At 43.7% G+C, this 248,182-nt stretch overlaps 27 protein-coding genes, 1 long non-coding RNA gene, 5 other non-coding genes and 1 pseudogene across 59 annotated transcripts; 18 read left to right on the top strand and 16 right to left on the bottom strand.

Moving 5' to 3' along the window:
- The first annotated feature begins 18,433 nt into the window (after positions 1-18,433).
- Positions 18,434-18,812, top strand: LOC6526184 (proline-rich proteoglycan 2). The gene has a single exon (XM_002101957.4). The coding sequence runs from the start codon at positions 18,473-18,475 to the stop codon at positions 18,734-18,736; it is 264 nt and encodes an 87-aa protein (XP_002101993.1). The 5' UTR covers positions 18,434-18,472; the 3' UTR covers positions 18,737-18,812.
- A 3,575-nt stretch (positions 18,813-22,387) lies between these two features.
- Positions 22,388-23,046, top strand: LOC6526183 (annotated as a pseudogene).
- A 6,362-nt stretch (positions 23,047-29,408) lies between these two features.
- On the bottom strand, positions 29,409-31,403 carry LOC6526182 (protein misato). Its single transcript, XM_002101955.4, has 3 exons — positions 31,264-31,403; positions 30,479-31,208; positions 29,409-30,419 (listed from the first exon to the last, which is right to left on the bottom strand). Exons 1-3 carry the CDS (start codon positions 31,342-31,344, stop codon positions 29,506-29,508), a joined length of 1,725 nt encoding a protein of 574 aa, XP_002101991.1. The 5' UTR covers positions 31,345-31,403; the 3' UTR covers positions 29,409-29,505.
- Positions 31,404-31,910: 507 nt separating this feature from the next.
- LOC6526180 (probable ATP-dependent RNA helicase DDX56) lies at positions 31,911-34,099 on the top strand. The gene is made up of 4 exons (XM_002101954.3): positions 31,911-32,068; positions 32,129-32,880; positions 33,074-33,502; positions 33,561-34,099. The coding sequence occupies exons 1-4, from the start codon at positions 32,003-32,005 to the stop codon at positions 33,994-33,996; spliced, it is 1,683 nt and encodes a 560-aa protein (XP_002101990.1). The 5' UTR covers positions 31,911-32,002; the 3' UTR covers positions 33,997-34,099.
- Positions 32,917-33,009, top strand: LOC6526181. Its single transcript, XR_005559980.1, has one exon. It is a non-coding gene; the product is annotated as a small nucleolar RNA Z30a (small nucleolar RNA).
- Positions 34,100-34,711: 612 nt separating the features above from the next.
- On the bottom strand, positions 34,712-45,571 carry LOC6526179 (proline dehydrogenase 1, mitochondrial). Of its 6 annotated transcripts, none has more exons than XM_015191187.2 (12): positions 45,396-45,571; positions 43,137-43,683; positions 39,766-39,887; positions 39,161-39,247; positions 38,908-39,089; positions 38,229-38,264; positions 37,722-37,786; positions 37,153-37,331; positions 36,906-37,080; positions 36,496-36,849; positions 36,252-36,429; positions 34,712-36,176 (listed from the first exon to the last, which is right to left on the bottom strand). In XM_015191187.2, the coding sequence occupies exons 2-12, from the start codon at positions 43,596-43,598 to the stop codon at positions 35,971-35,973; spliced, it is 2,046 nt and encodes a 681-aa protein (XP_015046673.1). In that variant the 5' UTR covers positions 43,599-43,683; positions 45,396-45,571; the 3' UTR covers positions 34,712-35,970. The 6 variants fall into 6 exon arrangements, with proteins under 6 accessions (XP_015046673.1, XP_015046676.1, XP_015046674.1 ...); XM_015191190.3 differs by lacking the exon at positions 39,766-39,887 and adding an exon at positions 40,161-40,282 and having other exon boundaries at positions 45,396-45,570; XM_015191188.3 differs by lacking the exons at positions 39,766-39,887; positions 45,396-45,571 and adding exons at positions 40,161-40,282; positions 45,084-45,214.
- A 1,191-nt stretch (positions 45,572-46,762) lies between these two features.
- Positions 46,763-50,132, bottom strand: LOC6526178. Its single transcript, XM_002101952.4, has 3 exons — positions 49,153-50,132; positions 49,010-49,091; positions 46,763-48,896 (listed from the first exon to the last, which is right to left on the bottom strand). Exons 1-3 carry the CDS (start codon positions 50,130-50,132, stop codon positions 47,643-47,645), a joined length of 2,316 nt encoding a protein of 771 aa, XP_002101988.1. The 3' UTR covers positions 46,763-47,642.
- Positions 50,133-50,145: 13 nt separating this feature from the next.
- LOC6526177 (translation factor waclaw, mitochondrial) lies at positions 50,146-57,137 on the bottom strand. The gene is given in 4 exon segments (XM_039377717.1): positions 50,146-50,189; positions 54,866-56,465; positions 56,524-57,020; positions 57,023-57,137. Coding segments are annotated over 3 exon segments (2,145 nt in total). The 5' UTR covers positions 57,123-57,137; the 3' UTR covers positions 50,146-50,189; positions 54,866-54,917.
- LOC120322419 lies at positions 51,562-54,859 on the top strand. 2 transcript variants are annotated; one of them, XR_005562219.1, is made up of 3 exons: positions 51,562-51,686; positions 52,275-52,633; positions 54,170-54,859. It is a non-coding gene; the product is annotated as an uncharacterized LOC120322419 (long non-coding RNA). The 2 variants fall into 2 exon arrangements; XR_005562218.2 differs by lacking the exon at positions 54,170-54,859 and having other exon boundaries at positions 52,275-53,346.
- Positions 57,138-59,141: 2,004 nt separating the features above from the next.
- On the bottom strand, positions 59,142-62,720 carry LOC6526176 (septin-1). Its single transcript, XM_002101950.4, has 5 exons — positions 62,575-62,720; positions 61,130-61,322; positions 60,802-61,060; positions 60,319-60,684; positions 59,142-60,252 (listed from the first exon to the last, which is right to left on the bottom strand). The coding sequence occupies exons 1-5, from the start codon at positions 62,590-62,592 to the stop codon at positions 60,003-60,005; spliced, it is 1,086 nt and encodes a 361-aa protein (XP_002101986.1). The 5' UTR covers positions 62,593-62,720; the 3' UTR covers positions 59,142-60,002.
- A 339-nt stretch (positions 62,721-63,059) lies between these two features.
- On the bottom strand, positions 63,060-70,829 carry LOC6526175 (calpain-D). Of its 4 annotated transcripts, XM_002101949.3 has the most exons (9): positions 70,240-70,821; positions 68,503-69,128; positions 67,312-68,218; positions 66,545-66,876; positions 64,900-66,479; positions 64,324-64,830; positions 63,992-64,258; positions 63,781-63,923; positions 63,060-63,712 (listed from the first exon to the last, which is right to left on the bottom strand). In XM_002101949.3, the coding sequence occupies exons 1-9, from the start codon at positions 70,485-70,487 to the stop codon at positions 63,535-63,537; spliced, it is 4,788 nt and encodes a 1,595-aa protein (XP_002101985.1). In that variant the 5' UTR covers positions 70,488-70,821; the 3' UTR covers positions 63,060-63,534. The 4 variants fall into 4 exon arrangements, with proteins under 4 accessions (XP_002101985.1, XP_015046667.1, XP_015046669.1 ...); XM_015191181.2 differs by lacking the exons at positions 67,312-68,218; positions 68,503-69,128 and having other exon boundaries at positions 70,240-70,819; XM_015191183.2 differs by lacking the exons at positions 68,503-69,128; positions 70,240-70,821 and having other exon boundaries at positions 67,908-68,046.
- A 435-nt stretch (positions 70,830-71,264) lies between these two features.
- LOC6526174 (protein penguin) lies at positions 71,265-74,590 on the top strand. Its single transcript, XM_002101948.3, has 5 exons — positions 71,265-71,814; positions 72,419-73,121; positions 73,196-73,598; positions 73,661-74,130; positions 74,332-74,590. The coding sequence occupies exons 1-5, from the start codon at positions 71,351-71,353 to the stop codon at positions 74,515-74,517; spliced, it is 2,226 nt and encodes a 741-aa protein (XP_002101984.1). The 5' UTR covers positions 71,265-71,350; the 3' UTR covers positions 74,518-74,590.
- LOC6526173 (putative peptidyl-prolyl cis-trans isomerase dodo) lies at positions 74,569-75,872 on the bottom strand. The gene is made up of 3 exons (XM_002101947.4): positions 75,713-75,872; positions 75,262-75,603; positions 74,569-74,766 (listed from the first exon to the last, which is right to left on the bottom strand). Exons 1-3 carry the CDS (start codon positions 75,768-75,770, stop codon positions 74,657-74,659), a joined length of 510 nt encoding a protein of 169 aa, XP_002101983.1. The 5' UTR covers positions 75,771-75,872; the 3' UTR covers positions 74,569-74,656.
- A 371-nt stretch (positions 75,873-76,243) lies between these two features.
- On the bottom strand, positions 76,244-82,056 carry LOC6526172 (protein flightless-1). Of its 4 annotated transcripts, XR_005560998.2 has the most exons (5): positions 81,430-81,590; positions 78,100-81,254; positions 77,710-77,860; positions 76,616-77,544; positions 76,244-76,553 (listed from the first exon to the last, which is right to left on the bottom strand). XR_005560998.2 is itself a non-coding variant. In XM_039373627.2 (4 exons), exons 2-4 carry the CDS (start codon positions 81,234-81,236, stop codon positions 77,134-77,136), a joined length of 3,699 nt encoding a protein of 1,232 aa, XP_039229561.1. In that variant the 5' UTR covers positions 81,237-81,256; positions 81,652-82,056; the 3' UTR covers positions 76,244-77,133. The 4 variants fall into 4 exon arrangements, 3 of the variants coding, with proteins under 3 accessions (XP_039229561.1, XP_039229556.1, XP_015046666.1); XM_039373627.2 differs by lacking the exon at positions 81,430-81,590 and adding an exon at positions 81,652-82,056 and having other exon boundaries at positions 76,244-77,544; positions 78,100-81,256; XM_039373622.2 differs by having other exon boundaries at positions 76,244-77,544.
- Positions 82,057-82,330: 274 nt separating this feature from the next.
- Positions 82,331-90,699, top strand: LOC6526171 (protein tweety). Of its 3 annotated transcripts, none has more exons than XM_015191178.3 (8): positions 82,331-82,467; positions 84,441-84,753; positions 85,140-85,625; positions 85,694-86,457; positions 86,583-86,752; positions 87,567-87,578; positions 87,660-88,605; positions 89,322-90,699. In XM_015191178.3, exons 2-8 carry the CDS (start codon positions 84,616-84,618, stop codon positions 89,734-89,736), a joined length of 2,931 nt encoding a protein of 976 aa, XP_015046664.1. In that variant the 5' UTR covers positions 82,331-82,467; positions 84,441-84,615; the 3' UTR covers positions 89,737-90,699. The 3 variants fall into 3 exon arrangements, with proteins under 3 accessions (XP_015046664.1, XP_015046661.1, XP_015046663.1); XM_015191175.3 differs by having other exon boundaries at positions 82,437-82,635; XM_015191177.3 differs by lacking the exon at positions 82,331-82,467 and adding an exon at positions 82,996-83,284.
- Positions 90,700-93,363: 2,664 nt separating this feature from the next.
- LOC6526170 (pyridoxal-dependent decarboxylase domain-containing protein 1) lies at positions 93,364-97,171 on the bottom strand. 2 transcript variants are annotated; one of them, XM_015191174.2, is made up of 7 exons: positions 96,933-97,171; positions 95,671-96,795; positions 95,320-95,604; positions 94,746-95,261; positions 94,492-94,685; positions 94,087-94,428; positions 93,364-94,023 (listed from the first exon to the last, which is right to left on the bottom strand). In XM_015191174.2, the coding sequence occupies exons 1-6, from the start codon at positions 97,041-97,043 to the stop codon at positions 94,092-94,094; spliced, it is 2,568 nt and encodes an 855-aa protein (XP_015046660.1). In that variant the 5' UTR covers positions 97,044-97,171; the 3' UTR covers positions 93,364-94,023; positions 94,087-94,091. The 2 variants fall into 2 exon arrangements, with proteins under 2 accessions (XP_015046660.1, XP_002101980.1); XM_002101944.3 differs by having other exon boundaries at positions 93,364-94,428.
- Positions 97,172-97,554: 383 nt separating this feature from the next.
- On the top strand, positions 97,555-101,187 carry LOC6526169 (CTD nuclear envelope phosphatase 1 homolog). Of its 2 annotated transcripts, none has more exons than XM_015191173.3 (4): positions 97,555-98,433; positions 99,515-99,763; positions 99,841-100,023; positions 100,227-101,187. In XM_015191173.3, exons 1-4 carry the CDS (start codon positions 98,335-98,337, stop codon positions 100,416-100,418), a joined length of 723 nt encoding a protein of 240 aa, XP_015046659.1. In that variant the 5' UTR covers positions 97,555-98,334; the 3' UTR covers positions 100,419-101,187. The 2 variants fall into 2 exon arrangements, with proteins under 2 accessions (XP_015046659.1, XP_002101979.1); XM_002101943.4 differs by having other exon boundaries at positions 99,506-99,763.
- Positions 101,188-102,570: 1,383 nt separating this feature from the next.
- Positions 102,571-102,843, top strand: LOC6526168 (SRA stem-loop-interacting RNA-binding protein, mitochondrial). The gene has a single exon (XM_002101942.4). The coding sequence runs from the start codon at positions 102,571-102,573 to the stop codon at positions 102,841-102,843; it is 273 nt and encodes a 90-aa protein (XP_002101978.1).
- A 60-nt stretch (positions 102,844-102,903) lies between these two features.
- Positions 102,904-103,821, top strand: LOC6526167 (acyl-CoA-binding domain-containing protein 6). Its single transcript, XM_002101941.4, has one exon. It carries the CDS (start codon positions 102,904-102,906, stop codon positions 103,633-103,635), a length of 732 nt encoding a protein of 243 aa, XP_002101977.1. The 3' UTR covers positions 103,636-103,821.
- Positions 103,822-104,088: 267 nt separating this feature from the next.
- Positions 104,089-105,700, bottom strand: LOC6526166 (26S proteasome regulatory subunit 8). Its single transcript, XM_002101940.3, has 3 exons — positions 105,541-105,700; positions 105,337-105,481; positions 104,089-105,212 (listed from the first exon to the last, which is right to left on the bottom strand). Exons 1-3 carry the CDS (start codon positions 105,556-105,558, stop codon positions 104,158-104,160), a joined length of 1,218 nt encoding a protein of 405 aa, XP_002101976.1. The 5' UTR covers positions 105,559-105,700; the 3' UTR covers positions 104,089-104,157.
- A 661-nt stretch (positions 105,701-106,361) lies between these two features.
- LOC6526165 (phospholipid-transporting ATPase ABCA3) lies at positions 106,362-113,628 on the top strand. Its single transcript, XM_002101939.4, has 13 exons — positions 106,362-106,763; positions 106,895-107,480; positions 107,546-107,689; positions 107,748-108,504; positions 108,869-109,353; positions 109,421-109,700; positions 109,801-110,311; positions 110,674-111,359; positions 111,715-111,853; positions 111,913-112,095; positions 112,360-113,019; positions 113,082-113,147; positions 113,289-113,628. Exons 1-13 carry the CDS (start codon positions 106,546-106,548, stop codon positions 113,539-113,541), a joined length of 4,968 nt encoding a protein of 1,655 aa, XP_002101975.1. The 5' UTR covers positions 106,362-106,545; the 3' UTR covers positions 113,542-113,628.
- Positions 113,629-114,516: 888 nt separating this feature from the next.
- LOC6526162 (phospholipid-transporting ATPase ABCA3) lies at positions 114,517-130,134 on the top strand. Of its 6 annotated transcripts, none has more exons than XM_039375928.2 (14): positions 114,517-114,610; positions 115,433-115,647; positions 121,177-121,461; positions 122,107-122,172; positions 123,610-124,198; positions 124,270-125,694; positions 125,757-126,093; positions 126,159-126,526; positions 126,586-127,438; positions 127,493-127,643; positions 127,701-127,877; positions 128,110-128,883; positions 128,950-129,138; positions 129,538-130,134. In XM_039375928.2, exons 3-14 carry the CDS (start codon positions 121,250-121,252, stop codon positions 129,590-129,592), a joined length of 5,196 nt encoding a protein of 1,731 aa, XP_039231862.1. In that variant the 5' UTR covers positions 114,517-114,610; positions 115,433-115,647; positions 121,177-121,249; the 3' UTR covers positions 129,593-130,134. The 6 variants fall into 6 exon arrangements, with proteins under 6 accessions (XP_039231862.1, XP_039231832.1, XP_015046656.1 ...); XM_039375898.2 differs by having other exon boundaries at positions 114,583-114,729; XM_015191170.3 differs by lacking the exon at positions 114,517-114,610 and having other exon boundaries at positions 114,768-115,647.
- On the bottom strand, positions 116,388-116,495 carry Trnay-gua. The gene is made up of 2 exons: positions 116,459-116,495; positions 116,388-116,423 (listed from the first exon to the last, which is right to left on the bottom strand). It is a non-coding gene; the product is annotated as a tRNA-Tyr (tRNA).
- Trnay-gua lies at positions 116,671-116,765 on the top strand. The gene is made up of 2 exons: positions 116,671-116,707; positions 116,730-116,765. It is a non-coding gene; the product is annotated as a tRNA-Tyr (tRNA).
- Positions 129,952-136,592, bottom strand: LOC6526161 (phospholipid-transporting ATPase ABCA3). The gene is made up of 10 exons (XM_002101937.4): positions 135,627-136,592; positions 135,420-135,563; positions 133,785-135,077; positions 133,329-133,708; positions 132,733-133,185; positions 132,324-132,664; positions 131,917-132,240; positions 131,468-131,816; positions 130,469-131,218; positions 129,952-130,399 (listed from the first exon to the last, which is right to left on the bottom strand). Exons 1-10 carry the CDS (start codon positions 136,497-136,499, stop codon positions 130,219-130,221), a joined length of 5,088 nt encoding a protein of 1,695 aa, XP_002101973.2. The 5' UTR covers positions 136,500-136,592; the 3' UTR covers positions 129,952-130,218.
- Positions 136,593-140,859: 4,267 nt separating this feature from the next.
- On the top strand, positions 140,860-219,279 carry LOC6526154 (glycine-rich protein DOT1). Of its 5 annotated transcripts, XM_039377837.1 has the most exons (5): positions 140,875-140,997; positions 142,919-142,923; positions 201,089-201,154; positions 212,749-212,861; positions 214,677-217,097. In XM_039377837.1, exons 4-5 carry the CDS (start codon positions 212,792-212,794, stop codon positions 215,492-215,494), a joined length of 888 nt encoding a protein of 295 aa, XP_039233771.1. In that variant the 5' UTR covers positions 140,875-140,997; positions 142,919-142,923; positions 201,089-201,154; positions 212,749-212,791; the 3' UTR covers positions 215,495-217,097. The 5 variants fall into 5 exon arrangements, with proteins under 5 accessions (XP_015046652.1, XP_015046653.1, XP_015046654.1 ...); XM_015191167.2 differs by lacking the exons at positions 142,919-142,923; positions 201,089-201,154 and adding an exon at positions 213,303-213,497 and having other exon boundaries at positions 140,861-140,999; positions 212,746-212,861; positions 215,046-217,097; XM_015191168.3 differs by lacking the exons at positions 142,919-142,923; positions 201,089-201,154; positions 214,677-217,097 and adding exons at positions 213,303-213,497; positions 217,981-219,279 and having other exon boundaries at positions 140,862-140,999; positions 212,746-212,861.
- Positions 166,215-167,045, bottom strand: LOC6526160. Its single transcript, XM_002101936.3, has 2 exons — positions 166,940-167,045; positions 166,215-166,876 (listed from the first exon to the last, which is right to left on the bottom strand). The coding sequence occupies exon 2, from the start codon at positions 166,828-166,830 to the stop codon at positions 166,324-166,326; it is 507 nt and encodes a 168-aa protein (XP_002101972.2). The 5' UTR covers positions 166,831-166,876; positions 166,940-167,045; the 3' UTR covers positions 166,215-166,323.
- On the top strand, positions 169,269-172,236 carry LOC6526159. The gene has a single exon (XM_002101935.4). It carries the CDS (start codon positions 170,833-170,835, stop codon positions 171,697-171,699), a length of 867 nt encoding a protein of 288 aa, XP_002101971.1. The 5' UTR covers positions 169,269-170,832; the 3' UTR covers positions 171,700-172,236.
- On the bottom strand, positions 191,465-191,537 carry Trnar-ucg. Its single transcript has one exon. It is a non-coding gene; the product is annotated as a tRNA-Arg (tRNA).
- Trnai-aau lies at positions 192,256-192,329 on the top strand. The gene has a single exon. It is a non-coding gene; the product is annotated as a tRNA-Ile (tRNA).
- Positions 206,010-207,266, bottom strand: LOC6526156 (serine protease SP24D). The gene is made up of 2 exons (XM_002101934.4): positions 206,690-207,266; positions 206,010-206,622 (listed from the first exon to the last, which is right to left on the bottom strand). Exons 1-2 carry the CDS (start codon positions 206,938-206,940, stop codon positions 206,088-206,090), a joined length of 786 nt encoding a protein of 261 aa, XP_002101970.1. The 5' UTR covers positions 206,941-207,266; the 3' UTR covers positions 206,010-206,087.
- Positions 219,280-221,052: 1,773 nt separating the features above from the next.
- Positions 221,053-221,933, top strand: LOC6526152 (probable mitochondrial import inner membrane translocase subunit Tim17 1). Its single transcript, XM_002101930.3, has one exon. It carries the CDS (start codon positions 221,216-221,218, stop codon positions 221,771-221,773), a length of 558 nt encoding a protein of 185 aa, XP_002101966.1. The 5' UTR covers positions 221,053-221,215; the 3' UTR covers positions 221,774-221,933.
- Positions 221,934-230,361: 8,428 nt separating this feature from the next.
- LOC6526150 lies at positions 230,362-231,668 on the bottom strand. The gene is made up of 2 exons (XM_002101928.3): positions 230,961-231,668; positions 230,362-230,812 (listed from the first exon to the last, which is right to left on the bottom strand). The coding sequence occupies exons 1-2, from the start codon at positions 231,520-231,522 to the stop codon at positions 230,574-230,576; spliced, it is 801 nt and encodes a 266-aa protein (XP_002101964.1). The 5' UTR covers positions 231,523-231,668; the 3' UTR covers positions 230,362-230,573.
- Positions 231,669-241,011: 9,343 nt separating this feature from the next.
- On the top strand, positions 241,012-241,735 carry LOC26535167. 2 transcript variants are annotated; one of them, XM_015191163.1, is made up of 4 exons: positions 241,012-241,074; positions 241,121-241,276; positions 241,345-241,461; positions 241,574-241,735. In XM_015191163.1, exons 1-4 carry the CDS (start codon positions 241,012-241,014, stop codon positions 241,733-241,735), a joined length of 498 nt encoding a protein of 165 aa, XP_015046649.1. The 2 variants fall into 2 exon arrangements, with proteins under 2 accessions (XP_015046649.1, XP_015046650.1); XM_015191164.1 differs by having other exon boundaries at positions 241,345-241,512; positions 241,580-241,735.
- The last annotated feature ends 6,447 nt before the right edge of the window (positions 241,736-248,182 follow it).

Genomic DNA, 248,182 nt, shown 5'->3' with positions numbered 1-248,182 from the left:
ACCTCGCTCGATTTGTATGGTGGAGAATAAATACAAAATTCAAATTCAAACACAAACACAAACAGGAGCTGTGCAAATATTTTCGATGTGTGTGCGATGTGTGTGTACATATGTTTTGAATTGGTCAAATGATGGTTGCCGGTAGCAGAGGAACTAACCAACATTTTGTATTTATTTTAAGTCGTACGGGCAGTTACAAAATATGCACACGACTCCGGCCGAGTTATTTATATTGCACCGCTCTGCCACACAATGGATGAAACTGTGCGACAATGTTGCCCCAGAACGTTGCACTCACCGCAACTCAACACAGAATCCGAATCTAAATCTGAATCTGAATCCGAATCCGACCCATAGCCCCGCCGCATGGCCATCGCCATCTCCGCCATCTCCGCCATCTCCTGCCAGCCTAAAACGAAAATGGAAAATGGAAAAAATATCTTTGCATTTGCATCTTTTATATTCACACGACACAAATAAAGGCCAAGGGAGGAAGCGAAGATTGCGTTTATAACAATGTGCAGGGTTATGTCAACCAGAACCAGATCCTGCAGCAGAATAAGGACGAACATTGCCAAGGGAACAGGCGGGGGTGAGGGTGCGGGGATCGGACATGCACTGGGGGAAATGTTCAAGGTTCCCAAATGAATATCCCAAAGAAGTCTACTTCAGCAAGACTGAGCTTTCATTTGCTATGCCTGTGGCTGTCTTCATTCTTTTAATGGGTTCAAAACGCATATATTTACTTATTATATTTTGTAGAAGATTTTACCACGGTTTTTATTGTTAAATGTATTATCTTTGCATTTGAATTATAAGCACTTATCTCTAAAGGTATCTGTAAAAACTATGCAGTAAGGAAAAATTGTGTTTTGGAATCAGGATGAATAACTTTTAAATTCGATGTATATTATCACCACCCTCAACACCTGATTAACCGGTACTTGACATAAATCCTTTTACACATGAACCCTTTCAATTCTTCAATTCAATTCTTTGCCATTTATTATTAGTCCATTTCCTTTAATAATTACCCCATGTAATCTTTGTAAATAACTTTAATGTCAAGAAAAATTCGTTTTAAATAACTCAGATTAGATTAAGTTGTCCAATAAGGGTAATAGTACGCTAATTAGTTAAAGTTAAATAATTTCGTTGAATAAAAGAAAACAAAAAGCAAAGATGTATATTGTAGCATACTTTTATGCGTCACTTCATGTGATTTCTCTCTACGCTTAGTTTTGGCTTCCTCGGTTTGATTTGCGCTTCGTCCAAAATTCGAAAATTTTTCGCCAGTGTAGGGATGAGCTAGGAAAACCCAACCGAATCCTGTTGCCTAACGATGGATGCACCTTGCAGGCGGATGAGAGTCCAACATTGCTGGCAGAGTCAGTCGCTCCATTCTTTCCTCTTGCCGCTGCTAATAGTTTAAATTCATCTGCATGTCTGTGCCTGGTTTCACGCTTTATGCACTGCTAATGATTTGATGTTGTCTCCCTTTTCCGGGGGAAAAGCGGGAAAGCCAAGGCAAGGAGAACGTGGGCAGAGGAGAGAGCAAGGCAGTCGGGGACCCAGGAATACAGCAGCAACCACGTGACGACGTCAAATGCAAAGCTCTCCGGCTAATGCTTCATCAGCCGCATCCACACATCACATCTGAATAAATATACATATGTATATCTAGGATATTTCTGAGCAATGTACGCTGGCTTTTTGTGTGCCGTTGATGGCCCCCGGAAATGCAGTGTTTGCATTTGGAGCTGGCACCTGCTAGCTGCTAGCTAGTCGGAGAAATCGATTAGACCAAATTATAATGTTGAAGCCACTCCAATTGGGCAGGCAAACAAATACCGAATCGATGAAAAATATGAGCTTGGTGTTTGAATGTAGAAACGAATTCCAAACATGGACTGCTCAAAGAAGTAGTCGATTTGAAGTGCTTCAAACAAGTCTAATTTAATTTTATTGCGTTTGTGTAAATTCTCAAAATATGAATTTGCTTACAGTAAGCACGGAAAAGGTAAAAGTAAAATTCAATAATCGAGGCAAATTCAAAAATATATTTAATAGCAAAGTGCAGTTAGTATGACCGCATAAGGATATGTCACATCAAAACTAGTATTACATTTGGGACATGAAACAGCCTTGGTCTTCATTTAATTTCACAGATATTTGTAAATTATTTGTATCCTTTCTCACAAGGCATGCTATTTGTAAACGTTGTAAGCAAACAACAACAGAAGAATTGTAACGACTTCCAGTTTTTGTATTTGTAATTTGTATAAATAATGAGTTGTACATAGAAATCAAAGAGTTCAATTGATTAATAAAAGCATTACAATATTACATTTATCCACAAGTCTTGTATGTGAAAATTTTACTGCATACTGCATACAAATGTATTGAAATGGTCAATTAGTGCGAAAATTCTCTACCAACTACCCAAATGCTGCTTGTCCTGGTTACTCACGTATATCTTGTATTTTATCTTAAAGAGCTGGCGATGCACTAGCACGGCGTATACGTAATGTTATTGAAAAATTACGTATACGCAAGAGGTTATTTAAATGTGTAGTGCAGCTGCCATTCGCAGACAATTTAAGCACACAGCTACATGTGTAAGTGTAGTGCAAAAACATAAGACGGACCGGAAAAAAAAGATAAACAGGCAAAAGCTAAGGTGAGTAAGGAGAAATGGTGGAAAAAACGAAAGCGACAGCGAATTTTTATTTATATCTGTTGAAATTGCTGACCAACTTCAACGTTAAATGCCCGCTTTTCCAGGCGCTTTCCCGCTTTCCCGCCGCCCCTTTCTTTTCTTTTTTCCTCGAACTTATTTCTTTGCACACAGAGTTCACATTTGTTTTTTGCAGTTGGCGCAAATATTTGAGGATTTTAATTGTTTGTATTTGCGAAAGAGAGAGAGAGCGACAGATAGGAGGGGAGGGAGATGGCAGATGGGGCTAGAAAAAAATGCAGCAACAATACAGCAACAATACAGCAACAAGCGACGCAAAAAGAAGAGCGAAAATATTTGAACAATTCCAAAATGCGATAGTAAAGTGTTTTAAGCGGTTTTTGTTTGAATGTGGCGAAGGGGTTTTCCTGGGGGTTATTGCATACTTTTAGGCTCTGCTGTTGCTGTTGGTTTGCTTGCGCCAGTATTAAAGTGTGTGTGTGTGTGTGTGTGAGCCTGTGTGTTTGCCATTCTGCAGCCTGTTTACATGTGCATTTATTTACTGTGTTCATGTTTTATTTTTAACATTTAAAATATTTGCGCCTGCATAAAATTTGACCCGTCGTCCATTCTGTCCCCGCCTTTTCCTTCTTTCGTTATCGTTGGCCCCTTTTGCGCCTCTCTGCTTTTTGTTTACCGGCCTGAATGTGCTTATTTACTCGCCGCTTTTTGCTGCCTTTTTTTTCCCAATTGAAATCCACCCGCGTAGTGTTTTAAATCGTTTAAGCATTTAGCTTGTTTGCTATTTGCAACAACCAGAAACTAACAAATACATAAAAGCAAACACGGGTTGTTTAACGCAAGGATGCCGTGCGGCGTGTGCATCGCATCGACAAACGCCTAGCACTAAGCTAATTTGTTCATTAATTAATTTATTAAATATTTCCTTTTGCTTGCGCTCAAATATTGTTTGCCGTTAAGTACAAAATAGGCTATGCAGGGTGTTCTAGAAAAGCAGCTATACTCGAACTAAGGTTAATAAAAATCTTAGATCCTGAATTGTATATAAAAAATATATATATATATTTTATGATTCAGCGAAGTAGAATAAATAGAGGTAAAAAGTAAATAACATATTAATAATACAAAACAACTCAGATACTCTAATATTCCAGGTCAGGAGTTTCCAAAAATTAACAATAATAAAAAATAAAAATCCTTAGGGCGCACGAACAATTTGAAGCTAATTTGTAAGGTTGAAGCACCAAATAAAGCCATTAATTAACAATACTTCGAAGGGAAATCTAGTATAACTTTCACAAAATGCAGGCAGTATTTAGACGACCACGCCCACCGGTTGCAAGTCCGCCCGTGGGCGTGATTGCATGCTAGCCGGTGGAAATGGGAAATAATGTAAATGGAAAATGAAAACGGATATCCAACGTGTTGCCCTGGAGACCTCGTGCTCTCAGCCAACAAAGGACCTCATATGGCAGTGTAGTTATTGTTGCTGTGATGCAAGGATGGGGGCGTGGCTGCGAGGGGGTAGAGGCGGTAGAGGGCGCCGACGAAACAGAAACAGACAGACAGACAGACAGACATTGAAGCAAACGGAAAACGTAAAATTTTCAAGCAGCCCCACATTAATGTGGAGCACATTAGTGCACGTAAGTGTATTAAGGATAATGGATGCATTCATAGATATTTCGCCAAGTGCAGCACGAGGGCAGGGCGGACAGAGGCTATGGACGGGGTGTCCCGATAAATATGCAGGTGGGTCGGGTCGCCAGGAAGTCCTTCAGGTTCTTCAAAAGCAGCGCAAAACATCCGAGAATCTGCACGGACGCCATGCGGACTCGGTTGGGTTGGAGGCACACTTGTGCGGACGAACTCGACTAGATAAATTACATTTACCTGCGGGCCAGAGCTCTACTCCTTCCCCTATATATTTATATGGCAGACGGGTTTTAGGCCAAACTTTTAATGTGCTATCACATTTAGCCTCTTAACTTCGGGCTTAAGGGCTTTGAATATGTATGTACATGTCTTTTGCAATATGGCACACAAAATGAGTGCCGAAAACTCAATAAGCAACAAGGCGAAACTCATATCAGTTTCTAGACAAGAGTAAATCGGCTTTAAAGAGAGCAAGAACAACAGTAACAATTCGGAAACAAAGTGGTTTTCAAGCCAACACAAAATGGATATTTTTCCAACGGCGCTCATCAATCGGAATTGAATTTCAATTGTCCTTGCCGCCCGCTCTTTCTCGTTATCCTTCCCATTCCTGCCCCGCCTCCCCCCTCCCCCCATTTCAGTTCAGTTCAGCTCAGCTCAGCTCACCCCGCATCACCTTACCTCATCTCACCTCAAACGTACTGACGGCCTGAAAAAAGCGACAAAAAATGCGAAAATATATCCCAATGAAAGAGAGCTTCGTGGTGGGTGAAGCATTTTTATGGCCATCATTGTCAGCGGGAATTGTCATCATAAATATTTGATTGTTGCATCAATAAAAGCTTATGACACATAAAATCCATAATTTCAATTGTTGGCCCCCGGGTGAAGTTGCGCCGCTGGAAGCGGATCAGCCCAAGGTTAATGCAGCCAAAGGAGGCAAACAATAAATAAGGAATAAGCCGTGGAGGCAGAAGAGCTACAGAGCGGCAGAGTGGCAGAGTGGGCCAGTTGGCCACCACCAAATCGGGCCGCACTCATAAATCAGTGTTATTATGCCAACGCGAACGCCAATGCCACCGCCACTTGCATCGCCACTTCCACCCAATGCTGATTTTCGAAAATCATGGTTAAATAAAGAGGCATATCGGCGTGGAATCGGCACCAATTCCAAAGTAGAGAGCTGCCTCGTCCGCTGACCAGACCAATCAGTGGTTTTTGTTATTTAAATCTCATTTGAGGCGCATTTAAAATGGCGAAAAATATACGAATATTCATAATTTACGCATTAATTGAAAACTTAAACTGTTCGAGAATTGCGCGGAGTCCTTTGCAGGGATACGAGTATATCGCCTCACTTCATGCATCGCTACATATGACAAATTAATGAAGCGCGCCGGTACAGATATACGTGCTATATATCGCACATGAATACGTTTATTCGTATATGAGTATATGAGTATATGTATATTCATATAATATGTGGGCATTTATGTAGTATCTCTGCGGCTGTTCATAAATCAAAATTTATGCCCATCAGGCGAAACATCGCAGACGTCAGATATAACACATTTTCAACTGCTCGCCGAGGACACCAACAATTGGCGAGTAATTGACATGATTGAGGGCTCCAGGGGCGCCTCCAGGGGGCGGTGGGAGGTGTGGCTGCTGGTTGTGGTGGTGGTGATGGTGGTGGAGGGGTCACGAATTCAGGGGTCACCGGTGGTTAATATGGCATATGTAACATTGACCAGTACACAACAATATCCCACTGCCGACGTCAGCAAAAGTTTCGACCGAACAGGCAATCCAAATGCTCGTGTGGAAAGTGGAAAGTGCCAAGCTAAGCAGGAAAAGCGCTCCTCCCTACGCCCCGCCCCACCCCGCAGCACACCACCCCGCTCGCCCGGGGGCACTGTGAGAAACGGAACGAAATGAAAAGCAATCGAAAGTGTCAAAGAGGCGACAGCTCATCGAGCAAAGGGGGCGTGGCGAAGGAAAATCAGTGGATGGGCGGTGACTCGGTTGCATGTCCAGCCAGTAATTGGTTTGGTCGAGACCTTGACAACCCCACCACCCACCATCCATCCACCATTCATCCGATTTTCCACTGCACTGTGAAGCCGACGTGCCAACGGGGCGAATGCTTTATGAACGAACGGACACTATTTGTCAGGATCAAATGATAGGCTTAAGTAGCAAATATTGTGGATTTCTAGTAAGCATATGCTAATTGGCAGCTCAAAATGTACTATTAACACATTCTAATGAAATATTACCAAGCTGAATATGTTAGATTCTTATTGTAAATATCAAGAGCTCAAAATAGTCGAATGATCAAAATTTTTAATTACAATTTTTTAGGAGAACATACGAAAGGGTGTATTGATTGAGCATTGCATATTTAGAATTAGCAAAGATTTTTAGCCAGTTTATAAAACAGCTGCAGTTGGGAAAATAATTTTACCCAATATATGCATGTTATGTGTTTCAGAAAAGCTATTTCCAGAAAACCAAACTTGAATGCAAAGTCACAGACCAAACCAATTTGTGTGTCAAACCGCGACAAAGTGCAATATGCGGATTTTGCAAATTACATCAAATAATTGCACAGCAAACTGAAAAAAGAAGGAAGCCAAATGGGATGCCGAGCTATCAAAAAATTTGGCAAAGGAAATTCCAGTCGTGACCAACTTTTTGCTAATCCAGGATTCCGACCTCCTTGGCACTTGCCGCAACACATACACATGCACATGCACATGCACATGCACATGCACATGCACATGCACATGCACATACACCTACACACAAACACACACATACACTTGTAACATATTCGTATTGTTGCAGTTTCAGGCAGCTCACCTCAAAACTCCCCGGCCTTTGACCCTTTCGTCTTCACCCTTTCTTTGCAGTGTGCGTTGTACATTTTATTTCATTTAATTTTGTGCTCTTTGGGCACTGATTTTTTTTATTTATTTACTGTTATTTATGTATATACATATACATACATACTCGTACATATGGGATATATGTATGTACTTGAATTTTTTGCTTCGTTTTATTTTAATTTTAATCCAATTTCTGCACACACACAAAAGACCAACGAAGAGAATTTATTTTTATTTGTATACGGGTGGGTGTTTTTTTTTATTTTTTTATTTCCTGATTTTTTTCCCCTGGCTTGTGGCAAAATATATTAAAAGCTACTTACAAAGTGCAGAGCCAAACGCTTTGGCCCTTGTGCAGTCACATACACTCACACACACACACACACACACACATGGTGGTGTGGTGGCACACACAGCGAGGCACAACCACCACCCACTCGCAAACACACAGATATTTGCAGTGTTGTGGTTCATACATGTGAGTATGCATGAACATATAGTGCGGCGTTGGCAACGAAAACTGGCCATGATGACGCTGGCGATGGCGATGGCGATGGCCATGATGATGACGATGATGATGACGATGATGATGACGATGATGACGACGATGATGATGTGATTCATGTGATTCATGCGGAAAACAAGCAACAATTTTGGTTCACCAGACAGACAACGCCGGCACCAACAACAAAGGCAGCAATAACAAGAATATCAGAAGGGGATAAACAACAAAAAAGGCAACAACAATCGAGCAAGTCTTACATGTGTTTACACAATGTTTGTTGCCGCTTTCTCGTGTTTTTATTATTGTATTTTTTTGCGGCCATTTGGGCCTGGTTGTGAGCCATGTCCTGTGTCCTTCTTCCCCCTGCAGCCAAGCTGCATCCTTCGGCCGCCTGCTGTTTCAATTTTATTATGAGTGCAATGCCCATTTTTCTTTCTCGGCGTTTTTTTTTGCCTTCGAGTCTTTTCATTTTCGCCAGCGGTTGAAACCTCAGCGCATATTAAAAATAGATTAAATCACTTGCAAAATGTACTTGACCAATACACGGCCGAAGGCAAATTTGTCTGTTCGTTATAATGAACCACGTTGCGTATACGTACGTTTTAGACCGCCTAAACTATATACATTCTTGATCAGGTATAACTTTCTTAATTTAATAATACATGAAATATAATTAGTTTAAAACTTTCAACGATTGTGGCATCATCTTCTAATTATGTATATTAGTTCCCTACATTCCCTACAAAAATGCAATTGTGCAATCTTGGATTTTATAGTAATATTACACGCTTATTTAAAGCACTTAATTTATGTGCTAAGGGTTAGAAATTATTAAAAATGGGAGCAATAAAATTAAAAAAAAAATAAAAACCATATTCCTTCGCTATCAAAAATTATCAATATCAATATCAAAATGTTATATTCTAATACAAATTGTCAGTTTGGTTTTCCTATGACGAATACTTCAAAATAATTAAATATATTTAACGAATTTTAAATATAAATATACACATTTTACCAAAAGTTTTTAACAGAGTTTTTAGAGATGGTCAAATGCAAAAAAAAAAACAAGAGAATATGCTAAGTTGATTTTTCCGACTATAAGATACCCATTACTCGGCTATTGGAAGTGCGAACGAGTAATTTCAAAATTTTCTGGAATATCAGCAAAAAGTTGGGGAAAAAATAATAAAATAAAAAAATATTAAAATTGTTGGGTGGCTTGTGGGCGTAAGAGTGGACGATAGAATTTTAAAATTGCGTCTCTGGAATCTACATGCCCAGTCTCAACTTTCTAGCTTTAATTGTTCCTGGCATGTTGACGTTCATACAGACAGACGAACATGGCCAGATCGACTCGGCTATTGATCCTGATCAATACTTTATATGGTCGGAAACGCTTCCTTCTGCCTGTTACATGCTTTTCAACGAATCTATTATACCCTTTTACTCTACGAGTAACGGGTATAAAGACTAGAGATGGGCAGCCCCATCATCAGCTTACCATATGTTTATTTTGGTTCGTCAAGTAATTTAAATCGAGAGAACTCCAAATTGAACTTATTTTTAACCGAGAGTTAAATACATAAAGAGTCGTTATTAAGACTGTCGACCGCAGTATAAATATATTAAGATATACTGACTTTAAAAAACACCAATTAATAAAGGTTATTTAAAGAGATACATTCACTCTTTCCTTAGCTAAGTAAGGGGTATCAAATAGCCGGGACACATAGCTATAGTGAGTGGTCTACTTCCTTCGAAGAGAAGAATTGGCAAGGAACAGCAACAACAAAAGTAAAGGGTTAGGACATGTTTAAAAAAGTTCCATTCCTCACAAACCCAAATACCAATTTGAGTGCACTGAAGTGCCAGCGAGTAAGTGACTTTAGCCTGGCTGAGTGCCCACAAGGACTCGGGGACTCGGATTGATTGCCAGCCAAATGAGCATTGATAACGCGCCACAAACGCACACAGCTTAATTTATGCACACACACAAACACATTGTACTCACACACAGTGTGTAAGCCGTCCGTGCAAAACCCCTTCTGTAAAGCTTGATAGAGCCCCAAGAAAAACACCTTCGGTATCATGGAAAGAAGTCAAAATGCACTCATGTGAATAATTCAATATTGGGAACAAATTGTTTTAAACACGTTTCATTAGATTTCGCATTGCAAATGCCATTACAGATGTCTGTATGTGCATAAGAATGTTGTACTGTGTACTTTTCGATCCTGAGATGCAGGCAACACACGGAGCAACCGATGCATCCTTTCGCTTATTGTTTTTGCCAGTGACAACTGAAAGATTGAATTGAACTTTGCATTCGAGCGAATGTGGATGCGAATGTGCCTGGGAATGTGCCTGAGAATGGGAATGGGAATAGGGTTGTTCTTGTTCGGGTTTGCGGATGGAAATGGGAATGAGATTGGAGCGGCAGTGCCGTAATTGTGAATTGATTGCTCGAGTGTAGCGAATTTTCCGGGGAACTTTTCCCGGGGGCAGGGCGTTGCTGGCAAAGTCGGGCGATCAATTCGGCAGTCGCCTCAATGCGATTTGTCTTGTGTCAGATTTGAGTGACAGAGCCGTTTGTTTGCCTTTCGCTGGCTGCACGTGGCCAAAAGGATGTTCAACGGTCGGCACACACATGCAGCTATGCAGTGAATGCATTAGTCCTTTGGCAGGCGACAAAAATGTCCTGTTTTCTACAATTTGAACAAAACTTGCAATTCGATTGCCGCCTTGTGATACTCTTGCCGCTTTCTCTTGGCTGCCTTGCAGCAGGAGAGTGTATCCTGCAGCCTACCTACCAAAAACACACCGCCGAGCATTCCATCTTTCCCGAAAAGCTGCCCTAAAAGGCACCACACATTCGCCCACTAATTCCCTGAAAATCCAGCCACCAAGCCCGGGCAACCCAAGGACTTTTTCAAGTGGCTCCCAGGGCAGAGTTCGCGTTGAGGGCGCCAGGTTCATTGTGAGCCCGGTGCATTAGGGCGCTGGATAATGCGTTTTCCCTACGCGACCACGCCCCCATTCGCCCGGATCCCTTTGTCTTCCTTTCGAGATTGCTTCACGCCAACTTTTGCCTCATAATTTGGCAGTTTGTTGTTCGTCGGCATTTTGTATTGTATTATTGTTGTCGCTTGTTGCTTTAATCTTGGGCCCCCCGATTCCCCCCCGTTTCCTCCGCCGTCTCCGCCCATGAAAATTCCCCTCGGCTGCGACTCATTATGCGCTTAATTTTCGCTTTTCATTTTCAATTGCCATAATTTAGTTTTATTCTGCTTCATTTTCAGGAAAAACGAAGGGCGGCCGTGGCAGCGGCAGTTCACCTGGCGAAAGTTTTGCCGCAAAAAGCGCAAGGAAAACTGGGGGGTTGGGCATTGAGTTCTCAATTCTGGATTCAGGCTGCGAATGCGGATAGGGATGCGGATGCGAATGCGGATACGGATACGGAAATGGGGATAAGGATGGCATATTTTCATTTCAAAACCAAGCTGCGTCTGATTACATCATAAGAAATGCGTAATAATTGCGTTAACATAACGGCCTTCGCGATGGGAACCAACAGCAGTATAAGCCGGGTAGCCGGGTATCCGGATGAGATGGCGGAGCAACTTTCAACCAGGCCCAAGACATCTCCATCTCCATTGCCATGTTCCATGCTCCATGCTCCATGCTCCACCACCATCCCCATCTCCCAAAGCGCCGTCGAGCACGCAATGTGGGTGGTGGTGCATAGTGTATAGCATATAGCATATACCATATCGCACTGGGAAAAGGCATAATATAAAACACCAAATTGTCTTCGCAGCTTTCTTTAACGTGCCAAGTTGGAATTTCATTTACGCATTAATTTCAAGTGGCGGATAATAAACTCTTCCTTTTATTTCATATCGTTTTGTTAAGTTTCGCTTTATTGCCACAGTTTCAAAACGGCAGATAGGCCTGAGATAAAAATATTAATTGAATAATTTAGTTTTATTATTGGAAGCATTCTTGGGAGTTTCTATAAAACAGGTATACCTGTCAGATTATTTATTAGCCCTTGCAGATAATATTAATAACTTAACAAAGGGTTTTAGGATTTTTTAATAATTATATTCTCTTTAAGGTGACATGAAGTAATGAACTTAACAAAGGCTCTTAGGATTTTTAAATAATTATATTCTCCTTGATCCAAAGGTATTTCTGTGTTATTTATCAGAATTATAAACTAAGTCTTATATTTCATAAACTCGACAGCTAATGATGGCTAATTAAAAGTGTACACAATTAATTTATGGCCAGCTTTTCAGCTTTCAGTGTACTGCCGAGAATCGCAAAATGGGCTTGGGAACAGGACCCATAATCTGTTCTCTTATCTGTCGGGTGCCACCTGTTGACTCATTACCATTCCCTGGACAAACTTCTCCTCCTCCTCCGTTATCAATGCAAAACACAAGGTAGTCGGTCGGTCGGTCGGTCGGGTAAAAAACCGGCTAAGAAGCAAACAACTGGCCATAAATCAGAACCAATGAAATATCATTAGTGCCAGACTCGGAGCCAGAAGAAACTGCATTAGGAGCTGGCGAAAAAAAATAAAAGAAAAGAAACACGACACGGCACGAAATGTGTACCGCAAACTGCAACAAAAAGCGATGCCAGGCTCCTTTTGCTTTTGCCTCACACCCGTGTTTCCTGGCTGTAAAAACTTGAAAAATTGATTGAGCGCGTGAATAACAGCAAGTGAAATGGCTTGCTGAGGGCGTGCGTCCTTCGGAGGATCCTTTTCCAGGGGGTTTTCCAGGGAGTCTACGTGGAGCAGCAGATATGTACATGCTCGCCCATACAAATGTATCTGCTTACGACTCTCGACTCGAGTCGAATCGGCGGAAGGCAATAAAATGTACAATGTGCCAGTTGGTGGGTAGAATAGGGGGACTACAGGGTATCTGGCAAAGCCACCCAGAACTGCAGCTTGCGCATTTGTATGCCAAAAGCTAGGGAAGATATGAAAGTCGAACTCTGACTTTCCCTACAAATGCAGGCACAATATATTAATACTAATTCTTTATATTTAAATATACCAAATATTCGAGATACATAAACGTGTTATGTGCATTTCCATTTTCATGATTAATGTTAATGTTTATGTGTAAGAAAAGTAAGAGGCATCCCAGGTGCAGAAACGTTTTATTTTTTTGCCATATTCCGGCAGTTGGAAATGGGAAACATAGAACAAAAAAAACTGCAAAGAGTTCTACTTATCGGCAGGGTAGAACAAAGGGAAATAGTTGAGTGGCTTTCTGCCGTCCTTAGTCCTGGCCAAAAGTAACACGGCACAAGCCCAGACACATTGAGACAGTCGAACAGATATGGCAACAGTATCATTCCACGGGATCCCCTTCGCCGAATCCATGGATCCCCTCTCCCATTCCCATGGAGCATGGAACCATGGATCCATGGACAGCCCGACCCGCTTGACTCCCCGGGCATAAACAGCACGTAGTCGGGAAGCTAAAACACCACGTAGCATTATCGATGTAATCACCGGATAAGCTAACAAGTTGCCAAGATTTTCACGCATACTCCGTTGCACAGTGCGGCGGCAGATAAGCGGGAAAATCGGGAAAAGCGGGGAAAAACGGGAGGAGCGTAAAGAGGCGACTGCAACTGCTTCGAAAGCGTGTGGAAAACAAAAAAGTTTCAGTGCAAACTTTGCCCACACCCTCCACCTTTGCCATGTCTAGTTTATCCTCACTATTCCTGTTCTGTTCTGTTTTTTTTTTTGTTTTTTTGACTGGCATTTTATAGTTTCGCAGTCGATGGAGGAGAACCAAACTGATGAGGGCCTTAGGAGAATGGAATGGCTGTGCACCAGGAGTCACCCACCCAGCAACGCACTCAGTATGGATAAACTGTTGTTATAACTAAAAACGTTCGAGTTATTGATACTGCGAATAACATATAGTGTGGAATTTGTTTTCATTCTTATGACTTTCACTGCAACTTCTACTGCAACTTCCACTGCAACTTCCACTGCAACTCCACTGCTCTCCCTTGCGAAAAGTACTTTTTGAGCTCGTGTGTCTCCAGTGATGGAGAAAGTTGGTGGAGCGTTTAACCGCTGAAAAGGAATATCAATTAAGGGGATTTACTAAAGCCGTAAACAACTGTATAATTCATTTTTATTCTACAGGCATGCATTTCCGATGGCATTCACCGATTAAAGGTGCTTTGTTGAAACCATAAATACATAAGTTACCTATTAATAACGAGCGGCATTCACGTATTTAATTACCAATTGTTTACAGAGAAGTCTGAGGTTGAAAGTTACACTTCCACTCACTCACTCAAGATAGTTAAAATCCGTTCTTATGAGTTATATTGGAAATGCCCTCGGGATGGCCCGAAACCTCGATAGATCATAACCCAATCCTTTTCGACTGAATGAGCCGCCATCATGCCAACATGCATTACAGATTCTTTCCTTTAACCGCTCCCCTTTTCTATCCACTTTGTTCCACTTGACTGGAAACCCTTGGTTGCTTTCTTTGGGTCAGCTCCTCGACGGCCACCAAACTGATTAGGAAAGCCAACAGAAAAATAAAGGATAACGAATCGCAGGCAAGGACGAGTGGCAAACCAAGAGGATTGAGGGGCGGACTCGCTTGCACCTCGTATTAAAGAGGGGGCTATTTATGGCCACACTTGGGGGAACCGAACCGAACACGAAATTGCAAATATTTAGCCATATACTTAAACGGCAACACACGCAGATATATGTACATATAAGTGCACTTTCGAAAATCGCTCCTTCCAGCGGACAGTATGAAGTGCTATGTAAATCTGTCCTCTGAGGCTTTCACTTTTAGTTCTGTTCGGAAAAGAGCGATACCTTTATATTTTTAAATATTGCCATAATGGAATGGCGAAAATAAGACATGAAGATCGCGCTCCCAGTGCGACAGTTTCGCTCAGTGTACTCCTGGCACGAGTGCACAAGTGCTCGAATGTAGAATGTATGTATCTGTCTATTGCTCATGTCTATGACAGCGGAGGCGAAGCCGCAGCGACGTGCCGCAAAATATTCGCCAAAAGCATGCAACCCGAATTGGAGGGGCGGTGCATGGTGCATGGTGCATGGTGAATTGGGAAATGGGGGGTTGGGAGTGGGGGGGAATGGGGGGATTGGGCATGCTGGCCTTTGCAACATGTTGCCTTTGCCCTGTTGTCTCGCTATATTGTTTCGACGGCGTGCGCATCAATTTCTAGACAAATTCAGCACACACCAACTTCAAAAGGACCGGCTAAAAGAAGTAGTATGTAGGTTCGTTCGTGGATACGAGTGGGAGCCCCAAAAAAGCAGCGAATTCAGTCGCTCGTAGGTGGCTCTGGCTGCGCTTCATGTGTGCAATATCAAATTTGAAAACACAAACACAACACGGATGGCCGCAGACACAGACGGAAACCAGAGGGGGGTGCGGAGGGAGATAGGTTTGGGGCCAGGACGCCAAGGATTCCCCCGGTGCAGGCGCTTAAGAAGTTTCAGACATGAAATCAATTTGTCTTCCAACTCCCACGAAAACGAAAACGAGCCAAGAACGGCAAATGCAACAGAAACAGAGGGGAATCCCCATCCCCCATCCCCCATCCTCGATACCCCAGGACGCCAAAAACGGAATGAAAAGAGCCAGAAAACTGCTGCGGGAAAGCAGAGGCGGCTCCCAGATATTATCAACACGAATCGGGAATACACTTATCCAATCGATGCGAGCTTACTTGCCATTCGGTTGAATGCAAAATAAAGGGTAAAATATACTTAGAAGAACTAAAAGTGCAATGAGTAAAGGTAATCTAAAGTCGTTACTATTCTCCTTACTGTAAAGCACTAATCAGTACTTTTGTTACGTTTTCCCAGTTTGAACTCTTCTTTGCATGAAAGGCAGCATGGATATAATATTTCTGCATTTAAATAAATAAAATATTGTGGTTTGGGCGAAGACTTTTGTAAACTTAATTGTTAATCTGTAGGCTAAAAGCACAATCGGAATCGTATCATTCTGGTTTCTTGGCCATAAAATAGAGACTACTGTTACTTAACTGAATACGGTGGATGTCCTGCCATCGATGGACTTTCAATAGCATCAAATGAGCAGGCAGCCCGGAAAAGATCCGTGCTCACATCCGCATCCGTACTCACATCCGCATCCGCATTCACATCCTCATCCTCATCCCTATCCGCATCCGGATCCGCAGGGCTCGACTCGAAGTCGGAGTCGTAGTCGGAGTCAAAGGCAGTCATGTGGCAACTCGCATGCTGGGATCCACACATGTGAAACGGTTTGTGGTGTTGCAATAACTTGTATTTTAAGTTTACTCACTGCTGGGACTCAAAATTTAATTTCATAGTGCGATGCGTTGTTATTATTTTCCATAATAACATTTCTGGCCCCAGTTCGGTTCACTCAACCGAGCTCACTGATGGTTTTGGGGCTGCAAATGGGCGTTTGCCTTGATACATAGCTCGGTAGTTATAGTTTGGGAGTTATCGTAGTGCCGAGTGTTTTGGGCGAAAGTGGAAACTCGAAATTGGAGCTCGGCCTGCGGACTGACCGATTGTGCAATCGAATCAGGCCTATTAGACCCCGTTTGGCGCATTAGCAGTACGTACCGGATGGATGTGGGTGCGGATGCTGATGCGGATGCGGATGAGGGTGCGGATGCTGATGAGGGATGAGGGTGCGGATGCGGAGGTGAGGCAGCCGATCCCATGACCATGCGAACCGGACTTCGACACCAGACACTAAATGCCTCATCAGCATTCCGGTGAGTGTTTATCTGAGTGTGTGAGTGGATTTGCGTTTGGGTTAATCAAAATGTGACCGATGGCAATGTCAGTTGACCGCAAATCAACGGGACGTCCGGGCAGCCCATTACCCCAATAATTAAGCCCGTTAAGGCATCCTTTTTAATCGTCCTTAGCAGAGTCCTGCAAGCTGCGCCAATAGACTGCGTTGAATAACTGAGCCGCGAAGTGATTTCATGCAACTCAAAATCAAGAATCAGCTTAATTCGGTATCGGTGTCCGTAACTTTTAATCTCACATTCTATAGTTTGAATCAATAAATAGCGCAGAAATTAAAATTAAGATTTACCACACTAATATATTATATTTGAATCAATAAAGCCATAATTGAAGCGACCGTCAATTCTTAAGGGGATTATCCTGTCCTCGCACGATTGAATCAAAACTGAATCCTGACATCTAGAACTTTGTATGGCACCCTGCGAATCCCTGTAGTTCACCCATGCCCTCGATAAAGCAACCACATAACGGCAGCCACATAGGAAAAGTGGAAAGTGCGGTGCTCAAGGCGAATATCCAGTCCACCGCCGAGCTGGTTTTAGAGCGTCGAAATTGCCTTTTTATTGACAATTCACAGCACGCGCCGTGCAAACAGATCATCAAAGGTTATTACGAGTACGGAAAAGGTCCTTTTGTTGCTGTTGTAAATAGATTCATAAGCAACACTACACGTCGACAATCGCGAGACAGGAAAATAAGCGAAAAGAAATCCTGCAAGTGAAAGTGTTAACACTTAGGGGACTCAATACACTCGCTGCAAGGATACTGAATATATGTATACCGTACATACATATATGTACGTGCATTTCTTCGCGGGATAAAGGCAAATTCCAGTCTGAATGTCAAAGTTTGAGCCTGGCAGTACTTTGAAATATTCATAAGAATGTACACTAAGGAAAACAGGATTAGAGTTGGAAACTAAAACATGCCAAGGGAATATACATTTATGCTGGGTGGGAAGGAACAGGAAGTGAAATAATTTAAGCAAGAAAAACAATAGAGACACGGAAGCTAAAAAGAGGCTTCAATTTAAAACAAAAAAAAAACAGAAAGCAAGAAGCCAAATCTCAATGTCGAAACATTTTTTTAGTACCAGAGAGACACCAGACTTTTCCACGAACTTTCACACCCTTACACGGAAAACTCACACACAGTCATAAAGCAATAAAGCGGAATCATGTGCAGAAATTTTTATAAGTTGGGTGTAGCATCCAAGTGGCAAATGCTCCAGGATCTTTGAAATGCGTGGAGTGGCGGATTTGTGGGGGCAAGACAAGTGCAAGTACTTTCCACTTTCTTTTGGCCAAATCCCAGCAAAGAGCTTAAGGTTTCAGCTCAATTGTTTTGCCCGACTTTATTTCATTGCCATTTTTATATTTCCACATCTCGGGCGGGTGTGCTGAGAAAGGCTTTAAGCGAAATCAAAATGCACATTTAAAAGAAAAGAAAGGAAGAGAAATTAATAATCTACGAAACTTGAATCTTACCTTTTCATAATCTGCTAAAATTTAATGGGAACTAAACGGAATATTAAATCTGGAATCCATATTTCATGCATTGGATCATTTGAAATTGTTTCAAGAAGACGTGAACGTGTAGTTCTATAACCACGAGGTTTATTTGTTTATTATTTTGAGATCATCAGTTAGCAAGGTATTTCCATTATGAAGGGTTTACACAACTCCACTTGGGGCAGTAGCTGCATCACTGTTTGCACAAAGTGGTTGTTTGTCCATCGAAAACATGGAACTGCAAAACACCTGCAATCGATCCGATTCCGTAGAGATCGCTGAGGTATATATAGGGCTCGGGAGTTGTTGGTGAAGTCAGTTGAATTTGCTCAGTCAATCATCTACAAAATCAAAATGCGTGTATTCTTCCTCGTCGTTCTGCTCGCCTTGGTGGCTCTGGCTGCTGCCCAAGGACGTCGTCCTCCAGGTCTCCAGCAGGGAGGACAGGGACCACCCCAGGGTGGACAACGCCCACCGCAGGGACCACCGCAGGGACCTCCTCAGGGACCTCCCCAGGGACCCCCGCAAGGACCTCCTCAAGGCGGCAACTCATCCTCCTCCGAGGAAGCTTCCTCCCAGGAGAGCTCCAGCGAGTCCTCCAGCGAGGCATCCGCCTAAATACTCGATCGCCGAGTCCTCCACATAAAAACATTCAAAACTCTTTGAATAAAGATATATATTCCGCTTATTTCAATTCAAACCCGTCCACCGATTCCATTAGCCGTACAAATTTCCATTTCAAACTCCGAGTAATGCTAACTCCGGCCAGAGGAATGGAAATGGGTATGGTTATGGGTATGGGTATGGGGGCGTGTCTCAAATCGGCTGCCTAAATAAGAAATCATTTTATTTGAAAAGTTTCCCATCGGCACGCCCCCTCCAGCTGCCGCCCCCACTTTTCGCTGACAGAAGACGGCGACGTCTGCGTTTGCGACACCAGCAACATCGGGTAAAACAAAAGCAACAAGGCAACAGCGTTACAACAAAGCACGGACAACAACAATAAGGGCAGCTGAAAGCGGTAGAAAGTACAGAAACGACTTGGAAATACCCATTATATGTACGTACCTATAAAATAATAACAATCAATTCCTTTTACAGAAAAGCATAGCAACGAAAAACATAAAGCTTAAAGCAACTAAACTATAAAGGCAACTAACCAAATGAGTATTAATATAAAACCTTTTTTGGATAAATAAGGATTTAATACTACGTACTCGGCAAAAGCTTACTATTTAGTTGTCAATCAAAACAATCAAGACAACTTTTAATTAGAGATTAGTTATAATTCAAAGAATATTTCCCAGTAAACATAAAACCTTATACACACGAAGCACTTTGTGACCTTAACTAAAATATGCAATTAAATAAAAACCAACGATAACTGGTTTCAAAACAACTTAACTACGGATTTCCATCGCCATTTTATCCATTTAGAACACAAATAATTTGGTCGACTTTTAATGGGTAATGAGATAGCGCATATCCTGCCAAAGAAGTGACTGCCCAAATAAGACCAAAACGATGAATAGCAAAGGCAACAAAGTTAAACTGTAACAATAACCAAAGTCAAAGTTTGTCGGCAAAGTTTTCGCCTCTTTCGTCCTTGTTGCTCTCCTTGTTGTTGTTGCATGCGTGCGGCTGTGTGTGTATGTGTGTGTGTGTGTGTGTCCACAGGATACAAATTCATTTCAATTGGATATATGTAGAGAAATGGGTTTGAGTGGCTTGGCTGAACGAAGTTGATGGGAAGTTGGTGGGTACGACGAGGAATCTGTGTAAAATGAGTTTGGTTTTTTCCCCGCATTTTATTTTATTTAATTTTTTTTTGTGTTGTATTTCCTGCTGCCATTTCTGTGTTGTACTTTTCAAGATGAAACAAGTTTCACGTGGACGGAGCCCTTCCCCTGGGCCGCAAAGCCATCCTGCAGAAGGATCCTGGATTTTGGATTCTGGGCCAGGACATGCCGCATCGCATACCTGCAGACTTCGCTTCACTTTCCTTTGGCAGCGAAATGCCAAAGAAATGCAAATAAAACTTTTCTTTTGTTTTTCTTTCGGCATTTTGCCCATCGTGGTTTAGCAGCTTAACCCTTATAGGGCCCACACGCCCAGCATCCGCCCACCGAGAAGCAACAACAAGAACGTGGAAATCGCAGACAAAAACGACGCAAACAAAAAACTGGAAAATTAAGTGTGGCAATTTTAATTTCACTCAAGATGCAGCGAAATCGCTCGAATCGAAAGTGCTGGATATGTAAGGAAGAAGCTAATAAATTGTATTGTTACGCGTATACAGTATAATAACATTTTAATTTAAAAAAATTTAGTTTATTAAGGTATATCTACCGAAATATCTAATCAGTAGGAATACATTTATAAAAGCTGAACTGTAGGGCTGAAAAATCCGTGAAATGCCTTAAGTTCTAAAACTTAATATACATATGTATAGGTTGTTAATTCCTACTGTAGATCACCAATCTTAGCCTTATATTTATAAGGATATGTCATATTATAAGCATATAGTCGTAAAAAGTACATAGCAAAACAGTGACAAAAGGTATTTACTCGATTCTTATTTAACTAAATATAATATAAATTATACAGTTTTTTTTAGTAATACAATAAAGTATGAAACGTTCTGAAACAAACTTGTAGAATCTGCATGCTTCCTGGCTGTTATAGTTCCCGAAATCACAACGTTCATACGGACGGACAGATGGACAGACGGACAAATGTTTTTACCGTTTATAGGGCGATTTTTCTCCGTGTTTAAAGCAACTCCAAACAGCCATTTCATTTTCTAACTGTTCATTACCAGCATTTGACTGACTCTTCCACCCACACACACACACACACACAGCCAGAGGCATTTGGAAAAAGTGTAGACAAACAACAATTGATGCACCACGAGCAAAAACTTAATTAAGCATTTTGTTGTACGATGCTGCAACAAAACAAATTCCTCTTTAAATAAAGCACCGAAGCAATTTATTCCAATTAACAACAACAACTTCATGGCATGCATATGTGCGAGCGAGCGAGACGGTGGCTCTGGAGAGGGACGGAAAGCCACGGGCATCGCATGGAAATAATTGAACAAAAACACTTTCCAACACTGCAAATGACAGTTGCGTAAATTCCTTGAAAATATTCGGGGTCAGGCACAGAGTTTGCTGAGAGAACGCCAAATGTAAATCAAAATACTAGAAAGTAGAGGAATTTTTTTTCTAAACAAGAACCCAGGGAAAGTTCACTTACCACCACTGCCAATGACGTTGGCTTTTAATTCTAGAACTATTTTTTAGGCAGAAAAAATAAGGAATCATAACATACTTGAAGACGTAACGATATATCATGACATTATGTTGAGTATACCATAGAGCCCGAAGAGGATTTTGTGTGTGACATATAACACTAATGCACTGTCCAACACTACAGTGAATCAATTCGGATACTATGATAGCTAAAAGATTCCTAATTCGCTAAAAAACTTTCCAGAGTTTGTTACGATTTCACTTCCCTTAACGTGTTTTCAACTTGCTGTGTTTGCAGAGTTAACTTTCATCTAAGCTTAGCAAAACCACTTGTTCAAACATCCTTATTCATTGTGGAATATTCTTAGGTAATTACACTCATGCCAAAGACACAATTGAAGCTTCATAAACACCAAGTCCACTGACGCCTGGTCGCAAAGTGCATCACATATCGATATCTAGCTCAGATATTGACACAAGGAATTTGCTGATTCTTTTATGTAAGATCTATAAAGCAATTCAAACAGCTGGTAGAAGTTCTACGTACCTTATTATATGGTAAAAGCATTCTCAAGTTCTGAATGCAAATAGTTTTTAAATAAATTGATTTAAAAACGCATTTACTCAGCGTTTTGTTTCACAAAATACTTAGTTACAAGTATATTGTATATAGTAGTTTCAGTATGCATACATATAAATTTATAATATTTAAATCATTCAAAAAGAAAGTATTTTTTTTTAATAAATTCATTTCAAATTGGCTTCGAATAAATTCTTTTACCCAAATATTTTCATTTTGGATATAAACATTAACATGAATCAGCAAATGTTTACAAAGATATATTCCTTTTATCTTATGGAACCCCATGATGAAGGCCAATGTCAATTGCGATGTGACTGACTTAGAAAGTGGAATTTACCAATCCACACTGGCGTTAGTTTGCTCAACTCGAAAACGTCACCGATGGAACACATGTGCCGCCGAGACTTTTCCCAGACGGTGGGTATATATACCGCTGGCTTGGGATGCCGAGATCAGTTCGAGTCGTTCACTATCCGATAACGAAATGCGTACCCTTATCCTGGTTACCCTTGTTGCCCTGGTTGCAGTGGCCTCCGCTCAAGGACCCGGAGGTCTTTGGGGTCCACGTGGCCCAGGTGGATTAGGTATTGGTCGAGGAGGACCAGGGCGCGGACCTGGAGGACCAGGTGGTCTGGGAGGACTTGGTGGTCTTGGAGGACTTGGAGGTCTTGGAGGACTTGGTGGTCCTGGAGGACTTGGTGGCCCTGGAGGACCAGGTGGTCCAGGAGGACTTGGTGGCCCAGGAGGACTTGGTGGCCCTGGCGGACCAGGTGGCCCAGGAGGACCAGGTGGTCCAGGAGGACCAGGACGCGGACCAGGTGGACCCAGACCATGGGGACCGCCATGCAACCAAACCACAAGCACGACAACAGAGGCCTCCACAAGCACTTCCAGCACCACAGCTTCCAGCACCACAGCGTCCAGCACCACAGCTTCCTCCACTACGGTGTCCTCCACCACAGAGTCTACAACGGAATCCACGGCTACCACCACACCATAATTTGCTTGACATGTTCCCGTTCGAGTTTTGCCTATTTGGTTTTAGAAATGAGTGTTTATATTAAAAAGCGAGCGTGCATAAGAAAAAATCATTTTTTTTAATCCACCATATTTCCAAAACAGCGTGAAATATGTACTAGTGATTTTTTTTAGCCAAGTAAATTCTTGAGCGTTGTGAATACTCCAAAGGACCTTCATCTTTGGTTGGTGTATGATAATCTTTCTGTATGAAACCAGAAGAAATATTTATGGAATACATGCATTTCCTGAGTTAACTAATATTAGGATAATTAGATAAATGGCATTACATGTGCAATTTTAGTGTTCAATTATCTACTGCCGACTAGGAAGTGCACTACTGATGATTAAAAACAAATCATTCCGCGGGGCAATTGGAATTACACCTGCCATAGCCGGACTCGTTTCTGGGAAGGGTGAAAGCCAAGTTGTTTACCATTTAATTGCATTTGGTCAATTTGCGACGCAACTTTCTGCTGCCCTTGCACACAAAAGGCACGTAAGCTGTAGCCGAAGGTAAAGGAGCTAAGCAGGATAAGCCCGAGGAGCAGCAACATGGTTAAGAGGCATTAAAAGTTATAAAACAACAAGATTATGGCTTTTCCATAACGAGCAAACACTCACTCAACTGGTTTTTTTTGCAAGTAAACAAAGGAGTTTTGTGTGGCTTCTACTAAGTACTCTTGTTTTCAAATTAAGCCAGGATGCGTTCGTACATTTCGAATACCATCTTCCAGTTCTTCGGTTTCTTATAAACAGTAAGTTTGAAAGAAAACCAATTCAATGAATTAATACGAGTAACGAAGTATTTCTCACTTCTGGTTACTTTAAATGTTGGGTCTGATGCTGATACCCTTTACTAGTTATACCCTCTTCTCGTAGGGGTAAGGGGTATTCTAGATTAGTTGCAAAGTATGTAACAGGTAGCTTTTTCGACCCTATAGTGCACGCAATATCAGTTAGCAACATGGTACAACCAATACTAAATACAATTCCTAAAATTGGCCAAATCACTTCATTTCTGGGTTTCAAATAACCGAAGTATCGAGTATCTGATAGTCGAGGAACTCAACTTTATCAGTTTCCGAACCATCCGGGACTTTCAATTATTTCCTTATGGTGCTACTTATCCAGCCTCAGATAAGAACTTTGCATCTGTTGACCTCATCCTGAATGATATTAGTATAACATAAATGAATTGCTTAACACAAAAAGCATTAAAGAGGACGATAATTCTCTTCCAATGTTACCAAGTGTCAAAAACGGAGAGAAAAAAAAGGAATAAGTTGACTTTTAATACAAGGTAGATACCAATTTAAACCCAGCAGTGATGGGCATTTGATTAGAATGCAATAATCTTTACAAATTTGCTAAAAAAAATTCTAAAGTACATTGCCTCATAAGATGTGTTAATACCCATCATATATTTATACGGATACTAATACTTTTTTACTGAGTGTTTAAAACATTGTTATATGCCCTTGAAAGCTTACACATCGTATAATTCCTGCCACGTTACATATTAATTAAGTAGACACCCATCGGCAGTGGGTCAATGTAAGCGGGCAAACGATAGTTGGTCCTTTCTCAATGACCACCAGTTACGTCCTTATCAAATCACGCTTCATCCATTTAACAATTAGCACCGATAACTAATTTATGGTCAGGATGCCGCATCTGGGATACGGTTTTGGTGAAAGGGGGAAAACAAGACGCGAGTTGATTGTTTTGGAGTGGAGCGTTTACACGTAATAACCATTACAAATGCGCGCACTCCATAAATCAAGTGAAGCCATCTCCTGGAGGCGCCCCTCCATTCTTTCCGTCCCCTCCCCCTTTCGAATGAACTGGCCAAAAACCCTGCCCCCATGCGCCTCCAACTCGCTCCTGGGCACTAATTACAATTCAGGACGCGTTGCACTCGAAAGTTGTTGCTCATTCAACACTCGACTCCTGGCGCTGAGTGGTGGAGTCGGAGTCGGGAGGGGGAGGTGGTTGGTTGGCTGGGCGGTGGGTGGTGGGTGATGGGATGTGGGTGGTTAACTTCAAAGTGCCACCGCCTTCTGGATGGCTATTTCCCCCAAAAGTGTTGTTGTAATTAAATCATGTGCCAAGTGACGTTCTCACAATCGTCCGCTTCTTCTTTCCCATACACTTAAACAATAATCCCATGTTAGTGTTAATCATGGAAAAGGAGAAAATAAATCATTTTATTAGATGAAAACAAACACAATAAATTAATTTTTATAAAATGGTAAACAATTTGGAGCACAAAAAATACAAGAAATTCGCATATTAGATATTAGAACCAAAATCTAATTACTCTACATAAATAAATGAATATAAATATATTTGAGAATATTTACCCACCACAACCGAGACGCCTTTTCAACGAGTACAATACAGGATGGCATCCACTGTTAGCCGTCCTTTGGGCCGCTTCTGTCGTCCTGTCCTTTTGCTATCTTCTCAGATGTTGTGGCAAATTAAGTTTGCTTTTGTTCCAGATTAAAAAGGCATTGAAATGTCGACATCGGCATTGAAAGGACGATGGGAGGCAGCCCAATGAGTGGGTGGTAGTAAGCGGCAGTTAAAATGACGCCTTCGGCCAAATTTAGCTAACTTTGTTAAGTTTGTTTTGGCCGCGAGAGTCGAGTGTCGGCCGCCGCCTCCGAGTAGCTCCACCGGATGATGAAGTGCCCAGACGGCGATGGAACCACAGATATAGCCGGATGATGGGGATGCAGTGGGGGGCCAGGACGGGCAGAAATTAAAAATCAACTGCCGCGTGGGCGAACAAGCCGAGCACTTAAGTAGCTGACCAACTGAGTAATTGAAGGAGCTAATTGAAAACGAAGGGATAAAGGGATGACGGAGCTTAGGATACACAGGAAAACGAAAAGGGGTACATTACTGGGTGATTTCGTTTTCTGCAATCAGAATTGCTTGTCAACCTTAAAACAGGACACCTAAGAACCCCTCAACATAATGGGATGTAGGTAGATTCTCGCAATCATAGATTGATTATATAATATATCATAGAATAAATATTACAGAGATAAGCCAACTCAGAGAAGAAAGAAAGTAACGATTGGACAAAACTAATATTAAATGTAGTTTAATGGTAGGAATGTTATGAACATATGTATCTAAGCAAGTGTAACAATTAAATATTGTTTAAAAAAAATATATTACCAGAATAGTAATCACTTATATAACTTGGTTTCTTAGATCGTTGGGATTAGATTTAAGAACATCAGTCTCTAGCGACTTTGAAGCTTTTGATATGGTACTGACTCACAAGCTTGACGTCCCTAGTTTCCCATAAGTCTTAGCCCTGCTAATTCGGATTCATTTTGACATAATAATTGATATCCAACCGGTAAAATTAAATATCATCTACCCAAGAAGCTCTAATTTCTTAAAAACTATTATTAAATCCGTGGCATTTTAGACCATATGCAAACACAAAATTTGTCAGGCAAACCCGTCCCATGGCTTGGAGTTCGACCACAGGATCTGGTTCAATGGTCTTATCTGTAGAATATTCCATTAGGCCGTCCATTTTCTGGTTTCCGCAAAGAACGTGGTATCAGGATATGCTTGAACCCGTACAGAAAGAGGATGTACAACCAGTGACAGGATTCTCTTTCCACACCAAGCCATCATCACTCCTGACATACCCCAACTTGAAGGTGTCTAGCTGAGCTTTATGTCGTATACATTCGTGAACATTGCTGATGTGCATATCGAATAAGACCTTCCTTAAGGCAAACACCACAACGAACTATACCACTTAATGTCCTTTGAGTTCTCCTACAATACAATTTTGATGTACCAGTTCTAGAGATCCTATCATCCTCTCAAGAATAAGCTTCCTATCCTTTTTAAAGTTTATTTTTGAATTTAATAATTACAAATAAAATTGACATTCAAATTGGAATTATAGATTTGCAGCTATAAACATTGTTTGATTTAAAAACTAAACGATTTTAAATTCTCAATTTTTGTTTTTCCAAGAGTATTCATTTTGAATTTAAATTGTTTTCATATTGCTTGCAATTGTGTAAAAAGAATCTTACTCTATAGTAAAGAACACGTTGACTGGAATCACCATTTCAATTTTCTCAGTGCAGCAGTGTCCCAGTTAAAACATTAACTTCTTGTGCGTTTTAGATTGGAGCTGTGCAAATTTGGCCTACAAAATGAAACTCTTTTGCATTACTCGCCTTAATTTAGCTCACATTGCAAACGCTTAAAGATCTGCCTGGTTATTAGGTTTCAATTCCACAAAAGTTTGACACTCGGTGGCCTTGTGTGGATCGGAGCTGGTGCAGCCCACATTAATCAAATACATGTATTGCAGGTCAAGTGAGTGGCAGGATGTGCAGTGACAGGACTGCATGCTAATGCAAGGACTCGTCCCAATTCACACGCAGACCGGACCGAAAGGAGAATGAAAACGAAAACGAAATTAAAAGCTGCAAAAAACAATATACGAAATATATACACTCCACTAGCTCCGCAGTGGAGGCTATTCAATTTGGAATTTCGAATTTCGAATTCCACGCACATATTCCATTAAAGTCGTTGGCGTAATTTTAATTTCGGGATTGGTCCTTTTTCTTTGGAAGCACACCAACAGCAGCTAGAAAGCAGCTGCTGCTTTAAGGACCTCGGATAAAAAGACGCCAGAATGTTAAAGGAGCGGTGCCAATCAAATTGAAATTTAATTTGCACAACAATGTGGACGGGTGCGCCGGGCTGGTGCGGAAAACTTGACCGGCAAACGGAAAACACTCACCCAAATTATTAACCCCCTCCTCCAGGCCCTAATCAGAATCAGAATCCCATCCACCTAGTCGCCGCCCGTTAGCAGTCCATAAAATTGTGATTTACTCCCGTTGAGATTTCAATTACTGCCGCTTTATTGGCAATAAATTTCCGTATAAATTAAGCGGCCCAGCACCCGATCCGATCCGCAAGGGTTAAGGTTAAACAAAGCGGCCGGTAGCCGCACGTAGACGTCGCGGAAAGGTGAAGTCGGTCAGGAAGGGTCCTTTGGGTCTTCTGAGAAGACAGCAACCCAGCCAAAAGGGGGCATCGAACGGAGGACAAATCCTGGTTGTGAAAGTCCTCAGAATTATGGTTGGTATTTAAGTAGATTTGTGTTTGATACATCTTTTATAAGGTATATTTCTTATTAACTGATAAGTTTTTATGCGACTTAGTTTCGAAGAAAATTAACATAGAAATTAAAAAACTTAAAGCACACGTATATTCTTTAAATTTATGTTAAGAGCAAGCACATATGTACTATCTAAAAATTCATTAGCCCCAAATCTATTTATTCTGTTTTGTGACAATAATGTCTACCGATTTTAATAAAGACCCTTCCAATAAATAAATATGCCCCTGGCATTTTCCAGGATAGCAGGAATAAAAATTGATTGCCATGCAAATAAAAATTCACCGATTTCTTTGGGCACGTCCATGTCGTCATGGTCGCACAGTGGGCGAAATGGCCAAAACCGGACGTAAAAGTTTATAACGTGTTAATGGTGAAAGCAAACTTTTCACGCATGAAATAAAATCGAAATATAATAGGAATAGAACACTATTTTTGGGCAAACGAAAGTAATTAAAAGGTGATCTATCCTCGAATTTTATTTTTATTATACAAAACCATTCAAATTAGTATGCCTACAACAAAAAAAGACTTCGTAAATGTTTACTATTTAATAAAAAAAAAGTCAATACAGCCAACTTTTCATCTGAAGAACTAAAAATATAAATTTATTTAAAGGTAGTGAAAAATACTTGACCGCTCACAATTCATAATGCTTAAAACGACGCATCAATTTTGTCATTTTGACCACTGTGCGTTGTTGTTAGGAACTTCATTGAAGACTCTCAAAATTTCTCTGTCCAGACAAAACTGTTTTTGTTTTGTTTTGGATTTTCCTCGCCTTCCTGGAAACGCGAAAATATCAAAGCCGCTTCCGAGACTGCCAATCACGAAGTGCCGCGGGTGGGGCCACAGCCCATCAACTTCCGCTCCGGGGAAACCTAACCAACCTGACACCTTCGAAGACAAGGATTGTGGTACGCAAAGGTTATACTTACAAGCCGTAGCGATGGTTTCGGGAACTCTTTAAGCTAGGCAAGTCTAACGTGCATCAGTGAGTTCAGTATCACATCTTCATTTAAGTCGTAAAATACACAAGATTGAAGTAATACTTTGGAAATTCGCCAAGTTTGCATAAGCATAACTTCTAAGGGCATTACAATTTAACAGAAACAAAATAAATATGCATAAAAAACTGAACCAAACTAAATAATTTTACAAAACCAGCTGGCTTAAATGCATACAAACTTATAAATCATTTCTTTAATACTAAATCGAGGTCAAAATAAATCCGAAAGACAGCGATTTCTCCTGGATTCGACTGCATACGAGTGTTTATTGTGTACATTATCCTAGGCTTATCACAAAATATTGTTTCCCAGAACAGGGGAATCTTACCATCCTATAGATACTGCGAATCTGCGTAAAGGTCGCGGAACTCAAGCAGCTGATCCAGCGCCGTATCGTACTCATCCCGCTCCAAACCAGAATTGGAGTACGCTTGCAACTTGGCCAGTTGCACGCGATGCGTTTGGGCGTGCAAGTTGTCCAGGTGCTCGCCCAGCTTGGTGGAGTTCTGCAGGGCGGCCAGCATGGGTGCGGAATCCACACGACTACTTGACTCGCGTTCCGCCCCCTCAGGCAAACGGTATCCAGCTCCTGAGATACCTGTTCCAAACATTTCATAGGGAAAAGGTAGTTGCGTCTTTAGTGGTAGTGGTGTGGCTGCCGCATTTGTGACACTCCCATGATAGCTGCACTGGTAGTACAGCTGCAGCATATGGGAAACACTATCGCAGCCATAGGCAGCCATCTGAAGCTGATCGCCAGCCTGCTCCCGGGGGCGTTTCAGACGTTCTGCGGGAATGCCACGAGCCGTCACCGATTGCACCACGTAGGACGTGCCTGGTTCACAACCAGGTGTGAGTTGAGTGAGCAGCGCGTGGTCGCCACTCTGGTCTAGAAAGTCTATCAAATCCTGACCCTCCCTCAGGCCAAATGGAAGAGCCAGTCCTGCAGCAGTCATCTTTCTGCCCGCTGGAGTAACGCGTTCGCAAAAGCGTAGCAAAGACTCCGGCGTTTGTCGCAGGCGGTAACTTAAGGTGGCCGTGTCAAAAAAGGCTGCCAGCAGCGCCGATGTCTGGTAGAGGTTATCAGCCTGCCACTGGAGGCCCGGCAGACTGCGCGACTTCAGATTATTGTTCCGCCAGATGGTCTCCAGCGTGGACAGGGGCGTGAACATCATAGCCTGCTCGCTGAGTTGATTGTATCCCAGTACATTGTTTACCACCCGAATGCTGTGCGACAGGCGGGGATCTGAAAAGTAGGGAAACTATGTTTATATGCTAGATTTTCTTTTTAATAATATTGCTTACCCGCTTGGGCATAGCTAGTGATCCTGGGATAGTGAAGTGGCAGCACGAAACTCGCCCGGCTGTACTCATCGTTTAGGTGCTCCAGGCACTTCCCGGCCAGCCCGCCAAAGCCATCGTCAATGTCAAACAGCACCTGAAAGCCCTGCAGGCCATCGCACTCCTCTACATACAAACGGATGCGATCGCAGAACTCCTCGTTGAAGGAGACTTCCTGCCATAGTTCTGTTCCGGCTGAGTAGGTACCCAGTGCTTGGGCAGTCGGATCTCGGACCAATCCCGGCAAGACATTTAAAGTTCGCGGGTGATACCGGCTGTAAAGAAAGTCCGCCCAACTATTGGCCGTCTCTGCCAGCTGGTAGTTCTTCTCGGGCACCACTGCATTCTTGAGCAGATCCTGCTGATACTCGGAAATGGCGGCCTTTGGCTGCTCTTGCACTTCTAGCTGCTCCGGATCGCATACGCCGCTCTCCTCTGCCCGCTTGCGCGCCTGTTCTAGTAACTCTCCGGTGCTCAGGGACAGCAACTCCTCATCGCGCTGCACAAAATTGCCGTAGAGCTCGCCGGTGATTGGGAGATGTCCCAGGGTCCCAGCCAAATCCACGGACAGCAGGCGGGGCGTGTATGTGGTGCGATTGAGGTCGTTCCTCCCTTCCCGGTACAAAATATCATTGTTGGGCAGCTGCTCCTCGGCCACCTGTTCGATTTCGTCTCCGTACCTGAAGTTGGCCTCCTGAAAATGCGGAATTCATGAGGTTCCTGGCTGCCAAGTAGGTCGTAATATTCACCTGCTGGTTCCAGAAGTGTGCGCCCACGTAGTTCGCGTACGTTCCGAACTGGAAGGTCAAAATTTCACGTGTATGGTCCATAACAGCCGGCAAAAGTGACTAATTTGGATGCAATTGCGCGAGCCCGCGGAACAATCGATTGCCGCGGACATATCGATAGGCGCATACACAAATAAACGCTCTAACCATTGCTATGGGATGCCCTGTAATTAAATTCAAAATTATTGTTTATAATTGCAAAAATATGTATTTCCACATTTTGATCAATCTCCTTTATTTACTTAAAATTGGTATAGTCATTATAATTAATTTTATTTTGAACATAAGAAACAAAAACAGAACATGACAAACAAAAATGTAGCTCGAAAACCGCTGACGGGACAAAACTCAAAACTATACTTGAAGTTGATACGGGAAAACCTTATGAATAGGTTTCATTTCATTTTATAATGACAGCCTTTAATACTAATCCGATCTTATATACTTTTGCACATAAGTTAAATAAGTTAAATTTAATACTAAAAACTGTACTTTAACCGGAACTATTTTAAATTTTTTTAATATAAAATGAATTTAGATCCCCTTTATAAATTTGATTTCAATAACAGTTCAATTCCACTATCGATAGACCGATACAGCCGACGATAATGCAAAAGACCGATACCTTACTCTTTTTGTTGTTGGGCCCGAAAACGTGCGCTGCGCATTTTCCAGGGTTTTTTTTATACCGTAGCCCGCCATGAGCCAGAAGACCCAGAAAACGGTGCAGTTCCACGAGCTAGAGCTGGATCAGCGCATCCTTAAGGTGAGTGCACCGGCTTGCGTCTGAAAGTCCCTGTTTCAAAGTGTTGTGCTTATCTTTCAGGCGGTGGCCCAGCTGGGTTGGCAGCAGCCCACGCTCATCCAGTCGACGGCGATACCGCTGCTCCTGGAGGGCAAGGATGTGGTGGTGCGTGCCCGCACCGGATCCGGCAAGACTGCCACCTACGCCCTGCCACTGATTCAGAAGATCCTGAACTCCAAACTGAACGCCAGCGAGCAGTGTGTGAGTGCCGTGATCCTGGCGCCCACCAAGGAGCTATGCCGGCAGTCTCGTAAGGTAATAGAGCAGCTGGTCGAGTCCTGTGGCAAGGTTGTTCGCGTGGCGGACATTGCCGGTAGCTCCAACGACACGGTGACCCAGAGGCACGCCTTAGCTGAAAGGCCCGACATAGTGGTCGCCACACCCGCCAAGTTGCTGGCCCATGCCGAGGCTGGTAGCGTTGTGGATCTGAAGCATGTTGAGACCTTGGTGGTGGACGAGGCGGATCTGGTGTTTGCCTTTGGATACGAGAAGGACTTCAAGCGGCTGATCAAGCACCTGCCACCCATCTACCAGGCTGTCCTGGTCTCTGCTACTCTCACCGACGATGTGGTGCGCATGAAGGGCCTGTGCCTGAACAACCCGGTGACGCTGAAACTCGAGGAGCCGGAGGTAGTGTCGCAAGATCAACTGACGCACCAGCGCATCCTGGCTGAGGAAAACGACAAGCCGTCTATATTGTACGCCTTATTAAAGCTGAGGCTTATACGCGGCAAGAGCATCATCTTTGTGAACAGCATCGATCGTTGTTACAAGTGAGTAGAACATGCCAAGTACAATAAATGTACAGGAGCCAATGATGATAAAACTATGAATGTAGGGAGTGGGCAGCTGGCAACAGTTGGCGCACGCATGACCAGCAACTAATCTTCTCGCTGATGGCATTCCCATTTGACCTTAAATACTTCCGATAGTTCGTCCTAACAATTTCCCCATTCACTATTTCAGGGTTCGCTTGTTCCTAGAACAGTTCGGCATCCGTGCCTGCGTCTTGAACTCGGAACTGCCGGCCAACATTCGCATCCACACAATTAGCCAGTTCAACAAGGGCACCTACGACATAATCATTGCCTCCGACGAACATCATCTTGAACAGCCCGGAGGCAAATCAGCGACTAACCGGAAATCCCCGCGCAGCGGAGACATGGAGTCAAGTGCTTCCCGCGGCATCGACTTTCAGTGCGTGAACAACGTAATCAACTTCGACTTCCCCAGGGATGTAACGTCATATATCCATCGGGCGGGCAGGACGGCCAGAGGAAACAACAAGGGCTCCGTCTTGTCATTCGTTAGCATGAAGGAGGCCAAGGTGAACGACGCCGTTGAGAAGAAATTGTGCGATAGCTTTGCAGCCCAAGAGGGCGAACAGATTATCAAGTGAGTATAGAATGGCATTTTCAAAAATGTTAAATTGCTAAGTGTGCCTTTATTTCAGGAACTATCAATTTAAAATGGAAGAAGTAGAGTCCTTCCGGTATCGTGCTCAGGATTGCTGGCGTGCTGCAACTCGCGTCGCTGTTCACGACACTCGCATTAGGGAGATAAAGACAGAGATTCTCAACTGCGAGAAGCTGAAGGGATTTTTCGAGGAGAACAAACGCGATCTGCAAGCGCTTCGGCACGACAAGCCTCTGCGCGCCATCAAGGTGCAGAGTCATCTATCTGACATGCCCGAGTACATAGTGCCAAAGGCCCTGAAGCGAGTGGTTGGAACGTCTTCCTCCACCGCCGGTGCCTCGGAAGCCAAACAGCCACGACAGTCGGCCGCGAAGGCTGCCTTCGAGCGGCAGGCCAATGATCCTTTGATGGGTAGCCAGGTGGACTTTGGCAAACGGCGTCCTGCCCCTCGGCGAAAAAAGAAGGCGTTGTAGGGGAATAAATTGTCCATAGTCGCATTAGTCCTAAGAAGTAATGTTAATATTGTTGATGTAAGGAAAACATAAAATCGGCCTTCAAAGATGTTTGCTATTTAAATGCTGTTATTTTATTTCTCAATTCGGATAGGCGATAACTGTCCTTGACAAGCCCGGGTAATTTTTTTCTTCATATATATATATATATACATATATATGAAAATTGTTTAAATCATTATAGAATTTGACATCATAGGTGTGAATATCAGGCCTTATGCGAGTTACACATGCATATTGACAATGTAATTTGTGAACAACTATCACAGATTAATTTTCAATTTGCATTCCCTCCGAATGTGTGTTTTAGTACTTATCCAGCCGATGAGCAAGTGAATGTCTTTAAAAAATTAGAATCTTGACAGGTGGGTGCTTAATACCCCACTGTTTGGGTGGCGTTGGGTAACCACTAAACCAGCTAGACGGAGAAAGCACTATATCATTTGCTTAACTTTTCTGACTGAGCAGCGGACGGAAAATGAAATAAATCTACGAGCCCCATTACTCAAATTGCCAGATGATCGTCGTAGCGCACAGCGATGATTATCCAGCAGCTGGATACCATTTAAGGTCATTATTCTGAGAGTCCTAGGAACAATAGATCACCATTAGCGGCGATTTGGGTAATTTACCCGGAGAATTGCACCTCAAATGAAATTTAAGCGATGCATGGCGATTCGTTTTTAACATTTTATTATTGTCATTGAAATAGTTAACATTCATACAATTATTTATTCATTTATTTATAGCGTTTATGTAATACAATTATAATCATGAGGGTAATAATAAAAACTATTCGGTTCGATCTGCGCGCCTTAGTATATGGCCAAGTCTGTCTGTCTATATATGTAGTTGTCTGAGCAATCGAAACGCGGAAACGGATATGGAAACGAATTGAAAATAGGGGGAAAGTTTTTGTTGCGGGATCTCATCCATCGACTATCGTAGTAATGACTTTTATAATATCGCTCCGTTAAGTGCTAAATTAAACGTATACATTTAAGTTAATTTAGCATAATCGTAATAAAACTCGCTAGGTATTTAGGTATAGGTATGCGCGGTTATCCCAGGTTCCTATGAACAGTATTATTTATTTGACTATTTCGGATGGGATCGCCACGAGCTGGAGTAACAAATGCTCTGCACACTCTCTCTCTCGCTATTGCTCTATATAAATATATAGTTTATGGTATAACTTAGGGAAAACGAACATGAAATCACATTGCAAATGAAGAATGGATAACTAACAACTGATATACTGATACTGAGGAACAGGCACAATCACGAAGTTAATGAATCTAGACTAAAATGCAGCCATACACATACATGTATCTATGTAGATATATCTCTATAAACGTTTGCTCTCATTATATTGTATATAATATGTATATACCCCATACGATTTATGCTTTATTTGTTACGATGCTTAAAAATGTTCGCTTTAATTCAATCCCCTTTTTCAAAATCCTCGTTGTGGACATTCCACATTCGCTTTCTTATGTTTTTGACGCTTTTCAGTTTTGTTTCTTTCTATTTTTTTCTTTGTAACACACATACAGAACTCGTTTAGATTATTGTTGCAACAAGACGTAAAAATATACATATTTTCATCAAAAATTACCACCGCTCAGTGCTACCGTCTCTAATTGAAGTTGTTTGTGGGCAAAGAAGGTCCTGCAGACTTGCAGGACGACACAATGAGTTAGAACATTTTCGCTCCTTTGCAGGACCTTGGTATATACACAAGTTTTCATATATATATACCGTGGATATACGCAAATTTCGTAAGAGTAATAAGAACGACAAAAAAAAACATTAAAATAGGTCCGAAGCTATCGATTTCCTGGCGATATCCTCAGCCGGATATAATTGGCAACCGATTTGCCACCTCAGGGATGTGTGTGGGTGAGAGTGATTCCATCCATCCAGGCCAGCTTAGATGGGCACGTAGTTGCCCTTAGGCTTGTAGAATAACTGGCCACGCATCAGACGACGCCGGATCTCAGAGAGCAAAAGGCGCTTTTCCTTCTTGATCTTCTTGAGCACACCCTTGTTCTCCTGGGCACGACGAGACAAGTAGGGCAGCACCTCTTCGACAGGGCCATATGGTATGTATTTGTACGCCGAGTAGCCCGCTTGACCTGTATGTCGGAAATAACACAAATGAAATGAAATGAAATGAAATAAAAGACAAGGGGCACGGTATGGAAACATACCCAATGGGAAGGTGATGTAGTCGCACATGCCCAGCAGTTGACCGAAGCAGATCACCTTGTCCTCCGGTGAGATGCCGATCTCCTTCATCTGCTGGATGGCAAATCGCACGGTGTCTTCGTTGTGCGAGGCCACCATAATGCCAATCTTCCTGGCATCGTCATCACAGTCCTTCATCAGCTGGAATTATTAAGAAATTCTTGGTGTACCTATAATCTTTGATAACCGAAATACACAATTTCCCACCTTAATGCGTCGCAAGCACTCGGACAACGTCTTGTGATACATTTCCGTGGTGGCCTCGAACGTGGGATTTACGGGATCCGGATAGCCCAGCGACTTGGCACGGTCCCGCTCCTGGTCCATATAGGCACCGCGCACCAGCTTAGCTCCGAAGTAAAAGTTCTGGCGCTTGGCCTGCTCCAGATCGGTGTTCACCTCGCGGAACGTTTCGCGCAGGTAGCACTGGTACGTATTAAAGACAATGGCCTTGTCCTTGTTGTACTTGCGCATCATTTCCAGGGTGATGCGTGAGATGGCCGGCTGGAAGTAAGTCTGCTCCGCATCCACCATGATGCGCACATCCAAATCCGCAGCAGCCTGAGGTTGGAAATACCATTTTAGTTCGTTTCCACAACTAGAGTGGCAAAACACACCTTTACAATCGTGTTGAGGCGACGGATCATGTTCCTGAACATCTCCTCCTCCTTGGGCGGTATTTGTGAGATCAGTCGACGCATCTGTCCGGTTTGGGGATCGGGAACGCGGAAGGTGTCGCTCAGCTGCGAGTCTTCGTCTACGATGCCAGACCAGGGGAACAGATGCAAAATTCTGAAAGCAATAGACGAGCATGGGAAGTCAGTCAGTTTGGTAAGGAGTTTGATAAGAAAAAAACGGACTCACCCCTCCTTGTCGGACGTTACATTGTTCAGGAACTCTTTCACGTCCTTATTGTCGCCCAGCGTGGCGTAATACTTCTCGAGATCCTTGATGGTCTTGTGGTGGGTCAACACATTGCCCTGGCCGCCAACCATGTCCTCCATGTACTTGCGTGTGCGCATAATTACCTCGGACAGTTGCAGCTGCAAATGAGAGTCGAGGTCATCGAATAAGAAAGACGAAGGAAGTTTAGACTAATAGCCCCTAATGATTGTAAATATACAAAATCATAAATAAATACATAAAATCATATGTATCATAAATAAGTTATTAAGAATTACGAGGTTTCTCATTTACGATTACTTTTTAGAGTTTAGATTTTATAACTTTAAGGAAATCAATAGAGGTTGACATTTATCTGCAGCGGCAAGTGAAACGTTTAAGAATCAGTTGTTTTACTTTTTCATTAGCGTCCATTAACTGTGTTCCTTTTCCATTTCCATTTATTAACACCTATTAAACCCTGTGTTACCCGTATAAATAAAGCTACTCAATTATGTGGTTCTCAAGGGGATTACGTTGTGCGAACTTACCAGCAATTGTGGACGGCCAAGGGCGGTGAGTTTAATGGCGGTGATGCCAGTTCCGAAGGTGGCGCCTGCAGGTCGATATTCGGATCAATCGGTGGTTGATTGGTGGAAATGAAAAGCATTTGGAAAAAGAGCAGAGCAATCGGTGAATGCGATGCGGTGGCAGAGTTGGCGAAAGTTGGAAAGCGGATTCTACAGATATGTATATAGCATACGAGTATATGTCTAACTACGGCACATAAAAGCGTCAAGAGTTACGGATACGAGTACGGATTGAGTTGCAGACACAGAGATACGAAGCAACGACAAAGGCGACGACATCGCATTACAGCAACCAACTGAAAACGCACACGAAATGGCTAAAAAGTCAAACTAGTTTGCTTTGCTCTGTCAAAATACGGAATTGGCCATCAATGGTTACTCTTTCGGGTATTTCGGATACTTGTTGGATAGTTTTCGAAGTTACTTGTTGGCATTTTGGGTTGTGTGTTCGTTAATTTCTCGGCTTACCCGTGGCCACTGCCCGGGGCACCTTGCGATCATCATCTGTTCATATTTGGATTCGCAACGAATTCGAATTGATTTTGGATTTTAAGTTATGTGGGGGTTATTCGATAATCGATGGGTTGGTGCCGTTTTGGGGATATTTGCGGGGCAGAAAGAAGAATTTATTAATCATAAATTAAAATTTATTTCAGGAAGAGAGATCGAGTGTGTAGAAAGATAGAGCAAAGGAGAAAGCCTAGCAGGAAACAGCCTAAAACCCCAAAATCATTGAATGCAGGACGGGGAAACTACAAAGATCTGCGGGAATGTTCTCACCTATTTGTCATATTTGTCATAAGTAGTGACATATCGAGTTGAAAGCGAACAATTTGTTTTATATAACATTCTGGTTCTAGATTTATTTTGTAGAAAGTCAAAGTTAAGCATACTGATTTTACTTGTTCCTTCTGAGGAATAAAGTGAAACTCATAGCTCGATATGTCATATCGTTCTGTACACTAAAAACAAACAAAAAAAAATTAAACTGCATGCTTAACTTTTAGCAATGGATGCGTTTGCTTTGCACATTCTAAATCGAAACATTTGTACAGAGGAACTCAGGGATCGTGAGGTGGAACTTAAGGAACTTGCATGCCGGAGTCGGCCATCTGGAACCAGCAAGGAAAACTGGCCAAGAACATACCCGAAACGGCCTCCAGACACTTGATGAAGATCTCCATGTTCCGCTCGCAGGTGGCCTCGTTCAAGTAGAAGTAGGTGCGAGCACTGCTGACCTTGTAGCGCCGATCGGCGAATGACTTGTCCACATGGTACTGCGGCATGCTGCCCTCCTCCTTCTTGTCGCCCGCACTGGAGACGGATGATCTGAAAAGAAACAGAATAAGTATACAAACAAATTAAAGAAACTAAATGACTAGATGATTATCAGGACTTACTCTACTTCACGTTTCTCGGCCTCCTCCTGGGTGATATCCTCCTCAACGGAATAGTCGAGAATCGGCTTAACGCCGAAGGATCTTAGCCTGCAATTGTACGAAATGCATTAGCTCAAGTTTCCCACAAGCCAATAAAACACAAAACATTAGTAAAATAGAAGAATTTTGAGTATGGCTTGATTAGCAGTTGAGAAAATTTAAAGTTCTTTCGTTAAAAGGGATCCAATTCGGATTAGGGATTCGCATCTGAATATTCGAGTAGATCATTCATGCTGACACATGCCCAGGACTTGGAAGAGCCTCTCATTAGTGAGGTCACTCAATGCTTGCTTAGAATATTAGTAGCAATATGTGTGGTCTATATTATGTGCACATATATATGGATGGTGGAAATAATAGCACCTGAATTGTCCACTCAAAATTGTCATTAACCACATAGTTTGAATTAAAGCATTATTTTAAAAACACGCTATCGTGTTTCGAATGCTATTACTTCGTCTGAAACCATTTACATATATGCACTAGTAGTGATATATCGGATATATTGGGTTGCATGGGTTGCATGGGGTGCATGGGGTGCAGTGGGGTAGGGGGAGGGGGTTAACCTCTCTAGGGCGGGCACGATCGTGTGACGATTCTCGCCGGCCACAAAGTGTCCGTAGAAGCTGGACTTCATCAGCAGGACGAAGAGCTTCTGGCCGAGCAGGTTGCGCGCCAGTTTCATCAGCTGTTTATCGGCGTTATCGGTGTTTGTTCGATTATTATCGGTAAATGTGTTCGGTTTGTCAGGGATTCCATTACAATACAAGTGTGGGCATTTAAGCGGGTTTCGCATAACCGTTTCACAGCCCGAATCGTGGCCAAAATAATAACATGAAGTAAACACAAAACCATAGGGCGGCAGAAAGCAATATAGAAATGGAAAAAAAAACAAGAAAAGAAAAGAAAAGAAAAAAGAAAAAGGCGATAAGTGAGTGGGAGTGTCGTGGTGTGCAATTACCTTTCCAATGTGGGTATGATCTTGATCTGATCCTCGCCGGCGACAAAGTGGCCATAGAAGGTCGCCTTCATCAATGCTGTAAATAACCGTTGACCCAATACGTTCTTTGACCATTTCATAAGCTGCGAAATTTTCGTTTGTTTTGATCGGTTTTATGCGGCATACACAGTAAGTTTGTCGGTTATAGATTTTTTGTTTTGGTTTTTCGATATTTTGTCATGTTGTGTGCGGCGTCAAAAATTGAATTCAAGATAATTTTAATTTTCCGTTGGAGGCAATACAAAGTTGATATACATACATATGTAGCAAGGACAGAGTTTTTGAAAGATGCAACTAATAACCATCGAATCTAGCTGAGATCCCTCCGCCCTGGTTCGTTCAATTTCTCATCGTATGGATCGCACATAAATCACTTGGAATTTGGCCAAAAGGCAAAATAAAAAACGTGAACGAAGTCAAGGCCAAAATCGTTGCCAAAGTCCAACAATATAGCAATACAAGAACGCAACAAAAAGTGCGGAGGCGGCAATGTGTATTATTCTTAAAGAGGCTGCATGTTATTTAAACGATTGTCAGCTAAACACGCACATCCACATAACCATCCCATTTCCAAATTCAGCCTAGTGTTCGAAGAAAGACGATCCGCCGCGGATCTGTCAACTCAAACAGAAATCCACTGAACACGCATATAATATAATTGTGCGAACTTTGAAATTTTAGGCGAAGAACACATGAGCACTTCCTGAAATGCCGTGAAATAACGCAATCTCTTGCCAAACTTATTCATGCTAAGACTATGACTAACAATACTATCTCTCAGGGAATATTTATTGATTTTAATAAAACATGCAATGCATTAGTCCAACTATTGCATTTTTAGATATTTGTGGAATCGAACAAATGTCAAACTGCATGTAATAAAACCAGGCAATAGGGGCAGGAAGAGATCGCCCAAGTTGGGAATCACCAAGTTTCCGGTTTCCTCACAACTCATTCCTTACAATGTGGAAAACACAAGAGCATTGGCCTCTGATAAATGATTCCCTTGCACGTGTGTGCTTTGCTTGATGCGGGATCCATCAGATGAATGGGATTCAGAGGAGGGGGACGGGGGAAAAGAAAAGAAAAGAGCATTCTCCGTCTGGGGGAACCGGTTTGGTCGGGAACACTGAGGTAATTAATTGAGTACAAAGTTGGCTAAAGAACACACAGCCGACAATATAAATACACCATCACCAAAACTGGTTACATAAAACAAATTCTCGTTTCGCATTCTGTTTTTTTGGGTATGGCATGTTTTGCTTTTCTAGTCTCTTAACTTTTTCTTTGGCAGACAATTCGAAACCGACGACAGGTGTTTGTCGTTGAGCTCTGGCCCCCAAGAAAAAGCTGCCCCAGAGCTAACACCACCCCTGGTCACCTGGCACATGCCACCTGCCACTGTATCCCGCTTCCACCAAGTTTTTTACCCATCAATACCCAACCCATTCTCACATATCACGAGACCCACACCGCTCGGTCGCCAAAAGCAATCGACGCGCTACTGTAAATAGAAATAGCGAAAAAATGAGTACACTCTGATAAAAAATCAGCCGAATTTGAGAACTCAATTGAACCGTGAGCAAGAAAACACCTTGTTTTTGCAACTTAGTATAAAATTGATATAGGAATTGTATCAAAAACGATTGTGCAAGCGATGTTTTCAAATAACGCCAAGTCAAGTGCTTTATTGCTGCCCTTAAGGAATGGATGCCCGATTTTTTCTAGTGCATCACAGCAAAATGTTGAGATGTGGGCAAAGTCTATGCCTGACTAATGCCACATGTGATGTGATGTCTCCGGTCCCAGGTTGCTGTGCCAATATTCCCTGCGACAGTCATTAACCACCCGTATATGCAAATGCATCGAGCGGGGCGGAAAAATGATAGATAAGTATAAGTAACCGTCGTGGCGACGCATGCACTTTGAGTAATCGATAAGCAATCAAACGATCGCCGACGTAATTAAATAGAAGCACGCTAGCGAAAATGAGGGGAAAAGCGCGGGGTTTGCCAACGATTCCGATTGGCGCACATTCGGGGGCCTGACTATATAACGACCTACACTATACAGTCCACATAATCCATACGTCTCGCTAAGCAAATACGCACGAGTTAAGAGCAAACAGCGGGCCGAACAAGGTCGCCATCGCATCGGCAATTTGCATGGCAAAGTTTCCCTTTTTCCTGCCGTCAATCAGGCACTCATTCAATCTTCTGTGCGACTGCGGCACCTGCCAGAAAGTGGCAACAAATGCAACAAGCAATTAGCCAGGAATTTATAAGCACGAGGAGGGGTGCAAGCGAATTGAAAAGCGGAAACAAGGCGGAAAATCGGAAGGAAGGCAGCCAGCCACCTGACACGGGTTTCGGTTGCCCGGAAAATCGGACTCAAGCGCATAGAAGCGGCAGGTGAAAGTGCCTAAGCCAAATACACTCTGCGTGTCAGGATCGATAAAATTCATGAATAAGGCAAAAATTCGTAAATATAAAAAAGCAAACTTTTGAGAAAATAATTAAAAATTCTTCTACGTTCAAGTTTGGACAACTTGACCATATGCAGTAGTCATGGAACTCAATGGCCTTAGCTGTTCATAACTTTTAGTTTATACTCACTGCAAGTTACATTTTTATGAATATATATCATTGAATTAAAATAAAAGCAGCAGTAGAGGACATTAAATAGGCCAAGGGTCAGCGACCATTCAACGGTTACAAATAGGTCACTATCTAAAAACACTTTCTTAATTACAGCTTTTAGAGAGCATTCAGCAGGGGTTGAGTACTAACAGAGCCTCAGACGGTACGCCCTTGATTTCTCAGCAAACAGAACCAGAAACAGAGAGCGATGCTCAGCTAGTCGATGGATTGGACCAATATAAGGGTCAAAGGACGCAGGACTCGGCAGAGGAGGAGCGCGGGACGCCGGTTAACTCACCGTCATGTTGTGCTCGACCAGCTTCTCGCTGGAACATATCATATAGACGAGATAGGCGCGTATCAGCTCGCCAGTGGTCTTGCTCTTGAAGGCGGCAATCGGATCATTGAAGCTCACGTCCAGGGGATCCCTTTGCGGCGAGCCAGCGGGCGAGGGGTTCCTCTCCTGGGACGACTCCTGCTTCGTCGATCGCTTCACCGTCTCGCCGGACACCAGCTCCGGTTGTACCACAGCGGAGGCCTGCAACGGCCGTTCGCCGCTGTGGAGGAAACGCGCTCCATTGACTCCTCTCGTGGACTCCGATGCTGCTCCTTCGCCGACGGTGCTGGTGCTCCTGGTGCCGCGCTGGTGGAAACTCCGGCAGGCGGCGACGGCCACGGAATTGCTCGACTTGCTGCTATTACGGCCGTAGACCAAACTGATGGCTGTTCGTTGGGCGCTCAGCGAACGGAGTAGAGCCATTACAAGGGATTCTGCGGTTTATTTCGGCTTTCTGCTCTCTGGCTTTTGAGACGGATATTGAAACGCACTCCGATCTCGGCTGCTTCTGTGAAAGACAATGCAAAATCAGAGGTAATTTCACTATTATCACTAAATCAAATCACCACGAATCTGAGGAAAGACAGTGGCGTAGCCATAAAATCACTAAAGGTTGTTATCTCGATTTTAATTATATGAGTGCAACAAAATTGTAACGAAATTGGGAAATTTACATATCTAATAAATAATAGATTACCACTGCAAGTCGTTTATAAATGATTGATTTTCAATAAGAGCTGATAGGATTGATTTAATTCTAATTGGAAGATGGTTCATCAATAAAACAATAAAATACAAATGTATTATAAAATCCATTTTTAAATTATAATGCCATGAACAAGAATCAGTACATTTCACATATTATTTAAACAATTTCAAACCGTTTTTGGTCCCCCCAATCCCCCCGCCTACGCCACTGATCACAGCTGATTTTGTCTGATTTATGGAGAGCTTTTCGCTCTGGGGCGCACTCTCCCTCTTTCGCTCGCTCCGAATGTTATACAACAAATGCGAAAAACGTGAGGTGGAGAGGAAGAGAGAGCGAAAGAACGGCGAAGCCGAAAAAACAGCACAACAACACAAACACACGTACGCGAGTACACCGTCGAAATGTTCAATTAAAAAACCCAATTTCTGGTCTGAGATCTATGTATCTTTTGGGTTTCTTTCTTACTTCGTTTTTATTATTTATTCTATTACGCTTTGCGTTGTATACGCCGCAAAAGCACGAAACCAAATGCGACGAAGACGCCTGAAAATGGGGCGAATTGTTAGGCGATTGTCGGCGAATTCCACGAAGCGAAATGAGGAAGGACCCAAAGGCGAGAAAATCCTTTTCGCCGCTTCGCTCCCGTTTATGTAACTGTAAGTGTAACCGAGATTGTACCGTAATTGTAACTACGACTGCGTGACGTCACAGGCATGCGAGCCCTTTTGATTTCGGTTTTGATTTGGCATTTGTTTTGATTTAATTGAAATGCGCCGCAAGCACACACTAATTGGTGTTAATTGCGGCTCTCCTTGATTCTCCCCAATTTTCGTTCTCTATTTTCCTCCCATTGGCCCCCTTTCCCGTTTTCATTTTATTTATTAATTAGCAGCCCGCTAAATAATCGCCAGACGAGAGGCTGCAATCAATCGAAAAAACTTGGCGGGTTTCATTGCACAGATTTCATTACACTTCATTATGGTCAATATCAAGTTCTGTCTCGCTCTGGCCGCCATGGTTAAGCGGAGATGGGGAGCTAGCGTACTTAAATTGCGAATTCATCAGAATGGTGTTTTTTTGTTTTTTCTTCGTTTTTGTTGCTATGCGGCGAATTGTACCTATTATATAACACTGCTTACTACTTGCTACCTCTCTTTGTAGAGATCCTTTTATGAAACAAATACAACACACACACTCACATGTACACTGCAAAATTTCGCTCGACTTTTCCTAACTTTTTTTTGCCCTGTTCTGCGGTTTTCCTCTATTTTCTCGATATAAATTTTGCTTCAACGGTTGTTTTGTCACTTAAAAAAAAACAAACTACGATACATAACTAGCAACAACCCAAAAACAACAAAAGGGTAAACAATTTATAAAATTCTTTGTTGAAAATTTTGTACAATCGCCAAACAGTTTTCCGGAAAAACTCGTGTTTGTTTGACAAACTTCTCACAGCAGCATGCAAGAGAAGTAGAAAAGTGCCCGTTTCTGCCAGTGCATTTCCTCACCTCAGAAAAGACAAACAAGTACAAGCACAATTATATTAATTCTTCGGTTTTTTCGAATCTATTTTGTTCTTTTCGAGGGTTTTTGGTTTTTGCTGCTGCTGCGCGGGAGAGAGCGTGAGCACGCGCGAGAGGGAGAGAGAACGACTGCAAGGGTCTGAATTCGCGAACAAACTGAAACACATGAAGCGAAATTAAGGCCAACACGGCGAAAGCTCGTCCAAAAAAGCTTGTGAGAAATGGTCAAAACGCTGGTCGAACAGGAAGGTGAGGGGCAGAAAGCATCTTGGGGAGAGAGCGGGCGTGGTGGGCCACCCCCAGCAGCTGTTTGTGCTGCACGTGAGCGGAAAAAAGAAATCCCATCGAGAATTAATCGCCATCTTGTCCCCTCTTACTGCCCAATTAAAATCGGTGCGCTTATCTACGCCACTGGCGGTTGGCCAGGAATCTTTCGTGCTCTTATCTTATCAATGGACTCCCCCAGCGCCCCCAACGAACTCGCCTTCTTTCCATCTCTCTCTCCCTCTCAGTCTCTCTTTCAGCCGACCACTCGCACTCGTTTTGCCAACCGGCTAAATGTCGAGCTTTGCCGGCGTCTTGCAACACTGGCATGGCAAGCAGGGTTGCTTTACACACAGAGCAATGGATTAATATATCGATTACAAAATGAACTCGAATTTCAAATTTGGATTCAGAAATGTGCATTTTTCAAAATGTTACTTTGTGTCAAGAAAACTGATTGTGGAGAAAATTTCAAAAATACTCTTTCTTACTTACATTAAAAGAGCAGATCAAAATGGAAGTCCATTGACTAAATATAGAATCTCCTTAATTTTCTTATCGGACCCGCGTTTGACAAATATTTCCTTTTGCGTTGTGCCGAATGAAAGCATTTTAGAGAGTGTTATTTTCTGTACAATTATTTTTCCTCACAAAATTGTGTGTCTGACTGAGTGGTCGCAAAAGTTTATCAAAATAGTGCTTGCTTACCTTCTCCTATATCAATAATTTAAAGTAACTTGAACAGACGCAGATCATCTCGCCTAGTGATCCTGATGAAGAAAATGTGTACTTTATGAGTCGAATACACTTCCTTTTTAGGGTTATATACATACATACAGGTATACGGGTATAAAAAAAGGATATAAACGTGTAGAAACTATATATGGCATCAAGGACATCTATGTACATGTATAAAGTAAAATAACATGCAAACACTATATGCACTCGATTATATTTTAATATATATAGTGCATGTGTATATGTGTACATAGATGCTTATTAATTAATGCATATACATATGCCACTTACTTTCTCCGATTTCATAAAGAAATATTGCAAAATTGGCTCTTCAGATGAAAATTCCCATGTTTCCACTTTAAAATGAATATATTTTTGTTTGCAAATTGTTTGCGTTTTGACAAATATAGCAATAAGTTACGACTACATATTAGAAATAATAATAATTAACATTTAATGAGCGTTCGCAGCTGTTGATTTTGCTGCTTATGCGAACGCGGCCCGAAAAAGGAGAAACTTAACAAGAAAAAAAACAGAACAAGTTATCTAAATACCAAATATATAGATATATGCGTGTGAAACTGACGCGGGTCTCCTCCTACCGCCGTCATAACAAACAATACATAATTCGCTATCGCCGCGACTCTCTTCTCGCATTCTCTTCTGCTGGCTTGCTTTTCTGTTATTACATAATATTATTGACTAAATTGTAGATCAACGAATGTCTGTTTTTCCATCTCCATTAGGCACCACCAGCAAATAGCTCAAAGCATTGTAAGTATCGAAAAGGAGTGCTCAACTTGACCGCAAGACTATCATAAAGGCGAGAAAGTTTAAAGTTTTCGATTGATAATATGATTAAAACAATTGAATATTAATGCACAGTTATGGGGTTAAGTACTGAATATTTCAAATATGTGTGCACTTAACCCGAAAATCATGTAAAAACCTATAAATGTAAATAGAATATAATAATAGAAGTATTATTCCTCAACTCTGACGTAATGGATGATATGAATAACTGTTAAGGCAATGCTCTTTTTCTTCCTTAAGAACTACATAATAGGTGAATATCTAAACAGAATTTCATATTATAAGATTATGATATATGTGAATATATCTTTTCCAAGTTATGACAATCTTGCAGTTTGCTATTTTGATTTGGGCTAACTAGTTGGTGGTAATGCTGGACAGCCAGTGGTGCTGCTGATGTTAGTGGTGTTGCAGGCGCTAGTTGGACTTGGTCAGCTCAGTGCGGTTGGCGGCCACTTCGGCCAGAATGAGTAGATCTGAGGTAGAGGAGGTCACGTCGAAGGCCGTCTGCGAGGAGAGCGACGAGGATGACGACGAGTTCGAAGACAGCGGTGGCGAGTTCGACGACGAGGTTACAGAGGTATTTACCGCCTTGGGAGTGCCGCTCTGGTTAAAGTAGTAGCTGCCATTAATGGTCAGGGGCAGAATTGAGGCCACCTCCTGTTCAATGGCACTGACATCGCGCCGAGTGATACTTTCTTTGCGCGCCTTTCGTCGCTGGCTACCCACGGCCTGCAGTTGCTGCTGCTGCTTGATCCTCACGAGGTGCTCGTTAGCTGCTGGAACTGCTCCTTTTGCCGTAGCATCTACTGCTGCTGCACTCGAAGCTGCTGATGTACCACTTGTGCTGTTCGAGTTCCTCTGTTTCTTGGTGCCGCTAAACTTCTTCTTCTTTTTGGTGCTACGTTTGCGCTGCAGGTAAGCGTCCAAGCTGAGGGCCGGCAGCTCTTTGATTTTCTCCTCGAGATCAAAGAAACCACTGCTGCTTGACTCTGAAACGCTCCTCATATTTTTTTGCATGGAATCCGGACTGTTACCCTGGCGTTCCGGTGGCGAAACGGGCGGTGTATTGGGGCCCGCATCCAAGGGTATGTCCATGAAGTTTCCACCCATACCGCCTGCCGGCGGCGATCGAGCCTTGCTCTTTTTAGCTATGGCCGCCAATTGACCGGAGTTGACCAATTCCTGGTAAATCTTGCCCTTGCAGGAGCGTGATGATTTGGCCTTCTTGTTGGGTGAGCTACCACTGGCCGCCTCTTCTTCGCTGGAGTTGCTCGAGTTGCTGTCTTGCAAAGACCGCTTATTGCCATTGCCATTTGTATTGCCACCTGGCATGTGGGTAGATAGAAACTGACTGGTCTCGCTTAGTACCTGCTGCAGGGCGAAGTCCTTCTCTTGTACTTGAACTTGCAGTAGGGAGCTTAGCTCGCCCATCTGCGTTTCGTCTGCCAGTTTAAAGTAGTTGGGGCGCAGCATAGCACGCGGCATCTCCCCTCGCTCTGCCCACTGCATTTGCAGTGAAGCCGGCACATGCTGCTGTGGCTGTTCTTCGCTGGGGATGAGCAAACCAGCAGCCGCGTTGCTGGGACGGGTAGCCAGTGTTCGCAGCGGCGGAGCTGGCAGTTTGTACCACTTGAAGTTTGGATTAGCGTTGAAGAAGGCGTCTTTGTTCTACAAAAAAAATCAATGCGCTTGTTAAACTCTTTGAACTCAACGAACAACAGGCATGTACAGCGAATTAAAGTAATGAGCACGGGTAATATTTGTATGCTTATGATCCCCACCTGCTGTGCCAGATCCGTGAAGCAGTGCTTCTCCTGCTCGTCGAGAGCAGCCCACCAGTCGCCCAGGATTTTTGTAATGGCACTAAAATAGGAAAACAACGTAAGTACCTTGCAGTTGGTGCACCTGGGAAAAAAAAACCCACCGGTTCTCCAAAGTTCTGTAACGCTCCTTGACGATACCGCGGTGTCTCTTGCAGAATATAAGGAAGGCATTCATGGGGCGGCGGGCATGATGCTCCGGTCGTGTGGTATCAGTTGCCTGATCCTGCTGATGCTGTTGCGGCTCTACTTGATGGCTTTCCTGATCCTGCTCCTGCTGCGGCACTGTGACCACGTCCACGTCCACATGTTCTTCGGCGGCCTCGCGACGAATGCGCGTGACCTCCTGCTGCACAGGCAACTGTACTTGGATATCCGCCTCCTCTTCATCATCCTCCTCTTCATCGAGATCCTCCTCTTCGTCGTCCTCGTCTTCGGTGTCGCTGCTGCAGTCCTGCAACTTGGCATAGTTGTGCACATCCTCGATGCGCCGAAAGGCATTTTCTTGGTCTTCGGTGCGTTGCGGTTGGGGGTCAGCTAAGGCACTTTTGGCTGCTTTACCAGGTGATCCGTGTTCATCCCTTTCTCTGACTAATGTTTTAGTTTCTGCTTCTTCTGCGTTCGATGGCTTATCTTTGGTCCTGGGCATGGGCAGCCAGCGGAGTTCGCTTGCTCCCATTTGGGATACCATCTTTGCAGCAGCTGTCAGAAAATCTCCTGATCTTTGGGATAGTTCTCTGGATATCAAGAAATCCCTGGACAAGCCTGAAACATAGGATGCTGTTGCCGGAGAAAATCCCACAAGGCTTCCTGCTCCTTGGTTGACGCTTGTTGCGGCGATTACTCCACTTGCTCTCGGTATCTTCTCAACTATTTTCAGCGCTCTGGCTGTGTAGTTCTTGTTGTTGCTCATTTTTGGCTCCGCTGTTTTAAGGCCACTGTAGTTGATGTTGTTGTTGCTGCTGCTGTTATTGCTGCTGCTGTTGTTGCTGTTGTTGTAGGCAAAGTGCAATTTAATTGCAGCACCTGTTGGCGTCACCTGCGCCACCTGCTGACCACCGCCAACGCTTAGGCCGTTGATCATGTTCTTAGCTTTCTTTTTCCACCTATTTGTCTAGTCACGATCCTTGAACATATTACGCTGCAAGTATGGAAAAATTTCAATGATTTTAGTGGGTGAATTTCACAAATGCAAGAAAACGGCGCTGCCAGTGTGGCTGGAAAATGAAAACTAATTGGCAGCTCTGGTTTTTGCGATATTGAGTTGTTTACAAATTTCCAGAGAGAAAAAAAGAGAGCGAGATAGATCAGCTGTGCATGTGTGTTTGTGCGTGCTGTGACGCCTTTTCCCTTAGTTCTTTCTCTTTTTGTCTCACACAAAAGTTCCTTAAACAAAAATAAAAACTCATCGCACACACAAACAAAGTGATTTTTTTCATTATTATAAAATTTAAGCGAATTAAGGCATACAAACAACTATACCAAAACCCACATAAGCATTTAAATATTTGCAAAATAAATAAACAACGCACCTGCAAAAAGGCAACGCACTCAAAAGTTACTGTTACTTATTGACTTGCACAATTTTACAACACTGATTGTGAAGGTTAACAACAACAAGAACGGAAAAAATTGATATTTATGATCAATTAAATGAGCCTAATATGATTACAAACCTTTACATTTGCAACATGCACCTTTCTTATTTAATGTGTAGAAGCCTTTAACCGATTTATTGGACAATAAAAGTTAGTGGTGAAGTACAACAAAATTCACTCGTTTTTATTACTGCTTAGTTTAATAACAACTAATATTATTAATGCATAAGATTCGTTTTACTTCCAATATATTCTGCAAAGCTTAATAATAGTTTTAAATATCGATAAATACTTGTTTTTCGTACTGCTATTGCACAATTATGTGACAAACAAAATACACAAATAAAGAAATGGAAAAAGGAAAACAAAAACGAAAACGAAAACAGGCTACGTGTACAGCTGAGCGTTGGCTTGCATGTGTGTGTGTGTGTGTGCGAGCGGGAGAGCGCTCGAAGAAAGAGTGCGAGTGCGTTGGTTTCTCTCATTTTCGCAAAGTTCGCTTTGAACTTGATTAAACGCATTGTTGTTGCTGTTCTGTTCTTGTTGCTTTGTTATTCTACTTATTTGTTTGTGCGAGCAATGCACTGCCTTTGTTGTTATTGTGGACATTTTTGAATGGAAAGAGAGGGGAAGAGGATCGCGGTACCAGCGTTGCCACCTGGCAAGTAAAGTGCAGCTGTCAGCTGTTGGTTACCGTTGGCCATCTCTACCCATCTCGTTCACTCTCACACACACAGATGCACACGGTCAAGGCCAAGTTTTAAAAGGGGCGGTCGACGATGAGCGGTGGGGGCAGGGACGTTTCTGTTCATAACCTTCAAACGTTTAGTTCTAGTTTTTTAGGTTAGGTTTTCAACTGCCTCTGAAATTTAATTATTTGATTTTAACTTATAAAAAATAGAAAAAAAAAAAAAACAAACATACAAAGCAGCACACACACAAGCACATTTAGTTCGCCCGCATATAAAGCTCACACACATACACCAACAAAGAACAGCTGATGACGTTTGTTATTTTGTGCGCGTCTCTTATTTTTTAAGGTATTTTCGCATAAAACAATAAAGCTAAATGAAAAATGCGTTTTATTGTCTTGTCGTAAATAAAAGTTTGTTCAAATCGCGCTTTACTTGAATAAAACTATTGCCTCGAACCGAAGACTCTGCTCTCGTTTAATTAAATTTCAATGTTGATGATGTCAAATGAGAATGAAAACTGACTGTGTTTTCTGTTTTTGTGCGGCGGCCAGAGGCAGCGACGTCGGCAGCAAAGACGACGATGTGGAGACGTCAACTCGCACTGTGGGCCCGATCGCGAAATTTTCTGCAAGTTGAACAAACCGGTGTGATGTGTTCCAACTATTTTGAATTTGGGATGCACTGTGCGTTTATTTAAATAATAAACAACATTTGTATAATATTTTTAAATATGTAATAAATAATGCTCGAAGGATTCTGTGGCTTTGAATAGTTAGGGGTTCATTTTTTACTGATATTTACTTGACAGCGAAATTGACCCGAGCCACCAATGGGCCCCACTGTGCGCGGCGTCGCTGCTGACGTTTAATTGCGCTCTGCAGCAACAACAACACTAGAGCGAAATGTATTTTATTTTACTTTTTCTTTCTGCAGGCGCCCCTCAGTACGTGTGAGTGTATGTGAGCTCCCCATATCCGCAACGCATCGGTATTCACACATACACACCTGATAGCCTCTCTCCAAAAACAATAACAAAGTAACCGTTTGACGAGTGGAACGGAGAGTGCAGCCGTCTCTGTTGCACCTGCTGCACTCGCTCAGCTGTTATGGCTTTGTTCTTGTTAGGGAGAGAATCGCAAAGAGTGCAGTTCAATTCATGGAACGCGATTTGAAAACCTTAGTTTTTGGATCCCAAGACACACATTGTTATAAATAATAAAATTTTTGGATTTAGATTTTGAATCTAAATAAAAAAATGGAAAACATTTTTGAAAGCATTCAAAACAGAAAAGGTATGTATTAAAGTAACTATTTTTTAATTTTCTAAGAACATTAATACCCTGAGATGATGTACAAGATGAAAATAGTTGAAAATTCAATATAAGGAGTTTGAAATCGTAAATTATAATAGTTCATGTTTTTAGCCTGCTTCAGTTCAACCCTCTCCGTCTTTTTTTGCAACAAGTTGATCCACAAATTGCACTATTAGTGAATGTGTGCGTATTCTACATACATTATGTACACATATACATACATGTGTATGGAAATACACCCCTTCCTCGCCCACACGAAACCTATTGCCGTGCTTTTTTATTGCATAACCGCATTTAACAGTTTTGCTCGAACGGTTGCCGATTCGGTTTGTTTGCAATTTGCATTTTTGCCCAAGCCAGGGGCAACAACAATGTTATTGTTTTTCAAGGTCACATACACATACAGAGCGAACGGCAAAACAACAACCCACCCACCGCCACCCCCTAAAATTCACCACCCCCCCCACCCGCTGGTTCAGGTTTGGAGGTTCACTTCAGTTCACTCTTCTCTAATTTTTCGGCTGTGAGAGCGACACAAGCGACGCACCAAACAGGCTATTTCACACACACAGTCCGCCAAATACCATCCGCCCTCGGTACAGTGAACCATCGGTTGACCTACTGGGTATTTGCTTATAAGTTGTACCTTTCGTCTTGTTGCCCAAAATAAATAACGTTTCAAAAATAAAAAATAGTTAACTCCTTCAAAGGTTACGATTTATGAGTTTCAAAAGTTTTAATAGGAAAATTAGTATTAATGAAATTCAAGTACTAAACTAGAAATTTTAAATCTTCAAATTAAAAAACATTTGGACTGGTTAAACATATTTTAGAACGGACGGTTCACCATTTTGGGCGTGCACTGTATTTACGTATGATTTTGGGGCGGCTGGGGATACCGTTATGCACTATATCTAGCTCTCTCGCTATTCTCTCCCTCCTTGTCACTGCCGTGAGTTTTGATGCATGTTGCTTGGTGGCAGTTTTCAGGGTCAGGGAAATTCGATTTTTGTGTCTGACTGTCTCCGCCTCTTCTTCTTCACTGTGGTTTTCCTTCTGCGGGCGACCCACTAACAACAACAATATGGTCAAGGCCAAACTAAATGGAGGAAAGCCCTTTTGGAAATGCTAATAGGTTTGAAACCCAAATACCCTTTCTTCGTCTACGTAAATATTTTAAATGCATCAGTAGTGAATTAGTAATAATAATGATGCAAAAATAAAAAAACACTAAATACTGATTATTTTTTCGAAACTTAAATTTCCTTTACGAACAAGATTTTGTGCAAAGTTATTAATAATTCAAGTTATTAGTAATTCTTAGTAACCAGAAAGAAAGAAAGATAGTCGAGTACCGGAGAACCGACGTAAAAGCAAAATAACTTCTTTGGAGATTTCATTTCCGTTCAATACACTCTGCTTAACTTGAATCGGAATCACGTTTTAAACTGAACTTGATATGCGTAGGCGTCACTAAAATAAGCATGTTCAATCTCAAGTTTTGAGCTCTCATAGTTTCAGAGATCCGGACGATCATACGGACTAACGGACGGACAGTGATGATTCTACTCGGGTGGAATTTTGATCAAGATCTTTTAAGTGATACATACTTTATTACTAATCTACGAGTAACGTGTATAAATATGAAAATTTACATAAATAAATAACCATTTAGCTGCGATGTCTATGCAGTGTGCTATGAATAACCAATAACCAACTAGAAAACTAGTAACAAAAAAATACTCTCAAAAATGCACTGCGCTACCTTTTAGTTAGTTTTGTGCTAGTATTAGTCTATTTCTAATGTTAATGAACTTTGAAAAAGGGTCGTTCCACAGCCGCGCCCAATTCCGCGAGTAAATTATCATAAGACGGAATTATTATTCTATTTGCAGCCAAGAGCCAAACAATGATAAGTCGTATCGCACAAACCGCGGAAACTGGAGAGGAAAATGGGGGCGGGTGAAGGGTGCTAAGGGTGATAAGCGACAGCCCCGCCCTGAAGTATTTTTTAAACGATGTTAAGATTTAGGTTTCAGGCAAATATTTGCATTTAAATTAGGCAAAGAAACATCACAATGTTTAATGTTTAATTAAATACAGATTGGAGTGGCCCAAACAGCAACATCAAAAGTTATCAATTTAGGAATCCAAAAAGAAATATGTAGTTATAGCTGGCACTATATTTTCGTAATGACAACAATCACTCACCTAAATTGGCCAAAAACTGCTTCAAGAAGTGATGTTCTAGTCGGAATCGATCCTACCGCTTGAGCACATTGATGAAGGTCTCGTGCGGCACGCGGATGTTGGCAAACATGCGCATCTTCTTCTTGCCCTCGGCCTGCTGCTTGAGAAGTTTCATCCGCCGGGTGACATCCCCCCCGTAGAGCTTGGCTGTCACATCCTTACGATACGCCTTGATGGTCTCGCGCGCCAGCACTTTGCTGCCCACACACGCCTGGATGGCGATCTGAACCATCTGCTTCGGAATAAGCTCCCGCAGCTTGAGAACCATCTGCCGAGCCACGCCCGTAGCCTTGGACACATGGACTATGCGGCACAGCTCCTCCACGGGCTTGCCGTTCAGATGGATGTCCAAACGAACCAAGTTCGAAGGATGATAGCCATGGTCCTCGTAGCTGAAACTAGCGTAGCCGGAACTCAATGACTTGAGGCGGTCGTGGAAGTCCAGGATGATCTCGCTTAACGGCAAGACGTACTTCATTAGCACACGGGTCTCGTCGATGTTCACCGAGCTCTGCTGCAGTCCTCGTCGCTCCACACACAGGCTGATCACCTGACCAACATACTCCGTGGGCGTGATGATCGTGCCCATAACCAAGGGTTCATAGTACTCCTTAATGGAATGCGGTTCCGGGAAGAGGGCTGCGTTGGAAATGTCCATGGTATCGCAACCCCGTTGCCTAATCATCTTTGGATTACTCAACACCAAACGATATGTGACGGAAGGCGCTGTGATTATGGGCTCAGCGCCATGCTCCTGCTCCAAACGCTGGCAGAAGACCTCCATGTGCAGAAGTCCTAGGAAGCCCAAACGCCAGCCTTGTCCCAAAGCCGGGCTGGAATCCACTTTAACAGTGACCGCCGAGTCATTGAGTACCATCTTATCGATGGCACTGCGCAGGGCGACATGTTTGGACTGATCGGCAGGAAAAACTCCAGCAAAAACAAGCGGCTGTTGCGGACGATAGCTACCTGCGGCGGCGACGGATTGGTTCTTCAGGTGAATGGTGTCGCCCACAATGGACTCCTTGCTGTTTCTCATATTGCAAGCAATCAAACCCACTTGACCAGCAGATAGATCCGGAACGGGACACTCGGCTGGTCTCAAGACAGAGATGCTTTTTATGGGATACACCTTCTTGGTGGCCAGCGACTGAATGTCCTGGTTCTGCTCTAGTTTTCCATTTAGTACATAAATTAGGTTAAGGGCTCCGCGATACTTGTCGAACCAGCTGTCGAAGATTAGGGCCCGAAAGTCGCTGTCCCGTTGAACTTGTGGGGGCGGCACGGTTTCTATAACCCTTTCTAAGACTTGAGATACGCCGGTGCCCAGCTTGGCGGACACGCGCAGCACCTGGTCGGGCTCTATGCCAAACAGCAGCTTTAGATCCTGACAGACTTTATCAGGGTTTGCGTGCTTGATGTCTATCTTGTTGAGCACGGGGACCACAGCCAGCTGACGCTGCTTGGCTAGATGATAATTGGCCACTGTTTGAGCCTGCACACCGTGACATGCGTCCACCAGGAGTACCACACCATCGCAGGCAGCCAGAGATCGGGAAACCTGGGGAATAGCCAAATGATTAGCAGACGAATTAGCTGATTTTTGACACAAAACCCACTTCATTGGAAAAATCTACGTGACCAGGAGTGTCTATGAGATTGAGGAGATAAAGCTGGCCCTTGTGACGGTGAAAGATCGATGCGGTTTGTGCCTTGACCGTGATCCCGCGCTCCCGCTCCACTTGCAGGCTGTCCAGCACCTGATGCTGCCCGGCATTCCGCGCAATGGCTCCCGTGAGCTCTAGCAGCCGATCAGCCAGCGTGCTCTTGCCGTGATCCACATGCGCAATGATGCTGAAGTTCCGGATGCGCTGCACCGGCATGCGGGCAAATTCGCGCAACAGCTCCGACTGCGAGGGCTCCTCCACTTTGGCTAGGGGCTCCTCCACTTCGGCCTTGACCTGGTTGGTGGTGCTCAGGCTGCGGGCAAAGCAGCTCCTTGAGCTGGCCACCAGCCAAGTGGAGTGCCGCATGTCCCCCACACGCTGCAGCAACCAGCGGATGGAAATCGTGCGGATCATAGCTGAATTTACATTTCCTTGCCGGCAAAAAAAGTTGTTACCGCACACCATGTGCGCCGTGTGACCTTACGCTGAAAAAATACCAAGTTGCCGCACCAGCAGAAAAATACTGCCCATCTAGTGGCTAGCAGCGACATCTGTTGGCGATCTGCCAAGCGAAGGTTTAAACATATAAAACAAGAGAGAACGCTATAGTCGAGTTCCCCGACTATCTGATACCCGTTACTCAGCTAGTGTAAGTGCGAAGGACAGTTTTTGGCGGTTTGTGGGCGTTAGAGTGGGCGTGGCCAAAAGTTTTTTGGCAAATAGATAGAAATTTACAAGACTAATACAAAAATGAAAAAATATCAAAACATTTTTCAAAAGTGTGGGCGTGGCAGCTTTGGGCGGTTTGTGGGCGTTAGAGTGGGCGTGGCCAAAAGTTTTTTAGCAAATAGATAGAAATTTACAAGACTAATACAAATATGAAAAAATATCGAAACATTTTTCAAAAGTGTGGGCGTGGCAGCTTTGGGCGGTTTGTGGGCGTTAGAGTGGGCGTGGCAAAAAGTTTTTTTGCAAATCGTTAGAAATTTTCAAGACCAATACAAAAATTAAAAAATATTAAAACATTTTTCAAAAGTGTGGGCGTGGCAGTTTTGGGCGGTTTGTGGGCGTTAGAGTGGGCGTGGCAAAAAGTTTTTTTGCAAATCGATAGAAATTTACAAGACCAATACAAAAATGAAAAAATATTAAAACATTTTTCAAAAATGTGGGCGTGGCAGTTTTGGGCGGTTTGTGGGCGTTAGAGTGGGCGTGGCAACCTGAATCGACAAACTTGCGCTGCGTCTATGTCCCTGGAGTCTGTATACTTAATCTCAACTTTCTAGCTTTTGTAGTTCCTGAGATCTCGACGTTCATACGGACAGACGGACAGACGGACAGACGGACAGACGGACGGACAGACGGACATGGCCAAATCGACTCGGCTATTGATCCTGATCAAGAATATATATACTTTATATGGTCGGAAACGCTTCCTTCTGCCTGTTACATACTTTTCAACGAATCTAGTATACCCTTTTACTCTACGAGTAACGGGTATAAAAATATCTACAAATTAATAATCCCCTAATAATTTCTCTCCTATAAATTGTCCTAAAAAATAATTTTAACAAAATAAAAACAACCCCAAGGGGATGGCTACTTATCATAACAGTGAGGGACTCAACCAGTTTATTTTTTAAGACGTAGATGGGGAACAAATGAAGGATATTTGCGATAAAACGATGTATGTATATATTTTATAAACTGCGATACTATCTAGAAATTTGTCAAAGAGCTACTATAAATTAAAAGAAAACAAAATAAAATAAGCCGATGTGCAGGTGCTCCATAACATAATTATATGTTATAGTCCTTGGACGTAGTGCTCATAGTAGTTATTTTGCTTTAGAATTCTGTCTTAAGTTTGCTTTATATAAATAAAATATAATTTTTATTGGCCGCCTCATTTGGACTGCATAAATGGCAAGATATATTTATTTTAGAATATGTCTAAATCGAATGGCAATTGTATCTAGAAATGCCAAGTGCTCATCATAATAGCCTGGCAAGGGAGCTTCCCAGTTCCCAGCTGCTATCTTCTGAAACAATTACAGATAATGATAAAATCCATATTTCTTCCTGCTACTGTGACGATGTATTTTTTAGAGAAGGAGCATTAGGTAGCTCGTAAGACACCAAGTAGACGCTCATATTCATAATGTACCTATCCAGGGGTCTAACAAAAAAGTATTCATTTGCACAGAACATAACACTCGAAACTTGCTGACAGCTAGAAAAATAGGCCCAAAATTACGACTGACTGGAATAAAGAACTGAATTGCCCCAGTAATAAACTCGAAACTCAAAGAGAACTTTAGCCCGTGGCACGTTCAACAATCCTTTAGTGGGGGTTCGTCCAAGGAGACTAATCTATTGATTCTGTACCGATTCCACAAGATCTTGATACTTAACACACGGACAATACTCAAGTTTCGGTCAAGCAAGAGATCCTCAAACTCTTTGGACCAATGTGATTGGAAAAGTTTTCTGAGAGATCGAGTAAATTTACACAAGGTCTGAAATCAAATCAAATTCTTAATTATGAGGAGAAAATGCATAAGACGGGCTGGTTTACAAATTGTATAAAAAGCATGTTTATGTATTCATAGGGGATTATATTGGGTAAAAAAGTCTTCATATACATAATAAAAGAGATTTCACATTTTGGTTTTTGTTTCATCCGTTAACGGAGTGCACTTTTAAGCGAGCAGCCTGCCAAACCGAGTTTCTGCAACTAGCCACGGGATCCCGGGACCGCCTAGGAAGGGATCACTGTTTGTTCAATCAGATCGTGCTTAGGAATCGGGCGGCACTGGAGGATAGCGCCCCATGGTGGTCGAGAAAGATCGGAGGGGAAGGCTGCTGCGCACATATAGTATAACCTAAATAAATTGCTCGCTTTGAGACTACACAGAGGGTAGGGTAAACAGACAAAAATGAATCAACATACAATATAAATCGGATTGGATTCGCTTAGCCTAGATGCATAGTACAATAATAATCCATTGTTAATCGCGTCTAAATACATAGTAGGAATACAGTTGTTTTCGTGTGTGTTTCGCTTGAGTGATAGGAGTGATATGAGTTCGCTGATGGTTGGTTTTCCTTATGTTTTTGTTTTTTGTTTGGTTTTTTAATGGAGCAATTGCATTGCAGGCGTTTGCATACGCGGCAGGTGTAAGTTGGCGGTGTGTATAAATGTATATGGTGTGTATACCTAGATACTACGAATATATATATATGGAGAATGCGAAATTAATACAGAATACTTAGCGCCCGTCGTTTCACAATTGAGAGTAGAATTAAAGCGCGATCGCAACCAAAATCTGCGTACAAAATATATGTTGTGTATATGTATATATACGACTTGTGTGTATAACTATAGATTGCCGCCTCCGCTGAGCGCGTATATCAAAAATATACCCGCCCGCTCATTGCTGGGCCTGCATGCGTGCCTGCATCTGGGCGAGCATCTCCTGCATGCGCCGCAACTCGGCCTCCTTCTCCTGCAGGATGCGGTCCTTCTCGCCAAGCACACTGTTCGACACCACCTGCGAGCTGCTGTCCCGCTCGGCCTTAACGCCGTTCTCTTTTCCCTTGATGCCCTTGGCGAGGCGGTCGGAGCGGTAGTTCTCGTAGTGCACCTCCTGCGTCACCTCCTGCAGGTCCTGCATGTGGGTGCTGTGGGGCAGCGGGACAGGTGGTTAATTGGTAAGCAAACAATATTGGGATATGTTCTGCACTTACATGAGCATGGTGCGCAGCTTGATGAAGTCGCAGTGATCGGGATTCTCTACCTCGACCACGCCCCATGGATACAGACGACCGCGCACTTTCTTGCCCTTGACCTCGAGCAGTGTGTTGGCGCCGCAGACGGCGAAAGGCACAGCTTCCTTCAGTTGCTTCACCTGCTCCTTGTAGTCCTCATCCTCGTCGGAATCACAGTCTGGCAGTGGGTAGATCTTGATGCCGTGGCTCTCGATCTCCTGCATAATGCGGCACTTCAGGCGCAGGATCTCCTTCTTTGTAAGGCAATCAGCCTTGGCGATCACGGGCACAATGTTAACTTTGGAGTGCAGCTTCTTCATGAACTCTACGTCGAGGGGTTTTAGCCTGAATAACAAAATGGTGTGTTCATTTAGTTAATTTCTTTTGTACAATACATGCCGAATAATATCGACAGCAATTTGGGACACTGCTTAAGAAAAGGTAAACAAAAATGGAACGCACCCATGACCGAAGGGCGATATAAAGTAGAAACAGCAATGAATGCGATTGTCCACAATGTTGCGCCTGTTCAGGCCACTTTCGTCGCGCAAAAAGCGCTCGTACTGCTCATCAATGTACTCGAGTATGGCGCCAAAGCTGTTGGAGTTGTCGATGGCATCGCCGAATCCGGGTGTGTCCACCACCGTCAGTCTCAGCTTGACGCCGCGTTCCTCGATCTCCACCGTCGATGCCTCCAGTTTAACGGTCTGCTTTTGTTTCTCTGCAAAAGGGGAATGGTTTCCTGGATGAGTAATCAAAGGTGGTAGTACTAAAGAAAGACCGTGCCCACCTATGGCATCCGGAATGATGCGCTCGGGATAGAGATCCGTGAGAAAGAGACTGTTGACCAGCGTGGACTTGCCCAGTCCGGACTCGCCCACCACCATTAAAGTGAACTCAAAACCCTTCTTTACGGACTTTCGATGCACCTGGTTGGGCAGGTTGGCGAAGCCCACATAGCCCGGCGTCTCGATGCTGGAAAACTGCACGAAAATACGTGAATCATTAGTAATGAGCCAGAAGTCATCCGCAGGATAAGAAATGTATTGCTTTTGACTTTGAATATAGTTACAAAATTCTTAGGGTTTAGCAAATAAGTATCGCTTATAGTTTCAAAACAGGCAAACAAATTAACATATTGCTTATAGAATGATATACTATCGCAAAACCAAGAATTACTCAGCTCTTTATTAAAACTAACAAGGCGAGAACAAACGTTGACTTTGTTGTAGTCATCTAGAAAGTTAATTTGTAAGCCTAAAAGTGCCGTGTATTGTGTTTATACACATATGCATTAAAATTATTGAAAGTGTGTTAAAGTGGGTCAGCCTATGCTGATTATGCTATTAAGTCCGCAATGCAGGCTGTTGATAAATCATAATAGTATTGTATTGTATTGTAAATTGTAATATTGGCATATCTGCGATCGCTCAATTTATCTACCAATAAAATGGAACAATGTTACTCGATATAATAGTTTTGTGGATAGGGAAAACTTGCATCCTGCGAATTGAAAGTTCTTTTAGTTGGGATAACAACGTTTAGGATTGCACTTTGATAAAGGCATTCAAGGATATGGCACAAAATGGGCAAGTGATTTGGAAGTATCTTGTAGCCTGCTAAGTATCCCATCTATCTAATTTACTCGTAAGCATTCGGTTGGGGTGTCTGGTTAGTGTCTGGTAGTTAGAGTTTTGGGTCTTAGAAAGCGAATGCTTGACTTCATTTGCATGCCCATCACGCGCGGATCAAGTTTCTCTTGGGCTCCCAAAACAATTTCTCCGGCGCAGAAGGCGATGCCATGTGGGTCACGGGCGCCCAAAAGGAGCGAAGCAGAGCGTAGCGCAGAGCGAGGGCGGCAGATATCCCGGGAACAAAGGAACAACGCCGACGCCACCGGCATGTTGTGAATCACTTGACTTCCACCTCCACTCCACTCCGCTCAGTAATTCCCATTCCCAACGAGTGGACGAAGGGCGGTAAAGGAGGAGCGGCCGATGAACGGGCGAGCAGAGAGGAGAGTCCGATAAACGGGGGAAGAGGGATGGGCGGCAAACAAATCAACAGCAGCGCCGGAATCGGCATCGTCGGCATCCGATGCACAGGAAATTTCACTATCAGGAGTGGAAACTAAGTGGGCTTGGGCCCTGGCGGCACACCACGCCCACTTTCCGGCGGATCGGGCTTAGTCGGACGGGCCATTGGCACTTTGAGAAATAAACAGCGGCTACTCACGCCCTTTGTATCGGCCATTTTAAAAAAAAACACGAAACGAACGAAGAAATCAACGTAATGACGAACAAAATAGCAGGGCAACTAGTGTGACCGCAGCGCGCAACTGGCAGAACCTGCCGCCAGTGGGCCCAGCTTGGCGGCAAACAAAAATACCAGCTAGCTTATGCGCGATCAAGATTCAAGATTGTACTTCTTAAAAAATTCAGTCAAACATAATATACCACTTTTAAATAAATAATTTATTAAATTAATGGAAGTGTCGCTCTTGCCTTAATCGATTTAATTTTATAATTGGAAATCAGCCCATTTAGGCCTTTAAGCCCGGATTATTATTACGATCGGTCAGTGACGTTTTTGACAGTAGATACGAGCTAATGTAGATACTATTTAGAAAGTCACCTGGCGCCATCTATATCACAAGGCATATTTTTTACAAATTTATTTAAGAAATCGAAATCTTTTTCCAATTTGAAATTGCTCAAACATTCGTGGCTTTTATAACTTGTAGTCTTTATTTTTAAAACAATACACATATTAATATTGGATGCACTTAAATTCACAATACATATCTATATAATCCATAATCATAGGCGCTCCAATCAAAACATATATCATTTGATCTCGAGGGAATCGTGCCGAGGCCTTAGGACTCCGGACTGGGGCTCTTGGGCTGTGCCGTATCCCAACCAATCTGCTGCCATTTTCAGATACGCCACAGAACATAAACACATATATCATATCTGCACGGCTCTATACACATAAATATATGAACTGTTTTGCTTGTTGATTGGTTTTAACTTTTGGTTTTTCGCTGTGATGTGATTCGTTAACAAAACATCGACTAGAGTACGGGTAGAATTGAGAGGAGACGCATGCAAATCAGGATACGTTCAAGGACAAGCATTGCCCCACTGCTTAGCGAATGCCATTGCCAATCCCAGTCCCCGTCCCAATTCCATCCTAGGTAATTAGCCGAGGAGCATGCAGTCCATGAACATTCTCGATGGGCGGGCAGTGGGTGGCGCCAGGTGGCCCCCAGTCGTGCAGGCCGCGGGAGTTCGCCAGCCGATGGGTCAGCCGGTGGGCAATGCTGAAGCCGCCACTGCCCTCAAGTTGGGTGAGCACTATGATTACTTGTCTGAAAACATTATGCACGCATAAACAATTGGTAAATGAACTAAATAAAGTGGGAGATTGGGAGCTCACCTCTGCAGCGGCGGCACAGAGTCCACCGTCTTGAGTTCGCCGCGTGTCGACACCACATTGTAGCTCTCCTGGCAATCACATTTTACATGGATCCACTTGTTCTCATGTCTATTTTCCACCATCACAACCAGACCCGCCCAGCCCTGCAAACGAAATAGAGTCAAGTTAGTAAAGCCACCACATCCCCCAGATCCTTTCTCGGAGCACTTGCCTTGGTCAGATAGTAGGCGGTCATCCCCTCGCGCCCCTCGTGCCGCTGTCCCTTGGTTAGGGTCAGGCTAATAATAGCGTCGGCCAGGAGGTGCGGAGAGGGACTAATCTGCTCCACCAGCAGACGCTTGGAGCTGTGTATCGCCAGGATGCATTGAGGGTACTGGTGGGGATCCTCGATGCCCGTGTGCCAGTGGTTGAAGGCCAGACACACGAGTAGGTAAATGTCCCGCTCCAGCATTTTGTGGCATCCCACAAAGCCTCGCACCTAAAAATGAACGCATTTCCAATTGTAAGGATGTTTAACTACGCATGCCCACAAGAAGCACTCACCTGACGCTTGCTGTGCTCCACTAATCGACCAATTTCCGGAGCCGCCGGAGAGCGGGTGCGGAATATCACAACGCACAGGTCCAGCTGCGATCGCTGCGACTTTTCCGAGTTGCGCTGCCCCTCCTGGAATAGTGTAAACTCTGCCTCCGTTGGCTCCAGCACGGTGAGCAGCACACAGGAGATGGAGCACAGGGGCTGCAAGGTGCCCTGCAGACGCACCTCGTTCCAGCCGGAGCGCACCTTGCAGATATCGATGCAGTCGAAGTAGTTGAGCACATCCTCGAACGAGATCCAGAAGACGCCCTCGCTAGCGCCGTGCGGCATTAGAGCGTCCCGAAGGTCGTCCGTCCACAGGGAGGAGTCATCCGACCAATCGCCACGCCACGAATAGTGACCCCACGGATTGCGCAGCTTGAGCAGTCGATGTCCCTGGATGTCCTTTACGTCCAGCACCGAGTATGCGTGTCGCGGGCGCAGCCCCTTCTGCTGATACTCCTCCTCGTCCACCTTTTAGGGAATGTTTCGAAGTTTGAATAACATAACACAAAATAGATAACTTAATAACGCAGAACTCACCTTCATGTTGCCACCGCCACAGCTGGCGCCCATGAGGAAGCGTACGCAGCGCGAGCTCAGCAGCTGGGCCCATATCAGGTCCTTGTCCAGCTCGTCCTCGCTGGGCATGGGCAAGCTACTGGCCTGAAGTGGTATGCTCTCGCAGGGCGCTCCCGTTAGCGTGGCCAGTCCCTCGATCGCCCGGCCCGAGACCAGTGCCTCGTAGCAGCCGTGGATCTTAGCCACAGCCTTCTCGATTAGCGGCACCCATAGCTGCTTGCGCTTGGCCTGCGAGTAAACCAGATGGCCACGCTTGTCGCAAGGTAGCAGGTCATCCACCAGCACCGTCGTCCACTTGCCATCTTTGCAGAGGCGCACCTGGTATGCGCCCTGGCCGCATATCTCCTTCGTGACCAGCACCTCCTTAACCAGATCCTCGCGCTCCGCCAGCACCGCCAGGGCACTGAGTAGCCAGCAGTTGCCCAAGACGCCCTGGCAAATGTCCGACGGCAGCGGGGTGCGGAACACAGCCCATGGCGGATACGCTCCGCCGTCGCAGTTAATCTCGTGCGGTCGTCGCCACTGCACTACAGGATTGCCCTCGGCCGCTCCGCTTGCTGGATTGTAGTACAGACTCTTTGGCGCCGGCGGAAACGAATCGTCCACGAAAAGCTCGCTGTTGTCACGACAGTACTGGATGATGTTTTGCCACTTGGTTAACGCTTCGGTCTCCTCCAGCTGACGAAGGTTCTCCATCAGCTTGCTCTCCTGCCGAATATCCGCCGGGGTGAGGGCAACTCGAATGGACTTCCTGCCCAACGCCTCACCCAAAACGGCGCTCGCTAAGCCACGCGGACTCGAGCAGATGTCACATACCACGGAAGCGGCACAGTTATCGTACGTGCACGCAGGACACTGCCACTTCTTTGAGCTCGAACTGGCTCCGACTGCAGCTCCAGAAGCAGACACGACCGATGCGGAGCCGACTCCCTGGCCCTGCTGCAAGTTGTAGCTGGCCAGACCAGCGATGGAGATGTTCCTGGGCACAATGGAGCCGCCGGTGCTGTGACGTTTGGGTATAGCGCCGGAAGAGCTGGAATTCCTCTGCTGCTGGAGGGACGGCAGTGGCTGCATCCTGGGCGAGGGACTGCGTGAGCCACGCAGACCAGCTGCCGATGGAATCTGCAGCATCGGCATGGGCAGCGCTACCGAAGCCAGCGGTAGGTTCAAAGCTGTAGGTGCTTTGACCTCAGTGGCAACCGACTGGTAGGCTCCGCTGGCTCCGCTGCCTCCACCGCCCCCAACGGCTGCAGCATCCTGCTCCTCGTACGACTGGCCATCCGGTCGCTCCCGCACCGCCTCCATGGCCATCGAGAGCTGCGGCTGGCGGTGGGACTTGCAGGCACTGCATACCGGCGAGTGCAGCGAGTTCTTTAGCGTACAGTGGCTGCAGGTCCAGAACTCGCCCTTTCGCAACGTCATGTCTTCGATGGAAGAGATGCTTTTCAGCTTGGAGCCGCCGCACACCACGCAGGCCATTGCCGTCGAGTAGTTAACCAGGGTGCACTTCTTGCAGGTCCAGGGCTCGTCGCGCGGTGCTTCTGGAAATGCATTAGATATTCGCTGTAGTAAGCATTGCCTTTTTCCTGTACGAGGGATGACACACCTGCCTGTTGCTGCTGTAAATGTTGGTGGTGGTGGTGGTGGTGCTGCTGCTGCAGCTGAAGTTGCTGTTGCTGCTGTTCAGCTTTGGCCTCGCACATCTCGCAGGTCTGCAGCCAGAGTCGGTTGTAGGCATAGGAACATTTGATGCATGTCCACATCTTACTGCGGCTGCCGTTGCCCAGCTGTGCTTTATTGTCGTGCCGCGTGGCAGCAACTGCTCCTACTCCTGCTGCTGCAGCTATCGCTCCAACTCCCGCCGTTCCAGTGGACGCTGTTCCTGCTGCGGCGGATGCGGCTCCTGGCAGGCGGCTGCTGCTCCCTGGATCATGCATACTGAAAATCGAAAAATCGAAAACAAAGCAATCAATTATAATGTTCAACAAGTCCAAGTTCGAAATGCATTCAAGACGGGAGATAAGCTAAATCAAAAGTTAATTAAATTGCTGACTTGCCCCACAGATTGTCACAGCTGAGAGAGTGCATAGGTAATAACCAGACTCCAGTTATGACAATCTCTTGGCAGGCCAATCATTAATTCAAATCATACCCATAAATAATTTGCTTAAATAATAAAACAGAACTTATAACAGGCAGAACAAATAAGTTGGTGGCCGGAAAAAAGCGAAGTATAAACAGAATGCCGCAGTGACTAAGCGCCACGCAAATTATCAGCAAAAAGAAAAACCTAGTCAACTGATAAGCCGTTTGGAGGGATAGGAAGTTGGATGGGTGTGGACTAATCTGAGTCGCACGCTCGCTGCCAATTACATTTTCGACTCGGTCGCCTTGCGCGGTCCCTTCCACACCTTGGCGTAGATGGAGTGCTCCTCCACCTGCGACTCGGATTCGCTGGCCTCGCCGCTGCCATCGGTGCTGGTGCCCATTCCTGTGAGGGATTCACTGACCGGATCCGTGATCTCACCACTGCCGTTGTTGTTCGTTTGCGACTCGCTGGCAATCTGTTGCTTCTTTTTGAGCTTGTGCTGCTTGTTTACCTGCGCATAGATGGGCATGGTAGCTAGTGGAGTTGGTTCGGCCGTCGCCTTAGCGGAGGGCGAACTCGCAATGGCCACCGCCGTCGCGGCGGCTTGGGCCGCCTGCGCAGCAGCTGCTCTTAGTTGCTGCTGAGCCAAGGCCACGCACTCGTTCTCATACAACTTGTTGCTGCCGCCGGAGCTGCTGCTGTTGTTGTTGATGATGTTGCTATTGCTGTTGCTGTTGCTATTGCTGTTGATGCTGCTGTGATGGTGATGATTGGAGCTAGAGGAGACGGAGACGCTGCTGGCCATTGGCTCCGACCACTCGTTGACGGCTATGAAGACGCCGTTCCGCGGAATGGTGAACTGCGTTGGATTCATACTCACTGCTGCTGGCTCCCGCTGGGTCTTCCTCTGCAGCTGCTGCGGATTTGCCAGCGACTTCGGCTGCTGCTCCTGCTGAAGATTCAGATTTAGATTATCGCTCTGACGCAGTGGCTTCATTTGGCCCTGGCCGGCATCCTTGGCCGCCGACCGTGAGAGCGTGGTGATGGTGAAGTTGTACTTCCGCTTGGCCCCGCTCTCGCGAACCACCTTGTGATTCTGGTTCTTGTTATTGTTGTTCTGTTTGCGCCTGCAAAACGTGTCGTTGGCAATGGCAAATCGGGAATTGCTGCAGGCGGCCACGGGGGGAATCCCTGCGAGAAAGCACATAGGGATTAGAATGTCATATGATTGGTCTTCGGATTCTTATATGATTCCTATATGATTCTTATATGACTCAACGCCAGTTATTGATAACAATCGATTATGTAAAACCTATTTTAAAAGTAAACTAATTACATTATCACTTCTATGATGCATCCTAATCTGGAGTCTAAGAAGCTTTACCGGATCAATCATTATTAGCTCGTTCATACCCATTATTTATCTGTATACCCAGTCTTCATGGCACTATCCTAAAGCTAGTCAATGGACGCACCTGTCAGCTGCGGCGCCGGCTTGATCTGCGGCAGATTGAAGATATCCTTGCTCTGGTTGTTTGCATAGCAAATGTGGCAGCTGCGCCCGGAGGCGCTTTTGTCGATGGCGGTGCTCAGGCTCTGGGTGCGGCGCAGTCCAGAACCCGATCCCGATCCCGATCCGGATGCAGATCTACCTTTGAGGTGCCTCTTGTGCAAGTGCTGGGAATGTAACTGATGCTGATGCTGCTGATGATGCTGCTCCTCCAGCTCCTGATGGAGGTAGTGGTGATGATGATGTGGATGGTCCGCCGCCAGCAGCTCGCCGCGATTGCCCAGGCTGCCAGCCAGCTCCTGGCCTCGGTCGGCGGCGATGGCGTCCTTGTAAATGGGCGCCAGATAGCTGACCGTGTCGCAGATGAGACAGTGCCAGGTGACCGAGCTGTTGTCCGTGCCGCAGGCGTGGCACACCCACCGCCGATTCAGGGCCGGATTCGAGAAGTGGCGGTACAGCTCAATGGAGCTCTTGATGTACTTGCGCGTGTCCTCGCAATCCACACAGTTGGCGGGCAGGTTCTGGCTGTTCCGCTGTGGTCTTTTCAAGCATCCGCGCAGCAGGGACTTGTACACATGCTTGTACTCGCTCCTGCAAAATAGGTAAATGGGGTTTTTCGTTTTTCGTCGGATGGGATTCGTTTGGATGGGATTTAGTGCTTTGGGGCTTTTCTGCTGTTCGGCCTTCCCAACTTCCCGACTGCCTGATTTCTGACTTCCTGACTTCCTGACCGCAAAGGTTATCTCAATGACTGGCCATTTTCCTACTCTCCGCTCGTCCGCTCCACTCGGGAGTTCTTCAGCTCTTCTGCTCGCCGAGCGAGTTCGCGAATCGATAAACTTGTAAACAATGCTTCTTTATCCAAATCGATTTTCCCCAATTCTCGCTGCTCGGCTGTTTTGTTGTTGCTTCTGCCGCTGCTGTGTATACATGCTCTCACATACACACACACACACGCTCACACACACACACGCTCAGGGACAATCGCCAGTGCAGACGGCTTGGCTTTTAAAGCTAAGCTTTTAAGACTATGCGCCGACCATCGTAGCTTATACATACATATGTACTCACTGCACAGAACTCGTTAATTTCTGTGTGCATTCTCTAGTCTTTCGAAACTCTTGTTCTTGAAATCAAAGCTTTCCGATCTCAGCTTAATATAGTTCATATAGACAGTTAATCAGGAGTTTCCTAACAGTTTAAATCGTTTCAATCCCAATCGCAATCACTATTTCTTCACATTTCACTATGCCCAAAGGGGCTTTTGAGCTCAGAACCATAGAATTTACTACGATCTACTAGCATTGTTCTTTGCATATTCATGTACCGAATAGCAGTTCACATTGGTAAGCCTTAGCTTAAATTATTCACTATAATTTTGGCTCCCTCCATTTAATATTTTGTGTGAAGAATTTCGTCGCAGAAAGCATTTCAGTACTTCACTTGAAAACCTTTTTCGAAGTATACATACAAAAGCTGCATTTGAAAACGCCACCGATTTCTAAGTACATTACCATATGCGTTTCTGGACGCCGACGTGCTTTTAGCTAGCATTTTTGTCCTCCAATTGGATGCCACCACTGGCGCCCACACGCACACGGGCACACACACACACAGACACAGGACAGGCACACAAACACACACGCACATCCTCGCAGAGGAGGCACAGGCTGTTTGTTTTTGTGGCGACCGCCTCGCTTACCTGGCAACCGCCGCCCTGCCCTTCTCCTTGTCCCTCTCCTGCTCTTTCTCCGCCTGCTCCTGCTCCTGTGCATCGTCAGCTGTCCAGGAGGCGGTGACCCTTCGATGCTGCGGCTGCTGCTGCAGTTGTTGCTGTTGGGGGAACACCTTGCGGACGGTGCCGCAATTGAAGCACTTGAGCGATTCCGTGGGATTGATCGTGTTGCACTTGGTGCACGACCACTGCAGCACGGATGAGATGGTGCCCATTGTGCAGGGGAGTCGCAGGAGTTCCGAGATTCGTTTAGAGTTGTGAGCTACTCTTTCCTTCTGCTGCTGCTATTGTTGTTGTTGGCTGGCTGACTGGCTGGCGGGGGAGTGGATGTGGAACTGGAACTGTCAATGGAAACAGTGTGTGGGTGCGCTGGCGAGCTGGTGGCCGGGCGGAGATGGAGATCGATAGGAGGACCAGAACCCGGGACCAAAACGAGGACCAAGCAATGGCTTCCAACAGTTGCACGCCGCGTTCTCCGTCGCCGTTTCACACCATTTTTTAACTGTTGCCGCTAGAGTTGTCGACGTGCGCGAACACCTCCAACGACAAGGTTGCCCGAGTGCGTGAACCCTGCTGAACAGGGTTGCCATCGATGGCGAGAGCTGCTACCCCGCAAAACCAGTGTTTGCAAGTTCCTTTGTTGAGAAAATCAGTACCTTAAACTTATGTACCAATTTAAATATGTTTTTGAGAAGGAATACATACATTTATGGATATAGCCACGATTACCATGACATACTTGTAATTAAAGTTAGTAGGGCATTGTTTTTGTAGAGTTTTAATTTAATTTAAAATCACATATTATATTTTAGGCGCCAAATAAAATGGCAAAGGTTCCACCCGGTCATGTTTAACTAAATCCACTTTAAATCATATTTGAGCATAACTTTTAACAAATAGAAGTATCTCATAGGTGTTTACTGTATTTGAAACGAAAATACCACATTCGGTATTATTAACACGGCTTGTAAATATTGCAACCACCTGGTCACTCTGCGTCCATAGCACGTGTAGTTATTTTTTTTGGCAACAACATTTGCTACAATTTAGTTTAAGTGTCGAAAAAAACGCAAAAAAGATGGTTAGTTCGGAGCCGAAAGGACCTGCTAACGTGGTCAAAACGGCCTCGCCCCTCAAGGCCAACAAATCGCCAGGCAAGCCCGCCAATGGACAGAAGTTCAAGCCCGGCGGAGCAGGAGGCGCCAAGAAATTCGACAAATCCGGCGGAGGACCGGGCAAAAAGTTCGACAAACCAGGCGCTGGTGGTGCCAGGAAGTTCGACAAGTCTGGGTCCGGGGGCTTCAGGAAGTTTGACAAATCTGGACCGACCGGCGACAAAAGGCTTGGCGGCAACAAGTTCGCCGAGGGCAACAAGTTCCGAGGAAAACCACAGACACAGCCACAGGCGCCGGCGGAGGGCGAGAAACAGGACTGGAACAAGTTCAAAAAGGAGAAGAAGGACCTCAAGCTGAAGCGCAAGAGCGCCAAGGACACCTACGAGATCAGCAAGGAGGCCAACCAGATCCACGAGAAGCTGCGATGGTGAGACTTCCTAAAAAACACGAGGGACAGCACAAACAGAAATGACAACAATCATTCGTAGAGCTCAAATTAGCTTCCAAATTTCGGTTAACTATACAGAATCTGATCTTTTGATGCACTTCTGTACATGTAACGTTTTGGATATTCATTAGGCATCTCATACGATGTAGTTTCATGGTTTTTATTTTAATGGACACAGTCCTTTTGGTTCCTTGAAGAACTACATTTTACTATATATATGTGCATAAGGATCCAAAACAAAGCAGTTGTGCGAGACAAAACCCATCTTTCCATTGGCAGTTATAAAGAAATGGCCTCTGACCAATCAAATTAAGTTCGAATTCAAAAGTAGTTAGTTCTAGTGATAAAAGAGAAGTATCTATTTATGTTGAGCATTCTTACTAGTATCAAAGTTTATCTAGCCTTGCATGGGTGTATAAATGTTGAGATCTAGGGAACTCTAAGAGCTATTGATTTAGAACTAAAAACGAAGATTTTGTGCAGCGCAAGCTATTTTTAAACAAGGGTCACAAACAAATCAACTTTAACCGCACGTTCCTATTAGATTGGAATTTAATAACATCATTTGGTGCTCCTCTTGCAGCCGCCGAACGGAGAACAAGGACAAGCTGGTGGAGCAAATTTACAAGGTGCTCAACGTGGGGGACACCATTTCGAAGGTGGTGAAGGCCCACGACACCGCCCGCGTGATCCAAAGCATGTTGAAGTACGCATCGCCAGCTTTGCGGGCCGAGATCTCCGAGAAGCTGCTTCCCTTCACCGTGGACATGTGCCAGTCGAAGTACGCCCAGTTTTGCGTGCAGCGGATGCTCAAGTACGGTGCCCCGGCCACCAAGGCAAAGTTGGTGGACAGCCTGTACGGACATATAGTGCGTTTGGCTGGACACAGCATCGGCAGTGGGCTACTGGACACGATGTACCAGAGTGCCACACCCAAGCAGCGCATCTTCATGCGCCAGGAGTTCTACGGCGATCTGTACCGGAAGGCAAAGGATTCAAATGTGAAGACTCTGAGCGATACCTATAAGGAGGCCACGAACATGAAGGCCTCCATTTTGGGATCGGTTAAAGCAAACCTGGATCATGTGGCCAACAAGCAGCTGGTGGACAGTTCGCTGGTGCACGCCGTGATGCTGGAGTACCTCCGCGCCTGCGACGAAGATGAGGAGAAACTGGAGGAGACGGTTACTGCGTTTGCGGCTTTAGTGCCCCACATGCTGTCCACCAAGGAGGGCAGCGAGGCGGGTGTTATATGCTTCTACAAGTCGACGCCCAAGAACCGCAGAGTAAGTGCATTAACAGTATATTTCGTGTGGTAATGAAACTGAGTCTTATATATATTTGAAACCTTTGTAAACAGGCCATCATCAAGAACATCAAGGAGCACCTGCTCAAGATCGCCACCCACGAGCACGGACACGTGTTCCTCATATCGCTGCTAAACGCCCTGGACGACACGAAGGCAACCAAGAAGGCTATTTACGACCACCTACACGAGGATCTAAAGGCGCTGATGAGCAACCAGTATGGTCGACGAGTTATTCAATGGCTGGTGGCACCGGGCGATACCACATGCTTCCATCCAGAGTTCATTCGCACGGTTGAGGAGGGTCTGGCATTTGGCAAAAAGGAGAAGGAGCTGCGTCGCAAGGAGATCCTCGAGCAGATAGAGGCGCCGATTGCACAGTCCATCGCTGAGGATGCCTCCTTTTGGCTATCCAACAGCCACATCGGCCTGGTCACCGCCGACATTCTTAATCACAGTGAGTGCACACTTCTGATAGCCAATTCCAATTCATTCATATCGTTTGCATCTGTCTTTTAGTTCAAGGCGAATCCTATGAGAAGGCGGCTTCAGCCCTCGCCCAAGTCGTCGCCCAGCCGGAGTGGCGCATTTCAGCAGACGCCGCCGGTCCGCTGCCACAGGATAAGAAGAAGCCCCACAATGATGTGGAGGCCATTATAGCGGAGGCCACCAAGCAGCGCAGAAAACTGCTCAATGTCGAAAGTAGCAGCGACGATGAAAACGAGGAGGACGACAATGACGATGACGATGAAGATGAAGAAGACGAGCAAAAGGAGGCGGCCGAAGATGATGCCGAACCCAAACTGAAGAAAGCTAAAAAAGAGCCCAAAAAGCCAAAGGCAAAGGAGGAGGAGCCAGCAGCTCCTTTGGTCTCCGGAATCGAGGAGGCCGGCATGCACATTGTATTGAAAAAGATACTCAAGAACGATGGCAAGCAAGAGGGCACTCCATTTAGCCAGCACCTTCTCCAAAACTTGTCCTCCGCTGTGGTAAGTACTTCCAATTCTAAGAATTGTAAATGCAATAGTGCGAAATTTCCTTTTTTTCAAAGACATAGGCGCGAAATTGACTAAAGTTAATGGGTTTTTCCTTTTATTTAAAGATTCTTCGACATTATTTTAGTATAATAAATAAGTAGTCCGTTCGTAAACAGGTTCACTCAGAATTTAATTTCTATTCCACCTCTACAGCTAAAAGCCTGGCTGGGCGTAAATCGGGCCTGTTTCGTACTGCTGAAGCTGGTGGAGGACTGCCCCTCACTGCTGGAAGACTGCAAGAAAGCCATCGCGGCGGAGAGGAGTCTTAGCCAGATACTCGCGGACCGCAAGACGCCCGGAGCCAAGCTGCTGGCCGCCAAACTGGACATTGGCAAATGAAAACCGCTTCTAGCTTAGACAAGACCTAACATTTTAAAATACAATACATAATTCTATATTGAAATGGCTGTAATTTCCGTTTTATTCATGTGAAGTGACGTGAGTGTGAGTTGTGCTGTGGGGTCGGTGCTCGATGAGTCTAGGCTTTGCGCAGAATAATGTGCAGACCAGAATCGCCGTCGACGATGCCCGACAGCTGGCCAACGTTCAACTTGAAGGCGGCGTCCTCGAATGCCGCCTGCATCTGACCTGTGGGGAGAAAGGTAATTAGAAGCAGTCAGGTTGGGTGGCCTATTACAAACTCTACCATAAGCGATTACAAGTAGGGAAACTATAGATATTACAATTGTAGGTAAGGCAACAGTAATACAAGAAAACCAAAGCCAATTCTTAATCTTTAAGTGGTCTATGTCTCCATTAAACTGGAATTTTAGGCAAAAGTTTGTGAAGGGCAAGAATATTTTGAAGAACATGGACAATAAACTGCAAAAGACAGTACGTATATGGAAATAGTTTGTAAAAAACAAAGGAAATATTTAGATTAGCAATGCTTCCTCATTTTGCATACGACAAACCGTCAATTCAAGGGAAAGGTGATTCAGTTTGGTTCAGATTGCGATTAGGAAGAGTATCAACAACTGGGAAACACCTTGATCATAGGTGGACACAGATCTAGGAGCACTCTAGCCTGAGCTCGAACCGTCTTAATAACAAATGCACAGCTGTATGTAACTTGTGTCGTACCTCTGCCGAATCTTCCCAGGTCGCCGCCCCTCTTGGCGGAGCTGCAGTCGGAGTAGGCGCGGGCCAGCTCGTCGAAGGTGGCCTCCTGCTGGACGATTTTGTTCCGATAGACCTCCAGGAGCAGCTGGGCCTCCTCCTTGGTGCGGGTAATGTTCGCCTCGCGCCACGAGCTGGGACGCCGGCTGCCCTTGTGCTTCACCAGGAGATGCAGGCACTGCACCTCGTCTGGGGCATCTCCGCTGCCGGCGGATGCGCCGCCCGCTCCTCCCGTCTTCTTGGCCGGCTCAGTGGGCTGATCCCACTGCGACTCCTTCGTGTACACATTGAGGTAATAGCTCATTCCTGCAAAAAGCCAATCATATGCAGGTTCAATTTAGCGTGCCGGTTTTGCATTCTGCATTTCGCCGGGAAACCAGCGGCACGGCATGAGCGGTAGTGCATTTAAGCTTACCTGTGGAGCGGCTGGTGCGCTTTTCCCAGCCCTCCGGTAGTTGCTCCGAGTCAGGCATTCTGTTTTCGCTTGATTTAAACTAATTTACAATGAAATTGGTCGGCATAAAATAAACCACCAGTGTGACCACGCCGAACACGCTATCAATACCGTCCATAAAAATCGATAACGCCTGCGACGGCTTATCGGTATACGATGTGGTGAACTGGCCAAATGTGGTGCGGACACTCGCTTACTGCGGTGTGTGCACTCGCTAACGTGGGTACCGCTAAGGCCAAAATAATAGCAGCGAAATAGCAAAAATGAAAAAATTCACAAAGGAGAACTTTATTTATATTTACATTTTAGCCAACTAAATAACACATTTTGCTAGCTAAAACGGACCTGCAAAAATATAGCATTCACGAAATAGAGCTACAGCTTAAAATCGAGCAAGTAAAAGCACTCAAATGCGCTAGTTATTGAAAAAGAACTGCAATCAGTAAACTTATTTCCATTCCCATACCTCCTGAAATCCGACACACATACGAATTGCAATTTTTCTAATGTTTATTCAGGGGATTAATAAAAATAAAATAAATACGTGGCATTTGTACAATTAGTTGTAGTGTTTCTTTCGATTTTATTACAGGCTAGCTTTAAGTAGGTTAACATTTTAAAAGGACTAGCACAGGGAGTAATCCTCTCAGCTCAGCGTATGTATATAAATATTGCGTATTTGTAGGCATATGTGATATATATTTGCATTATATATACTCATGGGGTTTTCTCGTAAAGAGTGGGCGAATACTTGGCGTTCTTGGAGTTGTTAGCTAATTAGTTAAGGGCGGGAGCAAGTGAGCTAATAAAAAAATTTAAATTAATTATACAAAACAATTAAATACATTTTATAAAAGTACAAACATTATCTTCATCTCGCATCTCTCATCTGACTGGCATTTCTTTCGATTTCTCTTGATACGATTCTGCTCTGTCATGTTTTCTGGGGCAGCTACTCTGTCACGGCAGCTGCCCAGCGATCTCCATCCACATCCAGCTACCAGAATCTAACTTAATTCTTTTAAACCAATTTACACCTCGAAGGGACTCCGCTAAAGTGTTAAAATGAAGGTGACACCTCTGAGGTGCCTCTATCCACTCCATAAAACTAAACTCACACTACAAGGATGCTCTTCAACTTCTGGTTAATAAATGCACTTCCCGAAGGCGATTCACTAGTTCTGGCCGGACTCAAAGGCGACATTTGATTTGTAAAACTAAACTGGCGCCTTAAAGGCGCTTTCTAAACGCTGTACAAATTAAACGAACACTCTGAGGTCGCCCCTTTTGTTTGATTTGGAGAACTAAATGTCCACATGGTGGTGCATGAATTAGGGAAATATAAAAGAACCTCTCGACGATGCTCCTTCAGTTGCCTAAAATTATAAATACACCTTGAAGGCGCTCCAGCCGTGGAAGCACTTGGTGAACCGGCGCGACTCCTTGTTCTTCATCGTGAGGAAGAGCTTCCTTGGCCGCTCCGGCTGCTTGATCCGCATGTGCTGGATGTACACCTGGGCGGACTTGTAGGCCAGCTTCACCTCCACCTCGCTGCAACGCGGACCCATCCACAGGAAGACGTGCTCGCCATTGTCCAGGATCATGATGTCGTCGTCGGCCAGATCATCCTGGCAAAAGTCGGCGCATTTCTCGGCCACCGTGTAGTAGCCCCGCTCGTTGGAGCAGCGGAACAGCCGCGTGTAGTTCATGTACTCCGCGTCTGTGTCGTAAGGCTTGCTGCCGCCCAGTGCTACCCAAAAGAAGTTCTCCGGCTCGTCGCCCTCGTTGAGAATCTGCGAAGAATTGTTGGGTAAGCGATTAACAAATTCGTGTACCCATATTTCATACTTCAGCTGAAATCTTCCCATTAATTTCAATTGACAAACACACCCACTACACCGGAACCATTGATTGATTGATTTTTGCGATACCGTGGTTACACCACACATGGAACCTACTTGCAAGCTCACCCACGGCGAGTTAAACATCTGCTCGGCAATATCCTGCACCAGTTTGGCCTCCTCGTTGCAGGCCTTGCTGCCTATCCACACGTACACAATCCCCGACTGCGAATCGTCCTCCGTTTCAAATGGCACATGGAGTATGTAGCTGAAACAATAAACGTATTGTTTATTAAATATTGGAGAGACTGCGAGTGTACGTGTGCATGTTCATTATCTTTTGGATATAATACTGGGGCATGTCACGTAGGCTGCTAGGAATTTCACTTTTAAACAACGATAAGACAAGAATGTTGATCCTATAAGATCGCACATGTCATATATCTTAAAATGGAAACCTGAACTAAATTGATTTCCACAGTACTAAATAATATGTAAAGTACTCACCAGAAGGCCGAATTGAGATGCACTGCATCCGGATTAATTTGGATAAGGCGTGTGGTGAGCGCACCGCCGTTTGATCGCAGGTGAAAGAACTCAACTGGTGACTTGCCCTTCGCCGTGAGCGCCTTGTCCTTCCGCTTGCCGGTGTGGATGATGAACTTCCGTTTGAAGTGGGACATGAACTTGAGGTTCTCCTGCTGCTGGAAGATCCGCACCACCTCCAGTTCCTCGCCGAACATCGCCTTGAACTTCTTCTGCAGCGTAAAGGTAAACGTGAGCCATCCCATGTTGCCGGCATTGCGTCCCTGCCAAAAGTAAACGACGCACTGGATCTCGTCCTCTGGTTGATTGTTGGCGCTGGATTTACTGTCGTCTGCGGCTGGGTTCGCACCATCTTCGGGGCCATTTTCGGGCTCCTCGATGGGAATGCAATAGCGACAGAGGAACACATAGCATTCGCCGGTGTAGAAGCGACCCAATTCCTCCTCGGGCAGCCGAACGAACTTCTTGTTCTCGAGTACAAAGGCCTCCATCATCTCCAGATCGTAGTTCCACTCCTCCTCCAGCTGTTCCGCCTCTGCCAGGGGCATGGCCGACTGCCGGGGCATAAAAAGCGCGGCAAGATCCGTGCGCGTCTCCTGCTGCCGTGCCCACTGTGTGAGATTTGCGCCTGTCTTGGCCACCGACTTCGCCGTTCTCGTGAAGTCCACGGCCATTACCTCATCCCAGCCAGCGAACTTGGTCCGGAAGATCTGCATTTCATTGCCCTCGGGCACACGCATCACGAGGGCGTATTCCGGACGATCCATCATGTTGAAGAGCTCACGACTCAGCTTGACAGCGGCTGCTCGGACCAATCTCGTCGACTTCTTGCCAAACCAAACGAACAGATCGGTGTAGCAGTCGAGTATGTAGACGTGCTTGCTATTCAGCAAGGTATGGCATAGTTTTTGCTCAGGTAACTCCACTTGCGGCAATTCCAGATATCCCATTCCCAGTTGCACCTGGTAGAGGCGAGGCTGCACCGGCTGATAGTCCTCTGGAACGTGCTCCTTTGGTGGCTCTGCGGCAGCTGCCTCCTCCGGAGTCATGTCCAGTCCTTGCCAGAACTCCGGACTCTCCTCGCCCTGCCGCTCCAACTGGATTTCACACTTGTTCTTCCGCTCCGTTTTGCTGATCTTTTCCGCCATTAATCTGGCTTTGGAGTTCAGCGTGTTCTTCGATCTCTCGCCCATCCAAATGTAAATGTGTGTGCCCAGATCCAGGACAAAGGCGTGGCGAGGATCCAGCGAGGCAACAGAAGGAGCCACTGGCTCCAGATGTATAGTAGCACCATAGGCGTGCACTAAATACAATCTGGTGATATGTATCATCTCCTCTATGGTATAGAAACCAGTAGCTGTGCGTCCGCCCTCGATGTAGATGACTTCCGTCTCGAAGAGCGCCAGAAACTGCTCGGACTCATCGCCCTGCTCCTCGCGAACCGTTCGACATCGAGCGCCCAGGAAGTTTCGTAGGTTCACTGCATGAATCGCAGCACAAGCTCGTTTGTCCAGGGTGGCTTCGTTGCCTATCCAAAAGAATATTTCCCAATCGAGCAGGCCCAGGTCATCGAACTTTGTCTTGAGAACTATGTAGCAGTCGCCCTCGTAGAACTTGCCGTGTACAACCTCCTCAATTTTGTTGGGCAGGAAGTTCTCGATCTCCCAAATGGTCAAGCCCGGCAGCTGGCCATCATCCTTCTCAAAGAACTTGGAGTAGTCCAGTTGCGGTTTTTCCAGCGACTCGTCCCACCTCTTGGGTTTCAGGGATTCTGGCTTGCCGTCCTCGGGCAGAGCACCCGCCTCGTTATCCTTATCCTTTGCCACGTCCTTCATACCCTTGAGCACCTTGGCAGCATCCTGATCGCCTTCGCTGCGAGGACCGCGTCGTAAACGGATCTTCCTCGCCGTTGAATCCTTGGGCGTTGCTGACGATGGCATCGAAGGCGGCACAGCAGCCCCAGCTAACCTTAGCTGAGTTTGCAGACTAAAATCTATGTTGTAGAACTCAAGACTGGTGGCTTTACTCGCTTCGCTTGGCTTGGGTGGCATCACTAGCTCCGGATTGTTGCGCAAGTCCAACTGATCCAGGCCCTCGAGCAGGTGAATGGCATCGGGCAGGGTTATAAGCCGATTGCAGCTCAAGTTGAGCTGCTTCAAAGCACCACATCGGCAGAGACCCTCTGGCACCATTTCCAGCAGGTTGTTGGCCGCCGAAAAAACCTCCAGAGCCCCGAGTTTGCCAATGCCCGAGGGTATGCCCTCGAAATTCAGCTTATTGTCGTTCACCAGCAATCGCCGCAGCTTTGGTAGTTTGCAGAGGGCAGCAGGAAGAGCAACCAGTTGATTCCGCGACAGATTCAGCGACTCTAGGCGCTGCCAGAGCTCCACGCCGGCACTCAGTTCGGTTAGCTCGTTGTCGCTCAGGTTCAGTCGCACCAGGGTGACCACATTGTAGACGCAGTCGGGCAGCTTGGGCAGGGAATTGTGCGACAAGTCCAGCTCGCAGAGATTGGCTAAACTGTCTAGGCTGGTGGGGAAATTGAGGAGCGTGCGCTGCGTGCCGCTCATCTTGAGGACCTCCAGGCTCTGCAGCGATGGCAGTTGCCGCAGTTGGAACAGCTCCAGCGGATTGTGCGATAGGTCGAGGGTTTTCAGATTAATTAAACGTCGCGTCTGCGGCGGCAGTGTCTCCAATCGATTGTGCGACAAATCCAGAAACAGCAGATCCGTGAGATGGATGAACAGCGGCGTGGGTATGCTCTCGATTTGATTGTTGCTCAGGTTGAGCACTATCAGGTTCTTGGCTCGCTCCAAGCCCTCGGGAACCTCCTTTAGTTTGTTGTGCGACAGGTCCAGCGTGGTCAGCTCCTCGAGATGAAACAGCTCCGGCGGTATACCGCTGTTCTTAAGCTGATTGTGCCGCAGGTCGAGGGATCGCAGGCAGGACAGCTCCGTCAGCTCGCCAAAGATCTTCTCCAGGCGGTTGTGGTTCAGCGACAGGTGCTCTAACTTCTGTAGGTGGCCAAGCTCCTCGGGAATCTCTGCCAGTTGCGTGCGATCCAATGTGAGCCACTGCACCCGCGACATCTGCCGCATGGAGCCGGGGAATGTTGCCTGCAATGGAATCAATCATATTTTGGGATTATCTCTGCTTCGAACTTATGACTAATGCCCAGGTTTTTTCGTGTGTGTGCTTTACGGTGACCTGTTTCCTCGCTTCTTTTTTTTAGAACCTGAACCCCTCCGAAAAATCAACAACGTTGCGGCCGTTTTTGCTGGTTGTACTCACGCTGAAATCATTTTTCGTAAAGTCCACACCGCGCACGAACGGCAGCACGCTCATTTTGACCACATAAAATGTTATATTTGTTATATATTTGGGCTCAAGCTGCTGGCCCTGTTTTTCGTTTCTTCTTCTTTATTTTGTTTTTTTTTGCACTAAAAAAAAAGAAGAGTAGCTGGTGACCGTTCACCGCTCCCCCAAGCAAACGGCTTGCCTTCTGGTCGCACCTAGTATGCAGTTGCCGGAACTGGTCACACTGAGCACTTGACTAGCGTTAAGCAACACTGAAGTGTTGGAAATCACAGAAAGCACACTCGCGTCGCGCCTTGTAGGTTCAGTTGGGTTCGATTTAAGCTTATTTGTCACATAGAATGGGTGCTTCGTGAGCTTTAGTAAATTTAAAAATTTGGGCTTTTTGACGAAATGAATAGCTTTAAGAGCCTAAAATAGAATTTAACACTTTTAAATATTAATTTTGCATGGCTTTGAAAGTTTGGCCACCACTGTATAAAAATTTATCAAGTCGAGTGTGACCGTGAATGGCTAAATACTGTGTGGCAGATTTTAAAATTATTGTGAATTCCCGGAATCGAGTTTAACCTGACCTAAATTTTGAAATTTTTGTTTCTTTTTAAAAAGTGAACCGTTGTTTTCAAAGCCTACTATGGTGTTGGTAAAAGCACACTGAGCACAACGGAGTACATGATCGAAACCCAGGTTAATATTTTTAAATATCTTAAGAACTTGAAGTAATACAAATAATTTGAATACAATTAACTATACATTCATTGTTTGCCTTAAAACTTTCATATAATAAAGTAAATAAGTGTTTAATATAATAAAAATAATCTGTAAGTGCCGAACTCTTCGGTGTATGCTAACTGGTTTAAGGCGGTCACACTGGATGGGGTTCGGGTTTTTCGAAGGGTCCTTTTCGTCCTGGGAAAAAAGCAGCAACATCGTATCGTGAGCATAATCCAGAGGGTGTGACCAAATTGAACGACACGAAATTTTCATACTTTGCCCAGTCTTCGGAATGTGAAGGTCCTCGCTCGTGTGTTTTGTTGCCCTTTTACCGATATAGCAAAAACATAAAATCAAATCAAGTCTCCAAAAACAATACAAACCTGAATGAAATTGAATAGATACGCAAGTGCAAGAAATACGGCAAATTGATCGAATTAATGCCAACTGAAAATAGTGCAGCAAAAAGTAATAATTTAGAATTTTTGGCCGAGACACTCGGCACTGGGCTTTGTTTGTTGTGGAAAATTGTGTACCCCCGAAAAAGGAGTGTTTTCATTGCCGTCGTTCGTCACTAGCATAAACGCCAAATTGCTGGCGAATTGCATTTATGCCGTTGTTGTGTGGGTGTGTGCGTGTGTTATTGTTGCATTTGCTGTTGTGTAGCAAACGCACTTTGCAGTTGGTGTTTGCGTGGGTGCGGGAATGGGTGGGGGTGGTATAGACAGAAGAAGCGGGGTGGGCGGGGTTGGCGGAAAGTGGGCGCAGCAATTACGAGAGAACTGCCAAAAGAAATAAGGATAAGGAAGAGGAAGAGGAAGGGAAAGGGGAAGCAGTGGCCAGAGAAGAGCGAACTTTTAATCAATAGATATACAAACGCACGCGCAGCCGCGTTACCGTTACTCGCACACTCGCTGTCGCCCCTTTGCCATGCCTCTCCGATGCTGTTGGTGTTGTTGCTGCACTGGACGAAGCAGGAAGAGGAAGCAAGTGAACAAAATTGCTATTGCGCTGGGCAGCATCGTTCGTCCTCAATCCCGAAATCAAGTAAAATGAATTGGGAAGAAAGTACTGAAAAATAAAAACATCCGCGTTCGCGCAGCTAAATCGTTTAACGGTATAAGTTCAAAACTAAAATCCATGAACCGGCAAGCCCTCGGCTTTGTTTTTTAATTGAAAAGTGCCCGAAAGTGTGGGGCAACCTACTTATTGAGCAATTAAGGCCATGCCCCCCACGCATGCACGCCCACATACTCGTGTATGTATGTGTGTGAGCATGCAGGAGCCGTTAGTTCGAGTATGCCCAAAAGTGGGGTTAAAATCGAAATCGCAGATCCCTATAGAGCAGGAGAAAGAAGAAGACAAGCCAGCTCCTTTTTGCATATTTCAGCGGATCCGGGAAATTATCACGTACATATGTACTATGTAGTTTGTGAATTCGGGGTTGTTCAACGTGCATCAGTTTGTGCTCAATATACTTCAAAATCACTTGCAATTTGTGTACATAGTACGGATAATATGAACAATAAGATGCTCTAACTGAGTGGTCTATAAAATTAATGGCGTAGTTACAAGTGTACCTCCGTTCTAGAGATCAATGTACATATTTGTTTGCAGGGTGAAAAGAGTATATTGCGTTTTCCGACCCAATAAGGAATATATGTATGTGTGCACAAATGTGCATAAACATTTTATTGGTCAGGATCAGAAGTTATGCCCAACAATCAGTACGGACACGACTTAACCTAAGATCCTTAAAACTAAACATTCACGGAACGCATTGCAAACATTGCCACGCCCACAAATCGCGTGATTCTGCGGTGTGCACATTTCGAATATTTTGTGCGTGTAAAGTGGTTACGCCGTTTTGTATGCAACGTTTTTGCTAAGAAGCGTATTGTTTTATAAACAATCATTATCAATTTTTGTCTGCTTTGGTTGTTTTTATATTATATTATACATTTCTATGTGTATAGAATACAATACAATTAGCGATTTTAAGTACAAATCAGAAATACAAGAGCATTTGGGGAATATTCTAATCAGCCTCTTAAGGTCAAATTCTTATCGGTCACACGTGAAATCTATTAACTGAACTAGTAAGTGATAGTAAGGGTTTTGAAAAACGAACACAGTCCATCTGTCAGATTTCATTGACTTGAGTTCACTTCAGAAAGTGCTTTCGGGGCCTCAGAACATATAAATTAATTAAGGAACGAACACTTCTGGTTACCTAATATCCCTTTTCCCCCGTTCCTTCACCCTTTCTCCAGTGCACAGCAATTTGGATTTGGTGTCAAGAGGTTAGGAAACTCAGGCCCGTGAGCACGTAGCAGAAAAACGCAGCTGTAACGAGGGAAAGGAAAACCGCTAGGAGCAACAAAGGACAGGAAGAGCAGGAACACATTCCGTTTCCACAAGGGGAGGAGCCGAGGAAAGCAGGCCAGGATGGGCGACTATCACGAGTTCACGGACCAGTACAAGGTGCCGGTGATAGCGAAGCTACTCCACGCCCTGCCCCACTACAACATCACGTTCCACAAGATCAACAGCACGTTCCGACCCAACGATGAGATCTACTTGGAGGTGAGTAAACTCTTTCGGTGCAGTGCAGTAGTACTTCCGTATAGTGGATTCAATTGACCCAAAGTACAGTTGAAGTTCGTTTGAATGGTAAACGATTATGATATATAAACCTACTACGCTGGTTTTAGCAGAATTTTGAATTTAATTTGTTTTTAATATTCAGTCGGATGGTCTCTTAAAATTGAAGTTACACAAATAAAAAATCATCAGTTTGTCATTCAATTATTCAATTTCAATTGTTTTTGTAATAATTTCCAATATATCGCCAAAATTCTATTAACACACGCATCTTATATACAAACATCTTATATACAAACATATAGTTTATAGAATAGCTTTTCTTTTACAAGTTTTACCAACTTTACTTCCTTTGATTCCACTTATAGAGCCTGGGCATTCTGGGCTCGGTTCCGGCTGCCCTGCTGATCGTCTCGTTGCTGGGACTGCTCTTCTATCTGATGACCCGCTGCTGTGACCGGAAGCCGCGGCCAGCGCACTCGATCACCAGCCTGAAGGTGGCACTGTCCATCGTGACGGTGATGTGCTGTGCGGCGATTGGATTGGGATTGTACGGGAATGATGATCTGCACAACGGACTGCTGGAGGTGCTGACGGCGGGCAGGAAGGTGGACAATCTGGTCACGACCATCCGGAATCAGACGCACATCTTGGAGAACACGCTGACGAATCGCATACGGCCGCAGCTGGTGGAACTGGCGGACATCTTCGATCAGCCGGTGTCAAATCAAACGGCCCTCTCTAAGCTCTTTGTGTCGCTCAATATTGTGCAGGGAAATGTTACCCTAGCCACGAATGCGGCCAGCGATATCCGACGACCCCTGATGGGCATCTCCATGACTCACTTCCTGACGGTAGGCACTTTTTATAGCCACATGTAGACAGAAATAATGCCAAATTGATGACATTTGTATCCCAACAGCGCGGCGACCAATGGGAACTGATCCGCTGGCCGGGCACGGTGGCCACCTTGGCCCTGCTCCTTGTGTTGTGTGCCGTACTGCTGGTGGGCGTGGCCCGGCACTCGCGTTGCGCCCTAATCCTGTTCAGCGTGTGTGGCTTGCTAGCCGTTACCGGTTCCTGGCTAATGTCCGGTCTGTATCTCTCCTCCTCGGTGGCTGTCGGCGATCTGTGCATTTCGCCAGCGGATTTCCTGGTGTCTACGGCTCCCAGGGACCTGCCCACGAATGTGCTGCTGCACTACACCCAATGCGAACCAGGTCACACGAATCCGTTCACCCAACGCCTGAGGGAATCACAGAACTCCCTAAACAATGCTCGCAGTGCCATGGCCACAGTTATGAAGATATCGCTGGTGCTCTTCAAATCCTCGGGGCTGCAGCCCAAGTTGGGTGCTGTGAATGCCGATCTGAATAGCAGTGAGAGATTGTTAACTCAACTGACTGCGCTCGTAGATTGCAAGGCAGTGCATCACAATTTTTTGGCCGCCGCTCGAGGACTTTGCGAGGGAGGATTGCTGGGACTGGTTCTTATGCTGATAGCCAGCTTTATTGCCGCCATTTTGCTAACCATCATGGTGTGGGTGGACTCGCACACGTGGATTTATATACGCAAACGGAATGACTATGCCCAGGTGGATGAGCCGTCGTATATTTCGCATCCGGCACCGCAGAACCACCAGCAGATGATGAACGCCGCCAGGACATTGCCGCGAAATCATAATGGGTATGTTTTAGAAGATCCATTCGTGACCCGTCCCGCCCGATTCCCGCCTCCATTCTCTCGATCTCTCTTTCTCTGTTCTCTCTCGTCCCGTTTTCTCTGCTCTTGCGCCATATCTGACATTCCAGGCACTTCAGTCCGCCGGTGATTAGCGGCTCCCATACGCTCCAGCATCCCAGCAAGCGCCAGCAGCACGAGATGATGGCCCACGCCCACATCCAGCAGAACATGCGCGCCATGGGCACCCACACGCTGGGCCGGCTGCCGTCGCACAACCACAGCCCCACCCACATGACCGGTAAGTGGGGAGCCCGCACCACCCACTCCCGAAACTCAACTCGCTACACACGCCCACTACTCTATCTCACTTTACACTGAGGAAAAAAACGCCCTAACTGAAAAAGCACAAAAAATGTAGGATGTGATGAAACCCAAAGGCAAACATTTAAAAAATGCATTTAAAGAATTTGGGCATTACATCAAAAATATTTGGTAAATGTTGTGTATTTTTAAAGTATTAAATTTTTGATGAACAGATTTCTGCTATTTTGTGAGCTTTCATTAAGGCGTTTTTTATCTCAGTGTACGTGTACATATTTATATCAATCTTAGTGTCCACATGTGTATAAAGTCCAAAGACGAAATTGAGCTGGTAATTTAATATCTGTGCAATATAATTATGTGTAATTCAGAAAAATATTAAATTAACTTATTTTGTGTATTAAAAAAGCGAAACATAAATACGTAGAACTTTAAATGGCATACATTATTAATAACATTCATACAATGTTGAGAAAGAAGTAAACAATAAGCGCTAACCGATTTAAACGGACTATGAATATAAATAACCGTTACTTAACCGATATTTTGAAACTAGCTTTGCGGCAAACCGCTCAATTCGCTCTCATCACGTGTATATTCTTCTATATAATCTCATTCCATGCTAAATGCCCGTGTCCATCCATCGACCCACTCCACGACCACACCATCGTCGCGTCGACCACCTGCATCCTGCATCCTGCATCCGCATCCGCATCCAACGTCCACATCCACATCCTTCGTCCAACCCGCGCCTATTGCTAATCGTTGTGTGTGTGTGTGCATTTTTGTAGGTCCCAATAATGGTAAATATGCAACCCTAAGCAAACAATGCAAGACATTGGAAGCGAATGACTTTTACTGAAAACCGTCGCCACCCCCCGCAGCAGCAGCAGTCGCAGCAGCAGCAAACGCCGCCGCCAACATGCCGCCGACCACGCAGGCCGCCCAACAGCAACAGCAACAGCACCAGGCACAGCAGCAACAGCAGCAGGCACAGCAGCAGCTGGGAGGACCACAGCCCATCTACTGCCATCATCCCCACCAGCATCCGCATCCCCATCCGCACCAGCATCCGCATTCGCACTCGGCCGCCGCCGTCGCCGCTGCCGTGCAGCACCAGCATGCGATCTACCACCAACAGCAGGCGCAGCAATATGGCACCTATACCACTGCCGCCCACCATGCACCGCATCACCTGGGGCCGGGCCAGAGCCAGATCTACCAGCAGATTCCGGCGCATTTGGCGCCTCAACTGGCGGCCAATGGCAATCCCCATTCCATATATCAGCCGCTCGTTGCCGTTAGCCAGGGCTCCATATATGTATCCAATTTAGCCACAATGCGACGCCAGAACAGCCAGGGCGGCCCACAGATACCGGCGCACCAGCATCCACCCAGTTTGCATCAGCAGCAGCAGCAACCACCGCCTCCCTCGCAGCAGCAGCAACAGCTGCATCAGCTCAAGTCCCCGCAGCAGCACCAGCAACAGCTGCAGCAGCAACAGCTGCAGCAGCACCAGCAGCAGCAGCACCAGCAGCAGCAACACCAGCAGCAGCAACTTCACCAGCAGCAACAGCAACATCATCAGCAGCAACAGCAAAACGAATCGGATGTCGTGCCCATCAGCACGGCCATGGATAGCGCCATTTATGATCGGGATAAGCAGATCTACAAGTGCTCCACTTTGCGGCAGGGCGGCAAGTTTGATCCCAAGTACAAGCCATCGATTCTCAACTGCCCACTGCCGGAGATCCCCAAAGATGCGGAGCAGCCCAAGGTGGAGTCCATCTACGAGCAGCGTCAGCAGGCTCACCACCAAAACTATTCCAAGTAGGTGTTGAGATGCATTTTAACCAGGGTGCAAATTAAAGAACTCCAAATTCCTTTTATTAATGCTTTAAGAATGCATTAAACATAATGAATGCTTTTATTCTATTATCTATCAATAAGCATAATTAATATTAATATTAACATTTGTTATTTTATTTTATTCTTTAAAACATGTTTACTATTATCTTGCATGTTTAAATGTGTTTAAATGTTTAAATGTTATGTTAAAAAATTATCTTTGCGTATTATTACCAACTTCCCAGTTTGAATCCCGTGGTAGAGGAAAGGGTATACTAGATTCTTTTAAAACTAAGAATCAGATAGAAGAAATACCGTCCGTCTGCCTTTCTGTCCGCTCATCTGTCCGTCTGTCCGTTGTCCGTATATATTTCGAGATTTCTAAAGCTCGAAATTTTAGATTACGCATGCAGATTCTAACGACACATACTCCTTGCAAGTTTGTAACAATACATTGCCACGCCCCCTCTAATTCTTTTTCTGCTTCTGCACATCGCCATCTCGCTCGCACTAGCTGAGTAACGGGTATCCGATAGTCGAGGAACTCAACTATAGCGTTCTCTGTTGTTTTGGACAATATTTGCTTGTTTTGCAACTACTACCACGCGACCATGGTTACAAGATTACAAAATGTTTTGAACAAAAGGCTTTAGCAATTTGCTATGATATCCTAAACTGAATCTTTCCTCTCCGTCCAGGACCCTGCAGCGTCCACCGATGAAATTGCCGCCCCAGATGAAGGCTATTCCACCGCCGCGCATAGGCACACCCACCTCGCCGCCCCCGCCCGTCGCCCAGCCGCTGAACGAGGCCAATGGAGGAGTGCCGTCAGGTCTGCAGAACGGAGAAGGAGGAGGCGGTGTAGGTGGAGGAGTAGGAGGAAACGCCAACGAGGACACCTCGCTGCCGCCGCCGCCGCTGGAAGTGCAAACGGAGGCGACAAAGGGCCGAATGGGAGCAGGACCGGCGGCCAATGGCAAGGTGCTGCACAATGGCGGAGGCGGAGGAGTCGTAGCCGGTGGGGGCGGAGGAGCGGTGGACGACGATGATGATCTGCCGCCGCCACCGCCAGCGATAACCGACGAAAGCAACTATGCGGTGACGGAGCTGTAAGGTGGTTGCTGCTAATACCACAACACCCAGTGAAGGCAGGCAGGACATATAAGACAGGAATTGGTCAGGACTTGGGATTGGGGCGTCTTCCTAGAACTCGAATGTAGGATAGATAAACATATATCGAGGGAATCGGGGAAATGGGAAAATGGGAAAATGGGGAAATGGGACTAAGTATTGCTGGAGCGGCGAGTATTCCTTCTTGATTTGTTGCATTTAACGTACATTTATCGTATCGTAATCGTATCCTAGACCGGAGTCCTGCGTTTCGTCTTTTGTACATACTATACACCGAACTATACCCGAACATTCCAAGGAAGTCGAAATGACATTGACATGGATTGGAACACAGATACTAGACACCCGCAGACAGACAGATGGACGGACGGACACATGTAACATATATCAGCGATCTATTACTTATATAAATATATATATATATATATATCCATTTAGGACACGGTTATTCCTTTTTGATAATAGCATATTTTTACCAATTTTAAAGCGCTAAATTGTCAGAAAGAAACAATTTTACGGGGGCTAACTTATTGTATTATACAACATTAATCTACGAAAATATATAAATTGTATATCCTCTACAACAAAAAACAGAAAACAGCAAAATGAAAAGAAAATGAAAATGAAAACCATACCGAAAACGAAAGACCGACACTTGAACCTAAAAAGCAACCACCAAATATTCAAATCGAGTTCGGATCGTAGGTCATAAGTTCTAGAATCGAACTGTAGTAGAAAAGTTAGAAAAGATTTTTTAGGCACTTGTCGGGAGTCAATTTTTATGTAGAAAACGGGCAACTGAATGGATGGGCAAATGGGCGTGGCAGGTTTTAACTAGCTTTTTGGTTTGGATAATCAATGTTTTTACTTGTAAGTGCGAACTGCCAACGGAATACAGACAAAAATATTTAAGATTAGAATAAATTAATACATCTTACATCAAAAGTCGATTTCTGAGTCTGGAGACTTTTGTGACACCACTCTATAACGTTTTTTTTGTTTCCTTCGGTTTATATAACTAGCTAACGAACTTTCCTCGAACTTCTACAATAGCAATACACATATGTGATAGCTTTTAGTCATTCCGATTTTCGAAAGACCTATGTTTATTGGCCATACTCACTCGCAAACACTTTTCATGGCCTAAGTTCCTGACTGACTGCATTTATATACCTACTCCTAAATAAATGTTCACAAATCGAACAAATTAAAATTAGCAATGCTAACATGAAAACACTCCCTACTTTACGTTGCAAGCGAATCGAATCGAATCGAACCGAACCGAACCGATGTGACCTCGAGTATGCCAAACCTACATTAGTTGAAGGACTTAGAATTATTTAAGCACCCAAGGACTCGTACTGCTACTGTTAAGACGCCGAGCCCGGCCACTGCCCATCCCCGGCCACAGCCATTCAGGGGATCCCCCGTTTAGTGCTCGACTCTGTCCTGGGTCTGGGTTGTGCTGCGGACGATCCCCCCCACCCCATAACTGGACGGGATCGTCCGGGACTGGCGGGCTGAATCGGATCGGATGGAGGATTCGAGCCCGCGATTTTATTGTGTATTTAACCTAAGCTTAACATGGAATGCATTTATTAAACCTAAACTTAAACGATGATATATGTAGATACTTAGTGGGCTAACTGTATATTTAGTAGCTAAACGAAAGGCATGCATAGTACTAGCTAACTAGCGTAAACCAGACAAACTGTAACCCAATAGACGAGAGATGAACAATTTGGACTTGGTATGAAACCGATAGCAATGCAAAACTAACACAATGTACTGCCCCTCCCCCAAAAGAACAAGACAACAAATGAACAAAAGAACAAAACAAGCCGACGAACTACAAAGTTATATAGATATGTATACACACGCGATATATACACGAATAGATATTATAAAATAGTTATAGACAAGATACTTAAGCCTATCGACAACTATATACCAGCGCAACTCACAGCAAGAATAATCGAAGCATTTTAGAGCGAATCCCGGAGGGCAACTTCCAACTTCCGGTGGACGCCAAGTGGCCAACCAACTAAGTCGCACCCGAACACTGCCCACACAGCAAAAGTTCTCAACTCAACATTTACTAGCCATAATATACATACACCTAAATACCTAACGAACCCCAAACTAGAGCGAACTCCCATTGAAATGATCAACTGTAAGATATTAACAATCGGGCACTCGGATCGAAATTGGCTAGAAACGGAAACGGAAACGAAAACGAAATCGCAAGACATGGGCGGCATTTTTAAAGTAAATATGTAAAGACGCTGTAAAGAGAACGGAGCAAACTAATCGAGTTTTTTATTCGCTTATTATACAATTACCAGTTATAAAAACAAACGAAAATACGAAAATACAAAAAAACCAAAAATACAAAAATGCAAAAATACGAACAAATCGAACAAACAGTCTTCTCAAGGGGCCCTTCCACACAAAACCGAATCGAAACTGAATCCTTTAAGGATCCAATTCAAGGATTCCGATTAACAGAAGAACAGAAGAACAGATGCGAAAGCCGCGAAGGAGCCCCTTGGGAGGAAAAGTTTTGGTCATGGGAGTTCCGAGCCCAGATCGGAGCTCCACCTACACGTACATATAAATATAACACAATTAGTTCGTAAATATATTTCTGTGTTAAATGTTGTCATCGTACGCGTTGTAGTTATTACAAAAGAAAATCCCTATGAATAACGCAAAACAAGTGGGCCGAACTCCTCGAATTACCCAAAATCCGAGAAATGGCCAGCTGGAGATTCCAAACGAAATTCGCACATTTTTTTCAAAGGCTCGGCGGCAGCAGCAATAAGACGAGAGAAGATCGAGTTGTACAACATATATATATTTAAATATATAGTATGCATAGTTAAAGCAAATGTAAAGAACAGAGGCATAAATCGAAGCGCTTAGTGGCATAATAATAAACGAGTAAATGTACCACAAAGGCGATTCTAGCGAATCGCAAGAACAGTTTAAAAATTCTTGTAAGAAGTACGAAATACAAAAATTAACTAATAAGTGTGTTCCAGAAACCACTTTTGCCCCGTCTGCTTTTCGGAACTGTTCCGATGAGCGGCAGAAACCAAATTTCTGGAATGAAAACATATTTTATGCGAAAAATCGAAATGGGTCGGCGGGTCGACGAAAAGCGCGCAGTCAAGAGGAATTTCTTTCAAAAGCAAATAGCGGCAAAGTAAAGCGCTAAAAAACATCCAACAAAAATATTAAATAAAATAAAAATATAAAATTTAATTGCATTAGTTAGATGGAGAATTGTTGTTTTTTAATGGGAGCCGATGGAGTCGTCACTGAAGTGCTGAAGGTAGGTTTGCTGAATCACAACATAACTTTAAACTATTTCAAACGATAAACTTTAAAAAAATATTCGAAACCATGTAGAAGGTGGTAATTTAATTTTAGTAAATAACGCAACATTTGCAAATCTGCGGAAAAAAGGTTTAGAATATCGGATCATAAGTTTAGGAATTATTATGTCGGGCCAAGTTAAAAATAATAAGATACGATTTCATCAATTAGAAGCGAACGGCGTACAAAAAACACATGCCTTCTCTTTCTAAATTATTTCACTTTTTATTTTGTATAGTTTCCTTTTATCATATTTTGTGCAGATTTCTTCTTATAGCAGCAATTTGTATAATAAATATATTTTTGTCATTTAATTATATTCTTTTCCTTGTTTTCTTTGATTTCTTTAGTGTGCTGTCACTTAGCTTAACAAATAAGAATAGCGCAATTTATTGCTTCGCACAATTGAACATTGAAGAATTGCCTATATATTATGTCTCTCAAAGGTACTTGCATCAGAATAATAATTACAAATTAAGGCAAACAAATATTAAGGTAAATTATTACAAAAAATACAAGCGAAAAGGGGACCGAATTCCGCACATTTCTTTCTGATCATTATCAACAACAATGGTGGGAGTAGAGTATAAGGTAAAATAATATAATATATAATAGAGATATATAAAAGATCATAGAAATAGCCATATATAAATACATAAAAGCAATTGAATTGGATTTTGCGTTATCATCTTTTCGGGCGAACAATCATCTCATCTTTGGAATTGTTTTCGTTTTTCGTTTAAGTAGGGAAAGTGGAAATGAAGCCCTCCTTATATGGTAATCTGTTCAGTTTTTGTCATCTACGCGTTTCTGTTTAAGCCTTGTTTGATATTGCTGCTTTTAAGGCCTCTCCCACTTTGAAATCCATTTTGCTGGCTCTGCCTTGATCTAAGTGTGTGTTTTTATCTGCTGTTCAGTAATAGGTATAGTATTTTTGAAATATACTCGTACTTGTGTTAATTATTGTTAATTGCACTGCTTGCGGCCACTAGCTCGGGAACGTTGGAGGAGGCGGCACTGCTCTGACTAACAGTGCGGGCGTGATCCACATGGTTTTGTGTCGGTGCCGCAGACGGTGTCGCTCCCGAAGCTCCTGCTAGCGATCCTGAAGCTTCTCCCGATTGCACAGGCGTCCCCTCGTCCGCTCCAGTTGCGTGTCCGGGTACGGGCTCCACTGTGGGAAAGACGGGCGGCGAAGCGGGCGCGCCCACGGGCGTCTGCACCATTGGAGTGGGAGGCGAACGATTTGCTGGCAACTGATGTGCAGTGGCTCCAGTCATCTGCATGTGGTACCTTTGCAGAAAAGTTAATGAACATTAAATCGGGACACAATACCGAACGACCTGCGGAACCCACTTGTAAATGTTCTCGGTGCTTTCGACAACACCTTGGGTGAGATTTAGGCTCCGCCCCTTGATGCCCGACTCTTTAGCCGGTGGGGACCACCAGTTGAAGACGCGTCCCACCACCGGCACGTGGCGCAGGATACCCTCCTGCCAGAGCTTCTCCTCCGATTCGCGCTGCAGATCTGCGGTAACCGCCTCAATGCCCTGAGTGTAAAAATAAATTACGACATGTTACGTTAATCCAGCGCGATGGTGGTAGCCAACCTTTTTAACAATCTCCGACATGGTGTCCAATACCCGCGAGTTTTCCTGAACGCTCTTGCCCACCGTGACCACCAAGTCTAGCAGCTCTTCGACCTCCGTTTCGTGGGTGACCATTCCGAATCGCACACAAATCAGGCCATCGGTGCCCTCGCCTAGTGAAAAGGCGTTGTCTGTGGACTTCAGGGCCTCCACCAGGTCGATGTTCAGCTTGTTTAGCTCTGTTTTGGCCTGGTCTGTCAGCAGGGACTCCCAGCCCTCGGGCACGAAGCGAACGCCACCCATGCCCGCCCATTCGGGCAGTGGAACGAGGCGCAGCACCTCGCTGCGCTCCACCAAATGAATGAAGCGTGCTTTGTGCTTGATGGTCGCGCGCAGGATGTCCACATGTGCCTCTAAGCTCTGTGCGAAGCTCTCCAGGTTCTCGGAGCTCGGCGGCTGCTCACCCAACCCCAATTCCAGCGGACAGTAGCGGATGCAGCTGCCGTGCGTCGGGTGTTCAATCACCTCAAAGTCAAACTGCAAGAACATGGTGATTAGGGTCATACAATGGGGTGATTCATTTCACACTGCATACGTTGGGACAGTCGCGTTGCAAGATTTGACCCAGCCAGGAGTTGAGCCGGTCAAAGTAGGAAGCATTGTTAATCTTCTCCAGCGGCTTGAGGCCTTCGGCCGTCTCTCGCTCAGCAGCGGCGACGGCTATGGCGGAGGAGCCACTCCCTCCCAACGGAATGGTGGTGCTGCCGTCGAACTGATAGGCGACCACAGGGGCGGCGGCATCAAAAAGCGCCTGCACATCGAAGGGGTTCTGAATGACGTCCGACAACGAGGCTCCGGTCTGCGCTCCAGGAGTATGGCTCTGAATATGAGAAAACCCTTTGGTAAGCTAAACATATTTTTTTTCGGAAATTTTGCAATAATTTACCAACACCCGGATGCCCTCACACTTCGATGCGATCTCGAAGAGAATACTGCAGGTCTGGAAGGCCACATGCAGCCGCTCCGCAATCGCCTTCCGGCCCAGAGCCTGCAGACTGGTCCACAAGGACAGGGCATTGAGACGACGCGACAGTATGGGATCGGATTCGAAGGCACTCAAAGCGCTATTCTGTAGCGGACGGTGCAGCAGGACGATCGGCAGACTGGGCACACCCAGCCAACTGCCCAAATTGAGGGCCATGGAGTGGAGCACCTCCTCCACATGGCCCTGATTCTGGGCGCAGACCAAGGCGGCCAGCCCGTGGCCACTGGCATGCAGCCACATGTTGTGCGCCTTGCACACGTCCCTCAGCCGGAGCAGGTTGTCCACATAGCCACACAACGAGGCACCAATGTCGGCGACCACCAGCAGCGGCGTCCGGTTATTGCCCACATCCTGCTGAATTTGCTTTTGCAGCAGCGTCACATCCATTGTTCCGGACTGGCTGTGCTCTGGTATGACCTTGATGGCCTCCAGCGGGATGCCCAACTGGCGGCAGGCGTAGTGCAGCCTCATTGGCGTCGTATTCTCCGATATATAAAACGTGGGCTGCGCCAAGGCAGGTATGCCACCCTCCAAGTACCCCGGACACCTGGCCACGATGGCCAGTCGCACCGTGCGCAGAACTGCGTCCGCATTGTCCGCGTGGAAGCTGCTCGCCGGGTGGGCAAAGTGAAACAACGTGCCCAACCATCGGGTGGCGTCACCGGAAATGCTGTTCGTCACCCGAAGCAGCTGCTGGCGGTCCAGATGCGACAAATAGGCCACAATGCTGTGCGAGATGAGGGCCAAGTGGGAGACGTCATCCAGGGCGGGCAGCGGGAACTCGGGATCATCGTCACTGTCCGTGTAGGAGACCAATTGCTCCAGGGACTTCAGAATGTCGGAGGGCACTCGGTGCTTCGCTGGCAGGAGGTCCTCACTGATCACCCGCTTCCCAGCATCCTCCTCCTCCTCCTCCTCGTTCTCGACGAGATGTGGGTTCTCTGGCGTGGACGATACCTTAACGTTCTCCAAGCGCTGCAGCACCTGCGAGGATCGCAGCTCCAGCTCCGCCAGGCCCGATCGAATCTATAAGGTAAATACATGGCTAATTAGGCGGCAAAGTAGACAAGGTAAACAACAGCGCTCCAGAAGTTGACGTGTCTTCCGTCGTCGTCAGCAAAAAAAAAAAGAAAGAAGCAGGGCGAAAAACACGAAACACTCACACTGGAAGCGGCGATTTCGGCCACCGCTGGCGTTGATTGGCCCGGATCCGGTTCTTGGTCTACGACCGGACTCTGGCCGGGATCGTCATCCGATCTACCAGCCGCTGACATGGTTTCAGTGCGGTCTAAATCACTTTTAACTTATCGCCTGCGATGCAAAATAATTGTTTTCGTTTCGTGCCACTGCGTCTGTGTGGGTGGGTGTGTGTGTGTGGGGCGGGCGTGTGTGCGTGTGTTGGTGGGAGAGAGGCTGATGTGGAATGGTGTGACCGTAGTGGGGGCGGCGCAATAAGACCGCAAATTGTGTTCGCTTTTGGCCATTGGTTCTGGTGATGGAACAAGTTCGCGGCTAAATTGAAAAACTTACCTAATATCATTGTAATTAACGGTGTTTAAAGAGGTTGAACTACTGCTGTTTAACCGTATATAACGTATATAACATCTACGCGTTTTTTTTAATTCAACATTGATCAAAAAACAATGAGATCATATCATTTATGGTACCACTCACTCAAATTAACCACGGCTTGTGTCTCCGCTGAGTGTGAGAAAAGCGATTTCCGTATTTTAAAGCAACCAGCGCACGGTCCCACTATCGATAGTTGCGAAAAATTATCGATGCTGCGAAAGTGCGATAGTATCGAGTAAACATGAGTTTGTGCATGAGTGTGGGAATTTATTAAACAAAAACGAAACGCGGACAAACTATATTTATGTAATAAACGCCAAGCCGCAACGCCAAAGAGCATTGAGCAGATCACGGCTAGATCGTATTATTTCGGCGAACGCACCTCTCAATCGACTACAATCAAAGTGCAAAAGCTCAATCAATTGATTCGTTTTGCTCAACCAAAAACAAAATCTATCCCCAAATCGGTGCGATAGTTGCCAAAAAGTAAAATCAACTACATAAAAACACAACACACACACACACACGCGTGCAAGACAACAAAAAAGAAGAAGAGCAGACGCCAGCTATAAAAAAAGCCCCAAAGAAGTGAAAATAAGACCATCCCCCCTTCTCCACCAAAAAGGGGTAATAAAACTGGGCGACAACTAATAATTGAACCCAAAAAACCCGCGAAAATTTGTAAAGAAAAACTATTTTCCAACAAAATAACTAGAAGCCTTGTTATCGATTTTGTTCCGTGTGTTTGTGTGTGTGAAGCGCGCCCGCGTGCGGTTGTGTGGGTGAGTGTGTGTACGTGTGCTCTCGGCGCGTTATCAAAAACAACAACATTCGTTGCAAAAGGAGAAATAAAGAAGAAGAAGAAGGAAACTTCTTTAGCCGGTTGCAAAACGCGCCATCTCGCTCGCACCGCGGTCAATCGCGGATCGTGGTCGATTTATCCAATTAATCGTCCCGAAAAAAAACACTGTACAAGTAGTTGAATTATTTCAAATGATTTCGCTGCTGCAAATGAAATTCCATGCACTTTTGTTGTTGCTATCAAAAGTATGGACATGCATCTGTTTCATGTTCAATCGCCAAGTGCGAGCTGTAAGTACTAAAATTGTATGAAAGCAGAAGAAATAAATCAAGAACGAAAATAGTTTTATTTTTACCCGCCCGAAACCCCGAAATAATTCCCAACCCGCTCCCGCAATCGACATCAAGTACTACTGCTTCAGAATAATAATAATAAAAGCGGCCGCTCTGATAAGACTTTCAATGATACAGTCCGCACTCGCTGCATTGCACAGTGGGTGTGATGCATTCAATTTGGAAATGTATCTAAAGATTTGCATAAATAAATTTTATTTTAAAGGCAAATACTATTTTTTTAAAAGTCATTCTAACAAATTGATATAATATAGTTGTTTGTATCCACAATCTTTTCAATTTCCAAAGTAAAAATTTAGTTTTTTATTATATTTCCGAATTATATTAACGCTACTTCAAGGTGGGACAAGTTAATATTAATGTAAAATCTGTAATAGTTTGGAAGTTATATTTATTTCTGGGCAACACTTAGCCAGTGACACCTTTCATAGAGTATGCCTTTATCAAGATTTTCCACACGTTTAATGGGGCTTTTTCCGCCGAATCCCCGCTCCTCCGAGAAGTGTTGTCCACTGTTCACCCATCCGCCTTATCGACCACCACCCGCCCTCAATGTTCTCCACTAGACCGGCAGTTTTGGCCAGAAATCGTGACGCGGCAAGAAGCACTGACCTTCGACCTGCTAACTTGTACTTTCCCACCATTACACGCTCAATTAACGCCTAAATATGTAGATATCGCTGAATCCTCATCAACATGATATTTTATTGCACAGCTAATAATTCATAAATTTGTAAAACCATTTAAATGATTTTTTCAATATTTATTTATTTATTTGAAATGATAATGGCTTCATTTCGGTATAATACATAATTTATAAATCAGAAAATTGGGGTTTCCTATGCACTAGCGATAAACGCAATTACTTGGCCTTATTGATCGCACCCAACATCCCCATGCACCCCAACCCGCAAAGTTTAGGGACGTACGACCACCAAGCCCATCATATGAACCCCATGTCGAATGCCTTTCAAGTACTGCTCCGTTGATTATGTATTAACTTTCTTAGTTTATCCAGTATCAACCGGTTAAATACGAACTCTTCCCGCTGTCACCCGTCTCGCGGCACCGCCTGAGCCTGGTGCAGCGAAAGACCCTCGTTCTGGACCTGGACGAAACGCTGATCCACTCCCATCACAATGCGATGCCCCGGAACACGGTGAAGCCGGGCACGCCGCACGACTTCACCGTCAAAGTGACCATCGATCGGAATCCAGTACGGTTTTTCGTGCATAAGAGACCGCATGTGGACTATTTCCTGGACGTGGTAAGTTCTTGAATTGATTAGTCAAAACGACCGAGAGAAATAGGTTGCCACATCAACTTATTCCTTGTTTCCCGCAGGTTTCGCAGTGGTATGATCTGGTGGTCTTCACTGCCAGCATGGAGATATACGGAGCGGCGGTGGCAGACAAGCTGGACAACGGACGAAACATCCTCCGGAGGCGATACTACAGACAACACTGCACGCCCGACTACGGATCCTATACCAAAGACCTGTCGGCCATCTGCAGTGACTTAAATAGGGTAAGCTCGGGAACTTGCAATTCCATGCCAGCCATCAGGTCCAACTTGGAAATAAAGCTTACTTGCAAATTGATATGGATTTAATGTATTGTTAAGTAGAAAGTGCTGCATAAGGTAGATTCTACTACAAATTACTAAGGAATTTATATTATTTATTGTCTGTAGGAGAATTTGATCCCTTTATTGACCGCCGTTCTTTACAGATATTCATCATTGACAATTCGCCCGGGGCCTATCGCTGTTTTCCCAACAACGCCATACCCATCAAAAGTTGGTTCTCGGACCCGATGGACACGGCGCTGCTGTCGCTGCTGCCCATGCTGGATGCGCTGAGGTTTACGAACGACGTGAGATCGGTGCTGTCGAGGAATTTGCACCTGCACCGCCTCTGGTAGCAGGTGGGCCGCTTGTCGCTAGTTTAGTTAATCTATTTAGGAGGAGCAATGATAGCCAGCGAAGTGGGGATAATATCTTCTGAAATTAACAACAAACATGGTGGTGCTGTGACACATTAACGAATTTTTTCATTATTATTATTTTCACCATTCAGTCAGATGAGCGGAGGACACACAGATAAAGGAGAAAGTTGAGGATAGATGATAGATTGACAGATTTGGAAGCGATGGTTTTTCCTTTTGTGTATAGAGACTAAAAGAGTTTGTAACAATCTAACTATACATGCATATTTGTCCATATGTGTAGACCAGCTATGTTTATTAGACTTATTATTTTTTTTTTGCTTGTTTTGTGCGGGTATATTTTGATTATAATATCAAATGGAAACTCTTGAATACAGTATATATATGGAAGTAAAGCAGAGTAGAAAGCGAATTGTCAACATAAAGAACAAATTTGTCAAGTTATATATCATATTATTATAAATTAAATATAAGGCCACTTACAACAAGAGTCTTATAATTTCTATACCATGATAACATTTAATTAGTATGACACGAATTGTTTTTGTGAAGATAACGAGACAAAGCAAAATACTTATATTTATACAAATTAGTTGATTACGAAACTTTCCTGGACATCATTATTATGTATAATTATTGAATATGTAACCGATTCTGTATAGACTTATATATGTTCTGCCCTCGTTTCCTGTACAAAACTAAACGAATGGAAGATCTTCAAGAGTTTCATTGCTTGCAAACCAAACAACACTTTTTTATGGATAAGATTTTTGACTTTCGGGGAAGTTATATATTTATACAATATATATAAAAATCTACTACTAAGCAACAACCAACAACTATAAACTACTATTAAAGTAAACAACAATCGACAAGCAAGCAAGTAAGGCAGAAGTTATATTTTCTAAGGCGAGCCAAGTAGCAAAAAGAATTAAAAATCACATTAATTCTGATAGGATCGGATCAGATCAGGTTAATGAGCCGCAGACTGGGACAGATATATATAGGGAGTTTAGAGAGCCAAATCACTAATTATACGAGAACCGAGTTAGTCTGAGAATTGAGAAATCGTGGCACATCATCCGAGGCATCACAGGATATTCAGGAAAGCAGCAGAGGAATTAAGCATGAGAGAAAAAGAAACACGTGAAAACTGCTTCCATAGTTAATGTTATTTCCAAAAGCATAAATACAACACTAAACTAAACAACAAAAGCTTGCACACGCCCTTACCCTTAACCCCACCCTTATCCTATTGTTCTTTTTATCTTACTGTACATTTATAACAATCAATATTTGTTTATTTATTGCAAGGAAAACGAGAATAATACGTGTATGCGATGTTGTTAATTTTAAGTAGTTTGTAGCAAATTTGTTAAACTGAAGAGTAAATGAAATAAATGAGAAAGGGAACACGAAATCTGAAAAAGAATTACAAAAATACAACAAAATCATACAAAATCAAAAACATTGTGTTTTCTTTAATATGATGTTTGAATTTGGCGCTCTCTTTCTGTTCTGCAGAATCCAGTCGTTTAACAGACTGCTAATGCAAAACTGTTAGTGCAAATAATGTGCTGTTAAGCGCACAAATAATGAATGAAGGTCGCTTTTGGTAAGTTGGCACAAACAATTTGATACTCTATTTGGAACAATAATATGCTATTTATTTATTTAAAACTGCCTTCCGCTGGTCTGAGTAACAATAATATGTTACCGTAAGAAAAACGCTTACATTTTGTTAAACACGATTTATAAAGATATCTATTGACATAAGCTTTTAATTTTGTATCAACTATTGTAGGCGTAATATAAAAATCATAACAAGTTTTTCAATTGGTTGACTACATTTAAGTCTTTCACTATGTCTTCCTTAGCAGTATCGATTATATACGTAAATCGATGTACTAGACATGTAGGGTATCGCAAAGTGCTGTTAGCTGTCACTTTGAGGTTATGACCGCCTGCTTTTCCGACAAAAACAGCAAGTTACCGTGAAACTGAAGCGCCGCAGTTTTTACGCAACGCAACTGGTAAGGAGTCGCCCGGAATCCAGATCGCCTTGGCCGCAAGAACCATACAAGCATATTTAACACGAAGCCTCCCCGTATTTAGGAAAACCGAATCCATGGCCACCGCCGCAGCTGTAGCAAAAGTCGGAAAATCAGTGCACCGCATTTTCGTGGGCAATCTGCCGTGGACAGTGGGCCACCAGGAGTTGCGTGGCTACTTCCGCGAATTCGGACGCGTGGTGTCCGCCAACGTGATCTTCGACAAGCGAACGGGGTGCTCCAAGGGCTACGGCTTCGTTAGCTTTAATAGTTTGGCCGCGCTGGAGAAGATCGAGAACGAACAGAAGCACATACTGGAGGGCAACTACCTCAACATACAGAAATCCTAGATTCCCCTCTTCAATTGTCATTTAGTTTATAAGCTTGGTAGTTTTTTTTTTTTTGTTGACATGTCGGACAGCGATACGGATCCCGAGGAGGAGCTATTTCACCTAGCCACCGAGCATGTGGCCAAACAGTCGACCAGCATTGGCTCCGCGGACCTTCTACTCTTTTACGGATACTACAAGCAGGCCACGAACGGCCCCTGCGAGGAGCCAAGTCCAGGTCTGCTCCAACTGAAGGCCAAGAGCAAGTGGCAGGCGTGGCGGAATCTGGGAACAATGTCCCCCTTCGCTGCCAGGCAGGCCTACGTTCAGAAACTGCAGGAGCTGCAACCCAACTGGCGGTCCCGGCGCAACCCAGGGTGGGTCGTTCACTCTATTGAATCGGCTCCACTGGAGGACCAGCGGTTGGACAGCGAAAAGACCCTGTTTGACCACGTCAAGGAGAACAATCTAGAAAGGCTCCGAGAACTGCTGCAGCTCGATGATTTGGTTAAGCTGGACGAGCATGGCATGGCGCTCATCCATTGGGCCACCGATCGCAATGCCGTCGAAATCATCCAGTTTCTGGTCCGGAGTGGCGCTAATGTAGATCAGCGAGATGCGGAACAACAGACACCGCTGCACTACGCCGCCAGTTGTGGACACTTGGAGGCGCTTCTATGCCTGCTGGAGCTAAGGGCCAATCTGGAGCTATGCGATTCAGATGGACAGACTTGTTACGACGTGGCTGACGATGAACAGATCTGCCAGGTTCTTCAAACGGAAAGGAAACGACTCGCTGGATCCGCATCCTGATGCCAAAATCTTAAGTCGCTAGGTGCTCTTCTGCTTTAAAGTCCGCAAGGTGCTGTGAACCATTGTAAATCGCCGACAAGTTAAAAAGCATTTGAGTTATTTGTACGATATTTAGAAGTGGTACACATTTTTAACATTTTAAGTTGTTAAGTTCTTTGGAACTATAATAAACATTCATAAATGTAATTTTGAATATACTTTTCTCCAGAACTATCTAATGTAATGGAATTTTAGGAAATCTTAGCATGCAGTAACTACAAGCGTCGTGGTCTGAAAAAGAAAGAGATGGACAGCTCTTTTTTCTTTGTTATTCTGATGAAAAGCTGTGATGTATTTCTCATAAAGCTGCAACTATCTGAAAATCTTTTGTATTCTTCAAACACCATTGAATGGAAATTAACATAGAAGATTAGCTTATTGCCTAAAGAGTAAATCCAATGACACAAGAATGAATTTATGTTACTAACGGATGTATTTTATTGACAATGAAATAAGGGTTCGTTTGCAGTGGTCGATCAACGCCTACTTCCACAGCTTCTTGATAGACATGTTCTTTTCCGAGTCCTTCTGCATCACCTTGGCCACGGCCATCTCGAAGTCCTCCTGGGTGACATGGACACGGCGCTCGCGCAGCGCATACATGCCGGCCTCCGTACAGACGCCCTTGACCTCCGCACCCGATGCGCCTGGCATTAGCTCGGCGATCTTGCGCAGATTGATTCCACGCGTTAGGTTCATCTTACGGGAGTGAATCTTCAGGATGTCCAGACGCGCCTCCTCGTTTGGTGGCGGGAACTCGATCTTGCGATCAATACGGCCGGGACGGAGCAGAGCGGGATCTAGGATGTCAATGCGATTGGTGGCCATGATCACCTTGATGTTCTTGGTGGCCTCAAAACCATCCAGCTGATTGAGTAGCTCCAGCATAGTACGCTGCACCTCGGAATCGCCGCCGGATCCCGACTCGATACGCGACGAGCCAATAGAATCGATTTCGTCCATGAAAATAATGGAAGGCGCATGTTCGCGGGCCATTACAAAGAGTTCTCGCACCATTCGCGAGCCCTCGCCGATGAATTTCTGGACCAGCTCCGAGCCAGAGACACGAATGAAGGTGCACTCGGTATGATGGGCAACGGCCCTGGCCAGTAAAGTCTTTCCTGTACCCGGAGGTCCATAAAGGAGCACTCCCTTCGGCTGGGCAATACCCAAAGCATCGAACAACTCTGGATGCTTTACGGGCAACTCAATCACCTCCTTGATCTCCTTAATCTGTTTGTCCAGGCCACCAACCATTTCATATGTGGAATCAGGCACTTTTTCGACCATCATAAGCGAGACCAGCGGATCCACCTTATTGGGCAGAATCTTGTGCAGCGTATAGCTCTCATTGCGCAGGGCCACACGGCAATTGGGGGTAACGTCGTTAATATCTATGTTTTTGTCCAGGTCGACGACGAACTTGCCCTCGGGATGCACCTTGACCAGCACCTTCTTCTTGTCCATCGGTTTCACAACCTCGCCCACATAGCTACCCTGTTCCTGGAGCAGCTGCAGCTCCTCCCGCAGCATGCGAACTGCAAAATAGTAATGTAGTAATTGTGGGCATTTATCGCAAGATTTAACAGTATATGTTTTCTATGTCCCATAGCTAACCCACAATGGAAACAACGTGAAGTGGATACCCTGCAGTAAATTTACCTTTAGCATTGAGCTCATTGCGCTGGGCTTGCAGACGTCTTAGATTCTGGTGCTTCTCGGCCACAACCAGCTGCAGTTCCTCGATCTTTTGGATGTAGTAGGAGCGGAATCCCTCGCCTTTTTGGTAGGCCGACTCGATTTCCATCTGGGAAAACAGCATTAGTTTTCCGCGACGAAAAAGCTAAGGAATTCAAAGGCACATACCCGATTCGTCACCGTCATTTTGTTTGCCGGACCTGATTACAATTTAATATGTTATTATTCGTCGTGTTTCCTTCACAATGCAAAAACGTTGAGTTAATTTTGGTATTTTGTATGACTCGGCATTTGCTTTTGGAGATGGAACATGCCCTTTATCGCACTGCAGTCAGACCACCGATATCACAGAGTAATCGGAATCGATAAGAATAGCTAGGTGGGAAACCTAGCTAATGTTCTCAAATTAAATGTTTCAAATGTAGAAGATATTAAAAATATGCAGGACATGTCTGTCCGTCCGTCTGTTTGCCCGTCTCTCTGTCCGTATGAACGTCAAAATATAAGGAATTATCACAATAGAAAAACTGTCAGAAAACTTCACATCCACAGAAGCAAATGTAGCCCACGCCTTGGAAATACATTCTATGGTTTTTTTTGGTACTAACTTTTTGTTTCAGTAACATCTAGCGTAACCCCAAAAATTTTCGGAATTACTCCTGAAATCAAAAGTTTACAGCATGCCATCAGATCAGATCAGATTTACTATTTGCAGACGCTTTACCCGAGTATGAGTATCTGATAGTCGACTATGGCGTTCTCTCTTTTCATAAGTTACATTGTGTTTCCTTTGATTTTGTTTGGTTAGCAATTTAAAAGTAGTTAATTATAATTGATAATAAAATCAATAGTATGTAATGTATTTCTTATAAATTGTGAATAGTAAATGCGAATGAAACACCTTGTTAATCAAAAACAAAGTTGTCACCTGATTTTCAATATTATCGTTCAAAGTTTCAAAAAATTGTAAGTTCTAATGGGTAGACGGAATTCATCAAAATGTGCTTTGAGAACAAAGTACTGCTATGTTTTGACGCAAAATAAGAAATATATTCAAAATCCCCTGCCGAAAACCGAACAACTTCCCACACTTAAACCTTCTATTTTGTGCAAGAGTACAGATCTCACAATCAATTTTCTTTCGTTTGTTAAATTTATATTTGAAAGTCTAAAATGCCGGCCACCAAGGGTCTTCTGTTCAAGCGCTACATCCGGATCGAGTTGAACTTGTGGCGACGGACACTCTTCGAGATCGTCGCCCTGGTGATTATGGTCCTTGTGATCTTCCTAAATCCCATTGCCCACTCCAAGCGGCTTCTCTACAGGACCACCGATAACGAAAACGAACAGAGCATCGTATCCCACAAGCTGCAGGACATAAATATATTGACGTAAGTGCAAGCTCTTTAAATGGGTTAATTTTGAGCGTACCTTTTGAATGTAGCTCCTTTCAAAGTAGGGAGCTCCATACAAAAGGTCTCAAATTAGGCTAATAACTCCATGATTATATTACTTTCCGCAGACGCATGGTGGACTCGAAGCGGGAGAAAACCAAGTACATCCTAGCCTTCACGCCCAAAACCGATTTCACGTCGGACGTGACCAAGAATGTGGCCAAAACGCTGGAACTGAGCTCAACGGTGGGCTACGAAAGCGAGTCCGAAATGCAAAATCAGTTCGACGAGCGGACTACCCTGGCGGGCATTGTTTTCAATGAGCTCCGTGATGGGGGCATTCCTCTGACGCTATCCGTCTCGATACGATTCCCCAGCGAGTTCCGCACAATCGCTCCGTTCCTCACCGAAGATCGCCTGTGGATAACCCGCTGCTCGGGTCGCATCAATCACGCACGGGATCGGGCCAAGCACGATAAAAAGCAGGATATATATATTCGCGAAGGTTTCCTGCAGCTGCAGCATCAGATCTTTGTGGAATGGTACCACCTTTTGACCAAAGACTCGGTCACCCCCTATAAGGAACCCAATGTCGAGGTCTACAACATCCTACTGAAGGCCGCCGACGAGCCGTGCTCCGTGATGAGTGTCGCCCGGCTGCCCACATTCTTGTATAACTTTATATACCTTCTGCCCTTCCTGAATATCATCAGAGTGAGTACGCCACCCAAGAAGCATAATGACATGAAATATTAGAAAGCTCTCTGGCTCTTTCCCAGAACGTGGCCGCCCAGGTGGAGGATGGTGTGATGGTGCACCAGTGGCACTACGGCTACTCCTTTGGCATGCAGTGGGGCATCAAGTTTTTGGTGCTTTTTCTCAGAATGTGCATTTTGGGTACCATATATACAGTAATGGTGTTGGTGAGTCCGTGTCACTTGGCCGTACTTGAAACTGAAGTAATTTAACCAATATATTTAGACCTTTTGGGCATTTGGAATGCGAGAAGGCGAGTTTTCCGGCACTGGAACGATAGCCTTTGTCTGTTTCATCATAGTGTACACCGTGGAGATCATTATTACCGGAATGGTGGTGGCCAAACTGTTTGCCAATCCCACGAATGCGGTCCTTTTCGCCTTGCTGCTCTGGCTGTTCATGTACGCGGCATTCTGCATTATACTGGAACGCTACTGGGACATCCACAAGTACTATGTGTTCTTCATCCTGGTGGCTTTCTGCAACTGCCAGATGCACTTCAGCATGAGTTTGTTCAGGAGCTGCATCGAGGAACCAGAAATGGTGAACACCATCGATTTCGTTGTGATCTTCACATCGGCCATAAGCTCGGCCTTGATTTACTTCCTCATTCTACTGGCGATTCAGTGGCGAATGCCGGGCACCTTCCTCAGTCGGCGTGTAGTGAACAATAGGCCGCGGAAGATACAGGATTCGGATAACACCATTATGTATTTGGGCAGGGCTCCGAGCTTCCAGAACTTTGAGTACGGTGATGTGGGCAGTGTGGAGCTCTTGCGATTGCGCCATGTCAGCACATCACATCGCGACTCGGAGCGAAAGATCCTGAAGAACATATCCATGCGAATCTATCGTGGCGAGGTGTTTGTGATTCTCGGCCACATTGGCTCCGGTAAACTTACACTTCTGAGGATTCTGGCCGGCCTCAAGTTCCCACTTCGTGGCAGTGTATTAATTAAGGGCAATAGCTATCAGCCCAATGGTAAGTTGGTTAATCTGGTAGAGTAAAGGGTTGTAATTAACAGGTACTTAAACGGAAGCGTTTCCGACCCTTTAAAGTATATATATTATTAATCAGGATCATAAGCCAAGTTAATCTGGCCATGTCCGTTTGTCTGTCCGTATAAACGCCGAGATCTTGGGATCTAAAAGAGCTGGGAACGAGTAAGTTTGCCACGCCCACTGGAACGCCCACAACCATTAATCTAAGACATCTGCATGCTTAACCATAAGATTTCTGCTGCATATCTCCCACTTTCTCGCACTTCCATTAGCTGAGTGAAGGGTATCTAATAGTCGAGGTACGCTGTAGTCATACCCATACTCATAAGAACCAATTCAACTAGGCGAAGCCCGTCGCATGGTGGACTTCCGTTTCGATGAGCATGGGCTCAACAAGCACTTGACCGTGGAACAGACCATCGACTACCATGTGCGCCTGAAACTGTCGCCCAGCGAGTCCGACCGCTACGAAATCGAGAGGCGCAAGTGGTTGGCCATACTGGATCAGCACGTGGAGAGTCGGAGGGTCCGGATCGGAAAGCTGAGTTCGGGATCCATGAAACTGGTGGCGCTGTGCTGCTGCCTGGCCGGAGATACGCCCATCATTATAATGGAGGAGCCGACCACCCAGCTTACGGGGCGGGAGGCGCAGTTGTTTTGGTCTATTGTCCATGCGGAGAAGGAAAATCGTGCCTTTATCATAGCCACTTACAGTGTTGGCGAGGCGGAGCACGTCGCAGATCGCATCGGGATCCTCAGCCTGGGCGTCCTGGAAGCCAGTGGCACACCATTCTTTTTGCGAGCCAAGTTCAGCAGCTATGTGGATCTGGTATTTATAAACCGATTTTATATCAACAGATCTATAACTGATAACGCGTATCGGTCTCTTTTTCAAGGTCATCATCAAGAAGCCTCATGTGCCTGATCAGCCTATCACTGACTACATAAACCAGATTATGTACAACATCGAGCCGGAAAATGAGATCGGTGATACCCTGACTTACAGGCTGCCTGTGATATACCGACCCAGGCTGCAGAAGCTACTGATTCACCTGGAGATCGATCGCAAGATGCTCGGCATTGAGAATGTGAGAGTGGTGGGTGCGGAACTCTCCGACATCTACATGACACTGGTCACCTCGTTTCGACTGCAGCAACAGATGATTCCGGATGTCAGTACGTATAAAGCCATCGAACCTGGGGTATTACCTATTTGGGGGCAATTATATTTAGCCAGGTGAAAAAAGAACTATTCAAATTCTATCCGTTTCTGCAGCGCAAACATTTAAATACCAGGTGGTTTCCAAGAGTCAACTGACCAAACAACGCATGCGAGCCATGTTCTACAAGAAGATGATCCACACGGCGCCCAATGTTTGGCCCGTTATCATGATCTTCACCAGCTTCGTTTTGATTGCCATCATTGCACGTCTGTCCGTGGCGCTGGATGTGCCGAAAGTGCGTCAGAACTCGATTCATATTGGTTTCAACGATCCAGAGGACGTGCTCAAATACATGCCAAATCTAAAGGGATGCGGGTACATCGACATCCAGTCAGCGGTGAAAGTTAACGAGAAGAAAAGCGTCGATGTCTCCCGAACTTTTGATGACGAATCCTTCGTTTGTAAAAAAGGAAGCTACCGGAACGATCTTAAAAAGAAGAACGAGCTAAGCAGTTTTGGGGCAGTGGAGGCGGACGGGAACGAATACCTAAACGGCTATATAACTCAGGATATATTTCACTCGGCTCCCATGATGCTGAACTTACTGCATAATGTCATACTTAGGTGAGAATTACCTATCGTCTACTATTTTAAAAGACTTCCCTTTTAATTGTGATAAGATCTTAATCTTTTAATGTATAATTCAGGGGCTATATCATTGATCAGGATCACTAGTCGAGTCGATCTAGTCTTGTCTGTCCGTATATCTGTCCGTATAAACGGCGGGATCTTTGCAACTATGAGAGCTAGAGAGGAGCAGATTCTATTTTCGGCTATTTTGCAGTGCACATTTTGTATCAAAGCTGTCTCTAAAGCAGTTTTTCTACTGCTTCGCAAAGCAGTCGTTTCTTTCTAATAGCCGCGTGATAAGTATTTACCGAGACGATTTATCTAATTAAAGAGTTCCCTGTGGTCTTTATTTTCAGACTTGCATATCCCGAGCAAAAGGATGTAGTTGCCTTGGTGGAGAACCATCCGCTGCCCACACGGCTGTCCCGGAAGATCAATGTGCTGGACAACAAGATCGCGCACATCCATGTGCCATTGGTTGTCGGATGCATCATACCGCTGACCGTGTCCGTTTTCGTCATCCCCCTGGTGGAGGAGGAGATGTATGGTCTTCGATTCCTGCAACATATGGCCGGACTTGGCTTGAGGGTCTTCTGGGGCATCAATCTGTTTTGGGACTGGTTCACCTTCTTCGTCTACTCGATCATCATTGTGGTTATCATGAGTCTGATGGGCATCGGTGGTTTTGGGTTTGCCGAGAACGCTATCCTGGTGCTACTGTTGACCATCTTCGGACTGGCGGCCCTGCCACTCACCTACCTGGTATCCATGTTCGTGAACAAGTCGATGGTCCGGGCATTTCTCGTTTCCGTACTCCTGCAGGGAACATCCGGCCTGGTACTCTATATCATCTACTGGGACGTCGCGAACAGCAATAAGATCTTCTTCTACGCCGCCTGCATGTCGCCCGGATTCTCGCTCCTGGACGGAGTTAGCAATGTGTACGCCCGGTATCTGGAGCAGGAAATCTGCGTCGACAAGTGCGAGGCGCACGACAGCTGCACGAAGGAGAACATGAAGGAGGTGGTGCCGAATTGCAAATGTGAGTCCTCGGTCCGGGTAATCCATTATTTGCCCTTTATTTTAGTTTTAGTTTTTATTAATCTTAAAATGTCATTTTAAAATCTTGGTGCTATTATTGGTCATGGCTTATTTTTGGACCGTTTTCTTAAATTAAATTCCGTAAATGTTTTATTTTGAAATTGATTAAGAGACCATCCGATTTCGTCCCTTATTTAATATATTAAATATCTTCAATAATTTTTTTCGTAGCAGTGCTTAATCCGAAATCTCATGAAAATTGCATGATCCTAATATGTTGTGTAGTACTTGCAAATTTCTTGCCAAATTAATAAATTTTATTTGATGTAATACTTTTTTTCATTGGTTTGCTCTAGTTGACACTCTGTTCAAGTGGGCTGCTCCGGGGATTTTACCTCCCATTGTGTACATGTTATTGTCTGCTTTATTTATCTTAATGCTGATTTTCTGGATTGAGCTGCATCGCAGGGAAAAGAAGTTCCATACATCCAGAGAGTGAGTTTTTAATATATTTATATGTATCGACCTATAAACCAAAACCGACTCTCCGGCAGTCTTCGTAATATGAGAACCGCCACCTATCCCTTCGACGATGGTGATGTGGCAGACGTGAAGCTAAAGATCGCCGAAGCGGATAACACCAAGGCCAAGCAGTCCGTCTTCTTAGTGGATCAGGTGGAGGCCAGGATCCCAGCTGCAGGCAAAAGGATACACACTGTCTCCTTTGCCCTGAACAAGTGAGTGTGGAGTAGTCCCCTATATATTGTACATGAGGATATAAAACTCATATCTGAAGTATAAATTTTCAATGTGGTTCACTAGCCGAGTCGATTGAGACTGTCCGTTTGTCTGTCCGTCCGTATAAACGACCAGATCCTAGAAAGCTGCGATTAAGCATGAGATTTCTGTGTTACAGAACGTCAGTTCGCTATTGTACAAGTGGCTTTTTCCCATAAGCTCGAATTTTTCACTTATTCACCAGGTGTATGTTTTTTTTCTAGATACATGTGCATGGGCATCTTCGGGCCTCGCAACTCTGGCAAGAGTCACTTGATAAGGCAGCTGGTGGGCCAGAAGGGATTCGCATTTGGAGAGATCTACATGCGAGGCCTGGACTTCAAGTACGATCTGGAAAGCATCCACACATACATGGGCTACTGTCCTCAGCACAAAGGACTCCTGAATGAGCTGACACCGCGGGAGCACATTCGCCTGTTGTGCATGATCCGTGGTGTTCCCGAGGCTAAGATCGGCGAAAAGATGCATGATCTGTGTCTCATGCTTAACATGACCGGTTGGATGCACCGGAAGTGCAGTTTGCTGACGGCGGAGAAGCGGCAAAAGTTAAAAATCGCCCTGGCACTGGTGGCCTACAACAAGGTCCTCATTCTGGACGAGCCCACGTGCGGCATGCCGGCAACTACCAGGCGGGAAATCTGGAACATCCTTCGGTATATCCGATACTGCGGCAAGACGATCATTTTTGCCACCAACGATGAGCTGGAGTGCAAGATCCTTGCCGACTTCATTATCCTGTTTCAGGACAGCGAGATGCTGGCCATCGGCAGCCTGCAGTATCTGCGATACAAGTACAGCCATGGATTTTACCTGGAGGTCCGGCTCATCCGTGATGGAGCCACCCTCGCCGAATCGGAAGAGAAGTGGGTTTTGCATAGCTATAACCTCTGGCTCATGGCTTAATAACCTTTTTTCTCTTCTTCAGTTTGCGTAAGGATGTGGAAAATTTGGCCAAGTTCGTCAACTTCCTGCACAACCGATCTGAGCTAGTGTAAGTGCTTGCCTGCTGCTATATAAATAGCATTACTTTTGATATCATTATCGTTTGGATGGGTTTCACATTTTCTGTATCATAGCTTGGTTACACAACACAGATTTTATAATAACTTATTTTTAATAATTTATGTTTCAGAGGACGTCTAAACAATTGGTTCAAGTTCTACGTGCCCGTGGGCCACATCGTTTACTCATTTCTGTATGGCGCCATGGAGAAGAACAAGTTGCGTCTAAACGTGAGTGACTACTGCATCTACCAGGCGGACATGATCAGTGTGGTGGCCCAGGTGCAGGAGACACGGGCCCAGTTGAAGCATCATCTCGTCCAGACGGAGGGTCCGCTTCCCCTGGACACGACAACCACCAAAAAGGGCAGGGGAAAGAAGTAATTCCGAGCCTTTATTGGGGAAAACATACTGTTTTGCCACGCATATTTTATAAACTTTGACATTATACGTTTTTAAACCGTGCTGAAATGTGAATGACTTTCATTTTTCAACCCCCTAAAATCAACCAAATCTGAACTAAATCTGAACACATTTGTATGTTCGTAGACTCTTGGGCCGACTTAATCGGAGGTCAATGTCTGGCCTCGGTTGTCCAGACGAAGGCTCTTGAATATGTGGGCTTTCCCGTTGTCAACGATTGAGAACTTTGAGGGTTCCACACGTGTGGTTTTGCATAATTAATATTAATCACTGGGAAAGTTTGTAGGTTCTGGGAAGTTCTGCACGTGCCCGCGTTCATTTTTTATTGTGTGCTCAATAAAAATCATCGTACCACTGACACTAGCACTAGCACACTAGCAATTGATAATTGATGAATGGGTATTTCAGCGACAGAAGTCATTTTTTATTATTATAAGTTGCTAATGCTGTGAGTTTTTAGCAAGTATTCAATTCAAAAATAATAATTGAGCGGATTAGATTTGATTAAGTAGCGGATTAAGGAGTATTAAAACTAATCTAAATTAGAATTTAAAATTTATCGCTTAGCGCGCGCAACCGTTATCGATAGACGAATAATCGATGCTCATATTTTTGGCGTTAGAATATTTCTCGCTCTCCCTTTCAATGTCAGCTGACGTAACAGTTGCTATTCGTGCTCTTTGCTACCGCTAGTGCTGCCTACAATTTGGTTTTAAAAAAGCTGTTTTTAAGGGACTAGAAAAACTTGTACAACAAATGACAATTTGATTTTACTTTCATGATATTTGTCTTAGATGTAGTGCCCATTGGAAACTAATAATCATGAATATTGTATATTTTAGAACGATTTTGTTAGCCCGTTAACAAACTGATTATATAAAATGCCATCCAAAAATTCTACAGCTGAATAGACAATAGCTGAAATCTGACTGCTCAGCAATGCTCCGTGCTCTGCTCTCTCGCACTCATTGATGTTATTGCCGCCTAACAGTTCGTTTCATTTTGTTTGGCATCTCCGGCGGCGTAAGAAGTACTACTATTATTTTGCCATTATTTTCTAGTGTGTTTCTGTGTGTGTGTCGGCAACAGCTGTTCAGCCTCAAATAAAAAAATCACCGAAATTATTGATATAAAACAAAGCAAATAGAAGTGCGTTAAACTATAAACTTCTGGGCAACTCAATGACGCAGCAAGAGATAAAAACTAATAACAGCGCTATATTCGATCAACGCACATATGTATATATTGTTTATGTATCGCGGTGTTTGTGCGGAATAATCATTAGGTGACCGCACAGTGGGCGAAATCAGAGTTATTGCAGGAGATTCGCCGGTTCGCGGTTGTTGCTGTTGTCGTCGTCCGTGAAAAGTTGTTTTCCAAATATGTTGGCCAAAACGCACGCACACACTTGCACGGTTCTATGAGAGGTGCCAAAGTTGTCTGTATAACGGTGCATACACACATTTTTCCCGGGCGTAAAGTGTTGCATGCGCATCCTCAAGTGATGCAGTCACATCTACAGTTAGAGCGTGCCGCCGTTGAACTTTGACCGTTAATTCCCAGGCCTGCTAAATGCGATCGCAGGGGTTTGAATTTCATGACACCCTTAACGGGGAAACCCATGCATATGACGTTTTATGCTTATCCTTTCATAACTTTTAATAATATATATATTTATACATTTTAAATACAGAACCCGAGCGGTTATTAATCGATTTTAGCTATATGTGCAAATAATAATGATTAATGCTCATTTTCCTGGGATATTAATCAAAGTGGTTCAAGATTGTGAACTAAAGCTGTGCAGCCCTGTTATCGTAATAAATCCATCCATACTATATCTCAATTTCAGTGACAGTGCATATTTGAGTGCAAAAAGGGCAACGCGTTAGCATAAATAATTAATTGCAATTGCGGCAATTTGATTGGCAATCGATTATGCAGTAATGCTCAATGTCGATCTAATTTTTATCACTAAGTGGGCCCTCACTTAATCGCAATAACAACAAACAGTGCAAAACAAACAGAGTTGCAATTTCAATTATTGCCATCAAAACGTGCAAAGGGGTAAGTGCAAGAATAATTGAAAATTATCTAATTTTCCATGGCTGGTTCCATTTTATTAAAAAGTGACTCACGATCATTGGGGGATGAATGAAAAGTCAACATTTCTGACTGCGAAACTGCATGAGTACAATACCCATATACCGTATACTCTTCATTTAAAGTCAAAAACAAGATTATTCCCTATTCTTATCTTAGTTTAGAGATCATGATCTTACAATGAGATTGCTAGTATGACTAATTGGCCAACTTTACATAGGTTTGTTGTACGATAAGTAAGCTTTATAAGTTTCTAAACTTTCTAGTATCGGTCAACAGGCTACTCTAACAGATTGCTTTCCAGGCCCTTGGGAAGTGAATGGGTACCGTGCTGTGGGCTTATTGGGGGCATGATAATGTCACTATTATCACCGCAATCCACTCTCCACGAGAAATGCCAAATGAGCCGATAGATTGGCCCAATCAGTTGGCGATAGTACAATGCTCCTGTGCGTCACATGCTTAAATGTCAGGCGCCATTAACTACACTCGGTGATTCATCGCTTCATATTAATCAGATGGTGGGAAAGGTCCTCGTGATGGATGGAGCTCTTATTGCTTTCGGTACATTCTGCGAAACAATCCATATCAACATTCCGCATCGTATTGCTTATGGGGGCCCTCGAGTCCCAATATGTACTTGGTTTTATGGTTCAAGATCGCCCTGGATGTCGGAATGTGGTTAAGGGGGGGCAAAAAAACAATCCTTCGAGCCGGATTTGAACCAGCGACCTATGGATCTCTGCTTTGTATTCTGAATGCAATATGCAACCGTCTACAGTCCACCGCTCTACCAACTGAGCTATCGAAGGTTGTGTCAAAATCTCTATCTCCGCCGACATTGCTTATTATAAAATTTCTATATAATATATGCCAGCTACATATGTAGGTATATGCATCTCATAGCTTACCTTTCACTTTTACTAGTTCGTCTGGCTTCGCTTTTCGTAGCTCTTGTTTAGCTGCTCGGCCGCAGCGCCCATCGCCCCTTCGATAGCTCAGTTGGTAGAGCGGTGGACTGTAGATGGTAAATCACAACAGCAGGGATCCATAGGTCGCTGGTTCAAATCCGGCTCGAAGGATATTTTTTTTCCACATTCATTTTATTTTTTGCAATAAGAGTAAATAGAAATTAGGAGTAATATTAATTAATATTAATATTAGTTTCGTTGTATTTGATCATAAAATATTCGAATATTTTATTATAAACGTCTTGCTAATGTGAATCACTAGCTGAGTAACGGGTATCTAATAGTCGAGGAACTCGATTTAACGCTTTAACACAGCTTTGTATCATATTCCTTATCCATTCCCAGGTCGTGAGAACCTTAAGTTTGGCTGTACCTGGCCATTACGTAGAGTTTAATCCAAACCTTTATGACCAAAACGTGCATGAACTCTCGAGCCAACAATAAATTTAAGCAGCGATATAATTCGTCGATGTCATAGTTACCTTTCAAATTGATTTGCGATAAGAACTACATATGTGAAGAGCAGGTGCCCGTGCAAATTTCTACGTATATAATCAAAGATTTTAGAAGCACGGTTTTTCTGCCTAATCGCAATAGTCCAGAGTTAACTTCTTGACTATCTTCACATGACCACTCAAAATTCGCATAATCCACACAAGCAATTAACCGAAACTAACTTGAGTCATTCAACGACACTAGTGGCTTGTGTAAATCACAAAAAACGATCATATTCGATAAGTGGCTCAAAGATAATGAGGACGGCCACGCGTCCCGTATGACTCAACCAAGGTGTTGCATTTGTTTAACTGGAATTATAAGTTCTAAGGGTTTTGGGATTAGTCATAACTGTTCACCGTTTTTATCGTGTAATTAAATGAACTTTTTAATTAGTCTATATAAAAAGAAGTGACATCGATTAGCGGTTAATCCATTATTAGATTCACTCCCGATATTGAAACTTTATGGGATCGCAGTCATCTCTGCCCCCAAACAACAAAATCGAACGCGGACATATGTCTGCTTGTACCGAAAGTCAGTTTTGGGCTTATCATTTTTCAGTCCGGCCAAAACAATAAATGCGGTTTGTTTTATTGGCCTCTATTGAACACGGCTAGATTGCGTTCAATTGATAAAAAAAGGAAGATTGGCTCGCTTTGCGATTCAGTTCGAAAAAGTCCGCTCGCCGATACGGTCGTGTATCCGCTGGAGTCCGCGAGTTCCCGATTTACCAATTTACCAATTGGACGAGTTCCTGAGTTCTCGAGTTCCGCAGTTCTCAAGCTTAAATTCCCGCCCACCCATTCAGACCGATTGTTTTTTTTATTTGTTTTTGTGCCGCGGCTGTGTGACACTCTTTGTTTGGCTAAGCTTCGGGTAAGTGCCGGTGCTTGGCAGGTGCAAATGCCACACCCATCGCCAACTGCCCAATCCGCCCTCGGATTATCATATCGCTAGTACACCTGTCGCTGCCGCTTGCTGGATTTATGCCGCTATATCTCTGTTTATTCCTGTTCCACACGGTTTTGTGCGTTAGTGCCTCTTCTGCCGGATAAGCGGGTGGTTCGCAACAGCCATTAGTAGCCAAAGTATCTTGGCATTTCCAAACAATCAAACGCCAATCGATTGTGCAGTAAGGCAAGCATTCAGCTAAATAATTCGAAATCGATACATATTGATAACTTAATAAAAGAATTAGGGTAGTCAAATTGGACTGTAAAGCCCTTGGGGTTTGTAAACTTTACAACTAAAACCTACAGCTTTCAACAGTGTAAGTTGAAACTGTTATTGATTGACAATCCACTTTTAATTTCAATAAAAACTATGAGTGTTTGTTAGCTTCGGCGAGCCAAATGTAGCAAGAAGTGAACAAAGTAGTAAAAACACAACAAATTTTTACTACTACTCTTTTTTTTTTAGAAAATATTATTATAAAATTAAGCTTTTGAATTGATAGTTTTGACACCATACACTAGTAATTTAAAAAAAAAATGTTTTTCCACATAATTTCAACAAGAATAACAAAAATAGTAATTACTCAGATGCAACAGTACGTATACGTGATAAACGTTCAATCCAATTCATAGACGGCAAACTGCTTTCTTAAAATGAGATAAAAGCGAAATAAAGGAATATAATTTATCCAATCGCTTTTGTAGTGCCCGCTATCTTAACTAATATATATCTGTACGACTATAAAAACTTTGAATACTCTATCAACAATGCCTTTCATATATAATATTTGGGTATTCAAATGCAGAGTATAAATTGATTTCATGTAGAAGTTTGCAACCATATAAAGTATAATATATATATGACCAGTATCAGCAACCGAGTCGATATAGCCAGGTCCGTCTGTCTTTTTGACCGTTTCTATGCCATATAATCTCTCTATCTGCGTGAAACGTTCCAAAAATATTTGTTTATGGCAGCTAGTATATAACTCGGAACTGTTTGGATCGGACCACCCTATCATATAGTTGAATAGCTATAGGAATAATCGAAAATAAGTTAAACGCGTTCGGTGTTTTAGATCATAAAGAGGTATACACCAGGTTTTTAACAAAATATAATTTCGGTTTTAATTTGGTCCAAATCGGACGACTAGACCACCAAAAAATCATAGTTTCCCTGTTTTTGAATCTAAAGTGTTCTTGTTAAGGGTACGTAACTTTCGACTTGACGAAGCTGTCATTCTACTTATATTGTTGATTTGTGTGTTATCATATAAAAATTCCCATGTGAGTTTGTTTTATGACTCATTTTAGGGGACATTTTCTTTTCTTCGAATAAAATAATTAAATAATTTATTTCTAACTCAAAAAGTCAACCAAAAATTTGAATCTAAACGTTGACCTATCTTTTTACAGAATTAATTAACTAAAAACATTTTCCACGATGCTATTTAGAGACATATCGTGAATCATTCATATTTCCGTCAATAATAGAGGAACTTCCTCGGAAGCTTTCGACTAATCTTATTGTGTGTACTTTCAACTTTAATTTTATGCGAATCATCCTTAGATCAGCAAGTTTTTCCATTGACGCCCAGACACTTCATGTTTATCAGAACCAGTTGCCAGACATAGAATCCATTTTAATTTTAGTTCCAGTTGGTAGCTGCCAGCTGCCAATGAATCCGATTGTAACAGAGTAATTGTTTCTAACCGAGTTATACATATGTATGTACATATGTACTCTGGGAATTTAAACAAAGCAAACTTTTGGGAATAACGATCTTTAATTTTAGACACATAAGGTATCAGGCCATAGAAAGATTAAAATGCCAGACATTTTGAGTGCATTTGATAATGCAAACTGAAATAGAGCAATAAATAGGTTCAATAAAGTGTGTATATTTATGGTAGGTAACTAAAGGGAACGAAGGTTGTTGGAGTAAAACAAGAGAGAATGTGATAGTCGAGTGCCGCGCCTTTTAGATACCCATTACTCAGTTCATATTAAGCATGGCCGGTAAAGGCTTTTGTGGTGGGTTGTACATAGTGGGCGTAAACAAGTTTTGACAAACAAACTTGAGCTTCGTGGCGTCTCTAGAATCTGCATGTTTATTCTCAACGTTTTAGCTAGTACAGTTCACGTGATCTCAACGATCATACGGACGGACAGACGGACGGACGGACGGACGGACGGACGGACTTGGCAAGGTCGACTAAGCTAGTGATCCTGAGCAAGAATATAAATACTTTATAGGATCCCTCTACCAGTACATACCTTTAAACGAATCTAGTATACTTTTTGATGTTCGAGTATCGAGTGTAGTTGTATAACTAATTACCCGTGTATATCGTTTACCCAGTATTGGTGGTTTTAGGTACATGTTATGAGTACACTTAAATTATAATAGGTCCATAAAAACACTACTAACTATGGAATTTCTAGGAATGTCGATGTTCTAGTAGGGCAAACCGCGAAATATCAATGGTGTTAGAAGGGTTATGAATTATTTTTTTCGCTAAAAGTGTGTTTAAGCCTTGGACACAGCCATTTCAATCCAAAATCAGCGGCGAAGATTAGATAGCTATACCAGACATAGGACGCATAGATCGAAAGAGCACTTGACAATGAAGCATTTATTGTTGTTTACTAGTATAATGATTCCCACTCTAGAACGGGGTTAGCTTGAGTGGCGTTTAGTTCCGTAAACATATAAATATAATTACTGTATGTTTGTTTAGATAACAATTATTTGATTTACCATGCGATCATCCTTTCATATTAATTTCGGTTTTTATTTTACTCTAACATACAAGTGTTATAAATAATTAAAAGTCTAAATTGAGGTCGACAATAATCAATAAACAAATCAATTTTGTATGTTTGAAAATTGAAAATATAGTATAATTACATATATTAAAAGCATTGACAATTTCCCGTAAGAAAAATAGCAAAATGAATTTCTTAGGTATTTCTCTGTTATTTTGGTTGATATTGATAAACAAGGACAACAACTTAAAAGTTTTGTCTACCAAAAATATGTATTTTATTATTTTTCTTTTTTTTACAGATCCATATTTTAACCAATTTTAATGTCAAGGTAATCTTTGAAAAACCAAAAGCCAATCGAACAAATTTGCAAAATGGCAAAAGTCACAAACTGGGATAAGTTTGTGCTGCTTTTGTGGAAGAACTGGACCCTCCAATGGAACCACAAGTGGCAGATGGTTATCGAGCTGGTGCTGCCGGCTATATTCTCCCTGCTCCTCGTTTTGGTCCGCACCTTGGTGGATACGGAGCAAAAAGGAGTCAAGTATTATGATCCTCAGAATTTAACAGATCTCAGTTTGCTGCAGTGAGTTTTTACCAAGATATCTGGATATCTGTGCTTCTTGTCCTGGCATTCCACTTGTTTTATTTCATTGTATACATTATCAGAAATTTATTTCTCGCATAAATTAAATTGGCTTATACTTCGCTTTTTAAGTAAATGAAATTAACTTTTTATTTTCGTTGAGTAATTGCTTTATTTGCTTCATTCTTAATTTACAGAATTTTTAAACGAATTTGATTAAGTTGCACAAATGCTAATTTATGCTTTTATATCAGATCTACCAAAGACATTATAATAATTAAACTAATGTCTTTGGTTTTACTATAAGCCTTAAATTTACTAGAGCTTTACAATTTGCGATTGCCCAAGTTACAAGTTTTACCTGTCTAAGTTTATTAAGTTACATTTCATTATTATTGTTATTATTTTTATATAATTTCACGTTGCTAGTCTGCTGTTCAGATTCTGTTTTGCGCATACGATTTTATTATAACGCATACAAAATAGATATTATTTTCCTATCTTGATTTCCTATCTTGATTGGCTTTATTTGCGAATTTATACTTTTGCTTACGATTGTTCAGTGCAAACACCCCTTTAGATTTTCCTACATCCAATATACATATGTAAATGTTTTTTGTCTTGTTCTGGCCACAAAACCTGAAGACATTCGTTGCATAGGTCGTCCTACCTTGGCAAGCTCATAGCGCTGATTGCACCCAATCGACGGAGGTAAACAAATCAAACAAGAGAGAACGCTATAGTCGAGTTCCCCGACTATCTGATACCCGTTACTCAGCTAGTGGAAGGGAGAAGGAGAGTCTTAAACACAGTTTTTGGCGGTTTGTAGGCGTTATAGTGGGCGTGGCAGAAAGTTTTTTGGCAAATTGATAGAAATTTACAAGACTAATACAAAAATGAAAAAATATCAAAACATTTTTCAAAAGTGTGGGAGTAGCAGCTTTGGGCGGTTTGTGGGCGTTAGAGTGGGCGTGGCAAAAAGTTTTTTGGCAAATCGATAGAAATTTACAAGACCAATACAAAAATGAAAAAATTTCAAAACATTTTTCAAAAGTGTGGGCGTAGCAGCTTTGGGCGGTTTGTGGGCGTTAGAGTGGGCGTGGCAAAAAGTTTTTTTGCAAATCGATAGAAATTTACAAGACCAATACAAAAATGAAAAAATATCAAAACATTTTTCAAAAATGTGGGCGTGGCAGTTTTGGGCGGTTTGTGGGCGTTAGAGTGGGCGTGGCAACATGAATCGACAAACTTGCGCTGCGTCTATGTCCCTGGAGTCTGTATACTTAATCTCAACTTTCTAGCTTTTGTAGTTCCTGAGATCTCGACGTTCATACGGACAGACGGACAGACGGACAGACGGACAGACGGACAGACGGACGGACAGACGGACATGGCCAGATCGACTCGGCTACTGATCCTGATCAAGAATATATATACTTTATATGGTCGGATACGCTTCCTTCTGCCTGTTACATACTTTTCAACGAATCTAGTATACCCTTTTACTCTACGAGTAACGGGTATAAAAACAACACAGAACACAAATCTATCAACAAATTTAACCAACTTAACCAACCACCCTTACAAAAGCTAATAACAAAATGCAACATCTAAGAATGCTTCACTTGCACGTCTTAAACAAAAATAACCTAATTCACAAAACATATTTACAAGTGTAAATAATACAAAAAAGTATTAATGTCAAGGGAGCCTTTACTATAATGGTGTATTAAATCGAAATAATGTTGTTTTGCAGTTATGTAATATTTCAAAAAGTGGTTAACACTACAACAAGAAGGAGTATAAGTAAACGGTGTAGTAATCTGCCCATTACAATATTTGGAACATAGAGCTTCTAATAATTTCGAAACAAGCGACAAACTTTTGAACTTAGTGAGACTATATTCTTAAAGTTCCTAGTAACTTTCTAAAATAATATTTTCAAGCACTGCTTGCAGATATGTTTTATGTATTTTCAAGCGACACTGTCGAAACGATTAGGAATCGATGTAATTATAATAATATAGTAAAATCCTGCAATAATAGTCCTGCACTTCCATCTTTACAGTAATTCATTTAAATACTAACCATATATGTTTAATACGTTATCAAAACTTATATTAATGTAGTTTGATTTGCACTGTTTAGGGCGAATGGCGGCTTTTCAAAGTTTGAGTTCACCCTGTGCTACTCGCCCGTAAATCCCGTGCTGAAGAAACTGGTGGAAGAGGCGTGGCAGAGCCTCGGTAAGACCAAAATCTGCGAATCGGAAAATGCAGCCCAACTGGAGTTGGATACGGTCAGCAAGAACGCCTTTGCCGGCGTCCAGTTCGACGATGCCTGGGCGAGTCTAACGGAGAATGACCCCCTACCCGATGACTTTCATTTCGCACTGAGATTTCCAGCGGAGCTGCGAACGGCGACGATGGCCATTGCGAATACCTGGCTAACGATGCGACTGTTTCCCACAATCGATCTGACTGGACCGCGAAACGAAGGAGACCAAGACGGTGGCATTCCGCCCGGTTATTTGCGAGAGGGTTTCCTGCCCCTGCAGCACAGCCTTTCAATGGCTTATCTAAGGCAAAAGTCCGGGGAACAGGATCTGCCGAATGTGGTGATGCAACGCTATCCGTTTCCCGCCTACATCTTTGATCCTCTCCTGGAGGGCATGTCCTCGATAATGTCGCTGATCATACTGCTGAGCTTTATTTACCCATGCACGTACATCACCAAGGTAAGTGACAATGCCGGGATTGTGGTTATTGAAAATACCTTCTCCACTCACGGCATTATATTCACTTGCAGTACATCACCGCCGAGAAGGAGAAACAGCTCAAGGAGGTGATGAAGATCATGGGGCTGAGCAACTGGCTCCATTGGACCGCTTGGTTTGTCAAGTCCTTCATCATGCTGACCATATCGGCCATTCTGATTGCCATTCTGGTTAAAATCAATTGGACTGAGGATGTAGCCGTACTGACGCATGCTAATTTTACGGCGTTGCTATTCTTTCTGATTATATACATTATATCGAGCATCTGCTTCTGCTTCATGATGGCCACATTCTTCTCAAGAGCGAGCACTGCGGCCGCCGTTACGGGCCTAATTTGGTTCATCGCCTACATTCCGTATTCTTTTACCATAAATAGCTATGACGACCTAAGTCTTTCTGCCAAGCTGGGCTGGAGCTTGATCTCAAACACGGCCATGGGCTTTGGCATCAAACTGATCCTGGGCTTCGAGGGAACGGGCGAGGGTCTGCAGTGGAGCAACTTCTTCACGCCGGTTTCCGTGGACGACACGTTGACTTTGGGAGCCGTGATGGTCATGATGCTGTTATCGAGCGTAATTTACATGATTATCTGCCTGTACGTTGAGCAAGTGATGCCGGGTAGTTTTGGAGTGCCTCGACCCTGGAACTTCCCGTTCACACGGGAGTTTTGGTGCGGCGAACGGGAGTACACGGGCGTGGAAGACATACCAAATGGGCATGTGGAGCGGCGCGATCCCAAGGCCTTCGAAACGGAACCCGAGGGCAAGCATATCGGCCTGCAGGTGCGAAACCTCAAAAAGCGCTTTGGTGATAAAACGGTCGTAAAAGGCATTTCGATGAATATGTTTGAGGATGAGATAACGGTTCTGCTTGGCCACAATGGAGCTGGCAAAACTACGACCATATCGATGCTAACGGGCATGTTTCCGCCAACGGGCGGAACAGCCATTATAAACGGCAGTGACATCCGCACCAATATCGAAGGAGCCCGCATGTCCCTGGGCATCTGTCCACAGCACAACGTCCTTTTCGATGAGATGAGTGTGTCGAATCACATTCGATTTTTCAGTCGGATGAAGGGACTGCGCGGTAAGGCCGTGGAGCAGGAGGTGGCAAAGTATCTGAAGATGATCGAGCTGGAGGACAAGGCGAATGTGGCCTCATCTAAACTTTCTGGAGGCATGAAACGCAAACTGTCCGTTTGCTGCGCCCTCTGCGGTGACACAAAGGTGGTGCTGTGCGACGAGCCGAGCTCAGGAATGGATCCGTCGGCCAGGCGGCAGTTGTGGGATTTGCTGCAGCAGGAGAAGGTGGGGCGTACCCTGCTGCTAACTACTCATTTTATGGACGAGGCTGATGTGCTGGGCGATCGGATTGCCATCATGTGCGACGGCGAGTTAAAGTGCCAAGGAACCTCATTTTTCCTGAAGAAGCAATATGGATCGGGCTACCGATTGGTAAGTAGAAATCGTAATTTGTTTAAGTTACATGTACTTATCAAACTTGACAATCCTTCAAGATCTGTGTGAAACGAGATGACTGCGAGACGAATGAGGTGACTGCTCTTCTGAACAAGTACATTCCGGGCTTGAAGCCGGAGTGCGATATTGGCGCGGAACTGTCCTATCAACTGCCGGATAGTGCCTCTACCAAATTTGAGGAAATGTTTGGACAACTGGAGGAACAATCAGACGAACTGCATCTAAATGGCTACGGCGTGGGCATCACATCGATGGAGGAGGTGTTCATGAAGGTTGGCGCAGAAAAGGACAATACCGGCAACATTAAGGACCAACATGAGATTATGAACGGAGGCAGCGGATTCCGTGGCGAGGATGACAACGAATCTGTTCAGTGTAAGCAGTGTTTGAACTCGATCTAGGATCTTGGACTCTTGATAAGCTCAATTAACTGTTTGCAGCGGACGGCATCTTCTCGGAGAATCGACGACTGCTCCAGGGATTGCAGCTGCTATCGAACCAATGGAAGGCTATGCTGCTGAAAAAGTTGCTCTATACGTGGCGCAACAAGCTGCTACTGCTCATCCAAAACATTATGCCCGTCTTTTTCGTGGTTGTCACCATTTTGATCATTAGAACGCAAGGAACTTTCCAGGAACTAAAGCCCATTACGATTTCGTTGACTCAATATCCCCTGGCTGTAACTGTTTTAGATCGGTCTAATGCAAACGGAACGAGCAGCTCTGAAATAGCTAACAAATACGAGAATTTGGCTCGATCCTATGGAAGTAATTATGGTCTGGAACTAACGGGCAACATGGGCTTTGAGGTAGGTTATCTTTAACTCTTGTCTTTGCTCTTTCTTAAGCATTAATATCTTCATTTTAGGATTACATCCTGGAACTTGGCAAAACGATCCAGGTGCGCATCAACTCGCGCTATTTGGTGGCCGCCACTATAACCGAGTCCAACATCACTGCCTGGCTAAACAACCAAGCGCTGCACACTGCTCCCTTGACTGTGAACATGGTCCACAATGCCATTGCCGATAAGCTTCTTGGTTCATCGGTGAAGATCCAGGTGACAAATGCACCACTGCCTTACACTACCAGCACGTTGCTCTCTCAGCTGAGCACGGGCAATAATCTGGGCACCCAGCTGGCCTCCAATCTGTGCTTCTGCATGTGCTTCGTGAGCTCCATATATATTCTGTTTCTGATCAAGGAGCGAGAGTCTAGAGCCAAGTTGCTGCAGTTTGTGGGCGGCGTGAAAGTTTGGACCTTCTGGCTGTCGCAATTTATCTGCGATTTCGCATCCTACATTGTGACGGCTCTGATCGTGGTGATTACGATTGTCTGTTTCCAAGAGTCCGGACTATCTAGTTTCGGAGAACTGGGAAGATACTATTTACTGTTGCTGCTCTTTGGATTCGCCGTGTTGCCCTTCATCTACATTATGTCGCTGTTCTTTAGTGAACCGGCCACAGGTTTTGCCAGGGTATCCATTGTTAATATCTTTTGCGGCATGGCCCTTTTCATTGTGGTCGTGGTGATGTCCTCGGAATTATTCGATACAAAGGATACTGCGGACATATTGGGTTGGATCTTCCGAATCTTTCCACACTTTTCGCTTGCCATGAGTTTAAATAAGGTCTACACCAACACAGCCACAAGGAATGCCTGCGCCAAGGCGGGAGCTCTTCCACCCATTTTGCTCTGCGAGTTGGTGCCACAATGCTGCAGTGAGTATTTGACTTAACTTCTTAAGAGCAGTTACTTTAACCCTCCAATTCCAGACATTAAGCCTTACTTCGCTTGGGAGGAGCCTGGAGTTCTGCCCGAGACTGTGTACATGACCGTTACCGGCGTCGTCTTCTTCCTCATCATTATTGTGCTTGAGTTTAGATTGATCAACGAATTGATGTTTAAAATCCGGCAACTGCTATCGTAAGTTATTGCCACTCCGGAATTGTGTTCCGTCTAACGATGTTTATCTTTTTTCAGTAAACCTCCACCGCCACCAGCGGAAGGTCAATTGGATGACGATGTTGCTAAGGAACGGGAGCGAATTCTGCAGATGTCCTCTAATGAGCTGGCCGCCAAGAATTTGGTGCTGGACCGGGTCACCAAGTATTACGGCCAGTTTCTGGCCGTTAATCAGGTGTCGCTCTGCGTACAGGAGTAAGTTAAATATGCTAGTTTTAATTAACTGTTACCCATAAGTAAAAACAAGGAATTACTTAAATTGTATACAATTACATTTAGAGGCTTTGAAAGCAACAAATGGAACTGTATCCATCTATATTATTATATCTATTCATTTTTTAAACATTAAATTTATTTAATGCTAGTATTGCATTTGTATTAAGATTGATTTTTAACACAGATCTTTTTTCGCTTTTCCCCTCCACAGAGTCGAATGTTTTGGGCTGTTGGGCGTGAACGGAGCCGGCAAAACGACCACATTTAAGATGATGACCGGCGACGAGCGTATTAGCTCGGGAGCCGCTTACGTCCAAGGTCTGAGCCTGGAGTCGAACATGAACAGCATTTACAAGATGATCGGTTACTGTCCGCAGTTCGACGCACTTTTGGACGATCTGACCGGTCGCGAGGTGCTCCGCATTTTCTGCATGTTACGCGGTGTCCAGGAATCTCGCATCCGGCAGTTGTCCGAGGATCTAGCCAAGTCATTTGGCTTTATGAAGCACATCGATAAACAAACTCACGCCTATAGTGGCGGAAATAAGCGCAAGTTGAGTACGGCCATTGCTGTGATTGGAAGTCCGTCCGTTATTTACCTAGATGAACCTACAACTGGCATGGATCCGGCTGCCAGGCGCCAATTATGGAACATGGTGTGCCGAATCCGTGATTCGGGTAAATCCATTGTGCTTACATCCCACAGCATGGAGGAGTGTGAGGCACTCTGTACGCGACTGGCCATTATGGTGAACGGGGAATTCAAATGCATTGGCTCCACGCAGCATCTGAAAAATAAATTCTCCAAAGGCCTTATCCTTAAGATCAAGGTGCGCCGCAATCTGGAGGCGTTGCGTCAAGCGAGATTAAGTGGCGGCTTTGTGCGAAATCCGGATGAGCAGACCGTGCCCGCCCAAATGGCCCAGCAGGACATAGATGCCGTCAAGGAGTTCGTGGAGCACGAATATCCTAATTCTATTCTGCAGTGAGTTAAATTATTCATTAGGGGTTTTTCTTCATTGTTTTTGTATTTAATACATTTTTTTTAAAGAGAGGAGTACCAGGGCATTTTAACGTTCTACATTCCACTGACTGGGGTGAAATGGTCGCGCATCTTCGGCTTGATGGAGAGCAATCGCGACCAGCTGAATGTGGAGGACTACTCAGTCAGTCAAACAACGCTGGAGGAGATCTTTCTGGAATTCGCGAAATACCAGCGCGAGGATACGCGCGCCAATCAGTGAGCTAGCCCCCAAAAAGATCCGCCACCCAGTTGATAACACCACCTGGCTTTTAAACGGGCTTCTTGCTTTCTGGCTTCATCACCTACCTGTCGCATCGCATCGCATTGCCAGCACCTAATCAAACCGAGCACCGCCAGAACATTCTATTTCTCATGCACGACAGCACCCGGAGTAGTCCATCTATCATTTATGAATTCTGCCCAATGATTTTTTGTTTGTAGTTTTAGCCAACACCCTAACCTTAATGTAACAAGCTAACTCAGTTGCATGCGCATATTCCTTAAAGTGCTAACAATATTCTACTAACTAACGCCCGCCGTTAACCGCCGCCGATGCTAACCGTGTTATGTCTGTTCTTTCTTTTTCCTTCTGATATCTGTCCCTCCCATATCCAGTCGCCTCTCGGAATTGAGGAAGCTGTGCAAGTGCCTGCTAGCTAATGAGTTTTGAACCAACTACCTGAACGGGTCCGTTACGATCCGAACTTGACCTGATCTTACACTCACAGAAAATAATGTTGTATACCAAAACAACGCCAATGCCTGAACAGCTAACAAATAGTTTCTAAGTTCGACCTGACAATAGATAGCAGCGATTATGCCTTATTTCATTGTGATCATCTAGCGAAATTTACACTACACGACGAGAGATCTTTAATTTGTATGCATACAGATGTGTGTACATAGTATATGAATGCTTGATTTGCACGATAAGTTCCCAAGATCATTTAAGTTTTGATTTATTATTTTAAAAGTATTGGCCTGACTAGGCCCGAAACTATTCCCAGCGCCCAAAGGAAACTTGTTGCATATAGTAATATGTATATTTATTTCGATGTACTTAGACCGGCTAACCAAAGCGTGTAAATAAGTCAATTTAAATGTGGCACAAACTCTACGATACATATGAGAATTTACAAACTATGTTAAATGTAAACTGTATAAATGTAATATTATACTATTGAATTAAATTTTATCTAAATGTAAACTATAGTTATTGTATTAACTTTTTAAATCCGGCAGGGCAATTCGATGCATCTTACTAAATCGTTTAAAACTGACTTGAAACTGTGAAACCTATGGATTGTCCTGATGTTGATCATAGGTAAAGATCTGGAAGCCCACGAGCATGTTGCGTGTGATAAAGTAGTCCTCTATGTTCATTTCGAAGGCATCTTTTCGCAGTGTAAGAAATATGTCCGAGAAGGTGGTGGTGCCCAACGGCATTTGAAATACCATCGAGTCCTCCCTTTCGATTCTGGAATTGAAACAACATTTTTATGAGTTTCATCTATTCCCGCTGCGAAGAGCCAGAGGTTAAACTTACTTGAGCACGGCCTCGGGAAACTTGATCTCCATGAAGGCACTGAACTTCTTGCTCGGTGACATGGGAAAGTGGTTGATTAGGTTCCAGGTGGCCCGTGACATGCTGACATTGGGATTGACCTTCCTCTTGAATCGAACCTCCAGCTGATAGCCATTCTTGTAGTTCTCGTTCTCCGTGTCCATGGGCCGTATCATCCAGAGTTGGCCCTCTAAAAGAAGTGGCGTGCGCGGGGACAGTCGCTCGGCGTCCAGACCCGTGAGCATGGTGTACAAGAAACTGGAGCCCATCGCCTGCATGGTGGAGGTCATCATCAGGATGATTCGCTTGCCGGTAGGATCCAGTCCAGCGGGCACGCCGTCCACACAGATGAGATCCGGGGCTCCCAGCACGGCGTAGGCGAAGTATAGTCGCCGGATCTGACCCGTGGTGCACATGCGCACTGACCGATTCCAGCAAGGGGTTAGTCCCACCAGTCGGAGCAACGCCTCCGACAGTTCGCGGCCTATGCGGTGCCTGTGGCCCTGGAACAGGGCGTGAATGTACAGCAATTCGCGGGGTGTAAACTCCGCCGGAAGGCTGTCCTTCTGCGGACAGTAGCCCACCATCCGGTAGCAGCGGAGTGGGTGATTGTTCACCGAGCAGTCATGGATCCAGAGCTGTCCAGCGTTCATCTTCGTCTCATTGACCACCACCTTGAGCAGCGTAGTCTTGCCGGAGTTGTTCGCTCCAGTGATGCTCAGGCACTCCGATCTGCGTACAAATGATATTTAACGTTTATTTTATGGAGCAAAAGCCGTATATTTGCTTATGCCGGGTTACAGAACTATCAGATACCCGCTCTTTATCTATCTATCTATAGGTTTTGGCAATGTTCTGAAGCACAGTGTTAAATCGGACATACATATGTACGGATCAAAAATATATATACTTTTCAGCGAATCGTGTATACTTCTATGTAGGTGTTTAAATGGGAAATGCAATTCCTAAACTAATACTTGCTTGGCCACAGTGAAGTCCAGATCATTGAGCACTCGGTGTTGTCGATATTTCGAAACAATCCCAATACCGATAGCAGCGTATTTGCTGCGCTCCTCTTCATTCAAATTCCTAGCCTGTTCTTTTTCTGCCAGGGCCGCAGTGTCCTGAGATAAAAGGCCAGGGAACTCACTGTTTTCTTCATTGCTATTCGACGATTCCGTCTTATTGGAAGCCACACGACATTCGGCAAAACCCAAGATTGAATGATACTCGCAGACAAAAAAACAGGCCAGAAGGATGATATCAATTATTGTCAGTACAACCAGATCGTGATAAATGCCCGAGGTGGAAGTGCCGTAGTCCGTTTTTACTATAACATATCAGGGATATTAAGGACCAATTAACATTATTTTAGTATAGTGTGATAAGTGACATAAATAGTGTGTTTCCTGTATGGAATCGTACTCAACTGCAGCAATTGGGGGTGCTTTTGCACTTGAATACCTCTTCGGAGGTGAATTTTACGACGGGATCCGTGCAGATTAGTTTGAATTCGTAGACCATGAAAAGCTTGCATATTACTGTGGCAACCGTGTACATGGCCAAAAAGGTCGGCTCGAAGAGCATATTATCGCGATCAGTTTTATAGAACTGCGAGAAGCAGACGAGGCCAATACTGTTAATCCCGCACAGCCACAAAAACCCATAGCACGGATTCCGGCAGATGCTCGCCATCAAATACGCGAGCAGGATCACCCACAATCCTCCCAGCATCAACGTGATCGATATGTAACCTGTGAATGGCGATAGGCACAATCAGAATGCTGTGTGGTAAATATCTACCAAGTCCAGTGGTGATAACAAAATGACATGTTACCGTAAAGCTTAACGTCGTGGTTGGGATCCTCGTATATGGCCACCATGGCCACAACACACACGCAAAAGATCAGCAGAAAGAACAGATCATACAACACCGTAAACATCCAGTAGCTGCACACCCTGACTCCGGCCAAGAACTGTTGCTTCTTCAGCAGGCTTCCACGCTCGCTGATCAGGTAAATCGAGAATGCTGGCCATATAAAGGTCAGCACGAAGCAAATGCCGAAGGCCAAACAGCTACCAAAGGTATGACTGCTGGGCGGAAAGGTGTTGATGGTCGTCCGGAACGGCAGCGGCGTCAGAGTCACATCAATGGTGGCCTCCTCGTCGAACAAGTGCCTGCCGCATATGGTATGGAAAAAATGTTTATTATCTGTGATATCTTCAACCAATTATATATAACCCACCTGGCTACCGCATTATGAACAATATTCAGGGCGTAGGGCGCAGCGTGCAGTGGTATATTGTTGAACCAGGCGGTGACGATTTTCTGATCAAAGGTGGCTCCGAAGATGTAGCGGGAGTTGACATGGGAGGTGAACTCGTTTTGGGACAACAGGGCGTATGCGTTATGCCGGTTCCTTGTCAGCGTCGCCACATGAGCGTCATACCAATAGAGCAGCTCCGTATAATAGGCGTGCATGTCCTTGACATCCTCCTCCTCGGAGAAGAGCTCCACAAAGGCGTCCACCATGCGCAGCTGGCTGAGGTTAAAGGTCAGCGGTGCCAACTCATAGTTCTTGCCGTAGATGAAAATGCTGGAGAAGGTGCACACTGCCACCAGAGCCATGGCCAGAATTTCGAAAATCAAAACGATCCAGTGTCGGCAGGCCGCAATCCCGCGTTTGTAGATCACAGCCCTGGCATTTGTAATTTTTCGACAATGTATTAATTATATAGGGTATATAAGCTTCGGCTTGCCGAATGGCTCAGTATAAATGTTGATGGAGCTCTTGTTAAAATATACGTATATAACTTTTATAGAATATTGTTTTGCAAATACCTGCCATGCAAAAAAAACAGTTTCCAGCCAGTCCTTCGACCCTTTTCATTGGCCTCCGCCAGGGCGGAATAGTACTCCTCCAGCAGGATTTGCGCGTTTTCGTGCGATTGAAAGGCGCCACTCTGGTCATTGTCCTCGCATCCGAATCGCAAGAAGATTTCCTCCATCGACGTGTCCCGAATCCGAAAACTGACCACACCCAGTTCCTGCATATTCTCCTCCAAATCATCGATCAGCATAGGGAACTGATCCTCGTACTTATTCTCCAGCACGAAGGTGACTTTGTACCCAATATCCCTCTCGATACTCATGTTGGGCATATAGCTGTTCATCATGCCGAACAGTTCGTCCATTTTGTAGTTCTTGCCCTTGACGCAGGTCTGGAATTGTAAGGTAATCAATGTCGAGTTGTAGAATGCTGCAGGAATAGGAGAATAGGAGAACTCAAATCCTCACCAATCGATAGCCATGTCCGTACATATTCTTTAAAAACGGTTTCGTTCCGGTACACTTGAGCTCCCCATTGGACATAATGGCCATTCGATCGGCAATATTTTCGGCCAGAGCCGGCGAGTTGGACACCAGGATAATGGTGCGCTTGGACTTTTCCTCGTTAATCAGGTTCCAGACCAGCGACTGCGTGCGCTTGTCCAGATCGGAGTGAACGTCGTCTATAAGGATTATGGGACTATTGCCGACGAAGGCACAGCAAATGCTAACTAGGCACAAATCACGATCGGTGAGATTGCGGATGCGCTTGGTCTTCAGGTCTCCGATTTGCAGGACGTTAAGAAAGTAGTTGGACTGTCCATCGATCTCGATGTTATTGTGCAGTCCCTTAACTCGGCAAATGAAACGCAAATAATCAATGACAGTGAAGCCGGTCAGTAGCATGTCCAGGCCAAATGCGATGCCCAGCTCCATGGAGGCCGCCTTCCTTTCGGTCTGTATATTGTGGCTGGATATCATCACAGTGCCTCGACTGGGCTCCACCAAGCCGGCTAGAATTTTGAGCAGTGTACTCTTGCCACAGCCATTGTGGCCCATCAGAACGGTGACCTCGTTCTCGTACACATTCCACGAGAACAGATTCAATGCCGGACGATCGTTTGCCGCAAACCGCTTGCACAGCTTCTTGATCTTCAGCTTGAAGCGGCGATGGGAGGGTTCCACCTCATAGATCTTCGTGGAGTTAACGCCAATGGCCTGACCCTGATGAGTGAAACTGTCCCCGCGTTCGTGGTATGGATCTTCATGTACACCGGCATCCGGGTTGGGTTTCTTCATCTTCTTGCCGGAACGGTCGCCACCTCGCCACATGTCCACGTAGAGGCCAATCCCGCAGTAAACCAACGAGTTGAGCATGAAGATCCAGGTGCTCGAGGTCACCGTTATGGGACCGCCGTCATAGTTGAGGGCGTACCCAGAGTCCTCCCACGTAATATGGACGATCGACTCCCGTTCGATGAGAAATTCGAACACCAGAGTTGCCACCACATTCGGCAGCACATACGACACGTAGCGCAGGGCGTGTATATTCCCCTCCAAGCTGTTCGACAGAATGAAGGTGGGCACGTAGGACATTATCCACAAGATTGTCAACACCCGAACGGCGTTGAGGGCGTTCCGGAAAAACGCTGCCACCATTAGCGAAAAGGCAACTGCGGCGCAGTTGTAGCAGAACAGCACTAGGAGCAGTACGTACCAGGGTGTTTGGGTCAGCACCCCGTGGTCCTGGTCCCATCTTATCTGAAGGGTGTAGAAGTTAGAATAATACGAACTAAAATAATATCTGCTTTCGAACCTCTTTGCAAATGTAAGTCGAGTTGCATGAGGGCTAATGACAAAAAAGTCAGAACTAGGGATAAATCATTTGCAAGATGATTGTGTATTTTACTGGTCAAAGGGAGAATTTCTAACCGCATTGAACTTCACTACCCGTCTAGCTATGGTTCTCGACTATCAGCTACCCGTTGCTGCTACATTTATTATTAGCAAATCTCTGACGTTCTTTACTGTATCGTCTAAAAATCTTAGTTTATTAATTTACCCTATAGTAATGGATTTATTCGGGCATTGTATGTTTCCTACCTTCAAAAGTGCTGCAATGATTAGCGAACTTAGCATCTCGTATATCAAACCCTTGAGGTACCACGACACGAAGTGAATGAGATTGCCAATGTTCATGTTGATCAGAAACTGGCGAACTTGGGACTGCTTCTCAGATACCACCTGCTGAAAGATAAAACAAGAAGCTTAAAAGAGCTTTAAGCCACGGAATTGAGGTCTTCGGCTTACCCAGACGAATAGCTGGGCGGGAAAGAGGAACCCAATTATGATTATGAAGGACATGCCGTAGTCGAGATTACCCATCAGCGGATCCTGTTTGCGGCCTGTGACGGGAAAGCGTCTAATCTGAATGGTCGGCAAGGACTTGTGACTGGTCAGGACCAGGAAGGATTCGCTGACGGCCTTCTGGAGCCGAATGAAGCCCTCGCGAACATATCCAACGAATCCGCCCTCATACGGCTGGTTGAGTCGGATCAGCACAAAGGTGTGCGGATCTTCATTGTACAGAGTCATCCAATTGGCCATCCGAAAGTCGCCGTCCAGCTGCCTTAGTTCGCTGGGCAGGAGGATCGTGTAGTTGAGCATCGGCTGAATGTTTGAGTAGGTCTCCAAGGTGTCCTCCTCAAAGACTTGGTCCTCTATGAAGGGAGTCCCATCGAAACAGAGGCCCGCGAACAGGCTGTTCTCGATCACCGACTCTCGCATCTTTTCGCAATCCTCGAAGCCCACCATGGTCATCGGCTCGACTTGTTTCTGGACCCTGCGCATCATGGCCTGGAATATGCCGTAGCGTTTCGGTGCCCAGCCAATCACCAGATGGGGCGTGAACGGGTTCCCCTTCACGTTGTGTTGATCGGCCACCTGTCGCGCCTTTTGCAACCTATCGACCATCTGCATCCAGCTGCGGTCGAGGTCGATCGGATCGTACACCCTATCGGATCGGGAGTCCACCGGTATGAAGAACCGCATCAGCACCGCCACGAGTGTGAACAATGGCGGCAGCAGTACTATGACCAGCAGTTCCAACGGATTGGCCAGCTGCAACTTGTGGTTCTTCCAGTTCATCAGTAAAAACTTGCGGATGTAGCCGCGCACCGTCATCGTTCCAGGGTTTTCAGATGGGCTCGGGTTCCATAAATTTTACGTTTGCCTTTAGTGCCAGCAGGCTACTGCGATTAAGTGTGAACCTTGTTGAAAATAAGAAAATTAAACAATAATAGCAGCCAAAGATATTATTCTTGACCATTTACTGCGCCTTTAAATGATTAGCACACGCAGATCAGACACGCAGCTGTGTGATATAATATTTATCCTTCTTATTATTGTTGCTATTTTTCAACACCTTTGATAGCCCTTCCCTTCTCCATTGAAGTCCCTTTACAGACAATTTTCATATCCGCTCTTTTTCGCTGCTTTCGATGGTCATCTTTGCTGCATGGCCTCTTTTTTATACATACATATATACAAATGCATACCATGCATATAGTATAGGGCGATAGATATATCGTGTCAGTCGCATGTTGATTTTTGGCAACATGCAGGCGTATTTATTTATCCTTTGGCATAACATTTTTATTGCATTCTAAAGCAAACAAATGACAATAAAAGCTTTTACGTATATTCCTCCGAAAGAAAAGCGAGGGAGTGGGCATTAAAATGACACCAGTGCGCTTCCAAAGGAAAATGAGAAAAAATAGTTATAAGGTCCTAGAGGGGGGGAATGGGGGGCGAAAAGAGGGCGATGACAGGATTTTATCTTTAAAATTCAAAGTCAGTTCACTTGCACTTGCAGTTGAGTTCCTTATAATTGATTGTTTTTGTGCACTTTAGTTTAATTCGACTCCGGTATTTTGGACGCGACTAAAACAAAAAAAGATGTATAGGTTGGTTTATGGCTATTAAATTCTCAAAAAAATATCTTGTAACTGTTTGGAGTATATTTAATGGAGTACATAAATGTTTGGAGAGTATTTATAATATATAAAAATTAAACATTGATCTGTACAAAATGTATTGTTTACTACTTTCCTGCATATGATTCAGTTTTATTTTGATGAACCCTTTTTTCAAAATGTTCTATTTACTAGGGCATGTCAAGTTCGTGGGTTTCACTGAACTCGTTTAATTTGTATCTGCGCCCTTAGCGCTTTTGGACTCGTTTCCATTTGAGTCGTGTCTTCGGCTCTGGGCCTCACATTCAATTGCATTTATTGACCAAAGAAATATTTTATTACTTTACGCTTGGCAAATATTAGTTGCCCATCGTCAATGGAGTGAATCCCCTCCATTTTTTTTGGGAAAGGACTTACATGAAATTTGTTGCCATTGACGCAGGCAGCAAAATGAAACGATGATTCTGTCCCTGTCCTGCCTTGGCTAATATATCCGGCCTGGTTTCATCCCCCCGTTGTCGTCATCAAACTCTCTCACTTTGATTTCTTGGCAACGCTTTTTTACACACTCGCACACTCAAAAAAAATATGAAAACATTTTAGATTTAAATAAAATATGGGAAATATTCTTTGGAAACTCCAAAAAGGCGTTTCAAAATTTTTGTATTGTACAATATTGTATTAAAATTCGAAATCAGTGATTTATATGTTTGCTTCGGTTTCGACTTTGTCCGTTTGTTTGTCCATCCGTCTGTCGGTATGAATCAAATCAAAACTTATCTAATTTAAGGTTCACAAGCCGCAGAAAAACAATTTCGAACAAGAGAGAACGCTATAGTCGAGTTCCCCGACTATCTAATACCCCTTACGCAGCTGGTGGAAGTGCGAAGGAGAAATTTCAACACTTACAGTTTTTGGCGGTTTGTGGGCGTTTGGTAAATCGAGAGGTATTTACAAGACTAACAAGAATGTAAAAAAAATATCAAAACCTTTTTAAAAGTGTGGGCGTGGCAGTTTTGAGCGGTTTGTGGGCGTTGGGGTGGGCGTGGCAAAAAGTAGTATTACAGATCGATAGAAATATATATTATATAATATTATAATATTCGAAACGCTTCCTTCTGCCTCTTACATATTACATATGTACAACGAATCTAGTATACCCTTTTACTCTATGAGTAACGGGTATAAAAATGTTTTAGACTTTACTATTCTCGAATTTTTTTGTTTAAGATAGCCAAGTTTTGTAGCATAAAGTTTGTGTTATTTGAAATGATTTAGTCAGTATTACTCATTCACGTAACTACGAAAGTATTAAGTTGTCAAAATCAGAAAAACAAAGTATTTTATGTTTTAAAACTATGAATGATTTTTACTAAATACAAGTAATTGTAAGCATACATATATTGCAAGTTGTTCTCAAACTTTTGACGTTTCAAGGTGACATTGAAATTTTTTGTTCAGTGTAAATTTTTTCAGATTTTTTAGGACTCGACGAACTTTGGCAAATATTTTGGTCATAGCCGAGATTTGCGTGCCTTGCCAATGGTTTTGTTTGTTCTGCTGTGTCCAGTCATTCGCCCCGCCACGCGCCCCTTTTCGTCTTCCCTCTCGCTTCCTCTGGAGGGTCTCTCCTCTCGCTCACTCGCCAGCCGTATGTGGGTAATTCGGTCATGAATATGCGAACAATTTCAGCCATTGTCCGAGGAGCATTTTTTGGGTGCGCATATTTGTCGCAAATGGACTACATTACAACATTACAGTTATCTTTGGATATGTGCTAGTGTGTGTGCATGGCACATAATATCTCATAGAGGACATTAGGGCCCAAAAGTCTAAATAAGGAAAGCCAAGAAATATCCCATAAAATATGCGTGATTTGGGGTGGACTTTGAAGGGAATAGATTCCGGAAATCTTGAAAAATTCTCCTCTTATTTTAACAAATTTTCAATACCTCAGTTTTGCTTGATTTCGGAAAACCCATACATACACATTTATGAATATGTATATATGTATGATTTATTGTTGGTATTCAAATTGTAGGCATTTATATTAATTATATGTGTTCCGAACGCTCCTGTGTGCAGATTTTAGTTGCCCCAAATAATTTCCTATCAACTGCACAGCATGATGACCTTACATTTTAGGAACAATTGAAGTCCACCCTGGGGCACTTTTATGAATGTTTTGTGTGCATAAACAAACAAACAAAGGCCGCATAACATTAAAATGTAACACAAAAAGCCACAACAACAGTTGAAATAACCACGGCTCATGTTTTGTGTTGTGTGATTAAAATTAAAATAAGCGACGACATGTTGAACTTGAAAAATTCGTTCTGTGTTGCTCATGACAACAACCACTGCCTATATATGTATGTATGTGTGTACATACATATGTACATAAATGTAACAATAAGAAAATCTACGGATTCGGATGGAATTCTAAAGTACCCTACGAAAAACTTTTGAAAATGTGAAGTAATGTAAACTAATGTGATTAAAAGCCACCTAGTGGATATATCAGTTTCAGAGAAAATAGGGAAGCCATATTAATAACTTTCATATAGGGTATCAAAAGAGAGGCCCCGCCAGAGAATGCAGTCGGCAGAGAGTGCGAGGGAGTGGGAGACACTATGAGCGGGAGGGAACCCTAATAGCCTTACTAATGACCGAATAACTCATTCTTATTAGAAAAATCTCTGTCCCATAAACGATTCCCAATTAAAATCATTGCGCTGCTAACTTTGTTTTAACTGGCGTTTCTGCAGTTTCTTCTTCTTTGCCAGCCGTCTTCTTCTTTTTACTCCGGCGTGAGTAAGTGCCGTTAGTGGTAAATATGCAGGGTATGCAGGAGTCTGTTGGGCCTCCAGCGCATCCTTAACTTTGTTACCTATTAACTTATTTAGCTTTCTTTGACTAACTCACCTTTGTATGGTTGTTTAAAAGTATGCAGTCTTACATATTTATTGAATATGTAATATTCTGACACACCCGGAATAAGTTATTTTTATATTGCTTCTGCTACGCTAACTGACGTATATGTTTTTTTTTTAAGGAAGTATAAATTATATGTATTTCTTCAATCAGAATGAATTCAATGTGTTTTAGAAACAATGTTGTGTGTACATTCTATTACATGCATAAATATATTCATACATAGATCATATGTATTTCTGAGGTTTTTCGTACATGTGTATGTGTGTACAAAGGTTGAAGTAAGCACTACAATTATAAGGCTGATCGCTATAATTCTCAATTCGTTCTATCAGCGCTATCTAAAATTGTACGGTATTTATAAACGTTGCACTTGCCGCCAACAAAACAAACACGCACACCATCGCGCACGTGCGAGCGCGACAAAAAACCAAAACAACAAAATCCACGCTGGAAACAGCTGCTTTGGCTTGGCATTGAAATCGTGTATGAGTGGCGGGGAGGGCGGGGTATAGTAGCAGGGCATAGCGGTAGCGAGGGCAAGAGCGAGATGATGCGATGCGATGCGGGCACGAAGGCCAATTTGCCGAAGATACCCGAGTCCCCATGAACCGTTGAACGTGGAGCCGAACCGGTTTTTGGCGCTACATTGGCGATGCGTTGGCGCTCAGTGCAAAACGAAGCACTGAAGGTGTCAGTTGGGTTCCCGACGGTTTAACTTTTAGCTCCCACAGCGAACGCAGTTCTCAGCGATTTTGACGCAAATTATAAACGTACGTAAGCCGGTGATTTCACAAAACGCGTTTCGAGTCAAAAGAAAAAGGAAAAACCAAAAAAATAAACCATTACAAACAAACGAAAAATAAAACTGAAAATAAACCCAAAAACACAATTAAAGTGCTAATGATTTGGGATTTTTTCTCACAACTTAAATATTTTTTTTAATTGTGTTGTTCTTTTTTTTTTGTTTGTGTGCCATTTAATCATCTTTTCAGCGAAAAAGTGCTAAAAACAAAGTGAATTCAAACCGTTGTTGCCATTGTTGTTGTGGTCAATTAAAACCTATTTACATATAGATTTTTTTCGAGTGTGTGAGATCGTGATCGTGATCGTGATCGTCATCTCCGCTTGCCTTTTCTTATTAGATTCTCTCTTTTGCTAATTAGCAATTCGAATGTTGTTTTTGCAGCTGAATTTATTGATTGATTGGAAATAAAAATAAAAACAAAGTGCCAAGTGTATGAGTAAATTCCGGGAAAGCTTTCAACTTATATGTTCATTGTATAAATTGCCGAATGATGCCATTGAACTTGTTAGGAAAATAGTTTTTGAATGTTTTTGAAAAATCCAATATGATTGAAAATAATTTTTCAACGTTTCAAATGCAAAACTTAAATAGTTCAAGGTTTAGAAGACTTGTACACATATAATTCGAATATATGTTCAACGTATTAATTAAATCTGGAAAAATGGTTTAAAACATGACACTTAATACATGAATCCTTAATGCCAAATGGGGAAATAATTGCGATGATCATTGTTGAGTGTTCCACTTTGTCGAACAATTTCCTCTGAGGTTCTCGTGTTTCTTTTGTAGGCCGGGTCGTGTAACGTCATCTAATATACATACATGGCTAATAATCCCTTTTCTTACGCCTCCGAAAGTGAGTGGGGAAACCAGCCACCCGCCCGAAACCACCCACATATCGCGTCTTGTTCGGCGAACTATAAACATTAAATAACAATAATAAACAGCAACAAGAGCCGGGCAGAAAGTTGAAGCAGTTTGTCTAAGTGGCTTGGGGCTTTGTCAAAGCATATAAAATATAATACAATAGAAAGTATATGGAAGCCGCAACAACAAAGTAACGAATACAACAACAGCAACAATAACAACAACAACAAGAAAAGCAACAACAACAACAACAATGGCAACGAGTACATCGCAGTTGTTGGCTCCAAAACACGCAACAGTCCGTCAGAATAAAGTCAGCCATGCCCACCGTCGTCGTTTTAGACCCCTTTGCATCCCCCGGAATATATATGTATGTGGAGCCGGAGCCCTACTCCTGTATATATATTCCCCTCCAGTAACATCGCGTGTTCCGGGGGCCCAGCATGAAGGACTTTCGCCGGGGATCAGGGGGCAGCAAAGGGGCTTCAAACAGCGAGGGCTCCAAAGGCCCCCAGTCTCCTCCGCTGTACACAGCGGGAAATTCTGTAGCGTTCGATGTTGCTCGCATATCGATTCTTACCAGATTCATCCTATTTACTATAGCTCAAATCAAATTAAAATAAATTCAAGATGTTAGCCTTTTTAGGAGTTCTAGCAAAATAAGGCAGTGAAATAAATAATACAATTGTTGAACTGCAGCCACTTCAAGGTTTCAATCCAACTTAGTGAAAAATCATTGGAACTCGCTGACACTATCCGCCTTTAAAGAGCGAGTTGGCCCATTTCGCTCAGTGTAAACTCAAGTGCTCGTACTTATAAGCCTATACCACATAGAGTACAATTTTTTTCTATAACAAAATTTTCTATATTTTTTCTACATATTTTTTTGTGTTTTATTCTTTATGTTATTTTTTTCGCCACTGCCACCGCTGTGCAACGCTCCCGTTCCCGTTCTCGTTCCCGTTCCCGTTCTGGATCCCGTACTTGGACCCGTGCTCCAACCCGCAACCGGAGAGTAGGTCAGGTCAGTATGTGTTACTATTTGGCTATAAGAGGGTAACGGGGTTCCGGGGGATCCGGGGGCCTGACTGCCCCCCGCGTCTGCGGTAGGCTTATTAATTTACTGCGACTTTTGTTTCGCTGCATTCTAGCTGGGAAAGTCGGCAAAGTCGGCAAAGTCTTGTGGGTTCCGACAAATCAATCAGGAAAACTTAAGGAAAACTGACTGAAATGCGGCAGGGAAAACGTTTCTGACAATCGCTTGGAATAACGTGTTTATAAAAGCTTTTATTGGAAATATTAAACTATAATTGTTTTGATGTACTTTTCAACGTGAACAAGTATATAAATTGAATTTCTTTAAAGTGAATTCCACTCTGTTCTGACATCATTTTATTTTTTTAATTTATGAGTGCGCTGAAAATTCAACAGCAAAAACGCAGCACGGTGGTTATTATGTTTCAATTTTATTGCGGAGTTTTAAGCCAAAGCTTTTATTGAATGAACAACATAGTTGTGTGGTTCCTATATATTATTTAAAACTGTATAAAGTTGGTGCAGAATTTTATTTAAAAGTTATTTTCCATATTTGCCAAAAGAATTTAGCTTTACTGCAACCAACAACTCATTTAAACTCTTCAAAAACTATTAAAACCTTCCACCTTGCCGTTAAATAAGTGGTTAATCTTAAGCTCATTCAGCCAATTTAGCAATTAAGCCATCTATCAAAGTCAAGTCTATAATCTCAAACATCTTAAGTCCGAGGCCGAATTCAATTAGTCTTCTACTATCGATCAAAATCAATTAAATGCCTCTATATCAGAGTCGAAGAATTACAAAAAAATTATATCGCTATTATGCAAAACGAGTCGCAAAGTTTGCCTAGACGGGCAAAACTTTCGCAACAAATAATTTCCATGAGGCTAAGTTATATTCGATTATCCCCCGACCCACACGCAAATTATTTGCAACTTTTTGCTTGGGGAAATTTAATTTGTGGGCGAGGAACGTGCATTATTGTGGGGAATCTCCGAAAGTTTTTGCTGACGCAAACAATTAGCTGCGATTGAAAGTTATGCCCAAAAAACACCAGAAGATAATTGTGTCTACAGGTATTCAAAGGTTTTCTTTCGAGCTTTAAACGTATTTTAATATTGCAAATCTGCTTAAACTGCTGCAATGTTTCCCGAAGCTCGGCAAGCCGCAGAAATAGCCAAGAAAATCGGGGAAAATTGGGAAAAACGAGGAAAGAAGGCAGGAAAAATCGGCTAAGCGCAGCGACAACAAAAACTGAAACAAAACAATACTAAAATCGAGAGAAAGTCGAAAAACAAAAGCTCATAGCGCACTTTTGGTTGCTGCGACTGTCAAGCCAAATGCACAGAGACAAAGGCTAAAAGGGGGTAAAATAGCGGTGAGTGGTGCGAAGGGGGTGGAGGGGGTTTGAGCCATCTGAGGTGGAAATGTTGCAAGCCATGTTGCACGTCCTGTGCCGAAAACTAACACCAAACTGTCGAGAGTCGACCGTTAGGTATCCAATTTATTGTGCAGTTCTGACACCAAATAATTTGACCATATATATTCGACATATGTACATATATATTTTTTGTAACATTTTGTTGCATGTTACCATGATAACTAAATTCTTTAAATTCTTTAGTTTTTAGGTCTTTGAATCGAATTTCAAAAAATCCCCTAATCATTGTCCCAAAATAGGAGGAAGGAACATTAAAACGCGCTATAAAAGCGCTTTAAATTGTTTGATCAAGTCACTTGTGTACATATATTACAACTTAATCATTAATCTCAGTTAATGTGGGCAAAGCAGTTAAGTTTGACTTTGAAAAAGCAGAACAACTAAGTAGCTAGTCATAAACAGGAAATAGATTTTCAACTCAATTATATATTTTGCACCATGTGCGCATTCGAACCGCCTCAACAGCGGTTCTTCCAAGATGGGTGGCTTTGGTACACTTCCAGCGGATGTACTCGAATCACCCATTACTGGCCATATTCCGCAGACTCTTCGCCACTCGGCGACCTGCTTTTGTTGTTGCCCACTGTGTTGCAGTGGCATTCTGCATTCGGCATTCGGCACTCGGTGCGCTGCGGTCTGTGGGTTAAAAACAAGGTTTGGTAACAATGCTCTGCCACATTTTCAAGGTCCCAGAACTGCGGCAGGAGTAAATCATAGGCAAGGACAACGCAGAGCAAAGCAAAGCAAGGCAAAGCAAAGCAAAGGGCTAAGGACACATCTTGTGGTCGACTGAACTCGCCTCAAGGCCCCAGGATAAAGCTATGCCAGGATAGCAGAGGGATCTTCTCTGACCCAAGCGAAACAAAACGAAACGAAACGAAACTAAATCAAAGCGAAATTCTGGCAAATTAAATAATCAAAAACAATTGTTGGAGAGCTTCTTCGTCGGCGGCGAGGGCAAATTGGATTACGTGTAGATTGGTTAAGATGCCGCGAAACACAAAGACAAAGTCAAATACAAATACTCGTATATGTATGTATTTATAGAGTATAGTGTAAGAATATGCACATATATTTGTGCGTCCCGCATATAAGCACACGTTTTCAGATAGAGAACTGACCCCAAAAGGTTATCGCTATCAGCAAAGTCTCCGCGTTTTCAGGTCGTTTCGATGATCATTAGAATAATATTATCTCGAACATTTTTTGGTTCGTTTTTTCTTCACGTATTTCTCTCTTCACAAGAGAGGAAGGGCGATTTGGCGTTTGGTGTATAATTATAAAATTCTATAGAATTAAGGTGTCCCACGAATACGCCTCAGAAATATGAATGGAGAAGCGTTTTCATGACTTATAATTATTATGTTCGAGAAAAGCTCCCCTCATGTCTTGTAGCAAACTATTAATAATCGGAATATTTTCTGAACAACGTGGTAAAATGCGAGAGGAATGGCTGAATATATTAAACGAATGAATATATGGCAAAGGCAACTTAAAATTTGACCGCAATAATTTGAAACTATTCTGAGATGTTGTTGAAAATTGAAACGTGTTTTCAACCGCATTAAAACCTAATCAAAACTTTTATAAATTAAATTGTGTTAACAGTTATTTGATGGCCACTTTGGTGACTTTATTTATTTGCTCCTATGCATATAAATTGATTCGACATTAAATAGCCCAAGGGTAAATAAATATTTCGCATGTACTTTATCGAGAGTTTTATTTCCAGTCGTTTACTGTAGTGACAGGACGACAATGTTTGTTTATCATAAGCTATTTGCTTTCAATTTTCCCCACGGGATTATGTTTAAATATTTAATAAACGACACACAGTCGAAAAAGAAATAAATCAAATGCGACGGAGGGTCGTCCAATGTTGTTTGAGTGATTTGACGCTCGACTTGATTTTGTGGCTCGAAATAAAAATAAAAAAAAATATGAGGGAGAAGTTTTCAATTTTTGAGTGGCCCCATCGCCCTAATCGCTCCTCACAATCTACTGTCGATGCTATGCGAAGCAATGCGATGCGATGCGATGCCGTTCGAGAATCTGTGAAATTGAAGGGCGGCCAAATTAAAATCGAGGGCAGGAAGTGGAAGACAGACAGGAAACAGTCATAGCAATGGCAGAAGTAACTGAATCTGAATCTGATTTTGAGTCTGAGTCTGAGTCTGAATCTGATTCCGAGTCGGACTCGGACATGGCGTCGGAATAGAAATAGGAATAGGAACAGGAACAGGAATAGGAATCCGAGTTGGATCTGAATCACCAGCACAGCGAGACGGAATGAAATTGAAGTTGTCTGGCTTTCAGCCTTTGGACTTCTTCCATGATTTCGACACGATTTGGCCAGCGTTAACCTTGAAATGTTCGCTCTCAGCCACGGTTGCCAACTTTATAAGCCGTTGTGACAATTGAATTGTCAGCACCGCACCGTTTTCCCCGATTTCTGAATCCTTGCTCACTTTTCTGGGTTCTAGCTTCTGGCTTTTGGTTTCTGGCTTCTGATTTCGATTTTCGATATAGGACTTCGGCTTCAGCTTCAACTTTGACTGCAGCTCAGCGAAATTTGTCATGTCATCTGCTCACTTTTAAGCCGGATTGGATTGTAGTGGGAGAAATAGTCGATACTTCCCACTGCGAGGATAGACTTAAAAATTGAAGAGAATGCACTGACATTTTCGGTGGTCACTATTTCCAAAAACTTTACTATTGCTTAAGAGGTTGTATAATTGGGAACTAATTAGAAGTGCATAACAAACGTTATATATCTGATTTCCCCAAACAGAGCCCCTCTTTTCGCTCAGTGCACAGCCATCGCCCACTCGCATTTGCCTTTTTCAATTTGATTCGTTTACAGGAATAGCAAACACCATCCTGTAAATAGTAGCAGTAGCAGTTACAGCTCACTCGGACTTACTGCGATGGACTGTCGATAGTTTTCGCATTAGAAATGACTCGGGGCTACTTGTGGGTTAAGGGGCGACATGGGGGCTGGTTGTTGTGGGTTAAGAAAGGGGGCTGGGGGATTGTCCCCAGTATAAAGTCGGTGTGTAAGCGCTCAGATAACAGCAGATATTGTGTGTTTGTTGATTTGTTTGGCTTTGTTCTCGTTTGTTTGTCGCTCAAACAGGAATAAGAATTTTGCAAATATTTAGTTGGTGTTCCATGACGACTACGATTAAAGGCGATGAAAATCGATGCTGGAAATAAAAGAAGGCATGTATTGCGTGTATTTTGAAAGTGTATTGCATGGCATTAATGATTCCCTCAAGCATTTTCATATTGTGAGTAACGCTTGATGTGTTTATTTTTGCATTTGTGCATCACTCAAGGAAATCCATTGGGGAATCACACGGAAATATCTTGATTATTTATAAAGCTCTTAGGAAAATAGCGTGATGCGTGTAAAGACAATGAATATGCAAGAATAGTTATCGACTTACGAGTGGTTTTTAAGAAAATCCACGTGGACAATATATTAAAAATGATGTTGTGTTGTCTTGATATTTACAATTTAGTAAACAATTTCGATGTGAATTTAAGCTGCACAAAATCACATAAAACAATAAACTTGATTTCCGTTTATTGACAGGATAAAGATACAAAACCTATTATAGGATCCATCAAGTCTCGTATAAATATGCTATATATGTATAAATAACCTTAGCCACATCTGGAGCTTGAATTTTTGATTAACTTGAAAGCTTTGGTTCCATGCAGTTCAATGTTCTGTGGGATTTGCACAGCTGTGCTGTATATGCATTTCTATAAGTGGAGTAATAAATATTTTATTACAACCCCTCTGAAAATCTGAGGACTTATGCGAATTTCTCACGAACTGCCGGCGGGTGAGACTTTTTGATTTTTGCACGAAAATCTGCTATTGCAATCCTAGCTCAACCGCCGCCATTTGCCACCCACTTTTCGTGTGTCGCGGTTTTTGTGGCGCCCTTGAGACAGCCGCCTGCCTTGCCAACCCCCAACCCCCAACACCCACTTGGCGCCCCAAAGAGTGGGTGGGCAAATTAAAAGAACATAAAACGCTGCAACAGGAGCAGCAGTCGGGGTTTTGCTATATGTTCTATACATACATACATATGTACGAGTATGCATACATGTAGCCACATGTATGTCTAGCAAGCAGGATATTGCGGTAATGTTTTCCATAAATATTAAGTCATTTGCCAGCTCGCTTTGCATTCAGCAGGGCATAAATCAAATCAAATCAAGACGGGAGTCAGCTCGAGTCAGCTCGAGTGAGCGGATTGGTGGCCTAGTGGGTTGCTGGGATGATTGGGCCGGGGACCACACGACGTATGCGTAATAAACGCGCACCCCCAAGGAAGTAGCAGCATTCGTCACCTCACTGAAACTGGAAATTGGTTCCAGGCAGAGCGGCAATTTAATTGCACATTAACTACAAACTGCACATTGACTACAAAATGGCAAAGACATTGTAAATTACTGGGAATTTCTACACATTTTCTATTTCAGGCTCGGAATCGAACTGCAAATGCGTTTGGTTTAGGCTTGTAGATCGCATTATGCTTTGTGAAATTAATCCATCCATGAATAATTATAATCCCATTACTGCAAATAATTCAATTTTTTAAATTTTAAATTTTTTAATCGAAAATAGCTCTCCCCGAACCGTCACCTTTTCCATTTCAATTTTCCATTTCCAAATAGAGGAAATCCCCCAAATAAATCATGTAAATGCAGAAGTATTTGCTAGTCGCTCTGTCACCTACAACTCTGCCAATATTTCCACCGATTTTATCCATTGAGCTAATATAATTTTTCATGTATAATTTATGATTTAATTATAAAGAATCACCAGAGCGGCTGCCTGTGCGCCTCATCACAAAAGAAAGAAATTGAAAAGGCCATTGTGATTTATGAAAATTATGAGCCGAACTTTACCCAACTCAAAAAATATTTCGAGGGTTTGGGCGAATTTCATTTTCGCTCGCTTCTCACACCTTTGCATGCTTTTCATGGTTTTTATGCTAAAGTTTTTTAAGTGCGCCTGGTCGTCTGAGTTGCGTTGCCATTGTTGAATAAATCTATGGGAAATAATAGCGAAATACATATAAATATACGTATAGATTTTCGTTCACTCAACCAATTTGCCCAATCAACGGTGACGGAAATATGAATTATATTTTCATACATATAGATATACATATACACTTCGTGCTTGTCTCCTTTTCAAAGGGAGCCAAACATGGGGCAAATACTTTCCCTGTCCAAAAAGTGTCCTTTATTCCTTCCTTTTTTTTTTTTTTTGAGTCGCCCATTTACACGTCATTTACACTTTAACATCTTAGCGCCTATACATAAAAAAGGGGCGGAGCAAACAAATTGATGTCGCTGATGATGCTGATTATACGCGTCTCCTCGCCGGATTCCTTTGGGTTATTAAACTTTATTGTTGTTTGGGATTTTCCACGTCCCCTCCTCATTTTCCATTTTCCGCCATGCGGTTTATCAGCTCTGTGGAAATCGCAAATCATTTATTATGAATATACGCAGCATTTGATGTATTTAATATGCCAGGCACAATATTGTATCGATTGAGTGGAAAGATTTCTAAAAACGGCTATTTTTTATATATTTTATTTTTTGTGATTGATTGGGCGTACTTACACGGTTCACTGGTTTGCCAGCATATAACACATTCGAGTTCATAATTTCCACTAATTGTTTGCAGAGCCATTAAATATTAATAAAGCCATTGTATTATTCGCGATAATTTGTCATAAAAATTAAGCTAAAGACTAAGCTTAAACAGAACGAGAGAATTTTAGACAGTATGCAAAAATGTAAGTGATTGTTTTTTGCCTAATCTAGTTGGAAAATGGAGTCCGTGAGTCAGAGCTTTGTTTGTTTGTTTGTTTTTGTCGGAATAATTAAAAACGAATTCATTTTGATTTATTTGAATAATATTTGCATTGGCTGCAAAAATAAATGTGCTGGAAAAATGCTGTTCAAAACTAATGACGACGCCGATGATTGAGTGAACTTCGAACGAATTTATCATAAATCCACACAGGGAAAAGTTGACAAATGATATATTTTCACAGGCGGGGCAAGAAAATGCATACGTGTGTGGGTCGTCATCGTGTTAAACCACAATTGAGCATAAATTTATATTTAATTATGAATAAATTTTGCAAGCGCATTAAGTTTTGCATTTTTAACTCATCGCCAAAGTCCGCCCATAAAACTGGCCAAACGTTGAAGATCGAACCGAAGTAATATCCTGGAAAGCGATAGTGGTTAATGAGACAGACGAATAAATTGTGCGGAAATAATGGAAACTAGGCCGAATGCGGAAAATGCCCTTTGAAGGCAAGACTTGTTAGATGCATCATATAGAAAATGGAGAGAGAGATATTTCCGTAATTCATTATTTTGGCCTTCAACTCGTTCGCGCTTAATTCATTGGCCCACTCGGTCGAACATGCCCGCTGGCTGTGTTCTGTTTTACAATGGGCTCATACAATGGCCGTAATGATGAGCCCCAAAACTCCCGGCTTTCATTCAGACGCGGACAGTAAATCAAGAGATAAATATTCACCCGCACACAAGCATGGCCATGCAAACACACAGATACTGGTGTGCACACTAGGGTGACCAAGGTGCATATACTCCTATACGCGAAAATACGAAAACAATTACTTTTAATTGCTGCCAGCGCGCTGAAGTTGAATATAAATCATGCTCGCTGTTTTGCGCATTGATACTGTAATTATAATTATATTTGGAAATTTTTGTATAATTTAGCATTTAAAACTAATGATTTGCTCTTCAAATTTCGACGATTAGTTGTGCTTATCAATTTCCAAAGGAATTTTGATAGATTTGACACGCGATATGCTGCTTCCTTTATGTATGTTCATATCATTTTCACTCTCATTGAGTGCAGGAACTATTGTCAATGAAAAAAAAAGGCTCATTAAATGCTTGGCTGTAGAGATACACCCTACCAAAAAATATATATACGCCGTATGAATATCGAGGCATTTCCCTTTGGCGAGTTCACAATTCGTTAAATGCACTGCAAAATTTATTTATGACGCAACAGCAGGCGGCAAATAATAAACGACTACGTTGAGGTCAAGGGTCGGTTTTCCCGGGGGAGGGGGGAAAGCCGCGACTGCGTCAGCATTTCAACTTTGACATGTAGCGCTGGGCGGACTGAAAAGGGGGCGTGGATTGGATCGGATTGGATTGGAATGGATAGGGTTGGATTGGATGGGCAGTAGCTGCCGTATCCACCGGTTCGCATTTAATTGCACATCAAAATGAACTTTAATTTCGTTTTAATTGCTAAACCCGATTCGGGTTTTGTTTATGATCCGATTTTGCAATGGCGAACAATGAGCGGAGCAACAATTGTCCGTTGTCAATTTAATACGCATTAGCTTTTGTATACTTTTTTGTTTGTTTGGGGTTTCTGGTTTTTGGTTTTTGGTTTTGGGTTTTGCGCATAACTCAATGAAATATGACGGCGATCTGTCAGATGATGTGTCAATGTCAAAATGTCAATGGGAAAGAAAATGTGAAGGGGCTTGCCACGATAAATGTCAAAAACTTGCCTCGAATGCTTTTTATTCATAGGCGTAAACGCATTTAAAATCCCTAATTTGTTAATGTTTGGTTACTCAATTGTGCATGTGTAGACTAGGAACGCTTTTAAGGTGTATTTACCTGAAAATAAACAACAACTATTTCTGTGTTTGTTGCGACTTAAGAACAATGTTTCTCACACGTTTCAAAGTCTGCCTAAAACCAAAAGCAAAGGCTTTTAAAGGAAATTGGAGGCATTTTTTGGGGCAGCATTTTGCCGAATTCCAAATCCGGATCCAAATGACTCCAAACCGAATTTCGGACTGGGAAAATTATGCAAACATTTCGCAAGAGAGGAAAGAGATCAGCGTGGAGAACATATTTTTGTCTCGCAATCGTTCCGTTTGTTGTTGTCGGGGCTTTTAAACAATTTGGCCAGCATGAGCGTGTGTGTGTGTGCTTGTGTGTGTGTGTGTGCTTACGTATGGAAATGGTGGGAAATGGTAAATGCTAAATGGGGAAAATGTGGAAAATGGGACTGGAGAATGGGTGGCGGGGGAGCGAATGGGGTAGGTTTGTTTTTAGCCACATGACACATGGCGGGCATAAATCTTGCATGCGGCGTATGGCAAATGAATGCGCCAATAACTCAATAAAACAAAAATGACAAAAAAATCGTGGCCAAAAAAAAAAAAAAACAATAAGGAAGGGAAACCAACATGGCGCTGCTGATGCTGATGCTGCATGCAGCTGCCACTTCCGGCGGCCATTGCTGACTGTCTGGCAATTGACTTCCGTTTTAAATTTTGCACAACATCCTGCAGATCCGCTCCGCCCCGCCCTGGCCATCTCCGCTTCTCCCTTTTTTTTAAATTACCACAGAAAAAGTACGAAAACGTTGCAAAACACAGAAATTCGGTTGGCCACACTTGATGGAATGTGGCAGCAAAGGTGCGGAACAACGAAGGATGCGCAACTGGCCAACAGGAACGCGTCCTTGACAAAGGTGCCAGCAAATATGACAAAATGGCCGCCAGGCGACTCAATGAGCTCGGGCCAACCAAGTAAACAACAACAAAGCCCTCAGCGAAAAATATGTACAAAAATGTGTGCCACGTAAAATGTTTATACTTCAGGACGCCAGCAAGGGGTATGTGGAACATGGAGCATGGGCACGATTAGCAGGTGAAAAATCAAATAGAGCCAGGCTTGAACTTTTGAACTTCGTTAAGAGATATTTAGGTTTACAACTTCTTTGATTTATTTTTAATTTCCTGCTCTACTTAAGCATGAGTATAATTTGTATATACTCGTCGATGGCTGGTGCCGTTTATTTGCTGCTATTTATATAACTTCAACTATGAAATAGTTTTTTGATTTTCAAAAACTACCTTTGTCAAATTGTAGTAAAATGTTCGAGGGTATGCCATATGCCCATTTTCTTTGCAAACTTTTTCCTTGTTTTTCTTCTTGCTGGATGCGGCAAAAACAAAAGAAAACCACAAGCGAAAGCAAAAAAATGCGCGCCAAATGCAAACAATGACAAAACGCCGACAGAGGCAGCGGCAGCGGCAGAGGTCGCCAAGTGTCGACAGACAAACAGAGGGGGGTTGGAAGTTCCGGGGGGATGGAGGTGGAATGGCACCCAAAAGTGGCAAAACAAGTCAACGTTGCAGCTACACCACCCACCACCCACCAGCACCCTTTTTCCAAAATGAGGTCGGCGCCATATATATTTTTTTGTTTTCGGCTTCTTTTTTTTTCTATCTCGCTTTGTTGATGCTCTTGTTGTTTTTTAATTTTATTTGCACTCGCTCCACTTGAAATACATTGTGATGCCATCGCCAGCGTCACCGCTGACCCCTGACCCCTGCGAAGGAGCTCCGCATTTTGGGCGCACGAGAACTGTGTCACCGGCGCGGAGTCGCAGAGATCCTCGAAAAGCCAAAGACAGAAAGGCTAATATGCGCTCAGATTTCGATTCTAATTTTCCTCTCGGCTCCGTAACAGGCTCACTGAGAGAAAAGTGCCCCCCCTTTTCACATACTCACATTTGGCCTCTAAGTCGGCATCGAGGTATCAGTTTTGTGCCAGAATGAAACATTATCGCGCGACTCGAAGCAATAAACTAGATTATTGAACTATTTGCCACATGAATGTGAGCATTATCCTGCTTGAAGGACTTGCAATGGAATCAATGCACTTCCTTTGCACCCAACCACTAAAAAGGCGATAAAAAATGACCGAAATAAGCACGTACATATATACGTATGTATGTATGTATGTATATATTCTTTAGTGGCTGCCAGATGGCCGTAAAAGATATCGCATATGAACTTCCGCCTGAACTTGCTATCCAGATGCACACTAGATCCAGATAGACACGGTTAAGGCAGATTTCATTTCATTTTCCACCTGTGAAAGGCCACTTCTAAATGAAATTGCTTGAAACTGGATCCCAGAAATGGAAAAACTTTATGGTGACCCCTTTTGCTGCTGCCTGGCTGGGCGAAAAAAACACAGAAAAAACAAAAAAAAAAAATATAGAAAAGTGGGCCAGACCTGGCAATTGCATCCTGCATAGCCCCCCGCCCTCCCCGCCTTCTGATTTATGCTTTGACCTTTTCCGCAGGCAGGGAAAATTTTTCTCGTTTTGTTCTGCGCTTTTTTCGTGCCCTCTGTTCCTCTACTCATTTTTGAGCTTAATTAGCGACGTTAGTCGGCAAATGGCATTAGTGGGTTAATTAGGGGCAGACACACAAACACACATGTATGTATGTGCGGTTATCAATGTGTGTCAACGTATATCTTTTTGGCCTAATGAGCCCCGGAGGACTTGCGGCCGGGAAATGGGTGGCAAACCTCAAGTCAACACATTTTCCTGGCCTTTTTTCTAGCTTTAATTTGATTTTGATTAATTGAAGTGCCGCTTGACAAAATCCAATTAATTAATCTGATTGAGAGATGGACGAAAACACACAGTGCCATCCATCTTGGGAATACAAATTGTTGCCTACTTTAAAGGGCTTTCGTAGTTCTTTGTCGTGAATGTTTTACATAAAATAAATGCCTCGTTGGGCTGGCAATTTTATTTCGAATTTCAAAGCCAACCAAGCACCGCTGTTTAATAATCAAAACAATAGGTAGCAATAAGAAATAGATATTTCATTTGTGAAACTAACATTCTAACATTCAGGTCTTGCCCTGCTTTAATAACTTTATTCAATCTATCAATCAAAGGAATAGCCCTTTTCAGCAGCAGAATTGGATTTGAAAAGTTGAATTGTTGGAAACTCTCAGAAACGCTCAGAATAAAACCCAATTCATTGAATGACCAAAATAATAATTTCTCTCCCCATTGTGACTGTAAATTTGATTTGAATGCAGATAACCGAGCCCAGCATGGCAAATAAATAGATTTCGAATGCAATTTCCGTTTATTTTTGTTCGCAAAAATAGACAGGAGACTTGAGCCCAAAGCCGGCGAGTAATGAAACGAAAGCTGAGATGATGAAAAAATATCAGAAGGACTTACGCCTGACCAAAAACTGCAATTCATGTGATTACAACGTATAGGCTTTATGTGGAATGTGGGCCAACACCGAACACAAGGCCGAAAAATTTCGGCAGAAATTCGGCAAGAGAATCCATAACAATGCAGTTTATCAAAACAGATGCAGCAAGGACGAAAGGACACAGCTATAGCCAGCTAGTGTGTGCATGTGCGTGCCAGAGAGAATTTGGGTTATCCTCCCGAACACAACGACAACTACATTTTGGGGCCACTCTCACCTGTGCTGCTGTGCCAATAAAATTAAAATATTTTCGACATAAATCAAACTCCAAATTGGGCCAAGCGAAAACAAATGAGTTGACAATAAACGACTGTCCAGACACTTGGTCATACCCTGTAACCGCCGTGGGAATATGAGATTAATGGCCACCAGCTGCTTCAGACCGTGTGACTTTAAAGAACTGCATGCTTTAAATACATTCTCTTATATAACATCTTGGATATTATGAAACGGGGCAGGAGTACCCATTAATTCTTTCATTAGCACAGAGACATGAGAAAATCCTTATAACTAATTAATAATTTTAAATTTCGAGGCATTTCGAAACATGAATATTATCGAAATAGACACAAAACATACTATATATATTATGTAGCTAAATGAAATAATTATCATAAAATCAAATTTTGCAGTTCGGTGCTTTAGATTTTGGCTTGCCAATTTAAATTTTTGGTTTATAAAGCATTTTTAAAGATCTTTTTACTGATTCTTTTTATTTTATCATTGCTTTTCTCCATCAACACAATGGGCAATTTATAGTTGAGCTGGTTGCAAATGCAGCCTGTCTTGCTATGGAAAAAATTGCATTTCATTGTTGATTTGGATATTTCTCTAATGGTCTTTGGTCTGTCCGAAGTTTGCTGGCGATGTGTACAACATGCAGTGAAAGAAACTTTTTTTCTTAGCGCAATGTTAGACATTTATCAACAATCGAAATATATTTCCAGAAGTTTGGAAGTTCCTCAGGAATGTATGAAGATCCTGTTGGTATTTAGAGATTTGGTCTGGCATTTCTATCTAGAACCTTGTCCCGAATGCTGGCTACTTTTCGCCCAGTGTAGGCATTAGGTGTGGGCTTGAATGGCCGTCTGGTCGGTCCGTTCCTCTGTCCCTGACACCCTGACAGTTGCTGGCTCGCTGGAAATTGAAAATTGATATGGCATCGCTTGTTGGCTGCACCATTCTGCTCTTCCGCTTTTCCGCTCCTCAGCGCCGTCAGTTTTGCGTCGCCCCTCCTTGCGATTTCCCAGCGATTTCCCAGCGATTCCAATTCCCCCCAATTTTCCACACCGCCTCCCCTCCCCTACCCTGTGTTGGCTGTTATCGTCAGGCGTCTGTGTCGCGTTTTTAAAACATTACCATGCACTTATAGTCGCAGCAGCATCTGAATCACCAGAAGCATCAGAAGCCCTAAACGAGCGCAAATAGTAATGACAATGCCGCACAGTGGGATCAATTGCAGTGCAAGTGCGCACTTTAATGCCATCGAGTGTGTGTGTGTGTGTGTGCTAGTGTTGGATGTAACCGCTTGTGGCCGATAATCCCTGTAGTGCTTGCGGTTTTGTTCCAGATGCCATATCGAATGTTTGTGGAAGCTGAAAAATTGAACAAAATACTGGACGGGCAACGTGCCTTGTGAACCTGATACATTTGCGGGTTGCTTATGTCAGCAATTGGGTCAAGCCCATGATGCACTTTCATTGGCTGATAAGCAAACAAGTTGGGAACACTATATAGTTGCACATCGAGGGCATTGAAAGTGCTTTAAGATAAAGGAGCGCGCAAATAAGATATTTAGTGCATCGCCAAGTGAAATGCAAAATATTTGAAGAATTTTAAAAGTCTGACTCTCCACCGTACAGTGCTTGCTCGCTATGCGCGCTCTAAACGGCAGTTGCAGTTGCAGTTGCAGCCCTGCCATCAAACATGTACAACTCCTTCCGTTTCCGCTGTGCATATGTGTGCGTGTTTGCGTATGTGTGGACTGGCATATGTGTGAGTGGGCCTCCATTTATTTCGCTGGAGTCTGTGTGTAATTTTACTTTTTTCCGACTGCAGCGACTGCTGCTGCTTCATCTGACATGATTTCCGCATGTCGTTTGAGTTTTTCTTGCCGCCGACTTTTTCTTCGTTTGCTTGATTTTCTTTTTTCTTTTTTCCGCCTTCTGCTATGGCTCGTTTTTTATGTATGAATGCACAGCCGTGGTCGCAATAATAGGGCACAATATATTTCAAGTACACAGCATTAATTTGAGGAATTGTCTTCGAAATGATTATCACAATTGCTTATTTCTAATTGGCTTGAAAAAAAGTTGGTTTTAAACGGACAGCTCCTATTAATGTGAGCGCTGCTATGCGAATAAGTTTGACTCTATTTTTTTTCCTGCTCAATTTTATACAAAAAACGCCAGTTTATGTTGATGTGTGCATGCTTTTCCTGTCGCGCTGCTGCCGCTGCCATTGATATCGCTGACGAAATTGAGAATTATTATGTTTAAACGTGTGTGGCATCGCCGCTATTCGAGCCTTGGCATTCCCGCGTTTTCCCGCATTTTCTCGGCTTTCCCCACGACTTTTTCCGCCGAAATTCGCCGGGTGACATGCGAGTTGGCATTGCATGTGCTGCTGCCTTCTGTTGCAGACTTTGCGGCGCTTTCTTCAAATTAGATTGCCTTGTGATGACTTTAATGCAAAGCCCACTTACAGAAACCCGCACACCATACACCCACACCCACACCCACACCCCCACACACACACACATGCATACAGCGGGCTGTCAGCCTCAGTTAAACCTATACAAACAGGAATGGCAGGCCAGGAAATGGAGTAGAACTTTATTTATTAAATAGAATCTGATGCTTGCCCAGCTAGAGCTTGCATTTTTTTAAGCTGATAGAGTTTTAATAAAGTCCATGTAGAGTGGATGAAAGTTTGAAAAACATCATTTAACATAAATTTCGCATTTACTTTTTAGGAAACTATGACAGTGCTATGAATAGTAAAATAGTTGTTGGAAATAATTATCGGTTTGTTTATCTCGGAGTTGGAACAAGGGGTATCTGACAGTCGAGCAACTTCTTGGGTTTTTATTTTACATATCGATATCGATATATTAACAACGTTCTGAATGGCATTGTGTGGCTTTTGACGTTATGTCAAGTATAATAATAATACAATTGCAGACATTAACATATGCAATACATCAAGTGGTGCCAACCATGCCCACCTGAAGTCATGAAATATGTTCTTAAATTGTCTGAGGAAATTAAAGTTATAAGTTCAATGAATGAAATTTCTTTGAAATGGGTGTCATAAGCTGCAAAAATAATTCATTGGGTAAACATTTTGTACATTCTATTTTAAACATAACTTATATTCCTTTTGGGAGTAAAGATCTCTTTGATCACACGCTTTTAATGCAAATAATTTAATTAAATTTGCATGCAGCACCGTTTTTCCATACTTCGTGTTGCTACCTTTGCGATTGCCTGGGCTGCAGTTTCAGCTGCTATAGGGCAATCAATAGAAAATGGCAACAATTCAGGCTCGCAGGACGAGACAAAAGTCAATGCCATGTCCGTGCGGCTATAAGGCACTATGTGTGTGTAGTGGTGCGGCAGTGTATCGCACAAAAGGCTCTTTGTTAAGCACACACAGATGCAGTGTTACACACAGATACTGGTAAATACAGGGCGCCTCTGACTTGCTGCTGCCAAAGGCTAATGAAGGCAAAGGGAGCTGGAATGGGGCCCTGAATTTAGAGGAGGACATGCCAGGATGCACTTGCCACTTGGCAGTGCACAGCTCCAGTTGCTGCTGCTCATATGCCTAGGCCATGTTGACATCAAACAAACAAGCAAACAAACAAACAAACAGACAAACAAATACACAGCAACACAGAAACACACAGAAACATACAAGCACAAATAGAGAGGCCGGCAAAAGAGCACGGAATATGAGGAACGGAAAACTGGAAAAAACAAACCGAATAAAATTTGTATAAACTGAGTGAGTTCGGATTTGGGCAAGTCCGAAATGGAAAACTCGTGTGTTCGCATGTTAGAAACGTTCATTTCAAAACAGCCAACTGCTTCAAATCCCCCAAGTTAAGGTGAGTTTGCAAATGAACTTGCAAGTCGAGTTGATCTCCGGCACTAATTTGCTAGAAGTGCTGGATATAGGAATGTATATTTTAGTTTTTCTGAATTGAGAATTACATATAAATCTAAATAGTTACCATCACAATAACAATTATTTTAAATAAGCTTGATTATATATGCAACCAAAGTTTGGGTTTTGTCAAAAATATTTTGGAATGTTTTGCTGCAATTGAAACGTTTATGAAAGCTAATTTCTGTTGGACCTGACAGCCCCGTCTGAATTTTTCCCCATTTTCCATTTCGCATTTCACCGGAGGCGAGAGGAAATATTAATTATGCCAGATGCAGCTGCTGCCTCCGGAGTTGCTGGGGATTCCTGTCTGCGGATATTGCATCTGTCTCTGCCCCCCGAAAACCTGGGGATCCTGTAGAGCGTAGAGCGGGCTAATCAGAAATCATGGAAAATAGTCCGGAATCCTCGGCATTTTCCCGAATCAAACAGCCGGTCTCTGCCGCTGTCTCTCTCTCTGGCTTTGAAGCCATTACGATATTTATGTAAATTTATTGAGCAACAAGCGGATTTCAATTAAAACGCAATGTCGACGAATTTAATAAAGGCGTATACGAAAGGGGGAGTGGCTGGCGACAGGCAAAATAACTTTAAATTAATTAAAACGCGGCGGGCAAAAATGTTTTAAGCTTGCGATGACAACAAACGCGGGCGTCAAGGAGTTTTCGCAGCAATCTCAGAGTGGCTTAAACGGAGGGGTTGCGGGTGGGAAAACTCTGCAGGGCTCGGAAAATTGCAGCGGGAAACGCAGGGAACGGAGCTGAAATTACGGGAAAGAAGAGGACAGCAAACATCTACACTGGGGTAGCAGCTTCTACGGCTGCAGCTTCTGCCAAGGCGCATCAATGTCGCGAAAATTAATTGAAACGAAGGCTGGAATTTTCGCAAGGACTTTCGCGATGGTTTTCCGCGAGGCCAAAGCTGCAGTCGATGCGCGGAAAATGAAATAATGAAGATGCGTTCCCATGTCTCTGCCAGCGAGTAAGGAACCTCCGCTGGGCAAAAATGGTTTTAGGCGGACGAGTCGCAGTGAAATGGAAATTTCAGTATTTCAGTATTTCAGTTTTTCAGCAGGGAAACGGAAGCAAACTGCACGATGTGTAAGCGAAATTTAAGGATGCGTTGAAGGCTTTCTAGTGGCAGGGAACCGGAATACAGTATTATGTGAGATGTTTAACTAATGTGCTCATTTGTTTGGTATGTTAAATTAATAAAATGCCGGATGATCTTAAGAGTTAAGAGTAGCTCCTCGATCCATTTTGAAATGTACATGTACATGGGAAATATTTAGACTCACTGGCAAATGCAGACCTGATTTATACACTGGCACTGATTATTTATGATCCAAAGCCAAGTTGGTTTTTGGCCACTGACCAGTTGGAGAAAATTGCCGTGCGAAAGAGAGGGCGATAAGAGCTGCGAAAGAGACGGGCGGTAGGTGGAAAGTGGAAGGTGGAAGAAGAGAGAGCTTAAGCCAAAACATTACCGCACGTCCGCAAAGCTCCGCTTCAGTTCAGTTCTTGTCCTCTGGCCCCCGAAAAGTTGCAGACAACAAATGAAATTAAGCAAATAAATTTTGAGGCGGATTAGTTGAGGGACAAACTACTGAGGCGTGAGTGGGCGGGGTCGGGGAAATGCGGGGGAAATCAGAGGGGGAAAGCAGTGGAATTGGTGCGGGATAAAAACAGCTGAAACTAACTGCGGAACGTTTTGCGGCTTAGCGAGTTATCAGGCAAGTCGTTTAGCCTTTTCTATGTGTTTTTATATGGCAGCCTTCTATATGGCTACCTTCTGCATTTTCCTTCCCTTGGCAGACCCAAGAAAATTGCACACGAAATTGGAGTTTTCGAGTTGAAAATTGGAAGTCGTGCGGTGGAAGACTGCGCTTCCCCATCGAGGCAATTAAAATGTTGAGTCCTCGTCCTGGGGCCAGGCCAAATGCGTCCAGGCTTGAACTCCGACCCCTTGCGGCTGCCCCATTATCCTACCACAATATTTCCACACTCCATATGTGGAAAAGTGGCGGGGGAAGCAAATCCAAGCTCTTTATTCACTCAGCAGTGCAAGCAAAAAACGTAAACCCCTCTCGGCACTGCAGATACCCAGGAAAATTGACAGAGTGATGAAAATAATTGCTTATGGCAAGAATAATGGGGGCATATAGTATGGGATAATAACGAATATTAATAATAAGAACTGAGAATCTATTGGAAAAGGAATTTATTTTTCATATTTTAAGCATAACATTTATTTAGTGTGGAAAATTGCACTGTTATTCAGTTTTATTTTGTTGCAAGCTTAATCCCCTGCACATGGAATCACTGACAATTAAGAAATAGGTGCGAGGGAATCAATCCAAATTAAGGAAATGGAATGCCTTTTGATTTGATTAAGTGCAACACACATTTTGAGGACGTTCAACTGGGGCAGAGGATTATCGATGATGATTGATTCAATGCGCTTCTGGGATGGAAAATGTGGCCAAGTGTTGGCGTGTTATTAATCAAACGAGTGGCATAGGGATTTGTGGTATCATTCTTAGAAGTACTTTGAATTTCGATTCAAGGAACGGTAAAGAAAAATAATGGTTTTGTAATTTAGTTATTATGACTATAGAAAGCCACACTTTTTTTCATTCATTTTAATATTGGATTATTTGGATTGCTTGTTGAGTTTTGGGTTCCTGATGAAATTAGCTCCCAAGTGTACGACTTTCCTGTTGTGGGACATATTTACCCATAGCTACCCCAAAGTGCATTAAAACTAACAAAAAATTCCATCCTTTCTCTGTCATTGCAGGTGAGTGCAGTTTCTTTCATCTTCATTTCGGTTCGTTTCATTTCCCCGGACTAAGCCGGGCCAAAAAGAAAAAAGAAAAGGACAACAGGGAAGACGGGTGAAAAGACGGTAAAATGGAAAAAAAATCCAAAACTTTTTTCGTACAACTTTGTTTGGCTTTGTCTGCGGCTCGGCCGTAAGTAAGTAAAAGCAAATTTTTTCCCTTTTTCCGGATGCGTTTTCCTTTCTTCTGCCATATTTTCCGGCGTTTGTATGTATGTGTTTGCGTTTGTGTGAGATGGGCGGCTGAACCGAATATGTCAATGATAAATGGCATAATCTGTTTAGCCCACAACAAACCCGCACAAACCGCCCCGCGTTTGCCCCTCGGCCCAAATGATAATGCACAAAAATTATGCTAATAGCTTAATGCCATCGCACTTAAGCGCTAAGACAGCAGCGCCCAAGACGACAGCACCCAGACGACATCTCGTCCTCAGAATGGAGTTGTGATTTTGCATGGGGTCTTACATACCCTTTCGTGGGGTATATTTACTACCAGTATACACAGAAAAGTGTTTAAAACCGATGACATTTACTCATATGACTTGCAAATGATATCCTAGCATACTGTTATTCCATCACTCTGTTTTTACCATCTTAGGAAGATGATTACAGGGTATACCCAATTCATTGCACTTTCTCGAAGCTGGCATTCATTTAGTTTCGCCAGCCTTCTGTTGTCGCTTGTCTGTCGACGCTTCCAAAACTTGGCTTCACTTCTGGTCCTCGGACTTTGGGATTTGGACTCCGCTTGCCCAGTTGTGTTAGCTGACCCCAACACGGGGCATTTTGGCAGCTGGGACCACAGCAACAACAGCAACGACTGCAGTGGGCGCAATTGCTTTTGGCCGGCTCGAGCGCTCTTGGCCGAAATGGGCAAAGCAACTTTCCTGGCCTAATGTGCGACTCCAAATGGCCGTTGCTTTCGCCTTTGTTGCTGTGTGTGTTGCCGTTGCTCTGGCCGCTGCACAAACTTATGGCCGAGCGAAACTTTCGTGAAAGAATCATTTTTGGATTGGCACAGATGTGACAAGAGGATATACACAACAAGGACTGAGGAAGCCGGGAGGGGGGGCTGAAGAGGTGGCTGGGACTCGAGGAAATGAAATGATCATAAATCCAGGCAGGAAGGGGAAATGTGCAGAGCGAGATGGACGGGAAAAGCTTTCAACCAATACCTTTGACGTTTCATTTCAGAGTTTGGAAATAGGAGTTCAAGAATATGGTATTTGAAAAAAAAATCCAAGCAAGAATAATAAAAAATACAAAACTAACACGGGTTCAGACTTCAAACGGAAAAGTGCCGAGTAATTGTTTATAAAAAATGTTTAACATATTTCACAAGAATACTGTACATATTTGAAAGTTAGAGCAAAAATGATTTCTAAAAAAACAGAAATTTTATTGCAAACTAAACCGAACATTTTAGGGAACATGAAAGCTAAAAGGGGTAAAAACCCAACCAACCAAATGGGAAAATTAAAAAGAAATACCCAAGTAGTAAACGCAAAAAACGGGTTGTAAAACTCAGCAAAAAAAAAAAAAACAGAGTAGTGTTGCAAAGCAGCAAAAAGCAGATATCCAAAGGAGAATTGCAAAAAGCGAGCAGTTCCATGAGCACATGAAAAACGATTCAAGAGCTGCGTCAGCGGAAGAAATGATTTTTTAAGTACGCACCCAGCAAGCACCGAAGAACGAGGAAAATTGGAAAACCCGGAAAAACACTAATAGTGAGATGCAACAAATAACGACCAAATATCCATCACCGCAGCGAAGTCCAGGCAAAGGCTTCTCGGATATTAGCGCAAAATGCGAGGGAGTGCTGAAAAAATACCAAGCACATCTAAATGATTTTGGGAAATCACTTAGCTGCACATGAAAAGTGCCAAATCAGCTGAAAAGCGCGAAAAGGCGAAGGGGGCAAGTGTGGAAAAGCCCCCGACGAAGTCGATGAAGATGGAGCCGCAGACGAAATATTAAATGATTTGCAGCAGATTTTCCGCGCACACACCGAATGTGTGTGTGTATGTCTGTGTGTGTGTGTGTGTGTGCCTTGGGGGCATCATAAGCAGCCAAAGGATTCGGAGTTGCAGGCTAAAGGCAACGAGAGTGCAAATCGTGTCGGGCAGCAGCTAAAGTGAAAAGTGCAGCGCCCCGCACTGAACAATTTTCAGGGATTCCCCATCGTGATGTATGCATTTCCTGATGCCCTAAAAATGGCCATTTTCTAGCCAGTGAATGTCCTTTCATTACTGCATTGGGCTTCCAACATAAATACTATACTAGAAGGGAAATCAATCTGTGGCTAGGTGGCTCGTTTCAAAAAGCCCATTTCTTAAAGTTTCTCTTAGGTGTCTCTTCAAAGTAAATGTGATGGCATTTGTGGCTGCTGTCTTAGACAATTACCCTGTTGACTGCCATGCAAAGTAGATTTAGTATTGCAAGTGTTAGCTGAGCGACCCTGTGAGGGAGTGTGCAAGGAAAAAGGGCAACGCCATGTGGAACGTGCAAAAACAGAGCAGTACCCAGTACCAGTACCCATATTAACACACACGTAGGGAGATTGCTTTGGAGTTTATTGAGCCCGGCATTCAAGGCAGCAGGGGGCATTTGGGGCAGTTCATTTCATTGGCATTATGATTGGAAGCTGTCGTCGTTTGCCTCAAATTGTGCAAGTTATGTGGATGTGGTGGCTGTGGTTCAGTGCCCACTGGGTGAGGCTGCATTTGAGGATATCCGAAAATTTCGCACAAACGGAAATGACAAAAAACGTACGAACGTGGGCGGGTTTGGGTCAAGCACTCAATGCTGACCGCAGGTCAACGAGGGTTATGGAGGGTTATGGTGGGATTTGGGGGATTTGGGGGTGGCATTTTGGGTGTTTTTGTGAATTTCTGGCTACACAGAGAGAAGCGATACCGGGAGACACTGGCGAAAAGCTCGAGAGCTGAAGCGCTGAAGAGCTGAAGAGCTGGAGAACTGGATAGCCAGACATTTGCCACATCAGCAAATGATGTGAAAATGTCATTTCCAGGCGCAACTGCCAAAGGTAATGGGCAAAAACGGGACAAGGGGTCCTGCAGCCACAGTCCTGAATCACAGTATCCCAGGATCCCAGTGCCCGGCAACGCAACACACACACACACACACACACATGGCACTAAATTTGTGGCAAGCGAGCGCAAAAAAGGTCCACAAACTGCGAACCTAATGATGGGTAAAGAGGATTCAAAGGCGGGGCTTATCAAATTGCGCATACATGGATGTCGCACAGCTTCATTAGGGCGCTGCAATGATATGACCTACCCACCGTGCCATCCAGCTTACCATTTCATTCCACTGAATGGCAGCAAATCAAATTTAATTGAAGCACAAAAATCTGTTGCCTACTTTTGCGGGCAATGGGCAACAATTGCGTGACTTCCTGTCCTCCTCGGCTCTTTACCCACTTTTTTGTACAACCGCCACGCCCCCTTTTAACCACTGGCAATTGGCAGAAACGCTACTAATTCGGTTGAATGTTTGATTGAAGTTTGGCTAACAGCTCTGTGCGACAGGCTTAATTATATCCGGCTACGAACACAAGTCCTTAGCAGACCAACACCAAATGAATGGGTGCGGATTACGGCTGTTGACTCCGCTTAGAGTGACCATTAGGAATAACCATTTGGGTAAAAGGAGGAAACAAAATATATTGCAATTTCCGCCGAACACCAAACAGCATTTTAGGTAAACCCAATTTGGCTTTTAAATGCCAAGGCGAAAACGAACAAATTAGCAACTAGGCTAACGCAAACAAAAACATGACTGCCAGTATGAGCAGGAGTAAGATGATTAGCGCACAGCGGGCAACCATGTCATGGTTGATTCCATCGGTAGCATCCAACTTGGCGATCACATCCCTTGTCGCCTTGGCCCTTTCGCAGTGTCGGCGGAACACATTAATGTTGTTTTTGATAACCTCTTCCATTCTCCGCTGGCTTTTGATGCAGCGGAGGATGTCCCCGCTGCTCCTATCCACCACCTCCCCGAAGATGTGGTCCAGCGAATGGGGGGACATTCCCATTCTGTCTAGCATGATTTCCTCCAGGTTCAGCTGGTTGAGCCTTGTATTCGCTTGGTCTTCGGTCCTAATTGGAGGCAGACTGCGTTGCCGCTCAGAGTTCGGATCAATGAGCAGTTCCAATGTCCTGCGCAGAATGGTCACGCTGAACGGCTCAAACTGGTGCATGGAATGGTTGGTCCTATCAAGCAATCGAGAAGCCTTATCGTAATGGCCGCTGACCATGCGGTCGAATATCCGATCCAGAATTCTGAGCTGCTCTTCGCTCAACCTGACAATCGGAAGGGACATTTTGAAATGTGAAAACTTAAGCGAGTCTGAGATCTGGATTTACCTCGGACTTTGTTGTCTTGGGCTACTGTGATAGGGCACACAGTTTGAAAAACGAACATAATAGTTGTAGGTAATACGAGTTCGAGTGGAGTAGGTAATATTTCTTGTTTAATCCAAGTCTGGAAAGACTAAAAATTTGATATTTTTCCTTATATGCCCTCACATACCCTTGTCTGCTCTTAAAGTCTGGTAGTTCTCCATATATTTAAATATCCTGAATAGATGGAGTAACTCATTGGTATCCTATGGTACCCTAATATTTTCCCTCTTCTGTGTATTTTAAGCTCGCCTATTCACTTTTTTCGCTTTCGTTTGCTTTATTCCAACCAAAAGAACTCTTCCTCATTTTGGCAAGCCAGCTTTTGGTTCATTTCAGTCCAGTCCATTGACCCGGCATTGTGTGGATTTGGACTTGGAATTGGACTTGGAGTTGGTTTTGTTCTTGGTCTTGGTCTTGGTCTTGGTATTGCGTTTTCCTTGCTTTTCTGGTGTTGAGTTCGCACAATTAATGTGGCGATTTACTTAATTCCTCTTCCTGTCCCTCGACCCAATTAAGGATGTGCTTTTGTTTTGCCATTTTCGATTTTGATTGATGCATTTCGTACGAGGACGTGATCGCCCTGCTCTTGCTCTCGAGTTATCCGCACAACTCGTACGAGATTTCACTTAATCAAACTTCAAGTTGTGTGTTTCATCAGCATTTTCCGGCCTTCCACTCGGTTTTCTTATGGGCCATTTCATCTGCATTCCACGCTGCCTTTTTTGTTGGCAAAGCAACAAATGATGCGTAAGAAATGCTTTAATAAACAGGGAACCAGTTTCCTTTATTTTTTTTGGTTTTTTTTCTTTGTGGGTGGAAGATGGTAGTTTGTTTTCCGGGCCATTTGGCTGGAAAGTCTTTAAGTTGGCCCCCATATATGGCTGATCGGCAGGGCAGGGAGGGCAGGGAGGGCATCGGAGGTGTAGTTTGGCGAGGGGCCGCACATCTATTCCGTTTGTTTAAGGGCTAATAAATATTTTAGCCAGGGTGGAACAGAAAAATATGTTTGCAGCAGTTGGAAACAAACGAGCGAGCAAACGAGTTGAGTAAATCAAGCCGCACTTCCGCTTCCAGCTGGAGCTCGTGTCCCATGCTGCAAAAAGAGGAGAGGCCCCTGAAAAGCACCCCCAACCCCCAAACTCTCAACCCCCAAAACTCCCAGCCCAACCCAACACCCCATTCCGAAGAGCACCGAAAATACCCTTCCTGCCCTTGCTTGTCTGCTGTCTACTGTCTACTGTCTGCTTTCTAACTGAATGAAAGCCTTGGCGCGTTGACTGATTTCGAATGGATTTTCCACGCTTTGCATGTGTGTGTGTGTGTGTGTGAGCTTCAGTGTTTCACTGTTCGAGTGTTCCAGTGTGTTTCCCTCTGTGCCTCTGCCTTTGTGTCTTTGTATGTGTGTGTGTGAGGCACAAAATCCCGTAGGTGCAAAATAGCGCACTCCAGGCAACGAAGCATGTGCACATTTGTGTGTTTTTTTTTTCTTTTCATCCTTTTCTGCCGACGCTGTGTCGGTCCTCTGCTCCTTTTTGTGTTTCACTTGTTTTGTTTCATTTTTCACTATGAACAACAGAAGTAATGGGTATCGGGGGCATATAGGCTATTGCACAGCTGGTGATGAATTGAACTTTTTCATTTAAGTGATATAAAAAGCCTCTGCCAAAATAAATAATATAACACATTTGGACTTGTAACGAAATGCTTTAAATCACGAAACTAAATATGAAAGTGTGGTACGAAGTACCTTCTAAGTTAACTGCTTACAGTTTATATATTCGTGGTGGCTTATGGCTGTAAAACCAACGGTGTCCAGGTCATTCTGCAGGTCGAGTGGCCAGGGGACTTACTCCTTTTTTGGCCTGTTCCACGACTGAGGTTTCATTGTGCCCATTGTTGTTGCTGTTGTTTAAGAAACAAGCGGCAGAAGGCGAAACAGAAGACGGAGGGGAGAAAGCGGAGTACGCGGAGAAAGCAGAGAAAGCGGAGAAAGGGTTGAAGAAGGTGGCAAGGAAGAAGGGGCAAAATTGTGCGGCAAAATAAAATAAACAAACGTTTGGACGGACGCACTTCTGGGATTGGTTTGGGATGGAATGGAGTGGGATTGGGATTGGGATTGGAGGGGAGTGGAAGGGGCTGTCTCTTGCCGGGGTTATTTGTTTCCACCTTTTTTATTTTTCCAGCGATGTGCTTAAGCGGAAAACAACATTTTGCTGCTGGTGTTGCAGGTTGCAGATTGCAGATTGCATGTTGCATGTTCCCAGTTGCGGCGGCTGCAACTGACATCCGGCGAACTTATTGAGGTGTTAAGCTAGAATCATTTTCAAAATTGAATCTTAAGACGGGGATGGAAGGAGTGCATGGAGATGCAATGGAGATGCAGGCAGATTTGGCGGACACTCGTTGGCCAATGCGGCGTATACGTGATATTGCGTATACTCTATTTTGCTGCACGCGAAAGAAACGTGATGATAATCATGTACTCCCATCAAGACAACGAGACGAGAAAGAGGAAATAAACATACAACCGAGACGGGCGTAAGCTGATTGCTTCAGTTTGTAATTTACTCGTCCCCAGACGAAGTCCACAAATGTACATATGGATGTACAAGTATGTTATGTATGTAAGTTATATAGTGGCGGGCCCATGACTTGATTCCTGATCATATATCAAAGCTGACCGAGAACGGAAGTCCCTACAACAGCTGTCCGTGTCTGTGTGCTGGTGTGCTGGTGTGCTGGTGTCCTGTTGATTTCCTGTCTTGCCAGCTGCTCAAGTGCGTATGTGTGTTGTATATGGGTTCCTGTTCCTGAGGCTGAGTAATGTCCGCCAACTGAATATTGCCCAGTGCTGTGGAAAACCCTTTCTTAGTCCATCAAATATTTATGTTTACTCATATTTATGACTCACAGAAAAACGTTATAGATAGTTATTTATCCAAAGATAACACTAACGAATATTAACAATTAAATTACTTCTCGGTTAGTGCATCAACCCTTCGGCTTGATGTCCCATTCCGGTTTTTTGTCATCCGCTTAGCACAGCAAATTAGCATTCAGCCAACATGTGCTCAGCTGTCAGTCTGGAAAAGTCCCTCCCCTGTTTTCCCGCATTTTCCGGCTAAGTGTGTCACATTAAATGATACGCAACACTTGACACCAAAATGGGCAAAAGAAGAAAGCTTGAACTGAAAGCCAAGGAAATAGAGGAAAATGGGGGGCAAAGCTAAACGAGTTACTTTATTAATGAGTTGATGGGGGAAAATCAATAGGAGCACATTCCAAACGATTTTAAATCACAGAACTACATATGCTACTGAATAGGAAAACCCTTCGTTTGATAATTGGGGGAGTAGTAACTAAGACAATATATATATATACATTTTTTCGATTTAAAATGTAACGTTATGTTGCTGTGGTATATATGTAAATCAAGGGCCACAAAACGGAAAACGGAAGTTGATTTCAAGTTTCTGTAGCCCGAGGGAACGACAAAGGTTTTATGGAAAGGCAAAAAACGAAAAAAAGGGAAGAAAAAAAATAAAAGAAAAGCGTCGGGGAAAACAAATAGCAGTTGACTCAAGACAAACAAACATGCAGAGGCCAAGTCAAGAGGTGACAGGAAACAGGAGGCGGAACGTGCTCAAGTTCGGGCGGCCCAGATGAGGTGGACAGGACAAGTAGGCACTACGAATTCCGTTTGCCCCCCTTCCCCAGTCCTTGTTAACACGTCAGGTCGAGGCATTCGATTTTGAAATAACCCCCGCCCGATACCACACCAAAATTCTTAGTAAGAACTGAGAGCGACGGATCGAAGAAGAGATTGAGATTTGTTTAACCAAAATACTGAAATTATGCCCAAGTCCACGCAGAGATCGCCAATTAAAGTGGTTTCAATGCCGCTTGGCACAAAACAGCCACAGTGCAAAAGGAAAAGTGCTGGCAAGTCGAAGCCGAATGTACTGCAGAAGTCCGTTAAGAAGTCCTTGAAGAAGCCGCTCAAGAAGCCCATGAGACGTTCTCCGCTGATGCGAGCCGCCCTGCAGCCCACAGTTTTGGGCTTGGCCAAGGTCAGGCCGGTGAAGAAGTCGCAGCAAGTGACCTTCAAGAAGTCGCATCGCCAGCCGCTGGACGCCCTGCAATCCCTGGGCATGTCCCGCAGGACCAAGCTCATAGACGCCAGACCCCAGAGGACGGCCGGCGGTACTTCGGTGCTGTTTCTGGGCAAGGATTCCAGGGTCTCCAAGGTGTCCAAGGTGTCCAAGAATATGAAGCACCCAGCGGCAGCAAGCGAAAGAAGTGCGTTACCCCGGATGAAAAGACGGATGGAACCCCGATGGATGATGAAAGCCGAGACCAGGGCCACCGACGGTGTGAACTTCTTTTGCAATCTCGGCGTAAGGATGCAGCCGCTCACTCAGCGGACCCAGAAGGACCAACAGGTGGGACAACGAGGTGAAGCAGGATTCAGGGGAAGATTGGCAGGTGGAGAAGGAACTAGACTGGGTGACGGCATTCTCCAAGGAACAGTGCGAGCCCCTCCCTCTGGCCTGTCATCCCTAGTCGGCAAAGTGGCCGGCATCGGTGCGTCTGCCAATGATGTGGTGGTCCCGCTGACCAGCCGACTGCCCATCATCGACTTTATCTCCACCAAAGAGTTCCAAAATATGTCTGCCGCCTCGACTCGAAAGCCGAACTCTCGGAAAAACATCCATTTATAGACGACCAAAGAGTGGCGAGCGTTTAATGATTAGTGACGAGTGGACATGTATATACTTTTCAAAATGGGCTTGCGGCTCATTCTGCCTTTAGTTTTCAAGTCTAATTTATCCGTAAATTGAATGGATTTACATTTACTTTGCCAAATGTTCAAAAAAAAATTATATACAATGGACGAGTGCACATTGCTGCCAAGAAGGCTTAAATTGTTTAATATAATTACTTTCAAATATGCACATTTTCGCATTTTCGACAATCTATAAGGTCCATATATGGTAAATACTCCTCAAAAAATCATGCAGCCAAGTTATTCACCTAGTCAAATAGTAACGAGTATAAAGTCTATGGGTTAGGATATAAACCTGATATTCCATCGAAGGTTCCTTTGGAAATCCTGATATGGATAATGGATTCGGTAATCAACGGCTGTGGCATTTCGGAACAAAAAACTTCTTTGCACAACTTTGAAACGAACGCGAAACATTTTCATTTCGGTTGGTTTATTTGTACATACCAGAAATACATATTCCCAAATGAAATTGTTGGACAATATGAAATGGGAATGGGTTTTGGGAGATGGCAGATGGCAGATGGGAGACGGGAGATGGGAGATGGGGGATTGGGTCTTAGATCTTGGTTCCTGGGATTTCGAGCTGGCTTCCACGAAGTCGGCGGGCAGTAAGCGAACTTTTGCGCAAATTATCTGCGTCGCGTTTATTTCGCGCAAACAAATCGCAAAACTTTTGCAGACGGCGACCCAACGATTTGGCCTGGCTGCTCCTCCCAAATCCTCCAGCTCCTTGTTAGGCCCCCTCAGCGCCTCCCAATCTCATCATCGTCCTGGTGCAGTTGTAAAAGTTTTGCCGGCACAAAAGTTTTGGGGCCAGAAATCCTTGCTCCCGGCATCGGTTTTTTCGGGGGCATCTTGCAGCAATTTACGGAAAGAAACTTGAGAAGCGAGTGGAAGATGGAAGCCAGGCAATTGATGCAGCACACCCAGGACACCCGGGACACCCGGGCGAATGAAAGGGTGAAAGGTCAGGAGAGCAGGAGCAGAATTCCCATTGCCATTGTTGTTGCTGCAACGAGAGTTTTTCGGCTTGTTTTCATTTTCGCCGCCGGAGAATTTGCATTTTGCCCAGAAGACCAAGACGACGACTGCGGCTTTTAACCGCAAACCGAACGGAAATTGAGATTCATTTAATTCATTGTGCGCCGAGCTGAGTTTTTGGGGGGACAAAGGGTTAAGTATTGCGTTACACGGTAAAAAACACTTTTGCATTCAAATGATTTTGCAGAACGGTACTTCATAGTTTTGACTATACAAATATTTCGACAGGAGAATGTTCACAAATTTACTTGAAATTGATGCTAGTTGTATTTCTTTACAACTAGTAGCGATTTTCAAAGTAATATTATGATATTTTATATTATCCTTCCTCTTAATGAAAAGCGAATAACTTTCTTATCTTGTACAAGACAATATGTTTCCCATAATTTCTCGCCGTGTATGTGAAACTTCGTTGACAAGCATAATCACCAGGAACAGGAGGGAAGGGGTTGTATAAGAGAGGAGCAGCAGGAAGTGCTCTGGAGGATCTGCAACCACAACGACCGACAACATTTAAATGACTGCAGCGACGTCAACGGCAACGCCTTTGCTAATATTTATGCCCCGGGTTTTATAATCGTGGCCAGACCGTGATTCAGGCGGGGATTGGGATGCTTTTGAGCGGGTCGAGGGGAGATGAGGTATGCTGGATGCTGGATGGAGAAGGTGTGTCCGCACCAAAGAACATGGCTGAAAGCGCACTTCTGGCCAGTTGAAAAAATCCTTGATTGCATTCAGCTTGAAGAGCAGAGAAGCATTAAAATGAGGGGCTGGTAAAAAAGATCGGTGCCATCGCCGATGCCAATTGGAATGGAGACTCTTTGTGCGGCTAAGTGAGGCGGAATTGGCCTGGATGAGAACGCGATTAGATAAAGACCCCTTGAGACGGAGTTACGCAATTCCTGATGGCTTGAGCAAGGGTTAAATAAACAAAGATGCGGGCGGACGATATTGCCTATCGTGGGTTAAGTACTGCTCACAAGCTGTGTTATAGAACGCCTGAGTAGAATTTGAATGATAAGCTGAATAAATGAATTTTTTTAGAATATAGGGATTTCTTTACATATACGTACATATTTAAAAATATTATGTCCGTTTATGAACGTTTTATTAGCCATGCATACCTATAGGTTCTGTTAACTTCAGAGTGAAATGACAACATTTACTTGCGTCTAGTAAAAGTTGGCTAACCCACGTACATACTTATGTACATACTCTCTGGACTTTTTCAATTGTTTGTTCCTCCAGTTCTTTATTCTGATTTTTTTGTAGAGCATTTCAGATAGTTCCAGTGTCATTTCTTTCCACATTTAAATTGTGTTTGTCTAGCAAATTTGGCTTTCGCACGATTTCGCTTCGGATTTCGCATAAATTAATCATTGCCTTGCTCCAAATTTGTGCGGTCAAAGTGGGAAAGTCCAGGGGCGAAGTGTGCATGGTGTCATCTTGGATTTTACTGGACTTATGGGCCATAAAATGGGTGGTGCAGTGGTGGTGCAGGGGTGGTGTAGGGGTGGTGCAGTGGTGGTGCAGGGGTGGCTACAAAGGGGGGTTGGCAGACGTGCTTAGAGTTAAACGCACAAATGCAAGTTGCTTATTTCAATGGGCCAACCGCAATTGATAAACCAATTATGCAGGATGCAAGTGACACTCGACGGCATTCAGGCCATGTGTGTCTGTCTCTCTCTCTCTCTCTATCTCTCTCTCTCTGATATATCCGACTCTTTCTTACCACATCTCACCGTCTCTTTCTCAGTCCCAGTTCCCAATTCGACCTGCTTATTGAACGCAATTACCTGACACAGTTCCGTAGTTTACGCAAAAACGATGTCAATGCACGGGTCAAAGTTCAGTTGAACAAAACAGAAACAGAGACAGAGACAGGAATAGCGAGCGAGTGGGAAAGATATATGTATATGTATATGTATATGGTGGTGCTTAACTTTCCTTTTCGCAGGACTTTGTTAATTAGGCAAGCCCGTGTACCCGATCCCGAAAGCTGATTTCCCCCAGTGGAGGCCATCCAACCAATTGACCCAGTAATCCGAGCCAGATAAACTTTTCCAAAAATAAAACAACAATGCGCAATGAGCGGAGAGCTCGCAACAAAAGTGCAATATTAAAAAACAAAACCCTCTTTGCCGACAAGTGCAGAAATCGAAAAGCAATGCCAACAAGTTGCAAACTGAAACCGAAATCGTCTCTTAGACGAAAACATTGTAAAACCGCCCCCACAAAAAGTAGCGAGCAAGGCGATACCTAGTAATCAATGTGGTAATGAGTACAAATCCCCAACCATTTTCAATCTTTTAGAAGAACTTACCAATAGATTCAAATTTAAAGGTATAATGGCTTCAATTTTATTTGATTCTTCAAATTTTAATGAAAAACAAAACTAAATTTACTGTGTTGTGCATTGCTATTTGATACCAGAATAGTTTATGTGTTTGTCACATCGATTGGATTGCTCAGAATTAAGCCATTCATAAATGATGAAGAAATGAATGAAGCCGACTTGCAAGGACTGCGATTACAGGGTAAACAAGTACGGAAAGAGGACACCAGTTCGGACTGACCTCGACCCGGCTATAACTTGTATTTGGTGGCCCATTGTTTTTGCCGATTTTCCGGCTTTTTTTATCGTGACTTTTCGATGGGCTATGGGCTATGGACTTTGGGCAATGTAAAGATCCGCGCTTACTGACTTGCTGACCATTGGGCAGCCAGTTATCGCAATCGCAATCGCCATTGCTATCCATTTCATTTACCGCACGACAAATTTTTATTGCTGACCCGAGCAGCAAGGACGACGGCATTGTTTCAATATATAAAATTGCCGGAAAAGTTGCTGCAATTGTCCTCATTTTCTTCCAGTTAAGGACGATTTTATTTGTGTATTTCTGTGTGGGGGGCAATAAATGTTGTGCAACATTTTACATAAATGACAAGGACATGGACATTCCACCGCCCCCCACCACGCCCCCGTTTCATGTCCGTTTTGACAGTCGTCAAGTGCATTGTGCACTTTGCCAAAAACAATTTTGCATTTGCAGGACTCAGTGTTGTGCACTCGGTGTTCGTATTCAGTAGCGTCAGTCAAGGACACTCGGCTGAATGTTTTCTGAATGAACGAGTGAGTGTTCCGTGTTCATACATATTCATACATATTCATACATACTCGTACACATTCAGCCTGTACACGTGTGTGTTCGAGTGGGCGTGTAACCACAAGTCAAAAGCCTCTTTAATTATGTTGACAATATGCAAATACCGGGCTTTGGACGGACAGCAAAAATAATTGCATTTCGGCTTGCGGTTCCCACTTCATTTTTATATTTTGCGATTAGGAATTTAGCAGTTTGTTTTGGATTAATGGATGAAAAGTGAGCTCTTGTGCGGTAAGAGAGTCTTTTGCAATTTCGTTGTTAAAGTCCTGACAATTTTAAGCGACTTAAGTGCTTTACTGTGGTTTTCTACGACACTTTGCCAACGCTTTTCAATTTCAATTCAATTTCAAGAGTTGCATTTACATAACTACATGTATGTATGTATATAAAGGGATTGAGTTTCGCAGCTGCAAATTACAAGTTCTGGCTAACGAACATATAATTGTTTCAATAAGTAAAAATCTTTCCAAAGAAATTTGAAGTCAGTATTCCTGAAATGTCTATTCACGAAAATATTATATATTATATTATATTTTATATCATACGGACAGACGGAATATGGTATGGAGAATATATATACTTTATACTCTACGAGTAACGGGTATAAAGCATTGTTACACATGACTTCAATAAAGATTGTTAAATATTTAACACACTTTTGGTGTTTTTAAAAAATGTCATTGGTTGAACAACTTTCGCATCATTGACTCAATTTCTGCTTTTTGTTACCGCCTCATGTTTAATTACCCAGAATAATTCGATTGGCAGCAGATTTATATTGACGTGGTATTCTCTGTTATCCCATTTAGCTGAACTTTTAACTTATTCCCGGTGGTTGTAGTGTAAATACATATGTTGTGCTTTTTATTTGAATGTTTAAGTTCATGTTCTCAGTTGATTTATTTTTTGGTGCTGTTGTACAACCTATATATATATTTAAATGTTATTTATATACAAATTGCAGTCCTATGGTTTTTATTTTCTGTTCAAACAAAAGCCAACAAAATGTTGAGTTGAGTTCACTGTTCTTAAGCCTAGGAATTTCCCCCAGATTTGACCTTTAAGCTTTGGTTTTTTGGTGGTCTGGTGGCCAATTTCGCCACGGGTAATTGGATTTTAGCGGCGGAAAATTGAAATCTGTTCCCGATTGATGGGTTGCAATTTGCACAGCCTGATATTGACGGGCCGCTTAACCCATTGTCGCCCAATTCACCCATTCCACCCCCATCACCCCCACCGAAGCCCACGGAATTAGCGGCCACATAATGCGATTCATAATGATGGCGAGGCGTGTTAGTTAGGGAGTCCAATTGTTTCACAGACAATGAATGTCGTGTGGTGATTAGCATTTTGAACTGCCAACTTCTGCGGCGGACCTTCTGTGGGTTGGCAAAACGGGAGAGGGGGAGTGGGAGGGGGAGGGTGTGGGAAAACCCAGCGAGTGTCGCTGACAATTTCCCAGGCCTTAGTTTGTCGTAATTTGAAAGCCAAGCCAAGCCAGACTCTTTGGCCCTCGGCTTTATTGTTGTCATATCAAATGCGGCGACTTGGCAATTTATGCTGACAGAATGTCTGCTCCGCAATTCGTGCCGCCCATCTCATCGTCTCATCATCTCATCCTCATTGTAATTGGGTAACATAATATTTAACTAATTTATTTGATATAGCGTACATACTTGTGATAAATGGTGCAGTGTCCTGTCGAGCATTTAAATGTAAATTCCGAATTTCGCATTGCTCTGCTGCAATTGCAATTTATGTCAGTGAGGCATCTCAGACATGACAGCCCCAAACTTAAACCCAAGCCCAAGCCCAAACCCAGATCCGAATCCGAATCCAAAATGCCCACCCTTTCAAGGCATTTTCAAGTCATTGTCGGAGGCGTGGCCTAATCAAATTATCGCAAAATTCAATGAATTCGAAATGAGCAACGTTGGACAAGAATGGCAGCCTCTTTGAGAGCGATTCAAGTTGTCTGGTCCAAGGAAGGCGCTGCCGATTGCCAGAGAACAATTATTTGATTTAATTTAAACTCGGAGATTGTTCTAATGAATTGCTACGGTCTACTATTCTATTAAGCGGGGATCGAAATGTTTGGCCGGGCGTAATTCAATTAAAATGATTGTGGTTGCGGTCCAAAATATCATAATTAGCTGATTATCTTTATTGATACCAAGGCATTGTCGTAATGCTAAGCGGATGGAGATAAAACTTGCAAAATAATATATTCATTAATATATATTTCGCATCCATTCTTTCCCAAGATAGCAAAGCTCATTAACAAAGATTGTGCATAAATAATTCATTGAGCTTTAATAAATACCTTTGCTCATTTATTGCTTCCTGGAAAATTGCACAAATATTATGTGTTGTTCCTGGCACATTGCTGGACATTCTGCACATTCTTTCTCGTTGATGGCCAAAGTTTGCTAATTCCAAACTCTCAACTGATTAAGCACCATTTGCAGACCATATCACTTCGGTTTCCCAACATCGCTGTGACTTTTTCCGATTTCCGTAAACTCCACCACCTCCAAAACTAATTGAAGGCCCACTGAAATTGCCGAAAGCCACTCAGAACTGCCGCCCCACGGCAAGGACCATTAGGGGACCACTTGAGTGTAGCAATGTGTCAATTAACAATTTGCGCGCACTGTGTTTATGATGCTGGTTCGGTTGTTGGGATGTCGGGATGTCGGGATGCTAAATTATGCTGCCCAGCTCTGCGCCGTCAACTCTCCTGACCCTGACAAATTTATGCGCATCATTAGGGCCAAATAACTATATTGTGTGTTACGCATACCCGTGCATATACCAAACCCACACTTAGTTGTACGAGTATATACAAGTTACACGTATGTATCTATGTATGTACATATATATAGTATAGCGCTACAGTCGCAGCTGCAGACAAGCGCCAGCCAAGTCCACTCAATTTGTTTGTTTTCACGAGCATTTAAGTGGCTCAAGTGGCCGAGCTAAATTCCCAATTGCCGTACATGTTGTAACTAAGTGTTAATAGCATGGGTGGGGAGTCCCTCTCCCCCTCCCCGGAAAACGAAGCCCCCTTCCACCCACTTGGTGTTTGATGAGCACAAGTGGGAAATTGCTGGAAAATAAGTAAGTGCCGACTGTTCAGGAATAAGATCTGATTGCGAAACAAATTGTGGGAGTATTAAGATTCAGTCACTTCTACCCGCACTCCACCGCACAAGTGTCTATGATGCTATATTGCTTGTTTTATTTATTATCTATAGATAGATATATATAATTTGATGAGGCTGGCACCTAGGTAAAAATACAAGATTTCAGAGCTGCAGAATTCGCTATACCAGCTAGATTTCTTGCATAGAAATTACAACAATTATCATTATATCATAGATTTCTTGCATAGAAATTACAACAATTATCATTATATTCTAGATTTCTTGCATAGAAATTACAACAATTATTATTATATCATAGATTTCTTGCATAGAAATTACAACAATTATTATTATATCATAGATTTCTTGCATAGAAATTACAACAATTATCATTATATCATAGATATCTTGCATAGAAATTACAACAATTATCATTATATCTCTATAATCCAATGCATGTTATATCTGTACATTTTAAATGAAAGGATGCACCCACACATAGGTACAATTAAATGCCTTCAATCTCATACATTCAAAGCCACGATGCTGGCAGTTACTTGTGTGATCCCAGGGAAAACGACAGAAGTTTCCATTTAACAGCACTCGGTTTCGACGCTTTGAGTAATCACTCGGTCAATTTCCAATGCATTGGGCTGGCCAATTAGGCAAATCAAATTGACCAAGAGCTCGAAACTCGGAATGCGCCGCACAAACACATGAAAAAGCTAATCAAAAGCCGCCGACAAAGGAGACGAGTGAATTGAAAGCGGGAAAAGTGGGAAAAGTGGAAAAAGCGGGAAAAGCGGGAATAGCGGAAAAGTCGAGGTGTGCGGGGGCGTGGGATAAAGTGGCTGGATGAGGTGACGAAATCGCATTACAACAATTAAAGCACACACGCTCCATCGACGTTTTTTTCATCCTTTTTGTTTGCCAGTTTGGCGGTAAATTGTCTAACAAAGACTTAAAGGCTTAAAGCACAAATAATCCAGCGGGCCAATAGGGGGCGGGGCTTAGGGCCATTCAATCAACGAAAATGAAAATGAAATGAGGGGTGGGGTGGGGTGGGGTGGGGCATTGGGGGTGCGGTCTGTGTGCGCACTTATTCATTCATTTGTGTACTAATAGGCGCACAATCAGACAAAATGACAGACAATCAGTCAAACAAACAGACAAATATATGTACAACTACACACACACACGCACACACATACACACATACGCACAGACACACAAGCACACCAACGCCCGAGACAAACAAACATGCATACAAACAAAGGCGGTTGGCGATGGCAGCCAACAAACGACATTATCCAAAGTCAACAGCACAAACAAATCACACGCACTCAAACACAGCGGCGTTTCGAAAAATAGTGGTATTGGCAACGTGCAATTTTTAATCAATTTACAAAGCAAATATTTAACAAAAAGATTGGGTGCATTTTAAGCAGCCTACCGCGCAAAAGGGCACGCTTGAAAACCCTTTTTTTTTGTAATTAAATCGAATTAAATTAGGTATTACGAGCAAACAAATTTGGTGTCCGTTGATAGTGCAAGTAGTTAACATAATTAAGCATTGTGTTTACGTAAAAAGAAAACATTTTACGGACTTTGATGTATGTTACGTGTATGTTTTGTGTTAAATGTAAAAGAAAACAGAATCCTTGCAGGCTATGCCAACTCTTCTGTGAACTATTTATCTATTAACTATTTATGTATCAATGTGTTAAAGAACGAAATGCTTTAGTTAGCTAGCATTTCGCAGTTAGTAGTGCTATTTTCTTGACCGGCGCTGTATACAAGCATACACTTAACATCCGTACGGGCACCCACACACTCGTGCGCTCACAGACCTCAACACACACACACACACACACTAACACAGGCACGCATTAGGTGCGCTCTTTATGTTTTATCTCAAAATGCGATGCTTGGCTGCTGATGAGTGCCAGCCAGCCACAGCCAGCCCCCAGCCCCCAGCCCCCAACCCCCTCCGACCACCGCCCCCCTTTGCTCTCGAGAGATGGAAGCTTGTCATTTACCCATACCCAGGAGCAAGCCCTCGAAAAACCCCTCGCTGCGCCCATGGTTTTTCGCAGCTAGAGTGAATTTTGTGTTCCGCTTGTTCACTTAATGATTCTGTTTGCTATTTATGCTGTCATGCTTTTGGCAGTGTTGGAAAGTGTTTTAAGCAGCAAAAAAGTTCATTTCTGCCTAGTTAATGCCCCTAAAGAAGGAGAGATCTTTGACAAGTATTACGTTTATGTTTTTAGTTGGGTTTCCTTTATTTTTTTTTTTGTTGTTTTGAAAGGGAAATATGGAATTATTTAGGAACATTAAATTATTTCTTAAATTATTTTTTATATATAAATTAATGAATTTGAATATATAAACTAGTACACTCGGCATAAAAGGAAAAGTATATCCCCAAGATTTTGCCTGCGAGCATTTTTCCAACAGCCCGAAGGGCATCCATCCAGTTTGGTGGGGAAACGCCGGTCGACTTTCTTGTTGACTTGTTAACTTTGACTCACTGCGGATGTTCCTTGTTCTGGCCTTGGGTATTGTTGTTGCCGGCGACTGCATAAACCGCTTAGCGGGCGTAATTTAAATCGCCTTTGTTGCTCAGAAACCCGTGCGGAAAGCCTTTCAGAATGATTATCATAATGGGCCAATGGCAAATGGTGTTAGCAACTGGCTTTTCTTTTGATTACTGCCGCGCATGCCGTTCATGTAGCGAATGTATGCGGGTGCCTCCGTCTCTAAGATGTCCTAATAGCTGGCTTTTACTTTTAGAGTTCGAGCGATGTAGATGTAGATGTATGTCTTATTTACTTCGTTGATGGCTTTTAGTGAGTCCGGAAATCGAATTTCCGAATCGCTAAGAGGGCTTCCTACTGTTGCTTTTAATAATTTGTTCGCTCTAATATGCGCATACAAAAATGTTTTCGCAAAAAAATCAAGCCATTTGCGACTATTTCGTCCGATAACCTCAGCTAATTATAGGTTTTCTGTTTTGGTTGTGAAAAATATCAAACAAAAGTCAATGTTTTGGTTGGGCTAAGTTCCTCGTGATCCAAAAATTGCCTGTCTCTGGTTACGTGTAACAAGTAAACATGTCTGGCTAAGCAGGGGCTTAGCCCAGGGGGGGCTTTAACCCCGCGGGAAACTAAGTCCAAGAAAGAAAGGCATTCCATACTGTTTTCCTCTCTTCTTTTTTTTTGTCTTATTATGTGTTATCCCAAGTTATTGATCAAGCTCGCCCAAAAAATGCAGTCTTAGTTTGTGGCCCCGGCCGCACGACGCCCCTGTGTCTGGGACATGACAGCTTGGTAGCTGTGAATCCCCTTGCAGTATATATATACCCGTTACTCGTGAAGTAAAAGGGTATACTAGATTCGTTGAAAAGTATGTAACGGGCAGAAGGAAGCGTTTGCGACCACATAAAGTATATATATTCTTGATCAGGATCAATAGTCGAGCCTATCTGGCCATGTCCGTCTGTCCGTCTGTCTGTCCGTCCGTATGAACGCTAAGATCTCAGGAACTACAAAAGTTAGAAAGTTGAAATTACGCATACAGACTCCAGAGACATACACCCACGCAAGTTTGTCGATTCGTGTTGCCACGCCCACTTTAACGCCCACAAACCGCCAAAAACTGTCAGTGTTGAAGACTCTCCTTTGCACTTCCACTAGCTGAGTAACGGATATCAGATAGTCGGGGAACTCGACCATAGCGTTCTCTCTTGCTTTTTTTTAGTGTGTGTTGCCCAAAAGTCTTCAACTTCAACTTGTGTTTCTCGCTTTTTCCACGACTGTCGAACATTTTTCGTGTGCAGTGGATAAATTCTTGTGTCTGGCGGCGGGGGCGGCTGGCAGCGCCAAGGAGGCGTGGCAGGCATTGGCAATGTCTGCACGCGATGTTTAACGTCTGCTTTTTCGGATCCTGGATCCTGGTTCCTTTTGCCCCAAAATCCCGACACCATCACCATCACCATCACCACCACCGCCAAGTCCCAGACGATAGGCAAATGCAAACAAGAAACTTTTTCGGCCGGAACGGAGGAGAAACCGCCAGACCATGCCCCCTTTCTGGGCCAAGCACCCGCCGAGCCCACCGCCCCTGGAAATATGTGTGTCTGTGTGAGTACGCCGCTTCCGCCTTGCCAAGCACCGCCAATCATTGGCGTAAATTGAGCTCATTGTGGTCTAACACCATTACACCGGCCATGTACGACGACGCCCATGTGTGGGCAGGGGATTAGGTGGTAGGGGGGCTTAGGGGGCTGGGGGGGTTAAGGGGTTAGAGGGGGGCTAAGGGTCGGCGGCGGACAGACACAGATAGATGGAGTTGCCAAATTCAACTGTGACGGCACAGCGAGAAAAGCCTTGAAGATATTTTTCCAAAGCTTCCTGCTCCTCAAAAATATTCCCTCTTATTGTAGATGGGTTTTTCGTAATATAGCTACCGAAATAATAAAAAATTATGTGCCGAAAGTAATAGAAATATTCTCCCAGTGTCTGGCTTAGGCCAAGTCTGGCGGCGCCTGTGTGAAGTCGTTAAATGCGGCAAAGTAAAATAAATTGAGCCAAGTCATGTTTCGAGCATGAAATGCATTTTTATTGCACCCAGCAATGGGTTTCTTCAAGCGATTGCGGATGGCGGATGGTGGATGGTGGATGGCAGATTGGGGTTGGGGGATTGGGGATGGGCACAACAAGGGTAACCACCGAAATATATGAACTATTGAAATGCACAAGATATTGACTGCCGACTAACGACCCTCGACCGTCGACTGCCGACTGGCGGCCTCCGGAGTTGCTGGCCATAAAGTTCATAAATTTATGAGGACCCAAGCAGCAAGTTGCAAGTTGCGAGCTGCGAGTTGCAAGTTGCCTGCTAAAAGAGTCCTTTGAGCAGCAGACAAACTTTCATCGAATGGAAATTATTATTTCATTTATCAGTTTTGCTCAAAGGTTTACTTTGGCGGCCAGGAAGTGCTCGATAGCTGGAATGTAGGGGGTTTCATTAGGAGTTACATGAAAATGTTGTTACTGAAGTGCCGTGATTGCAACTCCATCGTTTCATTCGTAATGCGCTTCAAGCGAGTCCCCACTCGGAAAATGTAAGTTAAAATTCTGGTCTGTAAAGATATACCCCGAAGTGGATCCTTGAATACTTACGAGTCTAACTTCACTTGGGCACTGAGGTGATTTATTAACTGAAGTTTAGTCCTTAATAAGCCGCGCTGTATTACTGCTTCATTCTTATCTGCTGCTTTATGCCTTGAGCATTTTTGTAATTACACCTCAACTGGCCTGCGCATTTAACTAAGTAATTTCCATTCATTCGCCGCACTATTTATTAATTCAACTCTTTATCCCGTTTTATCTCGTTGCAGGTGAGTTTCGCCAGCCAAGGAGAAATGGTTAGCCCATGATTTTCCGGAAGGGGTCGGATGTCTAAAGCTGGCCACTAATTGCCCCCGTTGGCAGATCCCTCAGATGCCTCAATTCCAGACCGCATTTCCCATTTTTCCTCCATTTCGGCCCGGTTTTTCCACCCGCTGTGTGTAATGTAGCCAAGTACATGTTCTCTGGGTTTTCTGGTTCTGGTTCTGGGCTTTTTCGGCTTGTGCCCTCCTGCAGTTTCATAAATTTTAATGTAATATTTCCATGTTGTACAATTTGGTTGGCGGGCGAGACGGTGGGGAGACGAAAAACGCTTACAACGCCGAAAATTATGCTATAAAAATGCACTGCCACTAATTAGGCCAACAAACATGGCAAAAGCGCCAGCAGATGCGTACTTAGAAATGTTTTCTTGGCCGCCTTTTGATATTACTTTTTAGTGGCTATATCCTATTTTTTTTTTTCGTTATTTTTCGTTATTTTCTTGCCTTTTTTTTGTGGGAACTCAATGGCGCTTCGCTTCGCGCGCCCCATTTCTGTTGTAAGTGTAATCATCGCACGATGAAAGCCGCTTACAATAATTGCCCCATCTTGTCCGGACATCGTGTCCCAGGTCCGAGTCTCTATCCGTATCCCAGTCCGTGTTCGTGTCCGTGTCCTCGTCGGTGTCCTGTGTCCTGAGTCCTGAGTCTGGAGTCCGGAGAGGCGGCTCCCGGATGCGGGGCTTCTTTTTTCGCCTTCGCCTGCATTGAAGTTGTTACGTTTTGTGTCGATCTTTTTTGGCCTCCTCGTCTTTCGCATTTTATTTTGCAAAAGTAATCGCAATTGCAAGGGAATCGGGGGTGGCTCCTCGGCTTTTTATGGACTAAATGTAAATTGAATCAAGTTATTAGAGAGTTTCCAAATGAATAAGCCAAGCCAAAGGAAAGGCGAGAAAAAACCGGAAGCTGTTAGCAGGTGGACTGCAAACGAGAGCGAAATTGTGGTGTTTATTAAGCCAAAATATGATTGCTTGATTAATTTTTATGAATTTCCCAAAGCAATGAATATGAATCAGGGGACTAGCATTTTCCAGTTTATAGATAATATGGTTATTCTTTTATTTTACAGGGAAAAAAGCTATTCAAGGGGAACTTTGTTGACTCAACTTCAATAATATTTATTAGAATTGAGCAAGACTTTCGCATTAATTTTCCTTTTCTTTATTTTCTCGTAACTTAAAGCCACCATTTCGCAGACTTATGGTTTATTTTGAACTTTTGCGTAAATAATAGAAGACGATTTCTTTTTGTTTGTGCGTCGGCATTTTCTTTCCTCTCATTTCCATTTTCTTCCTTTTTCTTATTTCAGCCGACTGAAATATTAATAAATAATTTTATTCTATGTAAATATTTAAGCGCCCTGGTCAGTCATAAATGTAATTTATTGCCGCCTGTGCCACACCCCTTTTTTAAGAGTGTTTATACCGCTCGCCTTTGTTGTCCTGTCAATGTTGTTGTGCTCGTATTGTTGCCGCCTAGACGAGGGTCTGAAAATGCCGGAAAACTGAAACTTTTTGTAGCCACCACCAAAGCCGCTGTGTTGTGTGGTCATTTATGTCATTTCATATTTATTCGGCAGCCTTCTGCATAATTGGCAATCCTCTCGCTTCGCAAAAAACGAAAAAAAATAAAAATAACGCAACCCGAAAGCTTTCAAAAACCACCAAAATAAAAATCGAGCAAGGACCGGAAGCTAACCGATGTCCTGTGGGACCGCGGAGAGGGAAGAGAGGCGGGAGCAGATGGCAGTAAAATTACAAAAACATCCCAGTTTAAGCAGTCCTTTAAAGGCCACTTTCCTGCGCCTGTCCTGCTGTCTGCTTAAAAATAAATCTATGTAAATGCATTTAACGTGGTCGGGATGGGCGGATTAATTGAGTTGCCACTCGGTGGCAGTTGGTTGCTGAATATTGCAGTGCTACTCTGGTCCTCCAGTTCGTCCTGCTCCTCCTGTTCCTACTGCTTCTTCTGCTGCTCCTTCTGCTCCTGCCAGAAATTCACATCACGCATACGCCATGTGGCACATACATACACTCACTCCTTCTGCACTCAGCTCAACTTCGCTCTGTTGGCTTGGCTATTGACTTGGGCCGAAAAGTAGCCGAGAAACTTAAAACTGGCAAAGAGTTGAGTAAAGTTGATCCAGTGCTAGTGAATCCCCGGGCATTTTGTGGCTTTTGCGGCCCTCCTTGGCCTAAGTATTTCAGCACTTCTGCATATTTTATTGTATTTTAATTAACTAAATCTCCACCGCTGGTTCCGGACCCGAAACTCTGTCAACTTGCGGTTAGGAAAAAGTGCGGAATTTCCAGGACAGGCGAAACGCGTTTCCAAGACTTAGCTTGTTTCGGGTGAACTGACCCAACATTGTCGTACAAATACTTCAAAATTTACAAATTAAACATGTCTCTTATTCCATCAAAACATTTTCCCAAGAGGGAACAATTTTTACCATGGAAATATCTGGATATCAATCGGAGTGTAAGGCTGTTTTTATAAATTTAATTATCAGATGATAGTTTAAAGGTAAATTTGTGCAGAAATGCATTTTTCCAAAGCCAACCAATTAAAAGTTTGTAAAATATTATCATTTTCAAAATGAAACCGTCTAGTGATTTGACTTTTTTTGTGCGGGGAATTAGCCCTAAACTGGTTGGCATTATCAACAAGACAAAGAAGCCAGCTCACCGCTTGGCCCAAAAGTGTTTGTCATCCGCCTTTGTCTTCGGTGACCGGTGACCGGTGACCGGGTGATAAATCTGCATTAAAACTTCATTCTGAGGACGGCAAAGCATGTTTGTGTGTCCGAAAAATTAAATGTCACGTGCTGAGGTCGGATATGGAAAGCCGGCCAAAAGGAAAGCAACTTTTTAAGCCACTCTACTCCCGCCGTCAGTGAGATTGACTTTGGCGTTGGCTTTGGATCCCCGGCTTCAGCTAATTTATCAACAAATTGTTAAGTGCAGGCGACTGCAACTGGAGGCAGGACCGCCGACAGTGAAATCTCACTTTGACAAATTAAATATTAGCCGGAAAGCGGAAAAATGGGTAGCAAGTTAAAGGACTTATCTATCTATCCGTATCAAATGTCTCGGCTTTCTAGCCGGATAAATGCAGTTAAATGGCTTTTGGCATTTTGGTATTTTGGCATCGCTTTTTCGGCCTACCCCAGTCCAAGGAGTCCTGGAAAATGGCCTTAAGCCCTCGGGAAACCCCTTTCCATCTTCCACCTCCCATTTCCAACTTTTTACTTGCCAGTTCCCAATCCTCGGCTACCCACTGTCAACAATTTCCGTTCCGTTCTATTTTCCGATGGGTTTGAAGGGTCGCAGCTGCACGCAAATATTTGCCGCATTTTTTATGCGACCACAAAACAGTGGGAGGGAGTGAAATAGCAACACACCGTGTGAGCGAGACGGAGCATACCTTTTTATGCGATTTGCGTTTCGTCATAAATTTAACAGCAAGTAAATATTTGATTTGATTTTCTCTTCAACCCGACCGATGGCGCCAGAAACGGCATCAGTTGATTAAATGGCAATTTTCAGCTTTTCAATTTCGGTGATTTTCCTTTATGGATTTAATTGAACATTTTAAGGGGCGGAAAAGAACTGCAGAATTTTGCATGTTTATAAAAGAACGATTTTGTTTGTCGAAGGAGTAAAACTTGAAGAGCAAGTTTTATTTGGACAGAACAAAATATTTTTCAGTTTATAGTAATTACTGTTATATTTAAATTTCCTTGGTGAAAACAACAGTACGTATGAGTGATATACTGTAGAAGGAAACCTTTGAAGTGGTACAGAAAAACCTATATTTGTTTAAAGTGCAGAAGGAATCATCTTAAAACATTAAAATAATTGGTATATCATTAATATTTAATGAGATACTGACACCAAAAAGCATTTGGCAATTATAGTTACGAGCTACGCACTTACCATGCGAATGTACATAAATAATTTTTAGAATTTCCGTGATGTATGATTAGTTCTGCAGAACTCTTTTTCCCTGAAAAGCTTTGTCACTGCTAACCCGTCCTTTGTATTTTTGTTTGCTTTCCGGCTTGTAACGGGTATAAACCCGTTACTTGTAGAGTAAAAGGGTATACTAGATTCGTTGTAAAGTATGTAACAGGCAGAACGAAGTGTTTCCGACCATATAAAGTTAAGTATATTCTTGATCAGGATCAATTGCCGAGTCGATCTGGCCATGTCCGTCCGTCTGTCCTTCTGTCCGTACGTCTGTCTGTCCGTCCGTCTGTTCGTCTGTCTGTCCGTATGAACGCTGACATCTCAAGAACTACAAAAGCTAGAAAGTTGAGATTAAACATACAGACTCCAGAGACATAGCCGCAGCGCAAGTTTGTCGATTCATGTTGCTTATTGTTAGTAATGTAAATTTCTATCGAGATGCAGAAAAACTTAAAACTGTCAGTGTTGAAGAGCCTCCTTCGCAATTTCACTAGCTGTGTAACGGGTATCAGATAGTCGGGTAACTCGACTGTAGCGTTCCCTCTTGTTAATTTTTTTTTTTCTCTTGCTTCACTCCACTAATGGAAATAATTTGAAATTAGGAAAATTATGATGAGAGTTCGTCCTGTGCGCTGTGTGTCCTTTTATGTCTTAGCAGCCGGAGGAGGCTTTCCACGGGCCCGCTAGCACACACACACACACACAAATACACGCACACATACACACATGTGACTAGCCGAGGAAAATGAGCATAAAACAAAGTTTATGTGCAACTTTTTGATTACAAATGCAAATTACAGCGTCGACTAAAGCTCAGAGCAGTAACAGCAAAAAATGTCAGGGCGGAGAAGGAAAAGGCCTGGAAAAACGTGGCAGAGGCAGGGAAAACTTTTTCATATTGCAGCAGAAATTGCGTCAATGTTTGTTCGTTCGTTCGTTTGTTTGTTTGCCTGCTTATTTGTTCGTTTGTCCGCCTGTTTGTTTGCTTGTCTGTTTGTTTGTCTCTGTTTGCCCATCGCCGTTTGACGCTGTTTTGGCAGTTCAGAGTTGACGAAACATTTGATTTGCATGGAGCGTTGAAAGTGCGTAATCATAACTTTGCAGGGGTTTCATGTTGATTTGATTAAGGGAACGAAGTATATATTTAAATGTGATGACACAGGGATATTCTGATGGCTTTGATGTCTGCTCCTAGGTGCCGGGAAACTCCAATAAAGCCGTGTTGCAAATTGGTCGTGGAAGGCCTATGGGTATCCGTCTCCTCAACTTAAAGTCATTTTAGAGCGTAAAGCTTATCAAGACAGTGGCTCAATTTGAAATATGCAATACCTCTCTCTGACCTTACTGTTATTAACATTTAAAATAGATATTCTGGAATCGTTAAAGGATAATGCAGTTTTAAGCTGTTTTTGCCATTTTCCGGACGGCGACCAACATCATTACTCAATTTGCAGCAATTAATTTCCATGCCAACAACTCGATTTGTTTTTCCGACTCCGTTCACTATCTCCATGTGTCCCGTTGCTGCTGCTCCTTGGTCCTTTTTTATCCTTTTTTGTCCTTTTTACCAGTTTTGCCAGTTTTTTCAGTTTTAACAGTTGTGTTGCCTTTGTGCTGCCGCTTGTTTACGGGTGACATCCGTTTTGCTAGTTTTGATGCAGGTTGCCTGCTGCGATAATGTTGGTGATGATATGGCCACGATGTCGGCGAACGAGGTGAAGGTGCTGCAGAGGACCCTAATTAATTTCTTCGGCTTTTGTCTGCAGTTATTTTCCGCATATACACGAGAATACGAGAATATGTGTGCATGTTTCTGTTTGTAGGTGTGCACAGGTATGGTGTATGGTACGTAATATAAACCCACCCAGGTGTTCACTTCCATTCGGTGGACACATTTCAACTTATGCTGTGTGTGTGTGTGCTCTACTGGAGAAACTTTTCGCCAGCGGAGTGGAGAGCGAAAACTGTTTTTCTGCTCTTCAGCCGGAAAAGTTCGGGCCAAAGGTGGTCGGAGTCGGCCATAACCTCAATTATATGCAAGGCAGCTCATTGTCGTCTGTTTTCTGCCCTGCCCCACCCTGGCCGGCCTCCTTCTCCTCTTTGGCCAACTTCTCGATAAGCGTTTAATTGCTGGTCGAGGACCCAACGTCCTGTCTTCTGGGATGCCCGATTGTGGGTGGTTCGGGGCTGTGACGGGGCTGTGGCGGGGCTGACGGGGGTCAGAGAGCACCGGAAATGCGTTGAACAATTTCAACCGGATGTTAAATGTCAGGGCGCTTGTCGCCGTTGTTGCCATAGTGGCCATGGCCCATGGCCCTTGTTGTTCTTGCTGTTTTTGCTGTTTTTGTGGGCACTGCAATTTATAAGCGACAGCCGCTGTCAGGGACAGCACGAAATTGATGCCCGATCCGATCGGATCGCCGGCACTTGGAGTGGAAACTCCAATAAAAATGCACCGGGCTGCTAGTGAATGCCGCCATTGTAGTGGATTTCAGTGCTTTTAGTTGGTTGTGCTGCAGCAACTGAGCTGGTATTGGTGATACAGATATGAAAATTGGTATACAGCTACTTTAAACTATGTAATAATTTTGTTGTCTATTAAGGCTTCGTTAGTTGGGTGACGATCCTCAATGTTGTTTGTTTGGTTGCCATTGTAGTTGATTTCTAAGCCATAAAGTGACTGACCTCAAGGCATCTTTAATGTGTGGTGCTTATATGATATATACTCGTTTTGTGCAATCCTTTAAACACTCTTTACTAAAAAATAATATGTTGGATATTTAGGCTATTAGGCTTCATATGTCTATTATATGTATGTCAATAAATACTAGGCAGCTACAAGTTCAATCTTCTTAAAAATGTATAGTTGATGGGACTATCCAAACTGAAAACAAATAATGACAAAAAAGTGGAATTTTATCGACCGTGACAGGACTCGAACCTGCAATCTTCGGATCCGAAGTCCGACGCCTTATCCATTAGGCCACACGGTCGCATGTTTTCCAGCGGATTAAGATGTGAACAAGTCAAACGTGGGGAGCCAGTGTGGGAGCGAGGCAGCAAGTGCGGATTTAGAAAGAGAGAGGGCGAACTAGAATGCGAATAAGAAAGAGAGGGAGGATGGTGTGTGCGAAAACAAAGCGAGGCGCTAATTAAGCAACGCTCTAATGAACAACTGACGGAATGCCGGAATGGGTGAATGGGGAATGGGGAAATGGGAAATGGGAAATGGTGAAATGGGGGGAGTGCCGGAGTGACGAACTGACGGACGGACAATAAGGTGCAGCTGCTTCCTCTTCCTGGCTCATAAGCACAAATACCGACAATAGAACACGTTCCATACGCAAGAAATGAGTGCTGGAAAAACTAAAGAGATGGGCAAAAAAGGAAAGAATAACTAGACGACGGGAAAATGTGTATAAGAAAAAAAAAAATGAAATGTCAAGGAAATGTGCAAAATGACTTGGAAACTCTTGTGTTATTATTATGTGTTTGTTGCTTTTGTCTCCGCCGCGAGCTGAATAGGATGGAATATTTCCGGCTTCGCATTCTCGCTTCTTCTCGCTCTTTCACTGGGGTGTTGAGCTTTCGTGCCACGTCATTACTGCAATTCTCAAAGCTTTAAGAATTCGCCTCTCGGCGATCCACGTTCTATTTTTAGCCTCGGACGCTCCGTCGGCTCTCATTGCTTTTTTTTCTACAGGGATCAGCGGCCCATTAGCTCAGTTGGTTAGAGCGTCGTGCTAATAACGCGAAGGTCGCGGGTTCGATCCCCTCATGGGCCATAATCTCTTTTATTTTCCCTCGAAGCTGATATATTTTTTTAATAATCGTAAGAAGTGTTTTACACAAATTCTTAAAGATTCTATTTTTGCAACTTGTACTTGTTAACTCAGGAACTTTATAAAAAACATATTTCTACCGAATACCCAATTATATTGCTGCCAATCAGATCACAATGGATTCAATTCCAAGCACAATACATTGAGAACAGTCGAATTCATCGGCTTCATCAGCATCATCACATCACCATCATAATCAGCAGCCTCGTCATCGGATTGATTGGCTGGGCCAGAGGCATCTTCCGTTTGGTACTTTATTCATTCGCTTTTCTTTCATTTGCCTACATTTCATTTGATTCAATTCGATTCTCGATTCGTAGTCGATTTCAAACCATTTCCCTCCATTCAATGCCTTTTTGTGCCCTTCAGTGTGCCCCTTGCCCACTAAAATCCTGCCATTCCCCAGTTCCTGCCGTTTGCGAAACCCTTCGATTCCCGATTCCCTGCAATTCCCTTCAATTCACTAGCCTCGATTCATGGCTACCAATTTGCAGGAGGCGCCATTGCCGGAGCTTGAAAACAACATGAGCATATTTTCTTTGGACCATAAAGAGGGGACAGGTCAGTGGGAACTCTGCCTTGTAAATGTTTTCATTTTCCCGTCGACCCCCCCGTTCCTTTCAGCCCTTTGGTTTTTTCTCCCGTTTGGCAAGCATTCAAAATGAAAAGTCGGTGGAAAAAGCAAACCGAACTGAACCCCACGATAATGTGCATCAAATGAGCTGTGCGCACATTTAGCAGGCGTCGCCTTGGCTATTGAACTTTATTAGCCTTGTACTCGTCCTGGAAACTCCACCTCCCAATTCTCGAGGCCCCACACCCCGCTGTCCGGCTGGATCTGGTCTACTGGTCCTATGTTTCTCGACAAGAAAAAAAGGAAAACAGCAAAAAATGGCAGCCGTAAACGTTTGAGAACCTCAAAAGACCGTAGGGGCAGGGGGCAGTTTATCAAAAAGCTTAACTGAAACACGCTCAGACATTTGTCCTGGCTGAAATCCCATGGCTATTTTCCCATACACGACCAGAAAATGCCCTAATATATGGCCAGTTCTTTTGTGTTACGAATCTTTATGGCGGTGAATTAATTTTCGTGTCACACAGCATTGTTTCACATGCATTCTATTACTCGAGATAATAACGAAGTCTGTCCAACTCGTTGGAAAGGTATTTGACTGCTGATTCAATTATAGAAAATGTTTTTAGAAGGAGGTTTTAAACGTTTTTAAATTTAACTAAAGTTCCAAAGAACTTGGGAGTGAAAGATGAATATTTCTTAATACAATTTTAAATGCAATTAATTGCAATTAAAGTGCATTCTTTAGATTAGATTAGATTTGCTAAGCTTTTTAAAGAGCTTCAAATCTTTATTAATTTTTAAGATTTATTAGTAGTTACTTAAAAGAGCTTCAAATCTTTATTAATTAGTAAGATTAATTATTAGTTACTTGTTCTTAACGTTTTTTAAAGACGCTGTGAAAAAGCATAAGCGAAATCATTTTGGTTCATACATATATACTGCATAAATCAATCGACCAATTGCATATGCCCTTTTCAGAGGGCTAAAAAAATGAGAAAAACAATATATGGCGGGCCGAAAGAGTCGCGCACACTCGCACTTATGGCCACTAACAAATCATGGCTGGTCGTGCATGTTTCATGTCCACTTAGCCAAGAAGACGACATAACGACAAAGTCGGCCGCCCGCCCACCCATAACTCCAGATCCCGTTTCAGTTGAAAGGACCGGCCCCCGCCAAACGGTCCACAGTTTTTGCTGCCACTGGCACTGAATTACGCTTAAATTATGGTAATTTATTTTACCCCGAAGAGCGATCTAACAGGGCCATGACGACAACGACCACGACAACGAGGACGACAACGTGGACACGGCCCCTGGTCTCTGGTCGCTAGTCTCTAGTCTCTAGTTTCTGGTCTCCGCTCTCTGTTCCCCGGTCCCTGGTTCTTAGTCCCCATTGGACCCGATGTCCGATGTCCGATGTGCGATGTCTGATGTCTGAAGTCTGATGCCCGATGTCTGATGACCCATAGCCACTGGCCAGTGGCCAGTTTTAGCCCACTGTTACTGCCGTTATCGTTGGCCTGGTCGGGATAGTTCCATTTGTCCATTTTTCCATTTTTCCATTTTCATTTCCACACTCCACCCACTGGACTTTACTTTGCCTCGCCCACCAGCAAGAGACAACCCAAGTATATAAAAAACTTTCTCCATTTTAATTCATACTTCATACATGCCAAAGCCTGCGTAGTTGTATATAGTTAATTGATTAGATTGCATTTATTATGTATATGTAAGCAAATGCTTTAATTAACTCTGCAAAATACTGAGTACCGCACATTCATTTCTTACAACGATTTCTATCGGAACTGTGCTGCTAAATATTCCAAGCTTCATGCTTGGAGAAACTATTTCCAAATTAGGGAAATGGCTTTTTTGTTACATTTTTTATGGGTCTTCAAATCCCCTCGGATTTATTAATGTAACAGAGAAGTGCTCAATTATGGCCAAGCCAAGTCCGTGCAAACGGAATTTTTCCCCTTATTAATTTATAATTTTCTTTGGCGAATTTTCCCCATCGTTAAGTTATTGCAAGTGTAAACAGGAGTGGTAAATGTGGCTGCAGATGAATGAGTGGTGCATGCTGGGTGCTGGTGATTGGAGGTTGCTGATGCTGGTGGGTGGTGTGTGGTGGGGATGTGGGTGGTGCTTAGCTGGCGGGTCGAAGAAAATGAAAGAAAAGCAGTCAGCGGCTATGAAGTGGCGACTGGACTGAACGTCGCCGCCTGCCATTGACGCCTCGTCAGCTTCTTGATTTATGCGACTCCACTTCTGACCCACCAAACACCATGCACGACCACCAACTGCTCCAACTGCACGAACTGCACCACCCCCATCCTCATCCGCATCCCTGTCCACCGATAAATGAGCGTAAAAAATGTGAAAAAAGTATTCCTGCTGCTGCTAAATTTGCTCTGGGATTTTCCACAGCCGGGGGGCAATTAAAACACAAAAATGCATTCGTATGCGCTTACGAAACAAATGCGATGGGGTTTTTCCGGTGGGCGGTGGTTGGCGGTTGGGTGGTTGCTTGATTGGGTGGTGTAGGTGGGTGGGTAATCGTGTTGAATGACGACGCCTGAACGCCGGGTCCGTTGGTTCGTAGTCCGTAGTCCGGAGTCCATAGTCCGGAGTCAATGCAGTCAGAAAATAAAAAATCTTTTAAAATCAAGAACAGCATAACTACAATCTTTTTTATCTAAATGTATATGAAAAATATTACTAACGCATCTGATAAACGAAAGAAGAAACAGCCTATGATTTTTTAAAATTTATATTCACAATTACAATCAAGTGTACAACTTAAATGCTCACGTCAATTTGGCTTTATTCATTTTGTAAAAAGGTTTTCCAAATCCAATTTTCAACATTAACTGAGCAAAACTTGTGCAGTACTTTTGTAATAATATTCTTAGAACTCAAAAGGAATAGATTGTCGAATAAAACAAGAAGAAGCTACGAGTCTAGTCTGAAAATCTTCAGCTTACGTGAAGTGTTCCCGATTTCTGACAGTGCACTTCGTTCAGTCCGGGATGGATTAACATGTTGGCCGCACGGGGCTCATTAAGTGCGTCGTTGACGTTTGTCGTCGTCCCGCGTCCTGCGTCCTGCGTCCTGCGTCCTTCATTCTGCATCCTTCGTCACTGGCTCCAGCGAATGACTGAGTGCGCCACAGTGGCTGCGGAAGGGGGACTTTCGGGGGGCTTGGGGGCTTAGTGGGGGCGGACTTAAGCGCTGGGACTCCGGTTATGTGTGCTTAGAGCGCACATCAAATAACAAATTAACGATGACGACGCCACAGGAGCCGCAATCATTTTTACTTGTTTCCTTTTTGATTTGTTTCCGCTTTCCTTGTTTTCTCTTTTCCGTGCCTGCCCTTTTCCTCCCGGAAAAGCTGGCAAATATTTGCACTCGCTGAATGAATGATTTGAATGAATAACTCAGATGGACTAATGATGAGTGCGGTTAACATATCGAGTATTGCACTGGAAAATGAGGGGAAATCAATGCGATCATGGTTGACATGGACCTAAATTGGCAAAGCGGAACAGAACGATGTTATTGTGTTTTCTTTTATACAAAATGTATTTCCAGAACATTAATTTCGTACATTTGGTGAAATCCTAATATTATTTATTTGATTGTACGTTGTGGATACAAGCTATTATACAACTTAGGAGAGAAAGGTATAGCTGCTGTGGCTTTCAGCCATAAGTTTTTGATATTTACTTGAGTAAATAGTGACAAATTATTAATAATTATTTGCAATATACTTACAGAAATTAACTATTATGTGTTTACAGAGATTTAACTATACAAAGAAGAAATGTTTACAAAAGATGAATTCTAATTTATCTTGCACTCATCAAAAATCATAAATAAGAATTCTACCACTAATTTTCACAGGCTAATTTTTGTATGTACTGTTTTTTGAGTATACTTACGGAATTCGTTTTCCATTCATACCCGTTGTGCCCACTCGAGACACTGCACTTGGATAATGGCTCAGTGGTTATGGCAATTGATTATTAGATTTGTGTGGCCTCCATCATCCCGGGACCACAGCCTGGTAGGTCTGAATGGCTCTGAATACAAATCGACAGGTCCTGCAGGTTCTGCAGCCAACCCCTCGAAAATTGTTCCACATGGAGCGTGACAAAGTCGCCCAGCCACTAGCTCTTGTTCGGTTTCCGAATGCTCCCCCAATCTTGTCCTGATCCAGATGCCTCAGTCCTCTGTCCACCGTCCTCCGTCCTCCTTGTCCTTCGTCCTGCGTCCTTCTGCTTACGACTCATTTGCGTTTGGCGCCCGTAAAGCAATTATGACCCAATTGGTTTGGCTTTGGTTTGCATTTCCCTTCAATCCACGCCCCCACCGCCCACCGACCACTCCTTGTCGTGTGTTTAACCTGATTTGTGCACAACTGTCATGCTCGCCGAGTACACTGAAACAAAATTAAAATTCCCAGTAACGTGGGGGAGGAAAATGAATAACCTGCTACTTCTCAATGAACTTGAGATTTATTATTTACATCATTTAGAAAGGTAAAGATATTTATAGGCAAATCATAGGTTATATTTACCCACCATCTTCAAGAGCACCATCTTCTGGAAGTAAAAATTTCGGAAGCTTCTTAAAAGTTTGTATAATCTACTGATTGGCATTCAACAAGTCTGACCAACTAGACCGAAATTCGTTTTAACGTGAATATGAATGTAATTTTTGAAAACCAAGAACCTTTTCTGCTTACAATTAATGATACCAATTGGCATATAACTGCTACATCTGAAAACAGCTTTTCCCATTGTCTAAGTTTTACAATATCCATATGGAATAATAGGAATTTGAAGATTAAAGATCTCAAAGATATACATATATTCTTAAAAGTAGTTTATAGTGTTTTCAGTACACAGTCAACCGAAAAGTCTTTTTTAACCAATAGCCATTATTAATGTAAATATTTTTTATATGCCTATTAATTTAGTGAATTGTAATTGTTTCATGCTTTTTAATCACAACTGCTGATGAAGGATTACAAATACAGATAAATGTAGTACTTAATTAACCTCTCAAGATTCGAAACACTTCTGCCAGTGTTTAAATATATGTAAGAACCCCCTTAAGTTGCAATGGGTGTGTGTGTGTGTGTAACTGGTAACTGGCCATGGACGTGCCCTGATAACAGTGGAGTGGGGGCGGATCGAAGGGGGGGGGGGGTGCGAGTGCGAATACGAATGCGAATGCGGGCGTATCCTTCGTCCTGCGTCTCCGTTTCAGGTCCTCGTGCTCCTTCCCTTTGTGCATGATGCAATGAAATTATCACTTTCAATTGCAATTGCCACACACTCGCCGGTGCGAGGGGGGTGTGGGGGGGCGGTATGCAGCAGGGGCGTCGGCGGAGGGTCTTTAGAGGGGATTGAAGAGGCTGCCGGATTGAAGAGGCTTTGGGCAGGTGTTGAGTGCACGTAGCTCAGGTATGGCCGCTTTTATGTCTGCACGTGTGCATCCCATTCGCTCTAACTGGCATGCTCCTCTCACTGTCTTGCTGTCTCGCTCTCTTCGGGATCCTCGGTCCTGAGTCATCCTTCTCAGTGTGGCGAGGCTGTTCCTAAAATCTTTATAGGTTTTGAAATTCTTTTATGGCCTTGAAGGTGAGCCGTAAAAATATTTTATATTTATTTCGTTTGTCTGGCTGCTGAAAAACCCTTGAAACAGTATAACTTGATTAATCCGAAAACCACAAGCCTTATTTTGAAATGTTCTTAGGGGTTAGTATTTTGTATTATTGGTATTTTATATTAAAAAATAACCCACCCGCTTTAATTGCCATGCTCATCCACTAATTTCCCATTTAATTCATGAAAAATCAACGAATCGAGGCTGGAAAAGCCATTGGTATCGTTATGCTTAAAGCTAGGCCTTGAATTGCGAGATTTAAGTCTCGCAAATAAATCAGGAACATCCTGTCGCGTCCGTATCCTGTGCTCCCTGCTCAAATTGGACTCTCCTCTCTGCTCTCTGCTCGATTCTTAGCCCGTCTCGCAGTGTGCACCATTTGCATTGCATACTTTTGTGCGTTGCTTTCATTTAATTGCAACGCTGTCGCAGGACGACGAAGGATTCCGAAGAGGAGGGGTCGGCGGGGTCGGGGGGGTTCGGGGGTTTCTCCAAGTTTTTGGGGCGGGCAGGGGCTGTCCTTTTGTGTGACAAACCAACTGTGGACTGCCTGCTGTTGACTGAAAGATATATGATGCCAAGCTCAAAAGGCGAAATTCGCTGCTCTTTTTAAGGACACTTTCCCCATCCTTCCCCCCAACATATTTATACATATATTTGTTTTGTCTCTGTGTGTGTGTGTGTGCCATTTTGTGCAAATTAAATTCTTTGCTCTTTGCTCCGCTTCCATTTGAATTTGTTGTTGTTATTCCTCGCGGATTTTTTGCGGATTTCCATTTAACTAAGTTCTTAATCAGGCAGCCCCTCGACAACTGTCACTGGCAGGACATTATATGGGCGGGGTGTGGACTCTGCGGGGCGCTGACCCATTAAGAAATATGTGCAAATGGAGCACATATGCATACAATTTCGAGTCACTGAAGAAATCCATTTAAAAACGACGAACAGTCAAGCAAAGAGCCTATCTTTGGTTGGTAGGTTGGCTTTTAATTATGAAAAGTGATTTGCTTGCTGTTCACCCGTTTATACATTTATTTCTCGCAATTGTTAAAACTTAAAAACAAGCAAAACATAAAATTTATTGGTTTGAAAATTCTATGTGTGCTTAGCTGTTGTCAAATATTATTTTAAATTTAGCTTTTTTATAAGTGAACTGGATCTGGTTGAGAAGATAGTGTCAAAATAAAAGGAACAAACAATTAATAAGATTTTATCATCTTAAACATAGACTCTTTAGTATTTGAAAAGTACGAAAACTGCACTTCTGGTAATAATTTAGAATCTTAGGATGCTGTCTGATGTCAACTGATTTACGGTCTCCTTGGAATCTTCCAATTTCGCGGTTGCAATTTAAGAGACTTTCGTTTAATTGGCGCCCAACTAATTTTTACGCTCGCCAACTAATTTCAATTTCAATTATTTAACTTTGCCCACTTTCTCCACTAGTGCCGCCTCGCTCGCACACCCCTGTGTCCGTCCCTTTCTGCGGCAGCCTAGTTTCAATTTCTCCAGCTCCGTCGCTTATTGTTGTTGTTTGCCTTGTTTTGCATACTGCATTGTGGCGCCTCCCCTCACTTTTTAACCCTTTGGGTTTTTAATGAGCTGCGGGAATAGTTTTTTGCTGCCGATGCTGCTTCTTCTTCGCTTTGTTGTTGGCCTGGCCTTGCGCCTATTTCCCTAGAAAAGGGGGCGTGGCGGGTTGTGTTCGCTTGGGTACGGATGGTCGGCGTACGACCCTTGTCGCATTTTTTATGCTTTGGCGGCTCATTAGCGGGTCACCGTACCCTAGGGCAAGAACGAACTACTTCTCCTCCATTTCCGTTTCCCATCCGCTTTTCCGCTTTTCCTATTTTCATATCCCCTCCCCTCGTTTTTATTTGAGCGGGATTTTCCCTTAGTCATCTTTGGCAATGGGAAATTTTGTATCTTGTCCGCAATGCTGACAAAAGCAAAAGTGTTGAACAGGAAGGCAGCTCTCACATGGACTTGTCTCCTTCTCCGTCTCTCTCGCACACCCCCAGTCCGTCTCTTTCTGTTTGCCCTCTGCCATCTCGCTTACCCACGCTCTGTGTGCCTTGTCGCTGATAGCGCAAAAACTGTCAGATGATTATCGGATCTGGGGAACGCCTTTTGTCAACTTTATAAACGAGCTCATCTCGCCATGACGAAAGACTTGGACCGAGGCACGTCCATATCACAGAAAAACAAACGCACGTCTTGAGGAGCAGTGGTTCGCATAGCAGGGGAAATCGGGAAAATTGGGAAAATCAGCAAAATCATTTGGAAATCGCTTTCAGAACAACATTTGCTTAAGCTTTCCCCACATCATTACGTACTGTCCTTTTCTAATTCCAACGCATCATAGTTGGTTGATATCTTTAAGCTAAAGTATTATTTTACATTATTATTATTTTAATTAATATATAATATATATTTTTTTATGCTTTTAGGTAAGATTATCCTGCTAAGCCGATTCATAATACGCAACTGTTTAAACTGGGCCATTTTTTGATAACGTAAGTTTACAAACGTTTAGCATAAAATAGGGAATAACGTTTTCTTATCAATGTAAAAACAAGCTTTCATAGTTTTCATCTCTGATCCCAAATGGTTACTCCCAATTTTTGTCAGAACTTTTCCCTGTTTTGTGTCACTGTGTGTGGCCCTTAACCCGTGCGTCCTGATCCTGGGACAAGTATCTACCTCCAGCCACAGACCCTTTGCACACTTTGCCCGCTTCTGTTTGACTTGTTGGTGGCGTTCTTTTCTTGGTCACCCCCCGCTTCCTCCCCACCCCCCCTTCGTTACCCCACCGAGCAGGCCTTAACCCTTACCCGTGCCCGGGGGATGGCTGCTGTTAATTGGCTGCCACAATTTGACTTTTTGTCGCCTATCGGGCAAACAGAATCAGTTCCAGGGGCATGTCCGTGGGCGACATCATCATTTCCCCCAAGATTCTAAAGTCCCCTCAACGCCCCTCCCCGCCCACCAATTTCTTGGCCACGTTTTCTTCCGCCTTCGTGTGCGTGACTATCGAGCTGTGTGGCAGTTTTGCATGGGAAATTGAAAATTTTCACTTGCTGTTTCTGTTTGAGTAGTCGAAAGCGACGACGTATCCCTGCTCACAAAAATCGAGAGAAGTTTGCTGAGCGACGAATAAAAATCGTAAGGAAAGTGAGAGAAAATTAGAAAGTTAAAGCAAGGGAGCTCCTTCTGGCGCGTCACTCATACGCCATGTGGGCATACGCGGGCAAACAAAAATTTCTAACGCGATTTCCTTTGGCGCTGCGGGAGCTGCATTTTAGTGCAATTTGAACAAATTTCAGAAGCGAGGGTGATGCCACGGGGGCTTTGCCTTTGCGATTTCATTTTTCGCTTTGTGTGCCTCAGCTGCAATTCCCATTCGCCCACAACTATATGTGTTTGTACACATTTATATACACCCAAGTACATGTGTGCGAGAGATGGTGTGAGGTGGTGTGAGGTGGTGCGAGGTGGTGCGAGGTGGTGCGAGGTGTTGCGAGGTGGTGCGAGGTGGTGCGAGATGGTGGGGCATGGGCATTATAAACTTATCATAAAATAAAGTTAGCAGCTATTCAAACCGCAAATTTTTGCAACGACGCGTTATTAAATCACCAGGTGTGGGAATACGGGTATGTGTGCACACACGATTCTGTGAGGGAAACTTAACAAAAGCAAAAATATTTAAAAGGAGAAAGGATACAGGATAAGAGGAAGAGGAAGAAGGGCTGGGCACACACTCACACATAAACACACACACACACACATACATACATGGCCAAAATGCAGGCAGCTGCACAAAATGGCTGCGACGAAACGGAAAATGGGAACAAGCAGAACGAAAAGTCAATTTGATGCGGAGACGAGGGTAGAGGGGTAGAGGGGGAAGGGGTCGGGGAATACCCTTCAAAGAAGGTCCTGGCGAAAGTAACCAGGCTCCGAAATCGCACAGGAACAGGAAAGTCATTATTTATTTGGGACATTTTTTTAATGGTCATATGTTTAGGCCTGACAGGCAAACTTTCGTGGTTTTCCTTCAAATATTCATGATCAATATTCAAAAAGTGTTTGAATGCTTTAAAAATCAGCAGCTTTAAAAATCAGCAGCTTTAAAAAACGATAGGTAAAAAAAGTAGTTTCAATTGGCTTCTAAATAGTGCTGATCTTTTTTTTCCTGTCATTTTAGAAGCAGATTGGTTCATATGTTGTATATAAGCTGTATAAGCTTCAGTTTTAAAAATAATCCGCTCAAGACTCGAAATTTATTCACATAGAAATGGCCACAAAGCCACAAATCTATCTACCTCAGTAACTCATAGTATCGGTATTGAAGTACGAACACATAAAGCCACACAGAAAGAAATTACGAGCACCAAGGTAGCCCAACAATAATGACTATTAGCCTTCTGCTGTCGCCGGAATTCTTTAAGGGAAAGTAGTGCATTCTGGTCTGGAAGCTGTAGAGATCGGCGGGGATATATGCTCCATTGTTCAGGGTATACATACGTGTACAAAGGCACAAAGGTGTGGGGAAATATTTAGGAGGGACGCAGCGGCGTTTGGTTGTCAAGCCAAAAAGCAGCAGCGTTGACATTTTCTCAACTTAATTAATTTTGCTGCTACCCCGGCTAATACGCACGCACACACTCGTGCCAGCCATTCATGTACTCGTACCTATGTGTGCATACGTGTATGTACATATCAAATACTCATACATATGCATGCTCTCGTATACATACATACATACATACATAAGTGTGTGTGTGAGCTCCCTTTGACTGGCACTTTGTTTAGTTTTGGCTCGCATTTTGGCGCTTGATTAAATTTTGAACGCGGCTGTGGGCGAAATATGGGGGTGGGCATAAATATTTCCGATTTCAATTTTCAGTTTCAATTAAATTGGAAATTGCGGCGATAAATTAAATCAGCTTGAGACTGTCAAAGGATTTCAATTACGCACAGAAATGAGTTCATGATCGGAATGGAGAATGGGAAATGAAGTTGCCTGCATGGCCTGCATGATTTATGGCCCGGATTTGTTGTGCGAGGTCCTTGGCATTGACTCTATAAGGACTTTATTAGTAAATAAAATGCTATAAAATGCAAGCAAAGGGCCAAGGGGGGGTGGTAGGTCGTGCCGTAGGCCATTGCCCATACTCCTCGCCTTGGTCCTTGGTCCTTTATCCCTGCTCCTTCGGCCTTTCTCCGGCACTCAAGTGCTCGTAGTTCTCCGCTTTTGTGCACTTGGCCCTTCACCTCCCCCTTCACCTTCTCTCTCTGGCATTATGCAAATCGCAATGCCACGCCCCTGCCCCCCGCCCTTCCGGAGCACAAAAGAGTCGGCGGCCCAGCATCTGGAATGCCGATGCACAACATCATCAGCAACTGCAACAGCAACAGCAAAGGCAGCTACATCGGCTGCATTGGCAGCTATGGCACCGACTTAAGTGGATTACAGCGGCAACTTGTTGGCCGGGTAAAAGGATCCGCAGATCCCCGGGTTCAGTGTTCAATAAACACACCCCCAGAAACCAGCACAGCCAGCACAGCCAGGATAACCAGTATAGCCAGGATAACCGGCAGACAGGGCACTCTGGGAAATAACGTTTGAAAGTTGGCACATCGATCAGAAAACATTCAAAAAGTCACAGGACTTGCGTAGCTCATCGGTCAAGCATGCGGGCTTAAGACTTCCTTCTGTCGTTGCAATCTTACAACTAACTTGTTTCAGAATAAAAAACGTGTTTAAAATACGCACTGATAACTCGTTGGGTAAATAGTGTTTCCCCATACTTTCTGCGGCTTACCTAACATTTGGGCTTTTCATTTTGCGACAGTGTGCCGCTTTCGAGTGGCGAGCCTCGAGGAGTTGCTCCATCGGTGGACAACTGGAGCTCCATTTCCAGCTCATCTGTCCCAGCTCAGTGGGCTCTTTGCGGCTTATGGATTTTCCATTTAGCACAGGCCAAACGACCCGGCTACTCACCGGATTTGGCCGCTTCACCAGCCAAACACTCCACAACTGGCACTTCATCGATGCACGCGGCGTATACGCAATGCGGGTGCTGAAGGGCTTGGAGTGCTGTTCTTTTTCAGAGAAGGGGATGGGGAAGGGCTGGTGAGGACACTTTCCAGAGACAGCAATTAGCCGGGAAAAGAATGCTGAAGATGCCGCTCCAGGAGAGCTGGTCACATAATTTAAAACTCTCGCCCAAGTGCAATTTAAAACTTTGTTTGCTGCCTTCGTTTACAACGCGTCGCCGGCTCAGAAATTGTTTTCATTCCTCGTCCTTTGGCACGTGCTTTGCCTTTGGTCCTTGCCATTCCTTTTCAGCATTTTGCGTTTTTTTGCGTTTTTTGCGTTTGGTGTACTTTTAGCAGTTATGCAGTTGCCTAGCAAATAATAACTTCCGCCTTGGCTGCTTTGACTAAGAAATGAAATGATTACAAAACAGAGAAGCGGGTCCAGTTACTGTGCATTTTATTGCTTAAAGGGAAATGTACATGACTGAAGCCCATGCCTTAAGTTGAAGCTGACTCTGCAGCTGGAGCTGAAGATGGAGATGGAGCCAAAACTGGAGCTGGGGCAAACTTTATTACCGGGTAAAACTTTGCCGGGCAAAAGTGCACCCGCCGCCGGCTGATAGTTATCCTTATGTACTGCTAATAAGTACAACAAATAACAGGGCCAACAACCACGCCGCAGCGACATAAATAAATAACATTCATTTCCGCCCCAGCTTCACCCACGCCACTTCCACTTCCACTGCCATTTCATACCCATTTCAGAGCCATTTTAGCCCCGCGGGCACTCGAGGGTTAAGCGAGCGAGCGAGCTACAAGACCGAACGCTAAGAGCTGCCCCGCCCACTTGATAGTTTCCCCAACCGAATGAATCCAAAGCCCACTCATTGCCAGTCGATGGAGCGCGAGCGACTGAAGAGTCCTCCAAAGTTTCCTCAAGTTGATCGAAAAATAAAGCGCATAGTTGTCGGGCCAATTCGGGGGGTGAGGATTGCTGGCCCCTCAAACTTTCGGCCCCCAAACTTTCGGCCCCCGCCCCCAATTCATTATGTTGCGCGACAACTCTTTGGGACCAGCAATCAGCCATTGATTGTTTGCGAAAAGTCATGCACCAAGTGGGTCCAACTGGATTTATTGCACCCAAAAGTGGTTCCAAAAGACCCGAAGTCATTGGCTCGACTTACAGAATTGTCAAATTTTGACGGGCCTCAATTTTCAAGCACTTCGCTGTGCACTTTCATTTTAGCTCGTGACTTTGCACTATAGCAATCGTTTTCACAGACTTCAGGCTGCCCAACTGACCAGATTCAAGAGTGAAAAATGCAATTTTCAAATTTTTCAAATGCTCATACATATATGTTAAATATTTAGAGGTTTAGAGTGCACATAATGCTCTGCACATCTCTACAAGCCCGCCTTCTCCGCGATCCAGGCCCTAACCTTGGAGATCCGCAGGTAGCCATCAGGAGCCGCTCTGCCGCAGCCACCGCCGAGGAGCAAGCTGGCCAGGCCCACCACCTTGCCTCCGTATGTGGCCGGTCCGCCGGAGTCGCCAAAGCAGGCACCCCTGTTCTTGGGATGCAGCAGGCAAATCATGGTTTCCGGCAAACGAGAGTAGAACAGCCAGCGACAGACGCCCCTCGGTATACTGGTCACCTGCACGTACAGCAGGCTGTCGGAGATGGGTCCCTTCTCGGCGATCTGGCCCCAACCGGAGATGTCCACGGATGCGCAATTGGGCGGATCCTCGCTTGCCAGCTGGATGGCGGCTATGTTGGCGTCAAAGGTCAGCGGACTCTGCAGTCGGAGCACGGCCAAGTCGTTGTGGCCACCTACGGCATAGTTCGGGTGCATGGTGACTTCGGCCACCGGAATCCTTACTCCGCCGCTCGAGAGGAGCAGACTGCCCGCCTGAATCGACCATAGATCCGCCGAAACTCTAAGGCCACGGATAAAGCATATCTCGTCCAATCAAAGTGAAACCAAGAAGTTGCGACAATACGTACACCACATCCCCGTGCTTCACACAGTGGCCAGCGGTGATGACGTGAGTGGCTGAGATGATGACTCCACCGCAGTAGTGTTCTCCACGGAGGCGCAGCGAAATCTGGTGGGGAAATTGACCCTCCTTCGCCTTGGTTCCGCCCACGATTCGGGGCTCAATTGGGAATTCACTCTGGTTCTTGGCCACATCCTGCCCCAGTATTCCTTGGACGCCACATAGCAGCAGTGGCAGTAGATTCCACAATGCTAGCATGACTTAATGGGTTAACTTTCTATTAGGTTTTACCTGCTGAAAGTCATTTTCAGTTGTATATATGGAATAGATAATGGCACTCATCATCATTAGTATTGCTGTTAAGCTATATGCTAAGTTGGCTAGAACTTCGCATCAAAGTCTTCGAAGGAAAGGTTGTAGAAAAGCCAGAAGCAGCAGTATTAAACTTTAAACTGAACCGTAACATACAGCGCACATTTCCATCCAATTAAATTCGCATGCGAAGTGGAAGTGAATAGAATACACCGATTAGGAGACCAAACAAAGCTTTAACCCTTAACCCTTAACCCTTAACCCTAACCAGCATCAGATATACCTCAGTTGGCGAATGGCTCGCTAACATTTGACCTCCGAAAACTACTCAAACGAGTGGTCTCTTTCAGCGGCTTTCAATGGACAGCCATGCGGAGATGGGCAGCTCCAGGAACATCTGCTGCTTCCCCTTTCAGATTCCCCATCAGATTAACTCAGTTAGTGACCACCCACCGCACCACCGCACCACCGCACCACTGCACTACCAAACACCTTCCATCGGCGAGTGTCATGCATTTTTCATGGCCCGCCATGAGCAGCTCAGCTGCTCAACTAAATTAACGAAATCAATCATCATCATCATCGTGTCGGCATGGCACCTGACATACAGAGAAAAATAACGCAAACAGCTTGGACTCGTACTTTGCTAATTTGATGACAAACAAGCGAAACTAATATTCCAAATAGTGGCCAGTCACCTAGATGTACCAGCTCTTCCATTAGTCATATGAATACTAGCTGAAAATCACAAAATTCACTGCTCACAAGTACTACAAATAATTTGGAAATTAGCAATACCTTGTAAAATTAGTTAGCTTGAAACGTATAAAAGGGGTTCGTTAAATTGCTGCGTGACTGACACTCATAATAATTGTTAGTGGGTTAGTGCAAGAAGTCACTCATTTTCTGCCAGTGCCAAATCGATGACCCATTTCCCGCCGTGCACTTTTGTCCAGCAAGGCGCCACATGCCGCTTCTCTCACGCTGCGAAATAAAATTGAAATAAAAAAAAAAAGAGTGACAGAGCCAAGAAATAAGAACCCATTCATCACTCGATTGTTGGGGGCTGGTAATTTGTAACCTAATTGAATGCGTAAGCGCCGGAGGCCCAAATCACGCATACGCCCCATTGAACCGCTCTCAATATGGGTTTCAATTTCGGCTGCAGACTTTTTTAATTATGGCTGCAGTCGGAAGCTCTTTGGCAGCTTTTCTTTTGTCGCTTTTGTCGCTTCTGCCGCTTTTCCCAGCACACATGCCACGCCCCCCTCCCAACTACACCCGCCCACTGTAGACTCTTTATGTGAAGTTTTTAATTAACTGCCTTACAAAGATTTTCCTTCTTCCGGTATTTTTTTCCTACTCGCTCTCGCTCTCCTTCTTTTTGTATTTGTGTGTTGCCTGCCTTTTTGTGATACGCTGCTGGCCCCGAGCCTTTCTGGCCACAAATTGACATTTTTTGCCGGCAACGGGACGGAATGGGATACCTTTTTGACAATTTTCGCCCATTTTTAGATTTTTTCTGCGCCCTGCCACCTTTTTTTTTTTTTGTATTTAGCTGACGGAATTTAATAAGCCAGAAATGCGCCAGCCGAACCGAAATAAATTTGAAAAATCAGCCCGCGAAGTTCCGTAATTAAAGTCGCCTTCACTGGACAGATTCTTTTTTTGTTTAGTGCTGCACTCGGAGAAAATCTGTCACAATTTGTAATAGCCCAACCTTATTTAAATAAGCAATTTCGTAGTGGTAGTGCAATATTAAAATTAAGGAAATGTGCAAAATATTTGTAAACCTTAAACTTAAATCCTTGCATATTGTACCCTTATTTTTAGTCAATATTTACATTCTAATTACACATCAATTTAATGTTTGTTGTAGCTGCTAAATGTTGTTAAAATATTCGTTTTGCGACTTGGAGTTTGTCCCAGTGTAATGTCGCATGGGCGACCACGCCCCCAGCCCCAGCGCCCCCTGGCTAATGACAAATGGTTGTCAGTTTGTCAGTTGGCCGCTGCAACAACTGCAGATAAAAAGGGAGCAGCGCTTTTTTGCACCTATTTTGGCAGGCCAAAAGGGCAAACTGCGGACTTTGCCGGGGAGTGGGAGAAGTTTTTGAAATGAATTGGAACTAATGAATGAGGGAATGAGTGAATGAGCTGTGGGGTTGCCAAACTGGCAAACTGGCAGAGTGGCAGACTGGCAAACTGGTGAACCGGCGGTGGCAGCAGCTGCTCGTTCGCCAGTGCAATTAACTGTGAAAATGCTGTCACAATATTTAAAAGTTTTAATTGTTTGTTCAATTGCAATTGCAATTTCAAACTGGCGCCAAACTTTGCACTTTTGTTGTTTCAAACTTGTTCAGCGACTCTCGCTCTCTGATGTCGCCTTCTCCGCCGGGTCCTCTTCTGTTCGTCTCCTCGTCTGCTCGACTTCTCTGTTCCTCGTTTTTTGTTGCAAAAAAAATTATTTAACATGAATATATCGCATTTCATGCAGTCATACATCACGAGGCCGTCGGAGGGTTAAGGAGGCGGTGGCGCTGGCGGTGGCGGAGCGGGGGGCGTGGCCAGCCGGCGGGCAAGTGACAGCACTAACATAAACCACAATAATATCCAAAGTCATGAAGGAAGTAACCAAGTGTGAATTTTCGGTTTATGCCTTGCGAACCCAAGCGTTGAAGCGGCGCTGCTGCTGTTTTTCCCCCCTTTCCCCCTGTTTTTCCACCGCCCCTTCTCGCTGCTTTTCCGCTTTCCCTCGGGCGGTGCTCGTTGGTGTGGCTTGTTCTCCTTCCTGTTGTCGGTGGGTCAAACGGGCGGGCTCCGGATTTATAGCTTCACTTGGCCACACTGGCGGAGTTGAGTTTGCTGCAAAAATGCCAGGCGAAAACCTAATAGTTTAAGCGCACTGCGCTTGCAGTATTTCAATTAACAATACATAATTTATTTATGAAATAGCAGGTATTAAGCAACGCATTATTTTTTAGTCCGACACTTTGCTTCACTTTAGGACTGAAACTTAATCTATGATTCCAGAATCAATCGAATTCCAAAACGTTTTCTCTTGACTCCCAAAATATTAGTCAAGCTAAGTTCCTTCATATGGATAAAAAGGATATTTTTATTATATTATAGACGCACTTTCACAAATCAAGCTGGCAATTATGTACTTTCGATGTACCATTTGCCTTAAGCAAGGAAACAACTTCAAAGAATATGCTTGTTTAATATTACGGCTCTTGTTCCTATTTTAGTAACCACTTTCCCAGGCTGCGCACAGGGGGGCGTCTTGCGGTTTAAGCCCCCCTTTTTGCGGACCCCAGCGGCACCCCTGGTCGCCCCCCCACAGGCCTCCTTCCGCCCCCCCTTTCGCCCCCTTCCGACGCCACTGACCGCTTGGCTGGGCGCCCCTTGCAGTTGTTTTATTTGCGCTTCCGTTTCGCGGACAGTTTGCTTTGCTGTTTTTACTTCATTTTTCTCGAGTTCTGCACGCCGTATCTAACTGTCTCTGTTGCTCCTTTTTGGCTTTGTTTTTCGTATATTTCTCATTTTTTTTTAGTTTGTTTCTTTCGCTTACAACAGAGAAATGTTGCAACAAAACATTTACGACGTCATCGTTTCACAATTTTTGTACTGCGAGCCCCCTTTTTGCTCACTTTCGCGCTGTCCTAGAATCCATGTTTTGTATTTGTGTGTTGTGTGTTGTATGTTGTGTGTTGTGTCTTGAAATGAAAATTGTTGTTGCCGCTCTCGTTCTTCATGTTGTTGTACACGCCCACGCTCCTCACCCCCTTTCCCCTTCTGCTGCTGCGGCAAAAAAAAAAAAGACGACGAAAAATAACAGTGGCAAAAAAGAGAGGCAAACCTTGTGTCATTTATCATGCATTTCCACTTTTGGCTTCCGTCGACCGGGACGTGGCCCGCACAGACAAATGTACGGGGACAGCCGGACGGACAAGCGGACAGACGGACGGACAAACGGACAACCGGACGGACAAACGGACAGCCGGGCGGACAGTACACCAGTCGAGTTGCGGGTAAGAAAGACACAAGCTCTTTAAAGCACCGAAGTGCGATTCTTTGGCTACTATGCAGGAAAATTTCTTAGCTAAACCAACTTATGTTTTTAAACCCGTTACTCGTAGAGTATTCAGATAGTCGGGAAACTCGACTATAGCGTTCTCTCTCGTTTATAGTATGGAAAGCCTATTCCTTTCAATGATTATTTTTGTCACTTCCCATCTACCCAATGATGCATATTTTCAAGGGATGTGCGAGAATGGGAACAGCAACATATAGGCAGACGAACAATTTATGGGTTTTCATTTGGTCATTCCAATAAAATGTCCATTTCATGCAACAGGACAAAGAGCTTTAATCGGAATTCGAAATTAATCAAGACGAGCGAACCCTAAATTCATTTCCTCCCCGGCTGAGGAATATTTTCCGCTCGTGTCCCCTGAAAAAGTAGCGGAGTCATTTGTGAAATTTGAATATGGAAATGTTGCGAGTGGACGACGGCCAAGAAGGGCGAGTTATGAAAAAGTTCTTTAAATTGTTTGATATTGAAACGCGAAGAATATTTGAGACCTTCCCCATTTTGCTCACTGGAGGGCAATTGATTAAGCACCATGGAGGGTGAACAGCGCCGACTGTAATGGTAATGTTGATGGTGATGGTGATGGTGATGGAGTGTCTGCTCCAGGTGGGCTGACTGGGATGAGTTGACTATTTTCTAGGTGCTTGAAGAGTGCTAGGAAAGGCGAACGAAACTTGGAATTTCCCGCTTAAGAATTAAACCATTTCTTAAGAACGCTGTGCAGTTAAATGATTTGTAATACTCTGAAATAATGAGCAAATAGCTTAGCCTTCACGCTTGAAAGGAAATTGTTTGGCTGTACACCGAAAATGTGAAATATTTTCTAAATTTTGTTGAAATACTTCCAACCCATCGAACATTATTTCCTGTTTGTGAACTCTTCTGTGCGATTTGAAGTCTTGCAGCGGGGATTTCGATTGGAAGCAGAGCAGCTGGCTTGATCGTATGTGGGTACTCGATTCTCGACTTTTTCAGCCAAACAAATGCGACGCCATTGGGTCGCTCTCCATCTTCATCTTCATCTCCAGCTCCAGTTCCATCTCCATTTGGCCAAACTTTCCCATTTCTCTGTGCGACGCATCGGGACCGCAATAAACTTGAGCCAGCTGTCAATGTGATAAATAAACTTGGCTAGCCAAAAGGGTACAGCCCCCTGGCTCTGCTGCAGCATATAAATAATAATCAGGCAGCAGCTGTCTCAGCTGTCTAGCCACAGTGCGTTGCGCAAGTGTAAGGCTTGCTCGGCACGTGGAATTACATATATGAATATCAGCTGGTAGAAGTCTCTCAAGGGAAACACAATTTCTACACATCTATTTGTTTGCACGAGGCATGTGAATTTACTTTGGCCCAGCCTAATTTAAATATACCTTTGATGTTCTCAACGTGGCGATACAATTTAAATGAAAAAATCAATATTTGTAGAGTAATATGTATATTTATAAGAATAGTTTGCATTCCAATGCAGAGGGTGCAGAAATCAAAACATACGAGTAGTATACCAACTGGCATTGCAAACTTGTGATGCAGTTTTGATTGGTTACTTTGGGCTCGGGCATATGCGTATTTTTTGGAAGCAAACTGCTTTCGAACTTGTTTTAACTCTTGTGCGAAAGTTGGCCAACTGAAGAAGTATTTTTCCATCTTGTACTTTGCAGCAACTTTTGATCCAAGGGCGTGGCATTGATAGCGAGCAACAGGATGCTGGCACTGCCTCTGCTGACTCTGGCGGTCCTCGCCAGCTGCGGCTACACCGTGGACGCCTACTCCAGTACGTATACGTAATATTCCGGGTGGGGGATTGGCTTTCGTGGACACCATACCACCCACTCCAAGTCCTCGAAAGCCAGCGCCCCCATTCGTTGCCATTCGTTGTGTTGTGTAATCAGTAATCCCGAGATGAGCACCGATCCGTTGGATCGGTGGTGAACCTTTCATGCCTTCATCAACCCTTGGCCCTCCATCATTGACATACTGAAGCCAGATGTGATATCCCCGATTTTGAGCAGGCTTATAATTTGTTTTTCTTTTTTTTTCCGTATGATTTTGACCCACAACCACTCTGCTCCACAACACACACACTGAAACCTGCAATCCGCAATCCGCAATCCGCAACCCGAAATCCGTAATCCGTAATCCGCAACCCGTAAATCGTAATCCGTAATCCGAAATCCGTAATCCTTGAACCTAATCGAATTTCCCGCGGGCGAAGAGTACGGCCGTGGATGCGGGGACATTGGCTGCCTGCCCACCGAGGAGTGCGTCATCACCAGCGACTCGTGCAGCTACAACCAGCGGGACGGCAAGGATTGCGGCAACTATCCCACCTGCAAACGGCGCTCCGGCGGAGGATCATCCGCCTCGAATAGCAGCCCCAACTTGGCAGCCCCCTCGGCCAATCCGTCAGGTATTTAGCTTGGAATCCCCCCACTTGATTACTCATTGTGCGCTTCCCTGGGGGAGTTGTCCAGGCGATTGGCATCGTGTAATTCGTAATTCGTAATTCGTTACTCGTAGTTCGAGGTTTGGCGACCGGCGATTGGCGGCCACATCTTTTTGGTTCCTCAAAACGAGTTATTGCGGGCTAATTCCAACGATTTGTGACCAAAGACGGGCATTTCTGGGGGCACACGACCTGGCTTCGGACGCCGAAGATTACAATAGCCTTGCAGAGTCGAGAAAGGGCATTTTCTTAAATATACAAATACCTTTTGTCTGTTATATTATCATGTTTTCACATTCCCCATCTGAACGTCGAACCTCCGCAAGGCTATAAGCTTTATTCCAAATTATCGAACTTTTTTTTGGTTCTTTTTGTTTGGCCCCAAGTATTTGTTATTTTTTTGTGATCGTTTCCATCTATATATATATTTATATATATCCATGCTATATAGCCGAATGTAATATGTTGTATGGCGATCTAACACCCACACACTCACACCAACAGCGCTTCCGCTGACTCAATCAATCAATCTAACACTGAATCAATCAACCAATCACTCGCTCATTCATCGCCTCATTCGCTCAAGGCTTGCAAATATTCGACTGCTAACCACCCAACACCCACCCGCCCCCGCCCCTGCCACACCCCCTCTCCGCCGCTTACTTCTGCATGTTTTAGGATGCCACAGCACAGAGAGAAAAAAGGCCTTACAATGCTACCTCTATTTTTGATTCAACTTTACAAGCACCAAGCTTCACAACATTATAATTCCACTTTGGATATCAACTTGCCGAAGGAACAGTTAAACTTCCACAATCTTGCAGCTTGAAGGAAATACTAAACGTATAATAAACTTAATGAACTGCATCCAAGAGTGTAACATTTTAAATACATCATTTAACAATCTTAACATTTCAAGTTAAAGCAAGCGAATCAAGTTTTTGAGGAAGTTTGAATGTTGTTTGATCCACAGCTCAGCTTTGAGTGTGTGCGCATTCTCTCTGTGCTGACCGGAGAGGTGGCTAGGAGGCTGGGCGGGATGGGGATGGGGATGGGGATGGGGATCATGGCGAAAACTAACGCTAACAAGAAAACCCGCTCTCTTCTCCCCGCGTGCCATCGACTGCTACTAACCACTAACAGGATCGAGTCTGGGCCAGGGACCCGAGAACAACATCTTTGCACCCGCCTCATCGAACCCCACGCTTAACACCTACACGTACAACCATCAGCAGGGTGGCGGCGATGGCGGTGGCGATGGCGGCCATGGCCACGGCCACGGCCATGGAAATGGCCACGGAAACGGAAATGGTAACGCCGGAAACGGAAATGATCGCGACAAGGGCGGCAACGCGGGGGCGGCGGGCGCCTCCTCGACGGGCGTAATAGATCCGCACTACGTGTTTGGGGCCAAGCACCACATGCCCGTCATACCGAACATGCCCATCTTCCCGTACAACTCGCCCACGTCGGCGCCTGCGTTCCAGCAGTTCCCTCAACCCAATCATCCAGGCAGCGTCCTCAATCCCGGCTACCCCATGCACGGCCTGCAGCCGGTGAATCCGTACAATCCGCCCTTCATCTTTGGCCAGCTGCCATTCTATGGCGGCGGCGGGCCGACCGGAACTGGCGGTCCGCCAGGCGGCGTTGGAGGCGGCGGCGGTAATGGCGGCGTCGGCGGCGGCGTCGGACTGCCCAGCTCGACGCTGGGCATCCTTGGCGGCGGCGGCGGCGGCCTGGCGCCCTACGGCAGCAACTACCAGGGCTATCAGGGCTACCAGAGCCAGCACTCCAACGCGAACATGTACAACAAGCCGCCGCCGCAGTACCAGAACCAGAACCAACAGAACCCCTACAACCGGCGCACCCAGGCGCATCCCTCGGCAGCCGGCAGTCTGGGCGGACTGGGGCTACCCCTCCTGATCGTGGGTCTCCTCCTGGCCCTCCTGCCGCACACGTAATAAGCTGCGGCCGAACCAGCAGCGAATTGCGGCACACACAGAATAGCCACAGAACACGACTCCCGACGACCCCTGGAAATTAACCCATCCCATTTGTTCGGGATAACCTTCATGGAATGAGCCCATTTTCACTGAATTGTTCTACTAACAATAATCACTTTCAACCGATTTTTACAACTCACCAAATTCGTATTCGTAGCATCAAAGGTGCTTTTATTTTTGGATATACAAACTTCAAGTTTTATTAAGCATTTCAATATTAAAGTAAAAATGGGAGATCGCCTGAACGTTATGCGTTACTTATTATTTTTTACCATTTTATTCTTATTTTCCTTGATATTGGTTTGACTTTCTGTTCTGGCTTAGACTTAAGAAACACATGTAAGAGCAGCAGCAGTTAGCTTGGCATTTAAAAATTGTACGACCTTTAAAATGGTCGCTTACTTATTACGCTTTTGGTACTAAGCCCACGCTGCGTATGCGTAACTTACTAGGTACTTAATTATGGTTTCTTCTTGACAAGTCCGAGGCAAAAGCATATTTTGCAGTACAGGAGCTGTAGCTATATTTGTTCGATAAGAAAATACATTTTGCTGGGCATCATTTGAATCTTTTCGTAGCTTTGCACTACAATTCAAAGGTTGTATTTTAATTACACTGTAAGCAGTAAGCCTTTGCCACCCCTCGTTCTACGTATTTTGGCATCTTTTTATCGGCAGCCTTTGCTGTCTGGCCCACACTGCGAATACGTAATTTCAATTTAATATTGTGCAAAAGAGTGTTCTCGTTAGTTTGTGTGTGTGTGCGAGTTCATCAGTCAGGGGAAAGTGCAGCTCCCTGGGAACCGAACCGCTCTTTTTTGCAGCTCAATTAAATTGGAATTTAATTTCGGGCTTAGACAGCCAGCCTCTGGTCAGAGGGGGCGTGGCAAGTCTGACCACCACACACAGGACACACATGCACACATACACACGGACACACACATACACATAGACGGCATGGTTGGGCAACTTTGATGTTAATTTCATTTTTGTTGATGCTACGAATTTGCGGCCAGACACTGGCGGATCCAGGGCTTTCGATGATGCTACTGCCACTGCCACTGCTGCTGCAGTCAGAAATACAGATACCGATACAGATACAGATGCAGATACATTTAAAGATACTTAGACGGATAGTGTTGTAGATACAAGATACGCATGTCAATCAAAATGCATAATGAGCTACATTCGAGGGCAGAGCACCAAGTGCGCTGCGTGCAAACCAGAACCGATTGTTTTTTGTTTTTTTTTTTTATACGATTACGAATATGAATAAATAATCACTGAAGCAAGTTAAATGGCATTTTAAAAAAGCAAACGAACAAGAATTAAGCTAGCCTAAGGTGTTCAAAACTAATCTGAAGTAAAAACTTACAACTAAAAATAAAAACAAAAACAAAACTAGGCTCTAAGTGCTGCTGACTCCCGATATGAATCAAAAGAAATCAAAAACTGTCACTAAAAGGCATTTACATTACTAACAAACTGCCAGTAATACCAAAACAAATACAAATACATATACAAAATCGAAAGCCAAAGAGCAAAATCCAAGCAGAGCAAAACAGAAAACACAGAGACGAAGAACAAATTGTTAAACATTTCAAACACCCAGAGTTAGGCACACGAGGTCCCAGAGATTTAAAACTGCCCAAGAAAACAGAACATAATAATAATAATGATTTTGTCGCTGTAAATTCCGGATAAAAAGCACTCATGTCGAGCATATTTACTCCGTCCGTTTGTATTTGTATTTGCACACACTTGATTTGGGACACCAACTAATGCTGACTTCATTTGCAATCTCTGAGCCTCTGAATCTCTGAATCTCTGAACCGGAACCATGTAAACAGTACGACCAGTATTAACCAAACCGAAATCATTTTATCGATATAAGAAACTACCCGCTACCACTATCACTACCAATACTACCACTATCCACGACAGTTCTACCCACAATCCTATCCAAATCGACTCATACACGGCGAGGAAATCGAGGAGCAAACAATAAGTATTCGAGTATTTACTAATCAAAACCACAAACTAAAGAGTTGTACATAGCATTAAATACACGTAAGCACACGTGTGTGCGAAGTCAGATATATTTAATATGTAATACTGAAGCGAAGACTTAACTAGACTAAGTTTTGGGGCGGACAAAAACTCAAAGTTGTGTAGACTTAAAGCGGTATGGTAATTAATCAATCGCGTAGGCTAAGTCCATTGATTGTAACCTGACCATTGACGACCATTGATTGTTGATTGTTTGTTTGTTTGTTTTAATATTTTCGTTTGTTTACCCGCCTAATTTGTGTTCCTTACGTTTTTGTGTTCTATCTTATCTCCCACTCTTATGCTTTCCATTCGATTCGAAACCGAAACCCCCGCTTTTGTGGCTAACCAACTGCTTGCGCACTGCTTGCGCGACTGCTTTGCCGACTCATCCAGAGGTTAGCCATAACGCATACGCCCCGAATGCCCCGAGTGCCCCGTTGCCGGAAGCGGATGCGAGCGGTGGTGCTGGCTACGGTGGTGCTGCGGGCGGTGGTGGTGGCGGTGGTGGAAGCGGCGGATATGGTGGTGGCTTCTCGGCTGGCGGCCACTCCCTGTACCCCGCCCTACCCAATTCCAACGGCGGCGGCGGCGGCGCCGGCGGTGGTGCGGCGCCCTACAATCCATACGGCGGTGGTGGCGGCAACGGTGGATACGGCGGCTACAATCCCTACAACGGCGGCTACCAGCCACCAGCTGCTGGCGGCTATCAACCTCAAGCTCCTGGCGGCTATCAACCCAGACCTGGCTACACGCCACCCGCCCCGGGCTACGAGAACAACGGTGGTGGTGGTGGTGCCCAGAAACCCAAGGACAAGGAGGGCGGCTTCTTCTCCAACTTCTTCTCGAATCCGGCGGTGAGTCAAGCGGTGTCTGGTATCATTGCAGGCCAGATAGCCAAGCAACTGCAGGGCGGCGGAGCCGGAGGAGCCGGTGGTGGTCAGCCGGCTAGTGGCTACCAGCCAAGCGGTGGCTATGGCGGAGGATCGGCAGCAGGAGGCGGCGGCGGCGGTGGATCCGGTGGCAGTAACATCCTTGGAGGACTCTTGGGATCCGTTCTATCCGGCGGCGGTGGCAATGCAGGCGCTGGCGGCGGCGGTGGCGCTAGTAGCTTCCTGGGCAGCCTGCTCAGTGGTGGAAATTCCAACAGAGGTGCTCAGCAAGGAGGCGGAGGTTCTGGTGGACTGGGCGACATCTTCAGCTCAAAGAACTTCGGCGGCCTCTTCAGCGAGAATCCCTCGTCCAGGGGCGGCGGCTCCTCCTCCTCCTCCTCCTCCGATGGAGGAGCCAGGGGCTATCCCACCCAGGCACCGGGCAACTACTACGGCTAAGCTGCTACGGCTGAAGTAGCGTAGCTTTCGACGTGGAGATCGACTTTAGAGTCTTCTTTTAAAAAAGGTCTTTTTTCGTCCTTTGGCAATGTAATCAAATGGAGAACTTTCAACGAAATTAACTGAAACAATATTGAAATATATAAGCATATTATACGAAACTATTAATGACGATATACAAATACAATACATATATACAAGCATATATACTCGATAACTGAGCAAAAAAGTCACTTGTAATTTGAGATACCGTGCGCGTAGAATCCCCCAGAAACAACAGATCCCAATTCGGAGTTCATTTGTAAATAGAAAAGTAACTGATATTGAATTTGAACAAGATAATATACGTAAGATTTGAAAGCCAGCTCATGCGCGTTTTATTTGTGATTTGTTGGATGAAAAATGGGCCAAAATGTTCATCGTCGATTCGGTAAGTTAACAAACACATAAAATCATAGTCTTAAACAAATTTTTTTGTTCGTGCTGGTAATATCAATGATATCCTTAGCAAGAAACAGATTTGATATAATATAATTTTAGGCATATTTAAGTGAAAAATAAGTTTTGAAAATCGTTTTTTAGAAAAAGGTAACCCATGGCTTATATTGATGTTTTTCAAAGTCTGTCAAGTGAGGAGTTGGATAAGCGAGTCAACTTCTGTGAAATAGAGCTGGCCAAAAAAAGTTGGCCAGAAGCAAATGTATGTATATGTGTGGCTACACCAAACAACCAAGCAAATGGAAAGTGTAAATGACTTTGGGAAAAATCCGCAAAAATAACAGAGATCCTTAATCAACGCGATCATAACTTTTTAAGAGGCTGTTGACTGAAGGCAACCGGATTTGCAGCCCGGAAAGTTGCCCGAGTTGGCAAAGTTTCGCATTCGGGCGGCACTCGAAATACGCTGCGTTTCCGTTGCAGTTTCACCTGTCCTGTCCCGTCCCATGCCATCCCATCGCATCCCATTGCATCCCTTTCCATCCCAGAACTGTCCGAATCCTGTCCCAATCCTGTCCCGCCTGGCACTCCACGTGGCCACATACTCGGCAGCTCTGCACTTGGCAGTTGCCAAGTTGGAAGTTGGCCGAAGGAGCTGCAGAAGTGGTGGCTTGGAGGTGGAGGCATTGCCGCTCTGGCAAACATTTTGTTGCCTTTGTTGGCCGGAATGTTGCTGCTGCACTGCAACAATATATTATGCGCTAAGCTCCTCAACTATGCAGCCGGCGGATGGGTGGCCATTTGGCTTTGGCTTTAGCTTTAGCTTCGGCTTGGCGTTGGCCGTGTGGCTGTGGCAATGGCTTTGGCTCTGGTTAACCGACTACCGTTTTGTAATTTATTTAAGTAATAAAATAAATATACGTACGTTATATGGTACGTACGTTGCGCACCTGGCCGTCTGAATTGCCCTCTGCTTGGTATGCTGCTCCATGGATATGGATGTGGATGTTGCTGCGTGGATGCCGCTGCATGGATGTGAATGTGGATGTTGGTATGGATGCGATGCTGACGGTGGGTTTGTTGTCAAGCGAAAGTGCGCTTCAAGTGCACCAAGCACCCACTTGGCCAAAGTGAATTTAGTGTCAAGTGCAGGAAAATGTGAAAAGCAGCTGCGAGTTAGTTTTTCATATTTAAGCAGCACTTCACCCAGCAGCAGCAGCAACAACAACAGCAGCAGCAACGCGGCGAGCCACTCACACTGGTTGGTTGTCTATGCAAAATGGATGAAATGGATTACTGTTCGCCTTTGGGAGGTTCCATATATTTTGTATGCCCATTAGCCAGACGGTTTTCGTAGTGCCGCGAAGTTAAGTTGATCATAAGATCCTAAATACGAAGGGCTTATATAAAGCCTTATAGTGAAGTCTCGGCTTTTAGCCTTTAAATAAGCGATATGTTTTATAAAGCAAGTGAAATTCCTATACTTATTCCTCTGCTTAATTCCTAAATCTAAATCGCACAATGAAAATTTATTTCACAATAACTTAAGATCGGAGCACCACAGCGGTTTCCTATATTTCCGTGTGCGCATATGTATCTTTCTCTTTCGCACACCCTGCCGGTGCACTTCGTCACTACGTGGACTGTGTGGCTATGTGGTTTCAATTTTGAAGCAGTAGGCTGCGTATAGAGCATTATTATGTGAATATCAAATCGTAGTCCAGGCTAACTTCATATCACATTCACTTTATTTTAAGCCCTAACGCACCTGTGAAAAGTCGAGCGTCGTAGAGTCACAAATTCAGCTTAGAGTTTTCAGTTTTCGGCCAGACATAGGAATATTGAACTGAAGCAATACCGAAATGGAGGAGTATTCCCGCGAACCGTGTCCTTTTCGCATCGTCGACGATTGCGGCGGAGCCTTTACGATGGGCTGCTTCGGAGGCGGCCTCTTCCAGGGACTGAAGGGATTCCGGAATGCACCTCAAGGGCTTGGACGCCGGTTTGCCGGGGGATTGGCGGCCGTCAAGGCCAGATCGCCGACCATAGGCGGCAACTTCGCCGCCTGGGGCTGCGTCTTCAGCATCGTCGATTGCAGCCTGGTGCATCTGCGCAAGAAGGAGGATCCGTGGAACTCGATCATGAGCGGGGCGATCGCCGGCGGGATCCTGTCCGCCCGGAATGGAGTAGCCGCAATGTTCGGAAGCGCTATCATCGGCGGCGTTCTGCTTTCAATGATCGAGGGCGTGGGCATTCTGTTCACCCGCATCTCCGCCGAGCAGTTCCGCAATCTTGATCCCCAGACCGATCTAGCAACAGCAGGCTCGTTTGCATCTGGTTCCGGTGCGGGATCTGGAGATATCAATTCGGCACCGGGCTTTGGATTTCCTGTCGCCCAGCAGGCCAACGCAACAAGCTAAATGACCGTTCAAATTCTGTCCCTCGAGCCGGAAGTTTCATGAACAATTATAATTGCATTCGCTTTTTGCATTCGCTCGATTACTTTGTGTGCGCCTCCCACTGCTCGTAAAAATCCAAATTTCAAGCTTAATATATATCATATATCTAGGCACATCCAAAGCATCCGTCTTTAATTTTAACTGAGTTTTCTGCCTATGAACATACATATGCGAAGTAGTACAACTGGTATAAAATCTAGATGATTTCTGTAGATCTGCACCACTGTGCACCACGCAGAAGCAGCTTGTGGGTGTGCAGATCGAGGACCAGGACTTTTGGTTCGGGCCAAGGATTTCAGCTGGCAGCTCCTTCAGGGCAAAACAATGACGCGCCGCATTTAGAAGCCTTTCGCTCTCGCTGCCGCACACGCTTCCGCGCACCGCCCCTAACCCCCTGTTGCACCGTGTTGCCCCACCAGCAGCACCCAAACACCCAAACACCCAAACACCCTGCAACCAACCAAGCCAACCCATGAATGCCTCACGGTGCTCGTTCCGTTGCGGATGTCGTTGACTTTTCAAGTCGCATTAGAAGCGTCACGGCGGCGTCGTCATCGCGGCGGTTGTGTGTGTCTGTATGGGTGTGTGTGTGTGTGTGGGTGGGCGGTCGAGTGGGTGGGGCATAAAAATACATGTAAGAGGCTTTCAGCTTATTGTTTGGCACTGTCGCGTTTTTATGATTGCACGCAAGGCTCCCTGGCCATCCCTCCTCCTTCTCCTCCGCTGCTCCTCTGCTGCTCCTCCCACTCCTCTGTCGTCTGGCTTTGGACCCTTGTCTCGGCTTAATTTTATTGATATTACACGTACTTGAAGTCGACGACCAGGTCGAAAACAGCCATACCCATGCCCATTCCCATTCCCATTTCCATTCGCATTCCCATCGTCAGGCTATTAATTTTTACGGCTTGCGACTTACGGCTGCCTCGCATAAGCGGCCGGTAGATGGCGCTCCGCAGTTGATCAATTTTTTATATCTATTGGCACTTACTTGCCGCGATATACTACATATTTATGCCTCACCCTGCTTGCGCAAATCCAATTACGTTTTCATAATCAGGAGTCAGAAATCAGGAATCGAGAGCTGCAAGTGTTTTCACTTTATTCACTTGTTTTAAGGCACCCGCTGGAAAAAAAGATACTCATATGTATGTGTTTTATGGCCAGTTTGATATGAAAAGTTTTTTTTTTTTGTTTTTGAAACATCGATAGACATTCTTTCGATACAATACATTCTTTGGTCATCCAACTTGGGCAAACTTTTAAAGATTCTTGAAACTTTTCTCCCGTAATTACTAAGAAAATCTTAATGAAATTCCTTTTTGGCCACATATTTCTCACTGGTATTTTCCCGATTGGCTCCTTCATTTTGTATTCTAACAACAACTATTCTTAAACATGTGTATTATGTAGTTGTTGTTGCTGCTCTTATTGTTGTGGGGCAATAAAAATGCTACAACTTAATTAATTAAGTGCAAATGATAAAAATGACCAAACAGCACGAAACACACACACTCACAAACACACACTAGCACACACAGGCACACACTCGCCAAACAGAGAGAGAAAAAACTAATTAAGTTTTATGTGCAATTTTCGTGGCTGAAAAGTTTCGTTTGTGTGGCAATTGTGTGGTGGCCGAAAGTGGGGCGTGTGGCAAAAGGGGGGAGTGGCCGGGGCACAGAGCACCACGTAACGTTGCCGTCACGTTCTCTTATTTATTTTGATAGTTTGTTGTAGCTGCAGAGCCCCCACATCCCCCTCCCCATTCGCTAACTTTTCCCCATCCCTCGCTCTACGCCATTTTCCATCTCTTTTGGCGGGAAATCTGTGCGCTGACATTTGCCGCGATTAATGAAAGTTAAGCTTTTGTCCGAAGTCTTTAATTTGTGGCCATTAGAGGGCGGCCACCAACACCAACATACAACCATATATACGAGCATACGTGGTATGGCACACACACACATAGAGAATAGAATGGTCACGTGACTCCAGTTTTTACTTATTTTCACCATTAAACTTACAAGAGTTGAGTTACACTTTGTGTAAGCTATAAATGTAGCTGGGCTAAGATTTTCATTTGGTTACTTAGATTTAATAATTTTTATTGTAAATAACGAAACAATTGGGGTTACAGTGAGCACTGCAGAAGCAATCCAATTGGCGGCGACTCCAGTTGCGAAAAATTGCATTGCCTACTTATGTGGGCAACATCAGAGGATCTCGTTGCCAAATTGAGTAGCGCATTACGGCGCGTGGGTGGTTTTCCCGGATGGGTTTTCCAGCGGGAGTGCTGGGAAAACACATGCCTGCCCCGACGCTTGTTTACATGCGTTTGGCGCACTCGCCAGATAAATCAGCAGCAACAACAGAGCATCGCAGCAGCAACATCGCTGCTGCAACATCGCAACAGCGGCAGCAACAACAACTGCAGCTGCAACATCAACAGAGCCGCTCTGATTTAGTCAACGCTGATTGTTGGAGTAAGAACTGCAACCACGACATGGGTAAATTTGCAAAACAAACTCTTCCCTTTTCCCTTTTCCCTCTCCCTGTTTTCCCAGTTTTCCTGTTTTCCACACAGGTGTGGTCAGCGTAATAGTGGTAGTGAAATGTTTTTGAAAAACTGTACAAATAACAAATAAATGTTGGGACTTATTTTAAATAAAAATGTTTGTTAGTTGTAGGAAATGTGAGCTATGCCATTAAATATTTGCAAGCTGAATGATAATCAAGCTTGTATTCAACAAATATTCAACTATCCAACACTTATAATTGCTTTGCCATAATGCAAGCTAAAGTGCATAAAGTGCTTAAGTGTCATAGCTGAGTTTTTAAATATACATCGTTATTTTTATTATGCAGCTCCAGGCTATTAAATTAAAAGCAATGCAAGTATGTAAGTCTGCATCTTAAACTCTACGTGTTGCATTGGTTTTTTTTTAGTTTTATTGAAGCAACGAATCCGTACATGCAGTACTAGTACCATTACAGCGCAATTAAAGAAATAAATAATATAAGCAAAGCTCACACTTATCGCAGGAGGACTTACAATTGGGTAACTTGCAGTTGCTTGGCAAACTCTGATGCGCACCATTATTATCCCTGCCCCAGCTGCATGTGTTTGGTATTCAGAGTCTCCGATTGCAGCTCGAATTTAGTTGCATTCAAAGCCCACTAGCAACATTGAGAAGTTGTTGAAAAATATTTGTCCTCTGCCATGCAACTCGGCAAGTTGCCACATGCCACCCCGCGCTCCACGGATGTGTGCTGCAAAACTTTCGACTTCAGTACACAACTTACCTAAACTTGTGCTGTGGCGCAAAAAATTTGTTAACTTCGGCCGAAAGGAGTCCGAAAGGAGTCCGAAAGGAGGGCCAAAGGACGAAAACTTTTGCATTCGCCTGCAGCTGAAGTTGGCCGGAGAGTAATTGAGGCACTCGAGGGCGAAAGGAGCCGAGTTCAGTCCAATGGAGTCTCGCAAATCGTCCGTTTTTGCAGGTGATAAATCTTGAAAGGCATTTTAATTGATTTCGACAAATGAAATTAAATGAAAATGAAATGAAATTCGGGAGCGCCGGTGGTGTGAGCCACATCAAATATTAAACGTTCTGCCATTTGAATTATCAAATTTCGTTTCGCCTTCATGTGAGTTTCAATTAAAAATTTACTTATTTGCTCGACAAAGTTTTTGTGTGGCATTTAGCAGCGCAACTAAGAATTGGGCGGGACGGGAGTGAGGGGGCGTGGCATGGGGCCGGAACTCAAATACCGAAATGCTCAAATACAAAACGACAGACAAATGAAGACGGAGATGCAGATGCAGATGCAGATGGCACAGACGATGGAATGGGAATGGGAATGGGAATGAATAAATTTCCAAGCAGTTGAAATGTTGAACCAAGCGAAGTTTCTGCTTTGTTTTGACGCCTCAGCTCAAGAAACACACAAAATGAGCAGGCTACAATAAAGCACTGCCCGAAAATCATAGCCCATTTATCTGGCACAAATTTCACACATTCATGGCATAAACTAATAAAGAAATAACTTATTTCTATATAAACGTATTATATTGGAAATTAAAGAGTTACTAATATTGATTTTGATATTGATTTTGATATTGATTTCATTTACAGCACTATTTGTGGACATCTAAGCAAACTTCCGAGGCATTTCTGCCAGTGCACTCGCATCCGAGAAAGATGCAATAGTTGGAGCGACTGGAGCAGCATGCGGCTTGTTGTGGCATCTTACTTGCTGCACACTTTGTGGACATCGGCGGGGCGGAATTAGAGTGGTAATAGGCAAGGGGGAAGAGGGGAGTGGGTGGGGGGAGGCAGGGCCACTGTTCAAGTTGTGCAGCGAAAGCCACAAAAATAAGGAACGACGACAAAGTACGGCCCTCTTGTCGGCCGCCTCTGTGCGAAAAATTAGAACCGCAAATCATTTTGAAAACAATGCATATGCCATGTCATATATGTATGTAAGTGGGCGGGGCAGGCGACGCAGGCGGAAAACAGGAGCGACTTTTCCTGGGCGTTTCCAGGGTACTGCACAAAATCCTCATCTATCTGGGAATCATCAGCCACAAAACAAGTCGGATATCCGAGATTCCTACCATGCTAATTAGTCGGGCTGCGGTTTTTAATTGGGATTAGCATTTTAGCATTTGCCGAAGGAGCAACTTTCAACTACTTCAGGAATAATCGCGAGAAACGCTCGTTGCCATAAGCTCATTAGGCCAGCCAGATGAAAATTATTCACTCTTCTTAAGGGCGATTTAATTGAATCTCATATTTAGTGATTACGAAAATAGAAAAGCCCTTCTATGCATTGCTATATGCAGGTACAACCTAAAGAGATCCTTTGAGTTGTCAGAATTCCCAGTCAATGGCAATCACTGCGATAATAATATTCGAATCGGTCACAAGAGGAATGATTAAGAACATGAACATGTGGACGAGGGAAGCCACAAAGAGCTTCTAAGCCAACCCATTGGAGGCATCGGCTCCGGTTTCGGTTGGAGATTAGGATTGCGAGTGGGAGTGGGTTGGGTTTGGGCTTGGACCATGTTAATGTGGGCTCAGACACGTCTAACACTCTTTTGCTAAGTCGCAACGGCCCCTTTCTTTTGCGCCAACCCCGCCCGTTGGTTTTTTCTTCGCCCACTTGCAATTTAATATTCATTTTGTGAAAAGCCCATTTACATTTTGCGTTTGCCCTTTTTCGTTTTTGTCCTGCCACTTCAGCTCCTTTGCCCACTCCATCGCCAGCTCCAGGACTCCAAGTCCTTCTCCACATTCGGTTTCTGCTTCTGTTGCCATGCATGTGTGTTGCACTTTCTTTTCTCGACCCCATTTCCCCGTACCCCAAGGACCCACTGCTCAACACGGCGTATGCGTAATCTAAGCAGAGCAGTGTAGAGCTGAGTAGAGCAGTGCTCTCTTCACTTTCCAGTTCCCATTTTCTGCCAGTGCCTTTTGTTTGTCTTAATTCAACCGCAAAGGCACAAGGATGCGGGATGTAGGGATACTGGGACAGGGATTTGCGTCCGTTGACCACTTGAAAAGATTTTTAACCCTCTGCCTGCTGCTGTACCCGTTTTTGGCCCCACTCTCTCCCCACTTCACTGTGGGTCGAAAAACCTGCTGCAGCTGTTGATTTATACGCACTGGACCATGTCAATGTCGATGCTGAGAGCCCTGAGGGAAGCAATCATCGCTGGGTGCCATAACCAGATACCCATGGAGTCCCTACACACGGCGAGAAATTCTCTGTCCCGAAAAAATCTGGAAAATTGATGTGTGTCGAGAGGATTTCAGAGATAGGACACGGCTTCTTCAAATGAATCCCAGCCTGGTTGTCACATAAAATCTAAGCCAATATCTGTAAACAAGCCTGTAGCCGCCATAAAATGGTGATTACTTTTCGTCACACAATATAAATACAGCGCATGAAGCTAATGAGGGTAAACCCAATGAGACTTGAAATATTTTCTGGCAGTGTAAGCCCGAACCCAATACAAGCTTGTTGCGGCTTTCCGTTTGGCTGGCTTTCGGCTGCTTGGGTCTGGCAAACAACGAGCGATCCCACTAAACACCCACAATTAGCCGATGGGAAATTGTTTTTCGTACGCCGAGATAGTTATTAAAATACTTATGGACAGTTAAATGTTTTATCAATGTCCCGCCAAATGTGATAATTGGGGCGTGGTCGGGTGCGCTGCAAATATTTGGCCGCTGGCCACAAAAACCGATTTTACTGCCGACTGCGAGAAAATGCAATTGAAATGCAAATATTAATTACAATCAAATGGGCAGTCAGGTGCAATCGAGCACTTGCTGGCACACACATTCACGCTCATGGGGCGCAAGACGTGTAGCGACCCTCGCATGTGCGCCTCATGAACCGTTCACCACGCAACGTGTCGCGTTGTAAATAGAATTTGTGCATAATAAAATTATGCATTCATAAAGCAGTTGCATTCGGAGTGCCGAACATGGCCATAAAACACTCGCTGAATGCAATTTTCGCCACCTCTTACTTCCACCTCCACCGCCACCTCCACCGCCATCAGCTCCCCTTGGCGCTGCCCCTCTGATCCTCCGCATTTGGATGTGCCCCCTATGCGAGATTATGTACGTACACAATGCAGTGCTATGGAAACCGGTGAAACGTCTGTCTCCACTGATGCTCCACCGCCAGCTCCGCCATCGCCATTCAAGTCGGAATAGTGGGGAGTCCTTTTGAAAGGCGGCATCAGCGTCAGCGTCAGCGTCATCGACCGTGAGTCCATTTGGCCGAGCCGAAGAAGCGACCCCCCGGTGGCTTCCAAAGGGGACCGCACATGCCTTTTCGAATTGAAATAATCATCATCATCCTCATCGTCATCTTTGTGCTGGCCCGGGGCATCTGCCCACTACTCCACTACTCCACTGCACTATGGCAACAGCCAGCAAATAATGGCTTTAACTCCTCCGAACCCAATTCAGAATATTTCCCGAGTCTTGATGGAGTTTCACAGCGATTTCGTTCCAGAAAGTCTAAATAAAACTTTCAAAACTTGTTTAAAAGAAAATCCATGCAAACCAGTCTACCTAGTTATAGTAGGTTATTGGAATGCAAGGCTCAAGCGACTTTCAAATATGCGTAGGGACTTCAAGCGTAGTCCGTATCCTGCCCACCTGATTCCTGTTTCTCCCGGCTGGCGTCTCCTGGTTGTCAAACATGCCGGACTAATTCCACGGTTCTAAGGGACAGCTAAGTCAGGCCCTACCGTTTCCTTGGATTCTCGAAGAGATTTCGGATTTCGGACGGGGGCGACGTCCATAAACGGATTATAATGCGTGAACCTGCCCCCTTTTCCGGCCGCCCAACGCCTACTTATGCCTGCCCATCGCCGGGCAGTTAAACCGCTTACGGAAACTCTGTTCCCCGCTCCCCGGATTTACTTTTAACGGTGCACTATGCAAAATAGTTGACTGAGTTTCGTAGTGAAAAGCCATCTGGTTTGAAATGCCTTATGAACAGAACATTCCTAATGTCGAATGAAATGAACTTGGAATTCTGCAAGTGTACAATGCTGCGGCCCATCCGCGGTGCTTCCTGAGCTTCGTCGTGGCAAAAGTCCATTCTGTCACGTTTTATATTGATATTTAAAAAAACAACATGCAGACCCGGAAGGTGGGAGGCATGCAGAAAAGGGCGGCAAAGGGCGGAGGAGGGCGGAAAAGCGGAAAATGCGGACCGCCGCGGCAACAACTAACAACTAAACAAAATGGCAAAACAAATTTCTGCGCGTTTTGCTCCACTCAGCACGTAGGCAGGGGCGTAGCAGGGGCGCGGAATGTTGGAAAATCGTAAAGGGGGTGGTCGATGGCTTTTCACGTGGCAGCCACGTAGCAAATGGCAGCGCCGGACGGAAATTGCAATTGAGTGCAAATTGCAAGAAGAAAAGCACCCCGTCTCCGTCTCCGTCCCCGACCCCTCCACTTCCACTCCGCTCCCATTGCCCAATTTTCACCCACTTCCTGTCGCCCTCTTCCTTCGTCCCAGAGACCGCGCCCACCGCCTCCCACTTTCTCCTTCGATTTTCGTGCACTTCCTGCCGAGAGCCCACTACATTTTTAATGCCCCCACTGGCCCGCAGTGATTTCCGAGCCCCACACACTCCGCTAATGAATAAATCTGACCATCTTGAGCCGTTGGCCCTGGAAGGCGGCTTTAATGATTAACCACCGGCAAGGCTGAGTAGCATCCACCACCCACTTTCTCCCACTCTACTCGCAGCCCTTCTTGCGGCAGGTCGCATGTTGCATGCTCTCGGCGCCTTTAACTTCATCGTCCTTTGTCACGTTCTGTGCGTGATTTTTATCGCCCGCAAGTCGCGCGGAAAAACAGGAGGCTTTAATTAATTATCCACATCGAGAATCAACCTCATTATTTCGCTTGATATAAAACAAAATCTCAATAGATTTACTGCGGACAATATACTTACTACTTTGTGCCTTGAAATAATTCAATACAATTTAAGTGAAATAAAACAAGAAAACTTTCAGTGTGCAGTGTACGTGTTTTAATTGTGAGGTGTATATAAGAGTTCTGTCAGTTTTGTACTGTGCTCGTCGGTGGTATGTGAAAACGATTAACAAGTTGAATAAAAACGATGAAACCATGAAACGATGAATATAATTTTTGCCAGAGCAACGAACTATCCTCGGCGAAGCAATGCGCTGAAGTATCCCCCATGTCCGACATCTCCACATTATAAAACTGGTCCTGGAATCGCCGAAGCATACTCGCCATATAACTCCTTCATTGCTTCCACTTCCCGCCTCCAGCGCTCAGTGGTGATCAGTTTCACCTTCACGCCCATCTCCTCCAACTTGGCTAGGACATCCAGCACACGTTCCTTTGCCTTGAATTGAAAATAGTCTCTGGCCATCGGATTCTCGTTTTCGAACAACGTGAGGAGCCTTGGGATAGCGAACGACATACAGAGGGCTATGGGAGGGATTGTGTTACTCATTGTATTACATGTAATGCTGAAAACAATAGTGTAACATTAGGGTAACAATAGTGGTTAATGGCAAAATTGGCGTGTGTTCAGTTGTGGCAATGTTTTCCATGTTACTCGCCCAAGGAGACTTACCGATCCTAGTCAGCAAAAAGATGTCGATGGAGCAGAGGATGGAAAACACCGACGCCAAGGCAACAATTATTAGAAAAAGATCAAGGAGCTCGGTGCCAAAGACGACGAACTGCATCGTGGCCAACCAGCGGTTGATGCAGTCGACCACGCGGACCACCGTTTCCGGGGTCAAGTGCACATTGATATCGGCGTTGATCAGCGGCTCGTAGGGCTCGATATACGGCCGGATGCATGTGTAGACCTGGATTGCCATGCCGAAGGTGGCCAGCTTTTGCAAGAGATTGAAGCCTAGCAGCGTCTGGAGGACATCGAGGATTATGATTCCCAAGCCCAACGAGATGGAGCCCAGCTCATGGCACGAGAGCAAATCAAACAACATTCGGGGCCAGGTGAGGCCCTTCATCATCTGGTAGACCTCATGGAACGTGTATCTTTGTGGGCGAGCAGCCGTCATATACTCTACCACATCCGGGCTGTTCACTATGTCACTGGGTACTATAGCCCTAGGCTCCACCTGCTGTTCATTCCCGAGTATGTCGTTTGTTGGTTCAATTTTTGCCATTTTGTTTTCTTGTTTAACAACCAATGAAAATTCCTTTGAAAAAATTTCTGAAAAACTACTGAAAAACTTCCTAAAAAAATAAAATTTTCGATTTCGATGTTCAGCCGACGGAGCTAAGGCTTATACTGAATAGAACTGAGAGCTGCTACGGAGCCTGAATGATACTTTACGGAGTGTTAACACATGGCCTGTTTGAAAGGCTTAAATGTACTACACATATTTCACACAAAATATGGCCTTACTTCAGCAGAATTTAAAATAGGTCATCATGTAATGCAAGCTGATGACTTCGCCTCGATTATAAGTGCTATTAGCCAATGTTCTGCATTGTACTCCCGACATTTGCTAAATATAATCATGATGTTTTCTTGACCAACCGTAAAGACTTCTGGGCTGGCCAACTAATTTATTCATGGCCCAGGGGAGACGCGGCTTATCGCTTATCAATGGAGCTCTGATCCACACGGTCCACTTTTCGATGCCCGAATATTTCTAAATATTTGCTCAGCTCGAGCGAACAAAGGACCTACGAGGACAAAGGAACGCGCTGCGTTTGGACATGCTGCGTAAACGTAATAAATAAATAAAATCCCATTCGAGCATCGGATTGCGGGCGTGGCAGTGCGAAATTGTAAAATGCCAGTCCCAAGCTAAATGGAAATAGTAAATTGGAAATTGGAAATTGGAAATTGGAATCGCTGCTGCCGCTAATGAAATGCGATAAAATGAACCGAAATCGAACCGAAATAATACCCACATTCAAAGGCAAAGGGCAAAGGGGTGATGGCCACCGATCTATTGCAAACATTTTGTGCGGAAATTAGTAAAACTTTTCGATGCCAAAATGTGCGGAGTGGGCCGATTGCCTTTCCCTGGCTAATTTCCAGTGGCAGCTCGAAATGTAAATCAAATCTGCAGCTCCAAGTGGCTCACTAATTAGATTAACTTGGAGCAGTGGCTCCAGCGAAAAACCGACGCACACACAGTGAGTCGCAAAAAGCTGTTGACGATTTCGGAATTTGTTTTTGCAGCCTGGTGGTAAGATACGTGCACTTGGAATAAAACATGTAGACATTCTGAAAGCAAACGTTGCTCGTAGCTGAGAAATCCGACTGCTTACAATAATATAATGGCATATTCTAAATTGCACATTTTTTCGCTGTGCAGCAGAGCCCAAATATTTTTGATACATATACATATATATGTATGTATGTATATATGTATATACGTTTTTGACTTGGCGCCAGCGAAATACGCTCGAGTTTCTTGCCCGTGTCTCCGTTGCTGCCATGTCTTGCTTAATTATTTCCTTGGCTAGAGCAAACAATCAACATAATTTTTGACACGCCTCCCACGCCCCCCGGCCCGTTGGGCTCCCCATTTTGCAGCTCCTTTTCATTTACGCCTTGTCGGCGACATAATGAAAAATGTGGAAAGTTGCGGGTTGGCAGTACAAGAAGCGGGCGGAGGCGCCTCATTAGCTGCACTTGAAGAGCCACCTCCTACATTCGATGGCCTTTAATAGCCTGGCCATTTTCCGTTTACCCGTTTTTCGTTTTCCGTTTTCCGTTTTCCCATAACCGAACTTTTGCCCCAAACAACACAAACAAAACAAACACAACCACAAAGGGAAAACAGGTGGAAAAGGGCTCGTTGCTATGTATATGGGGTTAGCAAAACGGGTTTTCCCAACACTTTCCCTTGTTTGCATTTAAATTTCGGTTTCAATATTACCGAAAGCTGCATAAATTATCTTTACAACCTCAGCTGTTTTTCCGACTTTTCTCGTATGTAGCCGCCTATGGATGTGGCTGACTGCTGGTTTTCCCAACTATAACTATCGATCTCACTTAAGCCTCCTGGGTCCTGACTCTCCGTCTGTCCGTATGTCCGTATGTCCGTTTGTCCGCCTGTCCGTATGTCCGTTTGTCCGTCTGTCCGTCTGTCCGTATGTCTGGCCCATATGCAAACCGGCAATAAAATCTAAATATTTTGCATATAAATCAAATCGATGGAAATTTTCGGGACAAAGCAAAGGTGCCATTTGTCCATGTGTGTGTGCTGCAGACAGCGGGACACCGGGCATGGGCGGGGAAAGGCGTGGGGCGGGGGGCGCCAAAGGACCCCATTCGATTTGCCAATGCAGCTGGACAAGGGGATGGCAACGGAGCGCCCAGTGCTGCCGGCCATAAGTTGGGAAAGCTATTGAATGGAATCACTTTTTATATTTGCCTAATTAATATATTAAACAAGAGAGAACGCTTTAGTCGAGTTTCCCGACTATCTGATACCCGTTACTCAGCTAGGAGAGTCTTCAACCCTCACAGTTTTTGGCGGTTTGTGAGCGCTAGAGTGGGCGTGGCAACATGAATCGACAAACTTGCGCTGCGTCGATGTCTCTGGAGCCTGTATGCTTAGTCTCAATCTTTCTAGCTTTTGTAGTTCCTGAGAAGTCAGCGTTCATACGGACGGACAGACGGACATGGCCAAATCTACTTGACTATTGATACTTATCAAGAATATATATGCTTTATATGGTCGGAAACGCTTCCTTCTGCCTGTTACACACTTTTCAACGAATCTAGTATACCCTTTTACTCTACGAGTAACGGGTATAAAAATTAGGTTACATTTATTCAAATAAATTACTTATTAGTTTTTAGGACTTATATCTTTTAGATGCCTGATCTTATGTTATTAAAATACAATATAAATGCGAGTAAGTTTTTTATTTATTGATGAATTATTTATGAAATTAAAATGACTTTGGGCTTTTTTTTTAAATACTTAAAAAATTTATGTAATTTATATAGCAGCCATCGTACCTTAAAACCCATTTAAAGCATGATCCATTTTTAAAAGAATATCTTGCAATAGAAAAGACCCCTTCGATAAAAGGTGATGCTCTTTACGTTTTTCTTTCCTAATTTGGGAAAACATATTTGGCTAGAACCAGGCCGAGTGCGCATCTCTGGGGTCCAGGGGTCGACTGCCTTTGCCGAGTGTGTTTTGTGGTCGTGGAGTCCACAGACCTTGGATGTGGATAAATGCAGATGCAAATGCTTCGGCACAAATTGCGAGGAGTCGCGCCGTGTCCTCTACTATATGTGTGTCCTCCCAGCTGGGCGATCACGTAGCCATAAGCAGGAACAGCAGGAAAGGCAGGAATAGCTCCCAATCTGTCGGGCCGATCATGCGAAATGGTCGCACACACTGCCTGTGGCAGGTCCTTGAAATGTCCTGCGACTACGTTCGGTAATCACGCGTGACGTCTCACTTTTGTACTGGATTATTTGCTTACATCAGCACGTATTGATTGATTGATGGGGTAGTATTTTATTTCCGAATTAAGTGGGGGATGCTCTGAAATTGGAGGGGAGATTAATTTCTCAAAGGCTTAGTTACCTGAAAATGTAAGCACTTAATGTACAAAAGTATCCTTTGGTTTTCATTTAACGATGATCTTAAAACGTTTTGAACCAATTCAATCAGTTAATAAACATCAATAATAAACATTTTTTAAGTAAGGAAGAAAATATGAATTAAGGGCGTGTTGTGGCATGAAATCAAAGTGTAAGTCAGGCAGCAGAAGAGTTCGCAGGATAATGAAGACATCTAGCCAGCGAAAATGTCGTGTCATGTGACCCCTTGAACTCGGCACGCTGAAAGCTCGCATACACGTGCAAAAGGATAATGGATAATGGTCATTTGGATGCGCATGTGTCCAGGCTGTTGGTCCACCTTCATTTGCATCATTTGGCAGCTCCTAATGCAACGGAGAGTCCTGGAAGCAGCACAAGGATGGACGCCGGGAAAAGCGACATGGGCGTGCGAGAGGATGTGGCATGCAACATTTCGTTTACGTCGAGTGCACTTTCGGTCACATTTATTACACAATTCCAATAAATAACATTTCGCAGGGCTTCCTGCCTGCTGTCTGGCTGGCTGCTGTTGCTTCTTTCTGGCCTGCTCCTTCCAGATGCTGACAGCCTCCTGACTCATCCACAGCCCCTAACCCATCGACATCCACATCCACATACACATACACATTCACGGGCGCAGGACTTGCAGAACTTGCAGGACACACAGACACAGACACCGCACGTCGGCAACGATTTTCTTTATGGTATTTACAACAACATCGTCAGCTCGTCATCGTTTTGCCGCTGGCCAGCAGTGGGGAAAATCAGAGGCGTCGGGAAACTGAGGGGAAGAAAGCGAACAGGGGCGGAACGGAAACGGGCAGAGTATTTTATTTACGAGTATTTCCCAACACTCACACACTCGACCGCAAATAAAATGTAGCAAGCCTCACAAAGCGAATCAGCTTATACCCTACTGCGGATTGCCTATCCTGTGATATGAATAAATGTACAAATGTGTCTAGTTGTAGTGCAATTCTACTGTTATCAAATAGCAAAACATGCATTAGCGGACTTAACAGCCTTTATAGATAAGCTATCATATACTGGCATTCTTCGTTATTATCAAGAATAATGTGCATTAAACATGTGACCGCTTTGCGTATCTAGAACGATACATGTTGGGGACATTTCTTTCTTGTCATAAATCCAGTTTAGCGCACATCAAAAATACAATAGAGGTGAGTGTAAGTATCAGTTCCGCAAGGGTATACGCAAATGGGTGGCAGCGTAAGGAGTCTGCAGTCGAAGGCTCCTGCAGGATGCTCAACTGCTCGCTTTTGCCGTGTATGTGTCTGCAATAAATTTGTGTGCTTTATTGATATTTTATATGATTTTATTTTATGCTTATTCCATTCGGCTCGGCTATCGCCAGTACGAGTGCCTGGGCCAGTGCACTTGAAGTGCTGTAAATTTGCCATTTAATTGACAGCCGAATCATAATTGCATTGTTCTGCCTTTGCCGCATTAAATTCGACTTTGTTGCCGCTGTTTGAATTTAAATTCAGCAGCTTCGACTGCTGCAGTATGCAGTATGCAGTATGCAGTCTTCAGTCTTCAGTCTGTAGCCTGTAGTCTGCCGACCGCCGTCTGCACTGCATATTTATGAAGTTATTGCAATGCCAACTGGCATAAACATATTCATCGGGCGATGTGGGGAACTGTTTGATTTGCCACTCTAACGAACAGCCTGTGTGTATATGGTGTAGCTTGTTGGGTGTAGAGTGTAGGGTGTAGAGTGTAGGGTGTAGGGTGTAGGGTGTAGGTTGTAGGGTGTGCATAGGGTGTGTGCCAGAAGTGCTCATTGTTTGCTATGCAAACTTTGCCAGTCGCTGCTGCTTCGCTGGCTTCTGCGACTCCGGCGACTCCAGCGACTCCAGCGACTCCTGCTCACACTGAATCCTCCAGCTTTTGGCCAAATATCAATAGCACGGCGGGATGTGGAGACCGAAACGGCGAGCCGCACTCCACTTGCATATTTATGTTGCACATGATTATGTTTAATTTTCAACCGATTCCCGCCCCCGAGGCCAGCAAATTTGGTCCTAGCCAAGAGTTGAATACCAAATCCGCCGGCGGACAACGTTCTGCAAAAAAGGCCCCAACTAATCGTATATTCAGCTCATAACTAGAAACGCACTTAAAGGCACTTACAGCACTTCAGGAATGAAGACGTTTAAAGCCTATTTGAAATAAGTAAAGCCCAAAACCTATGATTTCTTGTATGTGGTATCGTAGAGTAGAGGCTATACTACATAATTCGTTTAAAATCCGACCCTTAATGATCAAAAATTTCAAAGGTCCATTACTAAACCCATTACTTCCTGCAATAGAAAGTATATTTTTGGATATGTTTACTGCAGATAGCTTTACAACAGAAAGAATAGTTAACGTAGAAACGGATCGATCCGGCTGTTGATACTGAATCAGTGTTACTAATATTATAGGTACTTTACACGGTCGCAAATGTCCACCTCACTGCGTTGCAACTTGCAACTTCTGACTGAAATCAATATGCTCGCTGCAAAGGTACAAAAAGGTGTATACATATATAATACGAGTAGCGACAACTACACAAAAATCGACTGCAAGTATAGTACAGAATTGCCATCAGGAGGCGAGCCGATTTCCCTGGCAGTTAAGTAATTGACCAATTCCAGAGCACAACTCGATTGTCAGCCATTCGAGTTTGCGACAATATCGATAACCTGTCACAATATCGTTAGCCTTGATGGCAGTTGCAGTGCTCCTTCCGTTTCTCGTTTTTATGTCCTTTTGTCCGCTCCATCCTTCTGGCCATCAAATCGTTCAATCCATTTTCGCATTTTCCCATTTTCGCCAGCCCCATGGCCAATGTCACAAATTAAAATTTATTTTCCGACCATTTTTATTTAAAGGTTTCGCTCGCCGGCCACCCATCCCAACCCGTCCACGTTTGAATATTTGAAACTGCTGTCTGGACAGCAGCTGGCATTCTTCGGCAGCGGCAAATAAACAAATGCAACGTGCTGCATTGCGAGCTTATTTCCAATTCGTGGAGGGACATTTGAGCCTGGAAAATGTTTTCGCTGTTTAACCGCATTTATTACACTTTTTTTTGCAATATTCAGCAGGCAAATTATTGCTTCTAGAGTGCGGCAAACATTCTGGCCCAAATTTCCAACACAACTTTATTGTAGAAAGATGGTTTTTGCCTAATGCAATATTAAATCATAATGACTGAATATAAGAAGAAACATTTCTTAATGACCCATTTAAAAATAAGTGTAATGCATATTGCATTCTACTTTAAATGAACTTGAATCCGGAGCAATTGTAATTACACTTATATCCAGTTCTAAGTGCTGGTTTTTTATACAAGCTTCTTCGTTTGGTGCACTTTTGTGTCAGTCGCATTGGGAACTGGTTTTCTTTTTTTTCATATTATATAATCAGAGTTTAAAGCGCTCTAAGTGAAATTTTGGCCTGTTTTTAACAACTGTTTTACCATTTAAAAATCAGCTAGTAAAAAATGAAAGTACCAATTTTGGTGCGTTGCATAAAAAGGGGCAGTAAAAGAATCGCATAGCAAAATGCTCAGAATGATCAAGAATACGTCTCAAAGGAAAGAGCATGCGGGATTCGGTCTTACCCTGGCTCAATACCCACACCCGTTGGTATCCTTTTTATTGTTGTTATTGTCACATTTATGCACACTTAATGGCAGCGACAATCGACCTATGAATGTTCTTAGCCTTGGCTCTCCTGTGGGTGGCCGTGTGTGGGTGGCGATGTGTGGGCGGGAGGGTGTTGGTGGCAGGAAAATAAGCGGAAAAATCTTCGGAAGAAGGGTGGGGTTCCGGCAGAATGGGCAGAAGCTGCTGCAGCTCCACAACGCTCCATAATGGCAAGCAGGGTGCAAATAATGGAGGAGCTATCCGAGTCAAAAATACCCTTTAGTTCATCTGGGAGAAAATAATTCAGCGAATTTTCTAGGAAAATATGCACAATGTTTAAAGTATATACTAAGTACATTTCTTTAGATTTAAATGAAAGGTAGAATATATTTTTATATTTACTAATTAAATATGATTGCATTATTGCAGCATCTTAGTGATTGTGTGATTATAGATTTCGACATGTTTAATTATCTTTAAGTACTCAAATGAACAAATTATGTTATATATTTATTAGTTTATGTTGTTAAAGATGTAGTTTCAATTAAAGTGACATCGCACTATTTTCGAAAGCGCACCGCCCAAATCTCCTCATCACAATACCTCCATCCACTGGGTATGCAAACAACGGCGAAGAATTGTGCTCTCTCCCAATGCCGATGCTCCCCAATGTGCTCCCCTTTTCCTGGTATTTTTGGGCTCGGTTTTCGGTTTGAGGGCGGCTCTTTTGGTCATTTTGGTTGGAGCATATTGAAAAATTGTTGTTGTAGGAAAAACCCATTTGGCTATTGTTTGTCATACTTTGGACGGCCGCCGTCGCCGTCGCTTTTCCTGCCGTTCCTGTTTTCCAGCTTCGGTGGATTTTTAATAAATGACTTATGTGTATACACCGCGGGGCTAACTGCTTTCCATGCTCGGATGTGTGTGAGCGTGGAATGTAGCTCCCAAAGAGCTACCCCCAATCCCCAACCCTTTCGACCATATATTCGTTGTTTGTGCTTTTAACGAGCCCAGCTGCGTGCCGGTTGCGAAAATCGCTTTTAAAAATAATAACAATGTTGTTCGCCACCACCAACAGTTTATCTCCACGTCCACACCAAACTGAAGTTTTAGAGAAAATTCAAGGGGGTTTATAAAACTGGTCAAGCCATTTAGTGGAGCTTAAATAAGGCCTTTGGACGATATCAGCCCTACCATTGGTAAGTGATCTCAACGTTAACTGATTCTTCATGTACTCGTACTACGTTTATGCAATGAGATTTCATGATTTTCTAAAAGCGTGGTTGCTTGATAAGGAGTATTCCATAGTAGTGAAACCATTACCATCATTAAATAAAAACGATAAATCTAGTACCTTTGCTTTTATTTAATAATACATTTTCAAAGCATCTGATCTACAGTATCAGAAGCATGCCAAAATGAATTTATGTTATATTTATTGGACAATCAAGAGAGGATTCTCTATTTCTCGACTATAATCGACACACTCCACGTTCCCCTACAGAATTCTAATTTAAATTTGCTAGCTTTCATCGTTCATGAGAGCTCAACGTTTATACGGACGGACAGACGGACACGGACAGATCGACACGGCTATTATATATATATATATATATATATATATACATATATGTGAATTTATATTCTTGGAAACGCCTCCTTCTACAAATTACATCCTTTTTAACGAATCTAGTAAACACATGTTACAAAAAAGGGTTCTATTTTCTGCTAGCTTTATAATTAGTATGATTACAAATAGATTATGAGTCAAACTATAATTCAGCACCTACTTTTGGTTTATCTAAAGCATTGTAAACGGATGATAGTCAAACAATTAAATGGACGTTTAGTTTATTCGTTCATGTGGAATATTTAGAACCTGTTTAATAACTCTATTTTGCTTGTTTTGGCATGTATTTATATTTAAAATATATTATCTGTAAAATTAAAACAATTTATTTATTTATAAAAATTGTAAATGACAGTATTTTTCTCAGAAAGATCAAATCAATTTTGAAAAGTATAATTTGAACACATAATGGACTCATAAATATTTTATAACCAGCAGCAAGCTCTGTTTTTCTGCAATCGTTGTGTTAGGTAATACCGACTTGGTCGCGGATATAAGAACCGTATAAAAAAAATATATATATATAAATATCGGTATAAAGTTTATACATTGACAATTTGAATTTGTAGAATAAAAATGAGGAGATAGAGTTCACTATTTATTATATTTTACTTAAAAAAGAAACAAGGAAGTCAACCAAGCATCGTATTATAAAGAAAAGAATTTTTTTTTTGTGCTGTGTATAACTGCATTATTCTGATTATAATTTATATATGTAATTTGCTTAAAGACAGTGTTCAAATTCATTATCCAGTTTTAATACATGCACTAAAAACTTATAATGACAGTCAAGCTGCATTTTTTCGTCGCTTTTCTAACGTTTAGTACCTACTACTTGACAGAGGTAAGTTCGTATTACGGAAAAGACATTATTTAAAAGCTTCTTCTAGGTTTATTCATTGGTGGAATTTACAAACGTACAGTGCGAGAGTGTGGACAAGGACTATACCTTATTTCCATATTGTTATCTGAAATCTGTGAACCGATCGTACAAATATGTTTCCGTTAAAGCTAAACTCCTACAGCTACCCGTAGCTAAAGCTAAGGTATAATGAATTCAATATATCGCATTATATTTTACACGATTCAAATAACTTAATATTCTCTAATTCAGGTGCGCTTAGCTCTCTATAAACGTTTGAATGGCTATAAGCCATTTTTGTATGATATGACTATTGACGCGTGCCGGTTTCTTAAATACCCGAAATCCAATCCGGTGGCTCTTTATTTTTACAATTGTTTCAAAGAGTATTCCAATTTAAACCACACTTGTCCCTTTGAAGTACGTATACGCGGAGCTTATAAAAAAATACCTATTAACTTATTTTCATATATTAAATTCATTTCAGCATGATATTGTGCTGGATAAGATGTCGTATCATAGTATAAACAATAAGCTTACCAAAGTACTGCCCTTTCCGGAGGGGAATTATATGTTTGAAATGCACTGGATGGCCTATGACATCAATCGAGCTATAACTAAGTTCTATTTCTCCCTTTCCTGATAAGAAGAGACTATACAAAATCAATGCTATCAAAGCTATACAAAGTTAAATTTTTTTTTTTGGCATATCGATACAAATTTGCAAGAAATATATATAAATGAAAACAACAAAATTGGCGGTTTGCGGGCGTTAGAGTGGGCGTGGCAACATAGGTCAACAAACTTGTAATGCGTCTATGTTTCTGGAGTCTGCATGTCTAATCTCAACATTCTAGCTTTTATAGTTTCTGAGATCTTAACGTTTATACGCCTGTTGATCCTGATTAGGAATATACATACTTCTACTGTTATGTGTAGTGTATAACGAGTCCTGTAGGTCATTTATTTATTCTGTCATCATTTTAAAGAAATAATATTGAAAAGTTTCTTGACAAAACGAAAGGAGACCAAATGAGAAGCTGACTGGGTAAGTTAACCAAGGCTTTCTCTACAGCATTGCAAGGTATAGAATACAAACAACAATTGGAATATAATTGAGTTCAGTTTGGGTTGGGATTGATTCACTTTTTTTTCTTTGCTAGCTTTATTTTCAACCTTTATAATTTAGCCGAAACGCAGAATCACTCTTGCACTACAAACACCCAATAGCACCTTGAGTTTACAGTATTAAAAGCATGGCCTTATCACAGTTGTTTAGTTTCTTCCGGTGGGATATTCAAAAACACTACACACAGAAAAAAGAATAGAATGCATAGAATCTATACTATTGTTAAAAAATAATAAAAAAGAATAGATTCTGTATTCTTACGTATAAACTGGATACTATTCTGGTAAAAAAAATAGTACAAATCTTATAGTATCGTAATATCAAACCGAAACACAATCGAAGTAAATCGATTTGAAATGTTATTTTAAGAATATATTTGAATTTTATAATATTTTTTTATAAGTTTTATTATGTGCCTATATTTATAGTTTTTATTTTTATAGAGGGCTTTTCAAATTGGCCTGTCAGATTTAAGGGACTTGAATCTCAACTATTGTAAAAGATTGTAAGGGGCACTATGTTTTATTCCAATTGATGCTGCATATTATTCATTGCTTCTGCATGTAGGGTTACCAATTAATAGAACTCCTCCTGTAAATATTCTATTGATTATTCTCGCTCTGAACTCAGTAACAGACAGCACAACATAAACTATATAAATCCTTTTCCACACAAAGCTGCGTTATTTTAAGTGCAGTATAAAATATCGGTTTTAGTTTCGTTTGGGGGCGTAATAGTAAGCATAAAAAATGAAATTAAAAGTGTGGTCGTTTTGTTGGCGTTAGAATGGGCGTGGCAGCATTCATTTCCTTATAGTTAAACATACTTGTACATACGTACATACATATGTAGTTCCCAAACGGACTGGGTCAGATCAACCCAGCTAATAATCCTGATGACGAATGTATGACTATGTCTCCATCTGCTTGTTACATTCTTTTCAGCGAAATGTTAATGGAGCAATAGAACTCATACTTTTAGTTGAATACAGTGTCCGTGATGTTTGAACACCTCCTTGTCATGTGGATTCCTATAAGTATTCGAGTCAAGCATTTCCAATTGCCGAAACTGTCTTTAAAGCACCCCGGAGATTAATGAGATCAATGGGAAATGTCTGGTCTGGGATGTAGTTATGACAAAAGCTGTTAAAAATCTAGGAGTACTCTGTTTTTCTTGGCCTTAAAGTCGTGCAAACATTGGTGGAATTACTCGAGGACCTCTCCGCTCGCTTCGACTTAATTGACTGGCTTTCCCAGAACTTTCCATTCATTTGGCTTTTGTTTTCCTTTTGCTCTCTAATTCTCGTCGCTGCTCTTTCATGCATTTGCCCGTTTTTCTGTTTTTCTGTTTTTCTGTTTTTCCAGCTAATGAAAACATTTGCCGGAGCAGAACGAATACGAGTAGTTATTAAAATATTTTCGTCTGTGTCTGCCAATGACATTTACAGGCTCTGCAACTAGCGGTCCGTGCAGGACACTCGCACACACACACACACACTCTGACACATGTGTGTGTGTGTGAGTGTGTGTGCCGGGGACAGAAGCCATTTTGTTTGGCTGAAGCTGAAGCTGATGCTGATGCTGATGCTGATGTCGGTACGTCGGTCGTCGGTTTGTCGGTTTGTCGGGTTGGCGATGGAACTCACAGAGGCGTCGGCTGGAAATGGTGGCGGCGGGGGGCAGGGGGCAGGGGGCGGGGAGCGACTGCTGCTTTCGGGTCTTGTTTGCTTTAAAGTGCAACTTATTTACCTGAGCAGCAGCGACTGAAATGTCGCTTGGCCCGCCCTCCGAAAAGCCTGCTCATAGGCCCGCATAAATGACGCACTGCACAGATCCTTTTGGCCGAATGCCCTGTAGCCACCTCCCACCTCCCACATCCCACCTCCCACTCCTCCGATACCCCTTGATCTATGAAACATATGGACTGTAAACCAAATTGATAAATGCAAACTATTTATATATGTACCCATCAAAAATTAGGTATTTCTGGCTCTCAATGAGTTTTGCAACTGGTTGCGATACAAGTGATAGAGCGCAAAGATATCTTTGAAAGATATTTGAAAATAAATTTCATTCCAAAATGAATTAGTTTGTCAACTGTAAGTTACTTTCCCATAAATGTATTTTATAAAATATTCTTTATAATCCCAGCATTTTACGAGGGAGAACACTTACTGTCTGCTTTGTTATACTTTCAAGTACTGTATATATATGTTACATATGACATATAAATAGAAACATTTCTATTTATATTTAGCACCTACAATTCCCACCTAGCTCGAGCAATTTTTCGAGGGTGTGTCCACGTCGATAGGCCGCACTTGTGGCCCACAATTCCGCCCCCTTTCGCCGCCTGCGGCGCCTATTGCCATTTCAGCCTTTGTCCTGTGTGTGTTTATGCTGATTTTAATCAACGATTTTAACGTGCGCAATTGTTTGTCATTTACAGTTATTGCTGCATAAACACACACACACACACACACATATGCATACACACACACACACAGGTAGACCTTTATTGGCTTGCATAAACAGGTGAGAAGAGGGGGGAGGGGAGACTTTCGTTTGCATATTGCATACTTTCACACAGGCACTTTTTCAATAGAAATTTTTATTGCTCAATATTAAAGGGAAAAACAGGGGGCACTTTTTCATCGTCTGTTTCCCGCCAAATTAAATAGAATTCTTAAACAAATAAAGCGAAAACAAATTAAAATGCTTTTAAAATGGGTTTCGCCAAATGAAATTAAGTACAAATTTAATAATAACTGCATATTTAATTGAAACGAAATTGGTAGGAGTTAATGCTGTTTTTTCAACCGATCCCTGTGATTCTCGATTCCGGGCATCATAAACATAATTTACATGCACTGCCATAAAACGCAGACCCGCTTTTTCACGATTTCCATTTTCCAATAGTAAAATTTAAGCTTTTCCTTTGGCTAGGGGACGAGTAGAACAAATGACTGCCGGCACAAGTAAATCAATTGGCTGCCATTTGTATGCGTAACATGGGCGGCAGCCGCACCCCCTTCTCATTTTGGCCCCCGTATATTTTTTTCAACGTTTTCCCGAACAGCTGCTGCCATAAATATGACTGGGGAAAAGCGTTGGAAAAGCGGAAAAACGAAAAACCGAAACGAAGGAGACCCGCACACGGGCGCTCTTTAAGGTGTAAGCCAAACTAGCGGGCGTGGCAGCCGCCCCCTGCTCCCGATCTACCCACGCCCATGGTCGCTAGTGTTGTAGCAGGGTTTTATGCGCAAATGCAAATTAAATTTTCAGCGAATTGCAAAGGGGAAAATCGGCCTGGCCACGCGGACAGTCGCAAGAATGTGGGCGTTAAGAAAAGTCAGGGCCTTGAAAAGATATAGGCCTCAGCTTGGGCCTACTTCCGTTTATTAATCAGTATGTAAAGGTACTCCTCTTGACTGTAGCTATAATACTTAACGACGCAACCGTGCTGCATGCCTATAGTAAATACATCAAACTTCAAAACACATTGTTGCATACTGTTGTACAGCTTTATGACCGATTTAATGCTTCTTTTGCCTTCGCTCACATGGGGCATATACCTGAGCATTGCACTACGGCAGGGTATTCGATAGTCGCCACTTGGAACCTCTTTCAACGAGTTTATTTTCCTTGCCGGATTCGCTGTTTTTATTTTTGTTTTGAGATGCCATTGGGGCTGGCTCACGTGTTTGTGGCACTGTTTTTGGGGTTTTTGTCGGCCGGTTCTTATACGTTTCATTGTTGCTTAAAATTTACGCCATGAGCAATAAAATATTTTAATGGCCACATAAAATGCTGCAGCATTTGTAAATAAATCGGGGAGGCCAGGAAAAGGGGGACAGAGTCTTGTCTTTGTAGCAGATTTCACATTCCCTTCTACATTTTTTATAGCCTTCGCGAGCAATTTGCCAAATGAAAATCGCACACGCGCTTTTAAACGCACTGGGCTCTGAATTTTCCTTCAAACACTTTTCATCATTTTCATGTTCATGTTATTGGCGTTGTTGTGTTTGCTTGCTTAATTTTTTACTTTGTTGCAGCAACAATGGGATGTAATTAAAAAGTTTCCTCAAGAAATTCAATCAGCCAAACTGGAGCCGCCCCGAAGGACACGCCCACAATGTAAACAATGAAGCCAATTAAACGCTCATTAAGTGCGCAATCCCAAGGATAAAAAGTCTTGCGAGGAGCCACATCCGCATCGCATCCGCACTCGCATCCTCATCCTTATCCGCATCCTTATCCGCATCCGCATCCTCAGCGCCACCATCATCAGCGTCTCAAGTTAATTTTTTAAAGCACAGCTTTGGGCGCTCAGGTGAATAAAATACAAAAACAACAGGTGAAAATCGTGGGAAGGGGAGGGGGGGTAAGTGGGTGATAAAAGCAGCAGCTAAAGTGCAGTGAAAGGTAAAAGTTTCGCCGAAAACTTGCTCGTATTCCGCTTTCTTTTCCGTCCCGTAAACTCGCCTCTTACACACCGAATTTTCCTGCATTTTCCACCCGAACTGCTCGGTGAAATGCAAACCGTTTTTGCTGCTCAAACCCAAATGAAGTTAATAAACACACTCACAGGCCAACAACAGCGACGAAGATTTACACCGAAATTTGACGCCTCGAGTCCTTACAACTGGATTGAAATTTCATTTCGCTTGTTGTTTAATTTCTGGATGCGATTAAGCGCTTTGAATGACATGTAAATTATTACCAGCACACACAAAGTTCAAATAAATATCTGAAATAGTTTTGCTTCCAGTCATTTGTGTTAATTTATTTACTCTTTACATAATAGACCAGCATATAGAAACAGCCTGCATAGCCATATTTAAATGACTAAGCATATTTTAAAATGTCAGTCTTCCTTCCACATTAGTTGATGGAAAATGCTCATGCATTAAAGACAAAGGAATTTTCCACCCATTTGGGTCCTGCCATTGCCATCCATTGTCGGCGCTTTCCATCGATGAAGATTAGCATATGTCTTCATCGCTATCCTCATTCTCATCCACGAACAGCATCGAGCATCCAGCATCCAGCATCCACATCCACATCTTCATCCAAATCCGCCAGCGGCTTCTATCAGCCATCCATTTGCACCCTGTCTCAAGTGCCACGCCCCCTTCGTGTCGCCCTGTTTGGCATTTAAAGGTAAGCAGCTAAGTGCCAAGTCACCAGCTCTAACTTCTCCTATGGGCTTACACACGCCCAAAAAATATTGCCCAAATTCGGAGCAACATATGCGAAAATTGTAACCTAAACTGAAAATTATGAATTGCGCTGAAATGCTGAAAATCTTGTTTTAATTTGAAATTAGTAGAAGAAATTAATTTGAAATTATTAGTGAAATTAGAAATGTTTGCTACATAAAAATCTTGTATTAATTAGAAATTAGTAGAAGAAATTAATTTTAAATTATTAGTGAAATTAGAAAGGTTTGCTACATAAAAATCTTGTATTTATTAGAAATTAGTAGAAGCAATTAATTTGAAATTATTAGTAAAATTAGAAATGTTTGCTAAATAAAGCGACTAATGAAGTAGAATCATTTTTAAAGCGCTGTTAGCTGTTAAATTTTATTGTTAAGACTGCGTAGTTTGTAACAAATTTGAGTTTTTCCATTGCAATCTCCTTAGTTGAGTATCTATGACGTGATACATTTTTTGAGTGCACTCCCCGAAGCGACTTGTCGATGACTTTGATGTACACACTGTGAGTGAAGAAACTGGCTTAGCGAACGGGGGGGGGCTTCAGGGGGTTAAGGTTCGTGAACAGTGGAACTTACAAAGCGACGTCGTCAGCGTTGTCAAGTTGCATTTGGCTCAATTGAAATCGAAGTTGCATCTTCTAGCATTTCTTTTGTCTACGCAAGCATTCTGTGACTAGAAGCCCCTTTAAAGTGGGGCGGCATCCCAGAAAGGTGGCAATGGGGGCGTGGCCGCGTGTGTGC

This window comes from Drosophila yakuba, chromosome X, assembly GCF_016746365.2.
Source record: "Drosophila yakuba strain Tai18E2 chromosome X, Prin_Dyak_Tai18E2_2.1, whole genome shotgun sequence".
Lineage (NCBI taxonomy): Eukaryota > Metazoa > Arthropoda > Insecta > Diptera > Drosophilidae > Drosophila > Drosophila yakuba.
Note: the sequence above shows the minus strand (reverse complement) of the source record. Positions and strands in the feature narration are given on the sequence as shown.

Excerpts from the sequence above, each read along its gene's own strand:
- LOC6526171 (XM_015191178.3), top strand. The coding sequence starts at position 84,616 with ATGGGCGACTATCACGAGTTCACGGACCAGTACAAGGTGCCGGTGATA. Across the intron at positions 84,754-85,139 it reads ACGATGAGATCTACTTGGAG|AGCCTGGGCATTCTGGGCTC; the intron begins GTGAGTAAACTC and ends TTCCACTTATAG. Across the intron at positions 86,458-86,582 it reads TTGCCGCGAAATCATAATGG|GCACTTCAGTCCGCCGGTGA; the intron begins GTATGTTTTAGA and ends CTGACATTCCAG.
- LOC26535167 (XM_015191164.1), top strand. The coding sequence starts at position 241,012 with ATGACAGTCAAGCTGCATTTTTTCGTCGCTTTTCTAACGTTTAGTACC. Across the intron at positions 241,277-241,344 it reads TACCCGTAGCTAAAGCTAAG|GTGCGCTTAGCTCTCTATAA; the intron begins GTATAATGAATT and ends TCTCTAATTCAG. Across the intron at positions 241,513-241,579 it reads ACCACACTTGTCCCTTTGAA|CATGATATTGTGCTGGATAA; the intron begins GTACGTATACGC and ends AATTCATTTCAG.
- LOC6526161 (XM_002101937.4), bottom strand. The coding sequence starts at position 136,499 with ATGACGGTGCGCGGCTACATCCGCAAGTTTTTACTGATGAACTGGAAG. Across the intron at positions 135,564-135,626 it reads CCGCCCAGCTATTCGTCTGG|CAGGTGGTATCTGAGAAGCA; the intron begins GTAAGCCGAAGA and ends TTTATCTTTCAG. Across the intron at positions 135,078-135,419 it reads TCATTGCAGCACTTTTGAAG|ATAAGATGGGACCAGGACCA; the intron begins GTAGGAAACATA and ends TACACCCTTCAG.
- LOC6526154 (XM_015191168.3), top strand. The coding sequence starts at position 212,792 with ATGCTGGCACTGCCTCTGCTGACTCTGGCGGTCCTCGCCAGCTGCGGC. Across the intron at positions 212,862-213,302 it reads CACCGTGGACGCCTACTCCA|AGTACGGCCGTGGATGCGGG; the intron begins GTACGTATACGT and ends CCGCGGGCGAAG. Across the intron at positions 213,498-217,980 it reads CCCCTCGGCCAATCCGTCAG|AGGTTAGCCATAACGCATAC; the intron begins GTATTTAGCTTG and ends CGACTCATCCAG.
- LOC6526176 (XM_002101950.4), bottom strand. Across the intron at positions 61,061-61,129 it reads CATCATTCCGGATGCCATAG|AGAAACAAAAGCAGACCGTT; the intron begins GTGGGCACGGTC and ends CCCCTTTTGCAG. Across the intron at positions 60,253-60,318 it reads AAGCTGCGCACCATGCTCAT|CACCCACATGCAGGACCTGC; the intron begins GTAAGTGCAGAA and ends GCTGCCCCACAG.
- LOC6526184 (XM_002101957.4), top strand. The coding sequence starts at position 18,473 with ATGCGTGTATTCTTCCTCGTCGTTCTGCTCGCCTTGGTGGCTCTGGCT.
- LOC6526172 (XM_039373622.2), bottom strand. The coding sequence starts at position 81,483 with ATGAGCGTGCTGCCGTTCGTGCGCGGTGTGGACTTTACGAAAAATGAT. Across the intron at positions 81,255-81,429 it reads TTACGAAAAATGATTTCAGC|GCAACATTCCCCGGCTCCAT; the intron begins GTGAGTACAACC and ends ATTCCATTGCAG. Across the intron at positions 77,545-77,709 it reads CGCCGTGGGTGAGCTTGCAA|ATTCTCAACGAGGGCGACGA; the intron begins GTAGGTTCCATG and ends AATTCTTCGCAG.
- LOC6526166 (XM_002101940.3), bottom strand. Across the intron at positions 105,213-105,336 it reads CAATGAGCTCAATGCTAAAG|TTCGCATGCTGCGGGAGGAG; the intron begins GTAAATTTACTG and ends ACTATTTTGCAG.
- LOC6526167 (XM_002101941.4), top strand. The coding sequence starts at position 102,904 with ATGTCGGACAGCGATACGGATCCCGAGGAGGAGCTATTTCACCTAGCC.
- LOC6526168 (XM_002101942.4), top strand. The coding sequence starts at position 102,571 with ATGGCCACCGCCGCAGCTGTAGCAAAAGTCGGAAAATCAGTGCACCGC.
- LOC6526170 (XM_002101944.3), bottom strand. The coding sequence starts at position 97,043 with ATGTCAGCGGCTGGTAGATCGGATGACGATCCCGGCCAGAGTCCGGTC. Across the intron at positions 95,605-95,670 it reads GTGAGGGCATCCGGGTGTTG|AGCCATACTCCTGGAGCGCA; the intron begins GTAAATTATTGC and ends TCTCATATTCAG. Across the intron at positions 94,429-94,491 it reads AGCACCGAGAACATTTACAA|GTACCACATGCAGATGACTG; the intron begins GTGGGTTCCGCA and ends TTTTCTGCAAAG.
- LOC6526165 (XM_002101939.4), top strand. The coding sequence starts at position 106,546 with ATGCCGGCCACCAAGGGTCTTCTGTTCAAGCGCTACATCCGGATCGAG. Across the intron at positions 107,481-107,545 it reads CCTTCCTGAATATCATCAGA|AACGTGGCCGCCCAGGTGGA; the intron begins GTGAGTACGCCA and ends GCTCTTTCCCAG. Across the intron at positions 109,354-109,420 it reads TCAGCAGCTATGTGGATCTG|GTCATCATCAAGAAGCCTCA; the intron begins GTATTTATAAAC and ends CTCTTTTTCAAG.
- LOC6526152 (XM_002101930.3), top strand. The coding sequence starts at position 221,216 with ATGGAGGAGTATTCCCGCGAACCGTGTCCTTTTCGCATCGTCGACGAT.
- LOC6526174 (XM_002101948.3), top strand. The coding sequence starts at position 71,351 with ATGGTTAGTTCGGAGCCGAAAGGACCTGCTAACGTGGTCAAAACGGCC. Across the intron at positions 73,599-73,660 it reads CGCCGACATTCTTAATCACA|TTCAAGGCGAATCCTATGAG; the intron begins GTGAGTGCACAC and ends TCTGTCTTTTAG. Across the intron at positions 74,131-74,331 it reads AAAACTTGTCCTCCGCTGTG|CTAAAAGCCTGGCTGGGCGT; the intron begins GTAAGTACTTCC and ends CCACCTCTACAG.
- LOC6526159 (XM_002101935.4), top strand. The coding sequence starts at position 170,833 with ATGCCCAAGTCCACGCAGAGATCGCCAATTAAAGTGGTTTCAATGCCG.
- LOC6526173 (XM_002101947.4), bottom strand. The coding sequence starts at position 75,770 with ATGCCTGACTCGGAGCAACTACCGGAGGGCTGGGAAAAGCGCACCAGC. Across the intron at positions 75,604-75,712 it reads GCGCACCAGCCGCTCCACAG|GAATGAGCTATTACCTCAAT; the intron begins GTAAGCTTAAAT and ends GGCTTTTTGCAG. Across the intron at positions 74,767-75,261 it reads CCTGGGAAGATTCGGCAGAG|GTCAGATGCAGGCGGCATTC; the intron begins GTACGACACAAG and ends TTCTCCCCACAG.
- LOC6526162 (XM_039375928.2), top strand. The coding sequence starts at position 121,250 with ATGGCAAAAGTCACAAACTGGGATAAGTTTGTGCTGCTTTTGTGGAAG. Across the intron at positions 121,462-122,106 it reads ACAGATCTCAGTTTGCTGCA|ACATTCGTTGCATAGGTCGT; the intron begins GTGAGTTTTTAC and ends CAAAACCTGAAG. Across the intron at positions 126,527-126,585 it reads CGGGCAACATGGGCTTTGAG|GATTACATCCTGGAACTTGG; the intron begins GTAGGTTATCTT and ends TCTTCATTTTAG.
- LOC6526175 (XM_002101949.3), bottom strand. The coding sequence starts at position 70,487 with ATGGGCACCATCTCATCCGTGCTGCAGTGGTCGTGCACCAAGTGCAAC. Across the intron at positions 69,129-70,239 it reads GGCAGGGCGGCGGTTGCCAG|GAGCGAGTACAAGCATGTGT; the intron begins GTAAGCGAGGCG and ends CCTATTTTGCAG. Across the intron at positions 66,877-67,311 it reads AAGGCGACCGAGTCGAAAAT|TATGCATGATCCAGGGAGCA; the intron begins GTAATTGGCAGC and ends TTCGATTTTCAG.
- LOC6526169 (XM_002101943.4), top strand. The coding sequence starts at position 98,335 with ATGATTTCGCTGCTGCAAATGAAATTCCATGCACTTTTGTTGTTGCTA. Across the intron at positions 98,434-99,505 it reads TCAATCGCCAAGTGCGAGCT|TTTATCCAGTATCAACCGGT; the intron begins GTAAGTACTAAA and ends TAACTTTCTTAG. Across the intron at positions 100,024-100,226 it reads TCTGCAGTGACTTAAATAGG|ATATTCATCATTGACAATTC; the intron begins GTAAGCTCGGGA and ends CGTTCTTTACAG.
- LOC6526179 (XM_015191187.2), bottom strand. The coding sequence starts at position 43,598 with ATGGCTCTACTCCGTTCGCTGAGCGCCCAACGAACAGCCATCAGTTTG. Across the intron at positions 39,248-39,765 it reads ATCGTGCCCGCCCTAGAGAG|GCTAAGATCCTTCGGCGTTA; the intron begins GTTAACCCCCTC and ends GTACAATTGCAG. Across the intron at positions 36,430-36,495 it reads AGTGCTTGCGACGCATTAAG|CTGATGAAGGACTGTGATGA; the intron begins GTGGGAAATTGT and ends TAATAATTCCAG.
- LOC6526156 (XM_002101934.4), bottom strand. The coding sequence starts at position 206,940 with ATGCTAGCATTGTGGAATCTACTGCCACTGCTGCTATGTGGCGTCCAA. Across the intron at positions 206,623-206,689 it reads GTGAAGCACGGGGATGTGGT|AGTTTCGGCGGATCTATGGT; the intron begins GTACGTATTGTC and ends CCGTGGCCTTAG.
- LOC6526182 (XM_002101955.4), bottom strand. The coding sequence starts at position 31,344 with ATGGACCATACACGTGAAATTTTGACCTTCCAGTTCGGAACGTACGCG. Across the intron at positions 31,209-31,263 it reads CACACTTCTGGAACCAGCAG|GAGGCCAACTTCAGGTACGG; the intron begins GTGAATATTACG and ends CCGCATTTTCAG. Across the intron at positions 30,420-30,478 it reads CACTAGCTATGCCCAAGCGG|ATCCCCGCCTGTCGCACAGC; the intron begins GTAAGCAATATT and ends CCTACTTTTCAG.
- LOC6526180 (XM_002101954.3), top strand. The coding sequence starts at position 32,003 with ATGAGCCAGAAGACCCAGAAAACGGTGCAGTTCCACGAGCTAGAGCTG. Across the intron at positions 32,069-32,128 it reads TGGATCAGCGCATCCTTAAG|GCGGTGGCCCAGCTGGGTTG; the intron begins GTGAGTGCACCG and ends CTTATCTTTCAG. Across the intron at positions 32,881-33,073 it reads AGCATCGATCGTTGTTACAA|GGTTCGCTTGTTCCTAGAAC; the intron begins GTGAGTAGAACA and ends TCACTATTTCAG.
- LOC6526150 (XM_002101928.3), bottom strand. The coding sequence starts at position 231,522 with ATGGCAAAAATTGAACCAACAAACGACATACTCGGGAATGAACAGCAG. Across the intron at positions 230,813-230,960 it reads CTTTTTGCTGACTAGGATCG|CCCTCTGTATGTCGTTCGCT; the intron begins GTAAGTCTCCTT and ends TCCCTCCCATAG.
- LOC6526160 (XM_002101936.3), bottom strand. The coding sequence starts at position 166,830 with ATGGTCAGCGGCCATTACGATAAGGCTTCTCGATTGCTTGATAGGACC.
- LOC6526178 (XM_002101952.4), bottom strand. The coding sequence starts at position 50,132 with ATGATCAACGGCCTAAGCGTTGGCGGTGGTCAGCAGGTGGCGCAGGTG. Across the intron at positions 49,092-49,152 it reads TACAGAACTTTGGAGAACCG|TGCCATTACAAAAATCCTGG; the intron begins GTGGGTTTTTTT and ends TTCCTATTTTAG. Across the intron at positions 48,897-49,009 it reads TCACGGATCTGGCACAGCAG|AACAAAGACGCCTTCTTCAA; the intron begins GTGGGGATCATA and ends TTTTTTTTGTAG.